The 288,358-nt window shown below is 50.4% G+C and overlaps 1 protein-coding gene and 1 long non-coding RNA gene across 2 annotated transcripts; both read right to left on the reverse strand.

Moving 5' to 3' along the window:
- Nucleotides 1-13,664: 13,664 nt before the first annotated feature.
- Nucleotides 13,665-239,260, reverse strand: GRIK3 (glutamate ionotropic receptor kainate type subunit 3). The gene is made up of 16 exons (XM_032495980.1): nucleotides 238,679-239,260; nucleotides 104,453-104,629; nucleotides 93,941-94,198; nucleotides 88,225-88,406; nucleotides 85,851-85,904; nucleotides 75,207-75,380; nucleotides 74,331-74,474; nucleotides 68,568-68,675; nucleotides 65,163-65,276; nucleotides 56,441-56,644; nucleotides 42,854-43,077; nucleotides 36,914-37,032; nucleotides 34,246-34,463; nucleotides 23,656-23,878; nucleotides 22,883-23,133; nucleotides 13,665-20,239 (listed from the first exon to the last, which is right to left on the reverse strand). Exons 1-16 carry the CDS (start codon nucleotides 238,791-238,793, stop codon nucleotides 20,045-20,047), a joined length of 2,760 nt encoding a protein of 919 aa, XP_032351871.1. The 5' UTR covers nucleotides 238,794-239,260; the 3' UTR covers nucleotides 13,665-20,044.
- On the reverse strand, nucleotides 183,294-192,244 carry LOC116668347. Its single transcript, XR_004325513.1, has 3 exons — nucleotides 192,233-192,244; nucleotides 188,636-188,643; nucleotides 183,294-183,447 (listed from the first exon to the last, which is right to left on the reverse strand). It is a non-coding gene; the product is annotated as an uncharacterized LOC116668347 (long non-coding RNA).
- Nucleotides 239,261-288,358: the final 49,098 nt, after the last annotated feature.

The raw sequence follows: 288,358 nt of genomic DNA on the forward strand, positions 1-288,358 counted from the left end.
ACAGACACCAAAAGGCTCCACCTTGCCAGAATTTTCCATTCCTGATCCAATGCCTAACACTCCCCTGTCAGTGCCTTTTCGGTGAAGGGCTTAGTTCTGGATGGTAAATGAGAATGCAAGCGAGGTACTAAAATGGGTACGTTTAACAAAGCAGGACCCCACTTCTTTTGGGTCCTCCTAGGACTGGGAATGCCTCAGTCCAGGGGAGGGAGGCACTGGTGCAGGGTTCAGAGGACTGGCTTCAGGTCAGAAGTAACCCAGGCGTAATCTGACTCTGTCTCCTACTAGTCAATGACCTTGGGGCAGAGGCAGCCTGTGATGGAGTCCATCTCAAAGCAAGCTGGGAGGATGAGATAGGAAAGTGCACAGCCAGTGCCTGCCTCCTGCTAAGTGAGCAACGACAGGCTGAGATGCTGGAGACCTCTGGCCCAGGGCCCCCAACTCCCTCCTGCCTGCCCTGCCCTCCCCCACCCCTCAGCCAGGACAGGGTGGTCTGTCACCCTTGCTCATTTCTCTTGGCCCCAACCCCAGCTCAGGCCAGACTTGCCCAGTGGGATGGGGGGGTCTTTGGTCTTTCCAGCTCTTTTCTGAGCTTGCAGGTTAGCCCTCTGTCCTCCTGCCTGGATCCCCTAATCTTGTACTTCCTTCATCTTCCGTTCAGCTCAAAGCTGTACCCAGTCTCCTTGCCCTTGTCCACCAGCTCCCGACTCAGTGCTGGGTCCTCAGCATCTCCCAGTGCCTGCATCTCCCACCTCTGGGCTCGGGGACCCGAAAGTCACATTCCACCTGCCTGAGGCCTGGGAGCGGCTGGCCGCTGATTGGTTTTCTTAGCAGGAGTCCTTGAGCAGCAGAGCTAGAGAGCCTCCCCACACCCTGAGACCTTCAGCCTCAACCTTCTCGTTGCAGAGGGGCACGCTGGGGGCTGGACAGGGAAGGGATGCTCCCCAGGCCCTGCCAAGTGCCAGGGACAGTGCCGCAGCCTCTGCCCACTCTGTTGTAGGCAGGAGGCGTCGTTCTGGGGTTGGACAGCGAGGAGCATCTGAGGAGCCCAAGAACTCAGAGGAACTTCCCAGGGAATGAAGGGATCTGCTGACTCTTCACGGGCTCTGCTTCCAATAACTCGCGTTCCTGGTGATCTAAGTAAGAAGCTCTGCCTTCATTATCCCAGTTAGCCTCCAAGGAAATAAAAATATTTCACTCCTTTGACATGGTTTTTGTGCTATTTTGCTTTTACAATCATTCCCTTTTAAGTGCATTTAGTTTTAAGCTCCTCAAATCCTGTTTAAGTACATGGGGATGAGGCGTCCATGGATGAAGCAATAAATAGAGAAATAGGAAGGGCTGTGAGGTCGCTCTTCTTCCTCGCTTTGCCCCCCTCTCTCCCTAAAGCTCATACCAAATGCCCTGATCAAATGCCATTCCAGCTCTGGGCCAAGCCCCACCCCCAGGCAGGGGGTCACAGTTCACCCGAGGCCACAGAGATCAGGGACTGGACACGAGGCCTGTCGGGTTAGTTCCAGGTCATGACCAGCTCCAGGCCACCCCAGGACCCCCTTAGGTCTTATTTCTTGCACCCCTGCTGGGTGTCTGTCTCAGTCAGATTCTCTAGAAGCAGAGCTTGTGCTGGGAGCTCAAGTGCCCCTAATGTGTGGAGGGAATGCTCTCCAGAGAAGCAGGGTGAGGGAGCAGGATAGGGCAGGGGCAAGGTCACGGTCTCAGCAGGAATCTGGCTTTGTACCGATCCTACTGCCAGGCGCTGGAGCACAGAGAGCCCCCTGGAGTCAGTCCCATCTTAAGGAAATGGGGAGGCCTTTTGTAGGTTCACACTGCAGGTCATTGGCTGTGAGCTGTTCCAAGTGCCAGGAGATGGGAAACGTAACCTCATGGGTAAGGAGGCACCTGAAAAGGGGACGGCGTTACCAGCCAACACTCCCAGAGGCAGAGGAATGAATGCACAATCCAGGCAAAGGCGATAGGTAGAGAGCCTACTTCGCCTGCTCCAGTGGCCCAGTATCTCCTGAATGGGCCTCTTCCTCCCTCTCACCAGGTTTCAACTTACCCCTGATTGAGATCATGCTGTGGGTCAAGCCCTGTGCTGAACATTTCATATCCATCTCACTGCATTTTTATAAGAAACTCACAAAGCAGAGCTTCTGAGCACTTGTTTACAGAGGAGGCTCAGAGAGGTTGAGCAATTCCTCCAAGGTCACACAGCTGTTGGATGTGTGACCAACAACTTACCACCTTCTAAATAGTTTCCCCTCTGGGCTGCTGGGGAAGGTACATATCATCCTCACCTACTGAGATCACTCACTTCTGGCTTCTGGTTTCCTGCCCTTCACCCCAGGCAGCCCCACATATCTGCCTCCGGTCCTACCTCCACTATCTGCAGAGGCCCGGGTTCTGCCAAGAGCTAGAAATATCTGACTTGCCCACAAATGACATCTCAGTGGGGAGGCATCCGGTTCTGCCACCACTGTCTTTGCTGACACCTCCATCAACATAGATCTTCCTAAAGACAACAGACATTTATCCCTGACAGTCAGAGGCACAACTGTAATCAGATGCTGGAGGCCTGAATTCGGGGTTGTCAACAAATTGACGAGGGCTCTCAGTCAGCGGGAAAGGGGCCAGGGAGAGGGTTGGGGAGGGCTTCAGAAATAGCCCATCCCATAGAAAACAAACTGTCGTTACCAGTGGGGAAAGGGTGGGGAGGGATAAATTAGGGGTTGGGGATTAACAGGCACACATTACCATGTTTAAAATAGACAAACAACCGGGACTTACTGTATAGCACAGGGAACTATAGTCAATTTCTTGTAATAACATATAATGGAAAAGAATCTGAGAAGAAAAAGTATATATGTACATGTATAATGGAATCACTTTGTTGTATACCTGAAACTAACATTGTAAATCAACTACACTTCAATAAAAAATTTAAAAGAAAAAAAAAAGAAATAGCTCATCCTCTGCAAAAATCACCACCTCTGGACCAGGGCTGGGCTTCAGCCGGAGGAGCAGCAGGGTGGTTTGCAGCACACATGACAGGAACGAAGGCGGAAAGAGGAAAATCTTGGGGAGTAGAGCTGGCTCTGGGCCTAGGCAGAGGAACTTGGACAGGGATGCAGGAAAGGGGGAATAGCAGTTAAGGATGGTGGTGGAAGACGTTGTTGGGGCTCACCAGTATCCAGTTCTTTCTCCATCCTGGGGACATGGGAGACATCCTCCAACTCCTGATGGCAGTTAGAGTCATATATCTGCTTCTGGTTGTTCTAGTCTATGAAATGTGAGTGGAAGCAATGCATGTCATTTCTAGGCAGAGGCAGTAAAAAATCACTTCCATGATTCTTCAGTCCATTTATTCCTTTGCCGAGACAATGACAGAGAAGGCCTCGTATTGAGATGGTGGAGCTTGGACCACCTGTTTTCACAACGGAAGGTGGTTATCCCAGATGGTTGCTGGACCTGCAGAGAGATAAATGTGCCTGCGAAATAGACAGAATTGTGCTAAGCCACCAAGGCGTGGGGCTATTTGTTGTTGTAGCCTCGCCCAGCCTAGCCTGACTAACTGCAGGTTGTTGTTTACCTACCGTACGCCACATTTTGTGGTAAGTGCTCACGAAACCCTTGCAGCTCCCTTTCCAAGCAGGATCTAAGATTCACTGCATTTTATAGGTGAGGAAACGGAGGCTTCGAGGGGTTAAGTAACAGCCGCAAGTTATCACACAGCTAGTCAGTGGCAGAGCTGGAAGTCAAGGCCAGGTCTGTCTGATTCCAGAATGGGAATTCTTAATGCACAAATTCCAGAGAGGCCACCCTAGATTTTTCTGTCTTTTTTGGGATGTAGGCACCAGGGTTTGTAGGACCAAGGGGAGCATTTGAAAACTGTCTCCAGAAAATCCCAAGGATTAGTAGAATTCCTGAGTGAGGTCCGTCAGAGGCCACAAGCACACCAGTCTCTGCTCCCAAGGAGTTCACAGTCTGGTGGGGACCAGCCAAGCAGAAGTGCGGAGGTGGGAATGAGTGTTGTGTGTGTGCGTGTGCGTGTGCGTGTGCGTGCGTGTGCGTGCGTGCGTGTGTGTCTGCATGAGTGAGGGTGGGATGAAATGGGTTCGGTGAGGAGGGGACAGTGTGCTGATGGGGAGGCAAGAGTTCAAATGGAGCTCCCTGGCCTCTGAAGGGGAGAATTGGGGGTGCTATGTTTACTGGGCACTGAGTCTCCCCTCTACCCATCAATCCTTCCCAAGGGGATCCTGGTCTCCCTGACCCCTTTAGAAGACAGGGGACTGTATCAGTACACCTCTTCCCACTTCTCAGGTTATAGAATGGGGCTAATGATCCTACGAAGCAGAGTGAGGAAGCCATGTGTGGGCTGTGGTCCTATCTCTACTCCCAGAAGGCAGTGAGCAGTGATGTTTGGCTCAGTTCTGGCTTACACAGGGCCAAGAATTGAGTCCTGAGCTGGGGAGAAGATGGTAAGTAGCACAGAAAAAGGCTGACAGACATGGGTTCAAATCCAGATTTTACTGCTTGTCTTGAGTGACCTTGAACACATCTCTTTACTTCCAAACATCATTTTCTTCATCTGATAAATAAGAACAATCACATTTCCCTTGAAGGCCACTTGTGAGGACTGGATGACAGGCAGTACGTTTCTCTCCCTCTTTCCCATCCCACCCTTTCAGAAAGGCTTCCTCCAGAGGCCCCTGGGTCACAGAGGCCGGGCCACAGGTCCCCTCTGGCTGGGGAGCTTTCCTTGGACCCTTCTTTGGACCCAGAGAGGAGGCCTGAGAGGACCACTGCGATCTCAGCTGCGTGTGGCCCTGCCGTCATCCGAAAAGGCAAGAGCATCTTGAACCTGAAACTCTTCCCCCGCTTCTCCCAGCAGCGCGTCCCCGGAGGGAGTTTGCGGGCGGAGTAATGTATGACTCGTTTTTAGATGTTGCTGAATTCCATTTGCCAGAGATCCGTGTTTTATTGCCGTATCAGTGTTTCTAAATTGCACTATATTTTCTTAGCTTGATGGGAATTTACAGCATCCGGATCGGAGCGAAATTGGGCTCTCCCCGCGGCTCGGAAATCGTAAGGGTCGACTGCTGTGGTGGCTGCCTCCCCCTCAGACTGTTTCTGCTAATTATTCATATTAAGAAGAATCCGAACCTGAGAAAAGACACCCAGGAGGCCCACTTGGTGAGATGTTCAGTTCGTTCGAGAAGGCTGGGAGGTGTGTGGCTGCTGCCTGTGGGGACCTGGGCCTCCCAGGATGAGGCGAGAGGGCTGTGGCATGGGGCGCAGAGGCAGAGATGAATTCCAGGCTGGGGAGCAGCCAGCCTCGGGCCTGGTGTGTCCCGGGGAGCACTAGACATGAGGTTCACAACTAGAGTAATAGGAACAATAATGTTGCAGCTTTGGACGTTTAGTGGCCTCAAAGTACTTCCATGTCTTCTTAATCCTCCTGTGAGGAAAGGAGGACAAGGACGATCAACCCATTTTACAGATGAGGAAACTGAGGGCCTAGGGGACCAAAGCACACAATCGAGCTGGGATCAGAACATGGACTGACTCCAACCCAGTGTTTACTCCCCTCCCTGCACACTTTGTGAGATTTGGCCCCTTCTCCATTTCCACACCGGTGACTTGGAAGGGGTGCTCTCACTACAGAGCCCTCGCTGTGTGACAGACACGGCGAGGAGTCTGACATCATCTCATCTAAACCTCCTGGAGGTGGATCTGACTCAGCTCACTTTACAGAGTGGCCTCAGGACGTTAAGGCACTTTTGCAAGGTCATGCAGCTGACTCCTCAGTGGCAGAGCTGAGATTTAGCCCCAGGAACATTGAATTCCAAAGCCTGTTCTTAGCTACCTTGCTCCACTGCTTCCAGTGACACCAGCTAATCCAGCTCCTGCTGATGCAGGAAGGAGCGGCCCCGACTGTGGGGTGGGAATCCTGATGCATTCTGGGAGTCAGATGGCGCCTGTCTGGCACTGCCATCCAACAGGCTGCCACTTGCACGAAGAGGGCCAGGATGCTCAGACTGCACCTGCATTTAAAAGTCACAATTTCCCCAGCTCCAGCCTCCCAGGATGCCCCAGTACCACCCAAGGCCCTGGGCAGGGTGAGGAGGCAGTCGCGAGGACCCAGCTGGGGACTGCAGAAAGTTCTGGCCTGTCTCTCCGGCGGGTCTTGGCAGTTTATCTCACTTGGCAGTGATCCTCTGTCTAAAAGCACGTCCGACGTTTTGTGCAATAAAGTTAATGGACTTCTCCATCTTAGAGCAGCTGAATTCTCTTGGAGCAGATGCTGAGGGTTATGGATGTTCTAATTAGGAAGCTGCCTTTGGCATTGAAGAAAGGAGGGGAGGTTTTGTGACGTTGCACACCCTGCAAAGACCCCCTGCCAAACTGCTTTCCTAGAGCTTGCCAGAGCAGACCCGCTGCGGCAGAGAAGAGAGCTGCGCCTCTCATCTCCTGTCTCCCGCTTCCCTTCCAGCACTCAAGGTTCTCCTCTTTACCAGAAGGGACCGACTGGGGGGCTCCCAAGGATGGGCCTCCCAAGTTTGAGCTACCACAAACAGGGTTTAGTGTTGCAATCAAATAAAACGTACACCCAAGTTAATCTGACACATTTATTGATGTGCATAATTGTTATTGGACTGCACTGCAATTAGGCATAAATGGTAGGTCGTTCCTGCAAGCGGCTGTAATTAGTAATTCTTGTTTTTGGCCCAATCAAGTTTGGATTTTTTTCTCTATAGGCATGGAAGTTCCCTAGTGTCTGTAAACAGCATTGATTATTGACTGTTTTCTGATTCACTCATTCATTTAGTCATTCACTCATTCATTTAGTCATTCACTCCTTTATCAGATCTATGACATGGAAGTCCCCACTGGAAAGCCTCATCCTGATGCTTACTGATTAACTGTAGGTGAGTCATTCTACTTCTTTTAGCCTCAGTTTCCACATCTGTAAAATGGGGATGATACCCTCTAGCTCATAGGGTTATGGTGAGAATTCTGTGAGATGAGATTTGCCAAGCGCTAAGCATTGTCCCAGGTCTGGAGCTGTCACTCAAGTAGTGGGTGTATGATTATTATTGTTGCTGTTATTATTATTATTATTTTGTTATTAATGACAACTTCTCCTGGAAAAGAAAGAGCCAAGTACTAAGAGCTCTTAACCTTTGGTCCTCAGTTGAGAGGGTGATTCCAAGTGCAGAGGGGACTGTCCCTTGGATTTTGCAGGGGACTGGAGGTCAGGGCTATGCAAGAGACACAGCACCAGTGACATTTGGGTTATGGCAAATACTGGGACCTTATTCCCTCTACACCCGCTTCAGGTGTGTGGGGCTGGGAAACGTCTGATTTTCCACATTTGTCATCTCATCGCTGCCAAGCCCTTGGGATGTGGAGCTGAGTTAGACCGCCTCACAGAGGGACATGCCCACATAGGGCAGAAGGCTCTTATTAAATGCTAGATCTGCTCCTGTCCCAGAAGATACCTTATCAGACTTGAGAGAGTCCCAAGACTGAATTAGGGAGAAGGAAGGGAAGCTGCTCTTTACAGCACACTAACAGTGAAAGCTTTGGGCTAGATGGACTGGCTAGAGGCTGGACTCTCTTGGAGGAAAATCTCTCCACATCTGGGAGCCTCTGGGCTCACTGGGGAGAATGTGAGCTTCTCCATCACACCTTGTGTGGGGAGAAAATGGCCCGGGAGATGGCCTGGAGCAGGCAGGGACTGTGAGGGCTTTCAGAGAAGCCAGAGCTGCAGAAGGAGCATGGGGGAGGCCTGGGCAGATGTGAGGGAGGGGCAGAGGGCCAGGAGATAGTGAGGCACTGGTGTTTTCTTGAGCTAATGAGGCAGACAGCCCTGGGTTAGCTCTGCCTTGCCACTTACCCACTGGAGCTTGGGCAAGCTATTTGGCTTCTCTGAGCCTCTGGCTGTTCATCTCTAAAATGGGGTCATAACAGATGCTGTCATTGTCTTGCATGTATCTCCTGCCCTCACCACTTTTGCACAGACTGCCACCACCTGCATTGCTTTCCCTGAGGCTTTATCCTGCTCCCTGAGCCCACCTTGCCACCTGTGGCATGCCAGAAGCACGTGGGTCTAGCAACTCCATCTTGACGGAGCTTCAGCTATTGAGGAGTTGGAGACAGAGGTCTGGGCCAGGCTGACCTGACACTTGGGTCTTTGGAAATAAAGGACTGGGCACTCTTATGACAGAGGCAGGACCTGGGGGCTTGTCTGGCAGGAAGTTGTGTGTTCCAGGGTGGGGCAGCTGCTCTGGAAGCTATCTCCACAGGGCCTCCTCCTCCCCGATCCTGTCTGGAGGCTGAGGGAGGCAATAAATCCCCTCATGGAGCTGGTCCCAGCATGGGCCACCCTGCAGAAAGGCTTCATCAGCGGCCTCATTTGCATAAGATAATGAAACCGCAGTAAAAATAGTAAAAGAAAAAATGGACTGGCAACTTTGTTTCCATAATGACAGATGCTTCTGAAACACTCAGCTTCTGTTTCCCAAGGAAGTGTCATCAAGGCCCCTGGGGAAGTCGCATGCCCTGGCCCAGCCCGATTCTTGGAAAAGCAACCTGCAACCATAGGAGCGCCTGGTCCCTGAGCTCCTCCTGCTCCTCGCTCACCCCAGATGGACCCAGGGATCAGGAAAGAGGGAAGAAGTGGGAGAAGGGGAAACTGACAGAAGAGCAGAGAAGGACCATCACTAACAGTAAACCTGATGCCTCACACTTAACATATGTTTTCATAGGAAGCTTTTTCTTTCATTCTCACATGAGCTCCCTAAAGCTGTCAAAATGAGCATCCCGCCACACAGGTGAAAACGAAGGCTTGTGAATGGTCCAAGGTCATCTGCTTGAATTAAGGTGGTGGGAGAGCCTTGCGCCTGTGCCTGATTTTGAGTCCCTGTCTTCTGACATGAATGATAGGAGACCTGACCATGGGGGATGGCAGGAGACAGGGCTTGTCCCTGGTCTGGAGGGTGGTGGGGAACGGTGGGAGGTGAAAGCCAGCTCGACAGCTCTCAGACCTCTGTGCTCCGGGCCAAAGGCGAGAGAGCCCTTGACATCAAGGGTATAGTTATCAGGGATGGGACTTCCCCAGACCTAGAGACTAAAAAAAGAGCCCAGCCAGAATCTGCTCCAGAACCGTCTTGGCCAATCACCTCCAAGCCATCAGGACTCCCCATGACTGCCTGAGGAATAGAAATAATGATAACCACAACAATGAGGACAGCGATGAAGAAGACAGTGCAGAAGGGGCTTGTTCCCGAGCTCAGAAGGAAGTCTCTAGTCTAGTCCCACTTGGCCAGAGGTGGGGAAGTGCCTTGATACACCATCACCTTCCCTCTAAGGTTTTAAAACAGAGCCCTGATTCCTGATTGGCCACAGGGGGTGGGGAGAATGGGATCTGAGTGAATTCTCAGGGTACAGATGGCTCTTCACTCATGCAAGATGGCCAGGGGGCATCACGTGGCTGCAAAGGAAGCGGTCCTTACAGAGGCACTGAGAAGGATGTCTCATGGGGCAAGTCTCCAGGCTCCATACCAGACTCACGCAGGTGGAGGCTGGGATTCACTTCCTGGAATCCTCTGGGGCCAGGACCGAACGTGCAGACAGAACCTGGGGGAGTCCCTCTGCATCTGATTCTGTTTCTGTCTGTCGGTCCCTTCCCAGGTTCCCTCCTCCAGCCTGTAGAATCTTTGGCCTAATCTGGGAAGTGGTGGAGGGGTAATAGAATGAAGTGTTCTTTCTTCCAGATGTCTTGGGTCTTAGATGGAGACCCAGAACCTAAAAGCTGAGTATTTGGCTATCTTTGTTTTCTGATTTCTCTGTGCCTGGTCTACTCTGACTCTTGGAATACTGGGGAAGGGTTCAATCATTTCTTACTTTCCCTCCACAATAAAAGTTACCATTGGTTGAACTGTATGGGTGCAAGCCGGGTACAATGTCATGGAATCCTTGTAACAACCCCCTGAGGTGGGACTTGGTCTCTCCTTTCTGTAGGCAAGGAAATTGAAGCTTAAAGAAGACACAGCAAGGGGCAGAGCCCAGCAAGTTCAACTCTAGCGTCCCTGATCGTACAGCTTGGTGGGGCTTGTCATCAGGCCTAGCAGAGGGGTCCTGAGTGAGCTGGTGTCCCCTCCAGCCTAGATATTCTGGGGCTAGATGAGGGGGAAGAAGAGGGTGGGATGACGGGAGGTTGAATTAAGCATTTCAGGTGGGGTGAGTTAAGGGTTAAAAGGGGGCGGATCCAGCTCTGTGCTGCTGAAAAGCTGGGTGGATGGACCTGGTCTCCAGAACGTGGAGCAGGAGGATCCCCTGAGACCGTGCCGCTCCACTGCTCCCCTCTGCAGCTCGGCTACGGACCTTGCGGGCGGTGGACTGGCAGCCCCAGCCTCACCTTGGAACTTGTCGGCAGTGCAGAATCTCAGGCCCAGCCCAGACCCACTGAATCAGTCTCCAGTTTAACAAGATCCCCGGGGCATTTGTTTGCATGTTAAAGTGTGAGAAGTGCAGGTCTAGAGCCAACGTGTAGATACAGCCTTTCACTGAGAACTTTCCCATCCAGCACCCTCTCATTCTGCTCCTCCCAGGGCTTCCTTGAAGGAGTGAGCAGGTGATTTAGAACTGAGACGTTTTCACACAAGGTCTTGGCTATTGGGCCCTGGAGCAGGGGGATCTTGAAACCAGGATGGGGGTGGCCATGTACTCCTCTAGGGACCTTCTGATCAAGGGGAAGGGGAGGGGTAGGCGGAGAGAGAGAGAAAGAGAGAAGCTTGGTTATGCTTCCATCAGACCCCTTATAATGAAGTCTTTTTACCCCCCTCCAGTTACAGAAGGTTTCTGTTCTTGCCACAACAATCCCTGACTGAGGAAACTTCCTGAAGGTTCTGCTCCTGGGGGCTGGGTGCATTGGAACCAGGAGCCAGTGTCCTGGTGCCTGGAAGTGGGAGGAGCACGAAGGGCATTGATCAAGGAGAGGCAGAAGGAGGAACGGCCCAGCTAATAGCAACCCTGGCCACAGGGCTGTCCTGCCTCCACCGCCACCTTGAAGCCTGGCCTCCTGATTTCCTTCCCCTCCCTTCTTTGCCATCTCTCCTTCGGGAGGTGGCAGAGAGGAAAATGGCTTCACATCTTGAGGCATATGGTCCCAGGGGAGAGGAGCAGAATGGAGAGGGTCAGACAGCCCCTTTTGGTATTCCCACTCTGCAGTGTGGAATGCCGCCCTGACGAGCTGTGTGACCTTGGGCAAATCCATTCACTTCTCTGATCCTTTGCTTCCTCAACTGTAAAATGGAGTATAACAGTGCCTAACTTTGGAGGGTCATTGTTCAGTCCATGGGAAATGGGTCCAAAGTGCTGGCAGGGACTCTTGGCTGGTACTGAGTGCCTGGTAACGTGGGCTCCATTTCCTTAGGGCAGGAGCGGGGAGAGCCCCCTCTGTTGGGGGAGAAGCAGCACACCCTGCCCTTGGAGGTGAGGTGGGAGTGAGGTGGGGGTGGGAGAGAGGCAAGGCTCAGCATCACTTCCTTGCCTCCTATGGACAGAATCTTGGAGAAAGAGAGCTCAGTGGCTGGGAGGGCCAGCCAGGTGGAGATGGGCTGAGCAATGAAGTCAGGGGCTTCTCAGAGAGGCTGCCCAATCCAGAGGCAATCAGAGCCACCCCACCATCCCTAGAGGGCTGGCTGACCCTAGTCTAGAGCCTAGAGTGTCACAGATGGGCTTCTGGGCCAGGCTCTGTGCCCCCCGGGGAGGATTCTTGCCTCACTGCTCACCACTCTGTCCCCAGGGAGGGCTCGGCCCACAGTAGGTGCTGATTACCCTTCTCCTCCATGTTTAAGATTATACACCTAGTAGGTAGTAGAGCTGGAACTCATACACAAACTATTTGTTTAAGTCTATGAATGGATAAATAGATGGATGGTTAAATGGATGGATGGATGGATTGAGGGTGGGTAGACAGGTAGAAGGATGGATTGATTGATGAATCAGTAGGTGGACGGAAAGATGTTCATGAGAATGGGGTTAGATGAGTGGGTGGATGGATGGGATGGATGGATAAATGGATGAGTGGGTGCCCTACCTGTTCCTTCACCCCCACTGTGGGCCTAATTCCCACCATGTCTCTTCCTTGTCTCTTGTCTACATCATTCCACTCCCTGTTGGACTTAGAGTCCACTCTGAACTCCAGTATGTTCACTACTAAGGGATGGACCTTACCTCTGCCCCCACTCCAACGGCTGACAGATGTCCTTCAACTCAGGGCCTCTTCCTGCCACCTACCTGGCTCAGACCCAAGGCCTCTTTCCAGGCTGTGGCTCTCAGCTACTGTAACCCATAGGGTCTTGGCCTCCTTTCCATTCTCCAGGGATTCCTGGGGGCTTGGCTTGGCTTACCTGGCACTTGTCAGTTGACAGAATAGGAGGCTTCACAATTTAGGAGGCCTTCCCAATTCATATAATTTTCCAGTTTTCTCAACCCTCCTTGAGCAAAAACCCTGGGGACCACGATCCCCTTACTGTCACTGTCCACAGCTGATTGGGCCACAGGTGATCCACTGTCCCAAGCTGGTCCAATCATAGTCACTATCCTGGGAAATAGAATGGGGACACAGAGAGACTGAGTCAGTGGGGACACTTGGACTGAGAGGTCGTGTAGAGTGAGGGTCTGAGCTGTGTCAGGGTCTGAGGCAAGTATGAAAGGAGAGGATACGTGTCAAGAGCTTAGCCCAGCACCTGCCACGTAGGATGGGCTCACAGACATTAGCTCTGATTACAATGGCGTCACAGGGACGCAAGGAGGGTTCTGGATGCAAATTAGTCTCTGCCAATTAATCGATTTGCATGAATTCTGGAAGGCAGAAGTGAGTCAGAGCCCCTCTGCCCGCCCCTGTGGGAACAGAAGGTTTTTTTTAGCAGCACTACTCCAGTTTTCTGGGTGATGACAAGCAATTGTGATGAGGGCAGTGGTGGTCCTGGCTTCCCGATCCAGGCCTTCTGAACCCTAGATTGCAGCTCTGGTGTGTTTTGGCCTCATAGTTCTGATGCCAGTCTCAGAGGTGGTCACTCCCCTGGCAGGTCACTACTGTTTTGTCCTGGGAGCCATTGGAAGCCCAGGGTGGACTTTCTCCCTCATTTTCATCGGTTTTTTTTGAAACATCTGTATTCAATCCCTTCCTGCCTAAAATGCCCTGTCCTGAACCCTTGTTATGTGTACAGTTTCCATCTCCTGAGAGTAACAGACTGAGAGCTTTCTCATTTCCAGTTTGGAAAAGCTCAGGTAAGATCTCTGATCGGCCAAGCTTGGATATGAGGTTCACCCAGCCTCCCCAGCTGTTGCCAAAGGGACAGGGTCACATAAGGACATGGCAGCATCCAAGGTAGCTATGTGGATGGAGATGAGTTGGGGAGGAAGGTGCCCAATGAAAGGGAAGACTGAGGTCAGATAATGTCAGAGACAGACACCACCTGCTCAGTATCTGAAATGGGAACCAGGGGCCTTGGCTAGAGCCACCCACTTGCCCATCACCAGGGTCTCCTGCCCAGGGCCCAGTCAGCCCTGGGTGAAGACGGCACAGCTTAACAGCCAGCACCCTCTGGTTCTAAAGAGAGAAACAGAAAACACACCTTGAGGGAGCCCTGTTTTCTAGAAACATTTCTTTATTTAAAATTTAAAACCATATTACTTCATACAGCAAACTGTGCACTTTGATATATCACAGTGTCTTAAAAAGGAAAATAATCAGATTTGTTTGGAAATTTATTTACATCAGCCTAGAATGATTGGCAAGTAACACAGTTACTATGAAACCCAAATTGTTACAAAATGTTTACAAAAAACTATATTCATAGAAATTCTGCATGTCCACAAAGGGCATCCCCTGAATGGCCCAGAGACCAGTGTGTGGGAACCATGTTGAGTGGGAGTGGGGGGCGTCCAGGCACTCTGGTCTGGGTGGTGGGACAGGCCAGGGGTCTCACATGGTGCTATCTGGGGGCTCAGCCCAGGGGCTGGGAATCCAAGTCCCCATGATGGGAGGCCCAGCCAAGAAGCTGGCCCAGGCAGAGGCGGGCTGGGGGCTTGGAGCACAGTGCCGTGGGGGCCCCTGGACCCTCGGATTCCTGTTCTGGAGCTAAGACAGGCCCCTCCTCAGGGGTTGGGGTTCAAATGTGCTCTGCCCAGGGCCCCGGAGGCAGACCCAGTTAAGAGCAGACCAGTCTGAGGCCTGGGGCCCAAGAAGAGGGAAGGCCGCTGACCACGTGGAAGCCCACTCCAGATCGTCTCTCTCCCGCATGCTCCAGAGATGCTCTGACCTGTGACAGAGCAGGACCACTAGCTAAAGGACTGGAGTTGTGAAGAACAGACAGATCCGGGTGGGGCAGGGGCTGAGGTCTGAGGGTACTGCCGGGGGCTCTCTGCCACCGCCCTGCTGGGGGAGGTGTGGCAGGGGAGAGCCAGCAGACAGGTGGCACCTAGTGTGCTTGGACAGGAGTGCCTTCTTGGCTTCCCCTCTTTCACCCCATGTCACTGTTCTGCTCATATCTCGGGCTACTCTGTTAACCCCCTGACAGCTGGCCTCGGGGGCAAATGGGGCTGGGGAGGTTGTCTGAGGTGGGACAAACTCTTGGTTGCAATTACTGGGTCTACAGCTGCTTTCCAGCATCTGGAGGCCTTTGATCTGTAAAACAGAGACACACTGTGGGGTGACTTGAGGTCTGTTCTAGAAGGCAGGGGATGGAGGCAAGGTCAATACCTAGGGCACGGGACATTAGACTGGCACGCTGGCAATGCCCAGGGGGCCATTCTCTGTAAAAAGGGTTTCCCTAGCTGGGAGCTCTGCCTTCGCTTGTGGGTGAGAATGTGAGGCAGAGGCCTTTGCCGTCTAGAATTCTCCAGCCTTCTAGGGTATTCCAGGTGGAGCCTGACGCCTACCTGGTGGCTGTGCAGGCAGGTACTGAGGGCAGGTCCAGGGAGTGGCCCCCTCCACCCCTGCCCTTCGGCTCCCTGTTAACTGCCCTGGTACCAGAGTGTCATATCGGCTCAGGATCCAAGTATGGGGACGACACTGCTCTCCTGACACAACCCAGCTGTCCTGCCTCAGACACTCTCAGATGCAGAGAAGGCCCCTGGGCCACTCCTGCCCCTCCCCAGGAGGACTGGCTGTGCAAGGCCCATCTGCCAGCCCTACACTTCTCCCCTCTTGCTCAGGGTCTGCAGCTCTGATGTACTGCATTCTCTTTCCCTCCCCTCCCCTCCCCCCTGGGGCTCTCTACAGCCCCTGCCCCCAGTGGCCTCCATCCCAGACTTAGTGGCTGCAGCCTCCACCTCTCTCCTGGTCCCCACCCGTACTGGCTGGGTTATGTACACTCCGTGTGCAGACGTGCGGGGAGGGGTGCGTATACACATGGGCGACAGGTCATATATACACTGTGCATATATATATATATACAGCATATATATATATATCTTTTTACATTCATATATATAATGTACACAACAGTAACCTTCCACCAAAAACAGTTTTGTGACTTTCATGTATGGCCTCAGTGCTGAAATTTTTAACTCCAGGGCAAATCCAGGACCGAAATGAGGGCTTGCTTCAAACTGGGCATGGGAGCAGAGGGCAGGGCCCTCCCATCATGGCAAGCAGCTGGGCCAGGTCCCGCTGCGCCCACCCAGCCTAGGGCTGTTCCAGATGTGTCTATTCCAGACCCCTGTCTACAAGGGTTGGGCTTACTTCTTGCGTCTGCCCATGGGGCGGGGCCCATCTCAGATGTTAAGTCCATACAGCTGTCCGTCCAGACCGCGAGGCCCATCCCAGATGGCTAGCCACACAGGACCAGAGACATGGGCCGGAGTTGGGCCTATTTCCAGATGTTTGTGCAGATAGCTGGGAACGGCTTGGGGAGGGAGCAACTTCCCGCTGAGTGACGGAGTGGTCGCTGAAACCCCGCACATCAGTGCCCCTGGAAACGATGGTGAGGAGGGAGCCTCGGACTGTCCTCAGTGAGTGTATGCCTCCCTCTAACTTCTGTTCTCCAGTTTAAGGAGAGTGACTTCTAACTATTTAGAGCCTTCACCCACTATTGCCTGGCCCCTACTCCATCCTGGGCCAGATTTCCCCTCTCCCAGCGCCCGGGGAGCCAGTGTGCTCTTCCAGCTGAGGCAGAATTGTGGCTGTGATGGGAGTAGGTGCTCCCGGCCTTCAGAGGTTCAGAGTCAGCTTGTCAGCCATGGGGGCCTTACCCCTTACTGAAAGACACCTGCAACATGGGGCCACCTGAATGGTGACAAAGGTCTCAGGGTTTTCTTATCAGTCCATAGAAGAGAGACCAGTAACAGGTCAAGGGGGGAGAGATCAGGAGGCCCCCTGGCCCCAAAGCCCCAGGGCCTTGGAGGGTGTGTGTGTCTTCACTGCCGCCCCTCCATTTGGCCAGTGTGAGCAGGCTGAGAGGAAGCACCGGCATCTTGGGGTGGGAGGTGCGGATGGAAGGTAGGGGTGCTCTTCTTTTCAGGACCAACATGTGGGGCCAGACAGAGACAGTCCAGCACCTGCTCAGGCCAGTCCCATCTTCTGTTCCATCCAAACCAGTGATGATGCTTCCATCACTCCCAGCCACCGGCCTCAGGGCTTCCGTGTGCGTGTGTGCCCGTGAGCACCCACTGTGGTCAGATCCACACCTGCTGGCAGGTGGGTCTAAAGTTTAAGTCCACATGACCCACCTTGCTGAGAATAGCTCTCCACCCCCATCCCCAAGATGCAGTGGGCACCTTCGGTACCCTGCGAGAGACACAGCTCACATGTGGGCAGAAGTGGTCTCCGCAGTGCTCTGAACACTGGGCTGGCCTCCAAGACAAACACAGGACATCAGGCAGACTTTGAACACTATCCACACACATGGACATAAGGCCTGAACAGGAGGCCAGATCATTCCACCTCTGTTTAGGACTCTAGATGTCATTTCAGCCCCTGTCGGGGGATTTCCTTAATTGAACTGTACCTCTGATTTCCACCATTTCCCCCTCCTTTCATGAAGGTCTTCCGACCCCATGCCACCTCCTTTTCTTCCTCCCATCACAGTCTATATATGTGCATAGCCTCAGAAGAAATGACACGTTCATAGCGTGTCATACACAAAAGCACATACACATGTGTGTGAGATGAACTTGGATGTGAGCATGTGCTATGAAATTAGACTGGCTAAAGAAAGATAGTGGCTTGTGTCTGTGGTTGGTGAGATCACAGATATCTTCATCAGAATCTGGTTATCTGGGAATTGCCCCCAAAGTGTCATTTTCCCTTCAAACAGGACACTCTACGTAGAGCTAGGAGTCACCAGCCATGAGTCCCTGAAGCGGTTCACCCCTACTTGGCCAGTCTCCCCATGCCCATGCCTGTGCAACCTTGGCAGATCTCTGTGACAAATGATCTCTCTCCGTGACAGAAGTGCACACAGACTCTGGTTCCCTGCCTTCCTGATTGTCCATCTCTGCTCCTGCTGTGAGCTGGAACATATGTGTGTCTCTGAACACACATATGTGAGCATACACACACACACACACACTCCACTCCCACATGGTTTCTCATACAACATGCATCGCCCTGTGCCACACACCTGTCTGGTTCTGCCCTCCCTCCCGCCCTCCACTGCGCCCACAGATACACGTACACTCACATGCAGACGCCTTGATGACATGGCTTCTCCTTTTAAACATATTTGGCGATGTTTGCGGGTTTCAGTGTGTCCTCTGCCCGCTGCCATTTGGTGCCCAAACGCACACACACACACAAGCATGGACGTATACATATGTATACCCACCAGAACCCCATTACAACATGGCTTCTCCTGTTTTTATATGTATGGAGCCCTGCTGCTTGTCCAGATTTGTCTCGCTCACCCCCAGTTTGCACACATGCTCACATACACACGTCAGAACCCAAAGGATTCTATTATTGCCTGCCCGGGACTCTGTTACATGTTCTAATTTGCCATTCATGCCCAGCCCCCAAAGATCACACATACAAAGACAAAGACACACATATATGCACACACACACACACACACACACACACACACACACACACTCCTACACCCAGAAGCTCACGACAGCATGGCTTTTCCTATCATGAGATGTGTTGGCTGCGTGGCATGTCCAGCCCTCTTCCCCCACCTCCGGTGCACACAGCCTGTCTGAGCCACTGTGATTCTGGGAACCAGCTGGTTTGGCCCTGCAGCTCAGTTTGGAAGAGGGACGGTATTCATCACACGAGTCCACTGTGCTCTCCTGCCTTGGGAGTCCTGAGGGGAGCTAGAGATCACCCTTCACCCCAGCTGAGAAGGTTCTTGAGACCTAAATCCAGCTCTTCTCTATGCAGGGTCCCCAAGCAGAAACAGGAGAGAGATGGAGTGGGGTGGCTGGTGTCTCCTGGGCCCCTGTCCAGAATCTCTAGCAGCCATCCCTGCCTCGAAGACTGCCCTTGCCTCGGCCATGGGCAGCCCTGCTGGCCCCATCGCGTTCTCTTTAAGGACACTTTGTTCCTAATCCTTTCATGTCTCAAAACTTCTCCCAGAATTGTAGAGTCACAGACCTCTAGAGTATCCATCACAGCTAGCTGGCACCCACAGATCATCTGGTCCATCCTTCACTTGAACTCATCAGCTACTGCTCCTCTGCTGAACCCCCAAACCCCACAAAGTCCCAGCTGCTCTGGACAAGAGACCTGGGGCCATAATGGCCTTGTGTCTCTCTGTGGGGTCTTTGGTTAATTCTCCAGGAGGCAGTTTCTCCCTCCCTACCCTTGGGTCCTCTATGAGGAGGCTATCCTGAACACTTTCTCTTTCTGGGGAGCATCTTTGGGTGTGGCAAGTCCAGGAGGCCAGGAGTTCTTTAGGGCCCCTCTGGCTTTCCCTACCTCACCCAAAGCTGGCCTGTGCAGTAGGACGCCATCTTCTTTGGAGGAGGGGTGATGACGTTCACTTCAATCTAGGCTATTTCTCTCCTTCCATGATGACAGAAGAAGGTCAAGGTGAACTGGCCAGGAACGGGGAGCTGCTGAAGAGCAGCTGGCACAGAGCTCATGCTCCCTAATGCCACCAGGGTTTAGAAAACAGCATGGTAACCAGCAAAGTAAAATCCAACGGCTCGATGGCTCGAGGGCTTGCAGGATTTCCATGGAATTCACTGTTCCTCTGGGCTTCAAATATTGGCTGGGTCTCTGGGCATCCTTTATGAGAGATTCAGGGGTCCTCCTCCTCTGGCCAGAAGGTGGAGAAAAATTTGCTTTGACCACTCCTCCACTCCTAGAACCTCCTGGAAGAGTAGGGCACACTGGGACATTGTCCAGAAGGATTCAAAATGACAGTCTCTGCATTCTCCTCTCTCCTGGACTCCAAACTCCTCTTTTCTCCTGTGGGGCTCTCTGCCTTCGACTTTGCCAAAACAGGGGCTTCCATGGATGGTGTCAAGTCCAGGAGATCAGGACCATGTGAGCAGCCCCTGCGGGATGAATTCTTCCTTCTGCCTGGGCATGTAAGGTGGCCATCTCCCACCTTTAGCTCCCATTGGCAGCCAAACTATAAAATCTGAAGGTACCCAAGGTACTCTGGTCTCATAGTCAAGTTCCGGAAGGCCTGGGCTCAGGGGAAGGAGTGGCAATATAAGAGTTGTTTCCCATTTCCTTTGGCCTCTGCAGGGCCATGGTAGAAACTTCTGACTGTAGAAGAGAGTTGAGGGGCAGGTGAGTTTAGGCCTGAGAGAGGCATGTGCTTCCTTTGGCCTTGGCTGTCTTGGCTGGCAGCTTTAGAAACCCATAGAAGGAACAAGAGGAGGGTGAAGCCCAAGCAGCTGGCCTGGGGGCCTGCTGGTTTCCTGGTAGGTTAAGGGCAGGGTCTCCTGGCCCAATAGGCAGGCAGCAGCTCTGGTCCCCAAGCCCAGCACAAGGGACTGAGGACGTTCCTTCCAGTCTCCTTTGCTTTCCTCCGTCCTGCCCCGAGGCCTGTGGTCCCCACCCAACCTGTGCCTAGGGGAACACAGGGGCCAGGGATGTGCTGCAGGTCATGCTGTCCTTGCCCGGAAGCCGGCGATCATTGAACGTGTGCATGTTGATGACGGCATCGGTCTTGACCATCATGGGAGGCTGTGGCTTGTGCTTGACCCGACGCTGGCAGGTAAGGGAGAAGCGGATCTCGTCGGCCACGGTGCTGCAGAAGGAACGCTGGGTGGGGGTTGGGGGAGTCAGGAGGGGAGAAGGGGCACACGGGTGAGGCCTTGCCCAGCAACTCCAGCCAGCTCCTCCTCTTCCTCCCAGAGTCTGTGCCAAGGCCACCGGGCCTCTCTCCCACCTTTACCCCACCCACCATCCGCCCCCTGCCGGGTGGTCAGTTTGGGGAGCAGCCTACAAAGCATCAGGTTCTTGGTTGGAGACTAAGGTGGTATCATCTTAGCCCCATTTTCCCGATAAGTATACTGTGCCTCTGATTGGCATTCACATTAAAGTTCAAGGAGTTTACCTCCCTGATTTTTCTCCACTAGATTCTGAGGGCAGGAACCAGCCAGTGTCATCCGGGCCAGCCCAGCCCCCAGCTCTAAGCCTGGCTCAGAGTCAGGGCTTGAGAAACACTTGATGAATCTATGGATAACCTTGCTGGAAGGGCTTCCAGCTGAGGGAAGGGGTCACTGTGCTCCCACTTTTGGAAAGTCCAGTTCATATTTTTCCACTGGGAGGCAGGTCCCTAAAGGACTGTGGGTGGCAGTGGCCTCTTCAGGCCTGGGTCCCTGTGGGTTTCCAAAGGAACAGCTCAAGTGCAGCAATGCCCACAGGTATCTCATGGCAGTGACTCCACGAAGCCAACTGCCAGAGGTTGTCCTGCGGCTTGTCTAGAAGGCAGTGGGGCTGTCACCATCTCACCTTGCCCAGGGAGGCCCGGGCATCAGCATTCAGACAGTTCCTATGCAGGTTGGGTGGTGCAGGGGCATAGGGACCTGGCTTTGAGTTCTGGCTCTGCCTCTTACCAGCTGGGTGACCTCTCCAAGCTTTCCCTTGCTTCCCCACTAAATGCAGAATATCATCCCTCCTCACCTTCCTTTCTGCATTCTGAGACTATTCACTGAGACCCACCATGCACCAGACACCTAGTGTTCTAGGTGTTAGACACACAGCTGTGAAAAAGACAGATAAGGCCCCAGCCCTCAAGGAATCCCTGGTCTAAGGATGGGACAGAAACAGATAATAAACATATGAACAAATAAATAATTTGAGAGAGGGATAACTCTTATTAAGAGAAAAAAACAGTGAAATGAGATAGAGTGGGGTTGGAAGGGGCACAGGTGGGGAAGATGACCGGAGCTGAAACCAGAATGACCAGAAGACATTAAGAATATGGAGTTCTGAGGGAAGAGCATTGCAGGTGGATGGAAAGCATGTGCAAAGGCCCAGGGGAAGAAATGTGCTTGGTGGGTTAAGGACTAAAAATGTGGCCAGTGTGTATGGAGCAGAGTAAAAGAGGGGAGGGTGGGAATGAGGAAGTTAGAGAGGTGGGCAAGGACCAGATCCCATAGACTTTTGGTGGAATTTGGAGCTCATTCCAATTGTAATTGTAATTCTAGTACAACCTAAAGAATTTGGTTGTTCTTTCTGGATGTAGCATAATTTCCTACACTGTTACCTATTACTGGACATTTTGGTTTTTCTACATTTTTTTTCATGTTACAATGAACACTTTAATACACATCTTTGTAAATAAAACTGTACATATCTTTGGCCATTTCCACTGCGGGCATTTCTAAAAGTAGAAATTGACTGATCAAAACATGTGGTCATTTGTAAGTACTCTGACCATACTGCAAAAGTTGCCTTCCAGAAACATACCCTCTTGGTTCCCCCCAGCAATACTGGAACGGGTCCCTCTCTTCACACCCATGCAAACTCCAACACCAAGAATTACCTTTGCCCTTTCCTCTTTGTTGACTCAGACTTTCTGATTATAAAGGACGCCACTTCATTTTGGATGGATGTATAACTGCATCTTACACAGATGATGTAACTGCAATCTCCTTCCACACTTGTCCTGTATCCCTTTGAATTTCTCTGTGAAAGGTGCTTCCCCCCAGTCCAGTGGCCCTCAACTCAAGGTGCACATTTAAATCACCCCGTTTGGTTTCTTAAGAAGCCAATTCCAGGCTCCGCCACAGACCAATTAAAACCCAGTCTCTGAGAGTGAGGCCAGGGTATTAGCACTTAAAACGCTCTTTTGCGGTGATTCTAATGTGCTCCTGGGACCCAGAACCACTGCCCAGCCACACTTGAATTAATCAGACGGGTTGAACCTAGCTAGCTTGGGCCGCCCCGCTTAACTCTTTTTCTTTTTTAAACTTTTGATTATGGAAATTTCCAAATATATGCAGAAGTGGAGAGAACAGTATAATGAACCCCTATGTAAGCATCACGAAGCTTCCACAATTACCCTGGAGGGTTTTATGCAGGGGAAGGACATGGTTTAAATTAAGTTTTAAACAGGGCACTGGCTGCTGTGTGGAGAGCAGCTGGTTTAGAGGAAGAGTGGAGGCAGGAAGGCTGGAGTGGAGGCCGGTGGGTGGTCCAGCTGGAGGTAATGGGCGTGGCCTGGAATCACGGTGATGGGAAAGTGAGCTCCCAGTGGGTGCAGTGATGGGAAAGAGAGCTCCGAGTGGGTGCAGAGGTGGGGCCGGTGGGGCCTCCTGGATTGGATGCAGGGTGGGCTACGGTGAGGATGGGGTCAGACACCTGCTTGTGCCTTGCACAGTGGAGATGTGAAACCAGCCCGGACCCTGTCCTGTGTCCTTCCCTTCCCCGCGCAGACCCCAGTTCTGGGGGGCTCACCTGCTCCCGCTCTGCTGTTTTGCGGAGCTTGTATACAAACTCGCCCACGGCCACCAGCACAGACAGGACCAGCCCGGCAGCCAGGACGATGAAGATGCCCCCGATCTTCTGGATACCCAGGGCGCTGGCCTCTTTGTTTTCCTCCTCGGGACACCCGCTGCCCCGCCACCATTTCTCCTTCATGATGTGCAGCTTGTCTTCCTCCTGCAGCTGCAGGATGGCGATGGTGATCTTGTCCCGGTACGGGGAGCCTGAGTCGGAGAGACGGGGCCCTGGCTGTCAGCAACTTCCGGTCCATCTTGTTTGCCCCCGTCAATACCCTGGCAGGCACCAGCCACCAAGCTTACACAAACGGGGATCCTATGACCAGGAGGTCCCTCTTTCAATCTATCTATGGTGTCTAGGTGGGAGGAAGGGTCTAGACGTGGGGTAGAGAGCCTTGCACATGGACCCCTGTCTCCACCTGCCTCTGGCAGGCCCTGTGTGTCTGGGCTGCATCCACAGGGAAGAGATAAGGGAGAGGTGGAATGACCGATGAACCGACCCCCCACCCTGTGTTTGCCCCAGTCTCCTGCTCAGGCCAGGGCTGACCCCTCGAGGCTTGTGGCTCTACCCCTTTTCTCTGGGCTGAGGCTGTGCCGCGTTCCGCCTTTCAAGGCTCCTGGGGCAACACGCGAGGGGGAGCCGGAGGCTGAGTGTGCGCATGAGCGGATGGGCGGGGCCTCGCGCCCCCCCCCCCCCCCCCCCCCCCGACTCCGCAGCTTCTCGCTCACCCATGGGCGTGCCGATGCCATAGCCCTTGGAGTCGATGAGGCCTCCGATCTGCGTGAGGTTGCAGTTCCTCTGGGTGACGTACTCGATGGTGGTGGACTCCATGAGCAGGGCGTAGTCCGCCGTCAGCGTCCGCTGGATGCCCTCCTCGTTATTCTTCACCAGCGCCGAGGGCTTGCTGCTCATGAAGGCCCACATCTTCTCAAAGGTGGAGATTTTGGATTTCTGGGCGGTGGCGGTGGCGGTGGGGGTGGGGAGATGATATACACACACCGTTACTGAACACATGGGGACCAAGCACTGAGCAGGGCTTGGGGCCCAGAACTCTGCACAGTCCTCAGAGCGAGGGAGTGTCACCCACTGCTCAGATGTGGAAACTGAGGTCCTGGGAGGAGAGGTCCCCAAACACACAGCTAACTGAGTGATAAAGCGTGGAGTCAGACCAGGGTCCACCTACCTGGAAACCCTTGGCTCTCTGCCAAGGCATAAGTGGTTTTTAGGCTGCTTTTTAAAAAGTGAATTTTCTTTCTCTAAGGTTTATTCAACAATTACCTGTGCAGGCCCTGTTCTAAGTGCTGCCCTGCACGAACTCACTGGTGCCTCCTCGCCATCAGAGGGGCAGGGACTCTCACCAGTCCAATTTTACAGATGAGGAAATTGAGTTTAGCTGTGCCTCAATTGGCCTAAGGTTACTCAGACACAAAGCAGCCAAACCAGGCTTCAAACCCAAGCCCCAGAGTCCATGCTCCTAACTGCTCAGCAGCACAGCCTCAGAAACTGCTGTGAGGGTGGGGAGGGAGGGGTGGGTGCTGATGAGGGCAGAGCTCTGTGGGTTCTGGGCCCCTCGCTCCCACTTCAACCAAAGCAGGCCCCTCTTGTGTACCACGGTCCAGGGGAAGATTTGTCTGAGGCAAGACTTCTTGCCTATTCTCCTTCAATACAGTGAAAGAGAAGCAAGGTGAGAATTGCAGAGCAGGGAGAACAGTGGGGGCAGTCAGAGCAGATGGTCCACAGGCCCCTCACTCCCTTGTCTCCAGAGCATCCTGGGCTGGATGTTGCTACATAAATGGAACTGGCATTCCTACGATTAGGCCTGGTGGGTGGGCTACTGTGTTTGCCTTGCCTGGCTGGGGAGACTCAGATAGGGCCTGGGGCTGGGAGAGGGGGCCAGGGTTGAATATCTCTGGCTGTCTGAGGGTCTGAGGACACCGGGCCAGCCAAGGTGCAGGGCATTCGTGAGATTTCTTGGGAACTTAGTGCCTGCCAGCTGCCTGCTCCCAGCAAGGATCAGCCCTGCCTCCGTGGGTCCCAGGGGAGCAGGTGGCTCTGCAGGCCCCATGGTCCCCGGCTGCTTCCAAGTCTGGCTGTGCCTGTCTGTGATGTCAGCCTGTCTGACTGGCACCCGGCCCAGCTCCGGTGTGCGTGATGGCACGGGTGTGCTCAAACAGGCTGGAGGGGGGCTGGGGGAGCGGGGAGAAGCTGTGTCTGCCAGGAGTTGTGGGGGGATGGGCCTGGGAGGAAAGTGGACCTGCTACTCTCCGGGTGCTTCCTGACTCTAAGGACTGTCCCCTCCCAAACTGGCTCCTGGAGACCCAAGCATGGCTGGGAGAGGAGGGAGCCCCAAAGCAGCAGGCAGCACCCTACTTGGGATTCCATCTGAGCCCAGAATCCCTTGATTACTAGTGATGCCTTCTTTGGGCACAAGGCCCAAGGACACCTTCACAGATAAACAGATTCCCCTGCAGATTTATTGGCCCTGAAGCCGGAAGGGCAGCCTGGAAGGGCTCAGATGCTCAGAGCCCTCTGCGGGTTCCATCAGAGCGGGGAGCTGGCTGCCCCCAGCTCCTACAGGTCCTCAGCCTGTCCTATTTTCAGCTACTCCTGCTCTCCAGCTACTCCACCTCCACAGTTACTGTCTTACCTCAGCAACTCCGGCCTCCAAACCTTCTGTGCTCTCTGGCTGTTCCATCCTCCCAGCTTCTCTTCCACCGCAGCTCCTCCAGGCCCCAGATGCTCCCCCCTGCACTTAGCTACTCTTGCCCTTAAACACATTCCTGATTTCCAGCTCTTCTGACTCTCCAGACATTTCTTATTTTCTAAATAATTTCTGATATCCAGACTCTCCCCACTCTGGCTGCTTTTCTCCTTCTGGTCTATTCTCACTCTGCTACTTTTCCCACCAGATTCTCTGTTGGCCAGAAGCTTCTAACCGGCCCCAATGATCTCCATCCCTGGGATTCATGCCCTGGTGTGACCCCTTCCTTGTGAGTGTGGACTGGGCCCAGTGACTTGCTTTTAACTCCCCCAGGGGTGATAGGATGTCACGTCTGAGATTAGGTTACAAGAGACTATGATTCCTGTCTTGCTTGCATTCTCTCTGACTCTTCTCACTCCCTGCTTGATGGAAGCTGGCTGCCCTGCTGTGAGCTGCCCCATGGAGAGGCCCACATGTCAAGGAACAGAGGGCAGCCTCCAGCCAGTGGTCAGTGGAGACAGAAGCCCTCTATCCAACAGCTTGGGGGAACTGAATGCTGCCAACAACCATGTGAGCAAGCTTGGAAATGGAGACTTGTGACTACAGTGCTAGCCGACACTTTGATGACATCCTTTGAGAGACCTGCACAGAGGACCCAGCTAAGCTGCTCTGATTCCTGACCCAGACTGTGAGATCATAATTGTTTTAAGATACAAAGTTTTAGGTAATTTGTTATGCAGCAGGAGATACCTGATACACTCTCTTACATATACCCACCAAACTACTTCTTTTCCCAGTATAGTTGCTTTTTCAGATAATCAGTTCCAGTATTCCTCTAATCAGATTATCCAAGTCCAATCATCCCTGCTTGCCAGGGACAAATTGCCTCAGACACTCTGTGCTCTTGGTTATTGTAACTAAATACTATTCTCCCATCAGTGATTTCAGTACCTCACTCCTTTTCCATCCCAGTCTCTCCTGCTTTCCAAATTCTCCTTCTTCTACTAGAGGTAGGAACTAGGGATTGATGCCCCTCATCAGGGCTCCCCGTACATCTCCTAATGCATCCATCCACCCATCTGCCCACCCGTCCATCCACCCACCCATCTGCCCATCCATCCATCTACCCACCCATCCACCAACCCATCCATCCATCTGTCCATCCATCCATCCATCCATATATCCATCCTCTCTCATCATGTTCATGTTCTCACCCAGTCACTCACACACTATCTACATACTAATTCATTCAATTAACTATCCAACTATAACCTAGCCTTTTAACCTATTTATCCATCCATCCATCCTCTTATCCACCTATCTATCACCAACCATCCATCCACCCTTCCACCTCACCCATTTTTACCCACTCATTCTCCCACACAATCAGCCAATGAACCACTGAGGGAGCCCTGCCCCACTCCTTCTGTTTCAGAAGAGGATGAGAACGTCTCCTCTTTCTGCAAACTCCTCCCTGCATCCTCTCCTCAACACCCTATTCCTCCTATACATAGGCCTGCCTGACATTAAAACATATGTTCTTCCCAGTAACACTCCATCAGAAATGGAGATAGAAATTTCCATTGGAGGCTGGTGTGGGGAAGGGCTGGTGTTGAGGCTGATGGGTTTTGAGGAGAGACACAGGAAAGCCTGCAGCAGGTAAAGGAACGAAATGAGGAAGATGGGAAAGGACACCAGAGAGCTTGGGCCAGTTACGAGGAGAAGACACAATAAGGCGGCAGCTGGCTGTGATGCTGAGTTCAAGGGGTTCTGCTCTCCCAGGTTTAGTGTCAACTAATTCACTACCTCCACCACCTTTAGGCAGATGGTTCTGAAATCTGATTTTCTAGAAAGGCCACCCCCTGTGTTTGTCTCATATCTTGAGATCCTCATTCTCGACCATGCCCACTGATGGTTTCTGATTCCCCTTAAGCTTCTGTCCTTCTGTCCTTGGGTGATTCTGTAATTCTGGGCACATCCCTGAAAAGCTTCCCTCTGGCACCTCTGAGGAAAGGAGGGATATAGCCAGGGCCCCCTCCTGGAATCTCAGTCCCTTCTCCCATCTTCCTAGGCCTAGTCATCAGAGGCCTGAGTTCCTGTCACCAGCCTGAGCTATAGTCACCGCCTCAGGGAACAGAGTCCCACATACCTACGGCTCCAACGTCATCCTGCCTGTCCCAGCTCCAGTGGGGACCTTCATAAGCACTGCTTTAGGGCCAGTCACCTAAATCGATTAATGGAATCGTTTGGAGCAGCCAATACAGGGCGGACATGCCAGGACGGAGAGGCTTTTTTTATCAGTCAAATTGGCAAGAAAGTAAGTTTCAGGCTCACGACTTTCAATTCCAGCCTCCTCAAAGAAGTAAATTGATCTTCCCCAGCTGAAGATATTTAATCTTGAGAATTTAACATTTCTGTACAAGAAATTGTATATAGGTATATATATATAAATACATATCAATTCCAAAGGGAGCTGAATCCCAGGGAATGTGTGCGGGGATGCGGCAGCAATGTGAGTCCATGCGAGACCTTGGGGATTTTCCACATTGGAAAGGAGATCTTTTCCCAGATTAATTGGCTTTCTTATCCCTGAGTGTGGCGTCTTTGGCCTTATCAGATCCATGGACAGTTAATCATGTCTCTTGGGTTATTTTCATGGGGGCCAGGAGGCTTCCTGAGTCCCCTGCCTCTGCCCATGGGTGCAGCACACCTGGCCAGGACAGACTTGCTGACCCTCCGGTCCAGCAGCGGCCTTTGCTGTCTGCATGCGCTCCCGAGGCCTGCCTGTGTGGGGGCTGCAGGCTCGCCCCTGCAGGGGGCAGTCAGGAGGTGAGGGCCGCACACTGGGGATGGAGGTGTGGGGAAGGATTAGCTCCGCTGCATGGACTCTGGTGTCACACCAACCTGGGTTCAAATGCCAGCTCCTTCTGTGACCACAGGCAAGTGATGTCACATCTCTGAGCCTCACTTTCCATATCTGTTAAGTGGGGGTTAGCTTAGCACTGAGCCAGGTTCCCAGGAAGTGCTTGATAAGTGGCTGGCGTCATGCTATCTCTTTAAGCCTCCTTAATTCTCTTTAAGGCTCAGTTTTCTCATCTAGGAATTAGGGATACTAATTTCTAGAGTGCAGATTCTCTACAGAAACTAAATGACATAATAGTGATAGAAGACTCCAGTGCTGACAGGGGCCAGGCAGTGTGCTGTAAATACGTAAAGACCACTGCGTGGGGTTCTGGTAATGGGAGAAGGCTGTTGCCTACTGGCTCCTGACAATCTCCCTGCGGGAGAGCCGGCTCAGTGATGCTCCATCTTTCACATTTTCAAGAAGCTGGAAATGTGAATTTTTAAAATGGAAAGACCTCCCAATTTTAAAATGCTGGCAACTAATTAAAAATAGGTAAGAAATGTATGGCCCCTAAAATCATATCTGTGGGCTGAACAGGGCTGTGTATCGTCAAGAATAAACAACAAAAATTGTTAACATTTATTGTACGTGTACTTGGTGTCAGGTGTGGTTCTAAGCTGTTTGTATGAATTATCCCATTTAATCATAATAATCATCTCTATGTGGGGGTACTATTATTATATGCATTTCATAGGTGAGAAAACTAAGGCACAGAGAGGTGGTCAGTAACTGCAGAGTTTTCAATAACTTCCCATCATTCCTGGGCCTCCCCTGCACCTGTTACTGCTCCTCTGCCTGCCCTGCTCTGGGTCTCTTCTATTCTGAGGACCTCTGAGCTCCTCCTGAGGTGCTTAGTTTATGCAGAGGTAGACGGCCATCCTGTGACAGAGGCACCAGTGTCCTCCCCAAAGCCCCCAGGCCAAATCTGGAGGGGCCTGGAAGGAGGGAGATTCTCGAGGTTGGGGCTTCTCCACGGGGCTCCAGGGAAATCCTTTGCCTCAGGAGGGGACTATGGGGCAAAAGAACAAAAGGGGCCAGCTGGCTTGCCCATTCTGTGTGTCAGCCACCTGGATGGACATCCAGAGCAGAAAGCCTTTGCCTTAAGTGCTTGGTGTGCCTGGCACCAGCCTAACCACATACACAGTGACCCACTGAATCTCCTCGCTAATTGCCGTGTGGTGGGCATCAGCACCCATGGCACACAGGGGAGCAAACTGAGGCTCAGAGAAGTGCGCTGACTTGCCCAAGGTCACCTAGCGCAGACAACACCTACGACTCAAGTCCTGGTCTGTCTGACTGATGGAACTTGACTGCACTAGGCTGTACTGCGCTGAATTCTGCCCGGTCCCTGCATTTCCATGCTCCCATCCTGCTTCTGCTTGGAGGCAGGGCTAAGGCTCTATCAGAGAGGCCAGCAGACAGGTCAGGAGAAACTGGAAGCTGAGGGCGGGGAGCACCCTCCTGAGCCTTCCAGCTCAGAGAAGAGTCTTCTGAGGTGGAGTGGATGGCTCTCCAGGATCTTCCAGGCTTAGTTGCTAGGATGGGGCAACGCTGTGCAAGGGGGAGGGCCTGATGCTGCCAGGGACTCTGGGAGCCTAGAATTCTTGGCCCTCAGCGCCTACCTCTTTCCTAAGCGGCTGTCACTAACGCTACAGTCCCTCCCACGTGTGATGCGCCTCTCCCATCGCAACACCAAAGAGGGCTAAATCCTTGGAGAAGCTGTCTTCTGACATCCTTTCCCGTCAAAGCTGCCCAGCCCTCCCCACCAAGAACACGCTTTCCCAACGTCCTCCTTTACATTTGCCTACATGTTTTTACAGCCAAACAGTGCTTTCAAAGACCTCCTTTTTCATCTCCTAATTAATTTTTATCTTCCAAGACAGAGGGAGGACAACATAGGAGTTGCTGTTTGTGATGTTTGCTGCTCCCTGACAACTCTTCAAATGAAATTTCCTTTGGAATGATGGGCTGCCTCTAGCCATGTGTCTCCCGGGCTGTGGGGGGTAGGGGGAGGCTGGGCAAGGGATCTGGAGCCCCTCAGAGACCAGCATCCCACTTCCTGTTGTCATCTTTGGGCAGGAGTGGGCTCTCTCCCTCCAACGCTACTTTCCGTTTTAAGACGGTTCGCAGCTTAACCAGGAAATGCAGTAACTGCAGAAATGAAGTTCATCTGCCCCGTGCTCCGGACATTCAGGGATGCTGCCTGCTGGGCTCCTGTCCTCAACATGGTCTCCTGCCCTTGCTCTGCTCGGCTCCTGCTGTCTTTTAATTCCATCTGTTAATTCAACAACTGCATCCACTCAACGTGTATCATTTGAGCAACTACGATGCGCTACAACCGTTCTAGGCTGGGGATGTGGCTCAACAGACTGTGGCTTCACTCTGCGCCAAGGAACTCCTGGATGGCGGCAGGCTCCTTGGAGAAACGATGTGGACAGAGGGACAAAGAGCACAGGCATTAGAGCCAGACGGCTTGGGTTCAAATCCCAGCCCTGCATTTCACTAGCTGTGTTATGTCAGGCAAGAAGTATTAACTCAGGTTACTTTCTGAGCCTTGCTTTCACCCTGTGTTAAATGGAGGGGATAATAACAGCCTCCACCTTCTAGGCGTTAGGAGGATGATGGGTTTGAACACAGATGAAGCGCCGGGAACACTGCCTGGCACACAGTAAGTGCTCGGTAAATGCTACTATTATTGTCGACTCTGCCAGTGTCTCCTGGACATCTCATGGCTGCTTCTGGAGCTGATTCCTGTTCAACCCTAGTGCCAGCCCTGCTGTATACACTCACAGGCAGGGGAGGGGACCAACCTCCAGAAGAAGACTCTGGAGAAGCTGTGGGAGAGGGCATTGTGTGTGCAGACAGAGTATGTGACCTTGCATCCTGGCTCCACTGTTTATCTGCTGTTTGATCATGGGCAAATCACCCAGCCCCTCTGGGCCTGTTTCTCTAGGTGAAACTCAGATTTCCGTCCAGCTCTAACTTGAAAGTGACCATAAGGAGGCTACCACCTGGCCTGGTGCAGGGGCAGGGGGGTGTTTGGGGAGCGAGGTCTGACTCTGAAGGGCAGGGGGGTGGTGGGGCAGGGAGGAAGTGAGTTTGTCTAGGGACCTTCTGGGAGGGTCATGTTTCTAGCTCATCATCTGAAGTGGGGTTGATGTATCCACACACAGGTTCCCCTCTGCCCACATAACAGTCCTGCTGCTGCCGGGAGGGAGCCTGGGCAAGAAGAATTTCATTTGAATTAAATCAGGAGACAAGGTGGCCAGACAGCAAGAGGAACTCATTGGCGATCAGGAGAGCAAGCAAGGGGAGCTGGTTCTGCAGGGGGACGCGGCGTTGCTGTTTCTGGCTGAAGGTCCTTGTGAGACTGGGCCCCTTAGCCCCAGCATCCCTGCTGGGCGGCAGCGTCTGTCCCTCCCCTGCACTCCTCACTGCACCATTTGCAGGGAAGGTGGGTGAGGGTGGAGCAGGCTGCGGGAGGCGCTGCTTGATGCTGAGGACAGCAGCTCGGTGGGGAGCAGGGCCTGGGCTCTTGGAAGCCAATCTGAGCATCTTAGCATGGAGGGAGGCAAGGGCATCCAATCAGCGGCAATGAGCCTGCACTGGGCTTATTTATGCCGCTTCCCTTTGATCGGGAGCCCTGCTTAGAGATGGGCTCATGTGTAATGCATGAGGGATGCTCTGGCACAGTCAAAGGGCTGGGTTGCAGCCTGGGGATAGGCAGGAGCAGGCGCTTGTGCGCGTGCACACACACGCACACACACACAGGCCTATCCCCCCACTCACACTTATCTAGGCAAGCCCATGGCGACATTTAAGCAGATAGACAGGCATGCACTCTCCACACACAGATACCTGTAGACACCCCCGCAATACTTGTATACAATCATAGGCACATATCCACATGCCCAGATCACAGAGATGCATGCGCACTTATGCTTGCCAGTACATACACACATATACATATGCCCAAGCATAAAGACACACAAGCATCCAGACAGGCCTACTCTTGTGCACGGGCACATGTGTGCATACATCCATACACGAACATGCATTGACACATCATATACTGCTACACACGCATGTGCAGCATTCACATACACACTTGCTAACACCCAGGAACACATACATAGGGTCCCAGGGAGGCCCTCGCATGTCTACGACAATGCTGTATCTTCCCCCAACTCTCAATACATGGTAGTGACCTCGTAGGAAAGCTGCATTTCCCGCTTCTCAGCATCCAAGTGGGGAGCCCCTTTCCTCTGTCTTTCCTCTTCACGAGGCAGCTGCTTCTACCCTCAAGAAGGGGCACAGGGGAGGCCAGGGTTGGGGAGTGCTGCTGGGGCTCCAAGCCCAGGAGATGGAAGGCTTTCCCACCCCCCCTTCCTCCTCTCCTCACTCAGGTTCCCATTGGTGGCTCAACCCATCACTCACAGGCTTAAGCTGGAAGGCGGCAAGGGCTAGGGCATGGGGATCCAGGGCCCAGAGGAAAGGAAGACACCCCAGGCTTCTGGATTGATTGAGAGCAATTGACTACTAAACAAATACATGAATGAATAAACCCATAGCCACAGGGTTCCCAAGTCCTGCCCTTTTCTGAGACCTCATCAAGAGGAGTGGTCCTCAAAGTGTGGTCCCTGGACTAGCAGCATCAGCATCGCCTGGGAACTGATTAGAGACGCACATACTCAGGCCCCACCCCAGGACTTACTGGATCAGTAACCTCATGGGTGGGGCCGCCAACCTGGAGTTTTCCAAGCCTTCCAGGTGATCTGGACACACACTTAAGTCTGAGAACCATGGCCTAGAACATGGGCTTTGGAAGAAGGCAGACCTGGTTCGGCCTCCAGCTCCTTCAGCTGTGAGTCCTCAAACAGCCCGCTTAATGGCTCTGAGCCTTAATTTCCACCTGTGCAAAACAGAAGTAATTGCAGCGCCTACTTCCCAGGGCTTGTCATGAAGATTAAATGAGGCCAAGCATGGAGTGCGGTGCCTGGCCCACTGTGAGCTCTCGGTGACGGTGGCTATTGTTGTTATCACTTTAATTTCTGGAAGAACATTTACAGCTCCTGGTGGTCAGGCTCAGCCCGTTTCCTAAACCCTCAACTACTCTAGGAGAAAAAAACATTGAGATTCTGAGCCAATGTTTTACAGAACAAGAGGTGCAGCAAAGTCACGGCCAGATCCCCCTGAGAGGAGTAATCTGAGCAGGTGACAGGGGCTTTATCTGGACATCAGCATTCCAAGAGTGCACCGTGCTGAGGAATGTTTGTAAAAGCCTGTTCAAGTTTTAAGCCTCCTCCCTTCCTTGGAGGATGCGCCCCTGCCGCCCTCTCAGTGGTGGAGAGCTCACCCCAAGCCCAGGCTGGCCTCTTGGAGATGGAGGCCACTGAGGCCAAGCCCAGGGCAGGGACCTCAATGACCACAGGGCCTATTTGTGTGTCTGGCTACACCTCTCCTTCCCCCTTCTCCAGCCTCCTCTCTCCACCTGTCCTCTTCTGATGATTTAAGGAAACACAGCATCTTCCAGCTTGCTCTCAGGTATGGAAACTTCTAGGATCTGTGCTGGGACGAACCCAAATGACCACATCACCACAGTACCCCAAAGTCAACTGGTTCCAAACAGAGAGGGACTGAGCCCTGGGGACTTCTGGCTCATTGGCTCTGTGTGGTTAGGGAAGGACAGTGAAGGGAGGGGGAGGGTCTCACCTTGAAGAAGGTCATGGTGGCCCCATCCTTGACGGCCCCATACTCAATTTTGGTTTGTTTGGCCAGGTCATCGGCAGAGTCGATGGGCGATTCCATGCGCTCCACGGTCAGAAAGGCAGCCAGGTTGGCCGTGTAAGAGGAGATGATGATCAGCGTGAAGAACCACCAGATGCCACCAATGATGCGTGTGGACAGGGCTTTGGGCATCAGTTCAGATCCTGGGAGGAGGGAGAAGACAGGTGGTCCCTGACAGTGTCCAGACCAGGGCTGCTTGGGTCTTCTGGGTCACAGACTCCACTGACAATATAGTAACAGCTGAGACCTTTTCCCTACACCCGTGGTTCTTAAAGTGTAGTTCCTGGACCATCAGCATCACCTGGGAACCTGTTAGAAATGCATCTTCTCAGGCCCCACCCCAGGACCTACTGAATCAGTAACTTCAGGGGTGGGGCCAAGCAATCTGGGTTTGATAAGCCCTCCAGGTGATCCTGATGCAGGCTAAAACTGAAGAACCACTGCTCTAGAACAGCACACAACATGCACATTTCACGGGCTTGCCAGACCCTCTGATGCCTATCTGTGGACCACCTGTGTGGTCCCAGGGTCCGAACACCCAGAGTTGGAACCCTTGCATTCTTCAGTGAATCCTGCTCTTAGCTCTTTGTGTGACCTTGTGCCGGTCACTTTCCCTCTCTGGGACTCTGCAAAGCATGGAGAATCATCCTTCCTCCGTCCCAGCCTCATGCAAACACCACGATGCTGCTGCAGCGCTATCATTTGAGGAGAAATTGTGTTGGAAATACAAGTGGTATACAAATATAAGATTGCTGTGCGAGGCTTTGCAGGAGGAGAAAAATCAACATTTTTCTGAAGTTCTTTGCTGAAACAGATCACTCTTCCTCCCCGACCTTGGGTACGGAGCACAATTGAGATGAAACCTTCTAACTGAAGTAATTAACTAGGTGGCTTTCAAGAGATTTAAATCGCAAGTGACTCCTGAACTTTCCAGAATATTTGGACCTGCAGTCTGAAAAGTGTCTGCTTTGATACGGATGATTTTTTTTTTCCTCAAAGAAATCACTCAAGGGAGAGTTTTTCAAATACCTAACTATTTTTCTCCCTCCTAATCAAAACCTCGCGGGGAAGACATCGGGGGCCAGTGCTTTGAATAGCAGCAGGAGGGGGAAGAGGAGCTATTACTGCATTGAGGGGCTTCCAGGTCTTTCCCAATTGTCACCGAACAAAGATGATGGACAAAGAAGCAAGGTGAGGCTTCAGGACACTCATTAATGGTGGGGACAGAAAGAGGCACTTCCAAGCTGCCTGTCACTTCCCTGATGGGAGACCACGCCCCCATCAGCCACGCCCAGGCTCATCTGCCTGGCCCTGCCCCAGATTGCTCTGAGCCAGGGCTGAAGCTGCTCCTGAAGGGAGAATGACTTATTTCGGTTGTTTACTTGGTGAGCTCTGCCAGGCTCTGATGGGCCCCTGCCCTGGCCTCTATCATGGCTGGGAGGTCGCTCAGGTCCAGGGTCCTTCATTCAAGTGCCCAGCACAGAATTTGGCATGTGGTGGGGCACTCAGGACACACTGAGAAAATATCATTCATTCCTTCAGCATTTGCTGGTAAGATACCTACCGAGGAGGCCCCGGGTTGGTGCTGGGCCTTAAGGATACAACCAGGTGAGTGAGGGCAGGGAAATTCTTTGCCCCTTGGATCCCCTTCCCTCCCTGGCCCCCTGGTTGCCCACTGTCCCTCAGTGGGACCCTAACACAGGCAGAGACTTTGGATTCCCCATTCCCCGAGATAAGAGGCTCTGACACGTGACTCGGTGGCAGAGGCAATGAGCACTTGGCTCCTGGCCAGCAGGGCTGGGAGAGGCGCTCTCCTGGGGGTCTTTCCTGGCTGGGGTCCTGTCCCCCTGTGTTCGTCCCCAGCCCATGGTGTCTCGGCACCACTCTCCTTGCCGGTGCTGTGCTTTCTGAGGTATTTGAGCAGCTGTAGATCTCTCCAAAAAAATGGGCCACTAGCCAGGGGGCAGGGGCAGCAGCGCAGCCCTCCCTCGAGATGTAAGAAAATGGTATCCTTCTGGGTACACCAGCTCTGATGCACTCAGGCTAACGTCCCTACCTCAGACGTGACCCTAGCCTACTCCCAGGCTTCCCCTAGCCAGGCGGTCACAGAGTCCGTCCCTGCTCCATCCTGAAGTTCTCTTAGTCCATCTCTGTCCTCCACCCCCATGGCCACTACCCGGCTCAGATCTCATTATCTCATTCCTGCCATGGCCTCCCACCCAGCCTCCTTGCCTCCAGACTCTCCCCATCCTCAGCCCAACTTTGCTCAGCAGATTCTGTGGTGGTGAGGCCATTGGTGGGGTGGGCCCCCACCAGTGGGATGTTGTAGATCCACTGCAGCTGGAGCAGGAGGGGCTGGGATGAGCCCTGAATGCCATGGATGGGTGGGTGGGGGGCTTATATACTTCAGCCTCAGATCCTGAGCTGGTCCAGCTGCAGTAGGAGTGGAGTGCAGGGACCTGAGAAAGGGCACACACCTGAGCATCAGGGTGTCTACAACCTTCTGAGGACTCAGAAGGTCTGAGGCTGCCCTGGAGGGTGGGCTGGCTCTGCTGACTTGGGAGAGGAGGCTGTTTGGGGAGGGCACACATACCTTGCTGCATCAAGGACCCCATTCCAAACCAGAAGCTGTTCAGCAGAGTGAAGTTATTTTCTACCACCTCGGAGCCGGGGTTGCAGGGGTGAGCATCGTACCACTCGTAAGGGCTGAACCTGCAGCAGGAAGCGGGGGCAGTGAGGCTAGGTCAGAGGCAGACAGGAGGGACGGGGTGTCCATGCCACGTAAGCCGGCGGTTTAGCAAACACTGATGTACCAACCACTTTAGCATCAATGTCCTCATTGTTCTGCTGGGGAGGCAGGGGATGGGAAGCCAGGGCCATTTTGCTTCTTGTTCTTTATGTTAGTGCCCTTTTCTGGTGATAAAAGTAACTCAGCAGTATCTCTTAAAATTAAAAGTGCACATGCCCTTCAACCTAGCAATTCTGCAACTCATTATCCATCCAAGAAAAAAAACACTCCTACAGGAGCATAAAGAGAAATGCGCGAGGGTGTTTATCAAAGCATTGTTTGTAATAGCGAAAAACTGGGAACAACCTAAATGTCCTTCAGTAGAGGAATGATTAAATAAGCGATGCCACGATTGTACTTTGAAACACCACGAAGCTGTTAGAACTACTTTTCAATGTACCAAGAGGGAAAGATCTTCAACACATATTGTTTGGTTTAAAAAAGAAAGTGATAAAATAAGAACAATTTGGTCAGGTTATATAAATAGATTCCCAAAGACATAATTATACACCTACTTATGTACATTTGTATATAAATGCATATAAAGAGTCTGGAAGGATCCGTATCTAAAAAAAATCAGTGTTTACCTCTGGGGAGGGGTGTTAGAATGGCAGACAAAATTTCATGGAAGCTTGTTGCTTTGTATATACTACATGAATTGTAAAAAATGAGAACAGGCTTTTGAATTACTTGCACACTTAAAAAAACCTTGATATGGAAAAAAAGAAAAATACACTCTTCATAAAATATTCAAACAGTATAGAATACAGTGAGAGAGTGGAAGTACTCCCTGATCCCACTCTCTGGGAGGAACAATGTGCCATATATTTTTTTTCCAGATTTTTCTCTGAATATACAAATACATGTATGACAGAAAAAAAGGTGTTTTTTCAAGCCCCCCACTGCGTTCTAAGGAAGAGAAGTCCTGATAGCTGGAGGGATCTTTGTTTACTGTGTAAATTCCAGTTGAGGAGATGTAAGTTGGAGGAAGCTAGGGGACCCTGGAGAGATAGTGAGACCCCAGAGAAATTCCCCACCAGGCTGGTATGGCTGGTGTTAGTGACTGGTGTGAGGCCCTTTGTTGAGATGGGAGACCCAGAAGGAGAGACATATCGATGGAATTTTGTTTTGTAAAATGTGACACTCTTTCTGTAATAGAGAAGAATCTGAAAAAATATATAGATATGTACGTATATGTATAACTGAACTGCTTCGCTGTACACCTGAAACTAACATTATAAACTGACTACACTTCAATAAAAAATAAGAATTTAAAAAAGATGTAATTAATCAAATTTAAAAATAAATAAGTAAATACTGGAAAAAAATGTGATGCTCTTTAAGTGGGATGTTGTGACTTTCCATCCTCCTTCTAAAAGCTTTAGTAAATGGTACATTGACGACCAGTGCTCACATGAGGAGAATTTTGTTTTCACAAAGTGGGAAGATCCTATGGATGGGAAATTCCAAAGTGAGACTTCAAGCCAAGATGGGGATTTTCAAAGGGAATGACCATGAACTGGTTAAAGGCTCAAAAAATCCACAAGGAAGAGACAGAGGATGAAGAGAGTAGACTTGAGAGGCTCTTGTGAGAAGGGTTTTAGAAGAAGCCTTTGGAGAGCTGTGCATTCAGTGGCCCCCTTGGTCCCCCGACCTGTGAAGTCCTGGGAGAGGCTTCCACAGGGTGGCGGGGGGAGCTCGGGGGGCAGCTCTGTTATAAGCGATGGGGTGGACCACTGCCTGGGATTCTGGAGGGCTGGGGTGAGGCTGATGCGTGTTTCCCAGGTGGAGGCAGGAGAGTGGGTCCCTGCTGCACGGCACCGGCCTGCGGGCCCAGACACGGCCAGGGCTAAGGACGTTTCCCTGGACCAGATGGGCCCATGTAGAGAGAGATCCGGCCCAGATCCACCTTGACTCCTATCCGAGAAGGGACAATAGGCAATGGGACAACAGGGAGAGGCCACAGGGCAGGGGCTGCTGGAGGACCAGGGCTAGCGGCGGGAGTGGGCTGACAAGGAGGCACTGACGAAGGGCCTAGGGGAGGAGTCTGCTCTGTGAATGAGGGTAGAAATGTTGAGGACTATACTGGACTCAGCCTTCTAACTTCTGAACTGAAACAGTGTGCTTATGCTTGAGAGAGAGACCTAGGGTTTCCGTGCTCTGGAAATGAGCCAAAAAGTGACAGGTCCTGAGAGAGCTTTCACTGGGGCAAAGATTCAGCTCTGAACACACCGGAAGGTGGGTGAGAGACAAAGTAAAGATGATTTCAGATGAGATCTTATGAGCCCTGCTTTTTTAATGTACGCTCACACACATCCCCAATACATGATGTATGTGATAATCGTTTAACACAAAAAGATCTTATCAGACCATAATACTGTCCTAGAACTTAAAAAAAAATTTTTTTTCTAGATTATCATCCTAACCATTTTAAATTTTTTCTAAGTTTATGATTTTGGGGGAGAGGGGTAATTAGGTATTTATTTATATGGCGGTACTGGGGATTGAACCCAGGACCTCGTGCATGCTAAGCATACACTCTCCCACAGAGTTATACCCTCCCCCCTAGAGCTTTTTCACTTAATAAGTCACCAGCTTCTTTCTACGTCAGTTCTTCTTGATCCCCTTTATTCTCTGTAACTATTTAATGGGTGTTTTGAACCACTTCTCTTTTGATGTTACCGAGGCTGGTCCGGTTCTCCACTGCGGTCCACTCTGCTGAAACTCCTTGGACACACTTCCGTGGGTACCCTTGCCAAAGGGCAGCCTTGTCCAGGGCTTTGCTGAGAAGGCTTTCTAGATTTGGGAGGCGGCTATAAAGTGGGGCTCAGTGGTGACTTTTGACAGGATAGACTCCCAGAGGTGGAAGCACTTACCATGATAAAAATAACCGGTCTAGAATGGGCCTCTTGGTTATCAAGTACCATTACAGACCTGGTCCTCACAGAGGCCGACAGCGCAGTGGGCGCCCACTTTATGGATGGGGAGGCAGCTAACTGCAGCACCACAGGAGGGAAGTGGAGTGGGATGGGCTTTGAATGGTGAGGAAGGTGCCACCAAAGTGAATGGTGGATCCGGGATTTATGGCTTGTGGCTGCAAGGGGTCCTCCCAGTCTTGTAAGTAAGTGGGAGCTAACAGTGGCTCACCTGGAGATACTGTCTCCACTCAGGGGAGAAGGCTAGACTCCAGCCCCGGGGACAGAGGTGTAAACAGAGCACTGACTGTGGCCAAGACCAACTCTTCCTGGGATTTTCCTCTGTACTGGATTTGGCCAGAATGTGGCTCCTGGGGGCTGGACTGGCAGCTCACCCTCAGGCCTGCCTCCAGGGTCAGGCACTCAGGATCATCTCCTCACGTCGTACGTGCCAACTGTCCCACTGTCCGTGGTAAGAAAGCATCCTCCCTCCCTTTTCCTTCTACCTTACCGAGCACGAAGCAGAATATCCTGGTGGCAGAGAAGGGCTTCGGTCAATGCCTGGACCCCTGGTGCTAGACAGGCACAGGCCAGGCCAGTTTGCAGGATGGACAGCCCTGTGCCGGGCTGGGGCTGCCTGGAGTGGGCCTGGACACCTGCCCACCCTGCAGACCCCATCTCTTAGGCAGCTGTGTCCAGCTCTCCAGCAGTAGGCATAGAGCGGTCCAAAGGACTCAGGTCACTTGGAGGGGAGGAGACAGAGGGCCACATCTCCATTACAGATGTGCCGTGCTTGACCTTAACAGTGTTGTAAAAAATTGAATTTGTGGTTACATATAAAAGCCATGAGGCGTCCAGAAAAATCTGAACCTCTCTCTAAAATCATGAACTCTGCAGCACCAGCCCCACATTCCTGCTTAGCACAGCCTGTGGGAGCTGAGTAGTGGTGGTGCCTTCCTCCAGGTGTGCCCTCCAGTTTGCTTCAGTCTTCACCACTCCCTGCTGCACTGCTTGGCCCGCTTCACTCCCTCAGCCTTCCTGTGTTGGCCACCCCTGATTTAAAGTCTGGCAACTCTTGGTTTGAAGCCCACCTCTGCAAGAAAAGGCTTTCTGACTTTGGGCAAAGACTTAACCCCTCTGAGCCTCAGTTTCTGCTTCTGCAGAGTGGGGATAATGATACCGACCTCTCACAACTGCTGTACAGACTGGACAGGTGGGTGTGAACTGGGTTGTGTGAATGCTACCCCACGTGACAACTGTCCTATGATGCTGGTCGTGGCTCTGTGGCCAAGACTCTTGTCCCTCTCCTCTCTCTTCAGGTGTCCTGAGTCATTCAGCAGCTTCAGAAATCTCATCTCTTCCAGAAAGTCTCCCCGGCCTAATCTCGGGAGGGGGGCTCCTACCAGCCTGGCCGGGAGGTAGGGGGTGGAAAGCCGGCTTGGCTGCCAGCAGCTGATGAAAGGCCAGGAGTTGGAGGGGGATGGGATGCATGTCACAGAAGCAGAGCTGATGCTGGAAAAGCTCCAGCTGTTTTTGAGGGGATGGGGAGCCGAGAGGCTGGCTGGAGCTGCTAAAATTATGGTGAGAGCTCTGGAGAATGGCTCCTGGCTTTCAAAGGCTTGTTAGACCATTAGGGACAAGAGGCGTAATGAGGGCCGCTCTGTGAGAGGCTGGGCTGCCGGCTGGGCTGGGCGGGCAGGCAGGTAGCACCAGGCCAGCCAGCAGCGAAGGGCTTTGGAGGCAGGACAGTTTCCTCTCTCACATCCTTCCCTTTAGTCTGTCTGTGCAGGAGGAGGGAGCGAAAGGGAGCGGGGTCGGGGGAAGGCTTTCAAAGGCTCAGGAGAAAAAAAGGCTGAAACACCAAGTCCTTGGATCTCAAATTGCTTCTCCAGAGAAGTCTCCCTTCACACCTTGTTAGAATTTAGAGAAAAAAGAATGAGGGCAGGGGCTGGGGCTGGAGCTGGAGGAAGCAGGCGGAGAGCCCAGGGCCCAGGAACCACCAACTTGGGGTGGGGGCAGAACACAGATGTCCAGAAGGCCACAGATGTGGGTTGCAGATAAAACACTTGGTGACCCAAGTTCACATTCCGGGTGTGTCCCTTACTGCCGGGATGGTCTTGGTGAGTACTGAGCTTTTCTGAGTCTCAGATGTCTCCCTTCCATGGGAGGCCATGAGAATTAAGTAAGATAATGGCTGTGAAGTATAGAGTATGGTGCTTGGCACACAGTAGTGCTCAGTAAATGCTGAACTAAACCTGTTCCCTAGTGACCTCCTCCTACCATCCCCCAGTGTGGATGCACTATGTCTACTTCATGTGAATAACTGAACATGCAAGGATACTGTTGGCGTGTGTTGGAGACAGGTAGGCATGTGTGCATGCCACGTTTCTGCATGTGTGCAAGTTTATGTGGCACTGCTCCTCCTGCTGTTGTGGACTGGACGAACACAGTCTGTTTTCAAGTTTCAAGCTACCTGCCGGACCACCCAATTCACCTAGGTTTGCTATCCTGGGTGCCTAGCCCAGATGATGCAGCTTTGGGAGTGACTTAACCTCTCCAAGCCTGCTCATAGGACCAGGGACACAACTGCTGCGTCTCAGAGTCATGGATATAGCCCAGGGTGAGGACTCAGGGATTCAAGCTTGGGGGCCATAGAATGTTTCTTGAGGGATATGAAAGGATGTGAGCCACAGGGAGGAAGAGAGAGAAGCAGGTACAGCAGTAGCCTGAACCCGGGCCTTCTGTGCCAAGCACTGAGGATGTGGGGCCTTGTCTGGCTCCCTAAGCCCCCAGCCCTGGGCCAGAGCTCAGGCCAAGGCATTGCCCTTACCTGGCGATGACAAAGAGGACACAGCTGACACCCAGGTAGGCGAGGAGCACGTACATCCAGATGTCTGGGGACAGGGGGTTGAGGAAGGAGAAGACACTGGGGTTGGTGCCGTTGGGCTTGCGATAGAGGATGCTCACACCAAGAGTCATGAAGGGCTTGGAGAAGTCGATGGCTTTCTCACGGACGTGGGTGATGGTCAGGGGGGCCACGGCCAGGTCTGCCTTCTGCAATGAGAAAGACAGACAGACAGACTCTGAGCAAAGCCTAAGACTAGCAGGGAACAGAATACCACTTTTTGAAGGAGGAGAGATTAGGGAGTGAAGTGGAGTCTGTTGCCTGAGCCCCGGGTCACTTAACCACTCTTCAGTTTCAATGTTTACTAACCCTGCTTCTGGGCTAGGTCATGACCAGGATGCTGGAAGACCATGATGAATGAGACCTAAGCCCTGTTCTCCAAGAGTTCATGGCCTTGAAGAAGAGGACAGTGGTATCAACAGGCAGAGAATGGAACCCTATTATAGCTGTAACCCATGTGGTCCATTCTCAGAATGGGGCTTTGTCAAATGAATATAGTTCAGTAATCCACAAACATTTAAAAATAGCTCATGTCCTTCCTTTGTGACTTTCAAACATCATGAAGAGGACACAGAATTCACAACAACTCTTATTTATATATGTTTTCCTCTCCTATGCACTTCTTGGCTGCCTCACCCCGTTTGGGTTATTCTGTATACCCTAAAGGCTCCCCAGACCAGTTGGGAAAAGATAATACTCTCTTTGTGGGGAGAGGGTGGGGAAGAAACTAAACAGGCAAATTCAGAGCCTTCTTTAATAGGAGAGGGGAGGGAAGAGAGCAGAGCAGAGGAGGAAGGGAAGGGGTGGGGAAGGCTAGGGATGTTCATATGTTGATAAATCTTAGCCCATCACAGTTTTAATGAGGGGAATAATTAAAGTTCTATCTCTTTTGTCTGAGCTTTTTCTGATTAAAAATCTACAATCTCACAGTCCCATCTTGGCAGCCTCACCCCATTGCTCTCCTCCTATGTGAGGCCCTATTTAACTGCTTCCTGTTTACCACATTCCCTTCTTGACCGTCACGCTTTGCACACACTGTGCCCTGTTGAGAATGCCCTCTCCCAGTTGTCTGACTCTTACTGCCTCCCATATTGCTTTGCACATGTTTCCTCTTCCAAGAAGCCCTCCCTGATAGCCTCCAATTCAAGACTCCCATGAAGCTCGCTTTGTCCCACGGTAAGGTCCTAGCCTGCTCAGCTGTATTGGCATTATGTGTGGCCATGTGACTTTTTGTCATATCTGCCTATTTACCTGTGAGTTCCTAAGTGCAGCTGGGACTATGGCTGATTCACTGCTGCACTTCTCTACTCCCAACCCCCATCTCAACCTCTGCAATATTTATTAATGAATAATGTTCCCCACAGGGAGGCTGCCCCCTGGGCTGCTGTGGATATTTATTTATTTATTTATTTAGACAATGCAACATGATTATATTTCAATACACAACCAAAATATAACACACTATTGTAAACTGATGATAAAAAACATAGGATTTCATTTACAACGCATGACAAATTGCTGTGGATATTTATATATCAGAATGTGAACCGAGTGATCACTTCCCTTCCTCAGGTGGGGCAGGATGGAAAGGGAGGCTGAGTCTCAAAGACCCTTTTGCTAAGGGCATGGGCTGCCTCTGAGAACCCCCTTCCAAACAATAGTCTCTAGGCAGTCACCCACTGACTTGGTCCAGCTTAATCAATCAGTTAATGAGTTGTTTTGTGAGCTCCACTAGGCACCAGGGATATGCAGCTGAGCCAAACGAACATGGTTTCTGCCCTCATGGCGCTTACAGTCTAATGGGGTAGATGGACATTAATCAGATTGTTTACTAAGTGGTAGCTGTTACATCTCTGACTTCACCAATCCTAGAATAGGAACCAGCAACCAAGCTGAAATCAGACTTCAAGGAGGGGAGAACCCCCGCTCCTAAATGACTCTTCAGGTGCCCCAGGCTGGGGGGGCACTGGCAAACGCACAACTCTGATGTTGCTCGCCCCAATGTTTCTCCTTCTAACGTCAGCCCTTGTGGCTGATGATTGTTAATGACACTAGAAGCCCAAGGATTTGGTGAATCTTAGAACCTGGGGAAGTGAGGGAGGAAGAGCCTGTTACAAAGGATGCTTCAGACCTGGGACCTTCCTTGGGTAAATTTCTGACCATGTGAGTTGGAACTTGCCTAGCTTTGGAGGCCCAGGAAGAGGGAAGGGGCAGCTGCTGCCACGCCAGCTCCCTGGAGCCCTCTCGGTTCAGGGTGTGTACAAAGGAAAGAGGCAAAAGCAGAGAGAACTGTCAGGGAAGGTGCAGAGTGACTAATGTGCATTTGCTCAAGACCTACTGTGTACCCGTCTGGGAAATAAAGGGTGAGCAAGAGACCTAGCTCTGCTCTCATGAGCTTCCCTTCAAGAGAACCCCTGTTGGAGGCTGTGGACAGGACTCCAAGTGGAGTGGGAGCTGGGGTGGGACATTCTGGAAGGTCCCTTTCAGTCCTGAAGTTCTAGGATCCTTCATAATGTTGGCATGATGGGTGCAGGGGGCTTTTGATTCTAGAACTTGGCTTTCCCTAGCCCTGTCCCTTCAAAGCACATTGTTTTGGGAGGCTCTCTGCTAACTCCAAAGTCATCATCACTGTTCAGAATGCATTTGAAACTGGTCTCTGGGAATGGCTTCTGGGGCCTGGAGTGGATACTTGGGAAGAACCTCAAAGTCAATGGTGGCAAATCTTCCTTTGACTTTTGATGGCAAGTTGGGTGAGAGCGTTAGTAACTGGGTGTTCAAGGTGTTTGCAGCCAATGCTTTTCCTACCAGGAGTGTTCTAGGACTGGCAAGGAATCTAACCACAGGGCCACAGGCCCTCTTTCTTCCACCGGACAGTCTCAGAACCTTCAGAATCTCCCCACCAGCCTTTCTGCTTTCTGTCTCTAATGGTGTTGACAGACAGGGGTATCTAGGCATTCTGTGCCTATAGCAGTAAGACAGCTGGTCGACCTGAACTTCCTTACAGGAGGTTTTGATGTGCATTCTCCCTTGGGCTTCAGGAAGCCTGGAGTTCTCCATTTTGATTTTGGTTTAGGTAGGAAATACTATATTTCACTGTTGGTTACGATTTCTCTGAAAAAGGCATTATTTTGTCCATCTTCTCTTGAAAAAGCTGAACAGATGTCAAGCCGTTGCTGTTTCAGTTCATTATTCAGAATGAAAGGCCCAATCTTGGCAGGCTCTTCCCACTTGTGCAAGTTTTCTTTGAGGGTGATTCATAAAATCACATGTTGTCAGAGCTGGACAAGAGATCTTCAGCAACATCTATTCCAACCAGTGTTATTTACAGAGGGAAACTGAGGCTCAGAGAAGGTCCAAGGTCTTTGTCCTCATAGTTACAGTAATCATGTCCTTGAACAAACCAAATCTCTGACTTGTCCAACACATCCATTGGTCTCATGGGGTGATTTGTTGGTCCCTTCTGCCTCACTGAGGACATTTCCATCTTTTAAAAATGGACCAGGCAAGACATCCCTTCCAGGACACTACGTCATTCCCAGAAGCAGCTTTTCACTTATCAAGAATCTGTCAGGACCCAGCTGGCTCCAGCTTCCTACTCTCCTCCATGCTTGCATGAGGTCAATTGGCACCATTTGCTCTACGGTCTCCACAACCAGAAGTGAATGCAAGAATGACTGAACTAGCTACAGCTCCACATTTGTGCCCTTAGCATCTGGCCACCTGGGCTGTCAAAATGCTAGCCTTGTATCCCAGAGTGAAATGTGGGCAACTTCCTACCAGGTTCTAAGAGCAGCCTTGTGACCATGGTCCCGATTCTGGCAACTTATGACTGACCAGCCTTCTCTTAAGACAGAGGTCCTCTCAGGGGAAAAGATCCTGAGCCCCAACATGCCACCTGAGCCCCAGGTAACTAAGGAAGTGAATTTATACTTTGATTTCATTCATTTTAAGCTAAATAATTTAAATTAATTTAAACAATTGATTTTAATTAATTTAAGTTTAAATTTAAATAACCCCATGAGACTAGTGGCTACTGCATTGGAAAATGCAGATCTAGCCCTGCCTGCCTCTGCAGCCTCACCTCCCACCATGCTCCCCCTGGTTCTTTTCCTCCTGGCTTCTTTCAGACCCTCCAGTCCTTGCTCGCTCTCACCTCAGGACCTTTGCACAGGTACTTTTCTCTACCTAGAACTTCTTCCTCCCTAAACACTTTGTCTAGCTAATGCTTCTCCTTCAGATCTCTGCTCAAACATCACTTCCACAGACAAAATCCTCAAATGAAATCAGGTCTCCCTGGTGATAAATCTCACAGCATCAGGTATTCGTACTCCTAGCACTGATCACAGTTGGAATTTTAGAGGTACTGGGTGATTTCTCCCCCGCTGGCTCATAAGCTCATGAGAGCTGGGGATGAGCCTGTGTCTTTTCACTATTTCATGCCCCATGCCTAGCATGGTGTCAGGCTCACAGCAGGCCCTTGGTAGAGATTTGGGGACTGAATGAATGGGATGTTGCTGGTTGAGGAGAGACACTCAGCAAGCACGTTCTCAGAGCCAGCTGGCTGAGCACCTGGCAGTACCTAAGAGAGCGAAGCAAGTCACAGATGGTGTCTGCTGATGACCCCTAGCCTCCAAGCTTAAGGAAACACAGTGCCCCATGAAAGGCCCTGGACATTAACCTGATCGCCGATAGCCTCAACAACCCACACATCTGATCAGAGCAGAAAGTGTTTGGGGAGGAAGAAGTTCTAGGTACAGTGCTAGTAAATTCATGAGCATCTGTGGACTGGTCAACTGCCAATACCTGTGATTCACATGCCAGCTTCCCGAGCTGGTGGCAGCCTCACAACCTGATGGCGAGGGATAATGCCGTGCCTCCTGCTGGCCTGGGAGAACTGCTGATCCCTGAGTCCCAGCAGGCTCCATGCTGTGCCTCTGTTCTTCAGGAAGGATGGGTGGGTCCTCCCTGCTTCATAGCCGCAAGGGCCCCTGGAGATGGAGGCACCACAGTTCCATCTCCTGTCTCTAGGTGTTCCCTTTCCCCATCCCACAGGGCCCTGAAGGTTACATCAGCCCAGACAAGCCCTGCCCAGCCAAGCCCAAGGGGCTGGGGCCAGTGAACCCCCTCCCTCCACAGGCTGTGAGGTCCTGGTTATACGTCCCCATAGCCCCCACACTACTTCTCAACGCCTGTACCACAGTTGAATTTTTACTTGTAAGTCATTGTTTAATATCAAGCTCCTCTGCTGGCACATCAGCTCTGGGAGGGCAGGGACTACATTTGTTTCACTCACTGAAGTATCTCTAGGATTAGCACAAAGTCAGGCAAAAGAAAGGGCTCAGTAAGATTTTGCTGGAAGACTGAGCATCAAAGTACTCGCAAGAATCCTGATCAACCCTTACTCCAGCCTAATGAGCCGAGCTCTGGGCTCCGTCTCTCCCTGTTCAACATCCCCATTCTCCCGAGGCCACACTGATCTCTGCCAGTCTGTCTGGGTCCAGCTTTCCCTGCCTGTCTCTCACCAGCGTCCCAGAGTTTGGACTCTGCGGCCTTGCCCTTGATGGGCCCCCTTACTTCTGACCCTAGCATTTACTGGTGGCCCTCATAGCTCTCCTCAGGCAGGTCCAAGTGACATCTGCAGCTCCACAGCACTCCCTAGCCACCATCCTGGGCTACCCGGCTGCCCTGGGGAGGGGCCACCTTTGCAGTCCGTCTGTTTCCCTGACCCCTAGCTGGCCCCACTCCATCCAGGATTCTGCCCTGCCTCGAGGTGAGCTCCCAGCATGCCTTGCCTTGAAGTGCCCTGGCCCAGGCTGGAAGAGTGGACTTGGGCAGCGCCTTCCCTGGCCTTGTAAACAGACAGGAGTTGGGACCAGTGCTTCAGATCAGAACCAAAGTCTGTTCCTTGGTTGGGTGGAAGATGGGACACAGTGGGGTGATGCTGTTGTCTTTGAGACCAGACCTTTCCTGGAGGCTGGGAGACCAGAGTGAACAGTCTCCTCCCAAGTCTATGCCCTCCTTCATTTACCCATCATGGACCATTTTTGCTGCACACCAGGGAGCCAGAAATGACCCAGACCCCCTCCCTGGATTTCTCTGAATGCTGCTGGCCAAGGGGACAAGGAAGGCATTTCTGAAGCTACCCCTACTTCTCACAAGTCTCTGGGACCTTCCTCCAGGATTTCCTGGGATGGATCAGAAGCAACTCCCATCTGGTTTCTGATCCGCAGGACCTCTCAGCCCACACGCCCTGGTCTGTGGGCCAGGGAAGTGCTTTCACCTGACCACATCCTTCTTGCAGAATAGTAACATCTATTCATCCGTTCATAGATTACTGCCTGTTTCCTCCACCAGCATGTGAAATCCTGAGGCTCAGGGAAGGGGTCCCGACTGTCCACAGCACCTAGCATGGGGCTTAATAGATTCAATGAACAAATGAATAACTTGAGCAATGGGAGCACTGACTGGATCCACCTTCGGAGTTTTAGAAGAGGTCACCCAGCAAGCCCTCCCTCGGGGCCTGCCGCCTGCAGCTCTCAGTGGGTCACGGGGGGCACCCCTTGGTGTCCCACCAGCCAGCCAGCGCCACATTTCACCATAAGTACCGCGGCCACTGATGACCTCCAAAAAGCTGTATATATCTAGAGATGGGACAGGTGCTAGAAAATTCCTCAGTGTTGCCCAGCAGGTCCTGGACCTACGCTTCACATATAGGCTTCCTGAGCTGATGGGCGCCTGGCAGTGAGAAATGAAGCCTGCGCTTTTCCCAGGCCTGGGAGAATGCCCGGCTCCTGAGCCCAAGCAGAGCTGCCCTGCAGCTGTCTTTTCTGAACAGCTCAGCTGGTGGTCCCTGATTCGTGGATACACCACACCTCCATTCCCATCTCTAAAAGAGCCTCCCTTCCCCATCCCTGCATGTCCACAAGGCCAACGTCTGCTCAGGGTCGGCCCCGGCACAGTCCTGCCAGCCCCGCAGGACCCCTGATGAGGGTGGAGACTTCAGGAACCTGGGCGCCCTCACCCAGGTCGGTACCCTCATTCATGTCCGGATATCTCTTCCTCATTCTTCAAGTCTCAGCTCACGAGTCACCTCTGCAGGGAAGCCTGAGTCATTTCCCAGTTTTATACTCCCGAAGTCCGCTATACATACTCCCCCTGGCAGCACTGATCAAAATTTTAATGAAATTTAACTCGGCTGATTCATTGCCTGTTCCCAGAGGGGCAGGGACCATGTTGACCTTGGCTGCTCCCATCTCTCTATTCACCACCCTGCGGCTGGCACGCCATTTGTGCTTGGCTCAGACCCCTCATGCACCAGGTGAGATCCTCTGGCCACCACAAATCTCATGCAGGCACAAGGTGACAGCATCTCACCTCCTGCCCACCGGGACACCTCTGGTCCCCCATCTTGCCTCCCCGAATCCTGCTTCTCCCACAACTTCAATGTGGATGCTGCTGCAGGGTCTTGACTGGCTCCCATGCTCGCTCTGCCAAACCCAGAAATGCCTGGAAATCAGGGGCTCATGGAGAAACCTGTTCCCCCTTCTCTTCTCACCCCGAGAGGTGGTCCCGAGACACACTCTGCCAGGCTTCTCTGGAGTGCAGATTCAGGGATTAGTCACACTCAGTGGTGACAGGCTCCGTACACACTGGGTTTCCCTCCCTCCTGCTGCACTTCCCTGCCCCACCTCTCCCCGGGCATCACACCAACTCACTCAGTAGTGGCATCCAAGCCTCCGCCTCAGCCTCTGCCCTCCAGGAGCCCAGGCTGCGACAGGGCTCAGCATTGTGGGAAGAATGGAGAAACGGATGATCCTCAGCGGGACGGACGGCACGTTCCGTGTTCCCTCTGACCTTGCTCTTCCTCCAGTACCCTCTTCACCTAGCAGCTCGATTGCTGCCTCGCACTTGTCCTCTCTCGCACCTGGTTATCTGGACCCCGACACCCTGCCAGGCTCTTTCCGTGTCTTTCCCAGGCTGGTCTCTGCTGAGTCCCGGCAGCTGGCAGTTCTGTGGTGAATCTCAACATGGCCCAAATCCTTCCCGCATCCCTCACCTGCTTACCCGGGCGTCCTCAGGCACATCTCGAGCTTCCCCAGAGTTCCTCAGTCATTGCTCTGGGCCACCTGGCTGCCCTGACAAGAAGCTACCTTTTCAGTCCATCTGTTTCCCTGCCCTCAACTGCCCTGTCCCATCCAGGATTCTGACATGCCCCAGGTGAGTTCCCAGCATGCCTTGCTTCAAAGTGCACTGACCACCTGAAGGAGGTGGCTTGGCAGAGCCTTTCCTGGCCACCCAGACAGGGGCTTGGGGCCCCTCCTAACAGCAATGCACGCAGGCCAGAACTAAGATCTGGTTCCTGGTTGGAAGGCAGGTGGCACAGTGTGTGATGGGGTCATGGCCTTGACATCAGACACCTCCCCCTGCACATTTTAGATGGGAAGTTTAGTTGTCAAGATCCCACAGCCATGATTCTGGGGAAGGCATGCAAGCCCATGGGCTCCTTCGCACCTCCCTCATTCATCACCGCCTGCTCTGTGAGCCCCATCCCATGCCCGGGGCGGCAGCAGCCAGTGTGGTCCAAAGGCACTCTCTGTCTGGAAGAAGAGTCAGGTAGGGGTAATGGGCCCTTCCAGCTATGCCACCCTCTTTGCTCTGCTCTTGGTGTTACAGGGAGGCAGAGGGAACATCTGGACAGCATTACATCTTTTCACAGGGGAAGAGATGACATACCACTCATTGACTCCTGCTTGTTCCACCCCCGTCTTGGTCCAGCCCCATTTATGAACCAGGAAAACCGCCTTACGCTACAGTGAGATGTGACAACTTCGAGATAAAAGAACTAGCAGCTTCCTGTGGCCTGGAGGGCACTCGTGCCTCCCCTTGAGGTCAGGCCCCTGGCTCCCTCTCCTCCCCTGTTCGAGGGCCTGGACAGGCCTCCTGCATCACAGAGAACAAAGTTTGCAAGAGGCCAGGCCAGGATGCTTGAGGAGCCAGTGCTGGGGCCCACCCTGTACCCCAGGAGATCACATTCATGCCAACTCGTGGATGCTGTTCCATCCTCATCTCCCTCAACCTGCCCACCTGCTGCCTGAGAGCCTGGGTCCATGCCTTCCCGGCAGCCTCTCCCCCTTCGGCCTCCGTCACCCACACTCTCCTGGCCCTCCTCCTTCCTCTCTGGCCTTGCTGTCTCAGGCGTTTTGCTGAGGCCTCCTTTCATGCCCTCCTCACACTTCTGTGCCATGCAGGGTCCTGCCCAGGTCCTTAGCTCTTCTTTCCCCAGCATTCCTGCCTCTGTCTCTGGGTCCCAAGATTCCTTCTGAGGCTGTGATGATGACTCTGAATCTCAGCCTCCAGCCCTGCTCCCTCCTCTGAGTGCCCAGCCATATGGCCAGCTGTCTCCTGGGTCCCCAATCCCAACATGAATCCCTTACCTCTCCAGAATCTTCTGCTTCTCCAAGAGGTTCTTTATCCGGGGGATGAAGCCACCATCTTCCCGGCTGTCTGAGCTAGAATTTCGCACCTCATCCTTGGTCTTCCCTTACCCTCACCTCCTTCACCCAACCAATCACCAATCTCATCGATTCTACCTTTTTGTCTCCATTCCGTGCCATCTACTCCCCTCCTTTCTGACCATAGCACTCTTGAGGCCACCATGCTCGCCGTCACCTGGGTCCCAGCGATGCCTCTGGACTGGCTCCAGCTTAGCCCAGGAGCACAATGACTTTCCTCAAGTGTCAGTCTTGTGTCACCCCCTTGCTCTACATCTTTCGTTGCTCTCGGGATTGAAATCAAATTCCTCACTTTAGTACCCAAGGCTCCTCAAGGCTTGTCTCCTGCTCCCTTCTCCAGCAGCAGCCTCTCCTTTGGCTTCAGGCTTCCCACATGTAGGGCTCTGCCTCCAGCCTCCCCAGCAGGCTTCCGGGCACTTGGTGCCAGAACAGAAGCTCTGGATGGCAGGTGTCGGGAAAGGTCAGTGCCCCAAGTGAAGTAAGGGGGTGATGCCTCCGTGTGTGCCTCAGTTCCCTGTGAGTCTGATCAAAGTGAGTCAGTTCCCTGAGCCTCCTTTTAGGATTCAGAGGAGCAAGGTCCAGACCCCGGCATCACTGTGGCCCACGAGGATGACCATGGCCGAGGAGATGACTCTCCCACCACCATCCCATTCACCCATGTACACGCTTTAGACTGGACTGGAGGGGTGAGGAGCAGGACGGTGCCCATGTGCTGAGCAGTTCCTGAGTGCCAGACACTCTGCTAAGCAGTTTTGTGCTGTATCCCATTAAATCTTACTGTGAACCCTGGGCAGAAGGCTTTTTTATCATTCCCATTTCCTAGGTGTGGAAATGGAGGCCAGAGAGATTGAATAGCTTTCCCACTGTCAGCTAAAATGTGCTAGACCCTGATTTTGAACCCATCTCTATTGGATTCCAAAGTCATTGAAAACACCTGGGAGTAATTTAAAGCATGGCCGTGAGTAGGAGACTTTTGAGAGGGGGCAGTGAGAGGGAGCAGGCAGCCAAAACTGAGAGAGTGGCGATCTGGGAGAGAGATCGGGTGATGGATGGAGAAATCACTGCTCTGTCTAATCACCTTTGTTGCTCTTGAGGCAACCTGGGGGAAGGCAAGTGTGTGAGCAGGAGGGGGACACACCCTCTAGGTGCTCCTTCTTCCCCCCGAACCCTGGCTCCTTGGATGGCCTGTGGCCCAGGACACAGATGAGCAGAGAGTGTCAGGGAAGGACTTCTTAAGTCCTGCTGGTCAGAGGCTCCACCCAGGGCCTCCAAATGGGCCTCAGGGGGCAGATTCTTGCAAAGGTGAGCATTCATCATTTTTACATCTACGTTCAGATCCCTAATAAGGAAGTAATAATATTGCCAAGCCTTTACCACGCTTTCTATGAGCTAGTGAGGAGACTAATTATCTGACGACACTAATAAATGGTTATGATGTTATTAAAAATGGCACCAAGCTAGGATTAATAGGCTCATCAATTGTAGGGGATCGGGTTTAACAAGGTCCCCCACATGTGCCGTCGGGGCCCATGGTCTTGATGGATACGGGGCTGCATGGAGGCTACGGATGAGGCCCCCTCTCTTCTCCAGCTGAGAGGCAGTTTAGAAGATCTGGCTGTTGCTGGCTTTTCTGATCCAGCCCACCCCTCTTGCAAATGGCTCTTTAAAGCTCTCAGGCTGCTGGAGATGCTGTGGGTGGCAAGACTGGTGTCAGCCTTGTTCACTCCTGCACGTAGCCTCCACTCTCCGTGAGATTCCCTCTTTCTCCCCAGCCCAGCTCACCCCTGCAAACCACAGGCTCAGAACCCACCCGGAGCCCCACGCTCCAGAGCCCCACTAATAAAGCTTGGTGGGGAGTCGATAAATGGAGATACCTCTGGGGCCTGCTGATTAATTTCCATAATAATTACGGTTATTACTAATATCGGTGGCAACACCACTCTCTCCTGTTTATACTGAATTCCACAGTCTAGGAGCTGCTTCCCCCTATTCCTCACCTCCAACAACCATCTGGGAAGAACGTGGGGCAGGTGTCATTATTTTCGCTGTTGAGTTAGGAAGTGAGCTCAGGGAGATAAAGGGACTTCCTGAAACCCCCTCCCCAGTCTTGAAGGAAGAGCCTTATTAAGAGCTCACATATACAAATAAAAATAATTAGAGCAAGGACTGACACGCCGCTGTGGAACGCACATATGTGAACTCACTTAGTCCTCACGACAGCCTATGGGGGAGGCACTGTTATTACCATTCCCATTTTACAGATGAGGAAACTGAGGCACAGAGAGGTTAAGAAACTAGTCTGGGAGCACACAGCTAGGGAGTGGCAGAGTGGGGATCAAGCTCAGCCCAAGTTCATGCTCTTTACCATTAGCCTCTCCCACTAGCCTTCCCTGGCGGCCTGATATGACTCCACCGGTAAGGCTCTGCTTGGGTCTTCTTGCTCTGAGCTCCAGCCTCCTTCCCTTCCCAGCTCCCCTCCGACAGGGGCAGAAAGGCTACCGGAAGAAGGCCCCGCTGCTGCCTGCCTGCACTTGGAGAACCAAGGTGATGATAATCCTTTCAGCCAGTGCTTTTCAGACAGCAAAGACTACCTGCACGAACCTCCCTCTGCCCTGGGTCCTGGGGTCAGATAGCTGTTTGCAGAGGGTGGAGCCCAGGGCTGCAGAAGCAGAGAGCCTCCAAAGAACCTTGAAGCCCCGGCTCCACTGCTTGTTAGCTGGGACCCTGCACCTCTCTCTGCCTCAGCCTCCTTGTCTGTTAAATGGGTGGTAGTAACAGTACCTGCCTCACTGGGTTGTAAGGATAAATGAGAGAAGGAATCTGAGGGGTCAGGTACAGAGCAGGTCCTTGCATGTGTGAGCAGATCTTTGATGGAAAATGCTTTTGGAAAGTTTTGGGGCCCGAGCTGGAAGGCAGGTAATGTTGAGTTTGTGCCACGTGAGCCTGTTCCGATGTCACCTCACTTAATTCCTGCAACAACTGTAGGAACTGTCCTAATTGTTAATTCTTCCAGTTTTAGAAGTGAAGGAATTAAGGCTCAGCAGGATTGACGAACTTACCCAGTTATGTACCTATTAGTTGGTAAAGCTGGGACTTGAGCTCCAGGTCTATCGAACCAGAGCCTGGGCTCCTAAATACTGTGATGTGTGTCTTTACAGCATCTTACGAGCTCCCCCTCTTATGGAGGGCTTGCTGTGGGCCGTGCCCTGTTCCTGGTGCTTCCTGAGAAGCACAACAAGCCCATGAGAAAGAGGGAATTAGCACTCATTCGACAGATGAGGAAAGCACTTACAGAGGTCCAGCGACTTGCTCCTGTTTACATAGCCAATGAATGAGGAACCAGGATTCGAACCCAGGGCCTCCTGACTCCCCCATGCTGGGGTGTCCCTAGACTGTGGCTTCTCTCTGTCTTCCTCCCAGGGCCCTCCAACCAGCTGCTCCCTCTCCTGAAAGCCCCACCTGCCTGCTGTGGCTTCTTGCTTCCTGGGTCCTCCCCCATCTCAAGCAGAGTTATGAGTCTGTCTCCTTGGTACCTATGTCCTGAGCCTTGCTCATCCCCTTCATCCCAGTCCTCAGCTCCCTGGACCAGCTGTCTTCCCCCTGGACCCAAGGCAGTGACAGTTGCCTGTGTCTGACAGTTTGGTGAACTGTTTTGTATTGATACCTCGCCCTCAGGGCTGGAGCATCCTTTCGTAGCTCTTAAGGGAGTAGAAGGCAGTGGTGGTGGTGGGGGGACCCTTCCAGAGCAAGCTCATCCAAGACACCAGTGGGGATGGTTCTGAGTCATACGGGGACCCGTGCATGTGTGCTTGTATAGAGGGGAACATCTAGGAGTCGGAGAGCATGAACAAGTCAGGCTTGAAGTCACAGACTCTATCTCCATCTCCCTTGCCCCAGGAACCCCATCTGCCAGGATGTCCCCCACCCCCAATGGCCAAGCCTCCCAGGGAGGGAGTGGGTCCTCAGCTCCCCCGACCCACCGTGCTCCTGTCCCACTTACATGGTCGATAAGCTCCTTGATCATGCCATTCCACTGGCCCTTGTCATCCTGCGCCCCATATTTCCCATCCTCCACCAGCCGGATCTCGTAGGAGAAGCCCAGGATGTGGGCCAGTTCTTTGAGCAGATCGATGCAGTAGCCCTCGAATCGGTCATTTCCGAACAGGGTCCTGTCAGACTTCCGGAACATGACAAAGGGCTCCTCCTGTGGGGACAGATGGGAGAGGAGTGATGAAGGCGAGGCCAGCTGGGCCACAGAGCCTGGGCTAGGTCTTCTGTGAGGATGTTCTAAGCCATCTTCGGAGTGGCTCAGAAGAATGGCCTGCCTGTAATAACCTATAATGAAAAAGGATATGGAAAAGAATACATATACATGTATAACTGAATCACTATGCTGTACCCCAGAAACTAACACAACATTGTAAATAAACTGTACTTAAAAAAAAAAAAAACAAAAACGAAGAGGGAAAGGGCCAACTTTGTGCCTCACCGACAGCCACCTGTGGACGTGCCCACAGGACTCAGTAGGTCCTTACTGATTTGATTGTCCACAGGTCACAGAGCTGGTGGAACAGGGCTTTGAACTCAAGACTGACTCTGAATCTCATGCTCTCTGCTGCACCATCCACACAGGCTAATAGTTCTCAAAGTGTGGTCCCTGGACCAGCAGCATCACCAGGGAACTTGTCAGAAATGCACATTCTCTGGCCCCACCCAGACCTACTGAACCAGAAACTTGGATGGGTGCCACCATGTTTTAAGAAGCCCTCCAGGAGATTCTGAGGTCTGCTCAAATGGAAGCACACTACTGCAGAAGGCCCTTTCTCGTTTCCTCCCTGACTGCTCCCCAACCTCCTGTTTTAAAAGACTACATCTTCAGGTGCCCTGGTAACCTTCCTCTCTTTCCAAGGATCTAGTCCCCAGTGTTAGGATCTGCCAGTGAGTGACTCCTGCTAACTTTGACAGTCTGCATGACTAGGTGGATGTGCCAGGCACTAATAAATTAACAACTGAGACAGTGCTTGTGGAGGGCCCAGCGCCGAGCCCAGCAGAGCCCAGCAGAGCCCAGCAGAGCCAGAGGGCTCCGTGGAGTGTAGCTATATTGCTTCACTTAACTTTCATCTCAACCTTCCGGGGGTAGATACGAGAACCCCATTCTCTAGATGCAGCAAGTAGATTCACAAAGGCAGGTGACTTCACAGGAGGCCACCCAGCTAGCAGAGAGAGAGGAGCTGAACTCAGGCTGGTGTGGCCCCAGAGTGGGAGCGCTTAACTCCTTACTGTGCCGGGGGTCCTGAGTCATGTAGTGCTTCTCTCTAGGGGGCAGGGGGTCCTCAAAGATGGCTTGTGGGTCCAGCGCACAGGTGACAGTGGCCCCACATCAGGCTCCCTCCTTTCCCAGGTGATGGGGAGCCTGTGAAGGGCTTTGGAAGGGCACAACTCTGTCTGATTTCTCATTTAAAAATAACCCTTGGCAAGCCTGCAAAAAATAACTAGGAGGAGAGGCAGGAAAACTGATGGAAAGAAGCAACTGATCTCATCCAGTCTGAGATAAAACAGAGTAAGGAACTTCAGTGCGTGGGCTGAATGCACAGCAAACTCACCATTTATTGAGTTCCTACTATGCACTGTATGCTGATTTAAATCACAGCTGTTCGATTTAAGCCTCACAAGCTTCCAAGACAAGTGACATTATCCCCATTTGATAGATGAAGAAATTGAGGCTCAGAGAAGGTCAGTAAGTTTTCCAAGACCACACAGGATGGAGTCCAGGTTCAGTCCTTCCTGTCTGTAGCTCCTTGGCCTCCTTCTGGGGTGTAACCTTCCCCCAAGCCACCTTGGCACCCCCACATGTCAGAATGCCTCAAGCCTTCAGCTGATAAGTGACAACCATTAGTTGACAGAATGCACGTGTGCCTAGAAGTGCCTCATCATTCTCTCAATTGGCGGGGCCATTCCTCTGTGGGCCGCTGGAGCCAGATGAGCAGTGAAGGGCCCTTACCGGGGGTAGAACGGGGATCCTTGGGTGCAAAAACCCACTGGCAGCCTCTTGCCTAGCTCCCGCAGCGGCAGGCAGACTTGATTCTCTGGCCCTGGTTCCCCAGCAACGCTACCTCTCAATATCCCATCCTATCCTCTCACTGATTCGCTGTAGATTTTCAACAGTCCTTTGGGATGCTTCAGAGAAAGGGCAAGGGAGTGTCTGAATCCCCATGGGGTTCCCACCTCTCTAGGGATTCTGAGAAAACCACTTCTCAGTCTAATTGGGTTGAAAGCTGGGTCCTTTGGCTAGACACTATGCTAAATTCAGTGCCTCCCATCCCAGTAGACAGCCCACAAGGTTGGAGAAAAGAGTCCAGGAGGGGCCGGGGAAGGTGCTGGGACTACGTGGGAGGAAGGGGACTTAGGCTAGCGTGCACGCTGCCTTTGTGCCAATTAGACCCTGGGAAGGTGCTGCCCAGAACCCTGGCACGGGGTCTGGTGACAGGGCCTGGGTGGGGTTTCAATCCCATCTCATCTGTTAGGTCAGATGCTCTCGTGCAGTGAACGAACTGCACCACTGCACCTGGTGGCCCTGATGTTAGCTCAGGGAAAGAATTAGAGAGAAGGTGCCTTCTTTGCCGGGAGAATCACGAACCACACATAGATTTCTGAGCAAAATCTACCTCCTTCTGTAACATGGGGATAATAATAGAACCTACCTGACAGGGTTGTTGTGAGGATTAGATGAATCAATCTGTGGAAAGCACTTAGAACAGTTCCTGGCAAATGTAAATTGCATTATATTATTATTATTAACAATAATAATATCGCTATCATCCTTCTGTGCACTGGGTGGCTTGTGTTGCAGTGACCTTTCCAGCCTAGAGACCATGCCCAGTGTCACCAAAGGTTAAAAGTCGCAGCTAGGAGCGCAGTACTATTTCGGGGAAGGTCCCTGTGATGGCTCACTTCCTGACCCGGCCTCTGAGCCCCTCCTGGCCCTTTCCTCTAAAATTAGCACTTCATTTGTGAAGCCACCACAGGCCCAGAATCTATACATCTCCATATAAATACGCTGCCTTCGGAGCAGCTGTAAAATGCCATTAATTTCGGGAAGTGCTTTGCGGATGGCATACATATTTAACAGCCAAAGCCCAGAGCATTAAAATGGTGCTCGCCTTAGTAATGTGTCTCTAGACCTGCAACATTTCCTAGGGGGTAATTCTGAACTCCGCCAACTACTTATTCATGGACTATTTCACAATTTATTACTGGAAATGTCCAGACAGCCAATTCACAAGCTCTCTCGGCTGCTAATCGATTGCTCAGTGAAGGTGCCCTCAATTTCATAACTTCACGCTCTCCTATTGCTCTGGGAGAACAGCCGGAGGAACAGGGGTAATATTTCTCTGCAACAAGTCACAGGAAACAGGGGTCCAGAAAAATAACCTTTTCTGACTTTTCATCGCCAGGGCTCTTAGTCTAGTTCCGCCAACGTGAGAGCCACACCTGACGCTAAGCTTCTCCCAGCGATGGGACCTGTGGAGTTGGAAGAGGGGCTCTTGAGGAAGAGCCGAGGGTTAGCTACCTAAGAGCTGTGTTCCCAAGCCCCCTTCCGGCTTAGGCCGTCTTAACACACACCCACACACGCGTGCATGTGTGTGCGCACAACACCACTGGCACGAATACGCTGTATTCTCGGATGTTCTGCCCTGCTCGGACAGAGGCCAAGGACCCTGGCCCCCAGGGCTTGGCTGCTGCCAGTCAGAACCAGGACAGAGCATTAGGAGTCCAGTCGTCTCAGCAGGTGGGGCCTAGAGTGGTCCCCAGCCTGGGGTGGTCCTCCTAGCCACAGCCTGGCCTCCTTAGCCTTCCCCTCCCCTGTGCTGGGTACGCAGGTCCGGCCTGCCTGGCAGTTGAGTCCAAATGGATCACGATGTGCACATGGCACAAACACACCCATCGCTGCGTGTCCAGACACCTGTGCACAGCCAGTCCCACTTCTGCACAGGTACCCACATGCGTGCTGACACTGCTACTCATTCCAGCGGCCCCAAGAAGCCCGAACCTGCCAAATCAGGGCCCCTCAGGAGTGAGTTGAGTGTGTTTTCTCAGTGTGTGAGCTGAGCTTTGGGCAGATGAATTTTTCATGAGTTCATGGAAGAGCGGAACCTGAACAGAGGCTGAGGCTAGGCAGAAAGAGGGTGGGGAAGGCAGATTTCCAGTTTCTTACTGCTGCTGCTTCAGCCTCAGGAATGGGAAAGAAACTGTGGCTGAGGGACCAGACAGGGCGGGGTCCAGGCTCTGTCTATCTGTGTGTCCAGGGTAATGCACCCTTAGCCCCTACGTCGGGGATTCAGGATGGGGGAGAAGGGAGGGCCCTTAGGGGCAGCCCACACATCTCCCTATGCTCTCTGCCACACCCAGATTCCAGAGACAAAAAGAGGAACAGACACCCCTCTCATCAGGGCCTCGGGTCCAGCCCTGTTCTCCAGAGGCAAAGCTGGTGGATGTTCCTGTACTCAGGCTTGGTACCTGCCTGTCACTCAAAGCGCTGTTGCCCTGACAACACGCTTCCAGACAGGCAGGGGCCAGCGCTCTCCCAGGAGGTGCTGGCCCTGCTTTCAGGCTGCCAGGCTTGGGGTTGGGTTTTCAGCCAGAGCAGCTGGGCTGGGCCAGGCTGGGCCACACCCTGTAACTAGTCCCGGAGAGCCCAAGCTGAGACAATCTCCCCACCCCTATCCAGGGCTCTGGGACAAGCAGACCATGCTGAGACTTTCATAAGACTCTAAGGACATTTTCAGCTGGACACAGAGAGTTTCTTGGAGACTAGTGTAAAGGCTGTGTGTCACACCCTCTGTCCCTGCTCTGCCCCCCTGGAAAGACTGGGCTTCTTCAGACCCAACCCTCCTGTGCTCTCTGTGCAGGGGGGAAGGAGACAGCTGAATCATGGGTCACTCCCAGACCATGTGAGTATCTGACACTGCTTAATGGGGTTAAGATGTTCGGAGGGACATCTGCTTCATGTGGGTCAGCAGCTATATCGGAGGTCAAGGCATAGGAGTCCAGGGGTAGGGAACTACCATGATGGCAGGTCCAGGGGCTCAGACTTTGGTAGAGGCAGGGGATGAGGTGGTAGCTGGGATGTGGAGTTTAAAATATCAGTAGGAGATTAGAGCTATGAGGGGCTCAGGAGGTCACAAGCCCTAATATTTTCAGGGATCAGTCAGGAAACATCTGTATAAGAAGTAGCCAAGTGTGAACAATAGGGAGTGATGGGGTCTGTGGTGAGCCAGGCCTGAAAGGCATTCAAATACAAGCTCACACCAGTGTTCACAGCAGCCCTATTTACAATAGCCAAGACATGGAAGCAACCCAAATGTCCATTGAAAGATGACTGGATAAAGAAGTTGTTGTATATTTATATAATGGAATACTACTCAGCCATGAAAAAGAATAAAACAATGCCATTTGCAGTCACATGAATGGACCTGGAGATTGTCATACTAAGTAAAGTAAGCCAGAAAGAGAAAGAAAAATACCATATGATATCACTTATATGTGGAATCTAAAAAAAAAAAAGGACACAAATGAACTTATTTGCAAAACAGAGACAGACTCACAGACATAGAAAACAAATTTATGGTTACCAGGGAAGAAAGTGGGGAGGGTGAAGGTATAAATTGGGAGTTTGGGATATGCAGATACTAACTAGTATATATAAAATAGATAAACAACAATGTCCTACTGTATAGTACAGGGAACTATATTCAATACCTTGTAATGGCCTATAATAAAAAAGATTATGTAAAGGAATACATATACATACACACACACACACACACACACACACATATATAAAACTGAATCACTTTGCTGTACACCAGAAATTAACACAACATTGTAAATCGACTATACTTCAATTAAAAAAAAATACAAGCTCAAAGTTTATAATGCACCCAGTGCTAGACAGAGATAACCTCTGTGACCATGGTCAGGGGTCAGTCTTCAGTGATGCTCGGGGCTCTGCTTGCGGATGGAAGGTGGGGTTTTCTCTAGAACTCTCATTCTGCTTATTTTCTTAAACCTGTGCTTACTGGGGACTGGATCTGTAATCAGTAACAACAGCAGCTCTGACTTAGACCACAGACACTCTGTGCCATTTATTTCTATTCATCAGTACATCCTCTCAGCTCCATAAAGTAGCACAGTTATTTACCACCTCTCTTTCTCAGGTGGGGAAACGGAGGCACAGAGTGGTTAAGCAGTTTTCCAGGGTCCTACAGCTAGTGAACAGTAAAGCCAGGACTCAGACCCAGTTTGAGTCTCTTAACCATCCCACAGTCCGGCCCCTGTGTCCTGGTCACACTTGCATGTCCTCGAGAGCAGCTGGGCTCGTGTTTGCCTGGATGGCGAGTGGTGGAACAGATGGAGCTGTGCCCAGGCTGCGGGCCAAGAGGGACTTCTTTCCTTCCCTCTCCCCTGGGATGCTGAGAGCCAGCGGGATGTTGCAGTGCAGGGAGGACCCCCAGTGAGCAACTGAGTGCAGCAGGTTGAGGCCTTTGCAAGAAGTTTCCAGAATTGACCAAGAAGCTAGTGAGAATAGCACAGGATGTCTGCGCAGTTCTGCCTCTGCTGATGTAGAAAAATCCCTTGCGGGTTTACAGAAGGGATTTGAAATCAGGCTGCTGCCATTTTAATAAAAATTTAACCCTGTGGTCTTTGAAGGTGTGTATTTTGCATTCTTTTGGTAGATTATCTTTAGCTCCCCTCTTACCCTTGGAGTATTGTTCTGTGGCTGAATCATCCCAGCCCATTTAATCATCTCCCCTAATCTCTCCGAGCATACTAGTTTCACCTTTTTTTAATCTTGGCTTCTGCAAAGTGTTTTATTTATATCTCACATTTTATGCAGCTCTGCTTTTAATCTTTTACCACCTTTTTATTATTTTATTTTTACCCTTTTATATTTTAGCTTTGTCACACTTTTATCCTTTTGCTTTCTGACATTTTGGTTTTACATTTTTCACCTTCTCTAGCCAGGGCTGTTAATTATTTATTTTAATTTTTCGTCTCTCATGATAGCTTTCCTTTTTATCTCATTCCTTATTTTCACTTTTCTCTTTCTTATTTTCCTTTTAACCTTTCTATTTTGCCCTCTCTCAACTCTCCTTTTATCTTTTCTCTTTTTATCAACATCAATATTCCTTTAATTGCTCATCACTCTTCATTCTCATCCCTTTGCTCTTTTTATTTATGTCTTTTTATTCTCAATCTTTAAATTTTTCAAATATTTCTTTTCCACTCCTGATGAGATCTTCTGACTTACTGGTTTTTAGTCTGATATATATATATTTTTTTAGTTAACAAAAGGTCAATCAATGAAGGCAAGCAGGACATATGGTTTCAGAGAAGATGCCGGTGGGGCAGTCTCACTCCCAAAAGGTGGGGATGCAGCTCTATATCTCCCCCCAAGCTTCTCATCCTGGCTCCATCAGCAGCATGTCCAGAACTGTTAGGTCTCCATCACCTTTAACATGGATTTACATAGTCGTGAGACTAGGGATGAGACCACAGGCTACAACTGCTCCTCATGAGCTGATGGTGCCCTGGATTCCGAGGATGACGGATTCTAACTAGTACATCCCTTCCTCCCCCAGGGTGCCCGCCACCCGGCCACTGAGCATATACCCGGTGAGTCACACTAGCCCTGCTCCCAGGGCCCATCCTGTGGCAGCCTTACTTTATCCGAGTAACACAAACTGGCTTGAACTACCCCCCCCCCTTTTTTTTGGTAGAGAATGACCGCAGTACATTGTCCTTACAAACATTTGCTTTATTATAAGGAGAAGCTGTCCAGGGCCAGAATTATCCTCCAAGGGTCTTTGGTCAGAATCCCCGGGGCTGTGACTGGGCTGCCTTCCCCCCACAGGACTCAGCTTGGGCCCAAGAGCAGTGCTGAGTCTCTGAGAGGGTGAGCCTGGAGCCTCTGGACACCCTGGAGGCTCTTCCAGGAGGGGCTGATGCACATGGAGTGGGCACAGCACTGGCCAAAGGAGCCCAGCAGCCTGTGTGTCCTGCTGGCCCCAAGGTCCAAGATGCACAGAGCCTGGGAGACCCCAAAATCTGTTCCTTGGGTTGAAATGGTCAGAAGGAAAGCACTATTCAGTCCTGGGCAGTCGTGGGTAGGGTGGCGGGGAGAGCGCTTAGGATGGGACACTGGATGATGGCACGTGCATGGGCTCCCAGCACCCGCTGGGCTCTCTGGGTGTGGCCACAGCACCCGCCATGGCTTGGGGGGACCACTGCTTCCCTGCAGTGGAAGGGGTGGACCTCGAGTCCTGGTGTGGAGGGCAGGTTAACCCTCCTTACTTCCCCTATCACGGTTCCTACTCAGGCATCAGGGGCTCAGTGAGGGTGAGATGTAAACACACAGGCCTCCGCAGAGGAGCTGGCCAAGCAGGTCCCAGGCCGGCCCACTCTGACTTTAAGAGGCTGCTCACAGTCACCTTCTGGGGTCTCTCGCCTGTGGCTGTGAGCAGTGTTGCTGTGTTCCGACTGCTCTCTGGGGGCTTTCTGAGGGACCCTCACCGTTTCCACCTTCCTGCAGCCCCCCACCTCCTCCAGCCTCCCAGCAGCCTCCTAAGAGGTGCCTGGTCTACTCTGGGTCGGGTTGTAGGGGACCCCTGACGGCCCGCCTGCCCACAGCTCCAGCCCCTTCACAGGGCTGCAGCTCTTACCAGCACGGTGGTGACGATGAGGGACCTGTTTGTCAGAGAGTCAGTGACGTTGGGACCTCGGCCTTTGGCGACCTCTGTGATGTTGAGCCCCTCGGCAGGACTCCACACCCCGACCTGGATGGACAGACAGACAGAGAACAGGGGCTGAGTCCACAGTCTCCCATCCTTTCTCCACCCCAATGAGCTGCTGGTCGTCTCGCTCCCATTCTTCATGAGTATCGTCATCACCGATGTCTTTTGAGCCAACCTTTCTGGCAACCCCGCTGCCTCCCTCCTTCCCAGAGGAAGCCTCCAAGGTGTTGAGTCTCCTGAATCCTGCTGCCTCCCCATTTGCTGGGAAACCCGTCACAGCTGGAAGGGAAAATGTAAAACATAAAGACAGCCTGGGACCACAGTGGAAACCAGCCTAGGGTAGAGCAGATGCCAGGAGAAAGTCAGGGTCAGAACCAGGTCCTGCCCTGGGACAGAGTCATTCCGAGCCTGGGGCAGCATCCCGCTTCCTGGGGCAGACGTGGGCACCCAGCTGCTCACTCACGGGGTCTCAGCCCCAGTGCCAGCTCTGGGGCCAGATGCCTCCCAAAGCCCAGGACAGGGCCTGGAGCAAAGGGAGACGTTCACTAGGCAACTGTGGAAGGAGAACAGGGACAACGAGATGTGTCATGCGCAGGAAGGCGGGCTGCGCAGGAGGCTGGTCTGGGTAGCTATTCTGGGGATGGTAGAACAGAGCGGGGCAACCCTCACTGGGGGCGTTGGATGCCACTGGGTTTGAAGGCAGTTTGCTCTGTGGTTTTACTTCTAAAGTTGGCAGATCCCCTGGCCGAAGTGGCATAATCTCTGTCCCACAGTGTCCTTGTGGATATCAGGCCTGAGGCTGGAGGGAGGCAAGGGAAGATCAAGTTTACAAATCGTTCTAAAGCCCTGGACCTCCTGAAGCTCCTCTGAGACCCAACTCTGCCCAGCTCTTCACCCATCCCAGCTCCTCTCTCTCCAGGAAGGTTTTGGCCTGCCCATTCTGTCCTTGGCCCATTTGTGGGGGTACTCAGGAAACTTAATCAATTAAAGAGAGGCCGAATGCAAACATCCCATTAAGAGAGCTGTGCAAAGCAGATAGCAGAGAGACATGTAATTATGCTTGGGTAATTCTGCCTTAATCCTCCCAAAGCCACCGGCTGGAGCTGGCTGGATCAGCTATGACCCGGCTTAGCAAACAGAAGCGATGAGAGGCAGAACGGCTGTGTTTGGGGGCTCAGCACCCTCTCCGGGCAGCATCTCTGTCTATGCAGACCCCCCCAGAGCCATGAGGAGGGGAGACAAGCTGACAGCATCAAAGAGGCTCTTCTCTCAAGGGGGCGGAGCTCAGAGCTGCGTCCAGCACGAGGGACCCTAGTGACACGCCTGGGCGCAGGAGGCGCTCAACAAGCAGCCGGCTGGTGGCCAAATGGACAGCAGGGACCCTCGCCCCAGCAGGCATCTGCTGAGCTCCAACAGCAGGACCTGCTAGACACCAGGTGCCATGGATCTGCGAGAACACTTAGACTGAGGAGGACCCAGCCTTCAGGGGCTCTCTGTCCACAATCCGGTTGGCTGTGACCAGGAGCCTCTGGTGGGGCCTCAGCGGGTCAACCTGTGTCTGGGTAGAGCAGAGAGGTTTGCTCGAGTATCAGCTGTGGTCGATTTGTACCTGCTGCCGGAGGGCTGGTGGGAAATGTGGGTAGGCTCAGATGGCAAGAGTGCTCTGATGGGCAATTACTGATGCCTGCCATGGGCACGGGATGGGGAGGTGGTGGTAAACGTGTTGTCTAATTGCCATCCTTAGAATTTAGGCTATCCCCAGAGATGGAGAGCTGAGAGCAAAAATGAGACAGCTACCTGAGTGACAACTATTGAGGAGTCCTGCCAGAGGGGGAAGGGGGTCCCCAGCACTGTGGGACTTTAAAGAGGAGCTGGCAGAGTGCTTGATAGGATAAAGTTTGAATAGGGTTGGACCAACTGGCCTGGATGATCTTGGGAGCAGAGGGCACAGCGCCTGTTCTTAAAGGACTGATGCTACATGTGCCTGAAAGACTTGCCGAGGAATGGGGAGCTTGCCCCGGCCACCCCTCCCCAGCACAGTGGCCCCATGAGTCTGTGGGACACTCAGGAGTGAAGGAAATCACTTTGGCCACAGAGTGCAACCCAAGCCGAGCCTGTGGGAATGAACCAAGGAAACAGAGGCCACTTCTGCAACCGGGGTGATCACGTGGGCACAGGCTCAGAGGTGCAAGAGGGAAGGGGTATGACTGGGTCATGAGGAATGTTTGAGGGATCAGTGGAGACTAGGCCTGGAGCGGTAAGGCATTTCTTGGAGAGCCTTAAAGGCCGGGGTGAGGGGCTAATGCCAAACACTTCAGCACTGGGGAGCCACGTGCAGTTCCAGGGTGGGGTGGAGCTGTGCTTTGGGTAGCTTCATTGGTGTGTACACTCGAGATGGGTGGAGGGCTCAGGAGTGGAGGTGGGAAGCCAGGTGGGGGTGTTAAAATGATCCAAGGAAGGGGCCTGGGCCAGGGAGGGCAGGGGAGGAGAGCAGAGAAATGCAGGGCTTCTGAAGGATCACGGGCACCAGAGCTGGCCCCTCCACTTCCGGCCTCTGCTCCTTGCATTGTATATCCCCGCCTCTCCCAGGGACCACCCTACTGTGGGAGAGGGTGTGGCTGAGCTCTTGGCCGCAAGGTCCCAGGGAATGCTGGGAATCGGGGGCTAAGGCTAAACCCCGTCTCAGCCCAGCAGCCTGGCTCTGTCAGACTAGGCTGAAGGCTCCCAGGGAAGAGAACTGGCCCCTTTTCTATGGTAGCCAGATGGGAGGCCCAGCTCTGGGGGCCTGCTTTCTTTGCTTGAAATTCCCTGGAATCACAGAGGCCTTGGAAGCCTAGGGTGGGGAGTTCAGAATCCATGCACTTCAACCTCTCTCCAAGGGTAAGAATCACCTCCACTCTCCCAGACAAGCAATCACTTTGTTCAGTATTTGCTTAAATGCTTCCAGTGACAGTGAGCTCACTACTCCCCAGGCAGGCACCCCATGGTCATTAGAGAGTTTCTCTTACCCAAGGACACGTCTGTCCCTGTGCCCCATGATGGCCCTGCAGGGACTTAGAGACAGTCTGTCTTCCCCCTGACAGATTAAACATCCCTGATGGCTCCTGTCCAGATGGTCTGGGTATCAGCCGTGGCCAGGCCACTGGGTTCTCCAGCCCTCCAGTATGACAAGGCCTCGTGTTCTCTGATGGACCAAGGCCCTGGCCACACTGGGTCAGGCTGAGCCCTGGACCAGATCTTGCCCCCTTGCTCTGGGTCTCTGATAGGTTTGTCATGGGGGATTTAAGGAGTCCCAGCTCCTTGGGCTGCCCTCCCGCCCCTGAGCTCACGCACCTTCTCCAGACCATCTTCCTTCAGGCTGATGATGTCCAGATCAAAATCCGTCCGTAAGCCACTGGTTTTGTTGAAAACAATCCGTCCAGTTAATCCTTCCCATTGAGCCTGCCGGAAGGGAGAGGGCAGAGCGGCAATTCCTCGGGCTCATAAATCATCATTCGGTACAACTGTACAATGCTTCATTTTAATTACTCCTTGCACTGATACTGTTCCCCCAAGACCATGATTAATTAATAATCACCTCCATCATTGCTAGGGCTGTGGTGCGAGCCAGCGATTTCCATAAATTCTATTATGCTCCTCAGCCCGCTTTACATTTGCACCTTCCCGTGTACAACATTGATCTCGGATGCACTCAAATGAGCCCCCGCCCCGAAGCCAGGAGGAGGGGGAGCCAGAGTCGGGTTCCCAGAGAGGGGCAAGGAGGCAGGTGGGCAGCCTGGGGCAGGTGAGACCTGCTGAGAGGTAGGAAGCCAAGGGGCCAAGCCAAGGGGCTCTGGCTATAGGACCAGACACCTGGAGCAGCCCTCAGAGAGCCGAGGGCGACAGAGGTCCCCCACCCTGGCTCCAGCTCCACCTGTATCACAGTTAAGAATGGGGGTCAGTGAGTCATTTCTGTATTTGAAATAAGTTCATTTGTTTTGTAAAGAAATAAATCATTTCTTCAGACTTCACCTATAAGTGATATCATATGATATTTGTCTTTCTTGGCACAAACTACTATATATCAAATAGATAAACAACAGGTCCCTCCTGCTGTCTAGCACAGGGAAATATATTCAATAGCTTGTAATAATCTATAATGAATAAGAAAATACCCACGTAGGTATAACTGAATCACTATGCTGTACACCAGAAACTGACACAACATTGTAATCAAATATACTTGAATTAAAAAAAAAAAACGAGGGATAAAAGGAAAAAAAAAAAGAGAACCGAGGTCAGAAAGCCAGGTCCAACCACAGTTAGCTGTGTGACCTGGGGATTTCATTTCATCTCTCTGCCTCAGTGCCTCAGTTTCCTCTTCTGTAAAATGGAACTAATAATGGTACCCATCTTACCAAATTGCTCCGAGGGTGAAGTGAGGCAAGTTCCGCCCAAAACTGGTAACAGTGCCTGGAACAACCTGAGCCTTGAAAAATGGTAGCTTTTGCTGCTTTTTCTTGTTGTTAGCATCACGAACACAGAAAGGCAGGCAGAGGCTCAGAGACGGCACAGGACCCAAAATGAGAAGGGCTCTGTCGCCTAAAGCAGGGGATGGCAAACCACGGCTGGCGGCCCACATGGGCCCCTTGCCTGTTTTTGTAAACAGTTTATGAGATCCTAGTCACGTCCAGGCGTCTACCTGTTGTTTGTGGCTGCTTTTGTGCCACAACCTCAGAGCTGGGTAGTTGCAATAGAGACTATCTGGTGTGCAAAGCCCAAAATATTTACTGTCTGGCCCTTTTCACAGGAGAAGTCGGCTGACTCCTGCTCCAGATAATACCTTTCCTGGGGACCGAGAGCATTCGTGCTGCCAGGTGCTTCACGCTGCTCGCCTCATGCAAACTCCACAGCAGCTCTGGGAGGTGGGCTCCTCATCCCCACTGGGGTCATGGACCCCTGCAGATTCTGAAGAAGGTTCCAGAGCCACTCTGTGCCTGAAGGTTCCCCAACACCCAGGCTTACACTCACAATTTGACACACAAGTGCCTGGGTTCACAGATCCCTAGAGGCCTATCTGCAGACCCCAACTGAAACCCAGGGGACTCTCCGAGCACCAGGGCAGCCGTGCAGCACTGCCAAGTCCTGCGGACAGGTGCGCAGACAGGTGTGTGGTGTACCAGCTCAGGCAGAGGGGCGTGCCTTCATGGGCTCCCAGAGGCTGGGAATCAAAAGTGGATGGAATGGGGGCTTTGCACAAGGGAATCCAACCTCTCTGAGCTTCCAGAGGGGGAAAATGACCTATTTCCCAGGTGTTAACAAAGATGTATGAAGTGCTTAGCGCAGTGTCTGGCATACACAATCCCGACCAGTATTTTTTCGCTTTGTCGCTTCCTTCCGTGGGGCTCCTTGGATGAGGGCCAGCCCTTGGCTGGGCAGTGGGGAGGGATGGTCACGTGGGCCACAGCCTGAGGCATCAGTGGAACCCCTCTCACAGGAGGCTAATCCATGATCAGCTCCCCTGCGTCAGCTCCTCCAGTTCTCATCACAGTCCTGCCAGGTGGGTGTTGTGATTGCCCCCATTTTACAGTCACAGCCACTGAGGCTCAAAGAGGGACTGAGCTCTGCAGATCTAGGTAATGATAGTGCTGGGCAGATCCCATCTGTGCTGAGTGGAGCTGCAAAGCTGGGGTCATCCTGCCCACGTTGAATGGGGACATTTTTTGGAGCCCAGGGAGCTGGAGATGGGGGTTGGGAACACAGATTTAAAGATACATCAGACTCAGAGATAGAAGAGAGGGTGCTGGGTACCAGCCAGAAGAGGATTGGGGAAGGGAGGGTAAAGGGTAGAGGGGTCAGCTGTATGGTGATGGATGGTAACTAGACCTTCAGTGGTGATCACTTTGTAATGTATACAGATGTAGAATTACACTGTTGCCCACCTGTAAACTTAGATAATGTGATACACTGTTTTACCTCAATTAAAGAAATGCAGGGGGTGGGTATGGCTCAGTGCTAGAACACATGCTTAGCAAGCACGAGGTCCTGGTTCAATCTCAAGTATACCTCCATTAAAAAAAAAATTAAAACAAAATACATCAGAGAAGGTGATGGCTTCCCCGAGGCTGACTCCCCAGTCCCTTGCCTCCTCTCTCCTCTGCCTGGGGCTCCACCCCTTGGGCTTACTCCCAGCCCCCACGGAATATCACAGCAGGTGCCTTCAAACCTGCCCTCAGAGGGAAGGAGGGAAGCCTTCCTCCTCGTCAGCTCCAGAGGAATTAAATGCCAGCAGGTGCACAGCCTGTCTGTGGGCGGGCGGGCAGGGGCAGGGCCAGGGCAGGGAGCCGCTGGCAGCTCCTCCCCGGTGACATTTCCCAGCCCTCCCGCCCTTTCCAGCTGCCGCTCAGGACTCTCTAAATGAAAGATGCTTCACATGCTCTGAACTCCGGCCTGGTATTTTCCAGCTCCTCTCGGAAATGCCAAGTCTTTAAAATGATTTACTGTCACGCAGTCAGATGGGGAGACGGGCAAGTTGGAAATGGTCTGAAGGAAGATAGTGTGCTGGGCTCAGGCAGGGCACCTGGGTCCTGATCTGGGCCAGCCGTGGTACCCTGGGGGAGCCAGGAGCTGCTCTGGGCCTTGATCTCCACCTCCCTAAAATGGAGGTGAGGTGAAGATGTGTCAGAAAGGACTCTGTAAAGGAGAGTGAGTGGGGAGGGCTGTTCATTGGGCTAGGGGCGGGGAAACAGGGAGACCAGGTACACCAGCGTGGGCGGTCAGCCCCCTGGTAGGAGAAGGGGGGTCCCCTATCTGTGGCATAGGCAGTGACAAATATATTTCATGGGCTTCAGGATGGAGCCTCAAGCACTCCAAGGGGTGAGGGGTGAATGAGTAGGGGGTTCCCGAAGCTCTGTGGCCTGGAGACCCTCTTTAGCTGGAAAGCCCACCAGGGAGCAAGATGCCACAGGGATGACGGATGTGATGATAGAAATAATAATAACGGCAGCCAATCAGTTCAGCACCTGCTCTGTGCCGGGCATTGCTCTAAGTGCTTCACACTCCCTAACTCACTTAATCCTACAATCACCTCGGTTTTATCTCCATTGTACAGGAGGACCTGAGGCACAGAGAGGTTCAGTAACTTGTCCAAGGCCAAACAGCTGAAAAGTGGTTAAACTTCAAAGCCACTTTTGTCTGGCTCCTAAGGGTCCCAGGGTTGTGGCCTTGAACACTGAGAAACTTCCGCCAGCTCTGGCTACTGGGTTGGAGGCTTGCTGAAGAAGGAGGCTCGGGGGCTGGGAGTCAGGCCTCAGAGTTCCCAGAGAAAAGTCGATGATCACGCAGGCCAGCCAGACCTTGCTCAGGGCATTGGATAATCGGACTTCCTCTGCAGTTTTAAGGGGTTGAATGAGAAGGGACCCTCGTGGTCCACTTATCCCAAAACAGCTGATACTGGAGTCCCTTCTTGGGCAGGAGGGAACTGCTGCTAAGGACTTAACTGCTCCCTCACAGTGACTACGAGATGCTGTTTGCCAAGTGAGGAAACTGACAAGCGGGACTGTCCAGGAATTTGTCTACAGCCACACAGCTGGGAAGAGGCAGAGACAAGCCCAAAGGCGTGTGCATCGAACTCTAAAGCCTATGTTTTATCCATATGCCTTTTAGTGTCATCCTAAGATACAGAGGCTGTCATTGGCCTCATCCCAAGCAGTAATGGTGAACTGGGGGCCTCTGGGGAAGCTGCCCTGTCTGCTGCATATAAGGTGATGGGTTTCTTTGTTATCTGTCCTCACTGTGCTGCCTTCCTCTGCATATGGGGTTACGTTCATTAATGGGATGACTTGATGGACGTCTTCCTAGGTAGTGAGCTCTGTGCATGCAGGGGCCCATTTGTTCCAGCCTCACTGGATCCCCAGGGATGGCTCAGTGCCTGGCCCTCAGCAGGCCTGCACAAATAGCTACTGAATAAATGAATGAAGTCCCAAGGGAGGCTGCTTCATTCCTGGTCCACTCTGTGATGGCTACAAAGGGATGGTCTACACGGAGCCTCCCTAGAGGGCTTCCCCTGGCTGCACTTGGTGTTGCCCTGGACAGGTCACCCTCTCTGAGCCAGGGCAACCCCGCCTAGATCTCGTCTCCCTGAGCCTTCCTCCCCTGCCATTACTGGGACTTGACTCTGTCCAGCCTTGGGCTACCTGCTTTGCACATAGTTTTTCAACATGGTCTTTTTAAAGCTTTGAGGCAAGAACTCTTACTATACTCATTTTATGGTTGAGGAAACTGAAGATCAAAGAGTGAATCCTCTCACCCAAAGTCACACAGCTCGTTCTGATGGAGCCCGGGTACAAGCCCAGGCCTCAGCATCCCCATCTGTAAAATGGGAACAGTATACTCTGCCATCCATGAGGACAACAGTGATGGAGAGTCTGAAATTAAAACTTGGCACTGTGTGTTTCTAGTGGTCATCCTCTTGGCAGCAGGACAGGTTCATCTCTCTGGTTGCTCTGAATCAGCTCCATGGATGGGACTTCTTCATGGCTGCCATGGTGCCTAAGAGTTGGGTCCCAGCGGGGACCCTGGCTGGGAAGTTGGCCGATGGGCCCACAACATGAAGAGGAGTTTGTGGGGCTGGTTATTATTTACTGAGCCCCCTCTGCATCACCCCACCCTTACACTAAGCACTGTCCACATGGTGTCACACGTCGCCTTCACAGCATCCCCATAATGTGGGTGCACTTCGTACCCCATTTATAGATGAGGCAACCAAGGCTGAGCAAGGTTCTCTAGCTTGCCTGAGGTCACACAGCTGGAGGCCAAGACTTGCATCTGTTGTACCTTAAAGCCAGGGCTGCGTCCTGCTGACAGTGCCGACCACCTGCTGAGATCCTACTAAGTGCCAAGGACTCAGCCTCTCAGTCACCCAGCAAGATTGGTCCTACTGAGCCCATTTTCACCGGAGGAAACAGGCTCAGAGATGTGAGGGAACAGGCCCAAGTTCACGTGGATTGGAAATCAACACTGTCTGACTCCCAAACTGGGCCCTTGACTGCCCTGTGGCTCTGTGGCATCCAAGGCCCCCAGGAGACGGCCCTGGTCGGGGATGCAGGGGGCACTCACCTCCTTGATGAAGTTCATGAAGCGGCCGCCAAAGCGCCAGGCCTTGTGCCGATGGCACTGCAGGGAGTTCACGGTCATCTGGGGGGCGCGCTGGTAGCACACAGACACGATGTGGACGGCGTCGTACAGCAAGGCCGCGTCAGTCTGGAGGGGGGCCCAGGGCTGCCTGAGAGCGGCTCAGACCCCAAGAGTTTGGCCCACCTGGCCCTTACCCCCTTCCCCTCCCGCCTCTGGAACAGGGGTGCTTGTAAGGAGAAGGCCCTGAGGCCCTGGAGGTGACCCTGTCCCTGCCCCTGTGAGGGGCTAGGCTTGGGCTGTCTCTGCAGCTCTGCAGACACCCGATTCCCACCCTCTGCAGCTCAGACCTTCTCCTGCCAGTCCCTCCACCCCACCCTGCTATCCCTGCTGCTGCCTGGCCCCGCCCACACCTTCTCCTTTCCAGCCTCCCCGGCCTCCCCGGCCTCCTGCGGCCACAGCTGGAAGTCATCCGTGCCCAGGGCCCACTGGTCCTGATCCCCGCTCTCCATCACCACCTGTTTATGTGCCTGTACTCCCACACTTGGGGAGGGGCTGTGTTGATTCCTTTGTGTCCCTGGTCCCTGGCCTAAGGTCTGGCAGACACATGGCAGGTCTTAGGAAGGGAAGTGGTGGGAGGGAAAAAAGAAATAGGGAGGAAGCAGAGAAGGAAGGAAGAGAGAAAGAAAGGAAAGAAGGAAGAAAAGAAAGAGAGAAGGAAAGAAGACAGGGAGGGAGGAAGAAAAGATGGGTAGGAGGATGGAAGGAAGGAAGAAGGCTGGAAGGCTACAAGGAAGAAAGGGAAGGAAGGAGGGGAGCTCCCAGGTCTGCCCCCACCCCCGGCCCTCCCCAGAGCGATACCATCATCACTCCATCCAGTAGGCCGGACTCTGCCCGGGGAGCCGCCTGCAGCCGCTCCATGGACCACTTCTCCACGATGGCCGAGACGTGGGGGTTGTCCACGTTGAGGATCCGGAACCCAGTCAGGTTCACCCCTGAGTAGCGGTAGGGCTCCAGGTCTAACGCATAAAGATCCTTGACAGAGAGAGCTTCAGTAAATAAAGGCATGGCCGGCTGTGAGCTCCAGCCCCACCTCCCGCCCTCCCTCCTGGGGGCCCCAGAGTAGCTGCTGCTCCCTGCAGAGCCCGGGGAGGTGAGGCTCAGCAGGCTGGAGCACCCCCGGGAGCGCTGCACTTGGAGTTGACCTGACCCTTCTGCCTGGTGGCTGACTCCACGTACTCACTGCCTGACCTCAGACAGGTTGTTCAGCCCGTTTCTTCATCTACAAAATGGGGATCGAACCTCTTTTGTAGGACCCAGTGAAGCAGTTCACATAAAATGCCCAGCCTGGAACATCAAAGGAGCTTGATGATGGTCATGACCTTCATTTCCTCTGATCGGGGAAGCCCACTTTGGGAAGACAAAGGGTGCCGGGTCTGGGCATCTCCAAGTTACCCAGAGGGAGGCTAAAGGGAGTGTTTTATCTTTCCTAAGAGAGTAATTTTGAAATAGTCCAAACTTATGGTTATCAAAGGAGAAAGCTGGGAGAGGGATAAATTAGGAGTTTGGAATTAACAGGTATACACTACTGTATATAACACAGATAAACAAGGACCTACTGTCCAGCACAGGGAACTATATTCAGTATCTTGTAATAACCTATAATGGAAAAGAATCTGAAAAATAATAGATGTATGGATAAAAATACATCACCGAATCACTCTGCTGTACACCAGAAACTATGACAACATTGTAAATCAACTAAACTTCAATTAAAACAATTAAAATAGTCTCTTCTCCTGGAACTGAAGGAGTACAGCTGACCTCCTCCTTCCCCTCGCCCCCAGATCACCAGCCAGGCCCCCTCACCCCTGCTTCCTAAGAGTGGTCAGCCTGTCTCTCTGTGGGCCAGGTCACGTCCAGTCTGGTGCAATGAGCAGGCCTGGTTCTAAAAGCCAGGAAGACAGGCCTGAATGCATGGGGGCCGCCCAGCTTCAGCCCCTCCCTCCAGCTCCAGCTCTGGGGCAAGGTGAGATGGTGAGGGAAGGAGGCAAAGGGAAAGAGGGGGGTTGGGTGCAGAGGGAGAAGCTAGGTGCTAAGCTGAAAAGAGATGGCAGGAGGTGAAGAGCAGCAGGCAGAGCTCCATCCTATTAAGCAAAACTACCCAAACTTGGAAATAAGGCAGACAGAGAACAGCATGTCCTTTTAATGTCACACAACGACATCACTTACCAGGCCCTCCCAGGACTGTGTAAGTCTCTGCGAGACAGCACCAAGATTTGACTTCACTGTTAGCTACCGGTTAAAGGCTCAGACTCTGGGTTAATGCATAGATTTCTGCCTGTAGAAAAGATAATCCTCAAGGTGGTGATTTTACTGCCCTGTAGGACATTAATCCATTTTGTATCTTACCCAGCCGTCTCGTTCTCTGTTCCCCCTGCCCCACCAAATACCTATAAATACTCAATCTTTCAAATGCTCTTTGAACCAGCCTTGTCATCCTTCTGGTTCCTTTGTTCATGAGTTGGATTCACCTCTGACATATTCATTCTATATTTGCATAAGAGTTACGTTACTTTTTTTTTTATTTTATTGAAGTATAATCAATTTACATGCTGTGTCAGTTTCTGGTGTACAGTATATTGATTCAGTTATACATATGTATATTCTTTTTAATATTCTTTATCATCATAATTATTACAAGATATTGAATATAGTTCCCTGTGCTAAACAGTAGGATCTTGTTATTTATCTATTTTATACATAGTACTTAGTATCTGCAAATCCCAAACTCCTAATTTATCCCTCCCACCCTCCCCCTTTGGTAACCATAAGTTTGTTTTCTATGTCTGTGAGTCTCTTTCTGTTTCGTAAATAAGTTTCATTTGTGACATTCTTTTAGAATCCACAGATAAGTGATATCATATTTTCGTCTTTCTCTGTTTGATTTACTTCACTTAGTATGACAATCTCCAGGTCCACTCATGTTGCTGCAAATGGCATTATTTCATTCTTTTTTATGGCTGAGTAGTGTTCCATTGTATAAATAACCACAACTTCTTTATCCAGTCATCTGTCCGTGGACATGTCCGTTGCTTCCATATCTTGGCTATTACACATGTTACTTTTTGAAACATATCCATTGTCAGTCTAGATTGGCCCCATCCCACTAGGGGGGGAAATGAGTCTTAAAGTCTGAGAGCCTCCTCTTCTATTGCCTCTTCTTTTCCATACTCTTCCTTCACCCAGCTGTCTTTCACCCTGGCCGCTGGCCTGTCCTCTTTCCTGGTTCCCTCAATTCAGTCACTCCATCTCATGCTGGGGCCAGTGTACTTGTCTCTCCATGGCTGCAGCCGTCAGGAGTAACATCTGGCCCCATCAGGGTCCCAGCTGCACTTAAATCGATGATGGCTCGTGGAAAGACGATGAGGGATCAGACCTGGAGCCCGCAGAGCAGCTCTTTCCTCTGGTCTCTGAGGTGTTCCTAACTCACACTAAACTCCTTCTGTTCGTCCTGTACCCCCAATTGGCCTCCTTCTGGAAGACACTGTGTTAGTTTCCTCTTTGAAGTTTTAGGGTTTAGGGGAGAAGCTGGGAGCAGATTTGAGCCCAGGTGAGAAAGTTCAGTCCCAGCCTTGCCCAAACAAATAAGACCCTGATTCCAGGCCAGGGTTTGGGATAGGTAAGGGGCTGGGGGAAAGCAGGAAGCAGGGTCTTGAGCAGATGGAGGGGTCCCCACTGAACTGGCCAGAGGGTCTCTACGGCCCCTCTCTCAGAAGGGAGTGGAGGACGGGCGGGGCACTCAGCCCTGCGCGTGGAGTATATCACCTGATTGTCGCAATCCCCCGTCAAGCAGGTATTTAACAGTACTCCCTTTTACAGAGGAAACAGAGCCAGAGGGGCGAGGTGACCTGTCCAAGGTCAGGAAGGCAGCGCAGAATTTGTACCCAGGTCTGTCTCAAGGGTGCGCTGGAGCTGGCTCGCACTGGCTTGCGGGAGCGCACTGTCAGCACCTCCTCCTGACTCTGCGTTCAGTGACAGCTCATTCACAGCTTGATATTGGCCACAGTGGGAGTATTTACACTATAAAAATCGGCAGGCACTACAAATTCAGGTTCCCCTGGCACTTGGGACTTTGTTGTACACATTTCCTGGTGCACCACGTCTGTCCTCTTCAGGAATCCCCAAGCTTTATGTCCTCAGCGGTTATCAAACACAAGACACGTGTCAGAATTGTCTTTGGAGCTTTTTTGTTTGTCTGTTTTTTGGAAAGTATAGGTCATGGAGGGTCTGGGGTGGGGTCCGGTCAGTCTGTGTTTTCCACTAATCTAAGCTATTACTCCTGACTGGGCTTAGATGGGGATACCTGTGGATTCAGAGAGGGGCAGCAAGGAGAGGGTGGACACACCAGAAAGAGGCCTCTTTCCCCACAGCTCCTCCCTGAATCCAGCTCACTGGGCGGCCCCAGGTAACAGTTATAAGCACAGACCATGAGGCCAGGCCATCTGGGTTCCAGTGTCATCTACTCTCCTAACCTCAGTTGCCTCACCTGCAAAATGGGGATGATACTGGTACCTACCATCTAGGGTGGCCATGAGGAAGATACGGGTTAACAGATGTTCTTAGAACATGCTTGGTGCGTGGTAGACATTATGGACGTGCTGACAAATATTCATATTCTGCATTCTCTGGCAGCAGGTTGAGACAGCTGTTGGACACAGCCCCCAGGGACATGACTGGGTTATTGGAGGAGAGCAGCAGACGTGAGCCGCATCCTCCCCACCTCACCCCTCCTGGCAACATCAAAACAACCCCGATGAGCTCACATACACTGAGCACCTGTAAACTGTTTCTAAGCGCCGTATGTGTTAACTCACGTAATTCACATTTCCACTTTATGAAGTGGGTGTTATTATCTAAGAGGAAGGAACTGAGTTGCAGAGAGGCTACGTCTTTTACTCAAGGTTACATAGCTGGGGAGCAATGGCATCAAACCCAGGCCGCCAGCTCCCGAGAATCCCCGCTGTCCTGTGCCCTCGGTTCCCACCCACTGGCCATGCCAGCCACCCTCCACACAGCACTCAGAGGGGTCTTCCTGAAGAATAAATCCAATCCTGTCACTCCCCGGCTTAACATATTTCAATGGCTCCTTCTTGCCTTCTCAGAATAAAGGACAAATTCCTTAGGATAGTTCACAAGGCTTTCCACCCCTCCAGTCTCACTTTTCTTCCCACCTCCTCCCACCTTCCGCCCCAGGAACACTGAACTACTTTCGTCCCCCTTTCCTACCCCTCGCTGGTCCTTGCCCCCGTCATGAAGCCAGCCACCTTCTGTGTGCACTTTATCCCCTGGCTGGGACGCCTGTCCTCACCCTTCTTGGGTGGGCTCTCCTCCGAGATTCAAGCTTCTGGGAAGCCTTCCCTGACTACTACTCTGCACAAACAAAATAGGGCGGGCCAGGGGTACCTCTTCTCTTATCCTGGGACCTCTTTGCTTTCACCCTACTGATAACAATTGTCTATGTCTGTGTCTGTCTCCCCTGTGAGCCCCTAAACTAAATACCTCTGTCACCCAAAGTAGAAAGAAAGAGTCGGGTAGCTCTCTGGGGCACCTACACAGCACTGGAAAGAGCCTGGAATGGTGAGACTAGTGTTTTACACCCTCCTCTCGGGGGAGCTTTCTGTGGGGCTGCAAGTTAGGACCTCTATGGGACGGCTTTAGAAACAGGACATCTTCCCCAAGCAGCCTTTGAAGGAGGAGAGTCTGGGGAGATGGAGGGATTTTGTTTTGTAGACTACGGAATGCAAGTTTGGGGCCAGAGTTGAACTGCTGCAGCCATGGAAGAGAAGCTGAGCTCTGCCGCCAGGGGGCGCTCTCCTCACTCTTCCCCTGCGTGGCGCTCAGCCTCTTTTCCAGTTCAGTGTTAACCTGATACCTAAGGCCTGAAAGATGCCCAACATTAGCCTGCCAGGGGAAACTCACCAGTTCCCCTAGAGCCTGTGGCCAGCTGGACTCAGTGGGAGGGCGGCACCTCTGGCTTTGGTGGGGGCTCGGGTGCTGGTGATATCAGCCCTTCCAGTGTCCAGATGCAGCAGTGTGTTGGCTGACACTCCTACAGAGGCTATGGCCAATCACTGTCACTGCTGGGGTCACCTTCATCTCTGTCACCCTGAGCCTGGGCTTAGCCGCAAAGTGGCACTGAATGCCACCCTCCCTGTGACCTGAAGGCAGTGACAACAGAGAGCTGGAAAAGAGGCTTCTTTGTCTGGCTCTGATTTTTCATCCAAACTGCCCTGGGCTGAGACCCCATGTGCTGTACACAGTGAACTGTGCACAACCTTGCTGCTTGGCAAAAAGTTGCTGTTCTCCATGCCAAATGTTGACACATTGAATTCAGTATCGACGAGGGACCTTTTAGAAACATTCAGCATAACATAATAGACTAATTCATTAGTACCCCATGGGTCTGACTGGGTAGAAGCTGCAGCTCAGAAAACATCGCCTTAAGGAATGACAGATGAAAATATCTTTCCCATGATATAACTGTTATTGCCGGGAAGTGGCATTAATTGTGATTGCTTATCTATTAATTTATTATAATTCTTTTTTCACCTCGAGGCTTTTACCTACACATGACATGTACCAGGGGCTCAGCTGGGGCTGATTAACGCGGGGTTATCTGGGAATGGCTCAAAGCTGGCTGGAACAGATAATGGCAGCTGGGGTAATTAAAATGTCTTCTGCGTGGGAGAAGCGAGTTTGGAGAATTTTTTTTAGAGGCGAAGAACTTGGTGACATGGGTTTCCTAAAGGGAAGGAGGTAAATGCCAAATGCCACTGCCCTCCCAAGTACAGCCACGACTGACCAATGGGCACAAAGAGGCAGAATCACGAGGTAGACTCATAAGCCAATGGGGCTGGAAGGAGGATCGTGGAGCTGGAGCCGGAAGCTGGATATGGGGACCCAGGAGACATAGCTGATGCCCTGGCACGCGGGAAGCTGCCGGGAGATACCATGGTACCACCCACCTCCCCACTATGCCCGGCAACACACACACATATTCCACTACAGAAATGTTCGTATCACAGGGACTGTGCCTCCCTGGAAGGATCGGTTCTCCCTGACCCTCAGAGAGGCGTGGGGAGGAAGGGCTGTGGGCTGGAACAGAAGTCAGGAGTCAAGGCTTCTATCACTGATCTGCTGTGAGGCTCTGGGCAGTTCACTTGACCTTTCTGGTCCGAGGTTTCCACATCAATCAATGGGGAGCACAAACTCTGCCCTGTGGAGGGGAAAATCAGAAATGTGGAGAAAGGGCTTTGGAACCTGTGAAGTGTGGGCACGGCTGGGATTTGTGGAGGCTTCGTTCTCCCCCATCAGTGTCAATCATGTGATGCCAGGACCATCACGGCCTGGGGAATTAGAGCTGGATCCGGCCAGAGGAAGCCGGGCAACACTGCATGCAGGCTCTCAGCACCAGCTTCAGCAGAGGGCTTTGGACAAGCTGGACAGCTCCCAGCTGGTCCAAATCCTTGCTCTGTCCCTTTCTTACTGAGTGGCCTCTTTGATTCTCTTTGAACTGGGAAAGTTGTATCTCCCTTGGAGAGTTGATCTGAGTCTTGGTGAGATGGGGTATGCTGAGCACACAAAAAACATCAGCAGGAGTTATTTAATTAATCGATTTAACTCTTACACAGTACTAAATGCCAGGCACTCTCCTCAGTGCTCTACAAATGTCAACATACTTAATGCTCAGCATAACAATCCTATGAGGCAGTACTGTTGTCGTGGCCTATATGGGGGATGAGGCACCATGAGGCGAAACTTGCCCGAGGAAGTAGAAGAATCTCTATTCTAACTCAGGCAGACCAGCACCGGAGTCTGCGGTCTTCACTCACTGTTGCTATGATGAGGATGTTAACTTCACTGATCACTTTCTCCTTTGTATTGTACTCATTTATTCACTCAGGCATTAATGAGCACTTACTGTATTCTAGGCACTATTTGGGCACTAGAGATAGAGGTGAACTGGGCATGGTCCTTGGTCCTTAGACGCATGAAGGAAGCCCACCAGCTGGTGAGCTTTGTGTTGATGTATCTCTATACACCTCCTCCCATCCAAGTGACTAGCTCGGTACCTGGGACCTTGAGGGCATATGCATGTGGCTGCTGGATGAGTAAATGAATGACAGAACTAACGAATGTAGAAGCAGGGGAAGTGTATACTCTCTGGGGCTGGGATCCTGCTCCAGGTTGCTAGGATACTGCCCTGCGCCTCCCTCCAAGGCTTCCATCCTTGACCCCACGCCGGCAATGGCATTGATGTGGAAGGCACTGAGGTCCCTGAGGTGGTGCCGTCTCCAGAGTCTTGCCCAGAAGGTCAGGTCAAACCACAGGGCTGAGGGGCCAAAGCTTCGGCTCTCTGAGGGGACATTCCCATCTGGCCTTGGAATGAAGGGGTGAGCCAGATGGAGATGCTTTTAATTGACTGTCTGGACCTGGGACTGGGAGGGAGCAAGGCCCAGAGAGGGATTCACCTCAGGCCCTATGTGGACACACTGGACGAGGGGGCAATTCCTTGTGTGAGTGAATGAGATGTGTGGATTTTGTTCCTGCCGCTTCTACAGGGACCCCGCCGCCAATGCCCCAAGCCCTTCCACTTGGTGGTGCGTCTTAGATTCTGTGAGTCCACTGTACTCGGCCTCCCACTGCCGGACCTCAGTGAGTGGCCAAGGAGTGGTCACCTGCCCCAAGGAGGGTTTCTACAATCTGGCTGATGCTAGCCCCTACCCTGAGACACCTGAGAAATGTGGAGTGGCCTTTATTTGTTTGTCATCAGGCCTGGAAGTCAGTCAGCGGGGACAGGGATGCTAAACATTCCAGAGTTGGTGGGACATTCTGGAATGATGAACTGTCTAGCCCCAGGTGCTGTACAGTGCCCCGTTGAGAGGTGGTGACTGGTGATTGGCCAGTCAGCATTTTGACCTGGGGAAGGTCAATAATACTCTAGAAGGACGTGGTGAGATGTGGCAGAGGTAGAACAGATGGTCAGTTTGGATGTGATGATCCCAGGGCAGCTACGAGGAGCTGAAGTTTCCAGGGAACGGGGACTGCGAGGAAGGAGCAGAGGCCAAGAGCAGGGGAGGGAGCAATGGGCAGAGAGAGGGAACGGAAGAGCCCGGCTGAGGCTTGGGGCAGAACCATAACCCCCATGATGTCCAGAGTCGCTCTGGATCAGAACCCCCTCACGTCTGCTCCTGTGGCCTGGTGGTTCATTCCTGAGCCCCTAATGTCTTAAGGTCACTGAGTGAATTCTGCTCCTTAAAACCAAGAGGCCAAAGGAGGGATCTGAGGCTTGGCAGCATCATGACTACTTACTCCCATTTTAAAGTCAAGGGAACTGAGGCTCAGGGAAGTTAAGCAATCTGCCCACACGCACGGCCAAGAGGTGGTGAAGCAGGGACTTTCATCCTTATCTGTGCCTCCAAGGTCTGCTCTCCTGTCACCACACCGGAAAGTAATGTGGAAGGTGGATGGGTCAGGCCTGCAGGGGGACTGCAGCAGTCCTGGGAGGTCTGCCTGCCCCTCCCTTGTATTCTCCTGTCGTGGACTCCAGGGCTCTGCCACAGCAACTCAGAGCGGCGAGGACTCAGGGAGATGAGCCAGCAGGACGGAAGTGGCTGTTTGGGACCCCTAAGGGCCCAGAGATTGGTCTCAGCGCCCTAGGAGCCCAGGGTGGGATGGACAGGGCTGCCATGCTGGAGACAGAGCCTTGGGCGCCTGGAATGTGCCCTTACTTCCCTACCTTGCTGCTCTGCCCTGCTTCTAGATCCAAATGGAGGTGGAATATTGGGGATCTGATGGCCTCATCCTCTAGCCATTAGGCTTTCCCAAGGGAGAAGTCAGCTTGGGTGGGTAGAAATTCAGAAGGGACTCAGGAGAAGTGCCTGGTCTCAGTCACCAGCTGCCAGGACCCCTTTCTTCCACCATGTCTCCTGGCAGGCCCCCAGGTCTGAGCTCTGGATCAGGAGAGTGGGCAGGAAGGCCCCTGAGCTCTGCCCTGGGCCCAGGCTCTAGTGGGTGGGGGGTGTAGAGAGGGTAATAAGGAGTGGTGGCTGGTAAATGCTTAGTAACCAGCTCTTCGGGGAGGGAGGGTAAAATCTCTTACTTGTAGCATTTGCCAACTTCTATGGTATAAATACTCCCACTGTGGCTGATTTTAAGCTACCTACAAGATGTCATTGAATGTGGAGTTAGGAAGAGATGAACACAACTGGCTCTCGCAATCAACCAAATCAAGCGTTTCCACACTTCCCTGGAGAGCTCACCTGCCTCTTGGCCTTTGCTTATGCTGTTCCCTCTATGTGGAATACTCTTCCTCCTTCTCCTTGGTGAACTCCTATTGATCCTTCAAAATGCAGTTCAAGCATCTTCTTTCTTGTAAAGGCTGCCAGAAATTTTCGACCTTTGCCGAGCCCTGCGGCACCTGGCGTCTCCTTCCACTGTGCCCTGTGGCCATCTGCCCAGTCCTGTGATGGCACAAGCCTGCTGAATGAGCTAGATACAGAGATGCAGACTGGATAGGCTGGGAGCTCCTTGAGGGCCAGTCATCTTAAGATTCTCCGCTGAGCACAGGCGCTGGGTGAGGAATGTTAACTGGGTGCTGGATGAGTGAAGGAACACAGGTAGAGCCTGCAGGGCTGCAGCGGCAAGTCTGACGCAGATTTCAGGAGCTCATTTCAACCACACGATGGTTAGCGATGCCATTACTCGCCCCAGACCTGGGCTGGGTGGAAGCTTCCACCTGGGGCCCCAGTGATGTCTGAGGGCATCTGGCTCCAAGGCAGGGTGGCTGGGGATGGGTGACCCTTTGGCTCAGGGATCTCTTTATTCTGCTGATCTCAAACCACAACTAATTATCCTAATGGGTTTAAACGGCCCTAAATGTTCTCAGGGTTTGGACAGGACCCATCTGGAACCTGAGGTGGGCTGGCCCGGCTGGCGGTGAGTGGGCAGACTTCAGTGTGCATGCCGCAGGAATTCAAAGCAGCATCTCCTGCTGTTGTGTGAGGCCTGAGACCTGTGTGGGGACACGTGGGCCAGGGCTGAGGGTCATCGCCATCCTAACGGTGCTTCACACAAGCCAGGCACTGCTCTTAGCACTTGACGTCATGGACTCATTTGGTTCTCACAACAATGCTAGGAGGTCGGAGCCACGATCGTGACCCTTTTGCTGAGGAAGGTTAGATGACCTTCACAAGGTCTCCCGGCCAGCAAGCAGAGGGGCCTGTGTTCACACCGGCAGGTTCTAGAGTCCCTGCACTTAGTGGCAACGTGATGTCACCCCTCCAAGTTGGCGGGCCACAAAGATAAATCTGTGGCCTGGCCTGGGGCCACGCCTACAGCTGTAGGAAGCAAGTCCAGCCTGCAGCAACTGTCCCCACCAAGGCTGACCATGTTCCAAAGGAGCCCCACCCCGACCCCTGCCAAGACCCAGAGGTACGTTACCAGAGTAGTGAAGATGAAGTGGTAGTACTCGGTCATCATACCCATGGCCATGGCCTGCGGGAAAGCAGAGCGTCAGCACCCTGCAGGGGACACCCGAGGAGCCCTTCCCCCTCCCCCCTCCACTCCAGGGTTGGGGGGCACGGTGTGAGGACCGGGGACAGGAGAGGCTGGCAAAGGGTGGGGGAGGCTGGCCTCTAAGAATGGGACGTCCTCTGAGACCACCTCCCGACAGTGACAGTGACTGGCAGACAACAGTGCATTTCACCCCGGCGTGTGCAGGAAAACCACCTGCAACACATTAAAACGCGGAATCTTGGACCACTCTCTCCAAAGATTCCAAATTCCGCGGGGCCCACATATCTGCCTTTTTAGTAAGCATCTCTGGGACTGCCACACTTGGAGAAATGCTGATGAAATCCGCATTCTCAAGTGCCCTGACTCTGCTCAGCTGAACTCACAGTCCTGGCTTCAGACAGAGTCTGTGGGAGTCCGGCCCCCAGCAGCCCAGCCAGGCCCAAGGAGGGGGTCTGTCCTCAGTCTGAGCCCCCCCCCCCCAAGTAGGGCTGAGACTTCCCTGCTTCCTGGCTCCTGGCTGACCGCACAGCAGGGCCACGTGGCTGCTGTGAATTATTATTACATACCATCACGAAGTCTACATTATATACTGTGTGTTTTATTAGAAGTCTGTAATCTGTAATAGTAATGACCATGATGCATTTTCTACAGAGTTCTTCAGAATGCGAGCCCACAAAGTGCTCAGAGGGGAAATGTCACTGGGTCAAGCGCACTTTGAAAATGCCTCATATTCCTCCCCGTCTCGGAGGCTCACAACCCGTATCCTCAGGTTAAAGGCTCAAGAAGCTCTCTGTACACAGACACGCTCACCTTTGCTTAGCTCAGTGTTATGCTAAGTGCAGAATATTCATTTTTAATTCTAGAAGTTTTCAGTCAGAAAACTGGGGAGTAAATGCTGGCTTCCTGGCTGGATGACCGCAGGTGCATTCCTTTCTTCTTGGGCCTCAGTTTCCACACCTGTAAACTGAGTGTGATCATCGTCCCCACGTCCCCTGGTGGTGGTAAATGAGGAGCCGTGTGTACCCGGCACAGAGGAACTCCTCAGTAAGCCCAAGCTGGGATTGTCTTTATTATCCTGTTGCGCATGCCCAGAAGAGAAGGGATGCACTGGGCCCAGCTGGCCGGGAAAGCGAGGGCTGAGGGACTTCTGGGGAGCATGTGTCTCCTCCATGGCGACTTTAAAGAAGTATCACATCCACTGGCAACTGAGCACTGGGATAAACTTTGCCCCATCTCACCGATTCCTCCAGAACCATAAGAGATAGGCATCATTCACAGTATCTACACGGGAGGGGATGACTCCGCGGCCACTTGCTCTAGGGTGCACAACACACACGGGTAGAAGCAGGGTTCAAGCTCTCAAATGAGCTTTCGAGCTACTGTGTGGAGGCGCCTAGAGTGGGGCTTCCTCTGGGGGAAGACAGAGGCTGCCATTCGGCTTGGGTACCCCTCACAGGGTGGGCCTTAAATACATCCCTGCTCCTGCATCCCTGTGTCCCCTCCCTGCCACCTACATCTCCCAGGGTCGTGTGTCAGGGCTGCAAAGAATGCCTCCTCCAATCAGCAGGGACGCTTTCTGGGACCACATAATTGCCTTTTACTCAAAGCACTGGCTCGAATCAGAGTGGGTTTGGTTTCAGGTGTGGCACCCTTGGAGGGGGCTGTGAGGGATTTCGCGGTTCATCCCTTGGGTGGCTGGCAGAGCTCGCTCGGGTTCCCAGCACACCAGGCTGGGCTGTGTCGGGAAGGGAGGCCCGGCCAGGACTGAGAGCCATTCTCCTCCCCCACTGTCGCTGCAGAGCTGAGCAGATGGTGCGTGGAGCCTTGATAAACCTCATAGTAATAGGAAAGTGACACCGAGTGCTGCGGGCTGAGGGATTAGTGGCTGGAAGAGGCAGTGAAGCGCTCTGGGGGCTGTTCCTGAGACCCTCAGGTCTCTCTGTGTTCCCCAAAGTGTTCTGTTCCCTCCTGACAGCCCCTGCCTCCCACGTGCCCCGAGGTGGCATGGAAACCAGCATCTGCTCAGCACCTTCCAGGCGCCAGGCCTGGCTGGGGCGGCTCAGTCATCACCTCATCTCATCCTCACACCAACTCAGAGTATCAAGACTACTATGTCCATTTTGCTGCTGGTGAAACTGAGGCTCACAAAGTGACCACCCAAGGTCATACGGCCAGAGAGAGGCAGACTACGGGTCAAACTTGGATCTCGCTGACCTCATGCCTGTATTTGGGAAGGAGCAGATGGGAGAAGTGGCAGGTGGATCCCAACCATCCCTCCCGCTGGCCAGCGCTCACGCACCTGCTTGAGGATCTGGGCGGCCATGATGTGGCTGCAGTCAAAGATAATGCGGAATTCCCGGCCTCGCTTCATCTCCTTGAGCAGTGGGCGCGAATCGTCAGAATCGAGGGGGAGCTGGCGGATCTTCAGGCGGATGTTGTATCTCGATGGGGCCATGATGAGCTCCTGCAGCCGGATGAGCCCTGAGAGGCCCCAGGGTGCAAAAGACACATGTGTACACGTATACACAGCTGCAGGCGTCCACAGACTCGTGTGCATGCACACACCTGTGGCCACAGGCTTGCAGACACATGTGGACACCAACACGTGGCCCCCGGAGGTAGGTGCATGGACACAGCCATGTGTGTGCAGACACAGGCACCAGCACACCAGGGCATGGACACACGCACCCAGCTGTGCACGCCAGCACATGCACACAGACACATATAAACACGTGCTTACATGCACGTGCATGTGGATATAGACAGGACATACACTTGGGTTGATAAACACATGTTCACGCATGTAGATAAAGGTGTGTGCACACACAGACACGTGTACACACCTGCAGATTCAAAAGCAGGCACAGATAGCAAATCCCCACTGACTACACCTACCTGCTCCTCTCTAACCCGCTGGGTATAGAGACTTACGGAACCTGAACCAGGGGCACCGCCTCCTCCTCCTTCCTGCCTTCCAGCAACAGTGTGAGGCATGGGACATAACCTTCCTAAACATCCCTAGCAACCTGCTTCCAGGATACAGCCCCAGACTCCGCTGTACCAACTGCTGGACTGGGCAGGGCCATCTGGTATTCATACCCAGCCCCCATCCCACCCCCAAGGGCAAGCTGCCTCCGTAAACCTTACCCATTCTTCCAGGCTCAATGCAGCCATCTCCTCCACGAAGTCTACCCCTACTGCTCTGCCCGACAAGATGTCCCCACCCTACTCCCAGCCCTCCTTCCCAACTCCATGGCCTCCTCCTTCAGCACCAGCCCCCTCTGGCCTCATCGCACTCTCCTCGTCCTGTCCTAGGCTCCTGAACATCAGAGGCTGGGTCTCCACTTCCCCTAGCACAGGGCCTGGTACAAATTTCCATAATTGGCTTGACTACTGTTTTTTCCTCCCCACGCTGAAAAATCCATCGTCCACCTTGGCATTTTGCAAAACCTTAATCTGGGGACTTCCAGGGAAAACTGAATGTCACTTCCTGGAGACAAATGGCTTGCTTAGGTCTAATTAAGTTCATTTCCGTTTCCATTCCAAGGTCCGTTCTTGCTGACTCCTCTCTGCTTAGCCTGGAAGTGAGCCTGCTCGCTGTTCTCTGCAGCCCCACCCCACCGCAGGGAGGGCTTGGGCAGCACGGGGCCAGGGCCCCAAGCAGGCCATCCCGTCCCACCCGCTGGGCTCCTTGCCCATACTCAGGGCTCAGTGTCTCTGCATCCTGGCTGCACTGTCCACTCAGCCATGCTCCATTTCCCCACTAATAGCACTCTGGTGTTCCTTCAGGGAACAACTCCTCCCCCATGCTCAGTCTATGTGACTCAGGAGGGATCTGTCCCCACTCCAGGGGCATGGAATGTGGTCCTAGCCTGGTAATCAGCATACACATTCCTCCAGGCATTGGTATGGCCTTAGAGATGGATGTCTGATGTGGATAGGACCAGCTGGTCCTATCAGATGACCCCCAGGAACTGTGCCAGAGCCACTGGGAAGAGGTACCTCCCTTTCCATTTAACTCCAAATGGGGAGGAAGTAAGTCTAGGGGTCACCACATAGAACCTGAGAAGGATTCCAACAGGGTGGAAGTCAAGACACAGAGAAAATAAGCCCTAATGATACTCATTAAAGCCTCTGAAGCTGAAATTACTCCTGAACTTTCCAACAAATGAAACCCACACACCTCCCCCGCTTTGTTGCTTCAGCTAGTTTGTGATGGATTGAAGTTTGGAATCAGCTCTTGCAGTGGCCTCTATCTGGACAGAGTCCCGCCACACAGGCAGCCCACTTCGGGAGCCTCCCAACAGAGAGTCGGGGTTTCCAAGTCATTTCTGGTACATACACCTGGGTCTGTTTGGCTGCTCATTCCCATTTCCGAGAGCCGGACAGCAGGAAAGCAATCTGATGGGCATCCAACATTCCACTCTGCTGGGTAGGACAGAGATATATCTCTGTGGCCCAAGCCTCCCAAAACCTCCCCCAACAAACTTTGCCATCAGGAGCCCTCAGCCGCCTGGAGGTCTCAGATCCAGGTGCATGGCTGGGAGACGGCTCTGGAGTCCTGGAGCGGTCTGGATCAAACTGGGGCCCCAGTGCCTTCTAATACCAGACTTGACCTGGGGGCAGGGGACAGGAAGAGGCTATTAGACGACCTTAGCAGAGGAGGAAGGGGCCACAAGCCCCCCCCCCCCAAACACACAGCCTTACCCTCCCTCCTTAACTAATTCCAGTTCTTAGTTTGTCTGAATGATGCTGCCTGCTCACACCTGTCACCCTGCAAGGCCCTGAGTGCACCCTCTACTCTCACTCACTCAGTTTTCAGACCCAGTCACCGTCTCAGTAGGCACGTGGGCTTTGGGGACCCAGGACATGAGGACAGGGACAGCCTGGATGCTGGAGCAGAGGCCACCAGAGCTTTCTTGTCAGCCAAGTTCACTGCCCCGTGTAATGCACAGTGACCCACATTCTCCAGCAGCAAACGTCAGACCTCCTTCCCATCAGTGTACTCCCGAAGGAGACCAGGGGCTCCTCTCGGCCCATCCCAGCAGAGGACTAGGCTCTTTGTTTGCCTGAGATGAGCTCTCCTTCCTGGCTGCTTCCCTAATCAATCTCTCTCAAAATATCTGCAGTGAATCACGGTTGTTGAAGTCATGCTTTTCACTTACAAAGCACTTCTGCATTCATTACCCTATTTAACCATCTCCCTGTCCTCGAAGGCATACAGAGTAGGGGCTTTTGTTCCAATGTGACAGATTGAGAAACTGAGGCCCATGGAGGCTAAGTGAACCTCCCAAGGTTTAGCAGCAGGCTAGCAAAGTGATCAAAATTCAAGACCTAATCTTTCTGGCTCCTGGGCTGGGGTCTTTGTCTCCAACCCAGCTTTTTCTAAGCCCCTTCCTTTCACTCTTGATATGAGTTTGTCTTTGTGTGCAGATTAGTTTTGGAAGGTGACCACGTGGCAAGGCTCACAGGGCAAACACTGCTGGTTCCTGTAATGATCATTCTTGATATTCTGTAACTGATGATTTGGCCTCCTGAAATCATGGGCCAAACTAATGACCAAAGTCGTTTCTACCCCTATGATCCCTGTGTTTTCCTGGACACTCAGTTAGCAGACTGGTTCCTGCTGTAACGCTTTCCACTTCGTGGATTTGATGACCCACAAGCTGTCCCGGCCCCTTGAAATATTCTGATTCTGGGAGCATACTTCTTACTACCCACTATTCTTCATCGACATTATATTATTGTTTGAGTGAATCCAGCTCTGAATTCCGACTACTGAGTCTCTTCTTGACCAAACCAGCTCCATCACTGACTTCCCTATGTTTTTAAATGTTTGTTGAACTGAATTGAATTGAATCTCCAGTTGAATTAAACTATAATTAAATCCTACAGGAAAGAGGGTGCTGGGCACTGGAAAGGGGGAAGAAATGAAGATGTTGTCCCATCTTCTTTTAGAATTTAATCCTATCACAGGGGAGTGAGTGCCCAGCCAGAGGTCACTGGTCATCAGAGCTAACAAGTGACATGTCCATACAGTCAAAGCTGGACATCCTTGGGGAGAGGAGGTTCCAGGCCTTGGCATCCACTCTGCCCAGTCTCACTGGTACAGCATCCACCTTCACGTCACAGCATCTCTTTCTCTGCAAAGCCTCTCTACTCTCACCCAGCCTGGAGGCCCCAGTACTGCCGGGCAGTGGTTTCTGCCAGTGTCTGTTCTGACCACTGTGTCCAGGACACCCCCACATATTTTCAGTATCACCTGTCACATCCAGTTCTTCTCTCCCATTCTGGCCCCAAGCTCTCTTCCAAGCAGCCCCTCAAATTCAGGCCTCCTTGCTTCCTGCCTGGGCCAGTACAGCCCCTCTGCTTCAGTCTTCTCACTCCAGGCTCTCTCCCAGTCCTCTGTGCACTGCTGTCAGAGCTCCCTTCTGAAACTCTGCTTTTAGTATTCTGCTTCTTTGCTCAACAACCCTCAATGGTCCTGGCTGCTGTTAAGACAAACCCAGAACTCTGAAGCTACACAGCAGAGACCTTGTACACAGCCTGTATATCTGACCTCCCCCCCCATGTTGGAACCCTCTCCCTCCACCAGACTGTCCTCTTGACGAGACTGCCCCACCTTCTCATTTTGTGCACATCGTTCCCCTTCCTGTAATGCCCTCCTGGCTCCTCTCCATGTCCATCCATCCCCAAGGCCAGGCTCATGTCTCCTCTCCTCTGCCAAGTCAGCCCAGGCCAGCCAAGGCCAGGGAGCCGCCTCTCCCCAGGTGCCCTGGCTCTGACTGTCGGTGCCTGCCCCTGATGCTCAGCTCTGATGGCCTCTGGGCGGCCACTCACTCTCCTCCAATCTGACTACCTTCTCCAAAGAAGATGGCACAGCCACATCCTTATTTCTTCTTCCTCACCATTGCTCAAAGCACCCTTTTCCTACAATATTTAATTATAGTTTATTTCCATTTTACTTTTGGTTCAATTCAATTCAATTCAACAAACATTTCAACGTCTACATTGTACCAGGCTCTGCACTAAACCCTGGAGGCACAGAAGGCTTGTGGTCTAGAAGCAGAAACAGGCTCCAAGGTAGACAATCACTCGTGGTCGTATGTTAAGACAGACAAAACTACAGGGCTGCAGAAACACTGGCCAGGACTGGGAGCTGGGCAGGAGCGCCCCTAAGGGGTACTTAGCAGGGGTGAGGGTCTCTGCCATCCAGGATCTTCTGTCTGGCACTTTGGGGACAGCAGGAACTCAAGAGAGGTTTGTCGAATCCCGACTTAACCGAACAGCTTCTGGCTGTCTTTCCTGAGGGATTCACCCCTACTAGTCCCATTCTCCATGAGGAGGTAATCAAGAGCTGACCCTGAATCACAGGCAGCCGAGAGGTGGCGGGCTCTCTCTCCAAGCTCGACGCTGCCGTTCTTGACTTGTCACGTGGGCAGAGCAGGGCCAGATGGGTTAAGTGACTTGCCAAGGTCACTCTCTCTTTAAAGGCTGGGCTAAGAAATGTCTTGGGACTTGAGTCTTCGAAAAGAAAGAGGAGGAGCGGAAACAGCTCCGTGCCGCCCAGCTAGCAAGGGCAGCGCGGGCACACAGCATGGGTGGTGGGTTGGAGTCCAGAGCCTGAGCCTGTAGCCAGCACGGGGCTGGGTGTTTTGGCTGCCGACGGGAATGTGTGAATGTGGGAGTGCAGGCAGGGGTGGGCGTGCATGTGCGAGTGCAGGTGCTCCGGTGGGTGCCGAGGGCAGCCTGGACCATGGTGCTGGGGTGGAGTGGGAGTGTGGGGAAGCTGCAGGGCAGGTGTGAAGTGTGCTGGGCTGGGTGAGGTGTGAGAGTGACCGGTGTGCACCAGGCTGTGGGTGAGTGCAGGGTGAGTACTGCTGTGGCTGGATGAGGCTGTAAGTGCAGACCTTTTCCCCAGGGACAGCTGAGTTGGGCGAGAGACAATGAGCTCAGTCCTGGGGCTGCGCCACCCTCACCCCCTGCCTTCGGCCCGGCCAGGCCTGGCTACCCACCTGTGCTGTCATCATAGACCACGGTGGCCGATCGCCACTTGAGGTACTGGACCAGGTCGAGGATGGCGTGGCTGAGAGAGGCATAGTCCGGGTACAGGTTCACGTAGAAGGTGTCTTTGTTGTCCAGTGGGTGGTGCTTCCAGCGCAGCTGGATGTGGGGCACCTCCAGCGCGTTGCAGATGGACTGGACAGCATTGGTGCAGGAGCCCTGGGATGGTCCAAAGATCGCCACCACCCCCAGCGCCAGCTGGTCACAGGCTGCACAGAAGGAGGGAGGGAAGGATGGTACAGGGGTCAGCGCTGTCTTATCAGGCAGCGGGCACTGTAGGCATGGGAGGCAGTGATCCTGGTGATCCCTCTGAGGGTGGACAACTGATGAGCTCTCTGAATCTCAGTTTCCTCATCTGGAAACTGGGGTTGTGATAGCCTCTGCCTCATGGGATCACAGGAAATTCAAATGAGATAATGAGTATAAGACACTGCATAGCACTTGTGAAATAGAAATGATAATTTTTCTGGACATTAACATTGCTGTGATTAGAATCACCAGCTCTGTATCTGGCCCTATTCTGGGTGGGGGGGATGTTAAGTAACACATAGGAATGAAACACATACCTGCTGACGCCTCTTAAACCTCCAGCCCCTACTGTTCCCTAAAATCCAACTCATATGTCTCACCTCTCACACACCATCGCCATCTGGATGTCTAAGACGCATCTCAGACCTGTTGTGTCCAATACCTAACCCCCTCTTCTCCTCTCAGCCTTCCCCATCCCAGTATATGACCGCTCCACAGTCCCAGTGCCTTATGTCCCAAACCATGGTTTTGTCTTGACTCCTCTCCTCTTATAACCCACAACCCAACCCACCAGCAACTCCTGTTGCCTCACCTTCCAAGTATATCTGAATCTGATCACTTCTCTCCACTCCATTCTCATCCAAGCCACCATCATCTTTCGCTTGCAGTATTACAGAAGCTTCCTTACTGGTTCTGGCATCCTCCATAATCTTCCCTACCATCTTGCTTTTCAGAACCTAGGGTGAATGAGCCCCTTGCTCCAAGAGCTCCCATTTTACTCAGTCTAAAAGCTAAAGTCCTTACAATGATGAATGTGGTCCTGCTGTTGTAGCTTCTCCCCATTTCTGTTCCCTTCACCACCATCATATTGCTGACTTCATCTTCCACCCTTCTTGCCCTTCCTCACAGCCCTCAAGCCCCACTGGCTTCCATGAAGTTCCTCAAACACACTAAGCTCATGCCTGCCTCAGGGCCTTTGTACTTACTGTCCCTTCTGGCTGGAATGCTCTTCCCTCAGATATCCACATGACTCCCTACCTCCGTCCCTCCAGGTCTTTGTGTCTTAGTGTCTTAACAGCAATCCCTATCCAGCCACACTTCCAAAAACCCATACCTGCTTTGTTTCATTATTAAATGACCACCGAAGTCTTGTTCATTTGTTGACTTTCTCCTCCCACTAAAATGTAGTAAGCTTCAGGGAGGCAAGACCTTGATCTATGCTGTTTCTTGCTGTATCAACAGGGATTAACACAGTATCTGGTCTGAGTAGGTGTTTAATCGACATCTGCTGAGTGAATGGATGCTGAATCCCTGCCTTCAAATAGTTCACATTCCTGGGGGAGGCCGAGGGCTCAGGCAGGTCAGATAGCAGATGCTTCTGGGAAGGGCAGACATCAGTGGGCACAGCAGAGCATGAAATGAGAAGACCCAGGACAGCTGGGGCACAAAGGAGGCATTGGCTCATGCAGGGATTGTGCCTAAAAGATCCATAAAGTGGGACCTCTCAGGGGCAGTCAGGGGGTGGGCTCCCCAGGGGCTGCTGTCCTTTTTCTGCCAACTGTCTCTAGTTTTCCTCTGGGCTCCACTGCCTTTCACACTTTCAGCCTCTGAGGGGTAGGGCCGGTGACCTAGACCCAAGGCTGACTGCTCACTCACCACCCCCAGGCTACAGCCATTTGTTTAGAGGATGGTCATGTGATCAGATGGAGCCAATGGGATGGCATGAGACTTCCCACTGAGAGGGGGGCTCTTTCTGCTATAAGTGGACCTGGGAGGAGGCAAGAGCTGGAGGTGCAGTAGCCACCTGTGTTCACAGAACAAGCACAGTGCTTGTCTGCAAATGGAGTCAGGGTGGAGGTGAGCAGAGCTGAGAGAGAGAAAGAAAGATGAGCCCCACCATCAAGTGGAACCCTGGACTTTGGTTACATGAACCAACACATACTTTTTTTGCTTCAGCCAGTTAGGATTTGGTTTTCCGTCACTTGCAACCATTGGCTGGAGCATCAGTACACCCACCTGTCTGTGGCCATGGGAGCCACGCTATGTGTACATGGATGAATATATGACTGCAGGTAGGAGGCAAGACATGGATCCGCAGTGGACTCAGACATGTCCTGGCTGCCAGCAAGGCCCTCTGGGAATGACCTACCAGGCTCAGGCCTGCCCCTGAGATTTGCAGGGCCCAGGGCCAGAGAACAAAGAGAGGCCCACATACCTTGTGGCTTAATATTTAAACACAAGTCAAGCTAACAAACTGTTATATAAAATATGCCCTTTCCTTCTACCTTGGCAGATATCCCTTCATCACAAGCTGGCCAGTCAGGTGAGAATGGAGACCTCTCACACTCAGTGACGTGGGGAGAGGTGGCACCAGCCACCACCCTGTCCCCTTCTCTTTGACCACTGGTTCTACTCGGAACCATAAAGGGCCTTGAATTCCCCCATGTGGACACCCCACTTCTTATGCCCAAGCTCTGTCCACACGCCTTGCAAACAGCTGTCCCTTGGTCACTCCTAGATAGGGCCTAGGGGTGTGGCCACAGCAGCATGGCTTTCCCTCTGGAGGACAGCCCAGGGCAGAGGCGCATGCAGGCCTGGAGGGGGGGGGTGCAGAGCCAACTGGGCAGAAAATTCAGAGTTCTAGATACTCGGAGCAAAGCCAGAAGGGCAGGGAACAGGCTCTTGCTGGGCAAGTCTCCTTGGTCTCACTGACCCCTCGTCCTGGGGGGAGACGCCAACCAGAGGAGAGGTGAGGGCAGCCCCTCCAAAGCACAGGCCCTGGGAAAGGGCCCCTCTTGCCTGGGCTAAGTGGTACCAGTGGATCCAAAGATAAAGGGTGGTTTTGAATTGGTCAGAATGTGTGGTCTTTAGGGTATTTTTCCTCTCCACTGACATCTGCCCCTCTTCCCTCACTGCCTCCTAGGAATAGGAGATATTGTTCAAAGTAGTTATTTCCCCTGAAATTGGTACTTCCCCCAAGAACACCAGAGAATGCCATTCTGGTCTGGGCGAAAGATAGAGCCCTCTGGGGGGTGGGCTGGTTATTGCCAGGAGTCTGCTGGAGCCACCTGGAACACAGGAGAGCACGGCCACGTGTGGGAGGCAGCAGGGCCAGCACAGAGGGCATCTCCTGGGTGACCAGGACTCCTCGTGGCCAATGCCAAGTGCAGGAGAGGACACACAGTGGGGCACATGGTGCGTTCCTGGTGCTCCTACAGTTGTGGGACTGGAGACCAAGTCAGGGAAGCACGGTTTTATCCCTGCTATTGTCACCCTACAGTGAACAAACCTCAGCATCACTCTGTGTGACTGTGTGTGTGTGACATAAACCCCGGTGACAATAAATGCTCCAAAAATTGGAACTCTAGGTTTGCTGGTAAATGGTCCAATTTGGGGAAGGTCCTTTTTGGGGCCCTGCCCCCAGGAGGGCATGCCTTGACCTATACTCTCACTGCCCGTTCACACTGCTCTTCTGCTCTCTGGGTGTCTTGAATGTCTCTCTGACCACTGTCCCCATGCAAACAGCTGCTCCCCAAGCCATCCTGTAGCCATGGAGGCTGGATACCAACATGGAAGAGATGGTGAGAGTGAGTGACAGCCATCCACTGTCCCTCCCTCCCTCTTGCCCAAACCTGAGGAGACAGGCACCCTGTGAAACCTGTAGGTTTCTCTCATGCTCTACCTCCTCCCTCTGTTTTGAACTTTCCAGCTGTCCTCCATGTCCCTGGTTTCCATTCCACTATCTCCCATCTCTACTCTTTTTCTTTTCCTTCTAGGACCTTCTGACTGATGACTTGGTCAAATGACTTTTGTGTCTCATTCCTTCCACTACCCTCTCCAAGAACCTGTCTTTTGGATTTCCCATTTTGATCCATGCCTTGAAGCAGGCAGGCAAATGCTGCTCTGCCACCCTCATCCTCAAACAGCCCAGTCTTTTGGGTCATACCCCCTGCCCGGGGCCAAGGTCTGGGGATCCTGTTTGACTGAGGCAGAGGAGAGTGGACCAACCACAAATTATGATGATGCAGAGGATTATAAGAGGGATCTTGAAGGAAGTGATTTTGATTCTGACACCAATTGTGAGGCTAACGATAAAGGAAACTGTGATGATCCTTGGGATAGTTGTGATGGTGAAGACCATACTGTGAGGCTGTTGATGATCATGGCACTGATGAGGGTGGAATGATGATGATGTTGTGACAATGGTGGGATGGTGATGAGGGACTGACAATGATAAATATGTCAATGCCATGTCAGTAATGGCGATGATGATGGTAGGAATGATGATGATGATGTAAGTGCTCATAAGAGAGGAGGTGATAACAATGTTGATGGTGATAACACTAATGGTGGTGATGATGGTGGTGGTGATGAGAGATGATGTTAAAGATGCTGATGTCATGACGGTGATGGTGATGATGACGGGAGGGGCAGTGATGTTGGCAAGGATATGAATGGGGGTGATTACAATTTCAATGATACTGATAAGATTAGTGATAATGACGTGACTATAACAGAGATAACAATAGTAGGAATGATGGCGACGATGTTGGCATTGATGAGACTGGTGACGATGAAGACGTTGCTGTCACTACAGTGATGCTGCTGATGATAGTAGGGGCTATGATGGTAGTAGGGGCTATGATAGTAGGGATGTGAAGAGTGGAGGTGATAACCATGGTTGATGATAAGTGATGACAGTAATTGTGATGATAGTGCTTTGGTGTTGACAGAGGTGACAATGATGTGATATGATGATAATGACCACACTGGGCTTCATTCTAAAAGTCACAGTGGTTAGAGCTCCCTGTTGGGTGGCAGGAGACATCAGTTGTGCTCGTCAACATTTTCTTCCCCATGCTTCTCTCCACATCCCTTTCTTCTCCCCTGCATGTTATTTCCACCCTCCGAGGCTCTTCCAGTCCCCAAAGGGACCAGGGTAGGGGTACAGCAACAGGAGCAGCAGAAGCTTTGTCTCCAGATGTTTCCCGGGCAGCAGCCTGCCCTCATTCTGGCAGCCCTGGGCACAAGCAGCAGTAATTACATTATTTGTGGCTTCAATTTTGAATCCATTTTCTGGTCATTTTACAGTAACTCAGTGGTTCACAGTCATTGCAGGAGTCCACAGCCTGAATGCAATTCCCCCCACCCTCTTTCCATGGCAATTGTAGTTAGAGCAAAAATTATCCCAATCAATTTGTGTCTTAAAAGGAATCGAGCAGCCCAGAGAATAAGTGAAGGGAGAGGAGCCTGGGGAGGGCTGGGTCGATTCCAGGCCCACTCCGGTCAGGCTTGGAAGAAAACACAGACGCTCTCTGGGCTATTGGCTCAGACACTGCCTGGCAGTCACTCATCTTTTAATTTTCCACAAAACATTTAAAAATAAAGACAATAAGTGAAAGTCCCTGTTAATGAGGAAAGGCCTCCTGGGCCTCATGTGGAGGGAAGGACTAATTTAACCAGAACTGGCAGGGCAGCCTGTACGAGGCTCTGTGCCTCTGTATCCCCTCAACTCATATGGCCTGAGGGGGCTGGGTCCAGCTGTGATGAGAACATTTGCCTAGGGAAAATGAATTATCATTGGGTTAATTAGAATTAGGTCCAAGTTCACCCCCTACCCCAGGAAGAACCCTAATGATGCTCCAGAGGAATACATTTTTAAAAACCAAAGATCAAAAGGAAAAATAAAGATCACAGAACATGGGTTTCCTGGAGGGATGGAGGATGCCCAATGGGGAGCATGATCCAACAGCAGAAATGCCTCCAGGGTCAGACAGTGGTGCTTCTAACCACAGCAGTGGTCTGTCTTAGGTATATTATCAGAAGGACATTAAGGAAGAGTGGAGCTGCTTAAATTTTTTTTATTGAGATATAATATAGTACAGTAAAGTGCATTAATTTTAAGCACAGACTTTTACGAATTTTTATATATAACTTCATTCATGTAACTACTACTTAGATAAAATATAGAACATCTCCATCACTTAAGAAGGTTCTGTCTTCCCCTTTCCAGTTAATAGCCACTGTACTCCCTCCCTGAGACAGGATCTCTGTTCATTCACTTATAACACACCTGTGAGTCTCATCCATGATGTCGTGCGTAGCAAGAGTTGGTTTTGGTTTTATTGCTGATTCAATCCCGTTGTATAAATGTACCCCCAGTCTGGCCATTCTTTTGTTGATGGGCCTTTAATTTATTTCCAGTGTTTGGCTATTATCAAGAAAGTGGCTAGGAACCTCCTTACAGACATACATTTCACTTTAGTAGATACTTAAAAACAGTTCTCCTGAGAAGTTGAATCAGTTTTCACTCCAACCAGCATTGTTGAGGAAAAAACACACCTCACCCTCTACCTCCCACCATGCCCAGAAAATCAATTTGAGATAGATCATAGAGCTAACTATGACAGACAAAACAGTAGAGCTTCTAGAAGAGAACATAGGAGGATATCTTCATGACCTTAGGGTAGACAAAACAGATCACAAAAGGCATTAGCCATAATGGAAAGTATTGATAAATTAGACTCCTTTAAATTGAAAACTTTGCTCCTCAAAATATACTACTAAGAGAGTGAAAAGGCCAGCTCGTCTGCAACAGATGCATGCAATATGTAGATCCAACAAAGGATGCATATCCAGAATATATAAAAGACTCCTACAAGTCAATGAGAAAAGACAAGCAACTCAATTTTCAAAAGTGGTTCAAAGGCTCCAAAAGGCACTCCAGGAAGGAGAAGCTCTAAATGGTCTATTAGCATATGAAAAGCTGCTCAATACCTCCGGCCAGCAGGGAAATGCAAGACAGAACCACAATGAGACATCCACAACGTAAACCACCAAAAAGAAAACTGACTTTATCAGAGTCAGCAAAGACCTGGGCCAACTACAACTGTCATGCATGACTGGAGGGCATGCCAGTTGGTACAGTAACTTTGGAAAACCATTAGGCTGGACATATGTGCATCCAATGACCTTGCACTTCCACTCCTAGGTATGTACCTAACAAAAAATGTGCACATGTGTGCACCAAAAAACATCTCTAAGAATGTTCATAGCAGCACTACTCTGTGGCCTCAGGTGGAAACAATCAAATGTCCAACAGTAAATTTGATTTTTAAAAACTGTGGTAGATTCATATAATGGAACACTATACAACAATGAAGAACAAGAGACCACTGCTATATCCAACAACAGAGATGAATCTCACAGATCTATTGTAGGGTGAAAGAAGCAAGACTCAAAAAAGCACATGGTATTCTATTTATGTAGAGTTCAAAAACAGGTAAATGAGTGTATGGCACCAGCGGTCAGAACCATGACTCTATAGCACAGCAATGAAGAGGCAAAGGGAGGGCAGTCTTGCTGAAGAGATAGACAATAATTACACACTGACACACATCCGGCATCAGAGGTGAGAAAAGAAAGTCCACAGTGTTTATAAGATGGAAGCAGGGAGATCTAACCTTCTCTGGGGGCTTGGGGAGGGCTCCCCCTGAAGATTAGAAGTGAGGAGAAGGAGGAGTTATTTAGACAAAGGGCAGGGCAGTGTGGGATGGGGAAAGGAATTATAAGCAGAGAGAAGAGCACGAGTAAAGCCCTGAGGTCAGAAGAAGCATGGCCCCCTGAGTACGGCACAGATGGCTAGAATCCAGGGGCTGAGAAAGCGAGCGGCACAGACGTGGCTGGAGGGTCATGTTGGGGCTAGACTAGACAGGACTACAAATAAACAGGTCGTGTGACCTGCTGTAGGGTAGGTAGGGGCTGTAGCTTTGGTCACTTCAACCAATCTGGCTGGACTTTCAGTACTGAGTGTTTCTGTCTCAGGTCTACTCACCTACCACCAGGTAATTCCACATAGTGTGAGACTGTGAGTTCCTGCTGGAGGAAGTGCCTTCGGAAGGCTCTGAAGCTCTGCCCTGGGCTCACTGCCGGGAAAGGTCCCTGTGCTGAACGGCAGGTGCACCACTAGAGAGTCATCATATTCTTTTAGTGAGTTTTAGAAAAAATGGGCAGAAGACAGCCCAGCCCTTTGGGGTGGTTGTGTCCCACGTGGGCCTCTGTGTTCTGTCCCCAGGCATTTGTTCTGTGTCTTTTTACCTTTTTACCGAGCAGTTTTAAGTGAGTTAAGTGAGTTCAGTCATTTTCTAGCTGGACAAGGCCGGGCAGAGGGTGCCAGCATGGACTCTCAGCAGGGAGGTGGAGACCTGACTGCACGGTGTTGGCTGCAGGGCATGCTGGGAGAGAGCTAGGAGGATGTGGGCAGTGAGGAGTGCATGCCAGCACAGGGAGAGGAGGGATGAAGTGATGACAAAGGACCACTCTTTAAGGCTAATAGGATGGGGTGCCTCTAGTCTGTGTGCAGGTTGACACTGAGGCAGTGGCCTCAAAAATGTCAGTGGTAACAGTGTTTAATGCCGGGACCCTCGCCAACCTCCACCAACCTTCAGCGCACAAGGTGTGGAGAAGCAAGGTGGGTGAGTCAGGGACCAGCAGTGAAGCACCTGTAGGTGTGAGGCCCTTGACCTGATGGCTCAGTGTGTGGAAAGCAAGGCAGCCAATGTGATAAGAACAAAGTCCAATAGTACCTCATATATGCCAGACACTGAAGTGCCAAGCACTTCAGAGGTGTGCCCATTTCATAGATGAAAAAACTGAGGCACGGGGCATATTGTGGAAGGTCACACAACTAATATCAGAATGGATAGGGTGCAAGTCCAGGCAGTCTGGCTCCAAGCCCATACTATGCTGCCTTTCTGTGCTGAGATGTGTACCCACAATGGGACTTTGGAAAACAGAGCCAGCAGCAGGCAGCACCTTGGCAGGTCTGCACCTGAGAGTCCAGGAGACCTTGATTAACTCCTGAGAACCCCTTAGAAAGACCAAGGGGAGCTTGTGGATGGGCCTTAGTCTTCCCAAGATGCATGGATAATGCTCAACTGACAGAAATCCTGGGCAATGATGCTCAGCTTCCCGCACCCCATTCTCACACTACTCATTCATTGATTCATTCAACGGTCATTTCACTGAGCATTTACTATATGCCAGTCTTGTAGGTGCCAGGCTGTATCAGTTAACAGGAGAGAGACTTCCTTTCAGAGGTGTTGGAAATAAGGGGAAAGACATTAAATACATACAATTATTTAACTACAAATTGTGACAAGGGCCTTGAAGAAGAAAAGCAATGTGCTATGACAGCATATTATAAGAAGGATGACCTAGACTTCCCTAGGAATGAGATTTCTTAGGTCCAAGATTTTTTTTAACAGTGTTGCATGGAATTCGAGGGTTCTTTGGAAGTTATTTCCAGAGTTATCTAAGCCTTTACATTAAATTCTAAGAAACTATATATATTAACTGCATTTTTAAAGACAGGGACAAAGAACATACTTGTATACTCAAATGTGCCATATGCCACATTGGATACTGCTAGCTCATTGAGGTATTGACAAGTTACCTTGTTTTTTCCTTGAGGATCTTGGAATAAAGTTCAGTCTATGCAGTCACTGGAGTTTATTGTAAATGTACCACTAACGTGAAAGAACGCAGCTCAATATTTGATTTTTTAAAATTCAGGTGTGAGGAAAACTGGGTTTACTACAATTATTTTTGTGAACTATGGTTTTCTGGTTATTATGCAGACTAAACAAAAATATGGAGATGTACTGAAAGCTAAAACCAATGTCAGACTTCAAGTGTCATCCACAGCCTCTGGGTTCAAACTGTCATAGCCACAGAAACAGCTGTTTTTGTTTTCAGTAAGTCTTTTTATGGCAAGTAAATGTTGTGTATTTGAGCTCATACGTTATCTGTTTTATATATATTTTCCAAATACTGATATACTGTGTAGGATTTCAATGAAAGAAAAAATAAGTTTGAAAATGCTGGCTTTGATTCAGAGGCTTTGGAGACCAAGGCTAGCCTCCTTACCCATATCAGGCCCCCACCCCTCAGACCCACCCTGTTCCCCTGGCCCTTCATTCTCTCTTGGCCTCTGGGAACTCCTGAGGGACAACCCACTGATCCTGGGAGATGACACAGCCTAAGATGAACTGGGCCTGAGGCTGGTCCTGAAACCAGGCAGAAAAGGCTCTAAGCCTCAAATCAACCCAGAGCTTTGGCCCGTTTTCAGGACCTTGGACAGCAACCCCCACCCCGACCCCCCCACCCCCACCCCCCCCAGGCCAGGATGGCAGCGGTAGGGGCAGCGCACTCACCCTTCTTGGTGGCCTCAAAGCTGTCATGGAAGTGAATCCTCTGGATGTCGTAGGTCAAGGTTGTGTTGGGCAGCAGAGTCCTGTTTCTGTTGATGATGTTGGCAGAAAATCGAAAGGCATGTTCCTCAGCGTTCATGACCTGGGCGTTGGGGCCGTCTGCATACTCAAAGATTCCTCCTGTGAGAGATGGGTAAAATTGTGTGTGCTGGGGAAGGAGGAGGGCTGCTAAGAAAGCTGCTTGGCTCAGAAGGTTTTATGGGCAAGAATCTTTCCCCAGATATTTAATAGTATGCTAGGTAATTCCCACATGTAGAAGTTGTGCTGGGGCATAAAAAAATACGAAAATCCTCCCAGTTCATTTCACTCAGCTAGCAAATTCCTGATAACAGGGACTGACACATAGAGCCAAAATAAAATGACCAACTTGTGAATATTGCTATGAAAATTCCCTATTGAGTACTGGCAAGTAGAATCTAATAGAATATTTCAAGGATAACACACCATGACCACAGAGTTGTATTCCAGGAATGTGAGGGTGGTTCAATATAAAGAAATCTATGAAGATCATTCTGTCACATCAATAGTTCAAAGGGAAAAAAATATGATCAACTCACAAAATACAGAAAGGCATTTGATAAAATTCAATACCTATTGCTGTTAAGAATGCTTAATAAACTAGCTCCAGAAAAAACACTTCCTTGAAGCATCTTCACCTCAAATTGGCCTTTAATATCAACTAATGGTGAAACACTAGAGGCATTCTCATTAAAGGGGGAAAAAAAAGGAGTGTAAGGAATCACATCACACCATTAACCAATGAGATGAGAAGGAAAATGAATTTAGAGGCATACCTCTTGGAAAGAAAAAAATTCTTATTTGCAAATGATCTAAGTGCTTTCCTAAAAACTCTTGAAATAATCCCTAAACATGAAAACTAGTAAGAACTATTAGGAGAGTCAAGTTTAATGAACACAAATTAAGTGTTTCTTTAAATCAGCAATGACCAGTAAAAAATTTTTTTTATAATATTTATCTTTTTTTTAAATTGAAGTAAAGTCAGTTTACAATGTTGTATCTGGCAAAAGGATATCCTTTACAATATAAACAAAATATTAGGAAAACTAATCATAAACCAGTTCTAATATTAAAAATAACAAAACACCTTAAGTGAGAGACATAAAAATAGATTTAAATGAGGTGGCACATCATGTTCCTGGGTAGTTAGGGTCAAGGATCAAGGTGTCAGTTTTTCTCCAGATTACTTTTGCAGTTAAATGCAATTCCAATCTGAATCAAGAAGAATATACGTATTTTTTTTTTTACTTGACAAAATGACTCTAAAATACACCTAGAAGACTAAATAAAAAATGACAGCTTAAAAAGAGATGAGAGGTGACTTCCACTGCCAGATTTAAAATCTATCATAAAGTCAAAATAATTAAAACCATGTCCTAATGGCATATGGAAACACAGATAGATCGATGGAAGAAGATAAAAGCCCCCAGAAAGAGATTCAAGTAGAGATAAGTATTTAAGACATGATAAAGGTGGCTATTTCCAATCAGTAGGTAGAACATGAATTATTCATTAATTGTGCTCAGACAATTGTTCAATTATTTGGGAGAAAATTTAAGTAAGATTCCAATCTTAAGCTATATATCAAAATGAATTCCAGATGGAGTAAAGATTAAATAGCAAGAAAGTAAGGGAAGGAAGGAGGGGAGGAATACTATAAAAGTACCTTAAAAGACAATCTCTGTGAATATTATATAATATTGAGGTCTTCCTAGGCATTCCAATAAAGTCAGAAACCATAGGAGAAAAATTGGCAATTCCACAGAAATAACATAAAATGTGTATATGTCGAAACTACCATAAACAAAATTAAAATGCAAACAACAAACTTGGAAACAATATCCGTAACATATAAGCCAGTGTAAAGCTTGATGTTCTTATCTTATAAAAAGCACTTAAAACTCTTAAAAAGACAAATACGCCAATAGAAAAATGTGCAAAGGGCAAGCATGGGCATTTTACAAAAGAAAAAAAAATAATACAAAGGAGCTATTAACATATGAAGAAATGTGCATCCTCTGCGATAATCAAATAAACTCAGTTTAAACTAGCAATAAAATACCACTTTTTGCCTGAGTTATTGGCAGACATACAAAAGAAATTATAACACCCAGCTTTGCTGAGGGTGTTTGGAAACACACATTTGTTTTACTGTTGGTGGAAGTGGGAACTGGTACACCCACCTTCCTAGAAGGCCATTAGAAATGTATCAGAAAGCCTTAAAAATGCTCACATCTTTGACTCAATACCTCGGTTTCTAGGAACTGACTTCAATGACGGGCACACAGATCATGTATGAGGAGGTGGATCTAGAGATGTTCAACACCAGAGAAACAGTAAGTGAACGGCCATTTGCTCTACATTTCCACATGAGAGCAAAAATGTAATGATTTGGGAAATATCTATGATACATTTTAAGCAAAAAAAGAAAGTTATAACACAGGAGATGCAGTGTGACCCCACGTTAGAAAAGGAAGAATAGAAGGAAGAGGAGGAGGAATTTACGTCACTGACGTAAGAACAGGAAACATTTCCAAACAAAACAAGTGAATAGTCCTATGTAACAGATTTCTCATTTTGTTCCTTCTGCTTTCTTATTTCCCAAGTAAACTTTATTCTTTTACAAAATAAACTTCATTGAGGTATTATTTACATTAAGAAATTTCATCAGATTTACCCTGTTTTAGTGTTCAATGATTTTCAGTGAATTTACTAAATTGTGTGACCATCACAACCCAACTTCTGGACATTTCCATCACTCCAGTGAGATCCCTGGTGCCCACTTACAGTCAATCATTGTTTTCACCCCCAGCCTCAGGCAATCACTAATTTACTTTCTGACTCTGGAGATTTGGCTTTTTCGGGCTTTTCATATAAATGGAATTAGGCAATATGTGGTCTTCTGCACTGGCTCTTTTCACTGAGCATAATGTTTCTGAGGTTCATCCATGTTGTGATGTGTATCAGTACTTTATTTCTTTTTATTGTCAAATAGTAATACTTTCTATGGATGTACTGCGTTTTATTTACTCATTCACCACCAGTTGATGGGTATCTGGGTTGTTCAATTGTTTTGAAAATTAAAAAAAAAGAAGTGAATGTTTTAAAAAGTGAACAAATAAATCTGCTGCTCTCCCCACCCTGGTGCTGGTTCTCAAGCAGGCTTACAGTTTGTAACATGTAGTGTGCACGCACGTGAGTCTGTGTGGGGGTGCAAAAACACGTTGAGCACATGCATAAAACAAGACAAGAAGAATGCATCCCCAGATGTTAAGGGGGGGTTCCTTCTGAGGGGGAGGTTTATGGGTGACTTTAATTTCCTTCTTTGTGTTTTTCTGTATTTCCAAAAAGTTCTGTGGCGAACACATGTTCTATTTCTAATCAGAAAAGCCATCGTGTGATTGTGTATATGTGTTTAAAGGAAAGTAAGTGATCAAAATACCATATGATCTAGTAATTCCATTTCTGCAAGTATAATTTAGAAAAAGTTAGAAATACATAAACATTTATGTATGAGGATATTCTTGACATAATATTGAAAAAAAGTAGAAACAACTTGATGTTCAAAAGCAGAAGATTACTCAATATATTAAAATCCACCCATATGGCAGAACAAGTTGCAGGCATTCACAGTCAGGGTATAGGATGGCGTGATATGATGTCCGGGATTTGCTTCAAATTAATCTGAGAGGGGAGGATGTGAAGGGAGTGCTCATAGGACAGGAAAGGTCATGGGTTGCTGGTTGCTGGGGCCAAGTGGGGAGTACAGGGGGATTCACTATACCATTCTCCTTAAGCGTATATGACAGACACTCTCCACAATAAAATAGTCTTTAAAATAACAGTATAAATAAGACAAAAATAACAAATCATAGTAGTGCAATCAGAAAAGAGACACAATATTATCTGCAGATGCTTACTACCATTCTCTTAAAAACTCAAGAGAATCAGATGAAAACCTAGTAGAAAGTAAGGAGAAAGCTCATCAAATGGCCAGCATGTAAAACGTATATAGAAAAAAATGTATGCCGTCCTATAAACCAGCAATAAACAGTGAGGAATTTCAAGGGAGAAAAGAGACCCTATTCACAAAAGCAACAACAAAAAAATAAAATACTTTACAATAAATGTGCAATTCCTATATCAAGAAAACTACAAAACTTTACTGGGGGACATAAAAGAAGACTTGAATAAATGGAGAGACATAACTTTCTCCTGGAAGGGAAGGCTCAATATTGTAAAGATGTCAGTTCTCCTCAAATTAATTTATAAATTTAATGCAATTCCAATTAAAGTCAAAAAGGACATACCAGAAGGGCATACACTGAAATGTTAACAGAGGTTCTTTCTAGAAAGTAAAAAGATAATGGATAGCTTTTGCTTAGTGCTTCCCCAACCAACCAAGTCCTCTGCATTGAACAAGAACTTTGGTAATAAGGAAAAAAGCTTTTAAAAATTGCTCTTAAAAATATTTCATGATACAGAAAATGCTCACCTTCCCCCCGCCCCAACCAAAAGGCAACAAAATACTATTACAGTGTGATACTTATTTATCAAACAAAAGACGCATATCTGTATTTATAGAAAAAAGACTAGAAGGATTTGTATCCTGTTACTAGCGACCTTCTCTGGGTAGAAGGGGTTTTAACTTTTAATTTTGCTCTTTTTCAATCTTTTAATCTTGCTCTTTGTAGTTTCTTGATTTTTCCAAATTATTTCCAATGAATATGTATTATTTTTATTATTTTAAAATGTAAAAATTAAAAAAAAATCTTCCAAGAGAGCCTGAGGAGAAATCTAGTCATTACAGAGCCCTGTCCCAAAAGAAGGTCAAAGGTCATGGGACAATGGGCCATTTCCTAGGGCTTCACATATCCTTGCCTGCCTCTCAGACCTTGGCAGGTGGGGGGGAGAGGAGAGAGAGGGTCTCAAGCCTAGAGGATACACAATTCAGTTCCAAGAGTACCCACTGGTCTCTGCCCCCTGCCAAACTGTCACTGGGGGCTGGGATAAGAGAAGTCAGTCCTGGGTCCCTGCTCCCTAGGAGCACTCAGGTGACAATAAGCAGGTGACCATAACCAGCACGTGTGGTGCTCGGCTGTTAGACCCAGTAGTGGAGAGGTTCCCCACTCAGGCTCCAGTGACAGCCATGCCTCTGTCCAAACCCCAGCTCTACCCACTGGAGGAACTCACTCAATCTCTCTGAGACACAGTTTCTTCACCTAAAATGGGGCATGTACTTCAAAGGGTTGACTGTTGCAAGAAGAAAGAAAACAATGGAGCTGAATGTGTACCATTTGGCCAGGACTTAGTAAAGAGTAGTTATTAAAGGAGGCATGAAACAATGCTAGAAAAGCAAAATAAATTCTGAGCTTTCCACATTCTAGGGCAGGGGTTCCCAAACTTTTTCTATAAAGGAGAAGATAGTAAATATTTTTGGCTTCATGGGCCAGCTGGTCTACTTGACTTTTTGATTGTAGCATGAAAGCAGTAGATGATAAGTAAACAATGGGTGCGGCTGTGTTTCAATAAAACTTTGTTTACAAAAATAGGCAGTGGGCTGTACTTGGCCAGCTGGCTCTCTTCCATGGGGAAAGACAGCCTTTACCTCAGAGGTAAAAGCACCTTAAGGGCCTAGATGGAGAAAATAAGACAAAGATAGTACTGAATTGTTGTGCAAAAGAAACAAAGACGGAATGCTGAGCTTCCTTGTGGAGAGGATGGCAAAGAAGAGTCCAGGAGAAAGGGAATAGATAGGAAGTGAGCGCAAATGGGGAGAAAGAAGAGGACACTATATCCCAGGACCAAAGGCAGGTGAGGCCAGGGCAGGAAGGGCTGTGTTAACACAGTGACTCCTGGTGCTTAGTGTCCAGTTGGCCTAAATTACGCTGTCGTCTCCTTCCTTGCAGAAGCCCCATCATTAGTAAAATCAGTCACAGGAAACTGATCCCACCTTGTGCTCTTTGGGGACAGCGAAGGAAGGTGGGCAGAGCCCAGCAGAGGGCGAATCAGGACAGAAGGAGGACAAGAGGTGCAGGAGGTGGGATGAGAGGGGATGGAAGAGTCAGCAGAGAAGGAAGTTGGAACAGGAGGTGATTAGGAGAAACCTGAAGTCCTAGGGCATCTCAGATGTTTCTGGGGAGAGGCTCCCCCCATTCCCACCTCCCAAACACAGTGCAAGGATGGGAGTCATTCTACTTCAACACGAAGGGCAAGGTGACCCCCAAAGTTTGGGTGTCTAGGGACACCCAGGCAGCAAATACTTGGATACAGCAGAAAGGTTCAGAGAGTGGGTTCTGAAGGCAGTAGACCTGGGTGTGAATCTTGGTTCCATTCACAGGCTGCCCTTTTCTCTAGAGAATTGTTCCCAGTTACACCAAACCACCTTGGCCAGAAGGTTATATCACTCATCCCACCCTGGGGGGCAGCCTGCAGCTAATGACTGATTAATACTAGGGCTCAAAAAGGTGGTCCCCTTGCCTCAGGGTGGTATAACTCTGTGGTGCCTGTATGCTCCAGAGCCCCTCCCAACATCCCCACCTTGCATCAGACAAAGGCCAGATCTTACCTAAGACCACATCTTTGCTCAGTCCTGTCCCCTTCCCTGTCCTGCTTTGCTCACTCCCCTACAGGGTTTTCCTAAAGAGCACTCTTCCCTGCTATCAACCCCAGGCATCTGAATCCCTGAGTCAGGCTCTGCATCTGGGGAACCTGACCTAAGATAAGGGTGACGTTGCTCCAGGGAGAGTATCAATCACCTACGTCTCAGTGCTTTTGGAGAAAGGGAAGGGGGCACCAAACCTCAACAACTGGAAAACTTTTGAGGGTTCTTTTACCATCTGCCTTCTGGGTCCTCTTGACCTCCTTCTCTTTTGCGCAGAGGGCGCTATAGAGCAGGGAGCTGTGGAAGCTCAGGCTCTGATGGGCCAGGGTTCTGATCCAGGCTCCACTCATGGAAGACAGGCTGCTTTGGGTCTTGGCTTCTGGAGGGAGCACCCCACCCCACTTCCAGGCAGCGCCCCCATTCAACTGGCTCCTCTCCATTCTCTTTCTTCCCATACATTCCTCATGATCGTTATTTAAAGAGGCTAATAAGTAGGTTGGCACCGTTGATTAATGCATAATCTTAATCATGATTGCATAGTGTAATTGGCATTAATTTGAAGAGCCAGTTCATTATGAAAATAATTGTCACTGCTTTCTGCTTTAATAAAATGGAGCAGAGACACCAGGGCTGCTGAGGAAATGGGATGGGGTCTGTGTGTGTGTGTGTAGGTGTGTGTGTGCGCGCGCGCACGCGCATGTGCTGTGTGATGGGGCCCAGAAGATGTTAGCAGGGGTGGAGCACTAGTGCAGCTGGAATATTTTCTTCCAACAAAACCTTGAGTGGAAACCCAGTGGGTAAAACACATAACAACAACAATAATAATAACTGATCATGTGTCAGGGATGATGCCCAGGGCTTTCCACCCAGTTCATTGAATAACCTCTACAATCCCATTAGATAGAAACCATTATTGCCCCATTTTACACAAGAGAAAACTGAGGCCCTGAGAGGTTAAAGATGTTGTTTAAACTACTATGTGGTAAATTCTCTTCCGCAACCAAAGCCAGCTTGTTAGGGCCATTTGTTAAACCTTCAGGCGTTTTGAAAGCGAGTTACTAAAGTGTTGGCAGCTTGAAATCAGCCACCGTGAGAGTATTTATACCACAAAGATAAGCAGGTGCTACAAACGAGAGCTTTTTTTTTTTTTTTTTCCTGGAGAGCACAGTTACCCGCACACCATGGCCCAAGCCCATTTTTGTCACTGGGGCTCTTAAACACTGGATGCCACTGTTCCTGAGAAGGCTCTGGCGGCCCCAGGGCTCCACCAGGCACAGCACGAAAACCGCTGCTCAAAACTAACCTCATCTGCTGACAGCGAAAAGCAGGGCCCAGGGTCGGGGAGGAGGGCTGGAACTAGCTGTGCCAACTGGAGCCAACTTCCTTCTCACTCCTTCTCCAAGGTCACGTTGTCATGTTTCTAGAAACGTTCTGACTGCCCTAAGCATAAATGCCCTTATTTTTAAGATTGCTTTTTCTGTCTCTGGAAATGTGTCCAAATGGTGGCATGGCCCTGACTCCCACGTGAATTACAGTGACCTGGGTCAAGCTGAATGTGACCTCAAAAACCCCGTGCTGTCCTGCCACGTCTCATCATTCAGGGCAAGGAGGCAGCCCCCACGCCCCCTGCTGTCCCAAGACACACTCCTTCTGGGCAGATGGCCCTAGAGATCCCCCAATTGACAGGCCCTACCTCCGGCAGATGGGAGCAGAAGGCTGAGTTCCTTGCTTAAGCCCATGACCTCATGACTATCTAGGGCGTCTTGAGATTCTCCCTTCTTTCAAACAACTTTATGATCTTGACTTTGGCCTTTGCAAAAGCAGCCCGGCCAGCCCAGCCCGGAGCTGTGAGCCTGGCAGACTCCAGCAGGTTCAGCCACGTGCTGACACCCGTCTGGTGGCTAAGTCCCAGGAGACAGGCACGTTCCCAGTACCCCAGGCCCAGGCACGGTCTGTCCTCTGGGGCCTGAGTCTGTTCTTTCTTTTCTCATCTGCTTTGTTCTTTTTCTGAAGTTTCCAAGGTGTCGGAGAGATTAATTGAGATGCTGATCAGTGAGATTGTTGCTAACAGCTTCTTCCTGGGGCCGCCTCCCTGTCTGTTCTGATCAGGGTTCTCTCTTCTCCCTGCCAGGGCCCCTGCGGCTCTGTGCAGCCCGTGGGTTGGAAAAGCCAGGCTCTGCTCTCTACTGCACCTTAGCCAGCATTTTGGAGGGCCCTGGCAGTGCCTCAGGACCTGCCTTTCTGTGCCCTGGTCTCAGCAGGAGGAGGAGCTTGGGGGGACACATTGGCTGGCGTTCCCCCCGGGCATAGGATGTGGTTTGTAGACGGTAAGCAGTGCCCAGAGGAAAAGGTCCAGGGATGTGTTTTCTGAGGTCCTGGGCAAGGGATGGGAGACAAAGTGTATATGTGTCTCCCCTTTTGTGGATCTGTTGGTTGGTTGGTTGGTTCATTCATTCATTCATTCACTCCCCCAAATATTTTTTTGGCTACAGGTGTTAACAAGGACCCATACTGGGCACCAGACGACTCAAAGAGAGATCAGGCATACTCCTAGGTCTGTAGGAGCTCACAGCTTGGAAGAGGAAATGAGAGAAGGGGCATGAATAAGAGCACTCTAAGGGTGAAAACTCTCCACGCGATTAGAACGTCTAGAAAGCTGCAGAGACTCAGAGGAGAGGGCACTGTGGATGTCTCCATGGAGGAGGCAGCACCTGCCCTGCTCAGAGCTGAGCTGTGGAGGGCACACAGCACCAGCGGGGGAGAGAATGGCCTTGGGTGGTTCACGGGGATGAGGACTTGCGCTGGGGGAGGGCCAGTGGGGAGGGAGTAAGGCAGGGGCCAGGCAGGAGGGAGGCTGCTGCATTTGTGTCTCTAGGACTGGTCAGGGATGAGATGAAGCGGGGAGGCAGGGGCTGGGGAAAGGGGGCATCAAAGATGTCCCAGAATCTGGACCAGGATGCGGGTGCGGTCAAGCCTGCACCAGGCTGCCTGCGCTTGAACTGACCCCTCTGTTTTCCAGCTGTGCAACCTTGGGTAAGTCCCTTCCCTGCCCCGTGCCTCCATTTTGTCACCTGAACACAAGGATATTAATAGCACATACAAATAGTGTTGTTTTGAGGTTTAAATGGCATAAATCATCTAAGGCACATTGTAAGCCCTCATAAGGGCAAGAAGTTATTATTATGTGGTGACAGGGGAGCCGAGGGGCCTTTAACTGAGATGGGGGCATCCAGAGAAAAAGAAGATCTGAGGAGAGGATGTGCAATCCCGGGGGGTCCCAGGGGAGGGCTCCCGATTGAGTCCCAGGACCTGGTGGCAGTTGTTTTAATTGATCTGGTGATATGCGGAGCTTTGTCTGTACAACTCAGGGACACGCAAGTCAAATATTGCAGAATCGACCGCATCAGGAGGATGGTTGGAGGCTCCCGTACTACCCAGAGACCCTGATGACCGATGGGCTGTCATCAGGCGGAGGAGCAGGAGCCAGGGCTGCTGGGAATGGGGCTGCTGCGGAGGGGCCCAGTGGGCAGTAAGCGCCCTTGCCGAAGGGGCTGAAGGGATGAAGCTTGGGAATCCCGAGTCACTGGCAGGGCTGTCCCACCTCCTGGAAGGGCAGAACCATCACACAGTCCACCCCCATGCAATCTGCCCAGAGCAGAAAGGCCAGCCCTAAGCCTGGCATTCAAGGCCCCCAGTTCCGGCCTGACCTCTTTCAGCCTCAGCTCCCCCAAGCAGGACGTCCTCCATCCACATGCACTTCTCACCCTTTGCCTCATGCCTCCGTCTGGATCTCCTTTCCTTCTGTCTCCTCCTTCCAAACCTGGCTTCTGTAATTCTCCTCTGAACCTTGTGTAGCAGACACTGTCCTTATGTTCTTGTCCCATCCCAGGGGCCACCTGTAGGCATTTCCTTTGCCCCCCTGGGCTTTCCGTATTGAGGACATTCTCTGGTGATGGCACAGGTGGAGCCAGCGAAGGACAGGACACAAGAGCCAGGGAGTCGAGCTCAGCAGAGCCTCAGCCGAGGAGGCAGAGAGCAGGTGGACGAACCCTGGCTTTCTCATGACTCAAAGGTGCAATTCTGAAGCACGATCTACCCAGTTTTCCAAAGGGCCCCAGCAGCGCTGAACCCCAGTTGCCCACAGCATAACCCACCTGCTAACACATCTTCATTGGTTTCCCTCCTCCCCGTTCTCGCTTCCCTGCTTCATCTCCATGCTTCCTGGGATCACCTCCCAGATAAGCTGCTTGCACCTCAACTCATTACAGGGCCTGCTTTTGGGGGTTCCCAACTAAACCACCTTCCCTGAGCTCCACATTCATCCTCTGTACCTTCCTACGTGTTACATGTTGTGTGCACCACTCCCTCCCCATTAGGCCGTGGTCATCTGGAGGGTGGGGACACACTTTGGTCGTCCTAGTATCTCTTTCCCACTTCCAGTGTCTAACACTATCTAGCACAGAGAGGGTGTCAAGACATGTTTGTTAAATAAACACATATATAAGTGCACAAGCGTGTGCACATATGCTTTCTCTGTCTCTCCGTTTTTTAAAAGCTAATTCCAGTTCAGGATTTTGATACTTATGTGACAAAGCAAGAAACACAAATATCCTTCAGACCATCTGCCAAGAAGACATGCAGCTGAGAGGACACCCAGGTCCTGCAATCTGCAAGCCCCTCCCCCTCCCCAGCGCTGGGCATGATTGGCTCTTGCTAGAGGAGAAAGCGGAGGCTGAGGAGCCTTGGTAGGCATCCTTCCAGGCCCCTGCTCCTTGCAGGGATAGATAGGGCACTGTGTGCCTGGTGACATGGTTGGGTGGCTGTAGAGAGAGGGCCTGCTTCTCCCTGGCTGGGGGTGGGCCCTATAACCAGCCCCAACCAACGTGCCTCTCCCAACCCAGGTCCCTGCTCCACCGTCGGGTCAGCATCTGGAAAATAGCCCTGCTGCCAGCAGCCCCCCAGTGCCAGCCTGCCCGCCCACAGCCCTGCCCTGAAAATGCCAGGAGGCCAATCTAAGGCCACTGGGATGCAGCGTGGGCGGAGGCAAGGGGCAGGGGGAGCAGAACCTGGGAAATTAGCGGAGGAGGAAGAAGCCAGCCTGTTCTGCATTATTACTCCCATCTTCATCTGTTTTAAATATCAATTGCTATGCAGGTTAAATACTTATTCAGATGCCTTTTAGCTTAAAAGCAAGCTAATTGATCTCTGGAGATCCTGAATGAACAGTGAAGAAACTGCACTAATTATAGAATCAACCTCCATTTCTCTATTTTGTTTTGTTTCTTCTCTGACAATGCTGCTGGAGTGACAGGAAGGAGTCTGGTGGAGCAAAAACACGTGTTGTTCACATTAGGCAGCAACAACAAACGTTGCCCTGCAGGCCCCGCCCCCTACCCCCCACCCCCACCCCCACCCCATGCCCCTGACTCTGGGATGAGCTTTCCCAGGTGGGCCTCCTGGGCACACCTCTCCCTGGTGGGAGCTTTTAAAAGCAGGACTTTAAGATGCTGAGAATATCAGTACAGTTGTCTGCTCCTGGCCTACCCACTCTGCAGGGCCTCCTCCAATTAAAAAAAATCCCACAAATTCAGCCCAAGGTGCTCAAGTCTACTTCTGCTCACACGCTCTGACCTCTGGGGTCTCGGCTTGTGATTTTGCACTGGTCTCCTGGAATTTGACTGTCTAGCCCAGCTCACCTTGGCATCCCTTCCGGTCCCTCCCATAGCTCCTTGTTCACCAGGGAAGCCCCACGCTGCAGCCCCACAGTGCCTGGAACCATAGGGAGGGTTCCTCAGCTAGTAACAGTGATTCCGCTCTCCTGCTGGGGAGCTGTGCCCTTTTGCTTTCTTTTCTCATCCTGCCCAAGTTCTGACTTCATCGACTAGGCTGCCTTGGGTAGAACAGAGAATGGGCACCTCTGGCTTGGCTGGAGGGAAAATTTTGTCATTCCTATTTCAGCGATGCCAGGAAACTGCAGTCAGTGTGCAGGGAGGCTAAAGTCTTCCAGACATTTGGGAAACTAGAAGTTAAGCAAGGTCGAGCAGGTTTCTTTTCTGCAGGATTTCTCTGGGCATTTACTAGGCTCATGTGCAGTCTCTGAGAGGTGGGGAGCGTAAGCAATGTTTCCCAAACTTACCTGACAACCGTGGAAACCTTTTTTGGCAGAGCATCTCCCTGAAAACACGCTTTGGGAATTGTTGCGTTACAGTGATTTGGGCAGAAGTTTTTTTTCCCCCTTCTAAGGAATGACCTATTTGAGGCTCAGGGATAGAGCCTTCACATCTGTCTGCCCCATATAACCTGGTCCCTGACCTTGAGCACCAGAGACACACAAGAATGAAGAAATTATGATAAAGTATGATGGTGAAAGTAATTCGATCTTCTTAACCCCAGGGTTTTGTTTTCTACTGGTTTGATTCTGGGACACCAGTGACTGGTTGTTTTAACACAGCTTCGAGGTATGATTGCTCTGCTGGCTCTCATTAGCGTGTTTCTGTGTGTGTGTGTGTGTGCGCACGCGCGCACACCTGGGCAGGTGTGGGCACAAAACTCACAGGGGCGGGGGTGTACAGCAGGGAAGGAAGCAGGGGGAGCCAATTCATCAGCCCAAACCTTTGTGCCTCTCTCCCCAAGGCACTGGGTTGAAATAAGAGATTCTGACTTAATTATGATCATTAGCAAATGAGACGGCTTGCATCTTCACAAGCTCTCAGCTCCTACAAAGGAATTCCAAGCGACCTTGTCCCCCCTGCCGACACCACTGATAGAGACGTTCATCTACTCAGCCCTCCTTTCATTCACCAAACACTCAGGGAGCACCTCCCATGTGTCAGGCACCGAGCACACAGGAGATAAACAATAGGGGAGACCCTTACCCCTGAAACGCCCTGCTTGTTTCCCAAAGCTCTAAATGCAGGTCGAAATGATCTCAAATATCTATTTGCTATCTAGTTTATAGTCTGCCTCTGTCGCCCACCCCCACCACTAGAATATAAGTTCCTTGAACATAAACAGCTCATTCATTATTTTCTCTTCCGTGCCTAAAACAGTGCCTGGCACACAGTAGGCACTTAATACATGCTTCTCAACTATAAATAAATGTGTATGGAACATACAAGTATAAACGAGCATGGACTGGCTGTACAACAGAACTCCAGGGAGGTAACATGTGGACAGCGGCTTTCATGCCTCAGGGGGACAGAAGTGGACACCATAAAAAGCAGAACTGTAATTTGGGGCTTTTGAATGGCAGAGGAGATTCCTTATAGCAGCATGAAGATCAAAAAACTGAACACTTCTTGCCAAAAGCCGGAAAGACTCATCATCCCCTGTAGTCACAGCCACTCAGATAGCCCAAGGCAGTTGGTAATAGGCAGGACAGTCCCAGAACTGTAGCAAAATTACGATCTCTTAAATTTTATTTTATTGGTTTATAACGTTATGTAAGTTTCATGTGTACACTGTATACATTCAGGTTGCTCGCCACCACAAGTTTAGTTTCCTACAGTTGACTCCCTTTACCCATTCTGCCCTCCTCCTACCCTGCTTCCCCTCTGGTAATTCTGTTCTCTGTATCTATGCATTTGTTCCTGTTTGGTTTGGCTTGTTCATTTTATTTTATACCATGTTTGAGTGGCACTATACCTATGTGTTTGTCTTTGTCTGACTTATCTCACTTAGCATTATGCCCTCAAGGTCCACCCATGTTGTTGCAAATGGCAAGATTTCATCGTTTTTTTTTTTTTAATGGCTGAATGGTATTCCACTGTGTACAGAGTTGACCCTTGAACAACACAAGTTTGGACTACATAGGTCCACTTACATGTGGATTTTTTAATAGTAAATATCACAGTACTACCCGATCCACAGTGTGTTGAATCAATGCATGTGGAACTGCAGATACAGAGGACCCACATATATGGAGGGCTGACTGGAAGCTATACTTGGATTTTCGACGGTGCCCCTAACCTCCACTTTGTTCAAGGGTCAACTGTATATACCACATCTTCTTTATCCATTCATCTGTCGATGGGCACTTAGGTTGTTCCCATATTTAGGCTACTGTAAACAATGCTATGATGAACACAGGAGTGCATCTATCTTTCTAAATTAGTGTTTTTGTAATCTTCGGATAAATAGCCGGAAGTAGGATAGCTGGATCATATGGTAGTTCTAGTCTTAATGTTTGAGGAACCGCCATATAGGCTGCACCAATTTCCATTCCATATATATATGAAATACATACATTCGATGGTGACTGCACCAGTTTACATTTCCACCAGTAATGCCCAAGGGTTCCCTTTCTCCACATCCTCTCCAACACTTATTTTGTGCCTTTTTGATAACAGCCATTCTAACAGGCATGAGGTGATATCTCATTGTGGTTTTGATTTACATTTCCCTAATAAATAGTGATAGTGAACATCTTTTCATGTGACTGTTGGCCATCTGTATGATTTCTTTGGAAAAATGTCTATTCTGCTCCTCTGCCAATTTTTCAATTGGGTTGTTTGTGTGTGTGTGTGTGTGAGAGTTCTTTATATATTTTGGATAGTAACCTCTTACTGGGTATATGATTTGCAAATATCTTCCCCCATTTGGTAGGTTGCCTTTTTGTTTTGTTGATGATTTCCTTTCCTGTGCAGAGCTTTTTAGTTTGATGTAGCCTCGCATGTTTATTTTTGTTTTTGTTTCCCTTGCCTGAGGAGACATATTCAGAAAGACATATTCAGTTAAGACTGATGTCAAAGGGGTGTACTGCCTATGTTTTTTTCTAAGAGTTCTGTGGTTTCAAGATCTTACACTCAAGTTTTTGACCCATTTTTACTTATTAGTAGAAAGGTAGATTTTTAAAAATCCCATATACAACCACCACAACAACAAATAGGAATAAATTTAACCAAGGAGGGAGTGACCTGTACACTGAAAATTATAAGCTACTGTTGACTGAAATTGAAGAAACATCAAGAAATGGAAAGATATTTCATGCTCATGAACTAGAAGAATTAATATTATCAAAATGTCCATATTACCCAACACAATATACAGGTTCACTGCAATCAATCCCTACCAAAATCTATCTCAATGACATTTTTCTCAAAAATAGAACAAGAATTCTAAAATTTGTATGGAACACAAAAGGGTCCAAATAGCCAGAGCAATCCTGAGAAAAAAGAACAAAGCTGAATGTATCACACTCCTTGATTTCAAAGTATATTACAAAGCTATAGTAATCAAAATAGCATGGTATTGGCAGGACAGCAGACACATAGATCAATGTAACAGAATTGAGATCCCAGAAATAAACCCACACATATACAGACAATTAATTTGTGACAAAGAAGCAAAAAACATACAATAGGGAAAGAATAATCTCTTCAATAAATGGTTTGGACAGCCACATAAAATCAGAAATTGAGAAAGGAGAAGTTACAACTGACACCCCAGAAAAACAAAGGATCATAAGAGATTATTACAAACAATTATATGCCAATAAAATGGACAAACTAGAAAAAATGGAATTTTTCTTGAAAATGTACAATCTCTTAAGACTAAATCAGGAAGAGATACAATCAATTACCAGTAACAAAATTGAATCAGTGATTTTAAAACTCCCAACAAACAAAAGTCCAGGACCAGATGGCTTCACAGGTTATTTCTAACAAATATTTAAAGAAGAGTTAACACCTGTCCTTCTCAAACTATTCTAGAAAATTGAAGAGGAAGGAATGCTTCCAAACTCATTCTATAAGTCCAGCATCACCCTGATACCAGAATATCAATGGCATTTTTTTGCAAAAATAGAACAAATAATTCAAAGATTTGTATGAAAACACAGAAGACTCTGAATAGCCAAAACAATCTTGAGAAAGAAGAACAAAGCTGGAGGTATCATACTCTCTGACTTCAAATTATACTAGAAAGTTACAGTAATCAAAACAATACAGCAATGACACGAAACAGACATGTAGATTAGTGGAACAGAATAGAGAACCTAGAAATAAACCAACAATTATATGATCAGTTATCTACAACAAAAGAAGCAAGAATATACATACAATGGGGAAAAAGACAGCCTCCTCAATAAATGCTGTTGGGAAGACTGGACAGCTACATGCATAAGAATCAAAGTGGACTACTTTCTCACACCATATACAAAAACGAACTCAAAATAGATTAAAGACATGAAGGTAAGACTTGAAACCACAAAACTCCTAGAAGAAAACATAGGCAATATACTCTTTAACACTGGTCCTCACAGTATTTTTTGGATATGTATTCTCAGACAAAGGAAACAGAAGCAAAAATAAACAAATGTAACTACATCAAACTAAAAAGCTTTTGTATAGTGAAGGAAACAATAAAAAAGTGAAAAGGCAGCCTATTGAATGGGAGAAGATATTTGCAAATGATGTATCTGATAAGAGATTAAAATCCAAAATAGACAAAGAACTCATACAACTCAACATCAAAAAAAAACAAGCAATGCAATTTAAAAATGGGCCAACAGGCACATGAAAAGAAGCTCAATATCACTCAGCATCAGGGAAATGCAAATCAGAACCACAGTGGGATATCACCTCACATCTGTCAGAATGGCTGCTATCAAAATGACAACAAATTAAATGTTGGCAAGGATGTGGAGAAAAGAAAGCCCTCATACACCGTTGGTGGCAATGTAAGTTGGTGCAGCCACTATGAAAAACAGTACGGAAGTTCCTCAAAAAATTAACAATAGAACTACCATATTGTCCAGCAATTCCACTTCTGGGTATTTTCCCCCCCAAAACTCAAAAATGCTAATTCAAAAAGATATATGCACCCCAATGTTCACCGCAGCATTATTCACAATAGCCAAGATATGGAAGCAATCTAAATGCCCACTGACAGATGAATGGACAAAGAAGTTGTAGTAGATATATACAATGTGATATATATATATATTTTTCCATATATAGTGGAATATTACTCAGCCATAAAAAGAATGAAATCTTGCCATTTGTGACAACGTAGATGAACCTAGAGGGTTCCTAGAGGGTATTATGCTAAGTAAAATAAGTCAGACAGAGAAAGACAAATACTGCAGGATTTCACTTATATATAGAATCTAAAATAAAAAAAATCAAAAGAACAAACAGAACAAAACAGAAACAGAGTCACAGACACGGAGAACAAATAGGTGGTTGCCAGAGGGGAGAGGGTGGGAGGATCAGTGAAATAGGTGAAGGAAACTGAGAGGTGCAAACTTCCAGTTATGAAATAAATGAGTCACAGGGATGAAATGTACATCATGGGAAATACAGTCAATAGTTCTGTAATATCTCTGTGTGGTGACAGGTGGTAACTAGACTTATCATGGTGATCATTTTGTAATGTATAGAAATATCAAATCACTATGTTGTGCACCAGGAACTAACATAGTGTTGTAGAACAATTATACTTCAAAAACAAACAAACTCATAGAAAAAGAGATCAGTTGCAGATGACATGATACTCTATACAGAGAACCCTAAAGACGCCACACAAAAACTATTAGAACCAATAAATGAATTTAGCAAGGCAGCAGGATACAAGATTAATATACATGAATCTGTGGCATTTTTTACACAAATTAGGTGAAATATCAGAAAGAGAAAGTGAAAAAAATCCTATTTAAAATTGTCAAAAAAACAAACAAAAAACCCCAAACACCCCAAATCCTAGGAATAAATCTAACCAAAGAGGTGAAAGACTTATGTGCTGAAAACTATGAAATGTTCATAAAGGAAACTGAAGATGATTCAAAGAAATGGAAAGATTTCAGCTCTTGGATTAGAAGAATTAATATGGTTAAAATGGTCATACCACCCAAAGCAATCTATCGATTTAATGTGACCTCTATCAAAATACCCATGGCATTTTTCATAGAACTAGAACAAATAATATTCAAATTTATATGAAAACACAGAAGACCAAGAATTGCCAAAGTAATCCTCAGGAAAAGGAACAAAGCTGGAAGTATAACCGTTCCAGACTTCAGATAATACTACAGAGCTACAGTAATCAAAGCAGCATGGTATTGGCACAAAAACAGACATAGAGATCAATGGAACAGAATAAAGAGCCCATAAATAAACCCACACACCTACGGTCAATTAATCTACAACAATAGAGGCAAGAATACACAATGGAGAAAAGGCAGTCTCTTCAACAAGTAGTGTTGGGAAAGCTGGACAGCCACATGTAAATCAATGAAACTAGAACACTCCATCACATCATACACAAAAATAAAGTCAAAATGGTTTAAAGATCTAAATATAAGATATGACACCATAAAACTCCTAGAAGAGAACATAGGCAATAAATTCTCTGACATAAATTGCAGCAATATTTTCTTAGATCAATCTCCCATGGCAAAAGAAATAAAAGCAAAAACAAACAAATGGGACCTAATCAAATTTAAAAGCTTTTTCACAACAAGGGAAACCATTAACAAAATGAAAAGACAACTTATGGAATGGGAGAAAATATTTGCAAATGATGCTACAGACAAGGGATTAATACCTCAAATACACTAACAGCTCGTAAAACTCCACATCAAAAAAAAAAAAATCAAAACATGGGCAGAAGATCTAAATAGACATTTCTTTAAAGAAGACATACAGATGATGAAAAGATGTTTAACATCACAAATTGTTAGAGAAATGCAAATCAAAACTATAATGAGGTATGACCTCACACCAGTCAGAATGGCCACGATCAAAGTCTACATATAACAAAAGCTGGAGAGGGTGTGGAGAAAAGTAACCCTCCTACACTGTTGGTGGGAATGTAAATCAGTGCAGCCATTATGGAAAACAATATGGAGGTTGCTTTAAAAACTAAAAATAGAGCTAGTATGTGATCCAGCAATCCCACTCCTGGGCATGTATCCCAAAAAGATGAAACCTCTAATTCAAAAAGACACATGCACTCCAGTGTTCATAGTGGCACTATTTATAATGGCCAAAACACAGAAACAACCCAAGTGCCCATCAACAGACAACTGATTTAAGAAGATGAGGTATATATACACAATGGAATATTACTCAATCATAAAAAGGAATGAAATATTACCATTTGCAACAACATAGATGGACCTAGAGAATATCAAACTAAGTGAAGTAAGTCAGATAGAGAAAGACATATTATATGATATAACTTTCATTGGAATCTAAAAAATATTACAAGTAAATCTATATACAAAGCAGAAACAGATTCACAGACATAGAAAACAAACATGTGGTTACCAAAGGGGAAAGGGAGGTGGGGAGAAATAAATTAGGAGTATGAGATAAAGAGATAACAAACCACTATGCATAAAATAGATAAGCAACAAGGATTTACCGTATAGCACAGGGAACAATATTCAGTACCTTACAATAACCTATAATGGAAAATAATTTGAAAAAAAATATGGATCACTTTGCTGTAAACCTGAAACTAACATAGTATTGTAAATCAATTATACTTCCATTGTTAAACAAAGAAAGAAAAAGATCAGACTTGTGGTTATTGGAGGCGAAGGGTTGGGGGAGGTAGAATTGGATGAAGGTGATCAAAAGGCACAAGCTTCCAGTTATAAAATAAGTAATAACTAGGGATGTAATGTACAACATGATTAATATAATTAGCACTGCTGTATGTTGTCTATGAAATTATTAAAAGAGTAAATCTTGAGTTCTCATCACAAGAAAACCTTTTTTTTTTCTTTTCTATCTGAGATTACAGACACTCACTAAACTTAACTGTGGCAATCATTTCACGATGGAGTTAAGTCACGTCATCATGTGGTACACCTGAAACTTACACAAGTGCTGTATGTCAGTTATATCTCAGTAAAATTGGAAGGAAAAAAATACTTGTTTAAAGATATCCTCCACTAAACCTTGCACTTTGAACAAAGGCAAAGACAGAATTTTCTGCATAACCATCTGGTGTGAATTAGCAGGGGAACCAAAAGCAGTTCAGGCATCGTAATAACAGTAACAAGAATCATCCATACCTACTGAGTCTGTATTCTAAGCATTTTCTGCTCCTTAGCTCATTTAATCCCCTCAATGATTCTAAGAGGTGGATTCTACTATTATTCTCATTTTTCAGAGGAGTCAGTGGAAGCTCAGAGAAGTTAGTGATTTGTCCAAAATCACACAGCTTCTGCAGATCCAGGAGTCATGCTCTGCAATGGTTTTCCAAAGAAGACATACTAAGATTGCAAATAGCACACTGGTGATGAGCATCTGGCCCAGAACCAAAAAGGAATCTCCTTCCTACGCCTCGTCTGGGAAAGGATCTCACCTAGTAGTTACACGAGCACCCACAGAATATTCATAATTTAGTGTTTCTAGATTAACTATTTAGCCAATGGTCTGTGTGGTTCTCACTCTGTACTTGGGTTCAGTCATTTCCAACTAATTCTTCCATTGCCTTAAAAGGTTATAACCAACAACAACCAAAACTCTCAGGTATTTCCAAGCACAGGGAATTAGGCCATGAGAATAAAAAAGGTGAAATCTTGTTTTCCACAAAGACAGACCAAGTCAATGCCCCAGAATGGGACTGTTCATGTCTGGGTGGGCTGCCTGTCATACTCGTCCAGGAGAGGGATCTTTGGCACCACTCCTGCCAGCATGTGCCTTTGATGAGAGGTTGGCAGCCTCCAGGCTGTGGCTAAGGAACAGGCTTTTGTCTGGGTAAGAAACTGTCATGTGATCCACTTTCAAGCCCTCCATGATACCTACAGCCTAAGATTACTGAAATCAAATATAGCATCTTCTCCCCGAACCTACTCTCTCTCTGGGCTTCCCATCTCAGAGAAGGGCACCGATGTCTTTCAATGGTACAAGCTGGAAACCTTGGTGTTCAGCGCCATCTCCCATGTCGCCCTTTGCCCCTCAGATGATTCTGGGGTCTGTGTTTCCTATCTCCATCGTCCTGTACCATGGTACCAACCCCTTTATGTTTCCCCTCCCTCGGCCCGCTCTTCTCCCAGTCCACCCTTCCCACATTCCCCAAGGAATCCCAAAGCACAAACGCAATGGTGCCAATGCTCTGCCTCATACCCTCCCTAGCTTCCTCCTGCCCAGAGGAGCAGGGACACAGTTTTCTTTCTGGTTTTCTTTTTTTGGGGGGAAGTAATTAGGTTTATTTATTTTAATTATTATTTTTTTAATGGAGGTACTGGAGGGATTGAACCCAGGACCTTGTGCATGCTAAACACGTGCTCTACCACTTGAGCTATACCCTCCGCCTTCTTTCTGGCTTTCAATATCTTCATAAATGTGGCCCATATCTACCTTTCTGTCTTATCTTCCATTGAACCTCTCATGGACATGTCTCCATTTCAGTTTCTCAACTACTCCATTAACTTCCACATTTTTATGCCTTTGTTCATGACATTATGCTCCTTATTAATGGCGACAAAGTATTTGATACCTTCTCATGCATTAGGTCCTGTGCCAAGTGCTTTATAGGCATCATCTTATTTAATCTTTACAATATCCCTAAAGTTAGATTCTCACTATATTATGAATGAGGAAAGTGAAGTTTCAATAGAGTTGTAACTTCCCCTCCATTCACACCTGGATCCCAGGTGTGTCCAGGTATGTCCTCCCCATACACCACAGTAATTGGATCAATCTTTGGTTTGACATTTACCTGTCACTGTTTCTATGTCCATCCCCCAACTCAACTGTAGGGCCTTCAAGGGTTATGTCATCCTGTGCCCAGCATAGTGCCCAGAAACTGAGCAAGTGGGAATAAAACCCACATCTTGGGCCCGGTGTGTCTGAACCCTCAGAGCAGCCTTTTTCTAATTCATACATTAATTCAACAAGTATTCATTGACTACTTCCTTTGTGTTACAGGAGTGTTGCCAGAACTGGGGAGATGGTGTTGATCTAAGCAAACAAGCTCCCATCTCCTGAACAGGTGAGATGATAGAATGCCTCCAGGGGACTGGCTTTTATGACCCTCCCAAGGGAAGCTGAATGCAACAAACATTCATTGGTACCTTCTCAGTGCCAGGGAAGAGAAAATTGGATAAGGGTAGTTGTCTCCTTGGGTTGCTCATAGATTGAAAGGGGAAGCAGTCAAAGAAATAATTAACAATGAGGGTGATGACTGTTGTGGTAAATGTAAAGTGTTTTAGGGAATGAAAATGGCCAAGAGAAATCTCAGAAGGCTTCTTAGAGGAGGTGATATTTAGGCGGGGCCTTGAAGAGTAAATAGAAGCTGACTGAGCAGAGCAGTGAAAGCACTGAATGGGCAGAGGAACAGCAGGAGTGGAGTATGAAAGGGCCTGGTGATTTTGACACACAGGGAGGGGCCAAGCGTGATCATGAGCAGGCCCCACAGGCCAGGCTGTCTCTTCCCAGGTATCAGAGTTCTCAGTCCCTGACTCAGAAAGATGTGCTGCTTTTAGGAGCTGCTGCTCCTTTCTCCAGTGCTGCTGGCCTCTGCTCACTCTGACACACTGTGATCGCACCTCCATAGCATCTCCCAGCAGGCTCTGGGGCTGCCAGTGAGGCTGGCACTGGAGGACTGGTGAGTCTTGTGGGAAAACAGAGTGCCCAGGGCCTCCCAGGCCCTGCCTACTGCTAGCAAGCACCCTCATCTTCAGGAGAGAGGCATGTGGTGCAGGGAAAAGGATGGAACACCCCTCCTAGCCAGACAGCCAGCTCCATCCTGGCCGTCAGGAGAAGCAGGCAGGCTGCAGCTGTGGATACCTCGTGGATGGATGCTGCCTGGCTCCTAGTTCTCAAAAGCCAGGCTTGTGTCCCACCCCCCACTCAGCCCTGCCGCACACTGAGGACTGAGAACCGAGGACCATGGCTGAGAAGGGCTGGGAGGGAATTCAGGAATCGCAGCACACTAGCCCCTGAAGCTCGTCTGTGCTGATTATGTGTTCTGGCTCTGGAAGCTCATCTTGCCCTGCCCGGCTCGCCTGTCTAACGCCTCATTTCCTAGAAGCACCAGAGCACATGGTCTGGAGCCAGACTGCTTTGGTACAGAACACATCCAGGCTCAACCACTGACCAGCTGTTATTCCTCTCCCCTCTGTATGTCAGTTTTTACATCTGTGAAATGGGAATTACGCCTCCCAGGGCTGCTAGACAGGTTAGAGGAGGTGGTGCACCTAAAGCTCTTGGTCCAGTGCTGGGCACACAGTGGACGTGTCTCTGATTCTTCTTTCTGCAACTTGGGATAAGGCTTACCCCTGAATTTACAAGTCCAGCCTCACCTTTTGCCCATTCCTGATCCACAGGAGCCACCATCTGCTGTTGGGGTAGATTTCAAGTACCTCTCCACCTGCCTCCTGGCCTGTCTACTCAGCACCTGCCCCTGCTCTCTGCCTCAGGTGAGTCCTGGCCTCTCCCGTCCACTTGAAGTTAGCGGGATCAAGTCTTCCCCAGGCACCAGCTCCGTGCTCCTGCCCAGTTCTCCTCGGAGGATGCCAGGCCAGGCTGGTTCCCAGAGTCTCCATGGTGCTCTAAGAGGGAGCCACAGCTGCCCTAATGTGCCCATTCCCCACGCCCATGCCTGGGTTTTGCTCCAACCAAGGCCCTCACTCGGCTTGCCTGGTAATGGTTGGGGGAGTGAGCTGATGGGCAAAAAAGAGGCTCCATTTCTCTCTGGGACCAATTTGTGAGTTTTCGAAGGCAGCTCTCGCTCTCGCTCGCTCTGCCTTATCCCTGCCTGCCTGCTGCTCCCCCTAATCCTATTGGCTGTTAGGATTCTGAAGGGGGCCAGAGAGGTGGGAATCACCCTCTACCAGCCAGCCAGGAGGGAAGGCAAATGCCCATCAGAGGTTGGGGTGGGCAGTGGGCAGCAGCCTCCGTGGGACTGGGAGGCCAGAGAGAAAGTAAGTCCTGCAGGGAGACACCTGTGCAGAAATGCCCGCTTTGGTGCCCTTTGCTCTTAAAAAGAGGCAATGATGCCTAGTGGTTAGGAGCATAGCCTAGAGTTCCATGGAGCAGAATCTGAAGTATAGCTCTGCCCCTGCCAGCTGATAATAGGATGGCGGCGAGGTCAGCCAACCCCAGCTCCTCTGCCGCCTACAGGCTGCGTGACCTCAGACAAGCTTGTCAAGCTCCCTGTGCTTCAAAGTCTTTAACTACAGATGTGTAGGGTGATCTTGCTAGTACGTGAGCATAGTCCAACACTATTTATCATTAGGGCTGTCTGTGTGACCTTGTAACATTGCTGAACCTCTCTGAACAATACCTCGACTCACAGGAGGACTGAATGAGAAGCTGCACGTGTAGCCCTCAGCAGAGAACGCTAGATAAACTGCAGTGAGTGTTGTTTTTATTACCATATTTCATCGATTTCAAATCACACTTTTCTCCTCCACATTTTAATATCTCTGAAATGGAGATGGATCTTGCCAGAGATGATAAGAAAGCACTGTGTCATAGTTTAATTGGTGGCAGTTTTTTCTTTCTTAGGGAAGTACATAAAATTATGTATCTTACAGTCAGGGCTGTTTCAGTATTTATGAAATCAAAGCAGACCAAGGCCAGAAGGAGAGTTCTTGCTGAGGATCTGGTCCTGCTGTGTCCTGTGGGTATCCCACCTGCCTTGCCCCCACCCCTGGCCCCAGGGAACAAGTCCTTCTGGTCACCTAGGGTCCAGCATCCCCCTCCTAACCCACCCCTCTCCTGCCCCTCCCTGACATCTGCCAGCTCTTTTGTCTGAGAATAATGCCAGTGTCCTTCTAGACAGAGAAATTTGGAGCCCTTAGATAGAAAGGCGTCTGCTTAGCTTTTAATGTTGCTCACCAGGGCCCGGAAGAGGCTGAGGGTGGGTGAGAGCTGGACGGCCAGGCAGTGGGTGTGCACTAGGTCCCAGTCCTCATTCTGCCACTAGGTGGGAGCACAGTGTCTTTGCCACTGCCACCATCCAATGACCCCAGCACTGTGGGAAGATGGGACACAGACCTGAGAGTGGGCTGCGTGTCAGTCCCAGAGGGGTGGGTTCTGCAGTGGGATAATGCACCCAGAGCTCTGGCTGCTTTGTGGTTTCCAAGGCAGGAGCACAAAGCTGAGAATCCCAGGAAAGACAAAATTTAGGGGAGGTCAGGTCATGGTTTCTGCCCCATGGCTGGCACCCCCTGACCTCCTCAACCAAGCAGCATTCCAAGCCTCTGAAAGTTCTGCTGCTGCCTCAACTGCTTCAACCCCCTCCCTGAACTGCCTGTGATCCAGCAACTAAACAGTTAATGCCTGGCCCCACAGCGGGGGCTCTGACTGGCTGCTGCCCCTCCCCTCCCATACTGGTGATAACTTATGCAGACTATCACCCCTGACTCCCCCAAGGTAACTCTGACTTTCAGCTTCTTTGGGATCAGTCCTGACAATATGGGGCCGTAAGCTTATTTAGCTTCAAGGAAGGAAACCTTCCAATGTGGGGCACCCACTCTGTGCCTGGCCCTGTGCCTGGACTTCACACAGACTTCTTCCCACAGATCCAAGAGGTGGATGAGGAAACTGCAGCTCGGGGTGCAGCTGCTCGCCCAGGGAGAGGCTGGGACATACTCAGAGCTCAGGTCTGTCTACCGGCATATTCTGGCTCACACAGCCCCCTCTACCTTTAACTGTAAGCAGGAACACAACCTCACCTGCAACCCAGAATCCGCCCTCCAAGCATGATCAAAGGTGGGGAGATGGCATTTGTCTGGGGCCCGGGATAAAGGCAGGCCGTGCTGCCAGCAGCAGTAGCCTGGGGCCCACGCCGAGCAGGGAGCAGCACCGCCAGCTCTCACCCTTGGTCTGCAAAGCCATTAAATATGCAGAATCTCATCTTGTTCCTGGGCAGCCGAGGGCTCTGAGTCACAGGAGGTGACACGGCTCTCCAACAGGTAAGTTGTTCAACAGATGGGCAGTCGAGTGGCAAAGAAATACATTATTAATGCTTCTGGTTAAATTAACTGATTAAAACCACCCCAGGTAAAAACGTATGTATCAGTGCTTAGCCCACAGCAAATGAGGAATTAATGGAATATGGCTGCGTCTTTGTAATGAAACACAGACAGGGGCTGTCGGAAAGGTTCTCTCTCTTCAGTGGCAGTGGCAGGGGGTAGGGAGGTAGGGGGCGGGAGGCCTGACCCATCTGTTAAAGGGACCTCAGCTAACTGGCATGGGGCAAGGTGTGGAAGAGAGACCCTAGGGGGCCTCCTCAGGCCTGACTGGAGACCCTGATTTTCTGGAGCCTTAGTGGGGTCTTAAAGCAGAAGCAGTGGGCCACTCATGAAGTGGGATGGTGCTGGGGTGGGGCTGGGGGGCGGGGAACACTATGTGGGAAGCAGGATCATGGGATGTGGCTCTGGCTCTGCCCCTTTACACAAGCCAACTTCCTGGCAGGGCTCAGTTTTCTCATTTGTAAATTGGGGAAGAGAATGAAACAGTCTTCAACACTCTCAACTTTTGCTTCTCTCACATCATAGGCTTATAAATCCCAGTGTTTACTTTGTCCTTTCCCTCAGCAGATAACCTAGTGGGAGCTGAGCCCCATCTGGGGTGTATCCAGATACCTCCTGCCCTGGCATAACTTTTGGAAAACCCCTGTTGTGACACACAAGCACAAAAGGGTGCTCATGGGTCTGTGCTGTTGGTTACACGCACATGTGTGTACATACATGTGCACACATCTACACTGGCTGACTCACACAGGAACACATCTGCATCCAGGGACCCACATGTACAAGCAAGCCTGCACACAGACTCAATGTTCCCACCCAAGTGCGCCCAGGCACACACAGCTGCATAGAAGGCAAAGCCCTGCCTTGGTCATGCACGGGTAGAAGGTCATGCACATTTCAGCGACTGCAATGGCAGGGAGGGTGCCGCTGGGGCAGAGGATCAAGGGCCACTTTTATCACCAACAAAATAGGTTTCCTGCCTGGGTTTCAGGAGCTCCCAGAGGCTGTGACCCAATTTAGACAAGAGTGAGGTTTTGCATAAATTAACAGGTAATCACATCCTTACCAGGGCTTCCCTTGATCCAGAGACCTGAAGCTGCTGGAGTCCCACAAGCCCTGTCCTGGCTGCACTTGGACTAAAAGCAGTGGTTGGGGCCATGCCACACTTGCCCCCAGTACATGTCAGGAGCTCTCCAAAGTGCTGATTGTTGGGGGCAGGGAGAGACTGGCTAAGAGATGTTATTCTCCTCCACCGCTAGCCTGCCAGCTGCAGGCAGGGTGGGAGGCGGTGGGGTGGGGGTTGGGTACCGAGCCCCACTAGCGCCACTGTCCTATCTCACACACTCCCAGGCTGGGGAGCAGGAGGGAAGTGCTAGCCAGAAGCCTCCTAATGACTCTCAGCCTGTGAGGCAGCCCTAGAGGGGGTCAGCGCTGGTATCACAGTATCATTAGCTGTTCACCCTGAGAAAGTTCACACTCCTGGAGGCCGAGCCCAAGCTGTCAGATACACTGCACGCAGCGCTGGCAGCTCTGCCAACTGTGCTCCCTGGGGCCCAGTAAAACAAATATTTAGCAGGCGCCTGGCTCTCAAGCACACGTGCGCACACCTACTCACACACAGGGCACAGCATGCCAACACACAGATACAAATATCCATGCAGACTTACTCCTCAGACACACACAGGGACCCAGAGGCACACATACCATCAATACACAAACAGATGCACACATGCAGACGTGCACACAAATATCCATATATCATATGTATTAAATGCCTACTACGTGCATGATTTCTAAACTATTAGTATGCATTATCTAGTTCCACTCTCCCGACAGCTCTAAATGATAGGCAGTATCACGCTCCCATTTTTCAGAAGATAAAGTTGAGGCTCCAAGAGACTGACTCCACAGGTAGTGTTTTTACCATTCATTACAATGTCACACATCTCCCCACCCAAAGGCACATGTACACTCAGATGCACACACAGAGACATGGACACACAAGCACACAGAAGCAAACCTAGACACACATGCTCATTCAAAGAAACATACTTGCTCGCATGTGCGCGCGCACACACACACACACACGCGTGGCATAAGCACTTCTCGCCCAGCCCACATGCCCTCTGCCTCAGCCTCTCCAGAGGTCTGGACACACTGCCCCGGGCAGCCAGCTCATGCCCTCAGAGCCCTTCTCCTGCCATCTTCCCACTTTCTGGCCAGGCTGCCTGGCTGATGTTGATAACAGCACTGGCAGCCAGCAAGAGAGAATGGGCTTTGATCAGGAGCAAGTCCAGATGGTGAGGGTAAGCCCCAGATGTTGTATGGAAACAAACAAGCCTGCTGAAATTGGGTGCTCAGCTTCGGCCAGGCCCTGCCGCGTGACCCTCCCAGAGGCTGGGGCTCTGCGGAGGGTACAGCCAGTGTGGCCACCGCCACAGGCTGAGCCTGGCACAGGAGCCTAGCAACAGAGGGGAAAGGCTCAGCTTCGGTGCCCTGGGCAGCTCAGCAAAAGGCAACTTGGGTCCCAGCAGCCCAGGGGACAGAGTGGGTTTCAGTGCTGGTGTGGCAGGTGTCCAGCTAGGGAATCCTCAGCATCACCCACATCTCAGCCCCCAATGGTCCTGCCTACTTGGGCCCCTGGCCTGACCCTCTGCCTCCAGGCCTCTCTGAGGGCCCTCCCTTAGGAGTCATCACTCACTGGTTCATCAGATCTCTACTCACTGATTGCCAAGGCCACTACTTGCTGGTTCTTATGGTCACTAAAGGTTGATGCTCTAGACCAACTTCTGACTGGTTTTCAAGGTCACTGCTCACTGACTCCAAAGGTCACTGCATGATGATTTGGGTAGCCATTGGAAAGAGATCCTTAAGACCATTTCTGGCTGACTCCTGAGATCAGAGTGAGTCCCAGGACCAGCCCCAAGCAGTCCTGGGGCCCTGCTTTTACTTGAGGAAAGCCTGACTCTGCCCTCTGCCTTGGCCCTTTGGGTTCCTGACAAAAAGGCAAGCCCTGAGCAGGCAAAGTTCCTGCCCAGATGGTTAGCACCACAGAGCAGGGTGATGGTGGTGGGGGAGGTGTGGGGGATGGGGGTAGAGGTGGTACGTGCTTCAGGTGAACTTTGTAAATTACATACAAGTTACACAAGAGGCTCTTCCCTTTTTCCCCCTCTTTCCTATCCTTCCTCTCCCCGGCCACCCATTTCCCTGCCTTTTCAGCAGGATATCTCAGGCCTGTTGAAAAGGCATCTACTATTGTGTCCAGGCCAGAGCCAGGGCTTCCCCACCTCTTAGATTCCCCAGGTACTTATATTCACCCTCATTTTTGCTCTCAAGAAAAGATCTTATTAGTCCACCCTCTGACCAGGCAAGTAACTGAGTCTGCATGGGTTCTCCTGGGAAATGTGCCTGAAAAGAGTTAATAAGCCAAAGAAGTGAACCTCTAAGAGTAGAATTTCAGACACAGAGCTCCAAGGAGGGGCTCCTTCTTAGAGCCGAGCAGACACATCTGCCTTCCCCAGGTACTGCCTGAATTGCTAAGCAAGGAAAACATACACAAATAAAGTGTCATGTCCTGACATTTGATAATTTAAGTTGATCGTCGAAGAGCATCTGCTTAATTACACACGGAGCCGTGTGTGAACATGAGAAGACAGGCTCCAAGGGAGGCAGAGACCCCATCCAAGAGCGCTAACAGCCGTGCAGCCCAGGATGCACAGGCAGGGGGATCTGTCTTCTGAGGTTGAATGAAAGCCCACGTTTCATTTCTGACGCAGCCTAATTCTTCTAGTTTTCCTCCGTCTACCTCCCCAAACTGGGGCCGTGAGGGGAAAAGATGCATTGACTAGCAAATGCAATTCAACAAATATTATGACATGCTGTTCATCACGAGCCCTAAATATTTAACGGTTCAACTTTATAGGCTTTTCATTTTGTTTTATTTTCTTTTTTGCCAGACGCGATGAATTTAGCGCTAACAGGCCCCGTGCCGGGGAACTGCCAGTGTCCTAGTTTGCAAAACGAACAAAGTGAAATTTCATTCAGGTGTCTGTGACCTCAGTCCACGTGGGCCACGTCGCCTTATCTCGGCTCTGCCCAGCTGGCTTTCTATAAAAAAAAAAAAATAAAAGCGAGACAGAGGGAGAGAAGGGGAAAAAGGAAGGCAAGAACCGGGAGGGTGGTAAAGCCTCCGTTGGCCAATTCATTTCTGTTTAATCCATCTCCGCGCTGCAGAAAGCTCCTTTGTGGTGATGAGACCAAAGGTCGGTAATAGATTTCAACAGGTTCCGAGAGGCTGTTGACTGCTTGGAGCCGAGTGGGAGAGTGTGAGGCTCCCCGAGAGGCAGGGGGAGAGAGATAATTGGAGACCCAGAGCCCTAGTTTGCCCTCTGGTTCCTGATTTCACAGATTTATGAAGAAAAAGAGATTGTCTCAAATTCCGCCTGCGGAATTGTGTGTGAGAGGGAAGGAGTGCAGGGGTGGAGGCACGCGGCCTCGCCTCGACCCTCCTGGAGCTGCTGGCACATGGCCACTCAATCTGCTCAAAGAGAGTGGGCTGGGAGGGAGGTCGGGGGGCCTCCGAGCCAGGCCAGCTGGTTGGGAGTTGCCTCTGGGGAGCTGGGAGGGCCCCGGAGTCACCTGGAGGCTCCTTCAGAGCTGTGTCTTGTTGGACAGGCAGCCACCCACTCAGGGAGCGGCAAAGGGCTGGGGGAGGCGGACGCTGAAGTGAATTTGTCGGCTGTTCTCTGCAAACCCCCTCTGAGGTGAACTACAGCTGTAACAAGACAAAGAACTCCCACAGCCATGGTTTAGGCCCCAGCTCCCTCCACCCCAAGGATGCAGGCCCCAGGGGCCTCTGAGGTTTCCACACCATCACTCAGAACTTTCACTGTGGCTGCCCAGGTGACCAAAGGAGGGCGTGACCTGGTATGCGGGATATGTCTGAACAAAAGTGGCACGTGGCATGGGGCACTGAGGGCCATGCAACACCACTGGCTGCCAACACAGGCCTTAGAACAAGGTACTGCTCATGTGTGGGTAAGGACTGCCTTGTGGGACATCATTTAATGGCAGGCTGAGCCAGGCCTGGGGGTGGAGGGCCAGCTGGCCATACCCTTCCTTGCAACCTTCCCTGGCTTCCCATTACCCAGGGAATCTAGCCTAGATTTAAACCTAAAAAAAAAAAAAAAAAAAAAAAAAAAAGGAAAAGCCCTCAACCCTACTTCTTTATTCATTCTCTTATACTTTCTTCTTTGGTCATAGCAGGGCCCTCACTGTCCCCAGTTACTTGGTAGGAAAATGCTCTGATGGAGGTCATGATATTCTCAAGGAAGGAGAGAATAGGGTCACCTTAGCTTAGGGGTACAGGCGTCAGAAAACAATTCTTGGAGGAGATGGCACCTATGTTGAACCCTGCAGAATGGATAATAAACATAATGAGAACAGCTCACTTTTATTCAACACTTACTATGTGCCAGGAGCATAATCTTTACCTCTGTTATTGCACTGAATCTAAAACCTTCCCTGTGGGGTAGATACCATCATTATTAGTCCCAATTTACAGATGAGAGAACTGAATCAGAGACGTAAAGGAACTTGCCTCAGGTCATGCAGCTTGTAAGGGACAGAACTGGGCTTCAGAATCGGCATTTTGACATCTGAGCCCTCATTCCAACCACTCTGCTAAACCCCACTGGACTGTGAGTCTTTGAAGACAGGGACTGTATGATTCACTTCTGTACTCCTGGTACCCAGCATGAGTTCCAGCAGAGATGAGGCATCTGTAAATGTTGTTGAATAGATGGATGAATGAATTTAGAGGTATTTTGAATCCAAACAGACACTGGGGTAACAAGAATATAAGATTACAGTGCGTTAGTAAAAATCAAACCTTATATATTTGTCCTAGAACAGTAGTTCCCAAAACATATTACATGGGGCATGGGGCGTGAATTCTGAAAATATCAGGCACAAAAGGGTATTCAGAGTCATGTGAGTTTAGAGAACGTGGGTTAAACAAAACTAAACAGGCTTCATTACTTTGGGGCTTGTTAAGTGCTTTTGGTTGGTGAGCATCCCCTGGGACCAGAGTCCCAGCAACAAAAATTGTTAAGCATCATCTGCGAGTCACCTTTTTGGGGATATAAGGAGTGGAGTATTAGTCACTCACTGCCATGTAACAAATTATCTCAAAACGTGACAACTTAAAACAACAGTAAATATTATCACACACAGTGTCTGTAAGTCAGGAATTCAGAAGCACCTTAGTTGGAAGACTCTGGCTCTGGGTGTTTGTTGCATGAGTTGTATTCAGGATGAGTCTAGGCTGCAGTTATCTGAAAGCATGAGTGGGGCTTAGATTCCACTTCCGAGATGGTACACTCACATGGCTGTCAAGTTGGTGCTGGCTGCTGGCAGAAGACCTGTTCCTCCCTCTATGGACCCTCCACAGAGCTGCTCAAGTGTCCTCATGACATGGCTTCCCAAGAATGATTGATCCAAGAGAGCAAGGTGGAAGTGGCAATGTCTTTCATGACTTAGCATTAGGTCACAGACTGTCAGGCCCACCACATTTTGTTGGTCACACAGGGCAACCTTGATACAATGTGGGAAAGGAATATGTAAGGGCATGAATATGAGGAGGCAAAGATCCCTGTGGGGCCTTCTTGGAGGCTGGCTATCCGGGTGGCTCTCTGGTGTCAGCTTCTGGAACTTGGTGTCTCCTCTCTTTAAGGTCTTTTATTTCGAACCATCACAACCATGACCAGTGACTACTCGGTTTTTACACTCCATTCTCTTTATAGCTGCCTCTTTTGACCTAAAACTCATGGAATCATGAGTCTTAAGTGCCATAGCTGGAAGCCATTCAATCCAAACTCTTATTTCACAGATGAACAAATTGAAAATAATAAAAGCAAAGAAATTGTCCAGGGTCACAGAGAAAGTAAGGGACAAGCCTTGACTTGCAGTTCTGGTGTTCCTTCTCCTCCGCACATGCCTGACAAGATGTACGTATAAATCCACTGGCCTGAAATTCCAGGGGGGCATCACGGGCCTCCCCAAAGCTTTAAACCTTCTGCAGACCTGACTGCACTGGGCCAAGGGTACAGTGGGCTCCAGGCCAGGGATGGTGGAAGTAGAACCCTTCCTTAGCGAGTGTGGGGTCTGGGAGCGGAGGAGCAGGTATGGCAGAAATATTACGGGATGGGCTCCTGGTAGCCCCATTCATATCTGTCTCATTTCTCTGAGTAACTCTGCCACCACCATTCAAGGGAACAAGAGGAACTAGGTGCTTTATCTTCAAAACCCACATCTTGAGACCCACCCTCCCCTCCAAACATGAGTTTAGCCAGCCACACAGCAGCAGAGCAAGCTGCCGCTGTAGGTGGGAGGGCTGAGTGCCACACCCGAGATGCCTGCTGACCCTGGATCTCTGATAGCTTGGGTTTGTACATTCCCAGGGATTATGTCTTTCTAGACACAGGGGTCGGCCTTCTGGTTACTGTCACAAGTGGCTGGTGGAGCTGGTTTCAGCAGGGTCTCGGGTCTTCCCTCCACTCAGCTGTTGGGACTCAAAGTATCTCATAGGTTTCCATGAATATGTCCTTTCTCTTTAAAGTAAATTTGTCGAATTGTTATAGGAAACCTGAGATGACAATAAAAGCAAGATAAAGAGGGGAATTCAATAAGGAACAAGACTGAATAGGAACACCTCCCTGCCCACACTGCTAAAATAAACTCATCTCGGCCCTTGTCTCCCCCAAAGAGAGGCACGAGAGGGGTCCACATCATTCCGCAGGCCTCAGCTTAAACCCCACCCTCCTCAAAGAGCCTTCTCTGATCACCTTTTTTTAAGGTTTCATCACTCTGTTATTCCTCATTCTTTTGTTTTTTACTCTGATTTTTAAAATTATTATTCTTATTTTTATTGAAGTACAGTCGATTTCCAATGTTAGTTTCAGGTGTACAGCAAAGCGATTAAGTTATACATATACATACATCCATATATTTTCTTCAGTTTCTTTTCCACTATGGCTCATTACAAGAAATTGAATATGGTTTCCTGTGCTTTATAGTAGGTCCTTGTTGTTTATCTATTTTATATAGTTATGTGTATCCCTGTCTGTTTCCTTCATAGGACTTAATACATTGTGTGCTTCTCCATGCGTTTGTTTACTTGTGTATTCTCCCTCTCCCTTATAAGACTGCAAGTTTCAAGAGAATGTGGACAATGACTGTTTGCTTCCTCACTCTGTCCTCAGTGCCCAGCACAAAGCTGGCACTCTAAAAATGATTGTTCTTGCCTTGGTAGAAGAGGGTTTTCCTTTGCCATATGCCCGAGAGTAGAAGTCATCTGGAAGAGAGTCCATCTTCTTTATTTGGCATCAGGACCAGAGAAGAGCTTCTCCAACTCACTCCCACAGAGAGGTTAGCCCAGCCCCTTCTCTCTGGGTTTCAGATGCTGTGTCTCTGGCATCTGGCAAAGAGCCCTGCCTGGTTTTCAGCTGGCTGGGGCTGACTTGTTGACTCCATTTCTTAGGAGCGGACTGTCCATTGCACCTTCACCTGTCTGGTTCTGGTTGGAGCTTTCAGAGGCTTTGCATCAACCCTTCTGCCATCCCACTCCTCCATCTCCATCCTGTCCAGCCCCCTGAGACAAGGCCCATCTCGGACCTTGATGCTTGCCTTGACAGCCTGGGCTCATCGCCTCCTCCCCTTCCTGGGTGAACCTCTTTTATGCTTGGGGGCTTTTTTGGAGCACCAGCATCCTACATACCTACTGGCCTCTCAGCTTGTTCCCCCCTTCTTTTCCAGGGCAAAGATGAAGGGCCTATGGACTTGAATTCTGATGCTGACAATTTCCTGATGATTGACCTTAACTCTAATTTGACTGATAGTAGTTTCTGCATGGCTTAATCTAATTCTCATTTTAATTTTTATCACGCTACAAAGCTTCCAGGCATAGAAAGCCGACCCGGGGTTTTGGTTTACACACAATCTCTAGAAACTCAGTGAATGCCACCCCCAACCAGGTGATGCCTACAGTCCTCTCTGGCCTTTGCAGCATGGGTGTATCCCGGTTCCCTCCTCCACCAGGGAGAGGGGTTTAGGAGATACCTGAGCACTTCCAAGACCTTCCTTGCCTTTCTTTGCCCATTGCTACCACAAATACTTGGAGTTCTGCATCCTTTCCCTTCTGGGGTCAGAAGTCAGAGGACACAGGGGCAATATTGCCAGGGTCTTGCTTTCCAACAAACCTTCAACCACCATGATGGTCACTTTACAGCCAGTGGCACCTCCTCCATTAAGAAGCTTAATGTCTAAAACACAATCCATATTTTTTTTCCAAGCTGCCGCTTCACATCTATCCACTCCACTTCCTGAATGATCTCTATTTTTTCCTTTCATTCTGAACACTTTTGGAGAAGAAGAGAGAGAGGCAGTTACACCTGGTCATCCCTGGTCACTCTCGCATCTACAGTCAGCTCTTGCCCGTAAACACCTTGAGGCCGAGTACCATGTCTGTTTGCTCACTGTTCATCCAGCCCAGAGCCTAGCATGTACATTTTGAATGAATGTCCTGGGATAACGGAGGGGGAAAGAGGTCACGGAGAACCCCAAATCACTGTGAACACTAAAACCCAAAACATGCCAACAGACACATTTATTGTCAGCTGATTCTGTCACAATCACATCCAGTATGTAGAAACACATTAACCATTCATTCTGCAGTCTGTTACGTTGTCTGTTTCTATCTGAGCTATCTTTTTTGTGTGTGAGTAGAGAACAAAGCCTACACTAACGCAGTCTGTCACGGAGCAGGCTGAGCTCTTTGCTTTCTAAACAGTCTGGCAGCCTGCCTGGGCCAAGGTGCCAAAGCCCAGCAGCTTCGGGGTGGGTCTTTGTTTAGTGAACAGCCCCTCCCCAACCCATGCCATTCCCCACCTCCCTGCCAGGTGACCCCACTTGGCTCAAGGTGTCAGACCTCAGTCCACACAAGTCACAGTGAGTCACTCATAGAGTCCTCACTGCTCCACTTTCATCCATGTGCTGCCCCTACGGACGGCTGCTGGAGGGGCAGGTTTCATATTGCCAAGGACATGAAGTGGACCTCAGCGTAACTATGTGGTTCCAAACAGCTGGCGTCTTCTGAAAGAAGGATGTTGTTACTGATTGGTAATCAGCTTGCCTTTTTCACATCTGCACCCTGCCCCATTGTTTTCCTTACTATTATGTTTTCCCAAGGTGTTATTTGTAAGCCAGTTAGCCCACCCACAGAGTCACCGAGTGACTCCCTCAAAGGTAGAAGAAGATCTCCAGTCACTTTGGCTGATTTGAGGCAGCGGAAGTCCTTCATGTGTCTTACACACTCTTCAACGTGACTTCCAAGTTCAGGGGCAGCAGAGTATAGTAGAAGGGGCACAGGGCTGAGATCAAAACTCACTAGCCATGCCAGCCATGCCTTCTCCTCCATTTCCTCCAGTGGTTAGATCAGGTGTGGGGGAGGGAAGAATCACCACCCCTCTCCTCATGCATCTGCTTCTTCCCAGAGGCAGGAGGAACGTCCGCAGGGGCTTCTCATCCCCTTCCTTCCCTCCTCATGCCCCACATGGGATGAGGATGGTCAAACTGAGTATTCAGAGTCCACTGGGCCATATTTCCTAGTGGGGAGCATATGTGCCTTAGAGGTTGAGACTTGAGTCGAAGGGGCACCTGGGCTGCCCTCTGGGTCTCTCTTCCAGCGTTTCTGTCTGTGAGTGGGTAGGTGGATGGGGACAGGTCTGCCTTGAGGGCCTGGCCATGTTGGGTGAATGTAGAATTAGGAGAAGTCTCACTCATTCAACAGACATTTACTGAGACCCTACCACGTCGGGTAAAGTCCTGGTCCTCATGGAACTTACAGTCCAATGGGAGGAGAAGAAAATAAATAAGTAAATACAGTTGACCCTGTGCAGGACCATTTATATATGGATTTTTTTTTCCCAGTAAATACATGTACGAAGACATGTTGGTTAAATCCCTGGATGTGGAAGCACAGATACAAAAGCCTGATTATGGGACTTGAGCACCCTTGGACTTTGGTATCTGCAGTAGGTCCTGGAACCAATCCCCCAGGGACACCAAGGGACGGCTGTATATGTGTTGGATGACAAGAACTGCTACAGAGAAAAGTAAACCAGTCAGTGGGGGATGGGAATGAGGGGGAGTGGGGGGTGGGCAGGAGGGAGGGCATGTGAAAAAAGTCAAATCTCTCTAGTTTCTGTAGAGAGGTCAGGAGGGCATTCATCAACAAAGTTGCCCTTTCAGCAAAAATTTAGTACATGGTGAACCCATGCTGGCTCCAACTAATCACTGCTCCCTTTCCTAGGATCTCACAACCTATACCTTTCTGTTGGCAGAGAATATGTATTCAAGAGTTGGCAGGAAAGAATTCAAGAGTGAGGCACAGTAAAGTGAAAGCACGTTTATGTAGAGAGATACACACTCCACAGACAAGACTGTGGTCCGTCTCACTCGGAAGGGAGAGCAGCTTAGGAGATACACATTCCATAGGCAGGATGTGGGCCATCTCAAAAGGCAGGAGGGAGAGAGACCCAGAGGTCTGGGGGTGTTTAGTTTAAAGTAGGAGTAGATACACACTCCACAGAGTGCGAGCTGTCTCAGAGGGCAAGAGAGAGTGACCACGAGGTGCTGGATTGTTCGTTTTCATGGGCTTGGTAATTTCATATGCCAACAAGTAGGAGGACTATTCCAACTCCGTTGGAGAAGGGGCAGGGATTTCCAGGAATTGGCCCCACCCACTTTGGGACCTTTTATGGTCAGCCTAGGAACTGTCATGGTGCCTGTGGGTGTGCCATGAGGCTCAAGGTCTACTGGAAGTCAAATCTTCCCTCACCTTGGTTCTAATCAGTATTTGCCCTATCCTCAATTGTTACGTCATTCCTTCAATGGTTGCGCCCTGCCCACTTCCCTCCTGTCTCATTTCTAAGAATTGAACCTGACATTTTTCTATGATTGTCCTCCAATGCCTTGAACTTACGGGCTCCACCTTTGCCACCTCCTGTGTTCTAACCCCTTCCTAGTGACTCTGCGGTCTCAGAGTCTCACCAGGACCTCATCTGTATCTGATGTTCCCTGGCTGGAATTTACCCAGGATGGTCGAGTTGTTCTAGTCTGGACAAGCAAGGCATGTTTTTATGTTTTCTTTACCCATCTCAGGCTTTAGATCTCTCCCGTCAAGGCTTGCTTTCCTCTCCTCAGTCTGAGGATGGTCATCTTTGACAAAGAAGAATTGAGAAGTTCCTATTTGCATTATTTATCTCCCCCTGTAGCCAAAATAGCCCGATTCCCCATCTCTGGAAAATGTAGTTTTCTTCCTTTTCTTTTTCTTTTTCACTCAAGTTTCCAGGAGAGCACATTTAGGAAGTGCAGACAAGAAAAGTGCACGGCAGCAGGGTTTCCTTTTTAAATTTTCAGAAAGTAATCTGAGGGAGTTGAGTGGGGGGTGGCGAGTCTTCCAGTGAGCGCCATCAATTTGCGGTTAATTGGTTTAGAATTCATTAACCACATTTTCCTGCCTGCCTCTGCCTGTCTCTGGAACGGTGCTTGAGTTTTCCAATTCTTTGAGTTGCCAAACTAATAATTCACCTACTTTATTTCCTGACTCGCAGTTATTTTGTTTTAGTCTAAATAATGCATATTCAGCTTCATTAGCATATATTTGGATCATTTCCGACTTGAATGTATTCAATCCCATCAATTTACCATTAGCGAGATCATTCAGGAGGGAAGTTTCTGTATCTTTCATGCTTGTTCAGTCATTCTCTTTATCTTTACTGGTAGTGGGGGCAGGGCAGGAGAGAGAAGATAGGGGAGGAGAGGAGGAGAGGATATTTTTTTTCACATTATCCCAGATTCACAGGACCCCCTACCTAAACGGGATGCGTGTAATCTAAATGTGGTTGGGAGTTCTGGACGCTAATACCTGTACCAGGAGATTAAGAAGGTCAGAAATGTGTGCCATTGATGGTGACGCTGAAGGATTTCTTCCTCTACCCAACCAATTCTCTGACTCTCCAGTACCAATTGGGTGTCCAACAATTCAGTGCAGTTCTGACACTAACTACCCAGAGTTAGTGCAGCCTCCACAGGTTGAGGATTCAGCCCCACAAGAATGTCCCCACTTCAGATGACAGTTGCAAGTCCTGGACTATCTGTGCTCCGGATATGCCGGCGATAAATCAGGGGTTCCCAGGACCCTCCCCCTCAACTTCAATAATTTGCTACAACAGCTACAGAACTCAGGAACACACTTTACTCACTGTCACTGGTTCACTGTGAAGGATACACTCAGAAACAGCACCTCCTTGTATGCACTAACCCGGAATTTCTTTCGACCTCATTATTCGGGGTTTTTATGGAGGGTTAATTATGTGGGCATGGTTGATTGAATCATTGGCCATTGGTGATTGAACTCAACCTCTAGCTCCTCTCCCTTGCCCAAGAGGTTGGTGGGGTGGGACTGAAAGTTCTAAGCTTCTAATCAAGGTTTGGTTTTTCAGGCAACCAGCCCCCTGTCCTGAAGCTACAGAGGGGCCCACCAAGAGTCACCCCATGAGAACAAGAGATGCTTCTCTCACCCTATCACTCTGGAAACCCTAAGAGGTTTTAGGAGCTCTGTGTCAGGAACTGGGGACAAAGACCACGTATCCATGAACCAAGGGCCACTAATCCATGAACTAACCCAGTTGGAGGGCAAAGCTCTTTGTAGTCGAACTTCAAGGCCCTCAGATAAATGCTGGTCAGACTGCCCTGAGTTGTCTCTGCTGGACAGCTTGCCCTCTGCTAACCCCCTCTTCCAGCGTGCCTTCTGAATGTGTACACTTTCTTTTAGCAGTAAATAATAAGTTAGCGTCCCCTTAAGGATATGCTGGGTGCTCTGCCCTATGTCACATGTTAGGACAAACCAAAGAACAAAACCCTGTATGCGCCCTTCAGGCACTCAAAGACCAGGAGGGCAGGAAGCAAATAAGCCTGATTTCCAGGCAGTATCTCTCTTTCTCTCTCCGTCTCCCTGCCTGTCTCTCTGTGTCTCTGTCTCCATCTCTCTCCTGCTCTGTCATCCTGCTCTGGCTCACGGGTCCTGCTTTGCCCTGTGAGTCAACTTCATTTTCTCTAGCTGGCTTCTCTGTGAGGCCCGAATCACAGCCTCCGGGAACTCCAGAGATTCATCTGTTATAGTCTTACATTGAAAGAAAATGTCTTTTCTCTCCCATCTTCTCCCATTTCCTGTCTGAAAGACCCCAGGAAAGGACACAGTGGGCGTTAGCCGCTGACCCCCTCAACCAATGACTGCGGTCAGGGAGTCAGCTCAAGAAAGAGGATGGATGGCACTTCCCATTCAGAACGCAGGTGTAGAGTGGGCAGTGGGGGGACCACTGTCCTGAAGGAGGCGACCTTGAGGTGTGGGGGTAGTGGATGTTGCTGTTGGAAGGATGGGGTGGGTGGTGAAAAATTACTCCAGCTTATGACTGACACAGAAGGGGCACTTCCTCTCCCGGCCTCTTAGCAGGAAGAACGCTGAGAGTCAGTCCAGGCTGAAAACACATTTCTCCAGTGGACAGAAATGCAGGCACCACGGAATTCCTGCCTGACACTGTCGCTTCCTTCCCTGGCAGCAGCAAGGCAAGGCTTCATTATTTAATCGTGAAAACCCCTGCTCTGTGGTCAGATTCAACCCTGGACTCCAGGGGGCCTGGCCTGAGCAGAAATACCCGCAATGCCCTTTCTGGGGAAGGAAGTCAGGTCTGTACCCACTTGTCTGGCACAGAGTGGGGCCTATCTCCCCATTCTCTTGCTCTGCCTGGGCTGGGTGATAGTCAGTGGCAGCGGCCCCTGGAAGTGGTGCCCATCAGTTTCTACATTAGAGAGGCCACCCTCACTCCTGCCCTGCCCTCCAGACGCAGCTCATGCCCTCTTGTCTCCATGTCGCCTAGTCATAGGGGGAGAGGAAGGGACTGACTTGTCCTTGGTTCTGGCTGTCCCTAAAGCTAAGCTGCCCTGCCCTGCCCTCCTGCATTTGGCTGTACAAGCTAATAATTGCCCTACTGACACATCAGCTCCTTCATATAAGGTTTCCACACTTGTAATCAAAGCCTAATGTCCCTCTAACATACGGCACACAGAAGCAGAACTGATGGTGTGTCCACAGAGGGGGCTGGTGGGAGAGACCCAGGCCCCGAGGGATGACACAACGCGAGTGGAACAGCAGCCCCTCTCCTCGGGGGTTGCTGCAAAGGAAGAATCTCTCCCAAAGAGAACAAGCGAGAAAGATCCAATGGTTGGATTTGTGCGTTTGCAAGCAGAGGACCAATCCCTTCTGAAAATAGTTAAGAGGGCTGTGCTGACGCAAGGCTGCTTGTCCCAGCTCAGAGCAAGTGGGACTAGAACCGCAAGGAGAACAAAGAGGGTCCATGTTGGGGAGATGATTCAAGTAAAGGAGCAATTCAGGTGGTACAGTGCAGCTCCCGGGCAGGGGTTCTCACCAACCCCTGGAGGAAGGGGAAAAGAAGAAGCAGGAATGAGTATTAGAAGCACACCAGGGTGAGCTACAGTTGCTGTCCCTGATGCTTTTTAGTTAACTGGTAGAAAATGATAAATAGTATTTAGTCATTGTTGATAATCCTGTTGTGATCTTCACAAAGTTTTAAGTCAGGGACCCCTCTGCTCCATCCCACCCTCATACCTGCCCTAATAATTACAATCAAGGTTCTGCACCCAGAATGTTGTTGCTACTGACAGCATGGGGTAGAGGAATTCCATGTGAATCAGAGAGGGGACAATATTTCTGAAGCAGAGACCAGGAAGGCGTTCTCAGAGGACAACTGGTCTACCACCTGCTTCCACTAAAGCTGTCCTGGACCATACTGACACAATCATCCTCTCAAACCTGAAAATGTGCAGCTGAGACCCCTTGCAGTCCCCTCCAGGCAGTGTCCCACTTATCAAGTGTCTATTCATTCTAGAAACTGAGTACCTGGCAGTGAATATGACAGGCAAGGCCTCTGTCCTCAGAGACTTGTGTGACAGGTGGAGAAACAAGCAATAAACAAGTAAATAAATAAAGCAGTAAGGCAATTACAGAATGTAATCAACGTGTAAGATACTTTGACATTCAGCATCTAGCGGAGAGGAGATGGAGGCCCAGAGAGGGTAAGTGACTCGCTCTAAGTGGCAGCTCCGGGGAATGGGACCCAACTCCTGACTCTTCTATCCCAGTTGCTTCTCCACCTCCACTCTGTGGCCCTGGTAGTCCCGAGGATGCCCTGTAGCTCTGTGCAGATATGTCCAGTCTCTTTTTGGCAACTCCTGGGAGGATGCTCCATTGGCCTGAGTCCCCACTGCATCTAGTACATGATTAGGGTAATCATGTCTGTGTTGCCAGAGACAGTCCTAGTTTACACTTGTCCTGCAGTAATTAATAGAACCCATTTCCATTTGCAAAAATGTCCAGGCTTAGATAATAAATTATACGCCCCCCCCCCATCCATGAAGTACCCAAACCTCTGGATCCCTGGAGCATCTTGATGACAGAATGAATGTTTCACTTCTTCTTCAGACATTGAACCACATGAGGAGTCCTACTGAATTATGCCCTCCAAAACCTTGGGGCCCACCTCCCTGATCACTGCTCAGCATGAGAGGCCTGGCAGAGGGGAAGGCATCTCTTCAGATGGCTCTCCCTGCCTGGTCCCACTTCTACCCCAGGCTATGGCTTTGCCCTGGCCATTAACTCCCACCCCTGCCAAGGGTTTCTCCTGAAGATGGGGCTCAACCTCACTGCATTAGAAACTCCTAGAGAGAACCAGCCATGTCCTGGGCACAAGGGAGCATCACTAAATGTTTGCTGAATTGAAGAGGAAACACAGGAAACACAACACCCTTAAGTGAAACACATCTCAAACAGGAACCTGGGGTTCCCAGCTTGACTCAAACACACATGCAATTTAAATACCCCTTCCTCCTGAGAAAATTCTGTGATGTTTACCCTGTGTATTAGGACCCTGGCCTTACAGAGTTATCTGTAACTTATCTCTTGAGTTTTGGCTTCTTGGTCCTTGGCCTTCTGGATTAGAATCCCTGTCCTGCCCAGAAAGAACAGGTGTGGGGCAGGATGGGGTCTCCTATGATAGAATGATTTCAGCTCAGTGTGACCACCAAGCACCCGATCTTTGGGGCCAGGACCCCGACAACCTGGGAGGTGGCCCCTGAGCCAGGGACCAGCCCATGCCTACCTGTATACACCCATGGCACACCAGGCCTACCTGTATGCACCCACGGCATGCCAGGCACCCTCCCCGCAGCCCAGCCAGCACAGCTGGGCAGCAGCAAGCAGCCTCTTCATGTAAATTAAATAAAACAACCTTTTTATCTGTTGGCTGATTCCCTCTTTTGAAGAAATCAACTACAAATTCATTTTTCAGGAGAAGCAATTATGATGATGGATGGAATGTCAGGGAAAGGGAATCAAACAGCAGCCGAGAGGCCCAGGCTGGGGAGGGGGCTAGCTTCAGGGGCTGGGAGGGTGAGGAGGGGCCCTTTCAGCTCCCATCCTCCTGCTCTCTCTGCCCCTCCCCGCAAGCTTGGTTGGGGTCGGGGTGCTGTGTAAGGGGCCCCTCCCACCATAGCTAACCATCCACTTTGACTGTAAGAAAAGGTCAGAAAAGGCACAGTAAAGGCCTAGTTGTATTCAATAAATCATGAACATTTAACTGTACCAGGCACTTTCTAGGCATTCCCTCATTTAATCTTCACAACAGCTCGGCAGCATAGAGATTATTTTACCCATTTCATTGAGGAAGAGTCTGAGACCCATCCACTGACTTGCTCAAGATCATGCAGCTACAAGGGGAGCCGAAGTAGGACCCAACCTTCATTCCACCATGATATGAGCCCTTCCACGGACAGTGAGTTTTCGCTCAGAGCCCTGGAGGCCCCTCCCACCCCACTTGTCTCCAGTTTGCAGATGGGGAGATGGAGGCTAGCTCCAGGGCCAATCATTGGAAGAATCCACACATTTAGTCAGCTAATAATTATATACAGTTTCAGGCAGTGTTAAAGAGCCCAAGAGCTCCAAGTTCACTGAAGCTCCAAAGGCTTCAGCTGCCCTAACCTATAGGCTGGGGGATCTGGAGAACAGAAAAATCCCATGGACTTGACACAGGACCTGAATGGGAGCCCAGCTCCACTGTACTCCCCACGGTGGCGGCAGCCTTCTGCACTGGAGAAGAGGACACTGGAGCTGCCACAACAGAGGGACTCACAGAGCCCCGGGCACCCAGGCACCGGCTGAGCTGGTGGAGGCGTCTGCCAGCCTGTCAGTTCTGGAGAAATACTTCACAGAGATGGGTCTGGGCTTCTACTTCAAAGGCTGCTCTGGTAAAGACCTGCTAATTGTTTGAAACACATTTTCAGTGAAGTGTGAATTCTCTCTCTTCAAACCTTCTGTGAATTCCAGGAAAGCTCAAGATGGGAAGGACCAGGGAGGCTGCTTCCTTTCCGGGAGCTGGAAGTGAACTGGGTGTCAGGGACCACATCCCACCTCCATGGTTCCACCTCTCAAGGACTCTTGGGCACTGTCATTCCAGGAGAGTTGAGGTGACACCCTGGGAGCTAATGATCTTGGGGAAGCAGGGACTGAACCCAGAGATCTCCCTGTGCTGAGGGTCTAGGGCTCATCACAGACTCTCCCCACCTTCAGGTGACAGGTTCCCCAGCTATTGAAAATAACAGCTAACAAGGCAGGGAAGCACACTACGGGGCAAGCACTGTCCTAAGTGCTGAACAGATCATATCTCCCTATACATTCAAATTCTCACTGTAGCCCATGACACAGGGACTACCATTCTGTCCCTTTCACAGAGGAGGATACTGAGGTACTGTGAGTTTAAGTAACTTGCCCAAGGTCACTGTCTTCTGCTGAGCAGAGGAGATGGAACCAGACCTGAGGCAGCCAGTCTGTGCTCAGGGTCCAGAAGCCGCGGTGGAGGCAGGCATAACACATGGAAAGAAGTGTCTGCAACTCATCCTCCTTCCCCTGTGCTGGGGCCCTGCTCAGAAGTCTGGCACAATGATGGGGAAACCTAGGACCATTTAGAGGAAAGAACAAAGGCATGGGAGTCACACAGACCTGGAAACAAATATTTACCAGCCAGGTGACCATGGGAGGTAATGAGCCTTTCTCCGACCTCATTTCCTCATCTACAAAATGGAAATTACAATACCCACCAGCAAGGTTATTTTCAGGAGCTGAGCTAATCAGGCCCTCACATGATCTTGAGAATGAGTGTCTCCTTCAGTTTTGTGCCTGAGGCACCTCATTAGTCTCTCCTTAGTCCTGGCCCTGGAGGTAATTACATGTTAAGAATCTGGACCAGGAAATTCCTCTGGCAAGAGTAGACAGTAAATGAGTAAATGAATAAAAGACAAATGAATGAATAGTGGCTGAATGAACGATAGTCAGCTACTGTTCATTCATTCTCTTCTACTCCTGCCACGCCCCGAGCAGCACAGTAGTCATGGGATCCTAGGGAAAGGAGGCATGTGCCCTGCCTTAGAGGAGCTTATAGGCTAAGAGGGAGCCCTGCAAAGCCAGGGTGCCATCTCTGCCTTGTGCCACCCCACCAGAGGCTGGGCTGGTTTAGGCACTGGCCTCATCCCATTTGAGGGACCTGCAGGGACCTATTAGGTACCTGGCTGCAGGTGAAGGCTTGACTTTCAGACAGAGACCTCCACCGAGCCTGCAGGGTACAGCAGTCCTGGGGAAGGTGAGAGCTCCACGCCTCAGCATCTTCTCAGCAGGCTCCAAGCCAGCTCGGGATCCCCATCTCACACAGGGCATCCGAGGAAACTGAGAACCGGGTCCCAAGCACTTACAACCCCGCCCCTTCCACACGGGATAAAGACAGCTGGGCACTCCTCAGAGGGCTGCAGCCCTGATGTTTAAATTCCACCAGGAGGGCCTGGAATAAGGACAGGAGGAAAATAAAGGAGAGGAGTGACAAGAGCATCTTCCCCCAGGCCAACGCTGCTTGCTCGTAAACAGAACAGCTGGGAGGCACAGTGAATTCTGAACATCCAAGATGTCGTTCCCTGGAGACTGATATTAGACATGGCAAAAGGGCCTCTTCACTGGAAGGTCCTTCAGGTTGAAAGGGTTGCAGGCCTCTCACTGGTTTCGGCAGCCCCCCAAGTGTAGGAATCTGGGGTGCGGGGCAGGAAACTGTGAGTTGCAGGACCAGGAGAAGGTTGCAGAGAGCCTGCTCCCAGGACTGAGGCCACAAGAACAGAAGGGAGGCAGAATGGGGCCTCCGAGATATCAGGGCAGCAGGGACCTGGGACCGTACACTTTTTGGCAGAAAGGACATTGCTCCTTATCCCCTACTTCAGTCCCTTTCCTCCTGTCCTCTCCCCATGACTTCCACAAGCTTCTCAATCAGTCCCTTCATCTGTAAAATGGGTGAACAACAGCCTCGACCTCTCAAGGTTGTTCTAATGTTCAGTGAGGTAATGTCCGCAGAGAGCTCAGCCTACCTGGCAGGGGACAAAAGAAGTGTCTAGTAATTGGTGGCTGGTACCATCTTTATATTACAGCCACTCACAGTGACGGAGCTGACCCAAGGTGTCCTCTCCAACCAGAAGGGCAGGCTGCGGAGCAGAGGCCCAAGGCAATGGGATAGCGAAGCCACCCAGCCACTCCAGCCTGTGGGCAGCAGGTGTGCCCAGCTGGTCCCGCCTCCTGACCGCTGGCCACACTGTTCATTAAGCAAATGGCCCATAGTGGCCAATGATAGGTGGAGCACAAGGGCGGTCGCCTCTCCCAGGCCAGCCTCATCTCATTTAAAGATCTAAGTGGAACGTATTTTTCCTGATGCGGCAGTTTCAATCGACTTGTATTGTCTCTAAATAAACACTGGAGTCACAGCAATTAGTTTTCTGGGCAATGCATCAGTTTAGGGGAAAAGGGGTAGAGGAGTGGAGAGAGGCTGGGGGAGTGGGATGAGCTAGAGGAGGGCCTGAGACAGTCTTGAGAACCAGGTCTGGGCTGGGATGGGCTCCGAGGCTTCAGGGTTTCCACTAGGGATGGAAAAGTCAAGGTGTCCATCACCAACTTTCAGAGCTGGCAGGGACTTGGGAAATCATTAAGACTCATCCTGCAACATCATTTTGACTGATCCTTCATGCAACAGAGAGGAGGACACTGGGCACCTGAGAGAGAGAGTGCTAATGATTCAAAGTTGACCATTGAGTCAGAGGCAGGGCCTGGGTCTCCTGACCCAGGTATTGATCCATAACCAATATTCCCCAGCATGCTCCAGCTTCCAAGGTGCTTTTGGTGCTGATAATCTCATTTAATCAGTTTACTGGCCCTGAAAGATGGGATTACTAGTCTCACTTCAGAGATGATGAAATAGAAGTTCAGAGAGGTTAGGTGACTTGCCCAAGGTAACACAACTGACACATGATAGCATTGGATATTCTGCTCTTACCACCCCATGCTGGATGGGGGTGCTTCTCTCATTCCCCTGGTGCCCGTGGACAAAGCCTTGTGGTGCCCTAAAAAGTCTCACCTTCTGGAGTACCCTGGATTCCCCAGGGTGACAAACTCCTGGCCCCCCGGGAAGTTCTGGTCTGGTGGCAGAGGCAGAGGGTCTGTGCCCCAAGTGAAGAGTCAGAGATTCATACGGGAATGCCCGAGGAAAGTGAGAGGGAGGGCGGAACTTTGAGAGGCCACCAGGAGAGGGGCTGGGCCTGGGGCTAATGGAGAGCACAGGTGCCAAAAGTCTCACCACTAAAGCTGCGGCCCAGGCCCCAGCCCAACCCAGGCCGGGACCGAGGTGAGAACTGCACGCAGCGCCTCCATGGAAGCCCTGACAATGGGGGCGTGGGGCTGAGAGACAGGGCTGCACCCCGAGAGGACAGATGGGACACCTGTCCTTTGCCTGAGGGGACACAGGCCCTGGGGGCACCACAGTGCAGGCGGGGTCCTGGCCTCAGGGCCACCCAGAGTGCGCAGTTCCCGCCAGCAGCAAAGGGTCTGCAGGGCCTGCCGGGCCTTCTGCAGGGAGACTGAGGGTCTGGTGCCTCCCGTGGGCTGCAGCACGCCACCCTGAGTGCCTACGGGGCAGTCTGCCTGGAGTGGGGATTTGGGACACTTGGGTGTGTCCATCACCACGAGTGACTTGGGCAAACTGGCCTGATTCTGCAACATACAAACCTCCCCAAAGGTGGTTCTGGAACCAAAGGATCTATTCAGGTGAGCAGCCTCCCACTCAGTTAATAAATAACAATAATAATAGCAACAGGCCCCTCACTGAAGTCAGATTACGTGCCAGGCCTTGCACTGGCACGAGTATCTTCTCGTTTTATAGACACGGAGCCGGTGGTTCAGGGACATGAACTCAACCAGCGTCGTCGTGCTGCTTGTAAACAGCAGAGCTGGGATGCAAACCTGACTTCATCCAATGCAAAAACCAGGGCCCTGAACTACTTCTGATATTGCCCTCGCCCCATCAGGCTGCCAGGGACCACACGAAGATCACGACAGTTTGATTTTTAACATTTCTCCAAGAAAGTTGGCTCAGGAGTTTGAAAGGCAGAAGAGGAGAAAGAGACACAGGTAAGATGAAAGAAGAGGCAGGGACCTGGATTGTGGAGTTTCTATCCCATAGTGGGCGGTGCTGGAAGAGGAGGAGGGGGAGGGGGTAGAGGGGAAGAGGGGAGGGGGAAGGAGGGGAGGAGGCAGCTCAGGGAGGGGAGGAGGGGGAAACAGCAGTCTCTGGAGGGACCGACCATCTGCTCCCTCAGCCCGCTCCAGCCCAATGTTTCTCATTATGACCCCAGTTCACTCTACGCCTTTTTGTTTTTTCCCTTTCCCTTAAGCTCACACAACCAGACAATCCCCCACAAGAGATCTATGGCACCTGCCCCTCCCCTTCCCCATCACCACCTGTAATCAGGCCTGCCATCTTCCACCTGGACCACTGCCACCCACCCTCTGCTCCGGCCTCAGCCTCCAGTTCTGCTGGTTCTCCTTCCTAAGGCTCTGACCATGTACGTCCCTCCTCTGCTCAAAGGCCTTCAGAGGCTGGCCGCCGCCTAATCTCAAGTCCAACATTCTTCACCCTGGTGTTCAAGGCCCCATCTCCCAGCCCTCCCTCCCTTCTGCCAGGTTCTCCCCCTGTTGATCACATGCTCTCTTCCTCACTGGATTCAGGTTCCAGCTCAAATGTCATCATATCACATCATGTCAGACCTTGCAAAAGAGCTCACCCACCCCGGTCTTTCAACCCCTTTCCCTTCTTCATGTTTCCTCAAAGCACGATCACCAGCTGACATCTAACACACCGGACTTTCCATCCCCGCCACCGTCTCCGTGAACGCAGGGACGGTTTTATTCTGAGCCATGTCATCGGGGCTCAGAGCAGTGCCAGCATATCAGAGGCACTTGACGTTTGTTGAATAAGTGAACGACCACCCTGCCACCCCGCAGTGTGTACTCCCTGCTGCAGTGACCAGTGACACTTCACATCCATTCTAATAGGCCCCACCACTTTATATCCTCATCTTTGCTCTTTAGATGAAATGGGGAGATTGACTCATCTCTAGTACCTCCTCCTCCAGGCAGCCCCCTCCCTATACCCAACTCAGTCTGCCTCGTGATGGAGTGTTTGTACAGGGCTAGTATTTCATCACCTGGATGTAGGTTCCCTAAGTAAGAATGAAATGTCGATATCTTCCCTACCCTGCTCCCCCAAAAGTACCTGGTACCAAACTGGTGCTTTTGTTTTTTAAGTGTTCGTAACAGTTTTATTCAAAATAGCACAAAACTAGAAACAACTCAAGTGAATAAATAAACAAACTAGGGTACACCATTGGAACATCACTAACAAAAAGAAATTAACTGCTAATATATCCAACAACATATAAATCTCCAAAGCATCATGGTAAGTGAAAGAAATCATATACAAATGGTTCCATTGTGGTTCCATTATATGGCATTCTAAAAGAGGCAAAACTTTAGGGACAGAAATTACTAGGTACTCAGTAAGTATTCCTTGAGCATAGCAGAAAGAGTGAAAACTTGGTTCAGCAAACATTTGTCTAAAACTTATCTACCCCTAGCCAAAATTCTGGATTGGCTGAGGCCCTATAGTGTGTCCAATGCCATAATGTATGAATTTCTACCATGTGCCAAGTCCTGCACCGAGAGAGGCCCTACTATGTGCCAGGCTCCATGCCAAGAAAGCAGCTACTGTGTGCCAACCTGAGTTGGCTGAAACCCTACTGGGCAAAGATCTTGTTTAGATGAGCTCCCATGATGGGGGGACAGGAGAGGGGCAGCTATATGCCTGGTTTCATGCTGAGAGTGTACCTACTGTGTGCTAGTCCTGAACCAGGCACAGGGGCAGCAAGATAAAAGTACAAGGCAGGCTCTGCCTCCAAGTGCCTCACCATCAGCCTGGGGCGAGCAGTAAATGGGAGAGGAAGGGGACTGAAGGCAAGCATAGGGAGATTAATAATAACTATTTATTCTGGCAAATGATGAGCGCATGGAAGGCCATCTGTGCACACAGCTCCATGCCGGCTCATCACCAGCAAGGCCCAGCACAGGAGCCCAGCGCGGCTCTGGGGGGCATCTGGGCCTTCCATCAACTTGTCATTGCCTGGGGGAAGGGGCACCTGGCCTCCTCGTCTCCAGCCCTCCAGCCCACTGCCTACCAGGTGGACAGGCAGGAGCGATTCTAAAAATACAGCCAAGGTTGGGCACCGGTGCGGTGGGGGTGCTCCTCCCTCCTGCCTGGGCTGAGCTGGCTGCTCCTGGAGCTGGAGGATGCTCAGGGACCAGCACACAGAGGGCAGCTCCTGAGGACTCCCTGGGGAGGATGGGTCAAGGGCACTGCTGTGTGGTTCAGACTGTCTGGGAGGGAAGGTACCATGTGGCCTGTGGAGAGGCTGAAACTGGCCCAAGTTTGGATTCACCCGAGGGGAGAGGCCGGGACCCAGGGAAAGGCCCTTTCTGGATGCCCCGCCAGCAGCACAGAGCAGATTCCCGACTCTCCCTGGTTCCACTGCAGAGCACCCTGGCCCCAGACAGAGGCCTGATTCTTTCCTCAAATTAGTCCTGACCCTGAGCCCAAACTGAACCTTGACTTTCACCCCAGTCTGACCTTGGATCCCAGCTCTACACTGAACCCCTGAAGGACCTCTGTCTCCTCAACTCTGTAACAGATGAGCAGGAAGAACCCTCTCTGAGAAAGGTGGTCCCTCAGCCCCTCAGGGCTTGGAGTCCTAATGGCCTGGAAAAAAGGGAAAGAGCATGTATTCAACAATAAAATAATAAGAACAATAAGAACAGCTATATTTATTGAGCATCTACTGTGTACAGGCACCATTTTAAGTGCTTGGCAGGTATTAATCCCTTTATGCTTTACAACAACCCCAGTTCTATGGACAAAAAACAGAGGCACAGAGTAGTTAAACAACTTTCTCAAAGTCACACAGCTGGCAAGTGTCAGAGTCAGGATTTGAATCCAGGCCACCTGGCACTAGAGTGCCTCCATGTCCTCATCATACTGGAGTTGCTCTAGATGTGTGCCAGCCCCTGTTTCAGTACACACACACTAAGATACACATACACACGCTCACACAGGCACACAAAATCTTTTTCTTTCTCAGAACAATGCTATGACATGATTTTTATTACTCAATCCTACAGGTATAGAAATTGGAACTCTGACTTGCCAAAGACAGCACAACTGAGACTCAGTCAAGTTGATGTTCAAACTCAGACTTTGACATGTATCCATCCCTGAGTACAAAATACACATCCACCAAATAATATAAAGGAAAAAATTAACAACCCTTACAGCTGCACCATCCAGAAAAATCAGTCTGTGTTGTGGTACAGGTCCTTCCAGTCTTTCCTCCATTTTAAAAATATTTTTCCGTTAAAGTAAAATATTTCTCCATAAAAATGTGGGTGTGCCATAATTCCCTTGACAAATCCCAACAGCCGAACAGTCAGGTTGTGGCCAGTGTTTACGGCCAGCCTTCCCGCACTCCAGGTGGATCAGATTTCCAGAAGACAAAGCTAGACTGCTTCTGGGCTTGGCTGAGCCAGGCTGACGGGGTGGTTGGTGAGTTGCACAGAGAAAAGGCACGGCAGTGATGGAGATGGTGGCCCAGCTGGTACCCTCCAGGCCACTGTACAGTTTGCTCTGGGAAATGTAAGAGCCTTCACAAGATTTGTCGGCTTATCCTCAGGGACCATCTGGATGAACACTTGATGCTTTCCTGGCTGCAGAACTGAACTAGGGCTTTAGGGGTCATAATCTGCAGGAGCTGAGGTCATGAATGATCATGCACTCTCACCTCCCAATTACACATTTATCTCCGCCAGGATGCTGGGGCCTGGGATGCTATCGTGAGCAGAGCAGGTGAGGTCTGAGGTGGGGCATGGTGGAGCCTCAGCTGTAAGCCAGGGTCAGAGGCTTTCCTAAGTGTGAGCCAAGGCAGGTCAAAGAAGATGTACTCAGGCGCAAAGGGAAAATGTCCCAGAGCAGCGCCCAGGAAAGGAGACAGTCTGGAGCATGCTACTGGGAGGAAGGAGGTGGCTTCATGGAGGAAGCCAGCTGGGCCGGGAGGCCAAGCTGCTTGGGGTCACCTGGCACTCCTGCTGCAGAAGCTTGCGGCTGTGAGGTTGGACACCAGAGTCCTTTGAGGGTCCATGAAAGCAAGCAGAGTTCAGGACTGGTGACTTCGAGCTCTGCAGCCCCCTCTAAAGCAGGGGGCCAACACAGCCCTGAATTCAGGGTGAGGAAGAAGGGACTATGGTCACAGATGCGGGCAAAGAAGGGACAGCAGAAGCCCAGGGGGTCCTCAGTCCAGCAGCAAGGACACAGGGAGGAAAGGACAGCAGACACCCCGAGGTCTTGGTTCCTCCTTCCTTCTCCTTTGTTGTCCCCCCACCGCACACCTGGGGGTGGCCATGTGACTGCTGGGGACCAAGTGGCCAGAGCCCAAGGCCCCCTCGGCACCGCAGTGTGGCTTCTGTCCTACTTACGTCGGCACCGCCAGTGCCAGTCTCTCGCAGATTAATGAGGCCACTGGCTGAGGCCCTGCCCGGGGGACTGGCCTTGTTTCTAGGTGACCAGGTACTTGAGCCTAAATTAACACTGACTACCCTTTGTGCTCTCCCCCTAGGGCAGGGCAGGAAGAGGAAAGAGAGGAGGCGGAGAAGGGAGGAACAGGAGGATGGAGGAAGGGCTGAGATGGAAAGGGAGAGGGAGAAGGAGGAGAGGAAAAGAGGAGGGGGATGGGAAGAGGAGGAGGGAGAGAAACAGGGAGGCTTGAGGGCAGAAGGAGAGGGCAGTTGGCAGGGGGCGGGAGGCAGGGGTGCAGAAGGGCGGGTCCTGGGGCAGGAATGCTGAGAGGCTGCCCCCTGCTTCTCCCACCCACCAAACAGCCCCTCCTAGGACCTCTGTAAGGGGAGGAGTGAAGAAAAGAAATGTCCTGCCAATCAGCCACTGCAGCCCACGCACTGGCAGAGGACCAACCGCCTCGCTTTACAGATGTGGAAGCAGGTTTAGGGAAGAAAGTGACTTTCCCAAAGTCAGGGGTCGCGGGAGTGGTGGATGAGTGCAGCCCCGGCCTCCTGACTCCCCGTCTAGTGCTCCCTCTGCTGTACAATATGTATCACAGAGTGACAAAAGCCTACTCAGCCCTCAAAGCCCCATCCAAAGGGCGTCTCCTCCATGAAGCCTCTGCAAGCCCCCAAGGCCATCATCTGGGTTATATCCCCTGCCAGCCGAGAGTCTCCCAGGCAGTGACTCTGATGATTCACCTCTGTGCCCCAGTTCCCAGCACGGAGCAGACAGTGAGTGAATGAATGAGTGAATGAATGAAATTAGGCTTTCAGGTCAGACAGATCTGGGCTTCAATCCCCACCCCACCTCTCATGAGCTCCAAACCACTGGTGAATTTCTCAGCCTCTCTGAACCTCAGCTTTCTCATTTCTACAATGGATCCCTTGCAGGGTTGGAAAACAAGTTACACAACGCAATCCCACATTCATTCATTTATATACTTATTGGGCACCTACTGTGTGCCAAGCAGGCCATGTGATAGGCACTGGGTAACCAGTGGAAAATAAAGTCATGGTCTGTGTCCTCATGGAGCTTATGGTTTGGTGGGGCCAACAGACAATTAAAAGGTATACGAATGAATGAAATTTAACTGCGTAAGTGCGAGGAAGAAAAAGCCAAGGTAGAGACAGAGACAGAGAATGGTGGGAGGGGGTCTAATGTATGCGTGGTGGTCAGGGAAGGCCTCCCCAAGGAGGCAACGCTTAGAGCCAAGATCTGAAAGATGAGAAGGAGCCCAGACATGAGATGGGGAAAAGCTCTCCGGATAGAAGGAACAACACTCTACAAGGCAGGTGACAGGGGCATCCCTGTCACCAGCAAGGTGACCACGCTGTGTCCTCTGAAGGGGCTCTGCAGGCTGATGCAGGAGAAAAAGGAGGAAAAGGTGGGGCTCCATCTCCACTCACCCTTCCTTCCACTCACGCATTTGTCAGGACACACGTGCTAAGCTCCCTGCTGCCACCAGGCAAACCCAGACATAGCCCTGGCCTCACAGCCCTTAGTCCAGTCTCACTTTGGCTCTGGCAAGTGCTAAGAGATGCTCAGTGTGATCAGAGCGGGTAACAGGAGGACCTGGCCTGGCACGAGTCAGGAAGGGAGGGAGGTCAGAGGAGGCCTCCCTGAGGATGTGATGCTGAGCTGAGATGTGCAGGATGAAAAGAAATGACTGGGCTGAATGAGCTGGTGGGCCACGCACAGGGCTTGGGTCTCATCCTAAGAGCAACGGGAAGCTGTTGATGGCTTTAAATGGTGGGGGTCGGCATGATGGAATTTGTAGAGAACCACGTGTGGAACAGATGGAGGGGTGGGGCCAGAGCAGATGCAGGAGAGCAGCCGAGGTGGTGATCCCAGAGGCCCAGGGCAGGCGGTGGTGGGGAGGATGGAGAGAGGAAAACTGTCACTCCCACACATAGATCCATGCACACATGCCTGCAAGGCACAGGTGTATCCACCTGCATACACGAGGACATACACATGCACATATGTCTCACAGGTAAAATCAGGTCCAGACACGCAAGGACACACATGGTCAGGCCACACGAAGGTACTTCAACACACAAGTGTAAAAGGGACAAGGGCCTGCAGGTGTGCACAGAGGGACGCTCCTATGTGTGCATGCATGTGCACACACACACTCACACATACATACACAAGGGCTCAGAGGAGCTCTGGGCAAAGCCCTGTTTCTTCAAGGGCAGGCAGGAAGCCCAAGCTGGCTCTGCGCTGGATGGTGGTGCTTCAGGCAGTGTCAGCAGCCTTCACCCTTGTGGGTCCCCCAGTCCCGGGCAGCCCTCAACAGTCCTCTGCAGAGTGAGGGGGCACCCAGAATGGGCCTCAAGCTCACCAACTTGCTGAGGCTCGGGTGAACACATCAGCCTGCCAGCCAGCTGCTTCCCCTCCTGGAACAGCGGCCGTAGATAAGTGACAGCCCACCTGGCTCACAGCAGCGCCCGGCACGGGCTGTCGTCAACCCTGCCAGCAGGGCGGGAGGGGGCAGGAGTGGGCCGTCGAGGGTGGGCCTGACCGGACACTGCGCTGAGTGTGCTCCCCATGCCCACTCACTCCGAGAAGCACACATCGCATGCGCACACGTGGGCAAGCACGCAAACACATGGACAGATGGAGAGGACGACAGACTGAGGCATGAATACGTGCGTGGCACCAACACACGGAGAAAGACAAGTACTGTGTCATCACAGACCCTCGTGTCACCCAAACACAGACGGAGAGACCCATGGCACACAGACTTACAACAGACACACCCCAGGACGCGCACATGCACACACACACTGCCCAGACACGTGGAAACGCGGGGCATATGCACATATAATCACACACAGGCACATCAGGACAGACACACGGGCTACACAGAGCACATACACGCATGCTCAGACATACTCAGATATACCCAGGGCACACACAAAACACACACACCGAAGCACACATATATGTGGACGCAACAGCAGGAGACTCATAAACACCCTGGTACACGCTGTACACACGTGGATGCATCAAACGCACCAAGGCGTTTAGGACTAGAGACACCCCCCACCCCCCACCAGAGCACATACGCACACACACAACTGCAGAGTGCTTGCAGACCTTCTGCATGAGGGTCTCCTCACCGCCAACTGGGCCACTGCCTGGCGTTCCGCCTGGTCACCCCTGAGGGGTAGACATGGCCAAGGCCGCCACAGCAAAGGCCCGGCGTCTGGACAAGAATCTCAGGACTGGTGGGTGACAGCATCTCCGCTCTTGGGCCACCAGGCTCCCTTGGCAGCCAGTGGAGGGTCTCTGGGCAGGAGTCCTGGAGCCTAGCTCACCGGCTCAGCCCTCAACCTGAGGAGCAGGGCCCAAGAAGCTCTAATACCCACCTTTCCAACACCAACACCAACACCAACACCAACACCAAACCTCTTCCCTTTCCATATAAGCCAGCAGGCGGCTGAGCCAGGGCAGCAGAGAGGGAGGAAGCCCTTGGAGGAGTAGGGGTGGGGCGGGCAGGCGTGAAGGGTGGGGCCTGGCAGCCACCTTGGCTGCAGCTCGGCCGACGTGCTGGGTAAGCACAAGCACGAGAGAGGAAAGTTACTTAGGAAGATTGAATGAGTCAGTGTAGCATCTCACCAACAGCCATTTAAATGACTCAAAGCCTCGATTGCAAAACTGCCACAATTTACCAGGATGGCAGCATTCCAAATGCACCCCAGGGAGAGGGAGAATCGCCACTAACTCCTTCCATGCCTGCCAGTGTGTGGCTGACGGGTTTCTGTCTTTTGGAAAAGGGCTGCCAGGGTCATGTCCACCACCACTCCTCCCTTGGCCAGCATGCTCCATCACTGATCCTTGCCTGGTCTTGGAAGATTCCTAAAGGAGCCTGACCCTGAGCCCCAGCATCCTTGGAAAGGAACAGGAGCACAGAGCAAAATATCTTGCAAGCTCACCTGTCACTCCAAGGTAGGCGGGGAATCTATGAGACAGGACTGGCCGCGAGCTGACAACCGATCACAATGGGCGACGAGCAGGAACATGTGAGGGCTCGCTGTCCCAGTCTCTCTACTTTCACATAGTTTGAAATTTTCTGAAATAAGAGGTTTCTTTTGTTTGTTTATTTTTAAGTTTTGGCTCCCTTCTCTTGGAGATAACACTCATCCATCATCCAGTCCCTCCATTATGCAGTCATTCAATCCATCGCTTTCTTGGAGGCTCTGCCCTGAGAGCGTTCGCTGTCCAGAGGACAAATCTGCATCCCTCTGGGTGAGGCTGGGCAGCTGGAGTGCATCCCAGAGCAGGAGGCCTGGGGCTGGTCTGGAGTGACCAGTCAGAAGACACTGGAGGAGGAGGGGTGGGGGCAGAATTCCACCAAGAGATGTTAGCATGGGTTGGCCCTTTGGAGACTGGATGCTGCTTATGAGCTGAGAAGAGGGAGGGAGATGCAGCGGGCAGGGGCCGGGTTGGTGTAGGGGAAGCTGGCCTTAAAGGTGAATTGCTGGACGGGTCTTTTAAAAAGCCAGGACAGGGCAGAGGGGAGGATGGGTGTTGCTGGTGGGATGGGGAAGGTGGTGGAGACAACCAAGCTTTGAGCACCGCAGTGTGCCAGACACCATACCCCCCACCTCATTTACATCCCTGGGAGGCAGGGAGCATGATGCCCACATGACAGGTGTAGAAACTGAGGCTCTGACAAACAGGTTCCTGAATGAGGCTGGGTCGGGGCTAGCACTCATACTGCTAGAGAAGAGATGTTTACACTGCAGAGAACTTTCGGTGGGGCGTGGAGTGGGGATGGATCTGAGAAGCTCACATGAGTCTACGTGCTCCGTGAGACAGGTACTCTGTCTGTCACTCCCAGTGCTTAGCACAGTCCTTGGCTCCCGCTGGATGCTCAGTGAATACAGTTGAGTGAGTGAACGTGAGAGGCAGGTGAGGGGACGGGGGGACCTTGGAGAAGGAGGCAGACACCAAGGGCAAGAATGCGGTATGTGAAGGGGGCCTGGCTGGCTGAGCAGCGGCCTCCGGGGCTCTGACTCCACTGCCTGGCTGAGCCCCCTTTCCTCTGGCTCACTTCAGACTCTCGGAGAAACAGGAACATGCAGTGTGGCCCAGAGCCGCATTTCTAGCCCTGGTCACCCCATCAGCACCTCCAGGATTCCCGTTGCTGAGCCTGGGTCCTCAGGAATCAGTCCTTTCACCCTCTGGAGACCCCTGGGACACAGAACTGCCGCTCTGGCCCTCCTGCCTGGCACACCAGCCCTCTATTTCCCCCACCCAGTGATGACCAACTGCACCCAGGAAGTGAACACCCCAAGGCCCCTTCTAGCCCAGGAATGGCTGGGGTGGGGGAAGGGGTACAAGCCCCAGAGATGAAAGGGTGTTGGTTTGGCCTTGATCAGGGCATCACCATATGCATGTCAGTACTATCACAGCTTTGAGGTGGGTGAGTGGGCACCCCACAGCTGGAGCTGGACACACAGAGATGATCTGCCCTCGGCTCTCATATCCCAGGGATAGGCGGCTCTCGTCAACCCCTCCATGCTCCACTGGTTTCTGCAGACATTTGGTGCAGCGTGTGCCTGTACACAGAGGTGAGCCCTGTGCAACGCATGCGCACACACACGCATGTGCACACCTATGCACTCGTCCACACCCTCACCCTGCATGTGCCCCCAGCCCTCCCTTCACAGACATGCCCTGCTCAGGCCTGAAATGGAGGTCAAGGGGCATGCAGAGGCAAGCAGGAAAGAGGCTTCGGCCTGAATTCCAAAGTCTGAAATAGCCCACCACAAATTATCTTTGTTCTGACAGGCTGATTAGCATAATTATCCCATCAGAGAGGGAAAAAAAAAAACCCAGGAGAGGACGAGGACAGTAGCAGACAGAGAGACAGCCAGGGGCAGAGACAAAGACAGCAACAGGCACCAAGACAGGCGGCATCTCTGAGGAAGCAGCCACTCAAAAAAGTGAGCAAAGATGCTGGCCCCAGGCAGAGTCCAAGGGAGCCCTTCCCTCCTCCACGCCCACTACACCAAGCCCCGTGCGGGCTTCAAGCACCCTGTCTGTAAACTGGGAGGGTTGGACAAAGCAATGTCAACATCCTGCCAGCTCCAACACTAATGCCTCGAGACGGCAGAGCTAAGATGTGCTGGACAAAACCATTTTGCCGCAGGATGCAAAGATCCTTGCATCAAGGTTGTCCTGCTGTAATTTAAGTCACATCTCCTTATTCCTCCTAGCCTCTCTTATGAAGAGCTCAGAATGTGCCCCTTGCATGAGGCACTGTGCTAGGCACTGGGGACTCTGGCAGGGACCGGGAGAACCAACTGTCCTTGCTCTTAGGGAGCTCCCAGCCTGATGGACGAGGACAGAGAAATCCAGCCAGGTGATTTCAATACGGCATGATAACTGGTCTGAGAACCCAAATACGGTACCCTGGGAATGTAGATGAAGGACACCGGGTCCAGGCTGTCGGGGAAGACATGAAAGGGTTTCTAAAGGGAGGGAGACCCAAGGAAGGACTTGGGGAGGGGCTGGGGCTGGCCAGGTGGTGGTGGGAGCATCGGTCCCAGCCCTGACAGCTCCAGACACCATGGTGGATGACTCTTCTCCCTAAGTGCCCAGTACCCATCTCTGAACAAGTTCACAGGTATGTATTAGCTTCTCATCCATAACTGGACAGAAAGACCCTTGTGGGTAGGCACTCTCCCACGTCGCTTATATCCCCCCCAGTCCTGGGCACACAGTGGGCTCCAGAAAACCTCAACAAATGGAAGCTCTGTCTATGCTCAGAAAAGGGCCACAGGTGGAGGGTCCTAGGCTCAGGTCCCTGCTTTTCCTGCTCCAAAGAATTCAAAGTCTCCCCCAGGTACATGCTCCAGGAAGTCAGCACCAGTTCTGGACCCACTTTGCTGGAAATAATCAAAGTGATGCTTCTGGCTTCTGAGGGAAGGACAAAGAGCCCAGCAACCTAGCAGATCTAGGAGAAAACAGGGGAGTTCTGAGCAGACCTGGGGAACGTCCACAGTGTAGGCTGACCAACCGTGAGGGGAGCGGGTGAGGGGCTGGAGAGGGAACTGGTGCAGCGGGGCAGGGTCGGGGGAAGGAAGGTGGGAATAGGAGTAAATGAGAGAAAGAGACAGAGAGAGAGAGAGAATGAGCAAGACCATTGATGAGTTAGAGAGACACAGGCAGAGACAGTAGTGAATAGATCAGAGAGAGGGAGGTATGGAGAGGCAGAGAGGGGATCAAACCAGATGGAGAACGATTGTACAAAGGGAGAAGGGAGGGAGGAAGGAAGGAAGGAAAGAGAAAGAGCCAGAGAGGCAGATCAACAGCTAACAATTATCTGGGGCGGGTGGATGTGAGGAGGAGCAATGGCAAGGACAGCAAGGGTGGAAGGAGACAGAAGCAGCGAGGGTCATGGAGGAGAAAGACGCAGGAAGGGGGAAGAGGAGGAGAAGGGTCTCCATCCAGGCCAGGCCAAGCCTGGGGTCAGGGTGCTGGGCAGGGGGACCGCATGCCCAGTGCCCTCTGCTCCATCTGTCTGTGCACAGGAGCTAGTCCGCAGCCTTTCACTCCATCAGGCTGGCAGGTCTCCCTCGCGCCTCCTGCCCATTTGGCTCCTTAAGTATGTCTGGGGGAGGCGGGCAGTGGAGAAAACAGCTCCAGGAATAAACAATCCTCCTGCTCAGCCTCCTGAGACCAGGACACTCAGGACGCCAGGCTGAACATGAAAGTCACACCCGTCACGCTTCCCAATGGTTTCCTGCATGCCCAGAAGGAGGCTTGGGAATTACACGAACAGCCACAATGTCGAGGAAAGCTTTCTGCGTGGCAGGCACTGTTTTCAGCTCTTTCCATGCATTATCTCAGTGAGTCCTCACAACAACTCTCTGAGCTGGGTGCTGTTATTCATGCACTTTGAATACCTGAGGCTCAGAGAGGTTCAGGAGCTTGCCCAAAGTTGAACAGCTGGAAAGTGGTGGAGCGAAGATTTGAACCTGTGCTTTTAATGTGTATTTCCTGCGATCTATACAGAGCAGTGAGAGGGTGCTGTCTTCTATGGGAGCTCCTCACCTACCAAAGCCCAGAGTCCTTTAGAAAACAATTCCTGGTGCGACACATTACTATACATAAAACAGGTAAAAAACAAGGACCTACTGTATAGCACAGGGAACTACATTCAATGTCTTGTAATAGCATCTAATGGAAAAGAATCTGAAAAGAAAAAATATATATGTATGTACATGTATAATTGAATCGCTTTGCTTTACACCTGAAACTACCTGTAAATCAACTACACTTCAGTAAAAAATTAAAGAAAAAAAAATTCCTAGTGCGGTGTCCCCTCAGGCTCCTTCATACTCTCTAGGTTGGTGAAACCCTGGGAGGCACCTCTGCTTTGAATGACTTTAGGGTTTCCCAAAGCATTCGCTACATCCCACCTAGTCCCAAATTGCCTCTGTCAGCACCAGGGACAAGGAATTAGCGAGAGTAAGAAGGCAGTGTTTAAAGCCAAAGAGAAGCCTACCACCCTTTGTCTGTACCACCCTGGCCTGGGGGTCCCATGGGACCAAGCATGCTGAGGCAGGAAGTCCTGAGAAGCCATGGGCCTGGCCAGGCAGGAAGAGAGCCACCCATGAGTCTGAGGGCACCAGGCTGCTCACCGCCAAAGAAGGCTTGGGACAGATGGAGCAGGTGGGTCACACTGCTATACCTCAGCCCTCCAGACAGCCCCAAAGTCCTTCCCCAGATAGTACATTCCCTTGTCTTGCCCAGGGAGATGCTGGCTGAGGACTTGTTGGAGCTCAGGTGACCTCCCTGCAGAGGGTGCCCATGAGCTCTGGCCTGGCAGCCCCAGCTGGAGTGGCTGATGAGGACCTGGAGGACAAGAACTCAGACCACAGGCTCTACATGACCAGGGGTGCCCTCCACACAGTTATCCCTCTCCATCTTCTCACACGTGGAGCCTCCACAGACAAGTTCAGATCACTTCAAAGCCAAAGCCCCACATCTCAGCCCTTCTGATACAACCAGCAAGGATGAGGGTTCTCCACGTGCCGGGCTCAGGCCTCATCATTTGTAGTCACCACAGTAACCCAGCAAGGGAAAGCTTCTGATGCTCGTTTGATAGATGAGGAAACTGAGGCTCAGTGAAGTGGCTTGGCCAGGACCATACTCATAGTGGGCAGCACAGCCTGGATCCAAGACTATCCATGTCCTTTCTAGTACCCGCTCCCCCACAACTACCCCACGTGATGCGGGTCAGCACAGCTATAACCAAGAGCATCAAACTCAAGCCTCAAGCACCATTTTGAAAAGTGGAGTCCCGAAGGCATCTGACGGAAGTCCTGTGCCAGAGCCCATAAGGAAGGTCCCATAGCCACCAGGGGCCACCATCACAGCCCAGTTTCCTAGGGAAGGTTTTGAAATGCTGCTAATTCTCCCAATAATAAGACACAGGCTTCTTGATCCTCTTAAGCTTTAACACTCAGCCGAGCTGCGCAAGTGACAGCTAAATCCAAGGCGCCCGGCACTGTGGAGTAGAAAGCGTGGGGCACTTGAGAAAGGAGACTCAGTTCTCATCTCCGGGCTGCCCTCACTCAGGGTATGACCTTGGGCAAGTCACTTAACCACCCCAGACTTCTATTTCTTCATCTGTCAAACACGGGAGTTGAATTATGTAGTCCCCAAGGTCCCCTGAAGGCTGAACCTTCTAGGAGCTTGTGATTCGTGATTCAATTAAAGTTTACCAGGCTGCCTATCAGCAAATTTAATGACTCTTCGAAGTTGACCAAGGCAAGTAAAAATATTATAAATGTAATTTCATTGAAATGGGAAAAGATGAGAAAAAGCCAGCAAATAGCATCTTAACACAGAGGCCACGCTTACCAGCATACAGTGAGTCACTGCCTTTGCGTGGGGGGATAAGGAAAAATGAAATTGGATTCCCTGCAGCTCATGTGGACTTGTCTTCCCAGAGTCTTGGAGAGAATTGACCATAGCCAGGGGCCAGATGGGACCCTTGGGGTTAATTTGAAATGGAGGGAGAGGGAGGGGAGGTCCCAGGAGAATGTGGATTAAGCCTGCTTAAAAGAGGAATTTATGATGACTGCAGTCAATTCTTCTCCATTTAACCCAAAGGCCTCCAGACCAGCTGGGATGTGGCTTTGAGAGCCTCTGAGCTGGTTTATATTGAGTCCCAATGGGAATTTTGGTCCCAGGGAGGTTAAAGGTCCTCTATGGAACCTCAATTCCCTAAGAAACATTGCAAAGAGAGTAATTTAAGCAAAAATACTATTTGTTTCCCAATTTACAAGCACTTACACATGATTTACAGCCCAGCCTGCCTCTCGCACAAGCAGCTCTGTAATTTACAAGACCATAAAGTCGGGGGCTCCCATGCTCCCGCCACCATAAATCTGGCCTGGATGGTGACTCGGGGCGGAAATGATTAATCTGCCCTTCCAGGGATGAGCCTTTGCACTGCTATATTAGCCGGGGAAGCATCATGCTGAGACAGCACTTCTCAGCCCCACCTGAAACATGAGTTTTGCTCTGGAAGAGAAATATGGCCCATGAGCCCAAGAGACACTGGGCCATAGGGCACCATGGCCAGTGAGAGGCATCAGCCAAGAGTGCAGGTCCAGCCAGCTGTATACTGATGCACCACATCTTTTGTCTTGAAGGGGGTCACCTGTGACTTCTTAAGATACATTTGGTCTCTGCCTCCAGCTCCTGTGAATGTTTGATCTTTGACCCCAGTGCCTGACACAGAGTTCCTAAACTACTTATAATTTCCTCAATGATGGGGGTGAAAGGAGCATATTACACAGAGCTCCTAAATCCTGTGGAATTTCCTGGCTAATAGGAACATCTCTTGTTCTAACAAGGTGACTCTTGGTGAGCTTCTGGATGGGGGCTGGTCACCAGAGGACCAAGCCATGACCAGAAGCTTGAAGCTTTCAGCCCCAACCCCTATCCTTCAGGGAGGGGAGAGGCACCAGAGACTTAGTAATAATTGATCATGTCAATATGATGAAGCCTCCAAAAAATCCTTGGAGTGTGGCGCTTAAAGAACTTCCAGACTGGTGTATACATCCATGTGCTGGGAAGGTGATACACTCTTCCACAGGGACAGAAATTCGTGTCCTATGTACCTCTGGCTGTTCATCTGTATCCTTTAATTTATAATTAACTGGTAAACATAAATATTTCTTTGAGTTCTGTGAACTGTTATAGCAAACTATCAAACCTGAGGAGGGGGTTGTGGGTACCCCCAACTTATAGCCAAGTCAAAAAGAAATGTAGGTAACCTGGGCACCTGTTACATGTGGTTCTCATCTGAAGTTGGGGCAGTCTTGTGGTACTGAGCCCCCTAACCTGTGAGATCTGATGCCAACTCCAGGTAGACAGGGTCAGAATTGAGTTAAACTGTAGGACACCCCATCGGTGTCTGCTGAGAACTGATGAATTTTTTGGTGTAGGGGGTGCATATCTGGTGTCAGAAGTGAAATACTGAGCATAGAAGACACAGGAAAACCAGTGTGTGTTCCTCTCATCACCCCAATCCCATCTCCACAGGTCCAGTTTGCATCAGCTTGGTGGCTTGTGGCAGAAGAGGGGACCAGACAGTTTACCAGACAAGTGTCAGACAGACAGCCCATGGACTGGGGCTGAGCTTGGACTGAGCCTAAAGACTTTACCAAGCCAACAAGAGCTTTGGAAGTTTCAGCAGAACAGGCCAGCTTGGGCTAAGTCAGCCTGGACCACAGCCTCTTTGCCAGTACAGAGTTGGGGCTAGAAGGTCAGCACCAGGGACAGCTCCCCACAAGGCTCTGCTTGGCCCAGGCTAGGGACGACCACAGCCTTTGACTTCCACAGTTCAGGGAAAAGCAGATAAGAGAAAGTTCTAGCTTGAAAGGCCAGGATGGGGAAGGAAGGTCCTAATCTTTTTGGAGATGGCTAGTCCTCATCTATGCAAGAGCCCCCTCTCCATTCCTCAAGAAGCTAGGGTATCTCTGGACATGCATGGATCACTCTGGACACCACTGATCCCTCATGGATTCAGTGGCAGCTTATTCACCAGCATTCTCCTTATCAGAACTTTCTTTCAGCATAGCATCCCCCTACCCTGGTACTCTCACCTTCGTGATGGTTCTGACCTTCAGGGGAATAAAGAACAATAGATCCCGGTATGGTAAGACTCTTATTCATTCATTTAACAAGTATGTATTAAGACAATTGTGCTTGTTTCTGGGGACACAGCTGTAAAAATTAAATGTACAGAATCTTTCTCAATAAGTGAAAGGGCAAGTAAGTTCATGATAATTATCACTAATATTTGTTGAATTCCTACCAAGTATTAAGTTTTGTGTTGAGCCCCTCTATAGATAGCATCTCATTTAATCTTCTAAGAAACCCTATAAAATGGGTGACATCATTATCTGGTCATGCAGCTAGCAAGAGGAGGAGCTAGGATTTGAACCCAGGCATCCTGACTCCAGAACCAACCCTCCTAACCACTAGAATATGACAATATAGTTTGATCTGTGATGTGATGGTGTGCAAGAGGCCTATGGGTGCATAGAGGAGATTTTTCTGGTCCTAAATTCCCTTCCCCAGCCCCTCATCTTCCCTTCTGCCCTGAGAGCTGAGAAACCAGGGGCTGTGTGCTCAGGCCTGGGTCCCTTCTCCCGAGCACCACAAAGCCCTGAGAAGTGCTTCTGACCCTATCATTTTCCTCTGGCCTGTCCTGGCTTTCTGCTCTCACCTCCATGTCCAGCAGCAGCTGACTACCCTCCACCTACAGGGTTATTCCATATATACAGCTCAGGAACATTGAGAAGCCTGACATTGGAAACAAGGGAGCAGAGACTCCTGGGTCATCTGTAGTGAGCTGGGAAAAGCCAATACCAGGAGGCAGAGCCACAGCCTATGGTCTGGGAAGGTGGGAGGTGACAGAACAAGAGGTAAAAAGGAAGCAGGAAGGAAAACCAAGAAGGAAATCCAGTTGGACAGAGTGGTGTGGACAATGGAAGGAGCCCTTAGGTAGTGCCCATAGAAGGTATTTTATTGGTGATGAAAGACAAAAGGGTAAAGAAAATGTACTTTGGTGACAGATGGGCCTGGGTTAGAGCCCAGTTTTGCCCCTCACAGGGAGGTTACTTGAACCTTTGAAGACTCAGTTTCCTCATCTGTAAAGTGGGGCTAATAATAGCAAAAATTATATCCTTGTTGTGAGAATTAACTGAGATAATGGATCTATGATCTATGTTAAGCACTCAACAAATGATAGTAATAATGTTGATATGAATGACATATACTTGTCCAGCGACGCTGTTCTGAAAGGCCTGGCTCCCAGGCACCTGGGAACAGAAGCCTAGATTGATCTCCAGGCTCTCTGTCCCACTGAGAGCAGGGTAGGGTGTTCTGTGATGGGAGCGGACTCTCCACTGCCCAACCCCCATCTATATCTGCCTCTTGAAGGTAGGAATTTCCACCATGGGCCATGAGAGTACTATTATTCACTTCCTCAGTTTCACCTACTCTTATGTCTTTCTCTCCTTGCCTCTCTATGACTCTGCATCTGTTTGATTTGTCTCCCTCTGGTCATACGCTCCCTCTAGCATGATTTTTCTCCATCTCTGTCTCTTTCTGTCTCTGCCCCCCTCCATCATTATCACTGCCCTTCAGGGAAAGAGAACTGGTGGCCCTTGAGATTGACACATGTTCTCATAAGGCAAGTCAGAAGCTCTTTGTTAAGGGGGTTGATTAAGTATACTTCCCCCAGGACTTGTTACTTCCCCAAGAGCAAGGAACATTTTAACCTGTTTCCAGTCAAGCTCTGGGCAGCTTCAGATGATATCTTCACCTGCCTTTTCAAAGGCCCCTGACTTATAGATCCACCTTCCTCTTATGTACACATAGACACCCCGCCAGTCCAGCAACACTGGGACACAGTCACAGCAGCTGCATCTTATTCCCAGCCTGGAGCCCCCACCTCCCTACCTTTCAGACACAGCTCCATATTGGGCCGGTCTGGCCCTCATGGAGCCCTTGCAAAGACATTCAAGCCAGTAATGTGGTAGCAACACGGCCCCCAAGTCCCAACTACGGATGTCTCAGGAACAGATGTGCCTGTCGGGACAGAACTGACCCTCTGCGCAGGGCACACTCTCAACTGTGGTTTGGCCCTCGACAATTTGAGCAAACAGAATGATATATCCTGGAGACAAAACCAAGGCAGAGTGTCTTTCCAACCCTCTCCCAAGGGAAGGAAACTGATTAAGTAACCCCATCAGAGTGCCCACTGCAGAGCCAGCCCCAACTCTCTACTTCCTCTGCTCGCCATGAGGAGACCAGATGAATGGAATTGACTGCAAATGCTGCCCTCTCTTCCCCTAAATTATTCTGCCTCCCAAGACAAAGCAACCTTTCCAGGAAACCAGACAAGCATCCTCCAACTCGTCTCCTCAATCAGCCCTGGAGGTTCCCTTGCCAAGAGCCTCCTTGGAGGCTGAGCAGGTCCCTGCCAGTGGCACGAGCCCATTAAGACAGTCAGGGAGAAGGGGGAGGAAGGGACTTAAAAAACTCAGGGAGGTCACCTCTGCCCCTGGCAACCAGCACAGGGCACTGTCTGATCATCCTCAGTCCACATGACCCCTGTTAAGGCCAGTGGCAGGAGTTAACAAGGAGAGCGGGACCCGTTTTTGACCTGGGAACAGAGGTGGGTTTTGTGTTGTCAGGGCTTTTTTGGAACAGAGTTTACAGAGTCTTAATCTTGAAAATTAACCCTTTCACACATAATCACTAATAGATTCATTCATTCATTCACTCACTTATTCATTCAATACGTTGGCACCAACCATGTGCTGAGCCCAAGGCTAGGCCTTGCAGGTGCAGAAATGAAAACCCTAACAATGGAATTAGTACTAAGGTAGAGCTACGTACAAGGTGTCCTGTGAGCCTATGGTGGGGAAAGATTCTTTATTTTCTAAAGGCATCAGAAAGGGCTTCACAGCCAAGGGGACACTGGCATAGGTACTAGAAGGATAAGTAGGAATTCATCAAGGAGAAACATGGAGCCCACAGAGTTCAGTGAAGTCATGGGTCTTGGCTTCAGGCTGCAGTACAAGTCTTCTCAAATGCATCTGGGTATGGCATACCCAGAAATCGCATCACACTCCATGGAACTTGGTGAAAATATGGCTGGATAGAACTCTATTGTATAAGCTAAGAACAGTTCAGCCAACAGAAATTATGATCATGTCAAGAGTAACAATATAAAGTACTGCTAAGAAATCCCATCTTGGCAGGGAGAAGATATATCACAAGCTTTCTCACCAATGGCAGCGTGAAGGGTAAGGTCAACAGGCTGGCAAGGATGCTTGGCGTCAGGTGTGAGATATGAAAACTGAAAAGTCACTGGTCATGTCATCTGCTACTGCCTCCTGGGGACCAGTGTTAGCAGACACCAAAGGTTTGATAAAAATGCATTAGGGTTGGGTGATTGAGAATATCTTATCAACTGACTGCACAGTTTCTGTGATTTGGGAAAAGATCACTCTATAGTTAGTTTCTCTGCTCCTGAAACCCCTAATCTGACCTAGGAGGCTGTTCCCATGGCATCCACGGCGGGTGAGTGGGGTCATCTCATCGTGTCAGGCCTGGCTGCCCTCGGAAAAATCCTCAAACACCTGAATCTGGTATTTGAGGCTCCCCACTCTGACCCAAACTACATTTCCAACCTTTTCTTTCACAATACTCTCTAAACTAGCTGGATCATTCTACTCATTTACCTTGCATTCTATACTGTTTTGATCACCATTGTAAGCTCGATTCTTGGCACATAGATTGTACTCAATAAATACCTTGCAGAATGAATAAAAGGGTGAATGGGTGGGTTAATGGTTGGATAGGTCCTACCACCATGCCATTTGCTCTGCCTGGAACACCCTATCCAAACCCAGCTCATCTTTGAAAAGCTGGCTCAAAAGACTTCTCCTCCAGGGACCCCCCCTCCCCCAGCCTACTCCATCACACAGCGATTACTTGTTCCTCTTGATTCCTGGTATGGATCTGCTGTGCTCACTGGGAAATGAATCATGCCTTAATTCCACAAACTACCCTGCAATGTCTCTTGTATTCCTCTTGGTTTTGCGATTGATTGTTTATATCTGTTCTTTAAGTTCTACAACTACCACAAGAAGAAAGAGCCTGTGTTCTCTTCCAATACAGTCCAGGATCACTGGACAAGTCCTAGTAGAAACTCACTAGGTGATGATATGATCATAACAAGCCTTCACTGGGGAGCCCTGCCAAGCCATGGGAAGCCACTAGCCAAGCAAAGGATAATTTATCTTATCTCAGCTCTGCTCCTGCATAAGCATGGCTGGCCACTTCTTTCTGGACCTCCAGGACATGCTCGGTCTGGCTCTTCTGCAGCACCTCCTTTGGAGAACACTCCTCATGGTTCTGGTGGGGCTGTCAATCATGGTGCTCTTTCTCCAAGCCAGAGGGATGGGCAAGTGTTCAAGCCGGGCAATCAGCATAGTCATTCTCACTGCCACAGAGATTAACTGTAGGATGGGCACATGACCAAGTCCAGGCCCATCTGGAGGACTTATGCTAAAGCTAGCAGGGGGAAAAATTTTTTCCCACACCAATAAAAGAAAGTCAATGCTATAAAAAAGAATGAGGCAACATCTAGGCCTTATGGAAGCGAAGTCAAGGGATGCCATGGCCTGATCCCCTAGGTCTAGCTATGTCTGAAGCCAGTCTACCCTTCATCTGTCCAATTCAGGGGGCTTGCCAATTCCCCTTTTACTTAAGATACATTGAGCTGGGTTTCTAAACTCAAGTGAGACCAAGGTCTAAGTTCTCCCTCTGTACCATGAGATGAGCAAACTGATCTGCTTTCAGAGACAGTCTGGGAGAAAAGCTTGTGGTTGGACATCAGAAGCCTCTTAGATATTTCTGGAGGCTCCTAGACCATTTGCGCTGTCTTGCTTCAGTCCCAGGCAGGCTCTTGAGTGGTCTTTCATGGCTCTTGCTCTGACCTTCTATCTTTGAAAGCCTCCAGATGAGTAGCAGAGTAAAGGAGACCACTGCCTGGCATCCCCTCTCCAGCAGAGACACCAGCACTCACGTGCCCCCAGCCAGTACCCTCCTTTCCTTCTGCTCTTCCTGCAGCCACATTATGCAAATAGACCCAGTAGTCACAGAGCCCTGGAGATACCCATTTGGAGAGAGCAGGAGAATGTCTCCAGCTTACCTCTCTGCAAAATATGTCTGCAGCAGAACCACTCCCCAGGGTCAGGAACCATCTGTTGGTAGAAATCCCCTTTGCTAATTATTAAACTTCTCTGAACAGAAATGAATCACAGAGTCAGACAGGATGGGGCTTGAGGAGGCACTGGCAATTTACTTAGCGGCTGTAATCATCCCAGCCGGGCCAACACGCGGAGGCTCCAGATCCATCTTTGGCATGGACTCTGCCACATGCTCAGCATCCCAACGAGGCTGTTATTTCTGAAGGGAAATCTACAGGCACTGGGAACCCTGAGAATTGCCTGTCAGAACCTCCCTCGGGCTTGAGGCTGCCTTGGAGCCCCCAGGGATCCCACTCTGTCTAGGTTCAAAGAGCCAGCCCAGACAGGAAGTGGACAGATCCTGTTGGAATGACCCACTCTTCCTGGCTTCAGCACCTTGGGAGCAAAGTATCAGGGCCATCTGACCCCAGCCAGCCCCTGGATGAGGATACAATGATAGACAGTGATCTCACCCCTTAATTACACTGTGGAGAGGATGAAAGAGGTAGAAGCAAACTCTTGAGAAATGGGGGGTGGGCCCTACCCTAATCCTCCCATCTTTAGTCTTTCTGCCGTTGTTATGTGACCTTTCCCTCAGATTATGCTCTGGGAACCAAGATGAGTGTAGGGTACTGAGAAAAGAAACCCCCAAGTATTGAGCATTTAAGCTTCCAAGCACTTTGCTGTGCCCTTGGTAAAGTTCTCCCATGGAAATCAGTCCTCAAACCATGCAAGACAGACATTATTACTCCTGTTTAACAGACGAGGAAACTAAGGCTCAGAGAAGAAAAGTGACTTGCCCAAGGCCCTTCTGCTAGCTGGTGGTAGAGGTGGGACTCAGTTCCATGTGACTCTTCCCCCTCTACTACACTGGAGGTCAAAGGATGGGGTTGAACATGTGTTCAAAGGAAGATTTTCTAACACTGAGGGAACTAGACAGACACATAGGCGTATGGCCTGCCCTGGTGGTCTCAGGCTCAAGGTCTCCACCATCATCACCATCAACTCTGACCATGTACTATGTGCCAAATGGACCCTAGGAGTGCCAAACCCTGAGAGGCTCTCACTGTAGTTCCCTGGGAAGACAGTCAGGTATTGTAAGTGACTGACTGATGACAGTCTAGTCTTTGCCCCAGGAGAACAGAAGAAAGGAAAGGCAGCAGGTGGTCCCATCACACACACAACCTTGTTTAAATCCTTCCCAGGCTTTCCATGGCTCTTAAGATAGCATACAGACATCACTGAAGCACTCACAGCTCTCTATAGCCCGTCCCCTGCTCACCTCCCCAGAGCCATTTTTCTGCCCCTCCTCCCCACTCCAGCAGCTCTGGCCTTCTGGAAACATGCCTCACTATGTTTGCACTCCAGGCCTTTGGCTGAGCTGTTATTTCCACAAAGAACACATTTCCCACACTCTTTGACAAGCTCCTACAGCTTAGACATCACTTTCTCTAGGGGCCAACCCTCTCAAAGCACAGAATGAGGCATAAGAAATGTTTCTAGATGAGGTAGGAGATGTTTATGAAGCCACGTGCCATGTTCTCTAAGCGCACCTGACTTCAGCACAGCTGTAGTGGACAGTTTCCTGACCATGTCCTGTTTCAAGCACAGGCCATGGAGTCTCCCTATTTTCTTGAACTTTGGGAAGGTCCTCAGGAGCAATCAGGAAGTGTGGGGGAAGATAAAGATAGAATGGTGGGTGTTGGGAGTTGCAGATATGTGCCCAGCTTCCCTATCCTCCAGTGGAGTAATTCTGAGGTGTGTTCTACTTGGTTCTGCAGAATGCCTTAGTAGGACTGAGCCCCAACTGCCCACAGCAATAACCAGCTCACTATTTCACTGGCTTCTGTATCTTTCCTGTTTCACATTCTCTGCTCCTCCACTTCTGTGTCCTGGAAGCACTTCCCAAATAAACTACCTTCACTCAAGTCTTTATCTCAGGACAAGCAATCAAGAAAACTGTCTTTTTACTTTAATAGTTATATATATATATGTTGTAACATCTATTAAAATATAAATAGCACACATAATAGCCCAAAGGTGAAAACTACCTGAATGTTCATCACAGACGAATGCATAAACAATGTGGTTACACACACTCAATGGAATATTATTCAGCCTTAAAAAGGAAAGAAATTCAGATGCAGGCTACAAAATGGATGAACTTTGGAGGACATTGTGCTAAGGTGAAATAAGCCAGACACAAAAGGATAATACTGTAGGAGTCCACCTATACGAGCTATCTAGAATAGACAGATTCATAGAGACACAAAGTAGAAGAGAAGCTACCAGAAACTGGGAGGAGGGGAGAATGAAAAGTTATTGATTAATGGGTCCAGTTTGTTTGGGATAATGAAAAAGTTCTGAAAATGGATGGTAGTGATGACTGTACAACGTTGTGAATGTACTTAATGCCCCCAAATCATATATTTTAAAATGGTTAAAATGGTAAAGCTTAGGTTATATGTATTTTACCACAATATGTAAAACTTCAAATTTAAAAAAATATATAAAAAGCACATTAATACCCATCATTTCACAGACAATATTGCTTAGGACAAAGCTAAGAGGATCAGCCTATTTAAAGTTTATTTAAAGAAAAATTGGGAAGTAAATAATAGTTCAGGGTTTGCACATATAACTACTATACATAAAATAGATAAACAAGGTCCTACTGTATAGGGCAGGGAACTACTTTCAATACCTTGTAATGGCCTATAATGAAAAAGAATATGAAAAGGAATATATATATATATACATATATATGTATAACTGAATCACTCTGCTGTACACCAGAAATTAATGCAACATTGTAAATCAGCTCTACTTCAATAAAAAAAAAACAGTACAGATTACAGTATGCTGATGTGGCAAAAATTGTGAAGGTGGACTTTAAATGATCAAAGTTTGGGAACCATCATTCTAAATGAAATGAAATCCCCACTGCTTCCAGAGCACCCTCCTCTTTCACCTTCTGATAATCCCCATCACACCTGGTCCCCATCACATGCTTATTACCTTGTCTGGTTCCCCACTGGCCTATAGGTCACATGAGATCAGTGACCCGTCTCTCCTGTTCCTTTGTGTATCCCAGCACATAGGATGTGGAAAGTGCTCAATAAAGACACGCTCAATTGAACGGGATTGAATCAGAAGTGGCTGATCAGGAAGGTCTCCTGGAAGAGGAAAGACTCCAAACGTGAACAAGATTTGCTCTGGCAGCAGAGGCAGAAGAGTATCCCAAGAAGGAACCCAAAGTAGGGAGAGCTGTCGACGGTTCCAGGGACTGCAAGCTGCCGGGCTGGGCTGGAGCAGAGGACGGGCACGTGGGGTGTGCACAGATACAGGTGCTGGGGTGGTTAGAGAGGAAGATAGAAGGTGAAATGAGCCCTTGAATGCCAACCTAGGGCAACTGAATGAGTCCTTGAAAGCCAATGGAAAGGCTCCTTGCCTTTTCCCTTCTGCCAAGGTCCCAAGTCTCCTCCCCAAGACCGTCCCCTACCTTGGGATGGTCTTTAGGGCATCCATGACCCATCATATTGCACACAACTTATTATATGAATGTGTGTTTTTCTGGGGAAAGGATCCATAAATTTCATCCGATTCTAAAAGGACTTGTGATCTCTCAAGGAGTGAGAAGTTCCTGGCTCTGGGGAGAAAGCCAGTTGAGTTAGGGTCCCATTCAAATCATCCCCCACCATGGGCCTTGGACCTTGGCAGGTGAGAGTAGAGGAGCCCATGCAGGAGGCTCAGCCACTAGCCAGACGTCATAACCCCCTGGATTGAGAACAGGGATTCAGGGAGTGTGAAATCAACTGTATCTCAAGAGTATGTTTTTGGTTGAGGGGATGATGGGGTGCTGATCCCATCCCCTCCCCATGGTTCTTGGATCTCCCCATTCCTCACTCCTTCCCAGGGCTCTGAGTCCCCACCTGGGTCCGAACCCTAACAGCCTTTCCTGCACTTCCACTCCATACTAGCCCAGTCCCAAAGCACCAGGACACTCAAGTGACCTCATCTGTGGGACCCCAGGGGCCAGAGAGAGCAGGTGGAACCACTCCTCAGTTACTCACACTCCAGAACTCCATGCTTTCTGCCAGAAGGGCCCCTGGCCACAGGACAGATGAGAGTCACTCCTTTCTCAGTGCTGACCTCAGCTGGGCATCCCCTGAATGGGCTACCTCAGACAATCGGGGTCCCAAATGCGTGTGACCAGCAGCAATTGTGGGTCATCCTCAGTTTGGTCTCTTCCTCCAAAGGCTGACTGACAATCACCTCCTTTCCCCCTCAAGAAGCCAGTTTACATCATTCCTCTAGTGCCAGAATCAGGGAGCTATGGATTAAAATCCCACCTGGGCCATTCGCCAGCTCTGTGTAAATTACTTCCTCATGAAGCTTCCATTTCCTTGGCTTTGAAACAGGGTTAACAATCTTTACCCACCTGAGTCCTTACCAAGTAACAAATGAAATTATATCCACCTCTCCCAAACCAAGTTCCACTGTTTTAAAGGTTTGATACACTTATATCTTCCTCTTGGAGACACATAAGATTCAGTGTTATACTAAAAGTTCTAACAAGATCTGCAAAAAGAAAATCTGTTTTCACTCTGCCTAACCCAGGGCTGGACCATGGAACCCAGCTTCTGTGCCCAGCTTCTGTGCACAGCTGTTTGAGAAGCTGGGAGCTGGTACCTGGCAAGCAATATATACTGTTAGCAGGCTCTCTCTTTCCCAAGCACTTTCCCTTTGAAGAGCCAGATATGCAGAGAATGTAGAAAATTAAGGTAATAGAGCCATCCTCCAGCCTCCTCATGAGGCTTTCTGTGACAGCTCTGACGGCCCTTTTAGGGGAGGGGGTTAGAGAGACCAAGGGCCCAACACACAGCTTCCTGGGACCAGCTGGCTGATTCTGGGGAGGCCGCCTGCCCTGCTGAAGGGGGTGGGTGAATTCTGCCAGATTTGAATGCTTCCTAATTCTCCTGAGGATTTCTCTTCTGACAGCCAAGACCCACCCACCCATTAACAGGATTCGGTGGCCAGCGCGGTGAGAAGAGAAAATCAGTGAAAAGAAAACAAGCCAATAAAGAGTCCACCCACTGCAAGAGCCCCCCCCCCCCCAGCACTCCCAGAGCCAAGTCAGGGGCGGGGCCTGTAGGGCTGGGACCTCCCCTGCATGGTCACAGGGATCCAATGGGGCTGCACTTCTAAGCTCCCAGGCCACTCTCTACAGATCCCACCCTCTCTCCCCCCTCCACTCCCCCCACATTGTGTCCGCTGATTAAGGCAGTGTTCCCTACTACAGCATAAACGAATGCATTATGTCTTTGTTATGCTAATGTCATAGCACAACGCAATTTAAATAGCACTTCCAGAAAAATTAAGTATGTTCATTGACACAGTGAAATGTTTTCACCCTCGATGTAACCTTCACAGATTCTGTACAAAATCCATCAGTCAGTGAGCTATTCATTTGCGAATGCTTAGCAATTATTATGCTAATGCATCACAATGCATTACAGCAAATTCTCTGTAAGTGGCAGGAAGTGCAGCTGCCTGGCACACACCGCACCCGGATTACGGGGCATCTATCAATATACAGAGTCATCATTGCAACTTGAGACCAACCATGTTTCGAGTCCTGCCTTCAAGGAGTGGATCTCTCAGGCTCAGGGACTAAACTAGAAAGCATATGTTAACACATCCTTGGAGGTCTCCCAGCAGGGAAGTGTATCAGTTAGCTATTGCTGTGTAACAAACCACCACAAAACTCAGTGGCTTAAAGCAATAAGCATTTGCTACTGCTCAGGAGTCTATAGATCAACTGAATGGCTCTACTGATGTGGGCCAGGCTAGGCAGGCCTAGACAGGGCTCACTAGTATGTCTGCACCTATGAGGGATAGCTGGTCTAGTATAACCTCATTTAATGGCTAGCAGTTGGCTGACTATCAATTTGTGCAATAGGGGTAACTTGGCCTCCCATCTCTCATCACCCAGTAGGTATACCAGGCTTGCTCATATGGAAGTAGCAGGATTCAAAGAGAGAGAGAGTAAAAGCAGGCAAGAAGTCTTAAAGTCAGGCTTAGAATGGGTACAATGTCCCTTCTGCAAATTCTATTGGCTGAAATAGACTACCTCTTGATGAGAGAGGCTGTAGTCACAGTGCATAGATCATGGATACAGGGAGGAATGAAAACTTACAGCCATTTGCTATCAACCTACTCCTGGACATGTCTGAATGATACATATTGGAAGGCCAAGAGAGGCTGGCATTGGCCATGCTCAGATGCCACTTCATGATGTTAGAGCCCTGTTGGGTGGGTCAGGGACAGAGAAATTCCTATTGGTTAAGGTGACTTCTATAAACTGAATTGCCCCTCTAAGTGTGGTATTCAGCCCAGTCTAATAGGCTAATCACTGAGACAGAAGAGCACTCCAGATCCACCAGCCCTCACTACAATGCGTGTTTTGATGGTGGGACTGGCCTGCAAGGAACCATTCGCATTCCCTTGTTGGAACCAACGGCCTGGGCTAGTGAACCAACAGGTCAGAGTTAGGTCTTACCTGTGGCTGGAGATCCGTATTCAGTCCTGGTCCACCCAAAGCTCAAAGGTCTGGCTTTTTTTCTCCCAGCACAACCAACTGAGCAATCAGATCTAGAAGGCCTGGCACAGGAATGCTTTAGGTCTGGAAGAAGCTGGTTATGTGCCTGCCCTATCAGCAGCCTCTCCAAAGGGAGCTGCCCCATTCACAGCCATTGCTGCCTTGGAGGCCATGCTTAGGACCACACCCTCCTTGGACACAGCTGACAGGACAAAAGGGCAGGCACTTGACCCAAAGACAAATAATCTATGACTTGGCTCATAAAGGACAGTGGACCCAATCAGATTTCTTCCCTTGGGAATCTGAACTAAGAAACAGAAAAGATTTGCTGGTCAGCAGCAGAGCTGCAGCTGAAAGATGATGAGGTTTCTGTCAGGCCAGGGGGGTTGTAATGGGTCACTGGGAGTCCAAGTGATGGAGCACAGAAGCCATGGAGAGCAGAAGGTGGATGTGGAGGGAGGAGAACAGGAAGGACTCACAGGCCTGAAACCGCAATGCCCTGAGGTGGGGTGGCGGGCAGGAGGGAGGGAGAGAGAGGGAGAGGGACCGAGACAGAGAGAGGCAGCTCTCCGGGGCCCCCTGGATTCTGGAGACTTTCCAGTTCCAGTTCCAATCCACACGCTTCTTGACAGTTAGTCCTCCTAAGTGAGCTTTTATTCCCTACAACTTGACAAATCAGATCACAATACTCCACAAACTCACGTGTTCCAGTGTGTCTGGGTCTCCTCATGTCCTTCTTGATTTCCTAGTAAAGCTCCCTTTGAAAGAATCCAACTTCACTGTAGCAGAACTAGCAGGACCAAACCATGGACCTCCACGCAGTAACCAGGGGGATATTTTAAAAATTCAGATCTGGCCATAGCCTGGTTTAAAACCCTCCGATACTTCCCATTGCTCTTAAGATAAACTGCAAATCCGCCCAAGGCCTACGGAGCTCAGTGTGGTCTGGCCTCTGGCCAGCCCTCCGGCCCACCCCCACCACGCTCCCCTCCCCTGCTGGCTGGGTTCCATGCAGGCACCCAGCGTCTCATGGCATGAATGTGCCATGCTTGTTTTTACACAGGGTCTTTGCCTCTGCTGCTCCCCCTGCCTGGGGTACTCTCCCTCCTCCTGGGGTGCCATTTGCCCCCATGGCTACTGGGATCCATTTGTATAGTCTGGACGCTTGACTTACATGGACATCCTCAAGGACAAGCCCTTCCCGCGCAGACTCAGGGACTGGCCACACCACATTGTTGGGTGCTAACAACAGGCACCAGGGGAGCTCCAGGCCCCGCCCACCCAGAGTCAGCCCTGCCCCCGCCCACCCCCCGTCCTGGGATGGTCTGGCTTCCCTCAGTGAGGCTGGCTCTTCTCTTCTCCTTCCCCCACCCCTGAGGAAGATAGTATAGAACACAGCGATGGATGCAAGTGCTAAGTTTAGGGTCCACAGGAGCAGGAAATGATAATGAAAGACTGTCTTGCTCTTTTATTTATAGACGATGAAACTAAAGCTCCCACCATCCGTCCGTCCTCCCCATTTCTGTCCCATTGCCTTGGCCATAAGAACAATGAGCTATATCCAAAGAAGATAATGACCACAGCTGCAATCTATTGAGTGTTGACCATCCACCAGGAACTGCGCTAAATGTCTGACATGGATGATTTTATTCCATTCTTAAAACACATTAACCAGATGAAGAAAATGGGAATCAGGGAGATTTTAAGTATCCCTCACTTGCTAAGTGGTGGTGAGATTTAAACTCAGGAAGTCTTGCTCCAGAACTAATGCCCACTCCATTAACCTGAGCTGCCTTGGCCAACTCAGGCTAATTTGGGGCTTCTCCATGGAAGCAAGTGGCTGGAGGGTGCATGAAGAGAGAGGGGGCCAGCTGATGCTCACCTGCCCTCACCTCAAGGCTCTGAGCTGGGTCTCCAGGTAGGGGAATGGATCAGGCATCGCCACGCCCCCTTAGTTGGTTGCCTAGTAACCAGGGAGGTGGGGTGGGGAGGCAGCCAGCCAGGATCAGAGGGCATGAAAGGGAAGGTGAAGGGAACCATCACTGGAGCTCCGTTTAGATGATGCTCTCAGACTCATCGCCACAGTGAGGTGGGGATAATTGTTTCCCTTTCACATTCAGAAAACTAAGCCTAGGAGACTTGCACAGCTTGAAGTGACCAAACCAGGGAGTACAGCCCGGCCTGTCCGATCACCCTCCTCTTGTCCTCCACTCCATTTTACCTCCCAGAAGCCAGCCTGGTCATTCCTCCAGGAGGGATGGGAATGAGAAGCGATTCACGTCCCTTTTTTATGACTCTTGTTTAGTCTTCATCCATGCAGTAAATGTTTTTAAGCATCTACTATGTACCAAGAAACTGTTCTCGCCAGTGGGGATACGACATTGAACAAGGTCCCTCCTGGAGCCTAGAGTCTCGTTAAGGGGGTCAGACAATAAACCAATAAAAAGGCTGTAATGTCAAGAGGCAAATGACACCAGCCTAGCCGTGAGGGAGCCGTGTGTCTGAGTCTCTCTGGGCTGTGCCTACAAAGCAATGTGAAGCGGCAAGTGCACCTGGAGGAGGTGCTGCAGGTGGGACAGAGTTCTCCCCAAGGCCCCTGACCTGCTCCCAAGGCATCCCCACTCCCCCAGCTCCTGAATCCCACCCTTGCTGTCCCCACCTCAGCCAGCTGAGCCAGCACAGGCCCGGATGCCCCAGAAGGCATGTTACGTGCAGACTCTCAGGGCACTATCCCAGTTTGCTCAGCTGAACTGGTGGGCCGGGTGGAGTGGGTAGGTGGTGCTGGTGAGAGGCAGCTTCCCAGGGCAGGATAGAGATGGCCAGTTTCCCAGACCAGCCGACCAGAAGCACTGATGTGCGCTGTGGCTGTGGCTGTCCAGGGCTGGGGTCTCACGTGCAGCTGTAGCTCCTACAGCTGACAGAGGAGGCAGCCTGGCTCAGCCCAGCATCGGAGAGGATGAGCTGGGAGGACATGTTACTCAAAGATTGGTACTCAGATCAGACCTGGGGTGGGGGGCAGGTGTTTGTTAGAAATGTCGAGTCTCAGGCTCCACCCCAGGCCCACAGAATCAGATCCACAGAAGAACAATCCCTTGTTCAAGTCGGAGAAGCCTTAAGCCACTTATCCAAAGGAACTGTCCAGTGGGTCTACAGGGAGGGTCCTGGCAGGTCACTGATCAGGGAGGATGGAGGAGGCAGCTCAGGGTCCCGGAGTGTCTTGAAGCAGTGGAGGAAGGTGAGGGGGAGAGGGAGAAGAGGTGGAGAGGGGATCAGACCCCAATCTCTGAGGCTGGGAGAGGGCAGGAGGGAGGGAGGTGAGTAGGAAGTGGGGGAGGAGGAAGAAGGAGGAAGAAGGAGCGAGAGCCTCCGCCAGGAAGGCCAGTGGAAGGATGCTGGCCAACAAGTAGGGCAAGGAGCCAACTGCAGCTCTCAGAGCACCACTGACAACTCCCTAGAGTGCTATCATCTCCACGGACAATTAAAACCCGGCTGTCTCTGGTGAGCCCTGGCAGCCCTGGGCCCACCTGCTGCTGCTGCAGCAGCTCTGGGTCCAGCCCTCTCTCTCCCTGTCGCACACATGCCTGCTCTCTCCCAGTCACATATGCTCATTCCCTCCCATCCTCACACCGCACATCGGCGTGCACCCGCGCCTGCACACACCCGAGTAGCGGGCATATTCCTCCCCTCGTATCTCCTGAGGGCTGCCGGAGCCCTGGGAACAGCCGCCTCTCTGGGCGTGGTGCACACACAAACAGCCTCTTCCCCAGCCACAGTGTGCTTGCACCATTCCACACACACGAGAGTTCACGCAAACATCCCCAACCTGCTCTGTCACATACATTCTCCCACGTGCATGCTTCTGCTCACACCCCCATGTGCACGAGCTGCATGCATGCACACCCCTTCTGACACCTCGGGTGGGGTGGGGAGCAGTAATAATTCCAGGGGACACTCACTGAAAGCTTCCTACGTGCCAGGCACCGTCCTAAGTCCATGGCTTTACTCCTTACTGCAACCCTAGGAGGTAGGAGCCATGATCATTCTCACTGCATACATCTGAAGGCACAGAGATTTCAAAGTATTGGATCAGGTCACACAGCTAATAAGCAGCAGAGCTAGGGACCAGCTAGGGATCTGAGCTTGGGACCAGGATCCTAAACTGCTCCATCTCACGATGCTCACGGCAAGAAATCTTCAAAGCTGCAGCCCTCCTTTCCCCCCTCCACTCAGTTGAGGTTAGGTCCCTTTGGCACACGGTCTAGGGGTGTTCTAGCTTTTTCCTTGAAGTCAGTGATCACAGCTGGTGATATATTTATGGGATTGTCTGACTTTCACTCACTCACTCTACAAATGCTGACGGAGCACCCCCCAGGTCCCAGGCGCTGTTCTGGGTGCTGAGATCTGTTCTAGACTGTCTCTTGTACCGCTGTCCACCCCATGGGGCTGGGGGTTCCATCCATACTGCTCCCAGGGTGTCTTGGATGCAGAGCAGACACTTGGTAAGAGTCCAGACAGAATTAACGGATGCGTACAGAAGATAGCATTACAACAACCCATTCTCACATCTGTACCGGTGGAGAGCCTTGGGTTCCGAGTCTCGCACACTCAGTGTCACACAGCCTCAGCACGCACGTGCCATCACTCTGCCACGTTCCCAGAGATGCGCGATCACACAGTCTCATGAGTACCCTCTCCCACCATATTTGCACCCATGCCACTCGCCCCCTGACACACACACTGGTGGGGATGGGGTGTGGTTCCAGGAGCTTCACCAGGAGACAGGGCTGAGGAAGGAGGGCAGTTGTAGTTCAGCAATCTGGTCCCAGGAAGTGAGCCTCTCAGACAGCCAGAGATCCTGCCCCCAAATCTCTAAGTGGCTACTCCCTGTTTGCCCAAACTCTGGGACTTATGGGCTCAGGGCAACATAAGATGGGGTCAGTGTGTATCAAGGGGTGCTTTCAAGTTGGAAAAAGTAGGTGTGGGGATGAAAGATTGGGAGGTGGCAGCCAGGAAGGAAGGGAGAAAAAGGAGGTGAATGACAGTTGGGGGCCTTGGGGTGAGGACAAAACCCCTCCCTTCCTTGGCATCCCCTCTGGCCTGGCCAAGGGACAGGACCTCCATGCCGGAACCATCTGGCCACATGGGCGGTGAGGGTGCGGGGCCCAGGCCAGACAGGCCACATGAACACCGAGAGCAGGCTGAGGATTAATCAGGGCGATCCAGGCCTCAGGGACATCTCAGGCGGAGCCTGGCACACGCAGATTGGGTAGAGGAGGGGGTGGCGGGACAGAGGAGGTTGGACAGGGGGCAGGGACAAGGCTAAAGTCAGGCAAGGAGCAGTACGATGCTCAGACTCCTTGAAGTGAGGGCAGGAGCAGAAAAATCACGCCGAGCACTGCCCTTCAGAGCATCCCCAAACAGGGTCACCCCACGGTGGGCGTTCAGGAGTGCAGGGGACAGAGGTAGCTTCTAACCCTAGATACCATGAGGCCGGCCAGAGGGGTCAGAGAGAGGCCTGAGATCAACAAGGAGGGGATGGGGAAAGGACAGAGGGTCAGGGTGACAGCAGGTAGGGCTCTGGGAGGAGGGGGGAGGGGAGCTGCCAGTGGGTCCCCTCCTCGGGCTTCAAGGCAGGCCAGGATGTTCCTGCCTAACCCTAATAAAGCTGCCCAAAGTCCTGAAACCTGGTGTCCCCCTGCAGCTAGGCCTCCTGATGCACCCTCCTACCAGCCACAGCCTCTCACATCTGCTTGCCTCCCCAGGAGCTACTATCATTCTGGGACTTGGGCCTCAGGGCACAGTCTTCATAGAGCTCGCTCGCCTCAATGTCTGGGGTCGGGGCAGCAGGAGCAGGCACGGTGAATTTCACACCCGTGTACAGGATGCTGCGCACAGAACAGTGTGTGCAGACTGTGTGCACACGGGCACACGCCCTTCTGATTCTCTTTGTCCTCCTCTGTTGCTACTGGGCAAAAGGTGTGGGTGTTGCTCATTCCCAGGGTGGCCGGGATGGGTCTCAGGTGTGGCAGTGGGATGACTTTTCCAGCTGGGACATCTCAGGGCAGAGGAAAGGCCTTGGGGTCTCAGTCTTCCTCCCACACAACCGCAAGGTGGCTACATCCTAAGCCCCCAGCTACGGTCATTAGACCTCAAAGGCACTCCTGCCTTCTGCCCTCCAGGCCGTTGTGGGCCTCTGCCACCACTGCCCCTCCCCCACCTCCTGCCGCAGAGCTGGAGTTGTATGCGGGTTCCTTCTCCCCTCTGATCATGTCACACTTGGGGCCCTTCTCTGTCTGATCTCTCCCAAAGTAGGACCTGCAGTAGAGGGTGTTGGCAGCCCCTTCCAGTTGATTTCCACTCCACTCCTCGCTGTGATGTCTTTGTAGAGTTTTGTAAAGCAGGGATGGTGGAGGATGCTCCAGGAGAAGGTTGGAGAGGAAGTTTCCCTGAACCACAGGTCCTCACCCAGCCCAAGAGGAAGGGACCTCGCCCTTCAGCCTACAGGAGCCCACACCCCACCCCAGGGACCCAGACTCACTATCTCCTCCTCTCTGAGAGAATCGTAAGAAGCGAACTGCTCAAGAATACAGAGTCATTGGAGAAAGTGGATGTTTCTTGGTTCTGAAGCTCGACTTGGACACAAAATGCCACGGTTCAACAATCTGTCCATCCATTCATCCATCCGCTCACCCACCAGTCCATCCTTCCCTCCTTCCCTCTGTCAGTCCTTCCATCCTTCCACCCCTCAGTCCATTCATCTACCCACCCACCCATCTACTCATTCATCCATTAATTCAGGTCCTGCTCCCTGAGCTATGGCTGCACCCAGGCCCGGGGCTCTGTGGACAAAGAAGATGACTCAACACAGTCCCTGCCTGAGATGAGCTCCCAACCTGGTCAAGGACCAGATATAGAGACAGATAAATGACAAGACAATGTGATAAGCCCAATTACCAAGCGACAAACGAGAAGCTGTGGAAACACATCGGTCAAAGTCTGGAGGAGCTTCGGAAGGCTTGGCAGAGAAGGTGACATTTCAGCTGAGTCTTAAAGAGTGGCAGGCTTCCAGTTGGAGCCATGGGGGAGAGCTCATTTTGACACTCCTCAGAGGTGTCCTGTGATAGTTTTAGCTCCACAACTAATAACTTTTGGGGGTTCAAACTAGATCCTCCCTAAGCATTGATGTCGAACACAATGCAGTCAGTTTACACCTTGAACTAAGAATTGAAGCCTCACAAAAAGTTGTCATGCACCCTTTCCAAGGACACAATCTTCCCCTAGAAATCCCAGCATGTGCATTTAGGCGGGTCTATGCTGTAGCTCCGGCTAGCTGACCATCCCTTCCCTTCTCACAGAAATCCTGATCAAAGATGAACTGTTAAGAGCAGAGCCCCAAGCAGTGGACATGCCATGTCCAAAGCCAAAGTCAAGCCAGGGGGTTGAGGAGGTGAGTTCAAGGGTCACAACTCCAAGCCCAGGAAGGCAATGCTATGGGTCAACTGCACGTCTGTCTAGTAGAGTTTCTCCTAGACCTGAGACAAGGATTTGCGTTCAAGTAGTTTATTTGGGACATGATGCCAATAAACACTGATGAAGAAAGGGGATGTGAGGCAGGAAAGGGAAGGAAGCCCCAAAATGGAGCTTTGCTGTGTACATTATGGCCAAGGGCTACTTGGGCTGAACCTCACTGGGTCATTCTGGGAGACAGCGCAGACTATGTCCCAAGCTGATCCCTCTGGCAGAGCTGAGAAGTCGGGGTACTTATCCTCCAATCCCTATCCACCATTGGCTGAGGGCTGCTCCAGGTGCATCAGAACCCCAGCTCTTTGGCCGGGGGAAGGAGTCTTAGGTATTTGGAGCAAAAACCGACAGCATGACTGGAGTGAGTGCTGGGGACATGGCACAGCACCAGTGGCTTCTGCAACAGGGCCCATGCCAGGAGCCCCTCTGGCCACCATGGAAAGGCACAGGCTCACTTCTGGGATGAAGGAAGTGCCATGTTTCAGACACTCAAAAGAAATCTAAGTAATTGGTTCAACTCCGAACAGTGATCAGTGACAACTCACACAGATAGATGACATCCAGATGACAAGTGCCTCCTTAATAGAATTCAGGAAGGGTACAAAAGGTGCCAGGACAGAGGTTCCAAAGAACTTTAATGCAAAAAAAAACTGTGCCTGGGCACCATCCTTCTGGCCCCAGGGCATCACCAAGGAGCCCAAGGCAGGAATGGCCATGCGGATGCTCTAGTTGGCTGCCTCCACCAACGGGGCAGCAGGAAGCAATTAGGCTGGTTTGACTGTCAGAAGCGCCAGAAAGCTTTACTAAGCACCCAAGTCCACCAAGAGACCCTGATGGTGGGTCGAGAAGAAGCCGTGGCTGTCAGCCAAATGGACAAAGATCAGAGTCCCTTCCGTGGGAGGACTTGCAACGTGCCCAGAGCTCCCGTAAGTGCAGAGTAACTTTACCCCTGAGTGTTGCAAAGTGAAACTCCACAAAGTGCCAAGTCACAGAAAACGCCAAGATTCTTCACACATGAAATAATGAGGCAATAAATCTCAACTATAAAGTTAAATAATTTACCATAAATATCTAAAGCTCTCAAATTATTCTCTACATTAACTGCCTATGTTTAAAATGATCTTTGCATTCACTATGTCACAGATGGCAAAAGCAGACAAGAGAGTCCTTGACAACTCTAACTGCAATTAGCCCTTCCCAGCTGCGGTGATTTAAAGGCCTTTTCAGTTAAGCTGAATGAAACACTCGCGCTTTATAAATAAAGGCTTTACCAGGGCTGACAATGAAGTATTTGAAACGTACAGGCCCGAGTTGGTGGAGAGGGGGTGGCGGGAGCGTACTGTCACTACATCCTAAAACCCAAGTCCTACACACCCCTCACACCATCTCCCCACTCCCCTGCCTCCCACTCACATGATGCTCAGACACACTCCCCTCCCTCCCTGAGCACAGCTCCCCCTCCACTTTGACAAGGCCCCACCCTCCTACCCACCCCACAGACAACCCCCAATTGCCTTCCCACTCCTGCATCCTTGGGCATCCTTGGTCCATATTGCTACACCAGCACATGCATGCATGCCCTCTCCCCTCTCACAGGCATACAGGTGTCTCCACCCCTGCACGCCTATGCACACGCACCCCCATCCCTTCTCCCCTTTGTACGTGTACACACACACACACACACACACACAGAGCTGAGGATGTTGTGCATCTCCAAGAAAGGTGCCCAGATCATGAACAATTTCTCAGCATGTAAAGGCCAAATGAGGCCAACCGTCCCGGGTGGGAGACCCGAGTGCCAACAGTAGTGGCGGGCCCAGGTGCCCTCGCTCACTGCTCTGGCTGGCGGGGGAGGAGGGCTCCCTGCACGGGGGAAGAGTTGCCCTTCAACAGCTCTCAGCACCTTGGAGACAGGAGGTAGGAGGCGGCTGCGGCAGTGTGCAAAGGAGGTCAAGGTTACCCTCTGATTGCCGTGGAGCGCTCCTCCCAGGGGCCTGGCTGGTTAATTGCTTGGAGTCTGGTGTGACCGGGGGAGCTGTCTGCAAAATGGTCCCTGTGAATCACATGCTCTGATCTCTGGGATCCTTCTGGGGAGACCCAGCCTGAGCCCTCACTGCTTCCCAGCCCAGCCTTGCCCACCATACAGTAGACACAGACCAGGAACCGCCGCCCCCCTCCAGCCCAGAAAAGCTTGGCTGCCCCTTGTGCTCACCCACTTTGGGGTCCACAGGGTCCCTTCCTGTATGTCCTGCTGGGACCCTGGCCTCAGTCTGAAGTAGCCCTAACTCACAGCCTCGCCCACCTGGCACCCACAATGCAGGAGGGAGCCATGTCCCCCTTTACTGAGCAATTACTTCACCCAGGCATCATGCTAAGACTCCTCCAGACTTTATCCCCTTTGAGACTCACTGGCATTCCATGACACAAACACTATTATTCTCACCCTCAGTTCTCTAGTGGGGGAAATGACACAGGGAGGCCAAGGAACTGGTCTAAGACCTTACGCCAGGGAACAGAGCAGAAGGGACTGGAACTCCCAGCAGTCCAGCTTCACAGAACACAGCCTTAGCCACTACTCCATAACAAGGCTCTCCTGGCTCGCCCTCCAGGTCTCTGTCCTGACCACTGCCCTCCAGCACCCAGACCTGCCAGGCTGAGCCCCCAGCCCCTGCCCAGTCCTCCCAGCCTTCCCAGCTACCTACCTTAAGCATTGGGTTCCGTTTCTGAAACATGGGCCAGCCCTGACCGTCATGTCCTCACCCCATCCACCTGCTGTGTCTGCTGGGTTAGGCCTTCCCTGTGCAGCCATCTGCATCCCCCATCACGAGATCCTCCTTCACTTCCCAGCTTGGAAGGGCCAGTACCCTGCTACCGAGGGCCAGCCATGTCCCCGCATCCCTGGGGACTGGGAGGACTCCGGAGGAGCTGGCTCTGGATAGCCTCTGCAGCCACTGGGAGGACTGGCCAGAAGTTTCGGAGAAGCTTTTGGACTCCTGGAGGGCTCCACTCAGACAAGTTCTCATAAATTTGCTGTTTTAAATATTTGAGTTCCAGGGAGATGCCTGGGCTGGGGCCCAGCTTACAAAGGAGGAAAATGAAACTCGTCTTCTCTAATGGCAAATAAAGGCATTTACAGGATTCTGATCCGTTAGCAGAATAGATGACACCATTCCTTTCTAAGCATGGATGTGAGTGTGGAGGAATCCCAGGGGACTGGTTTGAGGTCTGGAACAACTGGGCAGCTGCAAACTGCTGAGCCCAGGGCCCTGACTGCTGGTGGTAGCCAGAGTTCCAGGGAGTGGGGAGAGGGGCCTCCAGGGGCCACTGAGATCAGATGAGAAGAGAATTGCTTAGCTGCAGATTCAAGGCCTTGCTGGGGCTACGAGCCTCCTGCAAAGGGGCAACAATTTTGCCGCCATAGTCCATGCAGCTGTGGAGACTGGGTCCTGGGCCCCACCTTCCCTGTCTATCCCCCTGTGCCCCAGCTGCCCCTTCCTTGGTGTGTAGGGGGAGCTGTGGTGGGGATGGGGCTGTAGATTACCCTGAGCTGCCTGAAGGAAGCACGTGGGCTTCAGACTCAGCACTACCACGTCCTTACTGTGTGAACTTAGGCAAGTCACTTTACCTCTCTGAGCCTGTCTTCTCCACTAGGAATAAAAGCCCTCACCTCACCAGACGCTGGGAGGATTTGACGAGCCCATGCAGGCGAGGCACCCAGCACAGTGCTGGTCACCAGATGCACTTCATAGACGTCAGCTCTACTTGTTCTTCCCACCTCTTCTGGGCTCCCCTTCGCAGGAGCCCTAGATCATCCTAGGTCAGAGCCTGAAGGGGCCACGGGAGCCATCTTCTTTACCTCCTGTACTTTACAGGCCCGGGGGGAGGCAGTGCGCAGCCCCAAGCACACAGCAAGGCAGCAGCAGAGGCCAAACTCAAACCCAGCCCTGGCCCTTCCCATGCACCCCGGCTGCCTCCACCGGCTCACCTGCACAAGAGGCTGTTTTACGAGCTTCCTAGCAACAGCCCTCATTTTCCAGAGGAAAATCCAGGCTGGAGAGGGAAAAGGGTATGGGCCACACCACCAGCAAGGAGAGAGGTGGGGATTTGAACCCATGTCTCTGGGGCTCCAAAAGGTACTCTTCCCCGGGAATCTGCCTTTCCCCAGCTGAACGCTAAGATCTTTGCTTCTCCTGGACTCAGCCCTCAGCTCTCCCAGGAAACAAGACTGACCTTAATAGCGAAGGGTCTCAGCCAGGTGGTGGGGAGGGCCCAGGAGCAGTGTACAAGCCTCTGCCCAGATGAACCCGTATCCTGGCGTGGGCTGGGAGTCACACCCGGTGGAAGAGGCTTGGCTTGGGGCCACGTGCTAGGGAGGGCTGGGTGGCCAGGGCTCACCTGCCCGCAGTGGAGGTAGTGTGTCGCTTGGTGGGGAGGGCAGATGGGGCTGGGTTGGGACCTGGGAGTCCAGGCAGGCCAAGGCCTGGCAGGAAAATGGGGGAGCTGACCAGGATAGCTCCCAGAAGAAAGCTGACTCCTGCTGTGCAACTGGCACCCTCTCCATTGTTTGTTTCTCCTCGAGTTCAGGTTCACCCATAATGAGTGGACCCTGGGGCACAGAGAGAAAGGAACAAGATTCTGTTTTCTGCCCTTCACAGAGTTTAGGGAAGTAAAGGAGGCTGACTTTAAGGAAGGAAGGTCACCCAGGTGCGAGAGGTCACAAGGCAAGACATATAGGGGAGACACCAGGTATTCAGTGAGGCAGGATCCCAGGGTGTGTAGGGGCGGGAGGGGGCTGAGAGGGAGGCGTGGCCGGGCTGCCAGAGGGCCTTAAACACCTGTCTCTGGAACCTGTACCTTAACTGGAGCGCGACAGGGAGTCTTGGAAGGAATGCAAGCAGAAGGCCATGATCAAATCTTCAAGTTAGAAAAGTCAGATTCTGGCGGCCAAAGAGTAGAGGATGGATCGGGTGGACCTCCTAGGAAATACTGGGTCTGGGTGGAAGATGAAGCCAACCAGGACTGAGGCAGTGGTGACTGGGATGGTAAGGAGGCAACGCGAGCCCGAGACATGGGGAGGCGGAGACCAATCAGACAAGGAAGGTGAGGGAGCCTGTGGACCTACTTGGGACTCGGTGGAGGAGCAAGAGTCAAAATAGCTCATGTGTCTGGAGCACCAACGATGTGCCAGGCCCTACTGTTAGCTCAGCTGATGCTCACAGAGACTCTATGAGGTGGGCACGCCATCTTCATCCCCACTTTACAGATGAGAATGCTGAGGCAACAAGGGGCCAAGCAGCTTCCCAAGGCCATAGCCAGCAAGTGGTGAATCAGGCTTAGAACCCAGTCGGGCCCCGAGGCCTGAGCTCACGCAACTTTACTGCCCTGCTGCCCTGGGTTCATAGGAGAAGATCAGTGCTGGACGAGGCATGTTTGAGGCATGCCGGGACCTCTGGGTGGACTAAACTGTGGGCCTGAGTCTCAGGGGGAATGGAAGTTCCGGAGGCATCAGTACAACGTGGGAGATGAAGCCCTAGGGGCGGGCCTGTGGAGGACACATCGGGAGGATCGGCTGCAGAGGAAGAGCCTGGTAGGGTGACTGACCCTGGCAAACCCACAGAGCCCTGTGCACATGCGCCGCGGGAGAGCAAAGCCTGGTGCGAGGAGCCCTCAGCTGGTGTCAGGAGGCCGGCTTTGATGAGTCCCTGAGTTGCCTCTTGCTGGCTGTGCATCCTTGAACCAATATCTTGACTCTGAGCATGTGAGCCCATTTTCTATCAAGTGGAGACATTAATAATACTCTGTTCGGAGGGTATTTGGGAGGATAAAATGCGACAACTTTCAAAAGGCTTTTGTTAACGGGAAATCTGATGGATATTTGTAAGTACTCTCACAGTAATGGTTTTGTGATGTGAGTCTGGGCAAGGTCTGTGTAGATGACACGTGGAAGGCAGGGAGGGGGTGTGGTGGACAGAGACACGCACCCCCCAAATCCCCTTTAGGAAGACAGCTCACTCCCTTGTTCCCCTGCTGCCTGAAACAGCCCTAAGCCAGCAGCTCGCTTTGGGCACTGCCTCAGCTGAGATCATGCCTCCTTCCAGGGCTGGTCTATACAGAACAGCTGATCAGCACAGGGACGTGCACGGGCTGGGTACTCTTGTCCCAGTGCCGTTCAGCTCGGAAGAGCCATGCCAACTTCAGAGCTCCTTATGGGATTTGCAGAAGCCCATGTGGCCATTGCGTTGCCGCAACATTTCTCCCTGCCGAACCCTGCTTCCCCTCCCTCCCTTCACTGGTGTGGGTCCTGGGAGCACTCTGTTCTAAACACTCGGCCAGGAGATCCCCATGCCCATGCTCCACACAATGACAGCAAGACTCCACCTCCCCATGGGGCCCAGACCATCGGTGGACAGGGCTGGCCACTATCTGATTCTCCCGCCAGGGAGCTGCATCGACATTCTCTAGCTGGGTGGTCAACACCAGTCAGGGTTATCCCCTTTTCCATTTCTTAGCTCTGTGACCTAGGACAAGTTAATTCACCTCTCTGAGCCTTCGTGTCCTCCATTATCAAACAGGCATAGGAACCTCCATTTCACATAAGTGTTGTGTTAAACTAGGAAATACTTCTTAAGATCTTCATGCACTGCCTGCTTATTTAACACGGGCTCTGCCTTCAGACCGTTTGACTGTTACATTTTCTTGTTCCCAATTTCTTAAATAATTATACGAACATCTAGGTTTCTAGTTACCTGGAGCTGAGCCACCTTAAGCAAGTTACTTAATCTCTCTTTTTCTCAGTTTTGTTATCTACAAAATGGCATCCGTCCCACAGGGTTAGTGTGAAGATAAGTGGTTAACCCACAAAATACTTGGGAAACAGTGTCTTATATGAAGTAGGTTCTCAATAAATGTCAGCTCTTGGGGGAAGGATATAGCTCAAGCGGGAGGATGCATGCCTAGCAGGCACAGGGTCCTGGGTTCAATCCCCAGTATCTGCTCTAAAAATAAATAAATAAATGAACCTAACTACTTCCCCTCCCCTCCAAAAAAATAAATAAAAGTTTTTTTAAAAGGAAACTATTAATTAATTAATTAATTAACCAGTTGATTAATTAATTAATGTCGGCTGTTGTCTTCAGAGCTCTTATCAGTTGGTACCAAAGGCTCAGTGCAGTACTCTTGGCTCCAGTCTCTCTCATGCAGAGTAATGTGGCACTCCATCACCTCCCTCTTCAGACTTCTACTTCGAATCACACTGCCCAGGATTTTTGGAGATTGATTCTTGCCAGCAACTGGATGCCCCATCATACAAAGCATCATACTAAGATTGCTGAGTCGGGGTGGGGGGTGACCCACTCCTAAAACTCTTCCACAGACACATACATTCCATAGCATGTCTTTGCCTTTTGACTCTTGCTGGATTCTGAATCTGTGTGCTAGGCCCACCATTCTCTCCACTACGGTTAACCTTGTTCGATTTGGTTCCGGCTGGGGAAAGCCCTTCCCAAACAGAAGAGCAGAGACAGCTCACAAATGAGAGAGACAGACAGACACTGCCTGTGACCTCTGCAGAGCAGTGGGGACTTAGAAGGAGAAGCTCCGGACTGGAGCTGGGCAGACGCCCACCAGGGGGAGGGAGCGGTTTCATGAAGACTGCAGAACCATCAAGATCCTTAGAAATGTCGCCGCTGTCATCCAACATAATTGCAATTTCCCACAGTTTCACGTTACATGTGAAATTAATCAGCACACTCACACCGGCCACACCGTCAGTAATAACAATGATCACTACTGTTCACAGCGGTCATGTTCCATCCACCAAGTCTGTTGATAGGCAGTCCCTGAACACCTCTGTTCTGTGCCTTGTGACCCTCTAGCCCTCCTCCCCTAGAGCTTCAAATGATTGATAAGGCTGGCAGCCCAGCCCCAGGTTAGCCAAGGCCATGTGGAAAGTTGGGAGTCCCATTAGATTCCTTCTCGTGGGAATCTGAACAGGGCAACGCTGAGCATGAAGAGATTGGTAGTGGAAGCTGAAAGGCCACGAGATTAGGGAGGATAGAGGGGTCATGACAGACCACATGCAAGCGACAGGCACCAGGAGGGCATGTGAGCACAGGTGCCGAGGCAGAGAATGGGGTAAGGAGGCCACGGGCAGTCAGGAAAGCAAGGCAGAACCCGGGGGATCTGAGGCCTGCCTATGGGGCACTCCTGTGGCTGAGGTACCCAGGGACATCCCAGACCCCCACCCCCCCCAAGTGCCCTTCAGCTTCTGCTCTGCCGGAGTCCTGGTTCTTTCACTTTTACTGGGTCCCACACAAGTACCCTTACAACAAACCCTTGTGACCTGAGGTCATGAGAGGGAGTCTGCTTCTAGCGTACCCACGGCCAATGAGCCGAGGGCAGAACCCTGTGGCACTCCAGCAGAAACCCCTTTACTTGTGGTTAGAACATCAGTGAGCAGTTACTAACCCACCTTGATATCTGCACTTCTCCATCTCATCCACAAGGACAGCTTGAGAAGCTTTCCAAGCACCTTGCTGAATTCAGGCATAAGTGTTCCCTTGCTCTTAAAGTTTGCTGACCCCATTCGAGAAAGAAAGTTTCACCTGGCAGAACTAGGCCCTGTACCTAACATCGCCTGTGACATGTGGGAGGTTTTCAAGAAAACTTGGTTTTTGTTTATGGTGAATCCATGTTCAACCATTTCAGCCTCAAGAAAGTTCTCTGATCGGCAGTTTCTGGAAATCACTCTCCCTTTTGAAATTTGCCCATCCCCAGTCTCCCAGGACCCTCCCATCCTATGTGCTCCAGGAGTCACCAGCACTGGTTCAATTATCTCAGTGGCAAGTTCCCTCAGTGCCCAGGCGGGGGTCTCCTGTACAGCCCACCATGGGGCTGTTTCTCTCCTTGGGGTCCTGGCTGCCCCTTGCAAGCTGACGGTGCTTCCCTTCAACGGTAAAAGCAAAACAGGAGTGAACTGTCACCTCTGTGTCCATTGTCACCCATCAACATGAAACTCTTTTCTCGTTCTCAATAGAAATTGAAAAGACTTTTCACTCTTCCCTGGCCTGCCTTCTGCTCCCCTATTTCTTCACTCCACAGCCCATTCAGGGGCTTTTTTTTTTTTAATTTCTTATTTAAGTGTAGTTGATTTATAATGTTAGTTTCAAGTGTACAGCAAAGTGATTCAGTTATACACATACATCCATTTGCATATTTTCTTTCCAGGTTCTCTTCCATTATATGTTATTACCAGGGGCTGTTATTACACTATTATTACAGGCCTCTTAAAGGGAAGGGCACTCCTATTTATTGGACATAAGCTACACACCCATCCATGTCAACATATCTCATGGATGAATTCTTCCAAGTCTCACGATCTCCTTTCCAGAACAGAGAGGTTGATAACCATTCCAAGGCCACACAGCAAGGAAGAGGGTAGCCAAACCAGAACTTGAACCCTGGTCTGTGGGTTCTCCATCCTGCCTCTACCACTGACCACCTGTCTGACTCGGGGCAGGTACCATAATCTGCCTCAATTTCCTAATCTGGAAATAAAGAAAACAGGGTGACCAATACTTCCTTCCTCGTGGGCTGTTGGGAGGATTATTCCTGCCATTATGTGAAGGAGGTTTAGCACCGTATGTGGCACATAGTAAGCACTCAGTAAATAACAGCCTTATTATGACGTATGGTTATTTTCTCGAGGCATGCATACTCCATGCAGTGCCTGAAAGTCTCAGCATTTGAAATTCCTCCTGGGGGATGATGGGCTCTAGGAATCACACCTCTTCTGATGTGCCTTTTTGATTAACTGCCCTTCTTTCCATCCTTGGGATACGACCTCAATTAATCCAGTCTCTTCAGAGAGCTCCCTATGCAATCAGGCCGCTTTACTTAGGAACCACCCCACACCCTTCTGTCTCCTGGGGTCAATTTCCAACTACACCTTCGGAAACAGAAGCTTGCAATTTCCCCAAATTTCTGAGCTCTGTCTCAAAACACAACCCTGCTCATGTGTCCTCTGAGCTTCAAGATATCACTTGCTAAAGTTTGGGCTGCATCCTCCTCCCCTGACGTCACAGATCTAGATCCTGCTGTGCCCCTTCACCCACCACCTTCTGGTTGGTCAGAATTAGATCTCAGGCAGCTCCTCTGGGCATGTTCTCTTTGTCCTGGGAGCTGGAACTGTCACCAGGCAAGTCAAGAACTCGCTGGAGGCTCTGTGAGGGTCTGAGGACATTCCCAGCTGCTGTCTGGAGGCCTGTCTTTCCCATCACCACCACCTCTGCCTCTGCATCAGCACCAGGAAAACGGCTCCACTTCCTCCATGACCAGGCCAAGGCCAAAGGGAGACTTTGTAGAGGGGAACTCAAGTGTCCAAGTCTTCCCTTTCTGGGATCTTGTGGAAAAGGCCTCTGAGAGCAGAGTAGGGAGAGATAGGGCTGGTTTGGGTGCTGGCTCTCCACTTGCTTGCCTGGTCACCATGGGCAAGTCTCTTTGAGCTTGGTTTCTTCACCCATAAAATGAAGCTCCTAAGACCAAACCCACCTACCAGGTTTAATTGTTGTAATTAGTTATGGGATAAAATTATATGATGCATGTAGGGTACGTTGCTTTATCAGTAAGAACCCGTTATTCCAGGGCAGGTGCACTTTGTCCCCCAGGGACCCTCTGGTGGGATGAGCAACGGACAGGCCTTCCCCACCATCCAGGTTTTCTCAGACTGAGTCTCCCAGCTAAACCTGGAAAAGTCCCGGGCCAGGACAAGCTGGTCACCCTACCTTGAGGTTCTACCTGGAGGACAAGGCTACTCAAAGGGACTTGGCTCCATTTTGTCCTGAGCTGAGCAGCGAGCAGGAGAAGAGGGGAAGAACAAGAAGACGTGAAGCAAAACCGGTTCTCCAGGCAGAGATGTGTGTCTGTGTCCAAAGCAGGGCCCCGCCTCTCAGCTTCCCCACCAGGCACTTTCCTGGTGTCAGGGCATCCCTGCTCCTGGAGGGGAACAGAGGCATCTCTGTCGCCTGTGGTCCCCATTCAGTTAGAACTCAGTGGGGGTTGGAGGCAAAAATTAGCTGCCAGGGGCTGCCCAGCTGTGTCCTGGCTCCTGGAGACATGGTGTTGGGAAGGTACCTTCCTCCAAGACAGTGGTTCTCAATAGAGGATCATTTTGCCTACCACCCTCCACCCTGGGGGACATCTGGCAATGCCTGGAGACATTTTTGGTTGTCACAACTTGCGGGGGAGGGTGCTATTGGGATCTAGTGGACAGAGGCCGGGGATGCTGGTTAACATCCTACAATGCACAGAACAGCTCCCACAACAAAGGCTTATCTGGCCCCAAATGTCAATAGTGCAGAGGCTGTCAAACCCTGCTCTGGGGAAGCCAGAAGGAGCTAATTCGGGGTGGGGACCTGGGAACCAAGGGTTCAAGGAAGAGCCCTTCCCTGTCTCAAAACTGAGCTCAGCATCCATGCCCTACCCCACCCTCAAGCAGGAAACCGGATCCCCCTACCTCTACCAAGTCAAAACCAGAAGTAACAAGCGCCAGGGGTAGGCCTAGGAAAGGGGTGACGGGTGACAGGTGGGGGAAAGGGACAGGCACTTTTGGCACCAAGCTGGCAAGGAGAGAGCTTTATGGCTTGTTCTGTTCAGAGTTTTAATTAAGCGTCTCAAATAAGGATTTAATTGGGCTGTAACAAGCCAGGCTATTGTATGCGAGAGAAACACCTGGGGATTATTAGAAAACATTTTTAAGGCAGTAAAGCTGCAGCAAACACTGGCGGTTGTTAAATCGGGAAATAGAATTCCAGAGTTCAACGCCACACACAGAGAGGGAGAGCCAGTGCCCCGCCCGCCCACTGGCCTTGTAGTGGGGGGGGCCGGCTACAACCACACCGAAAACAGTGGAGGAGCCCAGGGCAGAGGGACTCAGTCCAAAGCCTTTGCCAGCTCCTGTCTCTCAGGCTGCTTCTGGGGAAAATGAGAGTGTCCAGGCCCACACTGAGTGGGACAAGGGGGACCACACCCCGCTGGAGTGGTGCCATGGTGGTCAGGCCCAGTGTGGGTCCTAAGAAAAACCAGAAATGACCAGACTTAACCTGGATGGAGTCCAGGGTTGACAAGCCTGTGACCTGGAAAGGACATGACTAAATCCAGGCAGGGAGGAGCCAGGAAGTGGCTACTCCAAGCCTAGGAGTAGGCCAGGCCCATTTTATTGGCCATCTCTCCCCCAAATAGAATTGAAGCTCTATTAATCCAGGGCCCAGGATCTGTTTTGCTCTCTGGTGTGACTTCAGAGCATAGGATGCTTGGCACATAGTAGGCAGAGCTGAATGAATGCATGGGAGGGGCAGTGGTGTCCGGGCCCATCTTACAAGGGCCAAAGCTGGCCATGCCCCTCCCTCAGGCCCAGGTTTCTGATTGGAGGACCCAAGGACACCAGTAAAACAGGTAGCTGCTTACCTGATCCAGGTTTGGGGATGGGAGGCCCTGGCCAAAATGTTGCTTCCTGCTGTGAAAGTGGCCTAAAACCCCACCATCAGAGGCCCTTCTCTACCATGTTCAAACAGGAAGCCTTCCCTAACTGTGCCCTACTGCTGGTCCCCCCCTCCCCTGGCACCCCAACTCACTTTTGTTAGGGCCTGACCACAAGGCCTTGTAACTTAGTACTGCTTTCCTAGTAAGACTGTGTTCTCCCCAAGAACCAGCCCATGTCCAGTTGACTCTCTGTCTCCAGCATCAGTCAAGGGCCTACAGGCAGAAGACAACCTGTGGCTGTTAAGAGTTATCCCTGAACCAGTAGCTGACTGGTGTGCAAGTACCAGCAGCATCTTCTTCATCCCAGGTGTCGTTTACTGGACTCCCCACCACGTGCCAAGCGCTGTCCTCAGTGCTTCACTTGTGCCACCTCACCCAGCCCTCCTGATGGCTTTGTGACATGGGATTACCGACTCTATTTTATAGAAGAGGAGCTTGAAGCCCATAGAAGCCCCCCTTTACCCCATTCTGTTGCCCCTCCCAAGCTCCCTAACATCCCAGTGTTGAAGGGAGCCCCCCTTCCCAGCCTGTGAATGGCAGTGTGAATTTCAGTTCAAGGTAGTAAGGGAAGCGCAGCAAGTCTTCAGGCCCCAGAACCACTGAAGGGCCCTTCCAGAGCTTCAAGCCCAAGAGGCTTCTTAGGCTCCTGCTACATCCTCAGGGGTCCACCTGCAGGGTCTGCAGTTCCGTCACCCGACCTCTAACCCTTCCCCACCCTACTCTGCTAACTTCAGAACTAAGGGAAGGTGGTATGTATTGCAGGTGGAGAGAGAAGGAGAAGGGATGAGGGCAGCTTAGGTGACCTGCTGGGATACTGGGATACAGAGTGGAAGGCTCGGGTGCCCAAGGTTGAGGGGCTTGAATGTACAAGGGAGGAGGTGAGTCAGCCGCACATGTTAGGACAACCCAGGAATCAGGGAGGGAGGCTCAGTGCACAGAGATGGGGGGCAGAGGAAGCGGCCCAGGTGCACCGAGGAAGGAGAGGCAGCTGCAGGGGCAGATGGAGAGGCAGGTATCTCTCCCAGACCAGGACCAGACACTGCTTTCTCAGAAGGAAGGAAACTGCAAGTCAGGCGCCAGGTGTGGGGAGCCAGGTGAGCAGCAGGACAGGCAGAGAGCTCACCATCGGCATCCGACCTTCAGGGTTGTTTTCTGAAAAGGTCCTTTCTGGGAAGTACCCTGAGGCCCTAAGTCTAAGTCTATCTTCCCCTCCCAACCAAAGAGGCCCAGGGCAGGTGGAAAGGGGCCTTAAGGACTGGTCATCTAACCCGCCCCGCCCAGCCCAGACTTTTCAGCTCCGCACCCCCTTTCAGAAGCCTGGGCTCACCCCAGTACAGGGTGGGTCCTCTGGCTGGGCTTCAGCGCAGCACGCCCAGCCCGCTCCCAGCAGGAGGCATTGCCGGGCAGAGGCTAACCGTAGTCCCGCACACGTGGGTGACAAGTCCCAGCTTCCAGATGCTGTTCCAGGTCTTATTCAAACAGCCTTCTCACTGAGGTCCTGGGGACCCAACCATGTTTCACATCCCCTCTCCTCCCTCCTCCTATTCCTCATCCCTGCTTATTTTGTCTCCTAAAAACTCAATATTATCAAACACTCTCTGCGTTTTACTTTAACTGTTATGCTGGGGGTTACTGCCCCGCGAGAATGCAGGCTCTCTGAGGGCAAGGACTGGTGTTGTTTCACTCTCTGCTCAGTCCCCAGTGCTGGGAACAGTACCTGGCATGTGGTAAGCACTCAAGAAATACTTGTTGTCTAGATGAATGAATGACCTTCAGAAATCCATTGTCTCCTTGAATCTTTCAGCCCTCTTCCGGTTAAGGTTGACAAGACAGGTGTTATTTTTATCACCTCTATCATATATTACAAGTAAATAATAATCACAGTACTCACAGCCAACTTTATTGAGCACTTCCTAGGTGATAAATGTTTCACACACATAAGTCTAATCAATTCAATCTTCACAACAACCTTAGGAGGTAAGTGCTATTAACCCAATTTGACAGATGGAGAAAATGGAGTTCAGAGAAGTCAGGTAACCTGCACAAGGTCACACAGCCATGTGCCAGGCACCACGCTGAGTGATTTACCTGGATCCTATCAGTTAATGCTTCCATCTATCTCACAAGGCAATAATTTAACTTTATGCAAAAGGAAACTGAGGCCCAGGGAGATGCCATGGCTTGACAAAGGTCAGAGACAGCAAGGTGCAGAGCCCAGACTGAACCCCACATCTGTCTGAATCCAAAGTCCGCCTCCTTTCTCCTATGCCCACCTGGGCAGCAAGCTTCCCATCAGAAGTGGGCAGTCAGAGGGACTTGAGATCAGAGCGGGAGAGAGGTGAGTCTTGAAAACAGTGGCCTCGATCCCAATTCCTTTCTTGGGTCAAAACGCCTGTGGGGAGTCTTCCGTCTCCGAAATCCACATTCAGTGAACATCCACGGGGACATCACTAGGCTGGGCCCTGATTTCACTTAACTCCTTAGCAGGGGAAGCTGGCAGCAGTATCCAGCTGCAGAGATTAGGGAGTAAAACGCAAAAGGTTGCAGCATCCCACTTCAATTTCTGTCAATAACTATCCAAGGATATTCCTGGGATTACCAAGCAGTAATTTTCATTCATAACATACAGAATTGAAATGTCTTTAGAGGCTGTGAATGTATGTCCCATGTCCCCTACCCCTGCTGCCCATCGCACTCAGAAAGATGAGCTCCCGTGAGCCACTGACTTCATTTTATTGTCACAGGCCGGGAGTGGCCGGGATAGACAAGTGGTCCTTCATCTGCCTGTTGTCAGAAAGACTCGTCTGAGATCAATTGTTCTAAAGCGAAAGTCAATTGCATTTGGCAGTTGTCTTCTCAAATTTAACGAGTTTATATTCAATAAGTCTATACAGCAGGGAGCTTAACTTAAGTTACTCGGGGGATGTTCCACACCTGATCCCCTGGCAGGAAGCCGCGGGGCTCCACCCCTGGCCCTCCTCGGAAGCATTATGGAATTTCTCCCCGCTCCTGGAGGGGGCCTGCAATGGCTGATAAGGAAACCTTCCAGACCAGAATCATCACACCAGGAAATGAACTGTCCGTTTGTTCATTTGTAGGAAGAGACACAGGACTGGTTTCGAATGAAAAACCCAGGGCCCTTCTCCATGTTGAAGTGAGAAGAAAAGTTTCTTTTTTTTTTTTTTCTTCCAGAACCCAGCCCATGATCTGGAACGCAGGTGCCAACTTTTTTTTTAATTGAAGTATAGTCAGTTTACTATGCCGTGTCAATTTCTGGTGTGCAGCATAATGTTTCAGTCATACATATACGTACATATATTTCTTTTCATATTCTTTTTTGTTACAGGTTACCACAAGGTATTGGATATGGTTTCCTGTGCTAAGAAACTTGTTACCTATTTTATACATAGTAGTTAGTATCTGCAAATCTCGATAGGGTCTTCAATCCCCTTAAAAGAAGGTTTTGAGCAAACCTGCACTTACCAGGGACAGAACCCCAGAGAGCTGAGTGCCAGTGGTTTAGTTGGGAGATGGTCTCTGGATACCTGGTAGGGGAAAGGGAAGTGAGATGCGGAAAGGGAAGCAGCTAATAAATGGGTGCATCGCCGAGTAAGTTACCCCCATGGGCAGCTGGAGCTCAATTTGGCTACCCCCCCACTGCCAGGAACCTTTGGGAGGTGGTGCAGAACCTGCCGCAGAATCATGAAGGACAGGAAACTGGGATCGTGGTGGATCTGTCCTCGTCCTGATCTCTGTGGGAGGAGGCATTCACTCTGCAGTCAGAGCTGCAAGTATTCTCAGTGAGCAGCCCAGGCTCACAGAGGAATCTAAAGGGATATGTGCTCAGTCCAAGGGGTGCACAAGACAACCCACTGGGAATGTAACTTCCACCTACATTGATTTGAACCTCATCCCTTTTAATTACCTATTTTCACGTATGATTTATTACGTACATAGTAGATTGAGCCAGGTGTACTTGTATACAGCTTATAAAGAATAAATCACATTTATCAGGGTCCATGCTAAACTTCGTCACTAATGGGTGATCATTATCAATCGAAGCCTCGAGATCAACTGCTTGAGATTAAACGGGAGCTACCAACAGCCAACTACCTGGATATCAGGTCTTGCCAAAATGGTCACCTCAACACACATCTCTTGCCCAACACAAATCCAAAGTCTAATGGAGAGAAACAGCACTTTGGAGAACAGGCAGAAGAAAAGGCTGGTCATTTATGTCTCCAGTTCTTCTTGGATTTATCCTCGATCAAGCTGTGCACCCAAACCACATGCCTAGGCTCCTGGCTTGGTTTTGTCGTTGTGTGTTTTGTCATCACGCCTTCAGCTGACAGGGAGCACAGACAAAATAGCAGACACAGTCTCGGGAAATCTGCTACTGCCATTTGGTAGAAGGATGCTATCTTTCTCAGTATCTTCCCCACAAAGCCCCAGGTGAAAAAGAATTATTTTAAAATGAAGGGTTAATAAAAGCTGAATTTTGTCTCAGAGATACTAGGGTGATTTACTTCACATAGAAAAGGTAAAATTATATAACTAACAGTATTTCTCTTTTCCCTGTGGCCACCAGGGAATGCAAAGTCAAATGCTTGAGCCAATTATAGCAACTGTAATGGACATCATATAGCATATACCATGGACAGAGCATTTTACCTTCCCTCCTAGGAAACATTATATTTGTAATTTATATTTTTCCTGGTCCTGAATTCTTTGAACAATAAGTTAATGATCTTATTAAGTGTAATTCTTGTACATAACTTCAAATTACTTTTGTGGAGTGAGATGAAGCAGTTACTAATTTATCCAGGAAAAATTAAGCCCAGCCAATGATGGCCCCAGTAGTGCTTTTGGACACAAAAAACATCAATGACTCCCTCCTGAGTCAGTGCCATGATATTTCAGCTGCTGAGTCTGCCCTGGACAAGAGAAAGAGAAATGTTCTTTGCTCAACTTCTGTGATATCAGCCTCAAGAGATGAAGATGCTTGAGATTCAGGATCTGGAGTGGAGTGGGGTCTGGGATCTGGCCAGAAGGCTCCAAGCCCCCCACCTCCATGTACCTCACCCAAATGGAATCATCATTCTCTGTTTTCATTTATATCCTGAATCAACTCCTGGCCTTTCTGAGCAACTGACTATCTAACCCATTATCTCTCTCAAAACTCCTCTTAACCTCTTCTTTGAACTTATCCTAAAGCTTGTCCTTTCCAGTCCAAGGACAGACCCGCTTCAGTGAGTACTAGAGAGTCGGGGTACTCCCCTTCTCTGCTCCCTCTGTCTTTACAAATTTGGAATCCAGTCCCATTGGCTGCCACCCTTCTGGGAGGTCACCTTTAGTCTGTTTTCCCACCCCACTCACCACACTGGCTCCTCAGCTCCCAAACGCTTCCTCTGTATGCTGCCCCAGGTGGGCAGAGGCGAGGAGAGGAGGTGGGGTGCTGGAACGGCTCCTGCTGCCCATCAGGAAGCCCAAAGCCAACCTGAGGGAGGCTGAAGGGGGAAAGATTAAATACATGAGGCAGCACTTGGCCAACCTCAGACACACAAGCACACATGCAGGCACACACACACACACAACACACATATACACACATCACACACATGCACCCCTCAGAAAACATCGAGGCAGCTTAGACTTGTGCAGGCCAGGGGAAGCTGCTCTCCAAAAAAAATCACACATCAGAGGGAGGAGGAAGAGACAACAGGGCAGGAAGTCACATGCATCTGGTTCTAATCCCCACTCCACAGCCCACCCTCCTAGGGGGCTCGCACAAGCCACCGCACCTTCTCGGAGCCTTGATTTCCTTATCTTTAAAGCAGAGATAAGGATCCCAGCCTATCTCACAGAGGGCGTATCAAGTTGAAAACTCGGCACAAAAGGGCTTTGAAAAGGATAAAGAACCACATAAAAGAGTGAGAATTGTTACTGTGATTGTTCCCTTTGAGAGCTAAGGGACCCCAGAAGAACCAGAGAGAAACTGAGCTTCAGGCTCTGGACTTGGTGAGGGGGTGGGCTGGCCAAGGGGGCTCCCAGCACCCCCTCCCTACCCCTCGCCTAAATGGAATCAGCACTCCCTTTGTTTTCCTTTGGATCCTTGAATCAACAGGCCTAAGTCTTCAGAGATGAGGTCTCCAGACGTCACCCAGAGGTCATCAGGTCCCTCCCTACTCAGTTGCTACTCTTACACGTGAGTGTCTCTGTGTGTGTGCATGTGTGTGTCCTCTAAAGCTTTCCAATAGATTTCACATGTGTGACTTAGTGTGGTGACCACAGTGGGGACAATCAAGATCTGCAGTGACTGAAACCCATGTTTACAAAACACATACTGCGTGTGACGTAAGCAACGTCATCTCCATCTCCCCAAGATCACTGGATTCTACCCGCAGTTCTGGGCTCTCTAGATCTCTGGGCCCCACCCCAGGTGAGGCAGAAGGGACTTAACCAGTCAGCCCCATACTGTAGACAGCAGGGCCACCATCAAGGGCCCCCCTAGTCCAGCTGGAGTCCTCACCTTGGTCCCTGGGTGGGGCAAGGGTTCCTGCCTGTTCCCTGGGTTTGAGTGCTGGACTCAGACACCTGCCTAAAAGCCTCTTCCCTCCAAAGACAGTTAATCCAATGACAAAGTCCAATCCTGGCCCACTCTGTCTGCTGCCTTGGATCTCTGCAGCTTACTAGCACCTGGGATTTTCCCCTGGGCTCTGTCAACTTCTGGCCACTCCACTGCCCCATGTTGCACCTCACTGGTGGCCCTGCTTGCCTGGGTCCCTCCTGATCTTGGCTGCCAGCCTTTCTGGACATCACACTCTGCCTTGAAAGGACCAAGCCCTATCCCCTATCTGTGGCTACATCTCTGCCCCGACCCACTACTCCTACCAGGGGTGGCTCTGCCTGCCTGGACAGCCTGAGTTCCATCCTATTTGATCAACCTGCTCTCCTCCATCCACTAAAAGCCACACAGAAACTCTTCAAGGCACAGGCAGACCTCCTTTTATTGCACTTTGCTTTATCATGCTTTGCGGATACTGTGTTTTTTACATATTAAAGGTTTGTGGCAACCCTGCACCGAGCAGGTGTACTGGTGTCATTTTTCCATCAGCATTTGCTCACTTCATGTCACTGTGTCACATTTTGGTAATCTTCACAACATTTCAAAGTTTTTCATCATTATTATATTTTTTAGGGTGATCTGTGATCAGTGATCTTTGATGATACCACTGCAAAAAGATTATGACTCGCTGAAGGCTCAGGTGACAGCATTTTTGACTAATACTCTATTTTTTAATTAAGGCACTTACACAGTTTTTCAGGACAATGCTACTGCACACTTAACAGACTACAGTATAGTGTAAATGTGACTTTTAGAGGCACCGGAAACCAAAAGATCTGTGTGACTTGCTTTATCGTGATAGTCACTGTATTGCAGTGTTCTGGAACCCAACCTGCAGTATCCCCAAGGTCGGCCTGTACTGGGATACTGAGGGGTAGAGGCATGCTCACCTGTCCTAGACCTCAGGGCTGCACAGCCAAGTATAGGAGTAGGTGCAGCCTCTGGAAAGCCAGATAACAAGGAAGGTATTGAGTATCTGACAACAGACGGTGCCAAAGTTAGCCGAAGGGATCAGAGGGGCTGGACCACCAGGGAGGAACACGAGGAAGCTGGGTCTGATCTGGGCCTTAAAGGGCAGAATGCAGGTAGGAAATAGGGCAGGAGGGCTGGCCAGGCAGCAAATGGCTGTCAGAGCAAAACCATGAGAGTGGGAAACTACAGATCACTGCATCACTCATTCATTCAGTCATTCTTTCACTTATTTATTCAATATTCACTGAGCACCTACAATGTTCTAGACACTGTCCAAGGCACTGGGCATATTGTGGTAAAGACAAAAGCCCCTCCCCACTCCCACGGAGCTCACTCTCAAGAGAGTTAGGGCTACAGACGAGGTAGGTGGAGACTAGATCATGGAAGGCCTAGAATGCCAGACTGAGGAGGTTGGACTTTATCTTGCAGGCACAGGGGAGCCCCTGAGGGATTCGGAGTGAGGCTAAGTTGACATGCGAAGGCATACAGGAGACTGGGCATCACTGACATAAGCGATGACCTGGGCCATGGTGGGGACAAAGCGAGAGCAAGGGAGAAGGATGTGGATGTGAATCAGTGGGGAGTGAGATGGGAACACAGGAGACCCGAGGCTGGGGGAGCCTCCTCTCATGGAAGGCCATCGGCTTCCTAGGGGCCTGTGACTCTTCTGCTTCTAAACACACAATTGTCAGAGCCAAGTATGACTTCCAGGCCTCGCAGGGCAAACTTCAGCTGTGTTCACAGGGGTGGGGCTTCTCCCGCTGTCCTCCAGGCCTGAGCCCTCTCAGGCTCGCAGCAACCTTAATAATGCAGTGGGGGAGGAACTCAGAGGCCTGGCAAGGCCTAAATATAGCCAGCCAGGCCACGTGCGGAGATGTTCCTCTGAATTTACTTAAGAGCAGAGGTTGGCACGTTCCATGGGGGACTGCACTTTGTTTCAAGATCAAGTCAGCCAGGCTGAGCCTGATGGGCCCTCGGAGCTTTCTTTTAAACACAGAGAAAACATTAAATGATTTTCTGCAAAAGCCTCTGTGTGAGAGGAGGAGACAGCTAATGGGAGATTGGAGTCAAAGACCTTCCTGGTCAATGCTCTGCAGGATTCAGATGAACTTATTCGTTAAAAATCGAAATCCCTCTGGACCAACGGCAGTCTCCATGTAAACTAGGCATGTGGGTCAGGTCGGAGCTCTGTTGCCTGTCACTGGTGGTGTTGTGTGGTGAGGGAGGCGGGGCTGCGGGGTGAGGGAGGCGGGGCTGTCAAGACTGAGATGAAACATCTGCAGCCACAGAACAAATGCTGGAAAGGCTACGCTTTGCTGTGTTGAGCACCTAGGAGGTGAGGACAAATGCCGTCTCCACTTCACAGGAGAGAAAACTGAGGCCTGGGAAGGCCTAAGGAACTTGCCCAAGGCCACAGAGCAAGCCAGTGGTACAGCCAGGAACTGACCTCAGATTTACCTGTCCCCAGAACCACTTCTCATGACCAAGATTCTGTTCCACATGCCTGAACACCGGCGCTGTGGCCCTGCAATCCCATCTCTTTGCTGAGATGCCCCCATGCAGGAGAAAAGCCCCAGCCTCAGCCCAGCGGTGTGCCCACTCCCTGCCCCGGCCTGCCAGCTGCCCGAAGTTCTGCCTTTTGGAGCATCCTGTCCACTGGAGGGCCTTCTCCTTACTGCGTCTCACATGTGGAGAGTGGGAGTCACCTAAGTCAGCAAACAAGCACAGGAGGTCCCACCACCCACAAGGTTCCAAGATGCCATGTGCACCGGGTGAATGCTCTTTCTTCTCATAATGTATTTAAGTCTCACAACAACATAGGTACTATCATCATGCCCATTTTGCGGATGAGGAAACTGAGGTCTAGAACGGATAAGCACCTTATCCAAGACCATGCAACCAGTAAGTGACGGAGCTGAGAGTCAAACCAGACAGCTTGGCCCCAATCTGTGCCTCTCTCCACAGAGCTCAGGTACCAGGGAGAAGCTGAGGAGGGAAGAGTCGTTCCTCCTGGGGGCCCGTGGAAAACCTCCTGGAGGAGGTAGGAGATAACCCTGATGGATATTAGCAAGGGCTTTCCAGGCAGAGAGAACCACAGGAACAAAGGACTGAGTGTGTGGTGGTATTTGGGAGCCATCAGGCTGGAGACAGGGCACAGATCTTGTTGGGAAATTCCCGATGGAGGACATGGGAACAGCTCCATGCTACATGCCTACCGGGCACCAGGCCCTGGGCTAAGCATTCAAGGCATCTTCTCAACATCATCAACCACATGCGGTTGGTCCAATGATTTACTTATTCACTTCACAGTCGAAGAATGTGGTCCTGCCAAAGAGGTGAAGTGCCTTGTCCCAGGGGGCCAAGGTTGGGGGCTGAGCATGTTGGGAGCCATGCAAGGCTTCTGAGGAAGGCGATTTGGGCCCAGTCCTCATCCGGCCTTCACAGTGTGGCAACCAAGCAGGCAGCCGAGGGAAGGTGGGAAGGGACTTCCAGTAGGGAGGGCCCTGAGCCTGGGAGCCTCCTAGCTCATACCAGGGGCTCAGCTGCTCTTCAGGGCCCTGGGTCCCTCGTGGGCCAGGAGCCTTAGAAGTGGGAGCCACTGCCATAAAGGTTAACGTGCCCAGTGCAAGCTTGCCTGAGAGTAACACCCCATATCTCACCTCCACCTCTCATCCCACCCTCTGACCACTACCCACATCTCCTCCCAACACCCAGAGGGGCCTGGGTGGGGAGAGCTTTCCCTGCCACTGTAAAGGGGACTTCCAAGTCTCGTGGGGATAACAGGGGACAGAGTAGAGGGAAAAAGCAGCCCTGAGGGTCAGAAAGCTCTAAGTGCAACTCCTGGCTCCACCCTTGCCAAGCTGGGGGGCCCTGCAAGGTTTACTTCATCTGACCCTCAGTGTCCTCATCTGCACAATGGAAGGGAGATGCCCCACTCCATGGGGTCTTAAATGACTGTGTAAGGGAATCACCCAGGATGATGCCAGAGCACAAGGCAGATGATGGCTAAAGGACACCAGGTGAGCATAGAGGTGGTCACTGCAAAATTCTCTCAACTTTTCCATACATTTCCAATGTTTCATAATTCAATGTTAGGGACAAGAAATACCTTCTTTTCTTCCCCTGACACTGCAAACCCAGAGTCAGACACAGAAAAAGCAACCCACCTAGATGTCTCTTTCTGGTTATTCTACATATGGAAAGACTCAAGGGCCTGGGCAGGTGACAGTGAGAGCCTGGGGATGGCACAGGGCCAGGGTCCTCCCTCCCTGGGAGCTCTGTGCTCACTGTGCCCCCCCACCCCCTCTCCCTGCTCTCCCGGAGAAGGATGGCCCAGTTAGCCCAGGTTTGACCTGAGTACTGCTGCCTCCAGTAGAGCCTGGTCAGAAAACTCTGACCTGCTGATTTCTGAGAAATGTCAGGGAGATGAATGGTGGCCCATACCTTGCCCCTGAGTCCAGTGAGAATTAAGTCATTATCATAGAATTAGAACAATGAAGTAATTCCAGCCCATCTCTCTGACCCTTTCCTTCGTGAAAAGGAAGAGGCAGCTGTGTTACAGTTAAGACTGGACTCTGAGGTCAGATTGTCTGCATCCAAATCCAGTCTCCACTGTTTACTTGCTGTGTGACCTTGGGCAAGCTCTGTAGCCCTCTGAGCCTCACTTTCCTCATCTGTAAAGTGGGGATAGAATAATTATAATAGTAACATCAACCTCAAATTGTTGTGAGTATTACAGTTAACCCCTGAATGGCATGGGTTTGAACTGCATCGGTCCACTTACTGGTAGATTTTTTTCAATACAGTACCTGTATTTTCATGTTCTAGATCTTTAAATAAACTAGGTGTGGTGGGATGTTTCTGTTTGATTAGAGATCACAGTACAGGGAATTAAAAAAACTAGAGTTTGCATCCCAAGTCTATCCAAAATGTTTCAGCTTCCTGTCCTTGGGTGAGTCCTTTATCAATTTCTTTGTTTTTGAGGAAGAGATAGGGTTTTTGACTGTACTGGGGGCCAGCACCCTTAACCCCACATTGTTCAAGGATCAACCGTAATTAAAGCATGTCAAGTGCTTGACATATAATGAGCACACAAAAAAAGTTATTTAATTTATTTTTTTGAACTTATTTTTTAAGAGAAGTTTTAGGTTCACAGAAAAAAAGGCACAGAAAGTCTAAAGATTCCCATATATGCCTTTCCCCTACACAGACACAGCATCCCCTATCAAGCGCATCCCCCATCAGAGTGGGATGTTTGGTGTAATCAGTGAATCTACATTGACACGTCATTATCACTCAGAGCCTAGAGTTCGCATTAGGGTTCACGCTCGGTGTTGCACATTCTATGGGTTTTGACAAATGTACAATGACACGTATCTGTCATCATAGTACCATACAGAAGAGTTTCACTGCCTTAAAAATCTCCCCTGCTCTACCTATCCATCCATCCCTTGCACCAGCTATTTTATTTTCATTTGATTAAGGAAAAAGATTTCCATATACTTCATTTTGTATCGCCTAAGTGGGAATGGGCTGAGGATAACGGTGTGATTAGGACTTGAGAATTCTAACTCAATGGTCTCAAGAAGAAGGGGGAACTGAGGCCTGGGCAGACTCGGTGACTCCTAGGGGGAGGTGGGTCGAGGCCAGGCTGCCCCACCTGGATTCTCATGGAGCCTGGCTCTGGTAGCCTCTCCAGGCACAAGCCCCAGGGGCTCTCAGAGCTAAGTCTGCATACAAATCATCTTGGAGGAAAAAGATTTTTTTTCATTTTTTTTTCTTCCCTTTTCATTTAAAAAATGAATCCATGGCACTGGGGCTGAAATGGCAATGTGTGTCTATGGCTGGAGGGGTGTGTGTGTGTGGTCAAATTGTGCACAGTCAATGTTACCATAGTTCGGGGAAATGTCAGGTTCTTGGAGAAGGAGATTTTAATTAGGTTAGAGTTGCCTCCCAAAAATACTAAAATTAAATATGAATCCATAATGCATGGCATCATAGCTAATGATATGCAAACAGGGCTGGGCTGGGCCGGGCTAAATCAGGAACTTGGGTGATCCCAGTAATTGGGAAAAATGTCCCCTGGCCTGCAGCCATGGTCCTGAGGATGCTGGTGGGTGGGGGCAGAGCTTGGGTAATGTCTCAATAATAAAGAAGAGGAAGTAAGTGCTGGGACCGCTGAGCAGGGCAGGCCACCCCCAGCGAGAGCACACCTACACCTGGGAAGAGGGGAGAAGCCGCCTGAGAGGCCAGCTCTGCTGGATACCGGTTTCTTGACGGGGGTGGGGTTTTCCTGCAGCGGGGGGCCCCCCTGCAGATCCATGGATGTGAATTTGAGCCTTGCCTCTCCTACCAGCCAGCTGGGTGAGCTGGACGAGTCACCCAAGAGAGCTGGACCGCTCTTTGCTCAGCTCCAAATTAGGAAAGACGAACTCTACCCAATCCATCTCCCAGAGCTATCTCAGAGCCAGAACGAGCTCTACGTATATTTAGAATCCATGCATGGACATGGATTCTTTTTATTTGAATGCTTATTCTTGAGAAGAATAAATTAGAGATAATGGCTACTGAGTGCTTCCTACTTGCCAGGCATCTTATCCCACTCGATCTTTTCTGCAGGCTGGGGAAACTGAGGCACAGAAAGTGTGACTGATAGGAAGGGGCAGATGCAGGATTCAAATCCAGCGAGTCTGATTCAAGAACCTATGTGTTTAACAGCTAGGTTAAGAGGGCTCTTAAAGACACACGTGGAGTGAAGGGGGCACTATTCATAATCACCCAGGACAGCCCAGCAACCCCAGGACATCGGCATGAGGTCACTGGCTGTAAGGGACACAGGAAGCCCCCACGAGTCACTGACCCAACTGTCAGCGGGTGCTCAGGCAGGTCACTGCACCTTTCTGGGCATCAGTTTTCCCACCTGTACCACGTTTATTCTGCTGGTCCAAGCATCTTCTAGGTGCTTTCCAGCTCCAAAGCGCTATGATTGCAGTAGGTGGTCCAGCGCTACAGAAAAACGCCTGAGGCTGGAGTCAGGCCAGCCATTGTTAAACTCTCTGTTCTAAACTCCTGAGTGATCTACTTGACCTCTGTTTTCTCGACTGTAACCTGGGGAGGCTCATAGTCTTTGCCTCGCCGCACTGTTGTGACAATTATACAAGACAATGATGATATATGCACTTCTGCGCACTGAGCTCTATGTATCTATCGGGCACTGTTCTGAACACTTTGCACGTTATTAGCTCATTTCATCCTCACCAGCTAAAAGCAGCCAACAACTTGGGGTCCTCCGTGCCAGGCATGTGGGGCTTAGCCATGGTAACTCAATCTATTCTACAACTCTGTAAGGTAAACACTTTTCATCCCCTGTTTTACAGATGGAGAAAGTGAAGCACACAGAGGTTCCAAACTTGCTTCCAAGGTCAAGACTGGAACCCAGGCAGTGAGAGGTCCCAGTGTCTGGGCTCATGACCAGCGTGATTCCCCTGTTTCATATAATGCCTGTGTCTCACTTAGTATAGCACCGGCCTTTTCTAAGCATGCAAGGGAGGCTATTGTTATGTCTAAAGGGATGAAAAGTTAATTTCAAACAGCTACCTTTTGGTAAGGATTCAGTAAGAGTACACATGGAAAGCTTCCAATAAAGAGCCAGGGCTCAAAAAATGTCACATGAATGAATGAAGGGGGGAAGTTAAGGGAAGACCATGGGTCTGTTGTGGCTCCTGGTTCTTCCCGGCACGTAGGCTGGGCTGTGACTGGCTGTCACTCCCCGAGCAAGGCAGCTAATGATGCAGGGATGCCCAGCGGCAGTTGTGGCTATGGTTCCACTATGGCCTGGAAAGTAAAACTCTTCTCTGAGGCCTGGGTAGATGGATCAAGCTCCACTCCCCTGCCCACGGAGCCCCCAAGCCCTGGTCCCTAAGAATCCCTGCCGGTGGTCCCAGAACTCTCCAAGCCCTGTCCAGGCAGCTGTTGGCCAGGCCAGTGGCCCCTGGGAGTGGTACAAAGAGGAGAAAAGTGGGATGGGAACTGGCACCTAGGTTCCCGAGATGGGAAAGTTGAAAAGCCCTTCCTCTGTGTGGGAACGAGTGCCAGGGGGCCACTGCCTATTGAGTTTTCATCAAAGTAATTTATTGATCAATACAGCTAACATGGCTAGTTCAGCGATTTTATAAAAAATAACCATGTGTTGGATGCGAGGAGCACTTTGCTGGATTGCGGCAAGCAGGGCCGGGCAGAACCGCCCGTGTTTTATGGCCTTCTGGGAACGGGGCCCTGGCAGTTACATCTCTCTGGCTTTATCGTCATGACACCAAAACGCTGGGATGGAGAGAAAAAAGATGGGCCAATCTTCCAGATGTTTTGTCTACCTGGCAGCAAATATCAAGATGTATCCACGCAAGGTCACAACAACGAACCTGAGGCACTCAAAGCTCAGAAAGTGACGAGTTAGGAAACACCAGCCCAGGGTCAGGTTGAAGGCTGGGCAGAAGTGGAGCTATGTGTTTACTAAGCACCTACTGTTTGCCAGGCTCCCGAGCTAAGTGCTGTAACACTCACCATGTTCCTCTGCGGTTTCAGATAAAAAAGAGGCTGATAGTGTGCTTCCAAGGTGGCAGAGCAACCAAAGGGTGAAGCAGTGATTCGCGTTCAGATCTGACTTCAGCACTTGTCAGATCCAGCTCTACTGGTGTGACTTTGAATGAGTGACTTAGCCTCACTGAATCTCAGTTTCTTCATGTGCATACGGAGACTCAGCCCTGCCCTGCGTGCTAAGCTCACAACTGGGAGCATTAAACCGGACAGAGAGGGGAACGCACATGGCAACCCGAAGAGAACTGTGCTACCGCAAATGGCAGTCTCTCTTCCTAGACTCCTCCCAGCTCCTAGCCTAGGTCCCGAGGCTAATACATGCTAGGTGATTCATCAGTGGATTGAACCGATGGCCTGGGGTCCCATCCTCGAAATGCCTGGGTGATGGGTGTGTACTCTTCCTCCAGATGTGTGGTCCACACCTAGCTACAAACTCTGGCACAGGCTTCATGGACGGAGCCAATCAGAACCTTTGCTGCTTAACTCCCCACCTGCCCCAGGATGATTCTGCACCTTTAGGCCTCCATGGGTGCACTTACCTAGAAGCTAGGGATTTTCCAGGAAATGTAAATCTTCCTGGAAGAGAAGCCCTTCCCCTGCAGAGAGCTCTGCTCCCCAGTGATGCAATGTCAGCTCTTCCACCGCTGGACCAAGCACAGGCTTGGGACAGGCTTTGGTGAGACCCCTTGCTGGGAGGAGACATCACTCACCAAGAGCAGCTCCATGGAAGGATGCAGGGAAAGGAGAATGAGGCTGAGCCCTGGAGCCTGAAAGGACCCGAGGAACCAATGGTCTGCGGCAGAAGTGATGCAAGATGAGGATGGAGTGAGAGCCCGGGATGACCCCGAGTAGAGCTTTTAGAAAAACACCTCCCTTACCTTATTCTGTGCCATGTCCCACCCCTTGCATACCAAGCCCCAGCCACTTGGCCCTTCTCTCTGTTCTTTGACCAACCCACGCTCTTTCTCACCTCAAGGCCCCCACACATGCTATTCCCTCTGCCTGGAGTGCACCCCCTTCTTCACTTGGCAGATTTGCCCCATTCTTTAGGTCTCAGCCTAAATGCCACCTCCTTAGAGAGGCCTTCCTGGCTCCCAAACCAGAGCAGCAAAGACTAAATTGCTCCCTCCTCACCCCTGTTGTGACATCGAACACCATCAACCAAGGATACTCTCTCTCTGGAAAGGGATCTGCTCCAGGCCCAGGAAGGCCAGATGTCTAGAATCTCAAGCTATAAGCCTGCTTGAGCCTCTGGATCCCTGAATCTGGATTTGAGGGATAACCCATATATCCAGCGCACAGCCCAGCAGTCAGGAAGGCCGAGCCGGCCCCAAATGCCAAGAAAGTAAGAGCCCCCGTTTGGTCCAGAACTTAATCCACTTGTACAGAAACCTGGAGGCTCTGCAAAGAAATCACCTTCCAAATATGAATCTGAAGCTTCCTGTTGTCACCTGGCTCCGAGGGGCCGATGGAATAATGAGATCTCAGGATGTAGGTGAGGGAGGATTTACAGGCACTACTCTAGGCAGAAAGCCGGCGCTTCGTTCTTTGCTAACTCTTCCTCCTATGGCCATCTCCTGACCATGTACACAGGGAACTCAACACCAGACAGCCCACCCTCTCACTGCAGGTGCCCTGCCAAGGCCTGGCCAGGGTGAGGGTGCCAAGCACAATAAGTACCCAGACCCCCTCCAAGCAGAAGTGGCAGCTTCACCTCAGAGCCGGGAGGGGGATGGGAAAGGGCATACGTCTGTGTGGCCTATTATCCAGGCCCAATTAGTCACTGGGACTGTGTCGGAGTGATGGGCCTGCGGCCACTGCGACCACTGCAGGGAGCGAACAAGGACAGTGGCTGTTAAAATCCTCCTGCAGAGCTCCGATGCTCACACCATGTCCTGGCGCTTCAAAGACATGGTAATACAAAGGGACCACAGCAGATTTCCCACCCAGCATGTGTTAACTTAACTCTGGGTAATGTGCCACCCTACAGGTACACAGCACAGCTCAGGGCCAGCCAGGCGCCAAAAGAAGGAAGGAAGAGCCAGGAGCAAACTAAACATGTCACAGTCCACCCAGGGTGGAGGTTCCCCACCTGTCTCCAACCCATCTGTGACTCTGAATTCAATTAGATTTGTCGGACACTTATTAATTGCCTACTGTGGGCATCGCTTGGGGCAGATGTTGGGAATACATGGGGAATGGAGTTGGAGCCAGGTAGATGGGCGTTCCCACACAGGTGAAACCTCACTTCCTGAAGGGGTACCACCCCACCCCCAGGACTCAAATGCCTTCCCTGGAAAGTGGGAAGATGGAAAAGGGCTCAATGAACAATAGCTGTTATTATCGCGATAAACAGGAATGAGAAAAGGTCCTTGTCTTTGAGAAGCTTCTGGTCCACTGGGTCGGGGTTGGGGGGTCGGGGACTCAGTGCCTGCAGGAGCCCACGGGAAACCTAAAGTGAAGCAGGGTTGGTGAGAGAAAAAGATTCAAAATAAACGGCCCTCTTAGGCTGTCTTCTGTTTACTCCTGATAATAAAAACACAGGCACACAAAATATTTTACTTTTCCCTCTTAACTCTACTGCAAAAAATAAAAAGGGCATATGCATGACAGTCAATGGCCCTGGCACAGGGGACGCAGTCTAAGAAGAGGTGGAGGCTGTGGCATGTGGGGATGTGGGAAAAGAAGCTGGAAATCCACAATTTTGTATAAAACATCCCAATTTTTTGAATGTTGGCTAATTCACTTAAAAAATGAATGCAACTGACAATTAAATTGATGGAATGGGGAGGGCAGAGCTTAGAAACAGAGTCCAGAAAAAGAACTCCTTGAATTCCAGCCTAAGGAGCTTGTCTTTAAGAGAGTAAACTATCAAAAGGTGTTTTTTAAAAAAAAAAAGAAAGAAAAGAAGAGTGAGGTTAGGACACAGAAAACAAACTATGGTTACCAAACGGGGAAGGGCGGGGAGGGATAAATTAGGAGTTTGGGATTAACAACACACACATTACTACATGTAAAATAGATAAACAACAAGGATCTACTGAATACCTCAGGAAACTATATTCAATTTCTTGTAATAACATATAATGGAAAAGAATCTGAAAAAATATTTATGTACAACTGAATTGCTTTGCTGTAGACCTGAAACTAACATTGTAAATCAACAACCTTTCAATAAAAAATAAAATTTTAAAAAAGGTGGTGTTATTTTAATAACGAGATTAAAAAAAACAGTCTGAGGCAAATACAAGAGGTCTATAAGCTTCAACATTGTGGGCTGTGGGGTCAGGAGGCAGAATAGTGGGGAAGGAGGAGACTTTTCTGCACCAATAAAGGGGGCTAGAGCAAGGCTCCAGAGAGGCTCAGGGACAGTTGTGAGCCACTGCCCGGGGGCATCAGAGAGGGCTTCCTGGAAGAGGTGAGACTTACGATAGCACATGCAGTGTGAGAAAGAAGAAATTCAGCAGGAGGCCAAAGAGGAGAGGGTATTCCAGGTGGAAAGCACAGCATGCAGAAACATGGAAGTCAGAAACAGCCCTACCTGTCTTGAGTTGACAATGGTTCAGGAGGTAAAGGGGTTTCTGTGGTGTCCTGGCTGGGCTGGGCCAGAGGAGGGGTCTGCCAGTGGCTAACGACTGGGAGGAGCCAACCACAGAAGTCCTGAAGGATGGGGGTCTTGTAACACCCACGGCCCGTCAAAAGAGGGGTACTGAGGGCTGTCCCTGCATTCCTTGAGGCTGCCAAGAAAAGGCATCTGGCAGGCCAGAGAATCCAGGTGGCTGGCTAGAGGAATTGGAGACAGGCTATGTGCATGAGAAGGGGGAGGGACTAGGCTAAGAAAGTCCGTGGAGGAATGGGAGTGAGAGATCCTCAGGGACTGAGGGGGCTGGGAAGAGCCTTGTCCCAAGATGGTTTCCAGACCCCGCCCACTCACCCCACTTTCTGACCAAATCTCTACAAACAGATTCCACAAATACTCTTGAGCACCTACTATGGGCTGGCACTGTGACAGGTCCATTACTTAAAATCACAACAGCAATCATGACGAAAGCGATGATGATCTCCCCAACATCTGTGGAATGCTTTCTCCGTGTGCATTACCCCGGGGTTCTACTTCCTCATCTATAAAGTGAGGATAAAGGCCTTACCTCTTAGATTTGCTGCATTAAGTGACTGAAGGTGTGTAAGATGCTTAGCACAGTGTTTGGCACATAGTAAGCCTTCCAGGGATCGTTATTATTATTTCATTAAAACAGTAACATCGTGTTAGTGCAGGTCACTGGATATTGTAAGGGAAGCAGAGCCCAGCCATATCTGCTTGGGGCCGCCATGTCCATCCCTGCGGCCACAGTGCTGGGCATCAGTGGTGCCTGCACCTGTCCTGCAGGCTGAGGTCTCCCTCCTCCCACCACATCTGCCATGACTCCACCCTTAGTGGGAGAAGAGGTTTCAGTTCAGCCACAGGGAAGCTCCTGGCCCCACGGAGGCGTCTAAGAGAAAAGCCAAGACCAGACAAAGCCCATTTCCTGGGTCTCCCTGCCAGGCTGTCAGAGAGACCAAGGGGAGCTGCCACCTGCCGAGGAGTGCTCATTGCCTCGAGTGCCAGGAGACGGAACAAACCCAGGGTTTTCCAGTCAAACCAGGGAACCATCGAGTGGGGCTAGAGGTTCAGCTGAGCTCGCAGATAGCAGATGTGGCATCCATCGATGGAGGACTCAGGAAACAGACCCGTGGCCTCATGGCATGTCGTGACCTGGCCTACTGTGCTCAGGCCTGGGGCTAAGGTGATGGCTGGGCTTCTGGGGAGAGCCCTGGACCAGGAATCAGGACACTTGTTCTTGACTGACCCTCCATTCTGTCTACTCATCTCCCTGTCCTTTCTCACCTGGACTACTTGATCAGCTCCCTAATGCCCACTGCCCACCCTCCTCCCACCCCCAGCTTCCAATCTTGTGCCTGCACTCACATTACACAGCCACCAGGACGACTTTTCAAAGGTACAAATCTGGTTACGTCATTCCCCTTCATAAAGTCCTCAGTGGCTCCCCAGTGCCCTGGGGGGTAAAGTCCAGCCTCCTTACCTTAGCTTATCTGGCCTTCCATACTCCCACTACTCAAGTCTTATTTTTTCACATCCCTTGACATTTGTTCCATTCACACTAGACTTGCTTGAGTTTTTAATTTTTATTCTTATTTTTATTTTTTTAATAGAAGGATTGGGGATTGAACCCAGGACCTTGTGCATGGTAAGCATGCACTCTTACCACTGAGCTGTATCCATCCCCTGGACATGCTTGAGTTTTTTAAACTCTAGTTTGAAACATATGAAATTGCTGATATTTGACCATGTTTGACCTCCAAAGCTTATAGGATTTCAGCTTAACATAACTGTCCACCCTTTGGGCATTTGTACCTGATGTTCCCTCTGCCGAGAAGACATCTCTCACTCCTTCCCATCATCTTCACCTAACCATCCCTTTCTCCTGCTTCAGATCTCAGCCCAAATGTCACCTCCTCAGGGAAGCCCTTCCTGATGTTCCCCCAGCAGCCTGCATTTCCCTCTGTAATATGCTTTGAGTTTGTAATGGCAGTTTGATGTTTATATTTTGCCAGACTGCAAGCTGCATGAGGCCAGAATCACGTCTGTCTTGCTCACCCTGAGTGCTGGCACCTAGCATGTAGATGTGCTCAGTAGAGGCTCACTGAGCAACCAACCACATGTATGAATGAGTGGACAAAGCTCCACCCTGACCGGCCATGTGACCTTGGACCATCCATTTCCCTCAGATGTTAGTTTTCACATCTGCAAAAGACAGTAGCCCTCCTATATCAAAGAGACGTGCAAATTAAGTGACATCGGGCATGCCAGGGCATTTGACAGTATACTGCTCAGAAATGTCGATGGGCCCTCCCTGGAGCTGACTGCAGCCACCAGGCTCCTTCCCTGGGTCACCGTCAGGAGATGAACTGCTGTGGAAGACACGCAGGGAAGGGTCTGACCTTAAGAGTATTTCTTGCAACCGCCAAACTGAGCTCAGCCTTCATGGAGTTTGTGTAACCTGGAACAGGCATAGTTCTAACCTTTTAGGGAACTCAGAAAGCCTAAATTTTTATAGCATCTCTGGCTGCACAGTTGAAGATGCCTAGAATTTCATAGTGAAAGGAATCCAGAGCCCCTCTGAAACATCTCTGGCCAATCTGTTCTTGAATATATCCTGTAGCGAGAAGTTCACTACTCCCAATGTGTCTTAGTTACTCTTCAAATAGCACAGAAATAGATAGTGTTGAGTCAAATTCAGCCCTCTTGGACCATCACCTTACTGGCCCCAATTGTCTCCTAGGACTTCTAAGCTCAGATGTGCGCCCTCTTCTCTGCTGCCGTCCTCAGATTGAGAGATAACCACTCCTGGCTTCACATCACCAAACTCTGGTCTTCGAGCATCCTCCCTGGTGCTCAGTCTCCACACCTGTACATTGGCAACAGCATGTGCTGCACCCTACTCCTCTCTGGGTGGGGGTAAATCTGATGAGGAGAAGGAATTAGCATCCTTGCTCAGACCTTCCTTACAGCAGGCCTCAGATTCAGATCTGAGATCACAGTAGCTCACACTAAAAAAAGTCTTCTCCTGAGTGAGTCAGGCTCAAAGGCTGTTCACCCTCCCCAGCCTCTGGGGGAGATTGATGCCTGGGCTGATAGATCACTCCAATGTATTAGGTAGATAAAGAAATTGATTATTCCATAAATCACTGTCTCCATGAAAAAAATCCCAATTTTTTAGAAAAGAAAATATTATAAATCTGCCCAAACCTATGTGAGTGAAAGTGTAGCCGTTTCAGTTTAATTGTCTGAGAGCTTCTTTGCTGCAGCCCCAGTGGAAAAAAAGTCCCTCAAGTTAACAGCTCCCAATCTAGATATTTCCTCCCAAACACCACGAATGGCCATTTCACATCATGGATGAGATGGATTTACACTGCAGCAGGAAGAATCTGAACTGGCCAGAAAGAGGACTTTCCCCATCAATGAGATGGAATTGTAACCTTTGGAGACATAAAAAATAGGATACTAACCCCTGTCTCTACCTTTTCCTTCCTACTTACACGTGCACTCACTCCATTTAGGGAAGTTAAGGCTCAGTTCTACCAAGAGACAGAAATGAACCTGGAGTAGGGCTGGAGGATAAGGGTGTGACAGCTCAGGAATAAAAGAACTCTAGGAAAAATGTAAGTGATGAAATGATTTAGGAGCAAGGGCAATAAAGAGGGCAGAAGTGAAGGGTGAAAGGGAAAAGATGTGGCTGCCCAGCTGGCTCTACTGTGTGATTCTCACCTTGTCTCTTTTCTTCTCTGAGCCTCAGTACTCCTCCCCAGAACACAGGAGAACAAGGTAGACCTCAGTGCAGGGCTCTAGCCTGAACTGTGTGTACCTAAATATTCCAGGAACCACGGCAATCACTTAAGGTCACCTACATGCACGTACCATGAGGCCATTCAGATGCCACCAGGTCCAGAGATCCTGCGCCATCCTGCAGACCCCTGCAATCCCCTGCCCTGTGTACTCTGCAGTACACAGAGTGGGTGATCCATAAATGTCTGGTGAATCAATGAGTCAGCCCAGAGACCATGTGGAAAAGACAGGAAATAAACACTAAATTACAAGCAGCAAAAAAATAGCCACATTTCCAAGCAGACTTTTCTGATTCGTGAATCGAAGCAGAAGCAGCAAAAACCCCAATCCCCTTGCATTAAGGATGTCTCAAGCCAGGGCCCCTACTCTGTAGACACCATAGCCCACATCTTCCCTGCCCATTCCAGATCTTTCTATCTGCAGTAGACTTCAGGGTGCCATCTTGCCTCCTAAATCCCAGGAGCCCATTTACCTAAAACTCTCTCCTTGTTCAAAGACAAATGCCAATCCTCTGACTCTGTCTTTCTAACACTCTTAGCCTCCTATGCCCTTGGCTTCTAGTCCAGGTGTTTCAGCCAACTCAGTATCCCAATGATGAACAAAACTCCCCCTTTCTCTGAAGCCTGCTGAGGTCACTCATGGCGTGATTTTCCTGTCTGGGAGAGACTTCTGTCAATGCCCAGCCAGATCACAAGGCTTCTCAGACACATACAGGTGGTGGAGCACCTGGCACTGCTAGGGTTCTTTGGGGAATGCCACAAAGCTGTGACACATTTAATTCCCATCACCTGAATGAGGAGTAATTTTATTTACTAGCAGAAAATATGGCTCTATTATAGGTATGCAGGGCTCCACATCTCAGGAAATAATAACACACAAAATACTTTTAAGAAATCACATTTAGCAGGATAAAAATACATAACACAAGCCTACTTACCAAATGCAATGTGAAAGATGATGCTGACAAGCTGAGCAAAGACGCTTGGTATCAGGTGTGATATTTGACAATGGAATGTTCACTCGTTTTGTCATCTGCTACTGCTCCCTAGCAGACAAGCCGTACAAGGCACCAAAGGTTTAAGAACAATTTATGTGGGAGGAAAAAAAAAGGAGAAAATTCTATCCATTCGCTCCATTTTCTTTTACTGTAAGTTACTCGATTTGAACGACCACAAATAATAGTTCTTACTAGCCTGCTGTGTACCTGCTAAATACCTCGGTCCAGTTTGCGAACACCAGAGTCCTAGAGGAACAGCACTGGGGAAAAGGATGCCTGTACAGAATGCCTGTTTAGCAAGACCCTACAATAACCACATCGCCCCTGGAAGACGAGTCAGCGTGCAGATGGTGCCCACTCACTACCCCAGGGCCTGGCTGCTCTCCGTGGTGCTGAATGCAGAGTTTGGGGTGAACCTTAATCTTCCTGCCTCTCGCCAACTGGCACAGGGTGTTATCACTATCTACGAGCTTTTAGAAACACATAATAATCTGATCTGTATTTCTCCTCAATGAGAAAAAGAGGTTTTCTCGGCCTGTTTTGCCACATAGGACAAATCTAGCTTCCTTATCTCTCTTAAAGACTGCAAATTTAAAGCTTCCAATGTGTGCATGTTTGTGTGCGTGTGTGCGTGTGTGTGTAACAGGAAAATGGATGGGATTTTCTTAACAGACTGGGGATCAGAGACCATGTTTTCATCTGATTTCTCCCTGGCTCACCAAGGGATGTGGCACAAGTCATTTCCCCCTTTTCATTCCTCAGTATCCCAATCTACAAGAGAAAAGAGTGGGGACAAGAACTGTGCTCCTGTAACTCTGACTTTTGGGGTGCCTCCACTTGTGATTTCTGGTTCTTACATGGACTCAGAGACTGTCAAACAGGATGACCTTACCTTGCCTCCTCCAGGCAGGAAGATTTTCTGGATCCAGAAGAGACAAGGATCAGCTTCTCTTGCAAGAAGCCAGGGATTCAATCTCTCTGCTCAACTCACCCCCCTAGCCCTCAGTCCCCATGGACCAGCCATAATTCAGCTAAACCTGAGAGTTCACCCATATTTTATTTACTGATTCGATGTTACGAGACAAGTAAAATAGACGGCTGTCACCTCTATTAAACTGGGCAGGAAAAATGGCCATGTAGGCAACAGGCTCTTTCTGCTTATAATGTGTCATCTGTTTCCTTGGGGAGGGAAGCAAGAAAGGGGAGGTCCTGGCCTCAAGGGAGAGCCTGGTCCTGTCATGTTCAGGAGAGGAAGCTCAGGGCTGCCCTGCAAACCTGTCCCACCCTCACTATCAGCTACATTAACACTGCAGATAGGTCAGCCCAGTCAGTCAGAAATTGGGACCATCACTTAAGCCCTCAGTTTCCCCACTGATACAAAGGAAAGTGACTATATTCATTCATCAAGCTTGGGATAAAGAATGGCTACCGAACTCCAATTTGGGAACCCTGTGCTAGAGAAGCAAATCTTCCCTTGGTCGTCTCTTACAAGTACACAAACACACACAAGTACATGCATTCACACTACCAGAACCCAGTGTGCATGATGTGTGTGCTCCCAGGGCTAAATGACCCAGGTTGACTGTCTGCACAACCTGAATCTCCAGGTTAACTGTCAACACCTCACTTTACCCAAAATAGTCATGTAGAACTGTCTACACATCCTAGCAGGATCCAGTGATGTGGTGTCAACAGGAAAAGGAGAAGCCTCTGACCCAAAACTGGCAGCAGAGCAAGTGGCACAGCTATAGGTCTGCCTGGCAGCTGTCCTGAGTGACCCACCTCCCACCTGGTGAGGATGGAACAGAAGTTCTCTTCTGTGGGTCAGCTCGCAGAGGGAGCTGCAGAGATGCTGAGGGGTAAGTGGGAAGGAGAGAGGGGTGAGTTCAGAAAAGGCAGGAGGATCGTGGTCTTTTCTTTTGCCTCTTATTGAAGTCAATAACTTCTCCTCTTCTCAAAAGGAGAATCATCATGATATGAAGCGGACAATGGATGTAAAGGCCAATCCTAGGTCTGTGGGAGAAAGACCCATTCCCCTAAATACCCCAGCTCTGCCCAACAAACTGCAGGCGAAAGGTCTTGGCAAAGAAAGTACTGAATTACTGTAGCAGAAGAACAGACATCATTAAAACACTGACTTCACAGCAGAATCTAACAATGTCTTATGAAACCCTTGTTGACAACATGAAAGAAGTGTTGAGCTGAATGTCAGGGCAGTTAGGTGGACTTATATTCAAATGACTGTGCTCATCAAGGCATTCATTTACTCAGCAGATAGTTCTTAATCACCTACTATGAGTCACACATGGTGCTAGATGCACTGGGCAAAGTGGTGACTAAGCCAGCTGTGGTCCCTACGTCCCTGCTTGTCTCTAAGACTTTTCTAAGAGAGCTTCTCTCTAAGGTAACCAAAAATTACAATACAGCAAGTGCTATGACAAGGGAAGTTCAGGGTGCTGTGGGGACTCATAGAAGGAGGTGAGAGTCAAGAAGTGCTTCCTGGAGGAAAAGATATGTTTGCTGAGACCTGAAGGAAGGATGGCTAGAAGTTAGCCAGAAAGAATACCAAGAGCAGAGTCTGAGTGTGAGGGAAAGTGCAGTGCCTTCTGAGGACTTGGATGTTCAGCACAGAGGGGCATAGAGTGTGTGTGAGGCAAGAAGGGACAGTGCATGAGCCCGGAGAAGCCAACCATAGCAGGTCAGACAGGGCCTGAAAGCAAGAGGAGGCCAGTGGGATTCTGAAGCTGGTTAAAGTGTAGGGCAGTGGATCCAAGACCACTGACTAGAGCCAACAGACTCTGACATTGGTCATTTCCTGCCTAATGTGTTGATGGCAGGGCCTGCCGAAGTGAGGGAAGGCACGTTCATCCCAGGCTCAGATGGCATGAAGCATGCCAGACAACAGAAAGGGAGCCAAAAAAGCCTCACTGTCCAGATCAGTGGTTCCCCAACCCCAACCACAGGCCAACAACCACTTACTTCTCCACCACAGCCCCCTGAAGGCAAGCAAGGGAGGAAGAAGAGGGTGAAATCCATGCCTACCTCCCAAGGACGGAGAGATGGGAACAGGCTTTGGTGGTCCAGAAACAAAGAGCAAGAATAACTGCCCTGAGGTTCAAGGATCGGTTTCCTAGAAATAAATGACAGGTCCTGCCTCTAGGTTCAAAAGATCAACTGCCAAAGAGAGAAGCGATGCCTGTGGAAAAGACCTTGCGATCTCATGAGACCATTAGCTCAGTATAAATCAACACAGTTGAAATGGCTGCTGAAAAGGCTGAAGTAACCTGGGGTTGTATAAGTAGACACCAACACGGAGGTGTTGGTGATGAGGTTACCAGTTTTCAACACATAAGCGGGACTGCGGTTAGCTCTCGACACCACGCTGGAAGGACTGGGCATCTTTAGTCTGGAGAAACGCCTTTACATTTCTGTAGGGTTGCACAGTGGGGCAGGGTGCAAATCCAAACCAATATCAGAAGATGGGGTGAGCATAATCGTAAGAACAATGGTAACATTTACTGAGTGCTTACCATGGCTGTGGTCTAAACACATTATGTACATTAACTCATTTAATCCTTATAAAATCCCCATGAGGCAGCACAGGGAACTACGCTCAATATCTTGTAATAACCTTCAATGAAAAAAAATATGAAAACAAATATATGGATGTATATGCATGAATGGGACATTGTGCTGTACACCAGAAATTGACCCATTGTAATTGACTGTACTTCAATTTGAAAAAAAAAACCATGAGGCAGGTACTACTGTCACTACTAGTATTATTATTACTGTAGATTGAATAATTTGCCCAAGATCACACAGGTAGAAAGTGATGGAGGCAGCCCTCAAACTCAGGCTGTCAGATTCCAGAACCTGTGAGCTTATCCACAATGTTAAATTGCTAAAATATATGGAAAGCTTCCTTTGGGCCAGGCATGTTAATTCTCATAATCATCGCATGAGGTCAAGTCTATTATTATCCCCATTTTACACGTGAGGAAATCGAGGCTTAGAGAAGTTAAATGACTTACCCAAAGTGACATAGCCTGGAAAGAGGGAATGAGAGCTCAAACTTAGACAGATGGATTTCAGATCCTACACTCTCAACGTTCAAGTTATCCTGCCTTCTGGAACTGCAGGGAAACCAATTTTAGGGGAAAATGTACAACAAAAGTTGGAATGAGCCAAAACGTTTGCAATAAAGAACAAAAGCGTGGTCGAAAAATGGTGAGCTTCCTGTTACAGGAGATATTCAATCAGAGACTAGATTTCCACCTAATAGGAGGGTGCTCCAGTGACTTAGCACAGTGGTTCTTAGAGTGTCGTCCCCAGATAAGCAGCATCAGCATTATCTGGGAACCTGTTAAAATGCAAATTCTCAGGCCTCACCCTAGATCCACTGAATCAGGAGCTCTGGGGGTGGGACCCAGCAGTCTAGTTTACTGAGCACTCCAGGTGATTCTGGTGCATGTTAATGTTTAAGAAGCAGGGGCCAAACTGACCCCTGGGGTTCTTTTCAGCCTGGATTCTGTGATTCTTCACCATAGACAGGAAATGTGATGCCTGGAGCCCTGGGAAGTCCTTGGCTCCCTGCTCCGGCTTTTCCGCCCAATTGGGCAGGCTTTTTGGAATAGCATATTTCAGTTCTGCAAAGCAGATGCAGGAAGGCTTTGCAGAAGTCTCCCTCTCCCTCATTCCCATATTTAAAGAGCTCATCCCTGCAGTGGTTCTGAGAACTCTATAAACCCCCTTCCATCGCAGCCTGTCTGCATCAGTCCCTTTAATAGCAAAAGACTTAATTGTCTCCTATGTATTGGAACCCTCTTCACACAAACTGCAATCTTAGCTCCTCTCTCTCCTCTTTTTCCCTCTGCCTTCCTTAACCACCATTCAGCATAGCACCAAAGGATTTGGAGTCGAAGCTGCCACTCCCCCCGGATCTCACTCCATCTCATTATCTCCGATCTGTAAGATCACCATGGGGACTCTCTCCTCCCTGGCTTTTGCCGTGGACTCATTACCTGGTGTCTCCCAGCAGAACCAGCAATGTCTATCCCCTGAGGCCCAGCCTCCAGCCGCAGACCCTCTCTGGGATACACCGACTTGCTGAGGAAGCAAGTTTGGACTCCCCATCCAAGAAAGATTGATCAGGACTCCCTGGACCAATCCCTCTGGAGCATCCCATAAACAGGGTCTTCCCAGGTCTGACTACATGCAAAATGCATTTCAGTTAAAACACTGCACATGTAGGGAAGAACCAGCACACTGTGATCTGCAGGTATGTGACAAATAACAGGCTAGGAGGAGTCTGGAAGCTTCTAGATGTACCGGAGCATCCTAGGAAGGGCACCGCTCTTGCTTCCTAGCATGGCAAGTAACTGTCGCAGGCTGCCGGTGCCATCCATTCCACTGCCGGGCACATGGGTATGCGGGAAGTGGGCAAAAGTCACATGCTGAGCTGCAGGGACTGAGCACCAGGGTTGGCACAAGGCAGAGGACATATAGGAAGCAGACAGCCTCAGAGCTCAGATTCTGATGGCAGAGACAAAGTCTCCACCCTTGGCGAATACTTTTTCTCCTAACATTTATTAAGAATCAGGCTCTGGGCAAAGAGCTTTATATTCTTTATCTCCTTTAATTCTCAGAATAACCTTATGAAGACTACACTGTAAGGCTCAACCATATGAATTTTTTATAAGTCAAAACTAGCTGAATACGATTTAACCTAATATTAATAGTTCTATCTCGTAGATGAGGAAATGGAGGCTCCGAGGTGAAGTGACTCGCCCAAGGTCACACAGCTAGCTCGGTGGACACCCCGGCTCAAACTCAGACCCACCACATTCCACCAAACCCAAGACACACCATTATGCCTGGAGGTGCCAAGAAAGGAACAATCCACAAGTAAACTGGGATTTGACATGGGAGACACAGACTGATTTCAAAGATGTGAAACTGTGCTGGGGAGGGTGGGAGGGAAAGAATCCATCTTAGAATCAATGAAATACATCATTTGACTCCAAAAACTTCTTCACTAGAGAAAGCCTTTGACCTACCCACAAGCATAGCTACAGTCAAGGTCAGTAAGCATTAGTAAACAAGGCACAAAGGTCAAAGGAAGACAGGAGAGGGATGTGGGCACGCAAGCCTAGTGGGGAGGAGAGTGCCTGGCTGCAGCAGGAGGTCGAGCAGACCCTGGAGGTAACTCCAAGGAAATTAACCAATGTAGGTAGGGCGGAGTGCCCTGGGGCCCAGCAGCTATAAAATAGTCCGGGCCAGTGAGGCACCTGGGGCACAAAATTTAAGGAGGCGCGTGCTTACTCTCACAGCCAGTTGAGCAAAAGCAGGGTCACCACTTGAGAGCCTCCTTAAATCCTGCTACCCCAGCAGCCTCACTCACCTCACCCCAGTCCCTTGCTCAGTGCTGGCATCAGACTCCTCTCCTTCCACAATAGGAAGGAGTAATGCTGATCTTGGACAGGATTTAAGCTTTCCTGAAAAGACATTACATCTGTTTAACTCCATTTTGAGGTAGGTAGTCTCTTCCCCATTTGACACACGGGGAAATTGAGGCTCTGGAAAATAACCTGACCCCTTTGATTGTGCTTGTCCCCAGTCTGTCACCTCTGTAGGGACTCTGAGCAGAGCAGTTTTCCCCACTTCCAGAACAGTTCAGTCCCTGGTGGCCACTATTATCCCAGTCTCCCATTGTCTCCTGGAAGAAGGAACACGGTCTACAAGAAAGGTGAATGTGGGCTTGCCTTTGCTCCTGCAGAGGTGGAAGGGGAAGGGTGGACTGGGCATCTCTGGCACCCAGGTCCCCACACCAACCCACAGTGTCTGTGGGACAACAACACATACCCCAGGGCCCAGCGCCAATGGACCTGACCCTCCTATTGTCCACCAGACCCAGTTCAAGGCAAGGCAGGGCTTACTTAGAAGGTCAGCAAGTGACCCTTGCTTAAAAATAAAATGACCGTAAAACCTATTAGCCTGGAAAGGATGCTGGAGGGGAGAGGAGATGGGATTGGGGAGGGAAAAGGGAGGTGGGGGAAGGAAGGAAGGAAGGGCAAAGAGCTAAAGCACTGACCACCTTCTCTGGTCAGGCCACCAGCTGAAGAGGATGGAAGAAGAGGGAGACACAGACACGTGGCCCTGGAGTTTCCTCAAGGCTCTGATGAAGTCTTTGAGGACAGCCTGATGGCTACTAGGGTGACACATAGGCTGGAATTTCCAGAATAGAGGGATTCCTGTGGGAGAGTCCAAACTATATCTGGGGCTTTGATTAAAGTGTTAGGCAGAGTCCAGAAGTCCAGAATCCCAGACAAGGTGGGTGTATTCAGTGTAAGGATATATGTTGCAGGCGCAGGAAGGGTGAAAAAGGCCGTCTATACCTTTCCTCTAGAGGAAGCATAGCTAGCTGCCCGGTGGCCCACTGGCAAGGTCAGTCTGACTCTGAAAACTGACACTGGTACAATTTAATGTCACAAAGCCCACACAGCCATCACCCATAGTGAGCCAAAGAGCCCAGCCCAGCGATGCCACCCAGAACTGGGGGTGGGTTGGGGGGTGGCATTCAGCGCCTGTGAAAACCAGTGCTTCTTATGTTCCCACCACAACGACGGTTAAAAACACAGGATCTGGGGTCAGGCTGGCAGGAGTTCTTATCCTACCTCCCCCACTCACTGGCCACATGATCTTGGGCAAGGGACTTCACCAAGCTCAGTTTCCTCATCGGCCAAATGAGGATAATATCTGCCAGGTGGTGAAGGCGAAAAAAGATGGTGAGGGAAAAAAAAATGCAACAGCTACATTCCTGGAGCCCTTCCTACCCAAGCGAGGAGTCATTGTTTGAAAAGAACAGTGCCTGGCAGCTAGTAAGTGCTCAATAAATCGGCGCCATCGTATTGCTGTTGTGTATCATTTTATTATTTTGACTTTGCTCCAGACCCAGGTGGGGTCCCAGGCCAGAGATGGCGCGGCCGCCTCGGCACAGGCACACTGCCCCCTGGTGCTGCTGCTGGGGAATCAGCACCCGCCAGAAGAGCTATTCCAGCCAACAAGCCCCCGCCCTCTGCACCAGGCCCTCCCTCGGCCTATGCATCCATCCAAAGCTCCTGTCCCATCACACCAGCCTCTGGGGAGGACAAGCTAGGGCCTGCTGGGTGCTAGCCTTGGAGAAAGGGCCCTGCTCCTGGAGCTCCAGTCCCCTCTGCCTGCCAGGCAAGGACTGGTGAGGCCGGGCTCCTCTCTGCTGCTGCCCAGCCAAAGGGAACCTCGGAGGGTCCTGAGCCAGCGAGGAGGGAGGCAGAGGCAGAGGCAGCTGACGGCGACAGCATGGAGAAAGCCTGGCCTCGGCAGGTCAGCAATAGTCCCAGGTGTAGAAGCACAATCAGGTCTTCCCCAAAAAGAGTACCCCAAGCAGTCCTGAGCCCCCCTGCATGCGGCCGTGCACCACTGCCCACCCCCCACCCCGAAGGGGTTGTTCTAGTATCTACAGGGTATCTGCACCTCCTCCCCCACGGACGGGGCTGTTTCCTGGGGCAGGGACACAGAGTGCCTGTGGGAACGTGGGGACTCAGGGAGGCTCCCAGGTCCCACGAAGGATCCTAAAAGCAGCCAAGCAGCCTTGTGTTTCTGACGGGTGGGGATGAAAAGCCGCTCCTGAAAGCCCTTTCGAAAAGCACAGCCGGCTGGACTTCTGAAGTCAGCTGTTGTGCCAGTGGTGGTGGCAGGGGGATGCAAGTGACCTTGGAAGGGCCTAGTCAGGACAGTGGGCTGGCTCACCCTGCATTAACCATCTCGCAAAACCCCAGATCATCCTGACGTCAAAAGACAGTTTAACGTTTAACGCAGTGCAAGGCAGGCATCGAGAAGAAATTAAACTCCAGCTCCAGAAGGAGGGGAGCCCGGGCTGACAGAAGCAGCAGGGCTAGAAAGTGGAGGCAGAGATTCCTCAAGTTGATGCTTTCTAAGGCCCCTCGGGCCACTCCCAGGTCTTGTCTGAAGCTGTTTACTTCCAGGGGGGAAAACCCTATTGATCTTCATTCAGCTCCTGTCTGCTCCTCCACAGCAGCGATGTTTCAGCACATCACCAGTCACTGTGAGAAATTTCTCATTGTTTTACACACAGCGGCTCCCAAACTCAGGATATGAACATTCAGGATCGTTTGGGTGAACTGATGGGAGGAGATGCAGACAGGGCTGATTTGGGAACTCTTGGGGAGGGGACTTCAAGCCCCCGGGAGAGACTTCTATGCCCGCTGGGCAGCCTTGAAACTCTGTTCTGCTCTGTAGATGCTCGAGAGTCCGGTGCTGAGCCAACCCATCCCTCCCACCCTACTCGTCACCTCCCCACTGCCCACACACACACACCTGCTTTATGTCTCTGCAGTCATTTGGCTCTAAATCTCCCCCATGGCTGACTAGAAATCACCACCATCCACTCGAGCTCCCCAGCTGCCACCACCACTGTCTGGTTCCCTTTTCAAATTCCAGGCTGGCCCTGAATCCTGTGGTGTGTACGTAATGCAAGCAAAGACCTAGCCACGAAACCTATGATGGCGTTGATAGTCCCCGTGAGCCTGCACTAAAGGGAACTTTGAAACCACAGAATATCCAAAACCATCATGGCCAACTCAGTAGTTTATAGATGGAGAAACTGAGGCTTGAGGTTGATGGGAGAGTGTGATTTGACCAAGTTGGCCCAGAAAACTGGTGGAAGGCAAAGCAAAAAACCCAGGCCTCCTGGCTCCCAGCCCAGGGCCCCTCCACTTCAGCTTCTAGGTCACATAACCAGGAAATCCAGGTTCCCACAAGAGTCCACGGAACCGCATTTGGCTGGGAGGACCCATGCATTAAGCTGCTTTCTGTGAGTTATGACTAGGATCCATCTGAACAATAATAACGATGATAATAATAATAATAAAATGCTGAACAATATGCCTTGAAAACCTTCAATGAGCAACATTTGATAATCACACACAGAATACATCTTCCACATATTCATATAAAATAATCAATGATCATTTTTTTCCCGCAGACTACAATCCAATTACTCTCTCTCCCTCGCTCTCTCCCTCACTCTCCTTTGTTACTTGCAAACCATCCAAGCAATCAATGCCTTGACCTCTCCCTCTGATAGACACAATTACAAAAAGACAGAGCAACGCAATTCATCTATTCAAGACGGATTGTTTGAACACTCTGTCACACTACTGAGCTATCCATCTCCTTGTCTAAGAGGAAATTTCAGCCCCAAAAAAAGGCACAAAGAGAAGGGGCGGGTATGCTGCTCCCCAGCCCAAAAAGAACCTTGCACACCTGCAGGGAAACCTTCTCCCAGGCTGGTGCTGGGCAACGCCTGCCTGCTGGAGAAGGATTCGGCTCCCAGCGCAGCCAGCTCAGGCACCAGTCTGGGAAACCAGACGCACCCAGCACATCCCGGAGCTCAATTTCCTGAGTCTCAATTCCTACAGCCCTCGATTCCTCAGCCAGAGCCCTGAGATCCCAGGGGTGGGGAGAGAGAAGAAAAGGGAGATGGCATCGGGCCCAGCCAAGGTGCTGTGTTTGGGTCTCAGCATGAGATTCTCTGTCTCTCTCTCTGTGCCACATCCACTGTAGCCCCTGGCCCCAGCTGAGGCTCCAGCCTGAGCTCAGAAGGATGGAAGTTCAGCTCTCCAGGAAGCTCCAGAGAAGCCCAGAGGCCTCAGAGCCTTCCCATCCTCCTTCCAAGCTGGCACAGCTCTGGCGGTCACATTTGACATCGGCACAGCACCCTAGTCCTCCGGCTGGGAATCAAATAGGGCAGGGCTCTCGGATATAAATGGCTTGGGCCGACACGCTAATTAATCCTGGGGCTTAATATGAAGAAGATTAGAAGAGAGGAGGGCTTTGCCATCCTTAATTGCATTATTACACACTGAACCCAAGAAAGGGCGGGCAGGCTTGGGGCTTCCCCTCAGGGCAGTGAGGAGTCCCCCAGTGCAAGTCAATTTCATTTCACAGCAAGAGGGAGCAGGTGAGGATACATCTTTCTGCCCTCCTCAGCTCATCCTTTTGGGGCTTCCCTCACCTGTTCCTGTCTCCCTGAGCCCCCGTAAGACCTCCATCCCTGATGCTGGGCTGGGAGTGTAGGCATCACACCCCTACAGAGGAAGGACCACAGAAGAGGAAACTGCAATGCGTGGACTGGGTGCATAGCACCTTTTGAGTCCCCCTTCTTTTCTTCCAAGGGTGCCCTACCATGTAGGCCCACAAAAAAACCAAAACAAACAAAAATAAAAACAAAAACAAAAACAGAGGGAAGGAAGGAGGGAATAAAGGAAGGGCTGGCCCACTAGTTAGGGGCTGCCTGCTCCTGGAATGGTGACCAAACTCGGTGCTGGGGCAGCAAAAGGCGCAGAAATACAAAAGACATTTTTTGTTTGCCAGGAGCAGCCTGGGCTGCAAAGGGTTAAGCCTGGCCGAGAGGGTTGTCCCCAGAGTCCGGTGCCTGGATTCCTCTGCCTCAAATGTCTGCCTGCCAGGGTCCTGGGCATGGACAGAAAGACCCCAGCGTGGGCAGTGCTGGGGGCTGTACTCTACTCCTGGTCCAGACGTCCAGTTCAAGAGGATCTGGGATCCAGGAGAGAGCCAGGGAGGAGAGAGGCACCCTCAGGATTTCTGCCTGCTTCCTAGGAAAACCTCAAGTGAGGAAACCAAGCTCGATATTGGTTCCCTGCACCCCCCACGACGCTGGCATTCCAGAGTCCGCGCCTGGATTAGAGCCACAGGGAAGGAAGGTTGTCCCGGCTCAGCAGAGCTCTGGCCTCCTTGTGCCAGATGCTGGTGGTGGCGCCTAGCGAACCCAGGCGGCCCAGGTCTCCGGCCTGGCGGCGTGCACAGGGCCTGCGTGACGGAGGCTCCCGCGTGGCCAGGCCGGGCCCAGCCGTGGCGGTCTCGGGCCTGGGACACTCAGGGCCCGCCGCACAGCCGATAGCGCTGCCTACACGGTGCCTGGGGCGGCCACAACAAAGTTAAAGCCCGTAGTAAGAGTCTCTGGCGAGTATAGACGCGGAGACGCCAGAGCTCCAGAAAGCTGCGCGCGGCCCCGCCAGCCGCCGCCGGCTGCGGAGGGATTTCGGGTAACTTTAAAAACCACTCGCATGCCTCTCGTGGCCTTCCCTGGCTGCGCTGGGGAGGCTCCGTTGCTCCCTTCCCCCCGCCTGCGCAGCCCCAGGCGGGAGAGAGGCCTCGGCCGCGACGGACGGCTGGAGCGACCAACGAGGGCCGCCCCTCCCCTGCCCCGAGCCACGGGGCTGAACCGGGGCCACCGAGGCCGAGAGCGGCCACCAGGAGAGGAGACCGACTGCCCTCGTAATGCGAAGCCGGACCCTGAGTCCCCGCCGCGGCCGCTCCAGCCATGCCTCAGGTCGGGGCAACGGGCCCGCGGGGAGCAGGGAAGGAAGAGAAGTTGGCGCCTTCCCCAGGGTTCCCGCTTCGCGGAGAAGCCGGGTCCCAGAACTCGGTCTGTGGCCGGTCCTGCTAGCAGTCTCCTGGAAATGCGCCCGCGACTCGGGCTGGGACCGGAACACTTCGCTACACTCCGCCAGGTCTGGCCTCCCAGGAGCGCGCCAAGGGCCCCTCGCCAGCCGCAGCCCGGCTGGCTGCCTCCTTGTCAATAAGTAAGGCCCGTGACCCCGGCTTTGGAACTTTGTCCTTAATGGGTCGAGCTCCTGGTGGTCACCTGGCCCCGGCACCCCGGAGAGAGGTTGGAAAATCTCTTAGGGTCGCGTTCAGAGGCCCCTCGTTCCCTCCCCTGCCCGGGCGCACGGAGACCCCCGGCTCCGGGGAGCCCTTACCAATTCGGATGACGTGGGGCATCCCGCGCGAGTCTGGGATCCAGAAGGCGCACACGAGGAGCCCGGCCCAGTATTCCCAAACCAGACTCCGGAGGCGCCGCCAGGGAGCGGTCATCGTTGGGCGCCGCCGAGCGTACCCGGGGCGCGGCCGTGGTGGGCTCCCTGGGGCGGCAGCTCTAGGCGCGGGCGCGCAGCAGCCCCTGAGGCGCCGCCTGGCCCAGCTGCCCGGCTCCCGAGCGCTGCTGTGAGTGGGGGGCGCCCCGCGGCGCCGCGCACATCTTACTGGGGGGCCGCCCCGCCGGCGCCCGCCCCGCCCGGCTGTCGCCCACGGGCCGCCCAAGAACGAGGCTCCTGGGCTCCGCCCGGGCTCCGCTCGGACTCGGCTCCGGCTCGCGTCGGCTCGACTCCCGCGCGGGTTCCCACCTGCCCGGCTGCCGGGCGCTGGCGGGCGGGCTGCACGCGTCTCCGGCCGCTCCTCCTCCAGCCGCCGCGGATGCTATCGCCCGGGCTCGCACAAAGCCCCGGAGTGGAGTTGCACGCGCGCACACACTCCCTCCCAGCCCCCTCCCCCGCGCCCTGCCTCCCGCCTCTCGCGCCGCCCGCCGCCCGCGCTCCCTCCGCGCACTCCCCCGCGCACACACACTTCACACTCACACCCGCCGAAGCGTACACTCGCGAGCTCACACCTGCGCAGGGGGCGGGGAAGGGGACCCGGGACCTGGTTTGGGGGGACGCCCGGAGAAAACGAGGACTCTCCTCGCTTCCCAGACGTCCCCATCCGCCCTGCGGCCCCTAGTCCCTTCAACTGCGAGGGCACGGAGCCTGCGAGCCGGGCGTGGAGCACGAGAGCTGGCCCCGCGAGCTGGGAGACGGCGGCAGCCTAGCAGCCCGACCAGCTGGAGGAGACGCGCCCGCCAGGAGCAGAGGGCCCCGGAGCCCGCCGTCTGCGGAGTCTCGCCTTCCGGCTCCCACGTAGCCGGCGCGGGCTGGACGGCTGCGGCCGTAGACTGACCCAGGAGGCGGTTTCCCTCCCTAATCCCATCCCTCGTGGAAGCAGAGTTCGAGTTGGAGCTGGGACTCAGGGGAGACAGAATTCAAAGAAAATTGTCCACGCTGGGCTAGGGGAGCTGCAGGAGCTGGTTGGGGTGGGAGAGCCCAGGCAAGACCCTCTGCTGTGGAAGGCAGGACTTGACCGCGCACTGTAACTACAGAGGCTTCTCAGGAAGATGGCTAAATCCTTCCATACAGAGGGGCGGCTGAGATACACCCTGCGACTTCCCATCCCTCTTGTCCAACTGCAGGAGGGTCTGCCCCCCCCCTCCATTCCTCCTGAGAAAGAATAGAGAAACTGTAATTTTCCATGGGATGGAGCAGGACCCATGGGGGAGCAAGCTAGAAGGGGTTAAAAAAATCCTTGTTTATTAGCAATAATAAAATTTTTTTCAAGTGGCGCTGGGTGTCGAGGGAAGGGAAGGGCTGTGGAGCGAGTCTGGAGCAGGAGGCTGCGAAATACGCAGTTAGGCGAGTTTAATGACCTTTTTGACAGAGACAAAGTGGTGCCGATACAGTAGATAAATAAACGGATCTGTCACCGGGCAGCGGCTAGGCTGTGTGTGAATTTATTTTCCTCATTTAAATAATTTGATCTATTCCATCATTCCCAAACTCTCCCATTTGCCAGCTGTCCGGTAAGAGCATGCCCCCCAACATCTGAAAAACAAATCTTTAATTTTCTTACAAACAGACTATGAGTCGGGCTCTATCTGGCCTGTTAATTTCTCAGTCTTTCCTTTCCCTCCCAGTCCAGACATAGGAGGCGGTGGCTTTGTGTGGGAATGTGAATATTGTAGCGTGGCCAATCCTGTCGACTGAGGGCTGGGAGGACTCCCTACCACCTGAAATGGAGGGGATGGTAGCTGTAGGGGAAGGAGGAGAGAGTCCCAGGGACCCCCTCCTGAGAAGGGAAGGAGATGTGCTGGTCTCCAGGGCACCCTCAAAGATCCTCCAGCAAATGGAGGTTACCTTTCTTTTCTTTTTTTCCCCCAGACTTTGGGGCTTCCTCACCTTCAAGCAGGAGTGGCTGGTTTCCCAAGCAGCCACTGAAAAATGTTGCCCGAGGGACAAGAGGGAAGGACAAGCAGACCAGAGCCAGAGAAGCAGCAGCTGCCACCTCTTGATAGAGAGTAACGGGCCCCAATGGGCACCAGCAAGGAGGAAGTGCAGGAGAGGGGAGCATAAGGACCCACCCTCCAGGATAAAGCTGAGGGAGCCTCTTTATTCAAGACTGGACACCCCATACACATCACTTATCAGCTTCCACAGCTAGTTTAGATGCTCAGAGGAACCAGAAAGTCCTGGCTATTCTCTAAGGAAGAAAATGCCCTAATAAGGAAATGGAAGGGGGGTTGGCAGGATCTGAACTCAAGGCAAAGGATGCAAGGCTCTGAAAGCATCACTAGCAGTGCCCAAGGATGGTTAGGGGCCGAGGCAGGAGGGGAGAGCCTGGATGCTAATTCCACATTGGTTATCCTATGGGCAGCCTCTTGCCTTGAGAGGGGCAGGGTGTAGGGAACAAGTGGCCTCGCGGGGAAACTGAAGAAGCAGAAGGGACTCTAGGGAAAGGGCAGAGCAACATCCCAGACCAGAACCCTGGGAAAGGCCAGTGGGAGAGAGGGATGAAGGGTGGAGAGCAGGAGGAGGAGCAGCAGTCTCCAAGAAAGCCAAGAAGGAGAATGGTGCTAGAGAAGCAAATGGATGAAGGCAGAGAGGGAGGCTTAGGATGCCAGGGCGTGAGAGTGTGGCCCTGTCGCCCGAAGCCCCTTATCCGACCCCAGGGAAGCAGCACTGGCTGTGCCTTGCTCACTCCTGCCGCATCCCAGAGTGGGCGGGAGTTAGCCAGCGCTGTGGAGGGAAGCTTTCCTCTGCTGCCACGTTGGCTGCGCTGGGAAACAGCCTCAAGCTGCGGGGGCTGTGGGGCTTGGTCACTGGAACCCTGGGGTCTGAGGGAAGCGGACTGCCCCCAGCCCAGGACTGGGCCTTGTTCTGAACCCAGCTGCAAGCCATTTTGTAACACAGAGGTCTCCCCAAACGGACAGTGGCCGCTCCCTCCCTGTCTAGGGGAGGGTGGGAGGCATTACAACGGCAGTGAGGATAAAGACCACTAGTATTTATTACCTGTTTTCTGTGTTCCAGGCGATGTACTCACTCAGCATACCTTACACGCATTGCTTCCTCTAACCCTCTCTCAGCCCTCTGTGACAGGATCTGTGTGATTTTTGCATTTTACAGTTGAAGACGCTGAGCCTCAGAGAGGTTAAGAGGTCCAAAGTCACACAGCTAGTATGGGACCCTTCTCCTCCCTCCTTCCTTCCTCTAATGTTTATTGGCCATCACTGCCAGGCACTGTGGGTGCGGATTCAGGAAACACATTCAGGTCTATCTGTATCCTAAGCTGGCACGCCTGACTTTTATCCCATTCGGTCTGGCCTGAGTAGGGGACAGATCTTCTAGCAGAAGATCCTCGGCACTTCTGCTGGAGGCTCACTGGGGCTTCTGGCTGCTTGTAGAAAGGCTAGAGTAGAATAGGATGTGGGTCCTTTACAAGAGTTTACAAGAGCAAACTGGGGAGCTCCGTTGTCCCCACCTCAGGCAGCCCTCTTTCCCTGTCATCGTGCACCTCTCTGGGCTGCCCTGCCATCTGTGGGCACCAGGGCTGGCATGATCTCAAGCTACATCTCCCGGGATTGGGAGCACCAATCCTGGCTTTTCAAATTGTTGGTAAACAAGTCTCCCCACCAGCCAGGCCTTGCTCTTCGCTCCCCAACGAGGCAGTCAGCGTCGGATTTATGAAGCCTCCAAACCTCATTCAGACTAATGCAGCTTTTCATTCCAAAATAAAAGGAGCCGCTGTCTGAAAGGACAAGTGCTCCCGCATTTCATTAACATCCCCGAAAAAAACGGCTGAGCTGGCCCAAGTCGCTGCCAGCCAGATTCATGTCTCCCACCGGCTCACAGGTGGGGACTGGGGGGAGAGAGAAACCCTAGTCTGCCGGCCCCCTCCTGGCCCCTCTCCAAACCCCTCCCTGGCTTCTGTGGGGGTGGGGGATGAGGAGGGAGCTTCCTGTGGTGGCCAAGCGGGCTCATTTGGACGAGTCCCCTGTGTGTGTGTTTTGTTTAGACTGATCCACTCCGGCTCTCAGTCCCCCCACAATCACGGTGAGTGATGAGGCCCTGGGCTCGAGTTACCGAGATTCATGAGCTCCGCTTCCCCAGGAAACCCCCGAACACAGGCGTGTGGTTGCTGAGTGCAGATTCCTAGGACTTGAGTGCCCTCTGCCGAAGCCTGCCTACCTTCATCTCCCTTCAGACTGCCCGGTGGGCAGGCTGCTGGTGGGGGCTGGACCCTGAAGCCGGCCCCTGGCCACGCCCCTAAGTGGCAACTCTGCAGAACTGCGCTCCAGCTCGCTCTGGGTGCCTTGGTGAGGAGGGGAGAAAGCCCCCCACCATCTTATCCTGGAAGATGGCTGGGACAAGAAGCTGCCAGCCCACCTGATCTTTGTCCACTGCCTGAGCAGGGGGCAGGAGGAAGGAGAGGCCATATTATACCTGCTCTTTACTTAACAGCATTCTCTACTCTGCAAAGTTGCTGCCAACTGCAAGACCCAAGCCTCTGCCCTTCTTAGGACACTGAGACCTGCCTCTTGGCTCAGGAACAGGGACTCTTTCACCAGCCTGGTGCCTTTGTCCCTCATCCTTGTCCCAAGAAGGAAGAAGCATAGCAGTGGGGCCGGCTGCCACCTGAGCTAGCAACAAGCCCTGTGAGGGTTGCATCACCTTAGATTTTTGTCAACAGTCAAGCAAGTTCATTCCCACTGAAGTCAATTCCTGTGTTTACTGTCAGCTTAACCTACTGCTGAGAGTTATTTCTCAGCAGTGAGGGAGACAGATAGACAAGCCACCAGAGATCTGTTATTTTACTGACATCTGCATTTCAATAGTTTGGGTGCAGTTCTGGTGGAGTAAATGCTACACGGCAATCCTGTTGTATCTCTGCATAATGGAACGGTCTCCAATAGTCAAGAAGCCCATGAGTTCTGCTGCTGCCAGGGGAGGGGAGGAAGGGAGAATTGTCCACAGGAACCCATCGCCTCTCGGGTCCCTGGGTCCCAGTACCAGGGGTGGAGATGAGAGTCACTCACTCACTTATTGAAGCCATTCAGTCATTCCCTAATTTACTTATTCCTATGATCACTCGGTCATTCACTAGACATTCACTGTCACATTCATTCATTCATTTGTTCATAGGATCATCCACGCAGTCATTTGCTCTTACACTGATTCATTTACTCATCTCTTACCCATTTATCCTCACATCCATTCATTCAGTCATTTCTAACTCATTCATTCATTCAATCACTTAATGACTCAGACATTCATTCATTCATTCATCCATCTAGTCAACCTTTGTTCACTCATTCATTCATTCACACTCACCCACTTAATCACTTATACCTTTATTCATTCATTCCTGTACTTAGTTATCATCTATGCTTTTGATCACTCATTCATTCATGTATTCAGGCCTTTGCTCAATCACCCACTTGCTCAGATACTAACACATCCATCCACTCACCCTGTCAGGTATGTGCTGCCTCCCCACCAGACTGGGCAGACACTTGCCTGTTTCTCCTGTCCTCAGCCACTCCTCGGGCTGAACCTCAGACACCGTCCAACCTCATGGTACAGCCCTGGGCTCCCCAGAGCTGTACTGAGCTCCTCAATCAGCCACCCGGGCTTTGTGGCTCCTTCAGAGCACCCAGCTCTCATAGCTTCTGCTTTACTGTGAAATTCAGCAAGCGTCAGGATTCAGTTGACATCCCTGACCCTGGAGATGCTCTGGGCATTTGACTTGTGGGAAAAATCCGAGGTCCAAAAAGCCCCAGAGCCTAGGTCTGATGATGGATGTCCTATTAGAGGTGCCCCGTGTGGCCACCATGCTGAGCCAGAAGCCACACTGGTCCATTCATGTGATCCCTTTGTCCTTGAAACAACCCAAGGATGAAGAGATGGGCTTAGAAGAACCAAATAACCTGCCCACAGATAACTTGCTGGGGTTGAGGGTGGGGCAGAAGCAGGCATGTACTTGGCTCACTGGGATAGGGAGACAGCACATGGAAGAGCGACTGAGTGATGGGAGAGTCAGTGAATGTGTGAATGAATACGTAAGAGATTGAGCAGATGAATGAACAAGTGAATGAATGAATGAATGAATGCACAAATGACCCGTGTCCGACAAATAAGTGACAAGACTGAGCTTATGACCTAAGTTCCTGCACTCTGAGTCCAGTGCTCTCTCAGCTGCTTAACGCCCTACTCTCACACCCTGACCTTGCAGGGTGTTGTAAGAGGCAGGGGTTGGAGGGGGAGGTGGGACAAAACCAGAGCATAAGTTGGCCAGCAGTGGATTTTTCTGGAGACGTGCCTCCCTCAGAGGCTGCGGCGAGCAGTCCTGTCTGCACCTGTCCCCCTGCGGGCGGGAGGCTGCCATCACCCCTCCTTAGAGAGCTGGAGACAGAGTGTGCTGGGAAAATCCAATCACTGAGTGATGATAAGAAAATAAACAAGAGAACTTCTCCAAGTTTGCCAGACTTCCCTGCCCGAGGCCAGCTTAATTAAAGTTGATGTAGAATTTTAAAGTGGGAAAATAATTAGGGCAAGTGGTAGAAAAGAGAGAGGAAGGAAAACATTGTTTTGTTTTGTGTTTTGCTCCCTCTTAATTATGCCACAGACTGTCTCTCCCATGGATCCCATCCCAAGTTTGCCCTCCGCCAAGATTCCAGCAGGTGGTACACTGTGTGAGCGGCACGGGCACACCTGTGCCTCTCTGGCACGCAGGTATGGTGCTTCTCTGCCCGTAAGACAGGCAAGACAGCAGGGAGCCAGGCTGGGAGTGGAGAGGAGCATGTGCCCTCCACGCTCAGGAGGAGGACCCAGGGGAGATGGGGACAGCAGGCTGTTGGGAAGAGATGCTATATCCCTGCCCCAGGTCCCAGAGGGAGAGGGCACTGGGTCCCCGATTCTCCATGACATCAGACCTGGGCTCTGATTGGGACAGTCCTGGCTTCCACCTGGTGATACAGCAGATCCCTGATGACACAGGCCCTATCCTGCCTTGATCTAGGGAGAGATTTTTCTCCAGCAACTGCCAAATGTGGAAGGAAGTACTGGTGTTTGTGCCCAGAATGGGGCTGGGGGTGATCAAAATTCCCACTGCAACAGAGGCTGGAAATCCAGCTTATCCCACACCTAAGCACTCAGAGTTCAGATGCACCTTTGCTTTCTTGTTTCCTTCCAGTGCCTTGTCCACAGGCAATGAGGACACAGAGGACCAGAGTACCAGGCTCTGGGAGCTGGTCAGAGGCAGAGGCAGCTTGGGCCAAGCTACAGGCTCCTCTAGGGGACAGAGAAGAGACAAATTGCTCAAGATTTCATTGAACAGAACTGGGCAGGCCTGCATGACAGGACACCTGTCCCTGGTGGTCTGCCTCTACACCCACAAACATGAGTACAGGAACATGCCTATGCTACTGCGCACACACACACACACACACACACACACACACACACACACACACACACACACACACACACACACAGCTACTAGCATCCTCCTAGGACTAGTGAAAGTGGAAACTCTGGAGCCAGGCAGCTGGCTTCACATCTGCCCTGTTTCTTACCAGTTGAGTACCCTGGGCAGTTTACCTAATATTCTATGCCTCTGTTTTCTGTGTGTAAAATGGGGATCATCATAGTATCTGCCTTGCAGGGTCGTTGTGAAGATTAAATGAGTTAATACCAGTGATGTGCTTTAGAACAGTGCCCAGCACATGGGCAGGGCATATGGTACTTAGTGATTAATTCTCTCTGCTGCCTGGGCATGTCAGGCTCCTGAGTTGATCCTGGGAAAAAAACCTCTCTCCTCCAAGCCTGCAGCAGGAAGGGCAGTGAGCTTCCACCCTCACTCCAGGCCTTCCAGGCTTCACTGGATGTGTGTAGGTGGGGTGGGGAGGGGCTCAGAAGGGATGATGCATATTAAGCCACTCCTCTACTCCCTTCCTGACCCACTCACACTATGAGGACCGCACCCACTGAAGCTGTGGGGTTGCTGAGTGTGTGTGTGTGTGTGTGTGTGTGTGTGTGAGTGGGTGGAGGTCTCTGTTCATGCAGTGGGCAAGCTGGCTGCCAGGGAAAGAGAAGCCTAGGACTTGAACCCTTAACTTGCTACCAGGCTTGGAAAATTCTCCAGGCTCCCTCCTCCCCATCAAGCCCCCACCCCTACCCACGTGGGCTTCCTCTTGGTCCTGACCTTGGTGATGTTCCTGACCCCTCCCTGCATCTCAGTCCAGGACCCTCTCATCCCCAGGGATATTTCCCAGCCTCTGGCCTGAGAAAAAATTCCCATTTAGAAGATCCCACTTAGAAAGAGAACACGCCCTTCCCACCCTGATCCAGAGCTGGGAGCCTTCAGGAAAGCTCAAGGAGAGCTGGGGTCCCAAGGTCTGCAGGCCTAGTTGCCTGGCTGCGAATGCTGCTGTGCCTCCCAGAGGACAGAGGGAAGCCAGCTGTGGAAGGCAGCAGGGAGAAGAGGCCTGGGCAGGAGCCCTGGACTGGGGATGGAGGAGGCCGGGCTGCAGGAGCCAGATGCAGATCTGTGTTATCTCTGAGGCACCAGGAAGACGGGCAATGGGGAACCAGGTTCTGCCAATCTGTTAATCCCAGGCTCCCCCCTTCTACCTGGGTTGGGTTGGGTTGAGTAAACAGGCCGGATGGGGACAGATGCCAGTGGCCAGACTCATTTCTCTGATTTGGCTTCATTTCATTCTATTGACTCAGCTGGCTGAGTCCATTTGCCTTCAAGCATGCATATATGTCCCTTCTAAGCACCAGGATGCTCAGAGAAACAGAGAAGCCCAAAACTCTGAGCAGCTTGAGGAGAGAGGAGAACCAGGGGATGGGGACAGAGAACAAGATTCTGGTGCTTGTTCTTCAGGGACATGAGGGACACTGACATGGCCCTCTGGCTCTTCCTACCAAGGGCAGGAGGTTCCCTACACACTGGGTCAGGGGACTGGGGCCTTGGATAGTGGCCTAAATGTACTGGAAAGAGATGCACAACAGATCAGCTAGGATGGAGCCCTGGGTGGCTGTTTACACTACTCTCCTGGGTGCCCCGAGAGAGCCAATGGGTGGGATGTGCCCCAGGGAGTAAGAGCCCTTAGTTAGATGTTTATTATCTCCTTGATTGTTGCTCCTGTGGCCACAGACCAGGAAAGAAGGACAGGAGTGTGGACAAGAATTCCACAGCCCGTGGTGGCGAGCTGAGGGCCTGGCCCATGTCTGCACACATACCACTGAGCAAAAAATAGAAACGATGTTCCAGATAATTCAAGGGAAAGCCTTTTACACCGATCACACTTCAAGCTAGTTCCAAATATCTGCACACCTGCTTTCCTCAACCACTCATTTGTTCTTTGGTTTTTTTAAACTGTTTTTTAAATTTATTCTTTATTTTTTTGAAGTATAACCAGTATACAATGTTGTGTCAGTTTCTGGTGTACAGCATAATGTTTCAGTCACGCACGTACAAACATATATTCCTTTTCATATTCTTTCTCATTATAGGGTACTACAATGCCATTTGCAGCAACATGGATGGAACTGGAGATGGTCATACTAATTGAAGTAAGTCAGAAAGAGAAAGAAAAATACCATATGATATCACTTATATGTGGAATCTAAAAAAAAAAAAAAAGACTAAATGAACTTACTTACAAAACAGAAACAGACTCACAGACATAAAAAACAAACTTATGGTTACCAAGGGGAAAGGGAGGTGGGAAGGGATGAATTGGGAGTTCGAGATTTGCAGATACTAACTACTACATATAAAAGATACCTGCACCCCAATGTTCATAGCAGCACTGTTTACAATAGCCAAGACATGGAAGCAACCTGAATGTTCATCGACAGATGACTGGATAAAGAAGTTGTGGTATATATATATGTGGTATATATATATAAAGAAGTTGTAGTATGTATATATATACACACACATATACACACAATGGAATACTACTCAGTCATAAAAAAGAATAAAATAATGCTATTTGCATTATGGAACTGAAGATTGTCATTCTAAGCGAAGCAAGCTAGAAAGAAAAATATATCACTCATATGTAGAACCTTAAAAAAAAGACAATGAACTTATTTACAAAACAGAAACAGACTACTATATATAAAATACATAAACAACAAATTTCTTCTGTACAGCAAAGGGAACTAAATTCAATATCTTATAGTAATCTATAATGAAAAAGAACATAAAAAGGAATATACGTATGTATATGTATGAATGTATGACTGAAACATGCTGTACACCAGAAATTGACACAATATTTGTAAAAACTGACTATACTTCAATTTAGAAAAAAATCTGAATTTAAAAAAAAAAAGAGTGGCTTCTGAGCAACTAGGAGTAGAAGGCCAACCTTAGTATCTGCTCCTGGAAAGATGTTTGCAGGGCCAGGTACCCAGGGCCCCACCTACGTTCTGAAGCACCATCCACACCCCACACAGAAGAAAAGTCCAGGGCGGTGCACGCACAGGGCACCCCCTGTGTGCTAGGTGACCATGTAGTCTGTGCCCCGCTGTCTACCTGTCTTTGAGGGGCTCCCAGGACTCCTGGAGAGCCAGGCCTGGAAGCAGTGCACTCCACGGATGGGGCCGAGTGCTGCAACAGCAGGCAGGCTACGCTGGTGCAGTGGGAGCCCTGAGGAGGGACAGCCCTTAGTGAAATCCAATGGCTTCCTTGATAAAGATGAGAGAGCTGTTTAAGCCCCAAGAAGCAGCCTCAAATTCAGGCAAGCACTGCCCCAGCTGCCGCAGGATTTACTCCACATCTCTGTCCTTCCTTCCCCTCAACTCACCCACCAGCCTCACAAAGTCAGGCTCTGAGTCCCCCAGCCCCACCTACGTGCTCCGACCTCCAAGGCTGAGCAGTCTTACAGAATCACCTGGGGGATCTTTTTTTTCCAATCACTTTATTGAGGCTCATTTACATACCATAAATCTCATCTTTCTTAAGTATACTATTCCGTGATTTTTAGTAAATGTATTGAGATGTGCCATCATCACCACAATCCAGTTTTAGAACATTTCCCTCCTCCCCAAAGTACCCCTCGTGACCTGGGGGACTTTGACTCCATGCTTCTGGGGCAGGCCCAGGAATATGTATTTGAACAAGTCTCCCTGGGGGATTCTGGGACGGCGGTGTTGGGAACGTACTGAGTCTAAACCATTGTTGAAGGGATCTTTCCAAAGTACAACATGCAGCGAAGGTGCTGCTTTTCTGCTCAAAACCCTCCATGGCCCCGGGACAAGGATGTCAGCTAGAGAGGCGACAAGGAGTCAACAGTAATCACATGCGTTTACTCGTTCTTGGTACGTGCCAGGCACCATTCCGGGCTCTTTGCATGTGTTCGCTCTTTTTATCCACAAATTGCCCTGTAAAGTAGGTACCAGTATTTTTTCCACTCTGCCGGTGAGGAAACTGAGTAAGACACAGTGAGGAAGTGGTGGCACCGGGTTTTGCACCCTGGCCACCTTCTCCAGTTCTCTTAACCGCCAGACCACATCGCTCTTCACAGACTGTGCATTATCTTCCTCTCTTCTGTTATCTCCGTGGCTTCCTTCCCCTCCCCCACGTGACCCCCACCCCTCTCCACTTCAGCCCTTAACAGGCCATCTCCTCTTTCATGCCTTTGAGTCTTTGCACAAGCTTTTCCTAATACCTCGATTTTCCTGTGCCCTTTTCTCCACTGGGAATTCCTAGCTATGCTTCAAAACCCGACTTCAATGTCAGCTCCTTTGTGATCCTTTCTAGAACTCCCCCAGATGGCGTTAACCGTTCCTGTCCCTGTGTTTTTCCTGCACTTTGCACACATCTTGATTAAGGAGTGACTCTCTTAATGCTGCAGTTCATGCTGTGTCCCAGTCCGTCTCCCCACCTTGACTATGCACTTCTCTAGATTGAGGGGGACAGCATCTGCTTTATCTCTGTACCCCTAACAGTGCCTGGTGTATATAATTGGCTTGTTGATCAGCAAGGGTCCAGCCAGGACTGGAGGTGGTGGGGGCGGCTGGGGTGCTGCCCTTGCATCTCATTTTAGCCTCCAGCCCTGAAGTGTCCTCTTCTAACGTAACAGGTCTTCCTGTCACCAGGTCACAGCTGCCACTTTTGAAATATGTCTCAAACTGCTGAGGTGATGTTGTTTATTCTCCTCTCTATCCTGAGCAGTCCATTCCGTATCTGGCACTCAGTAAATGCTTGTATAAATGAGCCAGTGCATGAGTGAGTGAGGTCCCATCCTCTGGGTTCTGTGACGAGGACTCTGTCTGGCTCACGTCCTCTTTCCACTTAAAGACGCCTGGATCTTGCCTAACTCCACTTACTCAGGAGGTTAATTCAAGTGCTTTCCAGCTTAGCAAGCAATAAACAATTTGGGGTTGCGGCAAGTTGTTCTGCCTGTCATATTTATGGATTGGAAGCGGGGAGGGGCCGGGGGCCGTCATTAAGTTCAGTGTTACAGGGAATGTTACATGCCCTTCCTTAATTACTTTCTTCCCTTTAATTAGATGTTGAGGGGGGGACTGCCCCAGGGAGGAGGACTGAGAGTCACTGCAGAAAAGAAAGGTGTTGGTGGCATCCTGCCATTGGATAGGACAACAGCCATCTGCGGGGGTCAGATGGAGGAGGACAAGGGGACTGTCCTCTCTCTAGAGACCCCAGTGAGCAGGAAATTCTGAGAGCATTTTTCACTCCCTGTGGTCTCCGTGGTCCTTCTCTCCGGGGACCCTGTTTTTGCAGCTGATTTTTTCCCTCCCAGTTTCTCTCTTTCTGCCTGCTGGGAGCTGCTCCAGCCTGCTGGGAGCTGTTCCAGCCTCCTGCCTGCTGCACGTGCCCTTCTGACTCCACTCAAAGGTCACAGGAGAAGCTGCAGTCTGGGCCCCATGGCCCCTTGGCAGTGGTGCAGCACGGGACTCTGGGTACCTCTTCCCTTGGCCTGGCTGGCTAGAAGCTTGCAAATGATGCCCCACCCCCACCCTCCAGCAGACGTCCATCACTTTGCCCCATCCTCTCTTGACCACCTAAATCTTCTGCTTGGGGCCATCAAACCAAGTAATAGCATGTGCAGGCAGAGTGCTGGATGCTTCCTGTCGATGCCATTGAGTCTCTTGGTGACTCTGGGAGGCACCAACTACGATCCCTGGTGAGTGACTGGCCTGTCCTGCACCATGAGGAAGCAGTACCAGCAAGCGTTTGATGTCCTCAAACCTTTCTCTGGCACCACTGCAGTCTGAGTTGCCGCAGAGTTTCTGCAGACAGAGAGCAGGAGCCACTGCTTCCCAGGATGGACCAGGAGCCGCGGGGGCAGCCAGCACAGCTGCTCTGGCGGCATCAGGCATCTGACAGCGGGGAGGGTTCCTCCAGGACCCAGTTGATGGGGGCCCAGCGGGGCCCACCATCCCTCACACAGGCTGGCTGCCCGTGCCAAGTCTCTTCCTCCACTCCCCGCCGCCTGTGGGGAGACGCGCTCCAAACCCAGCCCATCTGCTGCATTTTCCCGAGACTCCCGAGACGATCCAATTCCGCACACCAGATGGGAAATAGCATGTACATTTTGGATGGTGATTAGTGTTTTTGTTTTTTTCCCCAAACGCTCGCGTTAATGGAGCTCCTTCCTGAAAGTAAATTGGAGAGACTTCAGCTTGATGGAGTCTCGTCGACCTCCACTTCCCTGCCCCCTACAAAGGCAAATGTGGCTTTCCCAGGGTCTGTGTGCAGGGGCCACACCCCACCTCTGCCCAGGCCACCGTCTGCATGGACCAGGACCTCATGCTCTGCAAAGCAAAGGAGAGCAGAGGACAGGCTGCTGGGCTGCAGAAGGATTCCATGGAGCCTGGCGATTTTCAGGGCAAATAACTTCAGGGGAGGGGTCCCTCAGTGATGGAGGCATCCTTGAAAACATTATTACACCCCATGAACTCTGAGCAAGTGAGTTGGGACTTGACAGCTGAATCTGGATTTTGTCAGCACTTATGACTTGAGAGGAAGTTCATACATGATGTCAAATTCTTAAGAGCTAGAACTTGGGTGCTTCTATATATCTGAACCAACACATGGTATGTGGAGGGTCAACAGATGCTTACTGAATGAATGAATGAATGAATGAGTGAATAAGAAATATAAATAAAAATATTTCAGTGCATGCAGTTATATGCAACACTCATTTTCCTTCATATTTGCAAATTTGCATCCGCACATACGCACACTACTTCTCCCCCAAAACCAAGGAACTGAAATTAAGAAAATACATATTTTACATAATACTTATACATATTTATACAATATGAAAAAAACATATGCATATAGCATACATATTACATAAAAGACACTTTGCAGTACTTTCACATGTTATTTTGCTCAGTTTCCATTATATCTCTCTGAAAACCATGGTGCTGCTCAGAGAGGCTGGGTAACATGGCCAGAGGCCCATAGGTAGCGAACATCAGAGATGAGATTTGACTTGAGGTATAGTTGGCTTCCAAGACATGGAAGCAACCTTAGTGTCCATCAGTAGATAAGTGGATGAAGAAGATGTGGTGTGTATATATACATATACACACACATACACTCACACATGCACAATGGAATTCTACTCAGCCATAAAGAAGAATGAAATAATGCCATTTGCAGCAACATGGCTGGACCTAGAAACTATTATACTAAGAGAAATAAGTCAGACAGACAAATAGCATATGATATCACTTATATGTGAAATCTAAAAAAATGATACAAGTTAACTTATTTATAAAACTGAAACAGACTCACAGACACAGAAAAAAAAGTTATGATTACCAAAGGGGAAAGAGGGGGAAGGGATAAATTAGGAGTTTGGGATTAAAAATGCACACTACTATATATAAAATAGATAAACAACAAGGACTTACTGTATTGCGCTGTATACTGTATAACGTCCTATAACAACCTATTAAGGGAAAAGAATCTGAAAAAGAATATATATATAGATATATATATATATCTATATATATATCTGAATGTACATATTTGAATCACTTTGCCATACACCTGAAACTAACATAACATTGTAAGTCAACTATACTTACATTTTAAAAAATGAAAGAAAAGAAAAGGTACCATTGGCTCCAAAAGCCACAGGAACCCAGTCAAAGTTTGGAATGGGAAGTGATATGATCTGGATTGTGCTTTTCAAAAGGGCTCTGCTCTCTCTGAATTGGGTGTATTGGGGCCAGAGAGCTTGGATGCAGGGGAGACCAAGTAAGGCTGGTGGGTGAAACAGATGTGTGGTGATAAGTCTTGGCCTAGGATGGTGGTGGTGAAGTAGGGAAGGTCGTGTTTCACAGGAAGGAGCCACGGGCCTCTGTAATGTGAGATGTAGGAGATGAGGGAGGCTGGCAGGATAGTGATACCTGTCTCAGGCTTAGTGAGGGCTGGAGGGAAACCTGGCTTAGGGAAAAGGGTGACAAGGGACAACGGGAACACTGGGTTTGAGATGCACACAAATTATCAATTGGAAATGAGGCTTTAGAGCTTGGAAAAGAGATCAGAGGTTGGAGGCATGGATTTGGGAGTATTATCCTCGTGAGGGAGAGAAGAAGCTGTGAACAAAGATGAGATCCCCTATGAGTGTGTGGACTCAGGAGAGAAGAGGCCAAGAGCAGCACCCAGAAGACCCTGCTACCCAGGAAGGGAAGAGAGTCGGGAGGAGGTTGGGCTGAGGATGCACACACATGCAAACACATGGGCTCGTGCTTCTCCTAAACACTCATGTGCATGCACACATGTGCTGTAGACACACAACAGGCTCATATAAGCATATGTACACACATATTCAAATACATATGTATATACATACACATGTATCTTCATAAATGTGCCCTGACTCATTCAAGTAGAGGAGCGGTGGGCCAGAATTGCTCACAGAATGGTGCAAAGAAGCTTGCAAGTAAAGTGAGAGAAGGAGGGTCTTGGCTCCTCTGCTCCTGTGGCCTGAGCAGGAAAAGGTGAGAGTGAGGCAGCTTCAACCAAACGGTGGCTCCCAGCAAGCTCATCTTTCTCCAGGATCTACATCATCTCTCCTGTGCACCCCACAACCCTGACACCCTGGGTCTGGGACAAAAGGCCCCGCAGTTCTGTTTCACCGCATGACTGCATGTCCTGGTGCCTTGCTCACTTGGAATGAGTACGTCTCCGCAGGCTGGTAGCCAGGACACTTCAGTGTGGAGGCGGTAGACTGGCAAGCTGGGCACACCACCAACCCCACCACACAGGTGGCTATGGCTTTACTCATGAGCAGGATGGTAGACAGGAGAAGGCTGCTATTTGGAATGGAAATCCTGCTACTTTGGTCTGACCAGGTCAGCCTCGACCTGGTGGTTTCATCCATCCTATGTCCTGGGCCCCAAAACAGAGGAAAATCAGCCTCCTGGCTGCCCAGGCCCTCTTCTTGGAGGCCCACTCATGCTTTCTCAGAGGTCTCTGATTTTAGTACAAACTAAGTAAATGTCCCTTGGTCTAGGCCCCGGGAGAACTGACCTGGGACATCGTCAACAGACAAAGGCAGTTAGATGCAAGAAGAGTGGGCTGGCTCCTGGCTTTTCGAGTGGGCAAGAGCCCCGGGGCTGAAGGGTCAGGTGCTTCAGACACCCATCACTGGTTCTTTCTCTGCCTTCAAGGCAACGAGTCAGAGAGGTCAACGTGAAAGTTCCTAGAAATGCCTCACCTTGCATCCTTTCAGGCATTGCCAAGTCTGGCTAGGTCGTTTCTTCCTCAACATATCAGATCCTCCCTTTCTCACAAGGAAAAGAACGTTTGTCAAGTTACTGGAACGGGGTTTTCCTAGTGAGAATATTCAGAATGCTCTCAGCTATCTCAGACAGTCTGAATCTCTGGTCTAGAACTGAACATGGACAAAGAGGCTTAAAAGTATCATTGAGTGTGTAAGTACACACACAACCTGCCAGGCTCATACGATCCTGTGTAGGAAGCAGAAACAGTAAGAGCTTCCATTTTGCAGATGCAGAAACTGAGGCTCTGAGAAGGTCATGAGGCTGGTAAGTAACAGAGAGACAGCGCTGGTCAGTGTTTTAGCTGGACTCTGGCAGATCTAGTTTGAATCCCAGCTTTGCCTCTTAGCTGTAGGATGTCAAGCAAGTTACTTGATCTCAGTTTCCTAATCCATAGAATGGGACAATGATACCCACCTGAGTATTTGTTGTGTGAATTTGAGGATACAAGGTACACACTGCACACGGCACAGTGCCAAGAGTGTGGGAGTATGCAGCAGATCTTAGCTCTTAGAGTCTGGGTCTCTCGACTTCCAGTCTCGTCTCCTCCTCTGTGACGCTCTAGCGTTCTATGATGTAGCAGCTTCCATGCAGATCCCTGAGGATCTTTATCTGGGTTTGGAGGTAGCTGTCCTGCCACCTTCACCCAGGCATTAGGTCAGAACCCAGCCCCATGTGTCTGCATGTGTAGACACGTGTGCATGCTGGTGTGTGCCCATGCCTGGCAGTCCAAGCTACTGTCGTCTGAGTTCTGCATGTGCCTTTCACTAATGGGAAATCACAGGGTGGCCGGGAAAGGGAGCTGCAAGGCCGTGCTGAACGTCACAGCCAGAGCCCGCAGTGCCTTGCCATTAGAACTAACGCCAGGCTTATGAATACCAGATGAATGCGCCACTGCACAGACCAGCTACTTAAACTAAAGTGGGCCTGTTTTTCATTGGGAGAGCAATTCTCCACCAGGAAGGCTGGGAAAAGGCTGCTTTCCTCTCAAACAATCTCCACCCATCCCCGCCCCCTGAGGGTTCTCTTCGGGGTCGCTGATAGCTATCTGGGCCTTCTGGGAGACTGTTTGGTCCCAGAATCCTCCAGGCATGTCATGTGGCTGTTTTTCTGGTGCTGAATGCCTGCTCTCACTCGCACTCTCACCCTCCTCCCCCACCCCCTCCCCACTAGCACCTGCCTAATTACAGAAGGGGCTGGGGCTTGCCTGCAAACCCAGTTCTGGCTTCTAAGCAGCCTGGCTGTTCCAGTCCCACCTCTGCAGAAGCTACAGTGCCCGTACAGAAGCTGTGTCTCTGGAGGTGCTGAATTGGAGCCAAGCTGGGAGGCCTGGGCAGGGAGAAGTACCCTAGACTGAGGACGAGAGAGTAAAAAGAGCCTGCAGCTGTGTTCCGAAAGGCTGCCATGATGCCCACCATCGAAAGCCCAGCCCCATCCTGGAAATAAAGACTGTTTTGGGCATAGGAGGCAGGAAGAGAAGCTTCATGGCCCACAGACCTGGCAGGGGGACATCAACCAGCAAGGGACCAAACCCTCCTCACCCAGAGACCTTCTCTCCAAACACTTGGAAGAGCCCTGCACAAGGGCTTGCTGTTTTACCAGATCTGCACATTTTTTTTCCTGGTCATTAAAATGCAGATAAGCCCCAGAATGGAATCCACTTAAGTCTCTGGTGCTCCTGAAAGGATCAGATCATTTCCTGAAAGTAAGATGGTTTGGGGCAAGGCAGCCAAGAGCACAAGATTGCCATCCAATGGGAAGAAGGGTAGGGGCAGGGGAAGGGGCGGGGCCATGTCCAGGACCCCGTGGTCCATCCTGCTCCTCCTGAAGATGCCCTGAGCTGGGAGGACAACTGGGTTCTGACTTGGAGGTGAGATGCCTCCCAGACTCGCACAGAACACTGACCTGAGGATATAGGGCTCCTCCCCCTCCTAACTTCCTCTGAACCCACATCTGTAAGGGGCTGGTTCTATAGAAAGTCTACTTTCCTTCTTAACCTCCCCATCCATCCATCTAACCATCGATTCATCCATTCACCTATTCAGTGAATTGACATTGAGTACCTCCTACATGGCAGCTGTAAATTCAAGGATGAACTGAATACGGCCCCTAGCCTTAGGGGGCATGCAGACTGGTGAGGAAGTTAGACATGAACACACAGTCACATAAATAAATAGGTCATTACAAACAGTGAGACATGTGCTCTAAAGGAAGGCCACCCAGCTCTCTGGGAATATTATTACCAGGGTGGCCTGGCAGGGCCATGAGCAGGAATGTCACCTCCCTTTTCCTATATAGCATGCTTCTAATCATGCAGCCCAGGGTTTTAGGAGTCACCCAGTCCCTCTTACTCCCACTTCCCCTAGGAAGACGGCTGTGACACTGGCTGTGAATTGGAAAAAAAAATAGCTTCAGAGGAAGGACCCGGGACAGGAGCTGGGGGTCCTGACATAAAGGGACAAGATCAGCCAGGAGCCGGCCAAGAGGAGCAGTGTGGGAACCCAGATGATCCCAGGAAGGAGTCCTGCTGACATGAAATCAGGGGCTGGCATAAAGGTGGGGAGATGGCCTCAGGAATTGGGAACTGGGGAGAAGCATGTGAGCGAAGGAGGTTGGCATTGGAGGAGAGGGAGGGGCAAATCCAGGATGAGAAGCAGCTGCCTTCACCCCACCCTCACCCCCTAGGCATCAGCAGTTTCTCCATAAGGGCCATGAGGATATGATGCTGGGGTGGACCAGCTCCCTCAAAGGGCCAGGGTTGGGGCAGACAGTGGCTTTGTTAGTGACCCATCACTGTCCCTGCTTTACATGAAGAAGTCCTGCCCTTCTTCCTCAGGGGTGAGGGGAGGCAAGGGCTGTTTACCTATCCCACAGAAGGAGAAAGTAAGGCTCAGAAAGATCTATAAGTAAATGGTGGAGGCAGGGCAGGCGGGGCCTCCCACCACCGCAGCCAAAGCATTAAGCATGAGGCAGCCCATGGTTCCTGGTCTCAGGTAAGAAGGGTGGAGAGACGACCCTGGCTGTCCTGCCTGCTGGGACAGCGATACTCAGCATTCTTGCCTGACATGAAGCTGCTAGATGTGATGGAAGCAGATCCACTGTGGCCAGGAGGATCTGAGAAACTCCTGTAGTCAATGAGCCCTACTTTTCCAAGGGAAAGGAGGAAACAAAGGAGGGGGGTTCTTTTGTATGTAGCATCAAGCCACACCCCTCCAGATTCAGTGTCAGCTCCAGGAAATCTCTCCAGCAATAAAATAGCTGGGTTGAGCCACTAGAGTCTACACCACTGGAAACCATCCAGTTCAATTTCCCACAATATGTTTGGGGAAGTACTGCCCAGAGAGGGAAAGAGATTTAGCCAAGGTCACCCAGCGTACCCATCACAGGGCTGGGGGGCCGGGGCAGCTTGCATCATGTGGTTGTTTTGTTGCCTCCCCATCCCCATCACCCTGCCAGGGTCCCTCACTAACAACAAGATCCTTGACATTGGGCTGCTGCCAAGGCCTTTGTCAGACCCCTCCCCTCCCTCAGCCCCAGCCTGATCCTGGGCAGATGGGAGGCAACCAGGAAATCATCAATTATATTTATTAGTAAAAACATGTGAACAACCATAATCACCATAAACAGCACTGTTTAGCGAGCGCCTACAGTGTGCCAGGTCTGGGCTAATTGCCCCCCACACATGCTTTTCTGTAACACTTCCTTAAATGTGTCTGTGAGATAGGTCCTCTTGTACCCTCATTTTACAGACACATAGAGAGATTACAGGATTTGTAGCTATTTCCCACTAATCGTTATCATTCGTGTTAATATGATGCTGGTTAATGTTTATTAACCACTCACTGCATGCTAAGCATATGTATCACTGCTCTGCCTGGATCATCTTGTAATTCTATTGGGTCGATACAATGACCATTCCCATTCTGGGAAGGAAACTGCAGGTTGTAGAACTAAGGTTCCTTGCTCAGGATCACACAGTTTGCTAAGGAAGAAATTCAGGTTTATCTGATTCCTAAACCCTTGGCTTTGCATTAGTCACCCTTGTTTCATAGTATCTGACCAGTTCTCCAGAGGAAAGAAGAAGAGCCTGCATCAGTTGCTTAATGTGTTCCATGACCCAGAAGAGGTTGAAGTCCTCGGCACTCGGTTTCTCCTGTGGGTTCCTACAGCCAAAGGCCACACGCTAAGAATCTTGGAGGAATGTTCCCCATGGGGAATTGCCAGGCTCTAGCCCAGGCCTGTCTCTGGGGCACCGAACACCCAGGGGCACCTCACAGAGTTTTATCCACCCAACTCAGATACCGGTGTTGTGAAGACAACTGTCTCACTGAGTTCTTGATGACAGTAAGAGGCACTTGATTTCTGAACTCCTGCAAGTCCCAACCTAGACTCAGCCCTAGAGATGGCCAATGCCAGGGAAATGAGTGATTTAATCAACAGTCATCTATGCCCTGGCTAATGGGTCCGAAAACTTGAGAAGCCAGGCTTCTGCATTGGAGCATTCATAACTTCTCCATCCCAATGACTCAATTGATCGGCAAATTCCGTTTACTTCTGAGTGATGGTCAGTGAGCACGTCACAGGAGCCAGCCCCTGGTCAACACCGCCCCCACCCTCCCACCCCGGAAATAGCTCATGATTGTCTGAAAGGGCGGCTGATGTGGGAGTGAGACTGTACAAGATAGCTGATTGTTCATAATTGTCAACCAAATTGCATCCATGGTATTGAGCTTAAAAAATGGACCAGAAGAAGCATCTCTTATTGATCCCTTCAGGTTACAAACAAGATGCGACTGCTCCTCAGAACCGGAGACTGGGTCGCATTGATTTTTATTCTTTTTCTCCTTTGAATAACCTCTAGAGGAATTTGAGGGTTGATTTTTAACCTGAAATTTCTCAAGGTTTTGCTTTGCTGGAGTGTGTAGGAGAGGGGCTGTCAGACATGGCAACTGTCCTGAGGTGTGCCCACATGGGCTGAGAAATGGCTCAGCAAAGGCTGTTTCCTTCTTCTGACCTCCACAGAGGTCCCCCCACCCCACCCTCCTGCATCTCCAGTCCAAGGGCCTCTCTGCCATGTTTAAAATCTTCCACAAACCCCAAACTCAGAAGACTGATGGGCCAACAAGTGGCCGGCCACACAACTGGTGTTCAACTCATAGCTCTTCATCGAATGGCCAATTACAACTGAAAAGCTGTCGAACCTCCCAGCGTTTCCATGTTTCCAGTTGTCTGGTGATACAGAGACTTGGGCTTTGCCACATCTGGAAAACTAGTAACAAAGTTACATAACTCCCATTTAAGAATATGATTTTATTCTCTCAAGAGTCCTGTAAAGTAGGAGCTATTGTTTCTCCATTGTACAGTTGAGGAAACTGAGGCACGGAGAGCTAAAGCAACGTATCCGAGGCTGCACACTAACTGGAAAAGCCAGGACCCAGATTTGCAGGTATCTGACATTGAAGAATAGATTGCTGCACAACACCGACCCCCAAGCCAAAACGCAGAGGAGTGCTCTGAAGCAGGCAGGGTGGAGACCGGAGCTGAGCAGCCTACTATGTGCTCGGCACGTGCTGGGCACTCTGTCCTGGCTAGCCCATGCGGTTCTCACATTCAGCTTTTCAGCTTCTGAAGCAAGTACGATGATTATTTCCCTGTTGCCGATCGGAAAACGGAAGCTCAGAAAGCAGATGTGACTCACCCGTGGTCACACAGTCGCTCAGTGAAAGAGCTGCGATTTGAACCCAAGCCAGCAAGTCCCCAAGGGCCTGAGCTTTCCTCATCAGCCAGCAGCAGCAGCTTCCAGAATTTTAAAAACAAAACAAAACAAAAAAAACACCATGGTGACATTAAAAATCTACCTAATACAGAAGACTTACCATTGACAACCCATGGTCTGTCCCTTTTCTCACTGGGCAGGGATTGTTCCAAACTTTTTATAATCAAGGAAACAGGTGCTCCCCAGAAAGTGAAAATGACTCTTCTTCGTTTTTTGTTAAGGCATTCCTCAGGCCCATCAGATTCTAGGAAAGTTTTTCTGCCAGCAGGCAGCTAGAGAGCTGGATGGGAAATGAGAACTGGCAGGCGTTAGCAAAGCCTGGGCTCCAGAACAGGCAGCAAATGCCCCGTCAACAGATCTCCACTCGGCATCAGATGGAGGGTGTCTTCCAAGACCCCGGGGAATGACCTGGAGTTTATTTCAGAAGTCCGGGCTCGGCCTCAGGCTAATGACCACACAGCTTGGCAGGGCAACAGTGAGGAAGTGAGGAGGGGGCAGAGCCCTCTCGGCAGCTCCCGCTTAATGAAATCGCCAGCTGGGAGGTGAGTGGCCAGCCTGCCCTCTAGATCCATCTTTGCAGCTACTCAGCCCCTCTGCCCTCCCCCTGCTGAGTGGGTCCAGACAGCAGCTGTCTCTTTAATAAACATCTCAGCCATTATGTTCTAAAGAACAGAAACTGTGAGAAAAAGCCTGGAGCTTTTCAGCTTTTTCAGCAGTGCTAGGGGACCTCCCAGGCTGCCTGCAGGACTGAGCTGTCCCCACAGGTGACAAAGTGCTCCAGAGACATTCCTCCTGCCAGGTGGCCCTGCCTGCAAAAAAAGTACTTCCTTAGGTCTGTCCAAAATCTCTCCTGCTTTTCCTTAGTTTCTCTTTTTAAATATAGCATTTATTAATGAATAGTTTTTAGTTGGTTTGGTTTGTTTTTTGACACTTATTTTTCATTTTAAAACTACTTTCTTGATCTTCACAGAAATGGATAAATGAGGATGCTGATTGTGCCTGTTTGTAATGGCCAAAACATGGAAACAATCTAAATATGCCAATTATAGGAGACTAGTTATGAAAAATACAGTACATCTGAGGGATCCATTCTTAAATTTTAGCTTGCTTCAGAGTCACCAGAGGGCTTGCGAAAACACATCCTGGGGCTCCACCCACAGAATCTCTGATAGGTCTGGGATAGAGCCTGAGAATTTGCAATCCTAACGAATTCCCAGTTGATACTGGAACTAATATTTGAGAACCACGACTAGTGTAACTTGCAGAATACTATGCAGACATTAAAAAGAGTGTTGGACCACTGTCGGAAATGTAAATTGGTGCAGCCACTGTGGAAAACAGTATGGAGATTCCTTTAAAAAGTGAAAATAGATTTACCCTATGATCCAGCAGTCCCACTCCTGGGCATATACCCAGAGAAAGCTCTAATTCGAAAAGATAATGTGCACCCCAATGTTCACAGCAGCACTATTTACAATAGCCAAGACATAGAAGCAACCTGAATATCCACCGACAGGTGACTGGATAAAGAAGCTGGGGTGTGTATATATATATATATATATATATATATATATACACAATGGAATACTACTTAGCCATAAAAAGGAATGAAATAATGCCATTTGCAGCAACCAGGATGGACCTAGATTATCATCTAAGTCAGACTTAGATTGTCATCTCTGTCATTTCACTAAGTGAAGTAAGTCAGATAAATAAAAATTTTATATGATATCACTTATATGTGGAATCTAAAAAAATGACACAAATGAACTTATTTACAAAACAGAAAGAGACTCACAGACCAAAAACAAACTTATGGTTCCCAAAGGGGAATGGTTGCAGGGGGAAGGATAAATTAGGAGTTTGGGATTAGCAGATACAAACTACTATACGCAGAGTCCTACTGTATAAACAACAAAGTCCTACTGTCTAGCACAGGGAACTATACTCAATATCTTGTAATAATCTATAATGGAAAAGAATATATATATATGTATAACTGAATTACTATGCTGTACACAAGAAACTAACACAACATTGTAAATCAATTATACTTCCATTTTTTAAAACATAAAGAGTGTTGGAGAAGAATAGGTATTGATTTGAGAAAATATACATGATATGTTGCAAAGTGCAAATTGAATTGCAAAACAGTCTGGGTAATGCAGTCGTAGTAAGTATAAATCTAACTATAAATGCACATCCACGTGCAGAAAGGCAGACTATGAGGATGTGACCCAAGATGGATGCTGAGTGAGTGGTGATCTGGGTGGGCTCACGGTCAGATGGGCTTGGAGTCCAGCTCTGCTTCTTCTTCCCTGGTGTGAATGGCTTTGAACAAACTGTGTAGCTGCTCTAGGCTCCACTTTCCTCATCTGTGAAATGGGAATCAGAGTTCTACTTTACAGGGTTGTTGTGAGGACAAAAATAAGATTGTGTAGGAAAAGGTCAAGTGCAATGGCTGTTATATATTATTATAAGAGTACAAATGTATACACATTAATACTCAATACTATACATTAATACTCTTAATACTGTGCATTAATACTCTTAATGCTACACATTAATACTATTAACAATGAGTATCTATAGAGAATGGGTTTAGGTCAAATTTTAAATTTGTCTTTTTCTGTGTTTTACAAGTTTCCAGGTTGAGCATATATATTACTTTTATAATTAAGAGAAAACTAACAAATATGACATGTATACTACTTACCTCCCCAATTCCCTGGTTCTTTTGTTCAGATTTCTTCAGACATAGACAGCATTTAAAAAACAACCCCACAGCAGCATGGATGGACCTAGAGATCGTCATTCTAAGTGAAGTAAGCCAGAAAGAGAAAGAAAAATACTGTATGATATCACTCATATGTGGAATCTAAAAAAAAAAAAGTACACTATGAACTCATCTACAAAACTGAAACAGGCTCACAGACATAGTAAACAATCTTATGGTTACCAGGGAAAGGGCGTGGGAAGGGATAAATGTGGGAGTTTGAGATTTACAAATGTTAGCCACTATATATAAAAATAGATTTTAAAAAAAGTTTCTTCTGTATAGCACAGGGAACTGTGTTTAATATCTTGTAATAACCTTTAATGAAAAAAATATGAAAACAAATTTATGTATGTATATGCATGACTGGGACATTGCATTGTACACCAGAAATTGACACATTGTAATTGTACTTCAATTTAAAAAAAAACAACAAACCTTTGGAATTGGAAAAAATTAATTTTTAAAGCCGTATTAAAAATTTTGGGATCTTTGAAATGCCTGAAAGAGTCTAAACTCCGTTTAGACCCTGAGGGTTCCGGTCCTTTGATGCCCATCTTCCAGGCTCCCTCCAGGGCTCTGCCCAGTGACTGCATTCCTCAGAGGAGACCTCAGAAGCTCTGCCAGGGTCACTGCATGAGGAATGAGGGTCTTCATTCTTTAATTCAAGCTCCAAAGCTGAGGTCATTAGAGGGAGACCCCAGGACACCCGCCTTTGTCCACTTCTCTCACAGGAAACCCCAGCCAACTACCCAACCACTAGTGCCCACCTTCCTGCCTGGCAGCTAAGAGGAGAGATGGGAATTGAGGTCCCAGGACTGTGGTGGCAGAGCCTGGGGGAGCCTGGCAGTTCCCTGCCCAGGATGCTGCCCTCTGACCCCTGCTTTGCCTCTTACCAACCCCGGTCCTCCATGGACCCAAACCATCCTGTTCCTAAGTCTCAGCTTTGCTATGGGGCTCCATGTCTGGGCGCCCCATCCCAGCTCCACAGTATTAGTAACGGATTAATAATAGCTTTCTAATGGGTTTTTCATTCACCACATGCCAGAGCTCTGCTAAGTGCCTCCCAGGCACTATTTCATTCAATCCACATGATAGCTCCACAAAGTAAAAATTATCTTGGGGTTGTGAACTCAGATCTGGTTGATTCCAGGTGTGACCCACTCACAGTTCAGTACCATTTCCTCTGTCACTGCCTCAACAATACATTACAATGAGCCTGCTGTCCTTGGCAGTGAACAAGTCTCCTGTTCTCTCTAGCCCCTGGCTTCAGTCTCCACCCTACTTCCCAATCTGACTCTGAAGTCCCCATGAGGCCCCATGTGGTCTGGCCCCTGCCTTCCTTTCCAGACTCACCTCCTAGGAAACTTTCCTTAGCTATGTTGGCTCTAACCACACTGCTTTCTGTTCCTCCAGTACACTCTGCTCCCTCTGCCTCAGGGCCTTTGCACATGCTGCTTCCTCTGCTTGGCAAGCTCAGTTTCCCTTTTTGGGCATTTAGCCCCAAGTCACCCTTCAGGTCTCAGCTTAAATGTCATTTCCTCAAGGAGGGCTTTCCTGGCTCCCAATTCAGCTCAACTGTCTCTGGTGAGACTGTCACAGCCCCATATCTCTATCCTCACCACACGTGCAGTTTTCATTATAAATACAGGTTCTTTGTTTAATGTCTTCCCAATTGGCCTTTAAGCCCATGAGGGCAGCCACCAGCTCTGTTGCTCTCATGGTCGTGCTACCCACACCTTGTGCAAGTGGAAGGTCCTCAGTTACGTTTTCATGAATAAATGAATGAATGAATGCACTTCCCTCTGCTGGGCTTTCTCCAGGACTGGCCTCACCTGAGGACCCAAGGTGTCCCCCTTGCCCTGTGTTCTCTTGGTTCTCTCTGTCCCACCATTTCCAGGCTCTGACTTTGTGTGGGCTCTTTGGGCTCTGCTCCTCTCTGCAGCTCTGAGGTCTCTGTCTTGCTCTATTGAGGGGCCGCCTTGTTTAACGGCCCCAGAACAAAGGGCTGGAAGCAGGCAGGAGAAGATGACAATTTCCCAAAACTGCCTGACCCTGCTGAGTTCAAATACCCTTCACGAAGGAGAAATGATGATTGCTCGGAGCCCCAAGGTGCCCTAGTGGCAGTGAGCGCAGGGTAGGGTGGGGCTGTGGGGTCACGGGTATACGACTCAGACACCACCCCCAGGGGCGCTCTGAGCTGGGAGCTAGGTAACAGCTTGGAGACGATTATGGGGAGATCTCCTGGCTCCCAGACTTCCCAATGCCATGTATGGTCTTTTGACACTTTCCCAAATGATTTCATTGACCATGTGGCAAACGTCTTTGTGTTTGAAGAAACTGCAGAGCGTTGTGGGAAATGGAACAGTTGCTTGGCAGTGCGTCAGGGAAATTTTGCTCCTTTCTTTAGTTTCATGTTGTGTATTTTTTTTTTTTTCTGATGAAAATTGCATGTGGTTTCTAGGCAGAAACGGGTCCACATAGGCTGGAGTGAGAACTTGTCAGTGGAATCTTTGCAGAGAAATTTGACACCTTTTCTTTGTTGGGGGAGCCCAGAGACTCTAAGGGACAGCTCTGGATGGTCTTCAGGGTATACATCATTGTGTGGGAGCGACATCCCAGTTTGGTCCCACTTCCAGTAGAAATACAGCGCAAACCACAAACGGGAGCCCCACAGTAGTTGTAGGTTTTCTAGTAGCTACATTTTTTAAAGTAAAAAGAAACTGGTAAAATTGATTTTATTTTTATATTTTATTTAGCCCAGTATATCTTAAATATTATCATTTCAAAATGTAATCAATATGCACATTATTAATGAGATATGCTGCATTTTGTGTTTTATACCAAGTCTTTGGAATCTGGCATGTGTTTTACTAAACATGTCAATGTGGATCAGCCACATTTCAAGTGCTCAGTAGCCACATGGGGCTGGGGGCTGCCTTATCACACAGCATGGTCTCGGAGGGGCCCTCCAAGCGTCATGGAGCTTCTTTAATAATGACCTCCACCTCTGGGATTGGACAGAGGTACTTCACTGGCACCTCCATCTCAGACTATTTTATTGGCTCCTCTAACTCTAACTGATTTCCAAATGCCAGGGTTCCCAGGACTCTGCCCTGTGATTCTTCCTCACTCCCTAGGTGTTCGCATCTTTTCCCTTTAAAATCATACCTACATGCAGGTGATGCCCTATATGGAGTGCCTCCAGCCCTGAATTCTGGCCTGGGACAGCCCACCACCTGCTTAGTAGGTGACCTCTGGGTGACCAACTGGCTTCCCAAAGTGAGCATGTCCAATGCAGAACTCCTGTTTTCCCCCCAGAACTATTCCAACTCCAGCTTTCCCAGGTTAGAGTCTAGGACCATCCCACCCAGGGTCACAAAAAGGTCACCCTTGAGTCATCTCTTAATCTCATCCCCACCTCCAAACCTGCAGTGAACATGTGGCTTCTCCCTCTAAAGTAAATCTCAGGTCAGTTTCCTTTGCTTATTTCCACTCTGATGACCATTCCCTTCTACACGACCGCATCGTCTCCAGCTGGCCTCCTGCAATCTTTCTCCATACAAAAGAATGATCATTCTAAAATATGAATCCAAACACATATCTCTTCTGCTTAAAAACCTCCTGGCACTCAGAGTAAATTCCAAAGTCCTGACGTGGCGTAGATGACAAAGCCACATGTCACCTCACCTTTCTTACTCTGCACTGACGTCTTCCACACCATCTCTCACTTCCCTCCATCCACACTGGGCCCCTTTCTGGTCCTGGAACACTCCGTGTTTGTCCCAGCCTCTGGACTTTTGCATTTGCTGTTCCCTCCACTTGCCGTGCTCTTCCTGTCTCTCTTTCCACAGCTGGCTACTTCTCATCCTTGACATCTCGAGGCAATTGTTACTTCTTTTCGGGGGTCCTCTCTGACTATCCTTTCAAAGCCAGCCCCTCACCCCCTCCTAGCCATAATCACATCACCCTATTATATATCCTTTCAACAACCTAAGACTGCCTGAAATGCTCTTGCTCATTTACTGGTTGACTTGTATTTCTGTATTTCTTGCCCACTGGAATGTAAGTTACATGAGAGCAGGGGCCCTCCCTATCTTTTCAATGCCTGCTACTAATGGTTGAATGAATGAATAATTCTGAGTTTGAATTCCATCTGCACCTCTTAATTACTGTGCAACCATGAGTGAGTAGTTACTTCACGGAGCCTCAGTTTCCTCATCTCTAAGATGGAGATAATGATAGTAATAATAGCTGTATTAGTCAGTTTTGCTGCAGTAACAACAACTCCCAAATTTCCTGATTTATTCTATGAGGGCTGTAACTCACCTGCATTTGGCCAGACTCAGCTGGGATTCACACATCTCTTTGTCCCAAGTCCAGGGCTAAAGAAACAACCATTATCTAGACTACCCTGTTCTCGTGGTGGAGGCAGTAGAAAGACAGCAAGTGGAAGATGCTCTTCAAAACTCTTCTGGGAGCTAGAACATGATCCCACTGCCTATATTCCATTGGTCAAAGTAAGTCTCAATGAGGAAAAGTTGCATAATCCTCTTGTAATGAAAAGGAGGCCCATACTCTAGTCTGACACCAAAATAGCTAACATTTATATAGTGCTCACTATGTGCCAAGATCTATTCCAAGCATTGAAGTGGATACAATTTTTGCTATTATACAGATGAGGAAACAGAGGCACCCAGGTTAAATAGCATGGCAAAGGCCACCAGCTGGTAAGTACCTCATCAGCATCGTCCTGGCTCTACATCACTAGGCAGTTCTCTGGTTCATAGCAATTGTGGCCTTAGAGATTAATATGCTCAGCCCCAGTGAACATTCTCTCTGGTCTTCCCCTGCTAGTATTCAGTAGTGTTTCTTTCTAGGAAGTTCCCTCCTTCGCTGGCCAAGAAGGATTTGTCCTGAATGTATCCACACTGGCCTGGTCCACGTGATGTTAAATGTTCACCGGGAGCTGAGATGGAAAAGGCAGAGGAGGCAGCAGTGTACTCTGGGTATATCAATGTACCTGCAGAGGTTCTTATACCTAAATGCCCCTCAGCAGACAGGAGATGTTCCCTCGGAACCCAACAGTGGCCTTTACCCACTGTGCTGCTAGACAGCCTCCAGCCACTTCTCATCTGGCCCCAAAGGCTGTGTTTTCCATTGACCTGAAAACCTCGGCCTCCTTTAGGGGGACAAGACTGATACTTAGTAAGTGCCTTACGTTCAAGCTTCCCAATTTTCCAAACAACACAAAAGATAAGTACCTATTCATCCCATTTTACAGATGAGAAAACTGAGGCTGGGGCAGTAAAGCAACTTGCTCAAGCTCATAAACCAAGAAATGACACAGCCAGAAATCAAACCCAGACAGAAGGCTCAGTTTCCAAAGCTGGAGCTCCTCCTGAGGATGGCAGAGACTTTGTCATTGACAAGGAGTAAGCACAGTTGACCCTCCCCTGTGAGGTGTTCCGTGGAGACTCATTCCACACAGTTTCATTTTTATGGGACTCCCCTCCTGTGTCAGCGCACACGCTTTGTCCTTGGGCACACAGAGGTGAGACTGTTTATTCACTTGGTCTCTCACACATTCATTTGCTCATTCATTCACCCATTCACTTATTCACATGTTCACTAATCCATCCATGTGTCCATTCGTTGATTGATTTGCCCAGGTATCCAGTCATTCTGCAAACCTTGCCCAGATATGCTTCATCCTCTGAGTCGTGGTATAGAAATTCAAGTTTCCAGGGAAGGGAGCCCAGATCAAGCCCAAGTTGAGGTGTTCCAGGTGTGCATTAGCATGCAAAGGGGGTGGGGAGGCGGCCTGATCCCAGATAGTATAGTGGGAGAGCAGCTTCAGAAAGGCAGGCCCCATAATGGAGGTGGGAGAGAGTGGTCCAGCCCCAAGCTATGGTGTATGAGGAAGGAGGCATGGTGGGGCTCCCTCCTGGATCTAGAGAATTTGGAGGCCTGAAGCTCTGAGGACCCTCAGACCTTGGCACAGAGAATGAGATGGGGTATCCATCAGGGGGTTCTCAGGAAGCAAGAGAAGCTGGTCGACTCATAGCTGCTTCAGCCATTAGCCATAGAGTGATGGAGAACTATTGCTCCCCCTGGTCCTGGCTGGCAACACATCACTGTCTGCTTGGCCTCTCTTAACCAGAGTTTAATGTAAGCAGCTAGAATGGGTCTAGGATAGGGTGGGGGCTGAAAAGCTATGTCTGCATCAACCTGAAATAAATGAGATAAAACGTAATTTAAAAAAATAAAAAGGTTAACACGTCAACCAGATGCGTGTCTGCACAAAGTTCACATCTATAGGCCTGGAGACATTTGTGTGGCCCACCAAACCTTTTCTTCCTTGCCCAGATGTTGGGTGTCGCAGAGACCCAGCCAGAGACAGAGAGCGAGGCAGGGGAAGAGGAACAGAAGGGCGAGGGGAGGGAGGAAGGAGATGTTTGCCAAATGATTAAAAAATTAAAGGGATTTTTATGCAGAGAAAATATTTAGCTTGGCATTGTCTTCTCAACCAAACGTTGGCTTCCAAGAGAAAATACTGGTGCTGGCAGCAAATGTTTGCTAAATGGAAACAATTGTCGCCCTCCCAGCAGCCATAGAAAATGCCTTTGTTTGGGGCTGGTGGTGCCTGGGCCAAAAACAGCGTCTTCAAAAGCTGCCCCCAATTTCTGAGAGGCCGCGGGAAGGAGGGGACACGCCAGAAGTCCATTGTTCCCATAGCACCTGCTAGCCTCACAGGTGATGCTGTGCAGAATGGCTGCGTCCCTCCCCAGGGTCCAGGGGGTGGGAGCTGAGAGGAGGCAGGTGAGAAGCAGTGAAGCGGGGGAAGGAGGGGAGGATGAGGCGAGAGGCAGACAGTTGCAGCTGCATAGAAAGTGCTTGAACACAGAGAGGCTGGTGGAAGGGTTCAACAGAATCCTACAACAATGGCATCTTCAGGGTGGTGGTGACCTCCCGGCTACTCCTGTTCCCAAAGCTGGCTCCACCTGCAGGAGCCTTTCAACAGAGACAAGAGAGAACAGTCACGGCTGTGGGTGCTTTGTCTTGAAGGATCCTCGCCTGCAAACAAGGTACTCACAGAAACTTCATTTTTACAGGAGGAAACTGAGGTTCAGAGAGGTTGAATGCTATTCCCAAATGACAGACCTTGGGGAACAAGATTGGAAACCTTTTGAAACAGGAGGACAAGGGCTTACCCATTAGGCATGAAGACCCACGGACTCAGAGTCTCTGGGGTGAGGCCGGCGGATCTACATTGTCAGGTGAAGCCAGTGCCTGACCTGCCGCTAGGAGCACTGCCATCCTCCAACTGTGCTCTGTGGAGCCTGGGGTCCGATGCCCCAGGGCATTTTACTCCTGCTGGCTTCCAACAATTTCCACCCAAGTGCCAGTCCCCTGCGGTAGGCCTCACAGGAGGGATGGGTCACTGTCTCTACGAGACCCCTCGGCAAATGCAACCACAGTTATGGGATGCATTTCTTCAGCTTTTCCTCTTTGGTTGTACATAGGCATCTGTGTCAGATCAGCAAGCTGACACTCTTGTTCTTTTGTGTGTTCGTTCATTCGTTCGTTCATTCATTCATTCAACATTGCCTGTGGGCCAGGCTCTGTAGGGGGCACTGAGAAATTAAGATGCCTAGGAAATGATTCCTGCTTTCTTTTTTTTTTTTTTTAATTGAAGTGTAGTTGATTTACAATGTTAGTTTCAGGTGTGCAGCAAAGTGATTCAGTTATACATACACATACATATATATTTTTCTTTTCAGATTCTTTTCCATTATATGTTATTACAAGAAATTGAATATAGTTCCCTGTGCTATACAGTAGGTCCTTGTTTACCTTATATAGAGTAGTGTGTATTTCTTAATCCCCAGCCCCTAATTTATCCCTCCCTGCCCTTTCCCATTTAGTAATCATAGTTTGCTTTCTATGTCTGTGAGTCTGGTTTTGGTTTGTAAATAGAATTTGTATCATTTTTTTTTTTAGATTCTACATATAAGTGACATTGTATGATGTTTGTCTTTCTCTGTCTGAGTGGATAAAGAAGATATATATATATATACAATGGAATATATATACAATAGAATACTACTCAGCCATAAAAAAGAATGAGTTAACACCATTTGCAGCAACATAGATGGACCTAGAGATTATCATATTGAGTGAAGTAGTGATCCCTGCCTTCTTGAAGCCTGTACATCCTGTGGAACATGGTCAATAAGGGGATGTTAAGTATTCTGGACCAGGGCTCTCCCCTACAACCCCACTTATCCCTTTAACTGCCCACTCACCATCTGCTTAGATATCCCACAGTCATCTTGCCTTTAACATCCAGAATGGTACTCCTGCTCTTCCCCGGACCTGTGGCACCCACAGCCTTCTCAGTGTACGACAGTACCATCCTTCCATGGGCTCAGGACAGAAACCCTGTCATCATCATTGACCCCTTGCTCTCACCCTGATCTCTCAACAGCCCTGTCAGCTCTTCCTTCAAAGTGCACACAGAATCCGACCACTTCTCACCACCTCCACTGCCACCAGCTTCATCCAGCTCACCACTGATTACCACCCAGGTGTCACCTTAGCTTCCTCACCTGTCCACCTTGCTTCAGAACTTACATCAGCTCCTCCTCCTCTTCCCAGCTCCCCTCTGTCCAGGTACTCTCACCACAGGGCCTTTGCACTGGCTGTTCCCTCTGCCTGGAAGGCTCTTCCTCCATGTCCTCATGGTTCGCTTTCTCACACCCTTCAGGCCTCTACTCCAATGTCACCTTCTCAACAAGTCCTTTCTTTAACTCTATTGAAAACTGCAGCCTACCCCTTACCCTTATCCCTGATACCCCCTTTGCCTCCAACCCTTAGCACCACCTATATACCACACTAGGTCTTTTTCATATTTATCTTGTTGTTGTCTGTCTTCATGCCTGCCCTCCTCCCACCAAGAAGACAAGCACCACAAAAGCAAGGGTGTCTGCTCCTTTTGTTTGCGGCTGTGTTCTCAGTGTCTAGGGCAGTGCCTGGCACACAGTAGACCCTCAGTAAATATATCTGAAAGAATGAATGAAGAGAAGAGAAGCTGTTGATGCGGACGGAGCAGGGACTGGGTGGGGTCTGGGGAATTCTATGATTCGTGAGCCTGGAGAAATCATAGAATTGACAGTAAGTTCCTCCCATCCTATCATGGGCAGAAAGGTGCTGCAAGAGATATTAGGAAGTTCCTAAGAGTATGAGAAGGGCAAGGACCAAAAGCAGTCACATAAACAGCCATTTCTCCCTCTGCTCTTTGCTGAATGTCCAGCAGCTCTCTCCTGGGCAGGGTCTGGGGAGGCAGCAGTGAATCTAGCAGTGCTGGCCCCTCATCTCAGGGGTCCCCTCTTTCCACATCCCTATTTCTTTAGCACCCCTTCCAGGCAGAGCTCAGAGGGATGCCCAGGGGAAGTGACGGGGTGATGGGAGGAGGGAGGTGACAGTAGGAAAGGGGCCGGATGGGACCTGGGGACATCCTGACAACACTGGCACCTCTGAGGAGGTTTCACACTTATTTTGTCGGAATAGTGTTAGTCAAAGCTTTTGTTCTTGAAGCACTGTTTTGTCATGACCCTCTTACTGTATTTGGGGTATATACATTTAATAGTGATATTTTGAAACCCTGTGCCTTTTAGTCCCCTCTTTGCCTCTTTTAATACTTCTAGCTTCAACTTTTCTTTTCCAGATATGTCATGACCCTCTTCTAATGATTATTTTTTTAAGTCTTGGTTTAATAATCATAATGCAACAAACAACCACGAACTCACTACTCAACCCCCCATATTAGAATTTACATCTACCTACACGCTTCTCCCTAATCCTCTGCTTCTGCCCCCTGCCCCTCCTTTAGATAGTACCACAATGAATAATTTTTCTTCCTCCTTTCCTTCCTTCCTTAGTCCTAACACACGATGCATGCCTAAACAATTATCACTGAGTTTGCCCTCTTTTTGATCGTTATAAACAGGGCATCAAATGGTACGCAGTCTTCTGAGACCTGCTTTCTCACTGCTCGTTATGTGACCAGGATTTAGCCAAGCTCCTGTGTGTGGCCGCAGTTCATTCATTCCCCATTGCTCTCCATCATTCTGTAGTGTGAGCTTCACCACAGTTTATTCAGCCATTCTTCCAGCATTGGGCATTTGGGTTGTTTCCAGATCTCAGTGTCTTTATGTTTACTTTTATGAACACTGCTGCTCCGAGCCACTGTGTATGTGTCTTCTGGGGCACAGGTGCAAGGGTTTCTGCACATATATGCCTCAGAGAGGAATTGCTAGGGCAGAGGGTGTTTGAACTGCTCAGTTTTACAAGACGGGTGTCAGACTGTTTTCCAGGGGAGTTGTGCCAACGTGCGCTTCTTCTAGCAACGCTGGGAGTCACACGCTCTTCCACACGTGGTGCCGTCAGGCTGCTTGTTTTTTTACCAACTGAATGGGCATAAATGGTATCACATGGTGGTCCTTCCTCAAATTCTTTGCAGTCTCTTCTACTTTCACGGTTCTGCCGCCAATTTGGGGGCGGGGGGTGTCTGAGTTAGTCTTTACAACATCTAAACAAGAACTGCCAAACAGCCCTCAGCCCTTGACTCAAAATGGGCCCAAGATCCCCCAACCCTAGTGAGGGCTGCTTTGAAGACCCCTCTACCCACTTCTGACCCTACGAGGCCTTTCTTTCCCCACCCCCGCCCCCCACCCTCTCTTCCTGTCTCCTGAAGCCAGACACAGGCCCTCTCCCTGGCCACCTGCACACCCTCCTCAATCCAAATAAACAGAAAACGGGCCAAAGTGCCTTTTTCACAGAGAGAGAGAGAGAGAGAGAGCGAGAGAGAGCACTCCTGCCTCATCTACATGCCATCTAAACAGCATCATTTGGGGAAAGATCTATTTTGCTCTACTGTTTGGTCTTCATCACATCTCTCTTCCCGGTCTGCCCAGCCTTCCTAGGCCCCTTCTGCTGACTCATTTACCAGGTCCCTGACCCCAGCCTGAAGAGGGGTGGAGATCAGGACCCAGGCCAGGGGTGTGCTCAGCTGGGTCTAATGCGCCTGCCCTGCATCTCAGCCAGCTTCTGCCCCTGCCCAGGAGCTGAACTCCCTCCCTTCCCTCTGGCTGTGCAAACTGGGCCCACCCCAAACAATCTGGAGCAGCAGAGCTGGAAGCACATGCCTGGTGTCCTCACCCCCAGCCTGGCGCTCTCTCCCTGGACACTGCACCAGGCCCCCCAGATGCACACAAGCCCTGCCTTTGGCCCCACCCTGTGCTCTGACTTCCCCCTAGTCCTCTCCTCTTGCCACCTCCAGGACACATGTGGTATCACTCAGCTGGTCAGAGTGCAAAGACCTCCATCACTGTCGGCGGACGTAGCCGGCGCCAGCCACGGGCACAGGCTCTCCTGCTGGCTTGGCACCGAAGGCTCATTAGTCAGGCTGCCGCAGACATTTCCAAGTTCATTTCCTACTTCCACCTTTGGCTCCTCTCCCTGTCCCCACCTCCTGTCAAGTCAAGGATTCTTCCTCCGAGTTCTCTTCATCAAGAGGATTTAAGAGCCCTTGAATTTGAGACTCCAAGTTCACCATTCAGGTTCAGGCCTCTGCTTTTTGTGCAAATGTTTAAATTCCAACCTAATTGCCCTCCTGAACTCTCCCATGATCACTGTGCATTGGCACATAGCAGATGTCCGGTAAATATTTGTTGAATGAATGAATGAGCTGTTTTCCTCCCCTTTCCTGGGAACATGGTCCCTAAGGAGTTTCTCCTAAACTGTTCCATATGTTATGCCCACTCCTTGAGCCTTCCTCTGTGATCAGCCAGCGCCAGATCCTCCAGCTGTCTCCCTCTGCCACTCACGCTTTCTCCCCTCTCCCTTTTTGGAGCATTCTCTCCCCAACTGGGCCTAAGCCGCCTGGTCAGGGGTTATGTGGCTTTGCTGTCAGGAACCAGACTGTGTAAGTCAAGATCAGCGCATGTAGCTTGAGTGACACTTGCGTCCCCTTCCCTGACATGCCTTCCTCCTGCTCCATCACTCTGCCTCTAAACCACGCGTAATTGCTCAATCTAATTTAATAGACGTGCTGAATGGCTGAGCCGAGTGAACTCTGCTCAGCCTCCCCAGGGGCAGGCGTGATGGGCATGTTTGGAGCCTCCTGCACATTATGTGGGCCCCAGGGGAGGGAGGCAGCGGGAGAAGAGCTGCAAATGAGGCCTCTGCAGGGGTCAGAACTGCCTCAAAGAAGTCTCAGCCCACTTTGGCCATGGAACAGATATGGCCCAGGCCCTGGCAGGCTGCCCATCCCCTGGACCTGCAGGTCCCTGGAACAGCTTCCTCTGGTCCCCTGATGAGCCTGATTAGCTGTGGACTCAGGTTGGTCAGTCTTTCTTCCAGATTTCGGGCGCTGCAGTGCTTCTCCAAATCCTCCTCCTCTCTGAGCACTAATCTAAGCTCATCCCCGTCAGGACATCTCTGCTCCCCACTCCCACCTTCTTGGGAGATGGGAATGGAGAGGCCGAATGTGTTGGCCAGCACAGTGCAGATTGGAAGTCTTCTGGGCCACATGTCCCAAGAGAGCAGGACCCCCAGGTCCTCCTGTTCTCCCCACAAGGGAGAGGGATGTCCAGACCCTCCCCAACAGGAAAAAGAAAGGTGTGAGGCCCCAGGGAGCTGGGGCGGGCCTCGGCAGCCAGTGGGACACTTGTGTAATCTCCAAAGAAAGGCGGAGGAAAGTGGATTACGGAGCCCAGCCCCCTCTGGAGCCTGAGATTAGCATCTGCGTAGGGCTGGCCCAGGGAAGAGGACACCCCGTTGCCAAAAAGATGTAACAACGTCAAGGACTCTAAGAATCCAGTTTCTCTTCACTGGTCCTCACCCTCCAGAATCCTTTCCAAGCTGTTCATAAACAGAGGAGGGAGGCCTCGGGTTAGGCCCCCAAATGTTCACAGAATTGAATGAGGGATTAGCTACTTAACGGCCATTGACTTTAATGATCCCGGGCTCAAGAATCACTGAGCTTTCTGGCGCTCGGGAGCATGTGCTGTTCCCTTGCGTGTATTCTGTGTGCGTGCGTGCGTGCATGTGTGCATGCCCCGCGTGGAGGGTGAGCGTGCACGGACCTGGGTATTTACGGGGGGCTTCCATCTCGTGTCTGGGCGCTTGCGGGAAAGGTGTGTCAGTGTGCATGCGCGCCCGTCTGTGTGCCAGTGCCTCTCACCACATTCCCCGCTAGTGTGTGCTTGTCTTTGCCAAGGCCATCCTGAAGCACGTGGCTCTGTGCTTTGCTGCAGGTGTTCACGCAGGTGCATGTGTGCCTGTGCTTGTCCACACAGGTAGCTGTGCCTCAGAATATGGGCGTGCAGTATGTGTGTTCGGTGCGCATGCTCGTCTGTGTGTAGGTTTCTCTGCATATATGTACGTGTGGCTCATATGATTCCTTAAAAGTCCCAAGCTCTCTCGTTCTAAGTCCTCTGACTGTGTTCCCATGCCTGAAACACTTTTCCTGCTGTTCGTTCACCCCCTCATCCAACTCAAAGAACATGATCTCTGCTATTTTTTCTCAGTGTCCAATTATTTGCCTTCCATGCATTTATTTCCATTTCTAATTGTGTGCTTATTTGTGGTTAACGTGTCTATTATTTGTCTCCATGAAGGCAGGGAGGGAGTGTCTCTTTGTAACACTGCTATCCTCTGTGCCTTGCACGGTGGCCCGTTTATAGCAGGTTTTCAACAAGAATTAAGTGACAGAATAAATCTGTGTGTGTGTGTGAGTGTGCGTGTGTGCACGCACGTACACACCTTTGCTGTGTACCTCTGAGTAGAGGAGCATGTCTTTCTGGATGCTTATCTGTGTGCACAAGCCTGCATGCAGGTGTATTTTTCTAAGTATGTGCACTCTCATGCCATATTTAAATGGCAGGCATTATTTCTTCTGCTCGTCCCTGCCCCAGCTGGGATGTCTCAGGTCCCGGGTGGACTCCAGGGGAGGAAAGCTGGGGTACCCAGAATGGCCTGGGGATGGAACACTGTCCTGAAGGCAAGGAGAACAAACCCCCAGAAGGCTGCCTTGGCTGTGGAGATGCTGCTCGGGATGACTGCAGGTCTGAGAAGACACTGGCTCCAGACCCCAGGAAAAGGACTGGGTCCAGAAATGATGGACCAATGCCTCTGTTATTTTCCTGCAGATGCATGTTCAGCATCATTACCGAGCCCTCCTCCTGGCTGTACCCTGAGCTGGGTGCTGGGGCGGGGCCCTGGCGAGATGCTGCCAGGAGCCACAGCAAGAACTTCCCATCGTGGCAGCAAAACCTGGTTTTCCAGGGCTGAGTCGGCTGCCCTCCCCACCCCCACTAGACTCTGAGTTCCACAGGGTGGAGAGCTGGTCTGTCTCATCCACTGCTGTGCCCTCACTGCCTGGAGGTGCTTGATGAATATCAGTTAAATAATTGAATGAAGAAAGAAATGCCCAGTCCCTCCCCCATATGGACAGAGAAATAACAACTTCCATTTGTCTTCGGCCTTGAAGCTCGCAGACCTGCAGTGTCCCTCTCCTGGGCGCTCCCTCCCCGACAAGAGGCCCCTTTGAGTCTCTCTCATCACTTATAAAAGTAGGGAGAGTATAAAACCAAAACAGAACAAAACTGGGAGGTGGGGAAAGGTAGCTAACAGAACGATACACTGCAGGGACAGAATGCTATCCAAGTAAGCACAGTCCGAAGGCAGCAGAGAAACTGCCGATAGGACCTACTTGGGGAAAACAGCTAACATGGTTTAAAGAACCTGCTACTAGCCCAGCCTGAGTGCCAGGGGAATCCTTTTAGCTAAAATGGCTATAGAAGCCCCCGCCCTGCCAGGGTCTGGTCTAAGGAAGGTGGAACCACATCCGGAGGCTGCCTGGGTCAATCTGCCACTTGGAGCTCAGTTTCCTCCCCTGCAAAAGGCAGACAGAGGCCCCGCGTGCTGATTATGAGGATGACAAGAGACTGGCAGGCATCGGGCGCTCAGTCCATGTTAGTTTCTTCTTTCCTTACAGACAGACTCTTACCACAAAATAGTTTCTGATGGGTGTTCTTGTGGTTGGGATTTAGCAGATCTAAGTTGATAATATTAGCTAACACTTACTGATTTTTTTTTCAGTTTTTTGGGGGAGAAGGTAATTAGGTTTTCTTTTTAAATTTTTTTCTCAGTGGTGGTACCGGGGATTGAACCCAGGATCCACTCTACCACTGAGCTATACCCTCCCCCTAATTTCTTTTTTTTAATTAAAATTTTTTTTAATTTAATTTTTTTCCTGAAGTATAGTCCGTTTACAATGTCATGTCCATTTCTGGTGTACAGCATATTGTTTCAGTCATACATGTACATACATATATTCCTTCTCATGTCTTTTTTCATTATAGGTTACTACCCCCCTAATTTCTTGATTACTTGTCACGGGCCCGATGCCGTGCTGGCATGTCACCTAGAGTACAGATCCATTATGATGCCCATTTAATAGATGAGAACACTGAGTCTTGGAGGGGTTAATAGCCTTGGCTCAAGGTCACACAAGCTAGTGAATGAAAGAAGCCGGTTTGGGCGACCAGCTGCAGAGCCTGAGTTTCTAACCCGTGTGCTTTAAGACACCTTTACCTATCAATGCCACTTTTCTCTAAGCCTCAAATTCCCATCTTGAGAAACAAAGGAGTTAGATTAGACCACGGGTTTTCAGAATTTTTTAGCACCTGAAGGCTTTTATTCACACAGAACCCCAATGTACAAAATAAATTAAAAGGGAGGTGCTCTGACATGTCGCGGGGCTCAGAGCCACACCCTTACCTGTTCATTGCCCCCCCCCATGGCAGCTCCTGAGGCTCTGGAACCCCAGGGAACAGACACTGAAAAATACTGGAATAGTCCCTTTTGCTTATTTGCTTTTGTGGTTATTATTTCATAATGTATAAAAATATTGAATCACTATGTTGTCCACCTGAAACTAACATGACATTGTATGTCAAGTATAACTTAATTTTAAAAAAAGGAAAGAAAAATACTGGAATAGATGATTTCTATGTCCTGGGATTCTATTCAGCACGTGCGGGTTGATGGATGCCCTGGAGCGTGGAAAGATTAGGGAGGGTGGTTCTAGAAGCAGGGAGAGAGGAGGTGAAATCACCATCGCTGTCCACTCCCATTTATAAAAGTGGAAATCAACCGAAACACTAAGGTAACAGGATAAAAAACTAGCCAGAAGATCACTGAAAGGCCCCTGGGGAGGATGGAAGCTCCCAGCAGAGGTGAGGCCTGGGTGGGCGGAGGCGGGGTGGAGACAGGAAGCCCAGTTCCCGGAGTAAGGGGCTCACCAGCCCTTCTTAGGTGTGACTGGGAGTCTCCCGCCTGATTGGAGAGCCTTTGTTTGAAGTCCTGATTTATGTAGCTGCTCACTGCAAACTATGCATTAAGTTGCCAGTGAAGATTCAAAATGGTAAAATAATTGTGGTGGTGAAATTATTCACAAATCCATCCAGGCCCAGCACTTTGGGAGGGCGGTCAGATTTACACTGAGCCCATGGTGACATAATTCAGGCTAAACAGATAAGCTTGTTCCGCTCCTGACAGAAGCAATTCCCCGGAGACTGCTGGGTAACACCAGGCCAATTACACACCCGTCCCGGGGAAGAGAAGGCCTGTCACCATGAGGGTGACACACGGTGACAAGGGGCAGGTCACGCCAGAAGGGAAGAGTCTCCATCACACTTGGGCAAACATAGGAGGCCAGGGCTCTGGCATCCTTGTCCTTGAACCAGGAGGCCATGTGAGCAGTGATGGGGGTGCCCAGGAGGGGTCCGGAGTTGCATCTTGCTCTAAAGCCAGCCTGTGAAAGAGCTGGCCAGCACATTAATCAAACCATATCAGGTTCATGGATGAGGCAACGGCATCCTTCAAATAACAAAGTGGGCTTGGCCCCTCGGGGTGGGCTGCATCCATTTGGACTGGATCAGGTGCCAGGTGCGCCATGATGGTTTTGTCAATATCCCTCCCCTGAGTCTTCGCCTGAATTCTTTTTTCCCTTGCCTTGACAGTTTAAGTTGCTTTATATGGCATTTTACCAAAGAGACAGGTGTTTTTCTTTATATTCCCCACAACAATTTTTTCACTCTTACCAAATAAAGCTGGTCATGATAATAGCTAACATTTGTTGAATGCTGTGCTAAGAATTTTATAAACATTCTTCTATTTGTAACCCCCCAAAGCAGTGATTCCCAAACTTCAGATGAATCAGAATCACCTGGGGGACTTTCTAAGGCACGGAAACTTCCAAGGCTCTAAGTCACAGACAACAGCTGGGCTGCTCTGCCCCAGCCCCAGCGTTTCTGATTCAGGAGGTCAGAGTGCAGACTGAGAATGCGCATTTGTAACCAGTTCCCAGGCAATGCTGATGCAGTGGGTCTGAAGACTACTCTTGGAGAACACTGCTCTAAAGAAACGTAGCTACAATGAAGCTGAAGAGGCACTTGTGTGCTTTTTCCACAGCCAGGTTGCCTGGGTTCAGATCCTGAATTCCTGCGCTTCCTGGCTATGTGACCTTGGGCCTGCTGCTTAACCACTCTGTACCTTGGTTTCTCCATCTGTGAAATGGGCATAATAATAGTAACGCCCTCATAAGGCTATTAACAAAAAGAAATAAATATTATAACCCATGTAAAGCTCTCAGAGGAGTGTCTGGCATGTGGTCAGCACTTGGTAAGTGTGTCACTAACACTAGAATCACCTGTGTTCATATAGGTAACATGACCACGTATGTAAAAGGAAGCTAAATCTAGCTCTTATGGCACTAACCTTGAACTATGTACTAACTCATGGTGGGACTACATCTCTCCCGATCTCAGATCTGTAACCATGACACTGGTGAAGCTGAAGCTGGTAGGACCTATGGTAAGAGGCCCCAGAGAGGGCAGCACCTCCAGAGGCAGCACAGGGGTGAGTCAGGAAGTCCAGAATCAAGTTCTGACCCTGCTGCTAGCTGCATGTTGCTGGAGGGATCGGATTTTCACGCTGAGCCCGAGTTCTCTCACCTGGGAAAAACAGGGCCAGCATTCAGGGGTTCTTATGTTCTAGGTTGGTGGACTTTTTCACCCCAGAGGTGAAGCCTGATCATTAAAGATTCTGAATGCTGAGGAATCAGGCTTTGATCCAAACGCAAATGCTGCTCAAACTTGTCCACTAAAGGATACCTACTAGAAGGGAGTGTCGCTCAGAGCCGGGAACTTTCTCTGATAGTCTATGTTTTAATCTTAAAAGTGCACCCACATTTTGTATTCTCCTCCATAATATTGCCATGTTCGTTTGCACATGAAGATAATAATATTTTCTTTCTGAATCTTCTAATAAAACGGGCATCCAGGAGACATGCATCGTGTTTGCCTGGGGCTTTGGATCCTCCTTGGTACACGTCTGAACACATCTGTGGCGGGCTCAGCTGTGGGAGAAGGAGCAAGCACCCAGGTTCCTGGAGGACCCGGCCAGGCTGTGTCCTCCCTAGAGGATGACTTCCTTGGCCCCAGCTCCTTGGAGAACCACGCTCGGGGCTGCTCTGTTCCTTCCACACAGGGGAGATGCCATCAGCCCCGTGCTGACTGAGGGTCCTGTTCGTGGAGAGATTGTACATCAAGTGCTTTTCATTCAGAATTGGAAGCTTTAATATGTTTTACAGGAAGCCCTTTTATGTGCCAATAAAACATGCACGATTATAGCAGACATCGAGTAAAAGCCAGCACCTTGGAGCCACTGTATGTTTAGAAAGAGCAGATGCACTTCCCCTGAGAATGACACGATCGTATCCTCTCCTGTTCATTATGGAATCAGGCAGAGAGGGGCGCTTGTTAAAAAAATGCAGAGCTCTTCACAATCTCTGTGCGCGCTCGTGTGTGTGTGTGTGTGTGTGTGTGTGTGTGTGGTGGGGGGAACACAGAACGAACACTCTGGCTCTACTAGTTTCATAACTTCCTTTCTTCTTTGTAAGAGAAGAGATGGACATAAGCCAAGGGCAGTGGCCATGTCCCCCAGGGCCATTAACTTGACATTTTAATTACTAGTCCTTCTCTGCAGACTCCAAAACCCTCACCATTTCTAGCATCAACAAAAGCCAGAGTTGAAAAGACCTTGAAAGGTCATCCCCTCCCCTGGTGAGCACACGTGGGACTCTCTCTTGTTCTTAAGGAGCAAAAGTTCTTGTTCTTTTCCTAGGAAACCTTGATGGGGGAAAGTCCCGCCATCCCCTGTCCTGAGAATGCGAGGCTAGGGAGAATCCTGGGGTGCACTTGTGAATCCAGGAGCCAAGCCTTGCCAGGCAGCTAGGAAGCACGGCCAGGAGCCATGCAGGGATGGAGAGACTCCGTGCTGTTCTAGAAAGTGTGCCACCCTCCTCCCAGTGTCCAGTTATCCCAGCTTGGTGTAAATGAAAGGCCAGGAAGGGCATTTGATTTCACAAGGTAGAAGCTAAAATTTTAGCCTTAACTTTGAACTTGCAGAGCCATAGAGTTTCGATCCCAGAATAGGAATCAAGTGGAGGGAAGTTGAGGGCCCGGTAGAGACCTCCTAGGCTCTAATCTTGGCTTTGCCACTTACTACCATATGACCTTGGGCCAGTGATTCTCAACTAGGGGTGCTTTTGTCCCTCAGGAGACTTTGGCAATATCCACTGGAGACATTTTTGGTTGTTGCAGTGGAGGAGTTGGAGGTGCTACCGGCGTTTGTGGGCAGAGGTTAGAGGTGCTGCTAAAACATCTTACAAAGCACAGCCTAGACTCCACAACAAAGAATTATCAACCCCAAATGTCAGTAGTGATGAGGTTGAGAAATCCTGCCTTAGGCAAATGACTGAACATTTCTATGCCTCAGTTTCCTCATCTCTAAAATGGGGATGCAAGCCCTCCTCACAGGGCTGTCATGCAGATTAAATGACCTAATGAATAGGAAGGGCTTAGAACAGCGCCTGGCACAGAACAAGCACTACAGGTGTGTGCCATCAGTGCTACGACTGTCACCCAGGACAGTAAAAAGATCAGGGCTGAGGGAGGGAACCCGGCAGAGTCTGCTCAAGGGCAGAAGTCCAGGACAGAAAGGAGGGGAGCGGTCCAAAGCAGGGCTGAATTCAGTGTCCTAGAGCTGAGAGTTCAGAGCTGGGGTGGCAAGATGGAAAGGAAGTGGGTTGAGGGAAAGGGATTCTGAGCAGCTTCCTCTAACCCCAGCTGGCATTTGAGGGCGTGCTTTGTGCAGGGTGGACAGCCAGGGAGCAGGTGCTCGGAGGGGCCCACCGCAGTCTGCTGCTGCAAGGGTTCGTGCTCCCTCTCCTCCTTCCCTGCCTGCCCCACGGCCTCCCTCACTTGCCCCGTGAGAGCTGCTGTGGGCACAGGAAGGTCTTCAGCCTCCAGCACTGGGCAGAGAATAGAGCTTGAAGCAACCCCAGCTCTGAGTTCCAAAGGGCGCAAGAGTGACATTGGGTCCCATAATGGCTTGAATTGTGCCCCTCCCCCAAAATATGTCTACATGGAACTTCCAAATATGACCTTATTCAGAATAAGAAGCCTTTGCAGAAGTAATTAAGGTAAGGATCTCAAGATGGGATCATAATCCGAGATCAGAGTGGGCCCTAAATCCAACAATTTATACAAGATGGAAAAGAAGACACAGATGCAGGGAAGGGAGGTCATGTGATGATGGAGGCAGAGATCAGAGGCATGCAGCTGCAGGCCAAGTCACACTAAGGATTGCTGGCAGCAACCAGAGGCTTGGAGGAAGGCATGGAACAGATGTTCCCTTGGAGCCTCCAGAAGGAATCAACCCTGCTGACACCTTGATTTTGGAGTTCTGGGCCCCAGAACGGTGGAAGAATAATCTTCTGTTGTTGTAAGCCACCAGGTTTGTGGTAATTTCTTACAGCAGCTCTGGGAAATAAACACAGTCCCCTAGACAGAAAGGCTTCGAGATGAAATGGTACCATCAGACCAGGCAGCTGGGCGGGGAGCTGGGGGGTCGGCCCTGGCCTAGGGTCCCCTTTTAGGGCCTGGGACGAAGCTTTCAGCATCTTGTCTTCAGATAGCTGACCCCTAACCAGACCTTTTCTTCCCCGAATCCCAGAGCTCCCCACACTAGGCAAGAGTTAAGTCTCCAGACCAGTTAACAAGGCCACTGGATGGTCAGGTTAAGGCAGCATAAACAACCAACTGTGTGGGAAGAGAAGAAGGGAAAAAAGGGGAAAACCAAGTACAACCGAAGCTTTATTAATTGTCCAAGCTATTTAGCAGTAGGAGTTGAAAAGAAAGTAGTTAGCGGTTGAAGGAAGGAATGGAAAACTCTGGGCTTTCATTAATCTCGCTGCCCTCCGTGTCAAACGCCCATTGTGAGGGTGGGCACAGAGCCCGCCACAGTTTGCAGCAGAAACACTGAGGGCCCAGCAAACGGGAACACACAGGCCCGGGAGGGAGCGATTCAATATTGAAAGTGTTTTCTCCGCAGCCAGAGGTGCCCATTTCCAGTCCTTTTCAATTTGTACACTTTTCTCCAATGACTCCTGAGGGTAATTACAGTTCTTTTCACAAATGAAGTATGGAAGATACGAGAGAGAGGCGAGGCTGTCAATAGTCCTGCAGGAATGCGCGGTCTGTCTCCGGGAGACGCAGAGAGCATCGATCCTCCTTCCTGGGGGACTTGGAGCGTGAACAGAAGGCGCCCCAGGAGGGAGGATGCGGCAAATTCGCCTTCACCTCCATGGGGCAGGCTGGCTGAAGAGAGGAGGTTCTAACCCCAGGGAGGCGCCCCGTATAAGAGATTGGTCCCCCGCCCCCCACTGCCCACTCCCTTTGCATGCATTTGAATACCCAAGGGCTTGCATTTTTTGTGTTTTTCTTCCTTGGATGAATGATCCAAGGACCCCAGACACAGGCAGCATGAGGAGCTCCGGTACCCAGGAGCCTGCATTTCCACCAATGACTTAGAGATCACCAAAAGGCACCTGCTTGCTGACAGATACACAGTACACAGCTGCAGGAGATGGTGAAACTGGGATCAAACTGATGTCCTCTGGCTGGACCAAGGGGCTGAGATTTACAGGATGAAGTGCCATAAGCATAAAGGGGCAGTTTTGCCCTTTGGTCCTAAACACAACCGTTGGCTTACAGCAGCCCCCACCATGTAGCCCTAGAGCTCTGAGCTAAGAGTAAACTCAGCGTCAGTGAACTCTCTGCTGTGGGGACCCATAACAGCAGACACGCGTGAGAGCATCCTTCAGGCCAGGCACCATACTTGTGTTTTATGGCGAAGTCCCATTTGATCCTTACAACAGCCCTCGAGACACATGCAATTATTACTCTTAGTTGGCAGATGAGGAAACTAATGCTGAGAGCCATTAAGCAACTTTTCTAAGACCTAAGGAGTGGTGGAAGCAGGATTTGAAATACAGAGAAACTGGCGGCAAAGCTCACTGCTGCACACTGCAGAAAACAGACTATTGAAACTCACGGTGCTTCAGCAGAAGCCTAACATCTATTCCAAGGGAGGTGACAACCTGCTCTGCCCTGCTCAAGCCACAACACATTGGAGTGGGATGCTCAGGCCTGGGCACCATGCTTCCAGAAGAACATGGCCAGTTGAGGACATGAAGGTAAAGGAACCAGCATATACACGACTCCCTCTGACTGTCCCTGAGGCCCTCACTCCCACTGCGCCTTGACCTTCTTGAGAACCCTACTCTCTGAACGCTCCTCATGTCGGTGTGCATTAGCTCCTCCCCAGCCCTGGTCCCTCTTCGGCCCATCAGAGATACTACCATCATATTAATCCCGTTCTTGCCAACACTCTCAACCCCTTGTCCTTTTTCTCATCCCATCCAGCCAAATGCCAAGTCTGGTTTAACCCAACAGTTCTTTTTTTTCCCCCTAGATACTTGGGCTCCTAAAAGGAGCCAGATTGGAAAGTATTATACCGTGGACTGAGACACGACCAGCTCACAGTCTTCATCCTGAACTTGACCCTCAGCTCTTCCACACATCAGCTCTGTTTACAGTCTCCCCTCCTTATGTTTTAACCGTCGTCTCTTCTTGACAAGCCCCCTCACCCCAGCACACACTCCTCACTCTCAGTATAAGACCTTTACCTCCATGGGAGAGAAAAAGGTGAACTTGGGGAGGAGGGTTGGGAGGCACTCTATCAACTTATTGCCCCAATTTTTTAAACAGCTTTATGATGCACAATTTACATATCCTAAAATTCATCCACTCAAGTATACAATTCAGCGATTTTTAGTGTATTGACAGAGTTGTGCAACCATTACCACATTGTAATCCTAGAACACTTCCATCACTTCAAAAAGAAATCCTGTGTCCATTTTCAGACCCTCCCCATTCCCACCCCCAGCTGTAGGCAACCACCAATCTACTTTCTGTCTCGACAGATTTGTCTTGCTGGACACGTCGTATAAATGGAGCCATGCAACAAGCAATCTTTTGTATCTGACTTCTTTCGCTTAGCATAATGTTTTTGAGATTCATCTACGCTGTTGCCTGCATCAGTAGTTGGTTCCTTTTGATTGCAGGGTAGTATTCCATTGTATGGATAGAACACATTTTGTTTAGCTATTTACCAGTTGATGAACATTTGTGTTGTTTCCACTTTTTGTATGAATAATGCTGCTGTGAACATTTGTATCCACATTTTTGTGGACATAAATTTCCCTTTATCTTGGGTAGATATTGAAGCTATTACCCCAATCTCACAAGCTAATCTGGATCTTTCTCTTGTCCTCTTCAGCATCAACAACTGACTGAGGTGTCTCTCTTCTAATTACACAATTCCTCAGGTATGCTCTGCCTTGTCTCCATCCTTGCTGCCTATGGGGCCTTGTTCCATTAGTTATTCCTTCTCTCTTTCTTATTACTAGCACGTTCCTCCACAAAATGGGAATATCAGTAGGACCTGCCTCATCGTGTTTTTGCGAGGACTAAATGAATTAAGATACATGAAGGTGGCCAGACTCTAGGTTGGCCCCCTGATCCCCATCTCCTGCTGTTCAGATCTTTGTGTAATGCCATCCGATCATGTGGGCAGGACCTGTGACTTGCTTTTAACCAATAGAATATGTCCCATCATTCCCATGATTAGGGCACAATGTATA

This window comes from Camelus ferus, chromosome 13, assembly GCF_009834535.1.
Source record: "Camelus ferus isolate YT-003-E chromosome 13, BCGSAC_Cfer_1.0, whole genome shotgun sequence".
Classification (NCBI taxonomy): Eukaryota; Metazoa; Chordata; class Mammalia; order Artiodactyla; family Camelidae; genus Camelus; species Camelus ferus.

Coding starts and splice junctions, on each gene's coding strand:
- GRIK3 (XM_032495980.1), bottom strand. CDS start 238,793: ATGACCGCTCCCTGGCGGCGCCTCCGGAGTCTGGTTTGGGAATACTGG. Junction 43,078..56,440: donor TCAAGGAGCTTATCGACCAT/GTAAGTGGGACA, acceptor TTCTCATTGCAG/AAGGCAGACCTGGCCGTGGC. Junction 23,879..34,245: donor CCACCATGACCTTCTTCAAG/GTGAGACCCTCC, acceptor GCCACCGCCCAG/AAATCCAAAATCTCCACCTT.